This window comes from Emys orbicularis, chromosome 9 (genome assembly GCF_028017835.1).
Source record: "Emys orbicularis isolate rEmyOrb1 chromosome 9, rEmyOrb1.hap1, whole genome shotgun sequence".
Classification (NCBI taxonomy): Eukaryota; Metazoa; Chordata; order Testudines; family Emydidae; genus Emys; species Emys orbicularis.
Window position 1 is genome coordinate 6,218,152 of NC_088691.1, and position 288,358 is coordinate 6,506,509.

Consider the following 288,358-nt stretch of genomic DNA (forward strand, 5'->3'; position numbering starts at 1 on the left):
TTGCAAGCCATCTCACACTTCTGCGCTTAGCAGACTGGCCTAAATAAATGGGGGGTCAGGAATTGGAGTTTCAGGAGACTTGCTTAGGCTATCGAAACCTCTGTTTGACCATCAGAGATGTTCTGAGCAGGCCCAAATGATAGTGTGCTGCAAGAGACCCGCAGCAGCCTGCGACCCAGCGCCGTCAGGGCCGAACTCACCTGAGCAATGGTGCAACATTTCCCTAGTGTAGACAAGGCGCCATAGAACTGGTTTTAAATACAGGCCATGGTAAGAAAGTGCTAACGAACTGGTTGAGAAACAGTATTATAATAATAATCTCAACTTTAGTTGCAATGTCCACATTCCTTCCCCCCCCCCGCTTTTTATTTAGATGTGAGATTTTTGTGATTAAAAAGTTGATTAAATTTTAAGCCGCTCTAGTGTTATCCCAGTGTGAAAGCGCAGCGTGCGTTTACACTAGCACAGTCAGCTGTGAGCAGCAGGAAGGGAACTGGGGGTGGGTTGCCTGCCCTAGAAAAATTGACATGGCTAGTGGTCCTGTAACTGCACCAGAGCAGAGCCCCCTAGTACAGCGATGGCTTGGGGGTGGGGGGTTAACCACCATGCCAGGAAACTCTGCTCAGGGCAGGCTTTGGAAATGAACACCGGAGCGCTGAGTACAGCCGCAGCTTCGTACAAGCGCAACTGCACTAGTGTTAGTTGTTGCTGAATCCTGGGGATTATTAGGCTAGTGTAGACAAGGCCCTGGTGGCAGCAAGCCATCCGCTCAGTGCTTGCTGAATAACTTTACTCTGCCGGAGTGGACCTCACTCACTGTCCTTCCCCAGGTCAGCTTAGTGCAGTGTTTCTCAAACTGAGGTCGCCGCTTGTGTAGGGAAAGCCCCTGGCGGGCTGGGCCGGTTTGTTTACCTGCCCCATCTGCAGGGCCAGCCGATCACGGCTCCCACTGGCCGCGGTTCGCCGCTGCAGGCCATTGGGAGCTGCTGGAAGCGGCAGCCAGTACATCCCTCAGCCTGCGCCGCTTCCAGCAGCTCCCATTGGCCTGGAGCAGCAAACCGCGGCCAGTGGGAGCCGCAATCAGCCGGACCTGCGGACAGGGCAGGTAAACAAACTGGCCCAGCCCGTCAGGGGCTTTCCCTACACAAGCGGCGACCCCAGTTTGAGAAACACTGGCTTAGTGGAACCCCTCCAACCAGAAGGAAACCCTGACATCACACTGCAGAGGCGGTGTGTGTCTGAGCAGGAAGCAGCCAGTCCAGCCGCCCCTGGGGCTAGTCATTTTTGAAATTCAGCCCCAAAGTACATTTGTTAAGAATGTTCTATTAAATAAATCAGCAGCTCTTAGATGACTGTGGGACAATAACTATAATGTTCCGTAAAAGCATCTGGGGCAGTGGGGTCTCGGTCCGCTTGGGGCCCACATAGTTGCGGCCCATGTGACAGTCTCAGGGCCATACAGATAGTATATATAGGGTTTGGATGCGGCCACCATAACACAGTGAGAGCTGTATATGTAGCCCACCGTGGTAAATAGGTTGAGAACCACTGAGCTAGGCTAATAGTTTGAAATGTGCCCAGGTGACTTAGTAGCCAACATCTCACTGCAAGTCAGTGGGCTTTAGTGCCTAAGTCACTTGCACAAATAGACTTTAGGCTCTTAAATTACAGCTGTTTTTGAAACCACACCCTCTCCCCTCCCTCCCACGTGTAAAAGATGGATCTGAGGAATTGTTTGGGTGAAACTTTTCACAGGGGCAAATTTTATAGCTGTGGCTTTCATGGGGAGCTAAAAGGTACCCCATTCCCACTGCACGCCATTGAAAACGCCCCCTGCTTCATCAGTATTTAGAGAGGGTCCATAGGGCTTCTTACAGACAACTGTGACATCCACGAGTTCTCTATCTAAGTAGAAGACAACCAGATGAAAGATTGGGGGGAGCGGGGGACGTGAGATGCAACAACAAGCAAAGTGCCTGAGCAGGAGTGGGGTGGGGGGGAAGATTAGCACGTGTCTTGTTAGTTCCATTTCTGGGGGGGTAACAGCCTGGTTAATTGTCCTGTGTCCTCCTCTGTGAGGGCTAATCCACATAGGGCGGGATTTTTCAATCAAGCCTAAAGGAGCGAGGCGCTCCACTGCTGTTCATCTGTAATTGGAGTCAGGCACCTAACTGCCCTAGGCTGCTTTGAAAAAATGCCAGCCCCAGGGGATAAGCGCCTAGTTCTGCTGTCAGGCAATGGAGTTAATCCCTTCAGCTCATGGTGTAGACTCGTTACCATTTCTTTTCGTCACCCCTCTGTGAGGGGACAGTTGGGGCTTGTAGGGGTCATAAAGGAAGACAAAAACTACTGGTAAATTTAACCCTCTACCCAAATGCTGACTCTTTCTGTGCTGGCAAAAAGGAGCATTGGGGAAAAATAATGTGTCATTCTCCCATCTTGGCCCTACCTGATTCCAGAAAAATCTCGGACCTGCCATTTAGAATCATGACATATTGAAAGCTGCCTAGACAGCTTCTTATGGCTTTTTGTCATTGTTACCAATTAAGAGAGTTTATGATCTGAAAATAATCCAAGCTCACACTTTTTAGTAGTAGGCAGATCTGCAGCTTCAGCTGTTCAGAGGGGAAAACAACATCGTGATGGATGTTACTGACTTTCCGTGGGCCTTGTGCTCCCAAGTCACAGAGGCAGCTCTAAAACGCTCACCCTGAAGGCTGGATTGCTCACATGAGCCCAGTGCCAGATTTTTCAAGTGCACAGCTCCCACTGTAACATTTAGGGCCAGACTTTCAAAAGAGCGTTATGAAACACTAGCCCCTCATTTGGGTCCCTACATGAGGAGCTGAGCACTTTTGAAAATCTGGTCTGAATTGGGGGGGGGAGGGGAGCTGAGCCTTTCTGAAAATTCCGATTGATGGCATAGGACATTTTTAGTGCTAGAAAAGTTTATATAGGCCAGAAACTGGAGCGTGAATAGCCATTGTCAGGGGGTGAATCTGTTGAATAATTATACATAGAGAATTTCCCTGATGCTAGTCCACTGAATTGGCATAGTCGTTTAGCTTCATTTTGATTAACTTTTTTAATTCAAGGTGATGCTGTGGGGCTATATTAACATTAATTGAGCTGACTATGTGCTTAGCTGTTACTACATGATGTCTTGCTCACCGTGATGCAGGTTGTTAATGCTCTTTAGTTTCGCTTTTTCTATACCTAGCAAAAATGTTTAAAAAATATACACAGAAAAGGTGTTTCCTATGGTTTCTAAGGCTTGGTCTACACTTACCCCCCAATTCGAACTAAGGTACGCAACTTCAGCTACGTGAATAACGTAGCTGAAGTTCGAAGTACCTTAGTTCGAACTTACCTCGGTCCACACGCGGCAGGCAGGCTCCCCCGTCGACGCCGCGGTTCCCCCGTCGACGCCGCAGTACTCCTCTCGTCTAGCTGGAGTACCGCAGTCGACGGCGATCACTTCCTGGTTCGACTTATCGCGTCCAGACAAGACGCGATAAGTCGAACCCAGAACTTCGATTCCCAGCCGCCGAACTAGCGGCTGGGTGTAGACATACCCTAAGAATGTGCACCAGCTACGTTTTTGTCACAATTTTTGCGTATCTTATTTCTGTAGGACGATAGCGATTGTGAACATAGCTTCGTCGTATGTAGAGCTAGGCTGTGCTTTTAAGAGCTAGCTGTGTGTGGCTCTGTCAGGGACCATGTCTTTGAAGCCACACAGCTCGAGCTCAAGCTGGGGCTTGTTAGGTTGGGACCTTAGCTTGTAAACTCTTTGGAGAAAGGACCGTTCTTCCTTCCATATAGGGCCAGTTCACTGCTAAATGTTTCAGGCCAGGTTTTCAAGGGTTTTAAGGCCCCGAAAGCTGCAGATAGATGTTAGCATATAATCTGGTTTGTTAGCCTGAGACAGAATGGGATACAAAAGAGGTGGGACGAAGACCCCCAGACTCCCGACCGTCCAAAATGGAACATGACCATAAGTTGTAAGGGGTGGGACAGGGGCATGCATTGCAGGTATGTTTGGGCCTACTAAAAAGGAGGAGGTGGTAATGGGGAAGAGGGATACAGGCAAGGCTCTGCGGTATCACAGCTGGGAAGGGGGATACGGGGTAAACGCTCTGTGGCATCAGAGCTGGGAACGGAACAATGGGAAACAGACTCTGCCGGGGTGCAGAGCTCCAGATATGCTTGCTTGGAACTAACCCCAATAAACATCACATTGCCTGCACTTCGGACTTCTGGTCTTCTGCTTGCTGTCTGCGTGACAAGAACCAGGGGAAGGGGTGAAGGGAAAGCCCTCTAACAATAGACTCCTAGTGGGATTTTCAAAAGTGTGTAAGGAGGTTGAGTGTCTGACTCCCATTAGGCACCCAAATAGCTTTGAAAATTGGGCCTTTAGTGTTTAGCACACAGGTGGTGGTACAGTATATAATGACCGATAGAAGAGCATTCTACAGAAACTCCAACTGTAAGTGAGATCCTTATGTATCCAAAAGTGGATGGCGCTCATAGGAACTCCTTCTAGACATATCTGAATGAGTGAAGAGCAAATCTCAAACAGTTTGGAGGCTTGGTTGGGATAAGCCAAACTTTTTATTAGGGAACAAATCTTTACTGGAGGGGATAGACCAGTTAACTTAATATGTCGCTCTAATTTCTAGCTAAAATTTATGGATAACTTTAAGAGTCTCCCTTCCTTCTCTGTTCTCTTTCTCGCTACCTCCAGATTTGCCTTTTCACCCAAACCTAATCAAAACCTTAACTTTCTCTTTCCGTTGCTGCTTAAATGCTCACAGTAACTCAAATGCTAATGGCTGGTCTACGTTAGTGTATCCACTGTTGGTGACACCGGTAGTAAAATTGACGGGACATTTTAGGGAAAAAAGTCTAGTATCCACAGTGCCGATGGGGTTTGCACAGGTGCTGGGGACACCACCATTTGGCCTGCCAAACCCTGGTTATGTTAAGAGGGACAGAATGCAGGCAAGCCAAAGGTGAATGTGTGGGGCAACATACCTTTTGCTGGTAAACTGAATAAATTTGATACAGAAATCAAAGGGACATGATGAAAATACCATCCCATAAAGGGTCAACTTGCGTAGCTTTGAGATCTAAAGACTGGGCCAGTTATATTTTCCCCATGCTCCTATTTTTCATAGGGCTTCAAAAGTTCTTCTAGAGAAAATTAGACTTCTTAAATAATTAGCATCCTGTTTGCAGTCTCAGCTGGGTATATAAGAAGGGGCTCCACTAAGGAAGGGCATGTTTACTGTGAATGGTATTCCAGGGGTGTAAACCACTCCACATAAAGCTGTTTACAAACCAAAAAATGGTATATATAGTATTAGTAACACGCATTTGCATGTATCTGACTGTCAGTTCTGTATCTCCAAGTAAAAGTCAGCAATGTACATTGTCTAATAAAACAGCAAGCTTTTTTAAAAAAAAGTACATCTTAATATAAATAGTTTATTCAGTGCATGATTGTGTGTACAACAAATAATAAACAACTCTTTTGTACAAGGCAGACAACTGCTTGTACAGAACTATGTCAGGTTTGGAGCACAGAATCCAATGATGGTTAATGCACAAAATCTTACACATCATGCAACTCTATGCCAATATTCCAACTTTCTCCCATGCAACAGATCTGATGACCTAAATGGAAACCTAACTAAATTTTTAAACAATTTTTCCAATAGCATGTATGAGTATATGTTGTTTAGGGGTAACCTGTCCTAACGCTTCCTCCTACACAAGAATCACGTGCCCATTACAGGAAAAGAAGGACTTTTACAAATAAGACATTTCTTATAAAAAATTAAGTCACCTTAATTCCACAGTTTCTGTCTTTAGAAAAGACGCCACAACAACAGTTTAACATGATACACAAAATGGAATTAAGATAAATCTACATTGGAGGATAATTTTATCCCTTTACGTTATCTTCCACTGACGCAGGTTAACAAAACAACTCAATTCCTACAGACTGGGGTCAGCACAAGAACTTAACCAGAATGCTACAAATCTATAAAAATTTATATTTCAGTGTGTTTAAAATCACAAGAACACTGTTTGCTTGAGCCTGAGACACCGACTCTCAGTTCCAGCCCTGAATTTATTGTTGTTGTTTTTTTAAAGACACAGCTTTAAAGGCCCATTTGAGTTGAGAAATCAAAAAGTTGCACTAATCCAAATTAAAGGATACCTTTGTTATCAAGCCTTAGATATAAAACAGTAAGCCAAGAAAACAACAAAGTTTACATTTTTGTTGTTTGCCCCTATAAAACATATAAGCGTTAAAATTTCCTTTGAAGAGCAAAAGTGGTCTTTTTATTTCTTGGTTGGAAAGCAAATTCTTAGCAGTGAATGCTGTGAAATGTTTTTGTTTAGTTTTCCACAAAGCATAGGAGAGAAAAAAGAAAGAGAAAGAGAGAGAGGAAAAAGAGCTGGACATTTCTTCTCTGAGATTTATTCCACAGTTATGTTTTGCTGGCTATCCCGGTGCCTTGTGATATGCACACGCATATTCTACATATTTGGGATATATCCTTTGACAACCAGAAGATCTAATGGCTGATAAACGAGTGACCTATGCAAGTTCGGCGGCTTGTCCTGAACAATTGAACGGTTTGGATGAAAGACTGCTAGTACGAATTCAACGGCATCCAGCGGTAAGGTTCCATTTACAGAGCACTTGGCTTGCCTTAACCTGGCTACGTTGATTCATTTTGACTCATGGATTTCCCTCCATTTAACACTCCTGAAACACTTCTGCTTTTTGTCGGGGTCCCACTTCCAGATCTTGAAAATTCTGTGAGATCGTGAAGAGAAGGTTCTTTGTACATGGCCACTGAAAATCAGAAAGAAATAGCAGCACATCAGCACATTTTATAGGCTGTTACTTTTGCCTCTGTTCTTGGCTATGCAATTTCAAGGGCTAATTAGACCTTTTCGTTCAATAATAAGTAGCATGGGAATAGTAAAAGAAATGTATTCACTACATGGATAAGATCATTAGGAGATTTCTCTTTTTCTACATGTAAACACTCATGAAAAGAGAATTTCAAAGGTTTATATTAAGGGGCAAAATATTAGAGGCACTAGCTAAAAGATGCACATAACCACTTTCTCTCTGCAAAATTCTGTAGGCTAGTTTTTCACGGGGCGTAAATCAATGGATCTGACTCAACATTTGTGCACATGATCCAGGTAAATGACCACAAAAATGAACCTTTACGTTTTCTATTGCATACACAAATGCAGTGGTTTTGTAGGTGCACTGGATTCTGCTGAGAATCTGGCCCTAAATATGTAGACTGTAAAGCTAGACTAGACATAGGCTGAAATGGCCTTTCTATCCACCCAGGGTTGTGCATCTTGGAGATAATCTCTATGATTTCAAAATGGCATTTGCCTTAAGAGGTTACTCAAATAAACCTAGGGTCTAAGACAAGGCATCATCTGTGTCTCACATGCATTGTTTTTAATGTTTGGGTGCTGGTCCATATGTTTAGTAATTGTGTAGTAGAGATAAAATGTTACCATCTGAATATTATACCATTAATAAACATCCCTGAAGCGTAAAACAAAGAGTGACATGATACATCTTTCTGCTGGTTGCCAGTTGTACTATCTAGGTGAAATCTTTATGGACTGTAATGGACATACTGGGAACTACCAGTACAAATGGGTTAACATATGTATTTGAATACACAAAGCAAATTAATATCACAATATGTAGTCAAATCTGAAAAAGTAGCTCCAATTACATTAATGGTGTGCTGCAGGATGTTACATTTCCATTATGTAAATGGTTCAACACTTAAAATGTATTTTTTGCAATTAAATATTTCTGATATAATGTAACATCATTTCATAGTAGTTGGGAAAACTAAAGAAATTACCTTTTAAGGGTTTTGGAAGAAAGTGTGCTGCAGGTTTATTTTTCTTCACATGGTTTCCTTTCATTATTTCTCCTTCTTTGTTAAGACCCAGATACCAACCCCGGCCAGACTGTTGCTGTCTGTAGATCATTGAGGAATACGTCACATAGTAGTTTTCAAATACTGATTCTTTGAACTTGCATTCAGGTGTGAAATGTTCCTGGAAGAAAGTAACAGATCAATGCCTGCAGCGCTGAATTGCACATCAGTTAATACAAGATGATTTGATATTCATTGCCTTTCAGATGGTTAAAAGACATACCTTCCCCATCCAATTATGGAACACTGGCCCTAAAAATATGAACACCAGAGTAATACAATTTGAAACCCATGGAAGAGTGCAGAGAGCAACTCAAAGAAGCATAATAAAATCTTGCTGCCCAATGAGTAAACTCAAAGTGAAGAATTATTGATCGGTGAGAGTCTCTCTGTACTTGCTAGTAGCATGCACAATGACAATATAAACCAGCCATGAACTACTGAGTGTTTAAAGGAGAAAAGTCCGGTAAAAATTCCAAGCAAAGATGCAGTGAGTAAATTGGTCTCTTACCAACCACTTGATGTTAAATTAGCTTATAGCAGCTACCTTATGAAGTCTAAATTATTGATACCCTTTGACAAGCACCGCATATTACATGCTGTATGTCCTTGAAGCCTGCGATGGCTATTGGAAAACCAGTCTGGGAGATCAGGCTCTGTTCTGAGAACCATGCAGCACCTCGTTACAATGGCAAGGGTTAAAGATGAAGCATTACCTTTCAATTTGAACTTCACTGCTTCGAAAGGAATGATGGGGGCTAATGGTTAAAGCAATGAGCAAGACCGGAGTTGCCTAGTTTGTAATCCTGGCTGAGGGAGTGACTCGCATCCTGTAATTCTGGCTGAGTCAGTTAACCTCTTTTTGGCACCAGAGGCCAAAGAGTAACAAGAAGGAATTGCACTGGAAACTGGCAGCTGAGCTTTCGAAGATAAATACACGGTTTGCATCGATCTGCATGGTCCTAGGTGCTCTCCTTGTTTCTGGGGTGACGCTCTCCCCGTGCATGCTGATGCCTTGTGCAGAGGGGCTGTCTGCCAGCACAGAGCCCTGCCTCTTCAGTGCACTGGACACCCACGCCTCTAAACTAACTGCCTCAGGAGACGATGGGAAGGTCAGCAAATAATAATAAACCTCTAGCCAGGCATCAATTCGCAGTCTACTCCTCAGCAACAGCGACGCTGCCTAGCAGCCTGCCCTCTGCCCAAGTCATACAAAAGACTAGGGAGGGCAAGAGAGTGAGGGGAGGCTGTGCCGTAGTCCATCCCTGTACGGCTTTCCCAGCAGGAGTCACTGTGTGGCGGCAGCGTAGCGCAGGCCTGTATTTTTTGTGCAAAACTTTAATTTTTTAATCAAAATTGGTCATTTTTCAAACAAACATTTTCATGGAAAATTTCTTTTCTAAATTCTTTGATTTTATATTTTTGACCAAAAAATCCCCCAAACCACAATTATTGTGTGTGCTCCTCCCCTTCTCTTCTCTCCCTTTTTGCATGGCAAAATGAAAGAGGGGAAAAAGGTAAAAAAAAAAAGGGGGGGGGAGGGATAAGAGAAGAGGGGGTGGGGGAGGAAAGAAAATAAAACCATTTTTTTTTAGATTTTATTTTTTTGTCAAAAAATTAGAAATTTTGAGACGGCCAAAAAATTTCAACATTTTTGGTGAAACGTGACCTCTTTCGACCAGCTCTAGTGTACAATGATATGTGATGATGGCAGAAAGAGCTGTCTTATTCACAGTAAGACACACAACTCCACATTGTACCCACATAAATAAGTGGCCTGATGCTCGGAGGTCTTGAGCATGAAGTACTGGGGTTCAGCCAAACTTGTGAACTTTGGCTTAAATCTATATCTACCCAGTCTGGCGCTCTCTCTCTCTCTCTCTCTCTCTCTCTCTCTGTGACTCTCACACTCTCCAGTCTCTGAGAATAATGAGAACAAAGATACAGGTGGGAAAGTAAAACTTGGAAAGTAAAGCCTTGAACTGCATCACTGAAATCACTGAGAGCTCTCTTAATTCGAGGGGTGCAGGATTAGACTTTATGCAAACAAAAATGCATGATTCAATATTTTTTCCCAAGGCAAAATAAGTGATATGATCATTAGTTTTAAATCCAGCATTAATTAGTATGTCCAAGCTGTATCAATGAGCAGGGGCACACTTTCTTTCAGTGTTGACCACTCATGTGCATCATTGTAGCTACTGTAAGACATAACTAGGTTCAACACTAAGATCCATGCTGTAGTTGTAAACAATACCTAAGTTCAACAGTAAGAGCAGAATTTTCACAATATGCATCCCAAGGTCAACACAGGAAGTTTAAAAACAAAAAATTAAACAGTTTCCCACAGTCTTTTCCAGGTTTATGAGCCTATTCCACTGCAAGCCTACCATTGGCTCCTTCGATCTTTTCCAGAGAAACAAGTCACTGATTTACCATCCTCCAACAGCTAGGATTTGTTGTTGTGAGTAATTTGCATGTTGGTGGAAAAGCAACAGTGGTTTTTTCCATCTCTTCATGCATAAATACCTGCTTCACAAATGCAAATTCTTTTCACATAGGTTATAGCAAAATATCACTCATCCTTTAAAATTTAGATCCTTTTTTCAGTTGTCACATTTTTTGTGCATTAATTGCCTTTGTTTTTTTTAAACAGTATTCCGAAACGAACAATACAGGGGAAACTAACTTCCCTGAAGTATATGGGAGTAGAAACTGTGGATGAAATCCTTGACCCATTGACTTCAATAGGGCCAGGATTTCACCCTATGAAATAAAGGGGTGGTTTTGTTTTGTTTTTTAAATCACTGCTCAATGCATCCTAGTGGCCCATTAGTCCCTAGCATAGTTGGATATATTTTAGAACTGACAGGATAATCAAAATTATAAATTGATGAGCTATGACATTTCTGTTTAAAAGACAAAAACACTTGTAAGCTTCTAATGAAATCAGTAGGAATTTAGATTAAGAACTGCAAATGATGCATGTGTTTTGAAAACAGTTTTCAAGCAGCAAACCCATGAGGTATTTACTCTGGAGTTATAAATCCCTTAAAGCAAGGGGTTTATAATAGAAACTCTAATGCAATTTTAACTATAGTAGTGATGGCTATTGTAAAATGCCACTGTATTTTTCCTAAAATTTCTGAGTTTAATCTTGCTTGCCTTCCTTATATGTGTAGTCTCGTAGGCTTCAACAGAGTTATTCGTGTGCATGAGGATTTGACTCTAATTATGTCAGTACTGCAGTAAACACAAGCAAGAAATAAATTGTGAAAGTATCTTGAGGGTAATTTTGGTTTAAAAAATCATAGGAAGTAAGAGGCTTAAATTAAATGAGTCAGAGCTGGACCCAGTTTCTTGAATATTCCTTTCATAAAAAGCGGTGCTATTTTAACATTCCTCTACAGATTTGTACTACATCCTTTTGCCCTCGTGTCTTTGTGCAGGCGAAGGAACAGAATTCAAACCCAACAGATTGGCAGTCGCTTTAACAAAAAGTGCACAGTAAGCAATGTCAACCCTGTTCCTTCATGTTAATTAGTTGCTATTTAGTTAATTGACAGTCAGCTTCAATCACTATCAAAGGGGGCCAGTCACTGTATTTTATATGATTTCCAACTAAAACCCTTCTACCACATTACTCCATCCATCGCTCGCTGTGTTAATAAGGAATATTGTGAGTATATCATCCAATTAAGAGCAGTAAAACAGAAAACTACAGTGGGCCACTGAATTATTATGGCTTATGTACAGTAATTTGCAGCTGTTTACAAAAGGCTTGCTGTATTCAGTGATGGAGGTTCAGATTAGGAACCGAACCACAACATTTGCACTCCCTCTCCCCCTCCCAAGAAGCCAGTTGATTTCAGAGTGCACTGCTGTTACATGGAGTGGCTACACTTGGCAGTAACAAGGAAGCAGGTATCCTCTCCCTTCACCCTCCCCCTCCCCCCCAGATTAAGTGTGTGACATTCTCACCACAGGATTCGTCAAAAGGCTGCAGTGAGGACTGATACGCTCCCCGCACTTGGTCTGGCGTGACAGAGGATAAAGGGTGGATATAGAAAGGAAAACATTCCAAAAAGCCTATTTCACCCTTGATTTTTCTTGGCTTTGTTGCTCCGGTAACAAGCTATGCTTGGCGCTATGATGCAGCCGAGAGCCCTGTTAATGCCAGACATCCCTTCGACGCTGGTGCGATGCACAATGCCGTGGTAATTCCTCCCCCTCTCGCAGGAGGCAATCCCTTTACCTGGCTCCTCCAGATACTCAATGGTCACTAACATGGGTGTGCTGTTTTTTGAAGGTGAACGGCATCCACCATGTCTGCTCTTCTCCCTCACATGCTGGGCTACCACATCAGTTTTCTTTTCATTGTTTTTTCCAGCTTTGGAAAAGAAGGCGCCTAATTTAACTGACTATTTTGGCATTCAGTCATGCTTCTCTGGCTTGTCTAACTGCTATTCTTTCCTAGCATGTCACCCTAGCTACTAAAAGACGAGACGTACATGCTGAACGGCTTTGTCTTTTTAAACATCTATCTGATGCCTTATATGCTGTTTGTGGCGGCAGACGTTGTGTTCTTTCAGGAACGCAAAATGGTGCATTTAACACAGTTTATTTTTTACAAGTATTTGTTTCCATCAATTCAGTTTATTAATTAATAATACCTACATGCTTCCTGCCTGCTTAAAAAGGGGGAATCTTTGCAGTAGGAATGCTAAATAGCTGTGCTTCTCGCAAGCAGGTGTTTTATTGGTATAACACAAGGCTAGAAATATTTAGCAACAGAGCGACTAAAGCAAATACCAACACTGATAACTCCCCCCCCAGTAATTTAGGGTCTTGCACCCCAATCTAGCCAATCACTTAACTTTCAGCAAACCTTTCCCAGGTGTCTGGCTGGTGGGTCTTGCCCACATGCTCAGGGTCTAACTCAGGGGTGGGCAAACTTTTTGGCCTGAGGGCCACATTGGGGTTGCAAAACTGTATGGAGGGCCGGATAGGGAAGGCTGTGCCTCCCCAAACAGCCTGGCCCCCACTCCCTATCCACCCCTCCCACTTCCCACCCCCTCACTGCCCCCCTCAGAATCCCTGACCCATCCAACCTCCCCGCTCCTTGTCCCCTAACCGCCCCCTCCCGGGACTCCCCACCCCAACCACCCCCTGGGACCTCACCCCCTATCCAACTGCCCTGTTTCCCGTCCCCTGGCTGCCCCCCAGACCTCTATCCACACCTCCGCCCCCTGACAGGCCCCCCCGGGAACCCACGCCTATCCAACCCCCCGTGTTCCCCATCCCCTGACCGCTATCTTCACCCTGCCCCCTGACAGGCCCCTTGGGACTCCCATGCCTATCCAACACCCCCCCCCGTCCCCTGACTGCTCCCCCCCCCGAACCTCCACCCCTTATCCAACCCCCCCGGCCCCCTTACCATGCCGCTCAGAGCAGCATGTCTCGCAGCCGCGCCGCCCGGCCAGAGCCAGACACAGTGCCGCGCTGCTCGGCAGGAGCACACAGTCCCGCCGCCCAGAGCGCTGCCCGGGAGGTGGGACAGCAGGGGAGGGGCTGAGGGGGTAGCCTCCCCGGCCGGGAGCTCAGGGGCCGGGCAAGATGGTCCCGCGGGCAATAGTTTGCCCACCTCTGATCTAACTGATCACCATATATGGGGTCGGGAAGGAATTTTACCCTAGGTCAGATTGGCAGAGACCCTGAGGGGTTTGCGCCTTCCTCTGCAGCATGGGTACGGGTCACTTGCAGGTTTAAACTAGTGTAAATGGTGAATCCTCTGTAACATGAAGTCTTTCCATCATGATTTGAGAACTGCAGTAACTCAGCCAGAAGTTAGGGTGTCTATTTCAGGAGTGGGTGGGTGACGTTCTGTGGCTTGCAATGTACCGGAGGTCAGACTAGATGATCATGATGGTCTCTTCTGACCTTAAAGTCAATGAGTCTAAAACCAGTCTTGCAATAATGGATGGGGCCCTTGACAAATATATCAGTCAAAATACGTTTCAGGGCAGCTAGCACACAGTGTTTTTGTTGGTTAATTTTTTTTTTTTTTTTGTACTGCACTGAAGAAATGCAAGTTAAAGTGATATGAAGAATTCAGATGGATTTCCTTGATTCACATGGGTCCCTTTCCTACTGAAATCAATAGGTTTGCCATTGGCCTCAGTTAGGATTAGGAGCCTATAATGTTTTAGCACAACCATACACAATGTGCAAGACAACAAATATGTGGGATAAATTATCATAAAAACACTTCTCTTCCTTCGTTGTTTTTGATAATCAGTTTCAGCTGCTGCTGATATAACAGAAAAAATGAATGTCTCTGAAAGGAATATGACACTAGACTGCATGTTCTGTACATTAATCCAAAACATATACAGGAATAGATTTCCCATGGACGGTCACTGAGAATTTTACACACACCATCCAGAAGAGGTAGATTGTCTACCTGTAAGTAATGGGAGTGAAGGCATTCTGTCCTATATAGGTTCTTAAACTACTTTCCTCACTGTAGCGTCTGAGCGCCTCACAGCCACAATTAACATTTGTGTCACACGTGGTTTGTTTTCTCTCTCATCCCCTCCCCAGGAGGAGGTTTGTATGCGGTGCCTACAATGTTTTGTTTTGGTTGAGGGAGTGGATTTTTTGCATTTAAAAAAAACTGTACCCACTGCTGTGTGTTGATGTTGAAGGCAAATCAAAGAAGTGCACCTTGTACTTGGAGTGAAGCTGGTGAGGTTTGTGATGGTCCTATAGTTCCTGTGGGAGTTTAGTGTCTGGAGTCCAGCATTCTTGGTCAATGTGAACATGGTTTAAGGAGTCCCCTTCCCATAAAGACTTCAGGGCTGCAGTCCTCTAGCTACATGAAAAATACTTAATGACCACAGGTGACAACCAATTTAAATAGTGCCAGGTGGACAAAGTATTTTGTCTCTTGGGAGAAGACAAACTGTGGCTTGTGTCTTACCTATCTCATAGAACTGGAAGTGATCCTGAAAGGTCATCGAGTCCAGCCCCCTGCCTTCACTAACAGGACCAAGTACTGATTTCCCCCCAGATCCTTAAGTGGCCCCCTCAAGGATTGAGCTCACAACCCTGGGTTTAGCAGGCCAATGCTCAAACCACTGAGCTATCTCTCCCCCCTCTTCTTTTCATGTCCTAAACTGGCTGGTTGTACATTGAATTGCACATTTGGGGCAGCTGCTTCTTCCACAGTAGTGTGGGTGACTGATACAGAGCAGGGAGATGGTGGAATTATACTGCAAAGAATGGTGGACAGAATGAAGTGCTAAGTAGTAACCCACTACCAGTTCTCTTATTCAAATGGGCCTTTAGCAAATGAGTTTCTGTCTGAAGTTAGAACCCTGAAGAGTATACATTCATTGTGTTCTTTATAATATGACTGAAATTGTAATTTTCAGGCCTCTGTTTCCTTCTCCCCACAATGAGACAAAAGCTAAAGTCAAAAATCTGACGCAGAAACATCACTGATAACCTACAAAAGTTCACGAACTTCCAGGTGTCAGTGTGTACCGGTGAGACGAATATTCTGGTTGTTAACCACACATTTAGTTACCAGTGAGGGTGACAGAAAGTTCTTGCTGTTATCCAAGAAGTAGCATCTCAAAAAAGTCTCTAGAAATTTTGGAATGAAGCATGCACATGGGAAATCTAAAGGTTGCAGATATGATAGAATTTGTCTCTTTCCAAGAGTAACAAACTGAGGTCCCAGTCCAGCCCTTACTCATCTGAGTGATCCTACTGACCATTTATCCATGCAAATAAGTGTTGCAGGATTAGATCTTGAGATTTAACTTAGTATATGTGTGGATGATATTAATGATATTCCATTTTTCTCTTCAGCTTTTCTGAAAGGAAGCCCACAGCAGAATGTGAAAATATTTTGCATTAATGAATTGTGTATTTATAATAGCCTAGGATAAAAACAAAAAGGATAGTCACCTGGTTTGCCTCGAAGTTAATAGTATATAGGGCAATAGATATGCAAAAATATCTGGTACAGAAAAAAAAAGACAAAACAGCTTTAAGGAAACTGATTAATTCCGGTCACAACTCAGACTTGCTTAAGTAAGCAAGAAGATAAATTGTCAGGAACTTCTGCTTGGTTTTGATCTAATCAGCTCAACTCCTGAAATGTTCTTGCATAAAAAGAATTACATCTGCATTCAAAATATATATCTATGGACAATAAAAAAGAAGTCATCTGATATGATCATTTGGTATAAAGACTTCAGTAGTATGAACTTGGAATGGCTACATTATTCCAAGCAGATAACTGACCAGATCACCAAGGGAGAGAAAAGTAATAACTAATTACATATAGAAAAATCTAATATGATTTTTCCCCCATACCAAATTCTAAGGTCCAGTTTTTGAATACCTACCAGATGTGGACGTTACTATACCAATGCAAAGCTGGAAATCGTCCTGTTCTAATGGTGTAAAAGCTCCTGCTTCTGGCCCAGATACCTGGAGTATCAGACCTTGGACCCAATCACTGATCCAGGACTTAAATATTAACCATCCTGACCCTCAACCAAGGATAATTTGAGGGGTGGGGAATTCCACCCACAGACGGGGAGCGAAGGGAACCTTCCCTTTTTAAGGTGGCTGTTTACAGCTATTCAAATGTTTGTCATATTATACTAGATCGCAGATGAGATGGGTTAGCAGGCAGAGTGCAAACGAGTTGATCAAGGATGCATGATCTATGGAATTTATCCCATGGCTGTCATCACCATGCGTTTTGTGTTAGTCCCACCAGCAGAGGCGCTAACCCAACAAATTAAGGAGTAAAAAATGTGGATCATTCAAAATCGAACAGTCTCAACGTTGGTATTTATGAAGCAAACCTGGGCTGTAATTGCATGATATTTCATGGAGCAGTTGATCAGAATGGTCAGAAATTGGATTCAAAAGGATTCAATGGCATGGACACAAATGATTCAGAAATGCTAATTCAGACGAACGGATTAGGAAATGCTTTTAAATGTGGGGTGCATAATTACAGATTCCATGAGAACAACGATGTGGTATCCTTATGGGCAATATCCTTTATTTTATCCACTTTAAACAAAATCCCAACTTTTCATTTCTATGTTTCCCAATTTCTTTCAGCACTTTGATGCAAACTAGGATTTCATTCTATCATCGTGAATTTCTGAAGGACCCCTTTCAAGCTACCCTGCTGCTACTTTAGCGATTTTTCTGCACCAGCAGTTCCGCCTTTTATTAACAGAGATTGATTTTCTTCATCTTTGGCATGTGGCCTTCCAGAGTGTATCCTCTGCATCATCGCCCAGTAGCGTGTGAAATATCAACAGCACAAAATGTGAAGACTTCAACTTGCAAGGTATCAGAAATAACAGCTTCTGGATCATCAGCATGAAAAAACTCTGTGAAGAAATTTCTATATGCTGTGAAGTCAACATGGTCCTGTTAGCTACAGGAATATAAGCTCCTTCTTTAAAAGACTTTAGTCTCAATCAAGACTGTAGGTATAGATAGGTCCCAATCCTGCACAGACTTGTGCGCGCTGCTTAATTTTACCTACCGTAAGTTGCCCAAGATTTCAGTGCAGCTACTCACAGTGCATGAAGTTAAGTATCTGTGTCAGACTTTGCAGGTTTGGGGCCATAGAGGGATTTCCTAACTGACCTTGTAGCAGGGTTTCTCAAACAGGGGTCGCCGCTTGTGTAGGGAAAGCCCCTGGTGGGCCGGTGTGAGCCCCGTCCGCAGGTCCGGCCAATCGCGGCTCCCACTGGCCGTGGTTCGCTGCTTCGGGCCAATGGGAGCTGCTGGAAGCGGCGCGGGCCGAGGGACTTACTGGCCGCCGCTTCCAGCAGCCCCCATTGGCCTGCAGCGGCGATCCGCGGTCAGTGGGAGCCGCGATCGGCCGGACCTGCAGATGGGGCTCACACCGGCCCGCCAGGGGCTTTCCCTACACAAGCGGCGACCCCTGTTTGAGAAACACAGCATGAAATGAAATGGTAAAACTCCCATTGATTTCATGGGAGCAGAGTTAGGCCTATACTGAGCTCTTCTACAAATCCCATTCTTAAAATACTGTGTGCAATTCTACTGTCCTTATTATAGGAAAGGCTTAGTTGCTAAGACTGAAAAAGTGCAGTGGGAAATAACCAAAATGATTCAGGGGATGGATTGTAAGAAAAGATGAGAGAGATTTCGCCTCTGCTGGTCAGAAATAAAGATGTAACATAATGGAGATCTGGAAGAAGTATGTACTAGAGCTATCTGAAACTACCTACAATATTTAATTCATAAATAAGCAGCAATTGGGCATAGAAGTAATTTAGGCAGAATTTCTTTACCGGGCATTCTTTCATAGCATGAGAATCTTTTTTATTTGCATAATAAACATCCAGTAATAGTGGGAATATGCAGAAAACTGCAAACAACGCAGTAAATCAGAGTATGTAAATCCATTCAAGTGAGGATTGGGAAAAGAGAAAAATGTATTGTGTCAGAGCTACTAACTACGGTAAATATCTGTGCTCCAGCAGTAAGATTTCGTGTTTTTTGTTAGGTATCTTTGGATCTATAAGAAAGCCCTGGTAATTATTTACTTGACAGTCTTCCTTTGTACATAAGTCAAATATTCAACCCCCAAACCCCCATAAAATAAAAATTCAGAGGGTGAGCTGAAACAGAAAGTATATTAATCAAAATGCAGAGCTTTGCACAGCTCTAAGAATCCTGGAATCTTTTTCCAGCCTTGCCTCTGACTCACCTGTGAAAATTCAGGCAATTAACTTTGGGCCAGATTTTTAACAGTATTTAGGCCTTTAACTCCCATTGATTTCACTGGGAGCTGGGCACCTAACTACCTTTAAAATATCTGGCCCTTCACCTCTTTGCTTGTCTTACTGTATCTGTGAAATGGGTATAACACCTACTTTTGTCAAAGAATGTCATGAGGCTTAATTTATGTTTGTAAACAGCTTTGAAATTTATCGATGACAGATACTTCATGTCTTGTTGTTATTGTTCCATTGTCTTTTAGTTTATTCCTCACCTCTAAATGTGTTGATTTACGAAAGCCATGCCTAATTGGAGGTGAGCGAATTAGCACATAATACACGAGGAAGGGAAATGCTCCTATCATAACTTCAGAGGAAATGAATCCCATTAGAGAAGATCCGTAATGTGATTTAAATGTTTTGCAGGATTCCCAAGAGACCACCTCGCGGATGTCAAACACGAGTCCCTTTCCTAAGCCAGACAGAGTTGCCGTACTGCTAGTTTACTCAGCATGAATAAGAAAGGGAGAAGATTTGTGTTACCTCTTGCATGCTTCTGCACTGGTGTGATAAAAATAAGCATCCCCATTCCCTGGGTGAGGGACAGTAGAGGAGAGTCTTTAAAATTTCCTGACTGGTCTAGCCCCTATAAATATTTTAATGCCCTCCTAACATACACGTCTCTCCTGTTTGATTTCTATGGCTTAAGGGCATAAGATTTCCAGTCTTACTTCAAAATTGGAGTGAAAATGTAATATCCTTTTAAGATAAAATGAATAATCTAAAGCACTGTATGTTTTGTAAAGCTCAGGAAAGGTTCATTAAGTAACTAATGCTGGTAGTTCTGCAGTCATTTGAAGGGTATAAACACTAAAAAGAATTGCAGATGGTGCAAAGCATTCAGCTAGGCGCGACAGAATTATATTGGCCAAAGGAAAATGTGGGCTGAGCTAGAGAAAAAACTAAAAGCATTTGCTGCATGGTGTAATCCTGATATTGACAGGGAAAGGCCTAGCTGACCAATAGGTTTTTCCATATCTAATTTTTATGATTTCCTACTTAAAATTGTAACATTACTGCTTTCAAAGGCTCTAAAGGACATTCTTGTAAGACTCTGACGATAGATCTCCACATGGAGTAGCTATGTTTTCTGGGATTTTACCATATAGGTTAACTTTCTGGATATCTTTCCAAAACGTTAAGCCACAAGACAATAACCAAAGTATTCTTTGTCATGGTACACTAGACCAATTGAAGCCAGTGAATCTGCTCATGTGAGTATGACTCTCTTGGGATATCAAAAGCTGGGATTGCTGAAAAGTATGCCCTGCATATGGAAAGTTTTTAAATCACTATGAAATCAGGTGGACAGGTGGGATCATAGAACTATAGGGTTGTAAGGGACCTTGAAAGGTCAGCTAGTCCAGCCCCCTGCATTAAAACAGGACCCAGTAATAATAGGCTATCCCCGAGAGGAGTTTGTCCAATCTGTTGTTAAAAACTTCCGATGATGGGGATTCCACAGCCACTATTGGAAGCCTATTCCAGAATTTAACTATACTTATAGTTGGTTTTCCTAACCTAAATCTTCCTTGCTGCAGATTAAGCCCATCACTTCTTGTCCTACCTTCAGCAGACATGGAGAACAACTAATCACCACCCTCTTTATAACTGCCCTTAACATATTTGAAGACTGTTACCAGGTCCCTCCTGAGTCTTCTTTTTTCATAACTAAACATGCCCAGGTTTTTTTTAACCTTCCTTCATAGGTCAGGTTTTCTAAACCTTTTATCCTTTTCGTTGCTCTTCTCTGGACTCTCTCCAATTTGTCCACATCGCTCCTAAAGCGTGGGACTGTATTTCAGCTGAGGCCTCATTAATACACAGCAGAAGATCTACAGATCATCTTGAGAAAAACGTGCCCTTGATCTAGCAGGCTGGAAGCCATCCAGACTGCAACGACTGCTGAAGTTGCTTATCATCTCCTAGCTCCAAACTTTAGTGCAGGGGATATGGAAGACGGCATAGCCTTCATCCCTTTCAATTCCTTTCCAACCCCTGAGAGCATGAAAAGAACTCCAAAGTGCTGGGATGAGAGAATGTGGCTTTCTTGAAGCAACATACTCCAGTTATAGGTTAAAAACTTTTCTTCCTTTGGGAATTATCTCTGCTGTCCTCCTTTCTTAGGAGATCAGCTAGCAGAAACCACCCCACAGCGGGCTAAGCAGCATTAAATGAAGACAGCAAATTGCTCTCCTGAACTGGGCATCCAGTCTGCCTTCTGCATCGTGCAGAGTAATACTAGTAGAGTTTAACTGGTGGCCCAGTACCCTTTCTTTTTGTATTATCAGAGAGAGCAAATAGGAGCACCTAGCTTACCTTCTCTATGGGCAGGTCTTCACTACCCGCCGGATCGGTGGATAGTGATAGATCTATCGGGGATCGATTTATCGTGTCTCATGTAGACATGGATAAATCGATCCCCGAACACGCTCCCCGTCGACTCTGGAACTCCAGTTCGCGAGAGGCGGAAGCAGAGTCGACGTGGGAGCGGCAGCGGTCGACTCGCCGCCGTCCTCACGGCCAGGTAAGTCGACCTAAGATACGCTGACTTCAGCTACGCTAATTGCGTAGCTGAAGTTGCGTATCTTAGGTTGACCCCCCCCCCAGTGTAGACCAGGACTATGCCATTCTTTCTCTATCACTTCTATCATGGCTCTTCCTACTCCCCTCAAAACTAAGCAGTACTAATTGTTTTAGGTCTGTCCTCACATGGAAGGTTCTGTGTACCTCAAAGTGTTTTCATTGCCTTTCACTGAACCCTTTCCATTTTTTCGCATATTCTGTATATTTTGTGGCACCAGCCACAAAGTTCCTTCAGAGTGGGGTTATAATACGTTCACAGTCATTCTCTATCACTTTCTTATGCCCATGAAACATTGTGTTTGCTTGCTTGCCCCATACTGTGCAGTTATAGAAAGGTTGATATCTTTTTAAGGTGTGTGTGTGTCTCACTAATAAATATATTTCTGTGTTATGGTATTTCTGATCTTTTGATCTGTCCATGTGCCCAAACCAAAGAGATTAAAGACTCAAAAGGCAAATGAAAGCGTCTTTATCAAGCTGGCACAGAACGCTGAGAGAATACTTTATACCATAAATATTACCCTGCCACAAGTTGCAATCAGATTCCAAGCAGTATAAAATTGAAATCCTTTTGCTGTCAAATTGCTAAACCACATATGTTTTTGCACAGCCCTTCTGAAAGGTTTCACACATTTAAATTAAAATGAAATGTAAGTTGGAAACACCCATAGGACCTAGGGTTTGTTGGTCTTCCCTAACAAAAGCTGGCCATTGAGCAGCGAACTCATTGCTAGAGGATGCTCCCTCTTGCTTTGCATGTCCACTTGGTGGGGGGGTACATTAATGAGCCAGGTTAAAAATCCTGGTGCCCCGCTCAACCATGCCTTCTCTGGGCAGAGCCAGGTGGGAGGAGGCATGAGTGTCTTACACAGCTGCACGGCGTACGGAGGCTGTGCCCTTATTTATCCCACGATGACCTTGCAACAAGGCTACGTGCCCTGGAGACAATGCGCCGTTACCGTTTCCTACTTAATAGGGTTCCCAACAGAGCTCCTCTGCAGCACACGGCTAGTACAGGATGCAGCGTCCTGCTGGCTCACAGATTGAGAGCGAATGATCAGAACTGTGTTTTCGTCATACACCTCTACCCTGCTATAACGCGACCCGATATAACACGGGTTCGCATATAGTGCAGTAGCAGCGGGGCTCCGGCGGCGATTAAAAGGGCCCGGGGCTCCGGCTGCGGCGGGGAGCCCGGGCCCTTTAAATCACCACTGGAGCCCTGCCGCCCCTACCCCGGGGCTGTGGCAGCGGGGCTCCGCCGGCGATATAAAGGGCCCGGGGCTGTGGCAGCGGGGCTCCGCCGGCGATATAAAGGGCCCGGGGCTCCGGCTGCTGCGGGGAGCCCCGGGCTATTTAAATCACCGCTAGAGCCCTGCCACCGCTACCCCAATATAACGGCGTTTCACCTATAACACGGTAGGGATTTTTGGCTCCCCACGACCGCGTTATATCGGGGTATTGGTGTATCTGTTATTTGTTTTAACATGGTAGCTAATTAGTGCTTAGTTTGTAACCAGGTCGTCTTTGTGTGTGGCTGCTGCGAAAGCGAATGGTGCGAAAGGTTACTGTTTACAGCCGTGGGCGCTTAGCACCCCACAGAGATTTAGGCACCTTGCTGCTATGTTAGGCACCTAAATCCCAAATTCCTCAAACGAGGCATTCTCCTCCTATGTTGCCTGCGAGGCCAGATCCACTAGACATGCTCCAAGGCTTCCCAAGAGCATGGCTTGCCCAAAACCTGGTGCAGGCCAAAAGCCCAATAGCCCAGGGGTGAGAGCACTCACCAGAGACCCAGGTTCAAATCCCCACTCTGCCCTATTTGGAGCAGGGACTTGAGCCACATTTCAGGTGAGTGCTCTAACTAGTGGGTACTCTGGGGGTGGGTCTCTCGCAGTATTGCCTGTTGAAGTGAAATAGTCCAGTGGCCAGATCGAGGGGAAGAATGACTGTTAGCACATTCTTCTGGGACAACCAGGTTCCACACCCTGTGTAACGTCAACAGACCCCAGTTGTTGGCGGGCGGGATTGAACCTGGGACCTCTGAAACTTTGTGCATGAGCCTCTGCTGCATGAGCTAAAAGCCACGTCGCTTAGCTAAGGCTGTAGCAAACTCATCAATCTTTAGCTGGGCGAGGGGCCACTAGAGGGGGACAGAGCGCCACACCAAGCAGGCAGGGGTTACACCTGCTCTACATAATATTTAAATCGAATCCTAGCATCCCAGCTCCAAATGGGGCAGAGTGAGGCTTTAAATCTCGGTGCATGCACTCACCAGTGGGATAATGGGTGTCAGGGGCGGTGGTAGCACCGGCTCTTCTTTCTCTTCATTTGCAGGAAAGGTCTGACCCGCCTTAGACACTTGTGGGTTCACAGTGCTGATCCTGAGCCGCATTAGGTGCCTACGTCCCTTTGAGGAGTGGAGAATAGGCCCTGACTCTCTCCTCAGCATTGCCTACTGGCTAGGTTAGGCAACTCCCCCCACCCCAAATTTGCTAGTTTCTTCAGCTCCCAGTTCTCCCCATGCATGTGTAGGGAACTCGGCTGAGGCGTCTGTAAGGTGGGGCATTGCTTGCGGCCCCTGGGTGGATCTAGCCCGTTAGCGCAGGCAGTGGCAGCGTTGGTTTGAGCCAGCTACTCCTCACTCTCTGCCGCTGAGTGTTTCTGAGCTCACCGCTGGGTGTCAGTTTTGCCTACCCACGTTCATGTGTCACAGCCTCCAGAGGACGGGCTGAAAGAGCAGCTTTTAAAGGCAGGGTGAATTCGCTACAGGGCCACAGCAGCATCAAGAGGGTGATTTGGCATAAAGAGAATCTGTTTGATCAAACCCTCGCCCTACTCGTGGGAGATGGCTGTGGAACAGCAAGAATAGCTAGGGAAGGAAAGAAGCAGCACTCCTCTCCCCAGAGCCTTTTTCACGATGACTGTTGTAGGTGTTTACATTCGTGCTATCGCTAGGGAAACCCAGCAGTGCTGCGGTTTGTGCACTAAAACCAGGTAGCTCCACCACGCTCTGTCACAACTGACAAGATCCTAGGAGGGCTGGGGGCTGTGTTGCTTTTACACTCTCCTGGTCCTGGGCCCCATTCTGTGGCTATCCTTGCCTGTGGCACAACTTACAACAGCCTTAGAAAAGGCTGCTCTCAGTTACACTGGCTGGGCCCAAGGGGATGCTGTGGTACTTGGGAATCAGTACCCTAGCCGTAACTCCTACACTGGTGGGCAGGAGGGGAGTGGAATGGGGGGTATTGCTACAGGGGTGCTGGAATGGGAGGGAGCATGGCCTTCCCATTTTTTTACTGGCGGTAAGGATGAGTGATGGGGGGGAGGGGCAGGGCCTTGGGGGGGCAGAGGCAGTGCAGAAGCAGGGCCTTGGTGGGAAGGGACATGTGGGGGTGGGGCCTCAGGGGCAAGGGGAGGTGCAAGGGCAGGAGCTAGGTGAGAAGGGATGGCATGGGGACAGGGCCTCGGGGCAGGGGCAGGGGCAGGGTGGGGCCACACTTTCAGGGGCAGGCCCCTTTCCCCCACTGTTAGGAAGCTTCTCCCACCCCCGCATCACTACACCACTGGAAGTTCTCCCTTTGCCGCAGTCCTCCTATCGCCAGACGCGTTGACGTTAGTGCCAGATTCTCCCAGCAGTACAGCACGCAGCACTGAAGGATCTGGATCGGTAGCTTGGGGGAGGAGGATGCTTTGGATGCTTTATCAGAATGCCAGTAAAACGGCCCACTGTCTCTCTGCAGTCACAACAGCAGCGCCGTGAAAAACCACCCCCCGCAGGAGTAAATTTGCAGTGCCCAGCATGTCCTATTACAATCCCTTGTTGTTAGCAAGAGTGGCGCATCTAATTCCTTAAGCACACGGCTGACAATTAATCTTTTAGATTGAAAATTTTAAAGCTACTCAGGCAAGCCTGTGATGGCTGCTTCGGCTGTTCCTGGATAACGAGAATAACTCAGAAAATAAACTTTGAGTTTTAGCTTTATTAACATGGATGAACCATCCCCCCCCCCACCCCCAGGTGGGCACTGATGCTGCCTCGACCAAGCTACTCCTTACAGACACCCCCTTCCCTCGCTCAGCATAGACACTATCACAATACCAGGACCAATTACGACAATGTAGGCTTTGGTGCTCTCATCCAGCATTTGATGTGAATGTGTTTTATGGCTGCTGAGTTAAAAGCATGTTTAAAAAAATTAGCATATCTATTGAGCTCTAGGTTCTTCCTTATAATTATAAGCAGAGGCTCAACACTCTTACCGCTGCAAAGAAAACAGCTAAAATTCAACCCAGTAACCGCTCCAGGCAGGGCCGGCTCTAGGCACCAGCAAAACAAGCTGGTGCTTGGGGCGGCACATTTTTAGGGGCGGCATGGCCGGCGCCAGAATGCCGCCCCTAAAAATGTGCCCCGGCCGCCCTAGCTCACCTCCGCTGCCGCTCGCGCGCCGCTACTCGCCCTCCCTCCCAGGCTCTCAAGCCTGGGAGGGAGGGGGAGCAGTGGCACGTGAATCAGCTGTTTCGCGCGCCGCGGCCGCTCGGGGTCTCCCCCTCCCTCCCAGGCTCTCAAACCTGGGAGGGAGGGGGAGATCCCGAGCGGCCGTTTCGTGCGCCGCTGCTCCCCCTCGCTCCCTCCCTCCCAGACTTGAGAGCCTGGGAGGGAGGGGGAGAAGCGGCGCCCGCGCCGCGGCCACTCGGAGTCTCCCCCTCCCTCCCAGGCTCTCAAACCTGGGAGGGAGGGGGAGATCCCGAGCGGCCGCGGCGCGCAAAACAGCCGTTTCGTGCGCCGCTGCTCCCCTCCCTCCCAGGCTTGAGAGCCTGGGGGGGAGGAGGCAGGGAAGGGGCGGAGTTGAGGCGGGGCCGGGGGTGGGGTAATTAAAAAACGGGAGGGGGGCGGCCAAAATTGTTTTTGTTTTGGGCGGCAAAAATCCTAGAGCCGGCTCTGGCTCCAGGAAAGCATTTGAATTGTTGCCTGATTTCTGAATTCAGGAGTAGCAGTTAGAACCACCACTACACTCTTTCCTGTAAATGTAAATTGTTCCCATTTTACAGATGGGGAAATTGAGGCACAGAGCGGTGACATGAGTTGCCAAGGTCACCCAGCCGGCCAAGGCCTGAGCTGTGAATAGACCCACCCCCCCAGTCGAGTTCTCCGCCCACTACACCACGCTGCCCGTAGCCATAAAAAGGAAGGCTGGGGTTGCATGTAAAGTACTAGCCTGAGCACGGCTTCAAACCCTGCCTCTGCTGCAAATGTCTTATGTCATCTCAATAGAGTTGCTTTAGAAAACGGTCCCGTGCCTCAGTTTCCCCTCTATACAATGGTGACGACGATCCTTCCTTCCTCCCACTTTGTGCCTGTTTTGTCTATTTAAATTGTAAACTCTTTGGGGGCAGGCACTGTCTCTTACTCTAGGGATGTAGTGCGCCTAGCACAATGGGGTCCTGATCTCATCTGGGGCAGCGTGGGGGTGACCATAATACAAATAGTTAATCACAATAATTTATAAGGAAGAAAGACAGGGGCAGTAGGGGAAGAGAGTGAGAAAGAGTTTATAGACATATGCTGCTCAGGGAGACCTTTTTCTGGCCATTAGCAATTGCCTTTGCTCACTGACAGTGCGTGGAAAATAAATAATAGCTGTCCAGGAGGAGAAATAATGCCACATTACATCAATTAGTTCCTCGGTCGCCTGGCAGCATGGCGTGCTGTCCACAAGAGAGGAAGACCTTGCCACTTGGCCTCTACATTTTATTAATGTGGATGCGGATTTATGGCACTATGGATTATGCAATAGTTCAACGTTCTATATCATCCCTCTAGGTTCTAGTCCTCAGCAAAGTTTTCTCTGCTCTCACTTCTCTCGTTCAGGCAGCAGTGTGCTAAAATGGTCGCAATTTTCCTGCCACACCCCGACCTCTGCACTGCAGCCTCTTCAGTTACTCTCCTAACGAAGCCTCACTTTTTCAACAGCTAGCAAATGTATTTGGGGTACGGCCGAACAGTGCAGATCAACCTGAGCAGAAATATTAAATATAGTTTAACCTTGGAGCATTACACACTACAAATACAGCATCTTGCTGCTGACATATTCATTTAGACCTTAATCCAGCCAAGCATTTAAGCATACGCTTAGCTTTAAGACTGTGGGAAATCCCGTTTAAATCAATGGGACTACTCCCATTTTTAAAGTTAAGCAGGTGCTTCTGTCTTTAGCTGGATTAGGACCGTAGTTCTTTCAGGACCTGGTCCACAACGTCACTCCCACTGACTTTCTTGTGTTTGGATTACGCCCTTAATGTGCACATATGCTGTAAAGAAATCCCATATACAATTCTTGATTGAAGATATGAAATGTACGGTATAACTTGCTTAAAAAAAAACCCTTCACAATGACTTATGAAGCGGAAGTAAAACCAAACAAAACATGGGACTAATTGAAACGTTACATAGCTTAAAAGGATTCCGTCGGCTCCAGATTTCCCAGATCAGCCTCCCAGGATATAGTCAAAGACTGAAGAGCAAATGAAACATTTCTAGCGTGGGCGTAGCTGCTGGAATCCATTTATTCATGAATGTCAGGTATCCCTCTACAGCTTGACAATGACAGGTCATTAATGTAGGTCAAAACTATCTTCTCAGTGTGGAGCAATGGTGCGCTGTGGAATTACTCCACCCTATCTGTTCCCTAAATTATCCGATTGAGCATTGCCACTGACAGGATGTCAATGCTGACCTGCTGTTAAGAGGGGAAGAGAGAGATTTTTCAAGGCTGATTGGTAGGTACTAACCAAGTGTGAAGCCTCTCACTGCTTTCGTGAAGGTGAAAAGGTTTAAAAAGAACAAGAAAACTGACCAAAGTGAGACTAGAGGTAACATTTATGAAAGGGCTGGTGCAGGGGGCGAATCTGAATAGAGACCGGATCAACTTTCTGTTCTAAAAGCGTGCCGTGTAGTTGTAGCCATGTTGGTCCCAGGATATTATTGAGACGAGGTGGGTGAGGGAATATTTTTTATTAGACCAACTTCTGGTGGTGAGAGAGGGTCTTAGAAGGGAGCTAGGCTAGATAAATCTTTGTTCTCAAGTTGTACTAGAAGCTGAACAAGGCGTGCTCCTTGATTTGCAAAATAGACCCCGTTTCGCTACAAAACTCTACGGGACAGTCCAGATTCTTTTTAAGAACAATCAAAACAAAATACTTCTCAAGCACTGTGTGTGGACAGTTTCTTTGCATGGCTATTAAGAGAGTCTGAAAGAGAAGTTAAATGCCTGGTCTGGAAACTACTATATTCTTCTTCTTGGGGATTTAGTCTGCCCTGGATCAATTCTTGTTCCAAACTCTGAGCGTTCATTATTGAGTCAGACAGTACCATCTGGTGGCAGGCAGCCAAGCAAGGAGATGTCCTTGGTCTTCAACATTTTCTCCATTTTAAGAGCTAGGAGAAGGGGATATGACAGGCAAATGATTGCAACAGCATGCATGGGCACTGCCTCACTACAGGGGAAGAAAGGTAACAGAGGCTGTACTGGGATAGTGCTTGGGGTCTGCTACAGATGCCCAGGGTCCGAACTGGATATGGATCGAGACCGCTTTAATATTTTTAATGAAACAAATACTACTGGGAATTGTGTGATTATGGGAGACTATCATTTCCGAAGTACAGAGGGGAGGACAAGTGCTGCTAAGAATGGTAGGGCCCAAGTATTCCTGTATATGATGGCAGATAGATTTCTTAACCAAATAGTGGCCAACCCAACAAGAAGGGATGCCATTTTAGATTTAGTATTGGTAAGTAGCAAGGAGCTTACCAAGTTCATAGAAGAACTGATTGTAGAGGTTCAAGTGATCGTGAGCTAATTCAGTTTAAACTAAATGGAACGATAAACAAAAAATAAGTCTGAAACTAGGGTCATTGATTTTAAAAGGGCAAACTTGAAAAAAATTAAGGGAATAAGTTAGAGAAGTTGACTGGACTGAAGAATATAAAGATCTGAATGTGGAGGAGGCTGGGAATTACTCTAAGTCAAAGTTGCAGAAGCTATCTGAAGCCTGCATCCCAAGCAAGGGGGAAAAAAATTCATATGGAAGGGTTGCAGACCAAGATGGATGAGCAAGGATTTTTAATGAATCCATAAACTTGGGGGTCATACCCCGTGACTGGAGAATTGTTAATATAGTGCCTATTTTTAAGAAAGGGAAACAAGCGATCTGGGAAACTACAGGCCTGTTAGTTTGACCTCAATTGTATGCAAGGTCTTGGAACAAATTTTGAAAGAGAAAGAAGTTAAGGACATAGAGGTGAACGGTAATTGTGAATAAATACAACATGGTTTTAGAAAAGGTTGATCATGCCAGACCAACCTGATCGCCTTCTTTGAGACGATAACCTAACTTGTTTCAAAACTGAGCTTGATAAGTTTATGGAGGGGATGGTGTGTTGAGAGAGCCTACAATGGCATGTAGCCGGTCTGCGACTACTATTTGCATATATCTCCAACAGCCGAAGATGGGGCATTAGATGGGGAGGGCTCTGAGTTATTATAGTGAATTCTTTCCCAGGTGTCTGGCTGGTCGGTGTTGCCAACATGCTCAGGGTGTAACGGATCACCATATTTAGGGTCAGGAAGGAATTTTCCCCAAGGTCAGATGGCACTCCTTCCTCGGCAGCATGGGGCATGGGTCTCTTGCAGAGGAAACGGTGGATTCTCTGTAACTTGAAGACTTTAAATCATGCTTTGAGGACTTCAGTAACTTAGCAAGAGGTTATGGGTCTATTACAGGAGGAGCGGGGTGAGGTTCTGTGGCCTGTGACAAATCGTACGTCAGACTAGATGATCCCGATGATCCCTTCTGGCCTTAAAGTCTATGAGACTGAATTAAGCAATTTCTTCCAGGTGTGATTGGGCTGTAGAGCCAGCCAAGCAAACCTCCCAGCAATTGAAACGGCAAAGAATGATCTTACAGAGTCTCCTTCCAATAAATGTGATGTTCTTTTGATTTACTCAGGCTGATCTTCCACTGTGCTCCACCAGGAGTGACATGAAGAGAATACACTATCTCGCCGTGGCCTTGGTTGCAATAATCTAAGGGCGTGTCTACATGTGCTGCAGTGTAACTCAAACAACAGTTGCAGTGAGGCAGGGACAGCAATGGCTTCTCAAGTACTTACTCACTTCCTGGGTGAGCTTGTACGGTCTGCCATCTATCCTGCCGCAGCTTCACTGCTATCGTTATTCAAGTTAGCTAGATCAAAGCTAGCGCTGGTCACAGTTCACCCTGTGATTGCAGGGTAGACATACTCTTGGAAATAAGAACACTTCTGGATGGGACAGAAGAGACAGATGAGATGGGGCAGGTGACATTCTGATTAACCCTCTTGTGCACCAACCTGCCTGATGGTGTCTGCAGGGAGAAGTGAGTTCCTGGAGGCTGTACTGGCAGTCTCAGAAATGCAGCTCTCCAAAATGCCAAGCCCAACCGGCCACCCTCTTAAACACTTTCAAGCCTCTGCTTTCAAACAATGGAAACATCCAATTCACTAGCTTGATATGGATGAAAATAATTTACACAAGAAGCTCGACCCCATGAAAAATGGAAACTCCTCAACACAAAGGACAACTGAGTAGTTAGTATCAGTGATACAAAGCAGCATACTTTCCAAAAACCCGAAGGTTCCTTCACAGTGAGAAATTCATTGGAGAACAAAAAAAGGGTGGCATTCACTCCAGCACAAGACCCTTCACGTTACTTATACGCCACGTTGAAGTGATGCGGACAGTATTTGCACTGGGATGAATGTAATACTCAGTGGACAATTTGTAAAAGAAAGGAACACCCTTTAGTCACAGCTAGTTATACCTAATAATTTCCCCCTAATCTCCATCCTCAGAATCTTAAATTATTATTATTAGGCTGATTATTTTATTTCTTGTGATAGAGATCAGGGCCCCTCTGTGTTTTGCTCTGTACAAACATGTAGTGAGAGATAGGCCTGGAACTTAACAAGACAGACAAATGAAGTGCTATCATCTAGATTTTAAAGCAGGGAAACTGAGGCACAGAAGGATTATGGACTTGCCCAAGGTCACATAGAAAGTCTGTGGCAGAGTTTGGAACTGAAGCCAGCTCTCCCAAGCCCCCTAACCAATAGGGCAACTTCACTCTCAAGGAAATTAAACAACAATATAGTTTCTTAATCAGTAACAAATGAAGATTTTTATTCCATCTTTTCTTTTCTTTTCTTTTCTTTTCTTTTCTTTTCTTAAGGCCTTTTTTTCCACACGGCTTTAAAATATTTGATGTGCTTCCTGAAAGTAAATGTTCTGAACTGGCAGAGAGCCAGTCACTGAGAGTGATTTGGTTCAAACAGATAAGAGTCTCTATTATTTTAAGCTTTCTAATTCTTCACAGTGCCACTTCGAGTAATAACATCTTAGCAGGGTTTAAATTCACCTGCAACTGAAAGAGCATCCCAGTACGTTTAGACAGCAGGAGTGTGGTTCCGTTAGGAACTATTTTTATCCCACCTTTTTCGATAGCTGAAGCAAGCAACTTACTGGAAACTCAAAGTATAAGGGCTGTGAAAAAGGCTTAATAAAGATCTAGCAACCTGATGTTTAAAAAGAAAGAAACTAGCCTTACTTAAGATGAACTTCTAGTGTTTTCATTTTCACTGGGTCTGTCAACTAAGTTAACTAGAAGAATCACTTGCCCTTTATATCAATGGTAAAACTAGAAAAAAAGAGATGACCTGGCGTATTCAGGGAGGCTTGGTGACTGGGTTAGCCCCATGGAGAGTTTATGGTTTACTTACTCCTGGGGAATTCTGTGCCAAAAAATAAAAATTCTGCGCACAATATTTTAAAATTCTGCATATTTTCTTTGTTAAAATATTATATAATCAAGCCAGTTTCAATTATTTTGGTAATATATTTCAAAATACCTGTCAGGAACTATGTCTGTAACAATACAGACGCACACAAAAATCCCCCGAGGAGTAGAGAGTTAAAGAAACCCCTATGACAACCCAGTTTCTCTGCCGCCCTGCCCCCCAGAGCCCAGCTGTGCCCCTCCCCCTGCCCAGATACCTACACCCCCTATCCCCAGAGCCCAGCAATGGGGCACACTCCCAGCTCAGACACCTCCACCCCCGCTGCCCAGCCATGGACTCCCCGCCCAGACACACACCCCTCTTTCTCCCCCCCAGAGTCCAGCTGCGGGGAACCCCCCAGCTAGGATTACCACCTGGCCAGTATTTGACCAGCCTGGCCATTTTTTTTTACGGATTTGCCAGTTGCCAGAAAAATAATTTAATCTGCCAGTTTTTTTTATGTGGGTCTAGAGATTTGCATTATTATCACAATACACTGCGATATCTAATGTTACAAGTTTGTGCGTCCAGCTAAAGATGCTGCAGTGTTCCCACTTCTGCAGTTTAAGCGATAACAGATCAAAACTGTTAAAAATACAGCAGTTGTCTGCCTGCCAACTGATGTCCAAGAAGCACCTACAGCTATTAAAGAACAGATGCCCAATCCTACTCCCATCAAAGCCAATGGGAGTTTGGCACAGATGACCCTCAGCTCTCTGTGGCATCAGATCTGACATGCGATATTGAAAAAAAAATTAAACGAAATTACCAGCCCTCAGTTACATCTGAGCTACCCCTTTGTGCTTTGCAATATTAACAGCACTTCCTTCGGTGCAAAGGCCCCAATCTTTCAATTCTTACTTGGGCATCACTCCTATTAACTAAATCCCATAGTTTTCTTTCAAAATCCCAACCTTGTGGCTCAAGTGAGACATAGTATCTTTTAAACAATCCATTTTAATCATCCTTCCTGCATAGTATACAGAACTGCCACCTCATTTCATCTAGTTCAATTACAAGCTTCACCGTTTCTGGTTTTACAATGTAAGCACACATCTTCTATCCTTCACTTGGCCATGGAAGAAAAGACTGGCTTTGCTTTTTCTTTCTGTTGCAAAACATCTATTGCAGTTCCATCAGAAACATCGCTTTTTTAATTACCTGTTGCCATCCCTCTCAACTCAGAGACCACATTTTCAGGGACAGAGTGTCGAAACATCAGAGGCAGTGTAATGATACTTTGGGCGTTGAATTTGCATGTACAAATATAGCCCCAGGTTTCAACGGAAGCATATCCAGATCTAATTAGATTCGGTGAGCATTTGACATCAGGCAGCTAGTTCTTCCCCAGACTTCAGTGACACTAGTTTGTGTGCTGCGTATGTGGAAAGAGTGGCCAGACAAAATGGTGACAGGTATGACATCTGCTGTGGGTGTAAATAAAAAGAGACTGAGGGAGATTTGGTAAATCAGAAGTCAATTAGATCAGAATCTGGTCCAGCACCAACGAAACTGAAGTAATCTGGTTATTATTCAAGCACGTAGAGGCTCAACCAAGGACAGGCTCCCATAATGCTTTGCACTGTACAGCCACACCGCCCTGCCCTGAAGAGTTTACAATCCGGATAGAGAGGACGGGCAAATTACAGTCGGGGAACTGAGAGACACAGAGCGCAAGGGCACTCAAAGAATATCAACTGTGAACTATTGTAAAAAATGTATTTCCCCCTAGATTTTGCAAAACCAATACCTGGTTTTGAATGACCTTTTCACAATTCAACAGTGGAGCTTGCTAAAGCATTTACATAAGAATACAAAAATGCAACACATTGTCACTGCAGGAAGCACTTAAAACTAAAGATAATTATATAGCAGGGAAACGATTTCAAAGGACTCAGATAAAATAACAACTAATTCTAGAGAGTCACCCTTTGAGATGATTCTTCTTCTTCTCTGCCACTGATCTCCCTCACTAAAAACCCCTCTCTTTACAATTATATGCACATTATAAATTCCTACTTTGTTCTTTTACCATCAAGCTCCTACAGCTGCTGCTGAAAATATGCATTTTCTGAGAGCTTAACTAGACAGCTCTGAGGGGCTGGCTCTCCAAAATATTCACATTGCAAACAGAGGTAAAATATACCATCATTGTTCTTGAATATCATTGTCTCTTTGCTCTTCTCTTACCAATCATGCCTCCACCCATCTCTCTCTCTCGGTTTTAAATGCCTTTGGACACACCGTTTATATCCAGGGAACTGTCACGCATAGTATAGCAGGGTCATATTAAATCTTGGGGGAAAAGCATTCATAGCAAATTACATGGTGTGAGAGTACCAGGAAGTAGTGTGTTTAATAAGCAGAGTTTACATTCGCATTACACACACGCTATATGGTACACAGATACCGGGTAAAATTGTCAAAGTCCAAGGGAACTTGATACTCAATTCCCATTCAAAATTAACAGGAGTTAGGCCATCAGCTACCTCTGGGTGGCTTTGTAAATCTCAGCCATATAATACAGAGTATGAAGTAGTATACAGCAAAGATTTCATACACACCGTATAAATTGCATCGAAAGAAACCTTCTTTCATCAGTGGGGCTGGGATCTTTAGAACCATAGCATAGTCCTCTACCACTTGAATTAGTGGAGTAACTGGTAGCATGTGGACCTGTCACTAGAGGGGGATGTAGAGACAGATAGACAGACTCTCTCTCTCTCTCTCTCTCTCTCGCTTCACCAGTGGATGTCTCAGCAATTTGCTAGACAGCAAAGGTATGATGAGACTCAGAAATCCTGGGTTCAACTCCAGGTCTGACCCAGTATGGGTGTTACTATGTTCTCAAAAAGCTTTACAAATATGAATGAACCCTCCTAAGGTCACTGTGAAATAGGTGTGCCTACAGCAGTAGGAAATCACAATAGTCCTTAAATCAACGTGTTACTTTTCAAAGTAAGATGGTAGCCTCATCAAAGCCTCTCTTAGATGAAATACAAGGAGCCTTCCAGTATCCAGATTATACCAAACACCTGCCTATGCTAAAGTGTCTGACATTTACAAGGCTCCGTCTAGACTGGGAAATAATTATGCAGAAAATGAGACGCTCTGTCTTCTAGACAGAACCTATTGCTCATGCACTGCTGCCACCACAAACACCTCAGAATCATTTTTTAAACGACAGTCCAAATTCTGACTTCAGGTGTCGGAGTGTCCGATTCTGACCCTTTGAAGGGACTTGCCTGTACCTTTCTGAGGGCAGGATTTTGCCTTAGGAGGTTTAGCAATGGTCTAATGCTAGAGCTGAGTTTAATTCCATCATTGCCACTGATTCAGCTTGTGGCCTTGGTCAAGTCACTTAGTCAATGGTCTGATTTATTAGGGACTCAGCTTTGCAGATGCTCTGATAAGCAGGCCGCTAATCCCAATTTTCTCCTCTATAAAATGAGAGTGATAATAATTCCCGTAAGGATTAATGTATGCACTCCATTGTGAAAATGTAAAGTACTAGATAACATCTGAATATAATCACTATTTACATACAGCAGATGGTTGAACTCTATATATATACAATTTTTTTTTTTTATTTATTTTTTTTTACTTTGGAGACCTTCGCTCTCCTCATCTCTATTACCAGTTGCAAAAAATAATACCAGGCAAGAATACATAGGGATGAATTATTTCTTCATGTAGATAGTATCATGATAGCCTGCAATCAAATAATATATTGGGTCATCATGCAATGTTTTAATATGATCCATCCAAATACAAGTATTTATAATTCTGTGGTTTACTAATAATTCAATTTTCTCAACACAGACCCACATACAAAGTACAGCAGGTCTGAAAATCTGTAGGTTTAGCTTTCACAGAAAAGAAAAAAAAAGCACTTTGGAATTGATTATTTTTTAAGACTTTTCACAGCATCAGAGACCAGGATAATGGAATCAAATCTAACAGAAAGAAGCTAAATTATTTATCCCAGACTAATTTCCCAGACTAGATGAATGATGGTGAAGAATCTGGCTAGGTTAGAGAACCGTCTGCATATAATACCTTTAAAATCATGCAGACAGTACTTTGTATTCTTAACTTCTTTGAAGTCATGTCCAGACAGAATAAAACAGCCCCAAAAAACACCTATAAACATAACATTTAATACCTAATTTCAAGAAGTGGAGATTAGCTGATAACAGTGGATGGAGGAACAACGTTATGCAATTTACACCTCATCCTTCCAGTTTTGACCTTCACAAAGGATGGAGTGTCATCCCACGTAGATTTTTTCCTGTGTTTCAGATATGGGTGTTGGGAAGTCTCTTTTATTTCCCAATAGGCCTCAGTGATCTCATGGGACCATAGGAGGGGTCATGCTCAATCAGGCTCTTGGTCTACCTGGTCTGGGAGCCTCCCCACAGCAGTGTCCAGTATCTGACGTTTAGCAGCACCCGTAATGCTGCCAAGATTCCTTCCTGATCCCCACGTACTTGCTCCCAAAAACCAAATGTGTGACTTTCCTTCTATCCTTCTAGCTCATCCTTTTAGCTTACTTATTAATTCTTACACAATTATCCAGGCCTTTAAAAAAACCCTACTGAATTATTTGTCTTTATGACCTCCTTACAGCAATGAATTTCACTGGGTGACTGCACATTGCATACAGAAGCAGTTCCTTGCATCTGTTCTAGCAGCACTGCCCTTCAGTTTCAACAGTGACCCCTTGTTCGCATATTATGAGACAGGGTACAGAGTAGAGGAGCAGTCAGTTTTTATTATGCCCTTCATAATTTGTAATCCTTCAGTCAAGAACCGTATAGCTCTGTATATAATAATAATAATAGGCGCTTTTCATCATCAAAGCCCTTTGCAACATTGTTATTATTATTCATCATATGATACAGTAGTAGCCACAGTGTGCTAAGCACGTTCCAGACATTCAAGAAGGGAATGTGTCTGCCCCAAGGAAGTCATAATCTAAGGATACACAGACAAATACATAGAGGTTAGGGAAAGGGGAGCAATAAATGGAAAAATTGTATACAAGTAAACTTGTTTCACTATAGGCAATACAGTAGAAGGGGTCTTTAAGAGGAACATTGGTAAATTTTCAAAAACATTTAATTGACTTAGGAGCCGAAGTAACATTTTCAGATGTGACTTGGACACAGATGCTTCTGCAAATTTTACCCTCGTTTATTTAGGACTCTAAATACCTTAGAAAATGGGACTTAGGCTATTCCATCACTTTGACCTTTTGGAAAATGTTGCCCAGTATCAACCCCTCCTTACAATCCTTAGTGTAGCTACTGTAAATAGCCTTAACCTATTTTATGGAGAAGGAACCTGAAGCAGAGAGGTTAAGTGTTTTTTCCCAAAGCCAAAGAGGGAGTTATTTCCCCAAATGGACTAGAACCCAGGAATTCCTCTTTGCTAGTCTTGTGCTCAGTCTGCTGAACATGATCTTTACTTTCCGCCTTTCAGCTTTGTCAAGCATCCCTGCGCTAGGAGGCAGACTAAAAAGGTGTGTCACGAGAGCTCTTCCCGTCATTATCTTTGTATCCCTCAATCGAGTCCCCTTTTCACGTCTCATTTACAGACTAAAATATTCCAGTCCTTGTAGTCTCATCATATGCACGCATTCCCAGTCACGTCACTAACGATTTTTGTTGTCTTTTTCTAGACCTCTTCATGCTTTATGCTTGAGAGCACAGTCCTTGAAGAAAACCCCCTCTGATTAGAGATACTAACCCAAGAGGTATGTACTCTAAAAAGCTGACAAGACAGAGTTAGATGCTCAATGAGGTGCACATCCGCCTGATTTCAGAATCTCACTGATCCTACATATCCGCCTGATTTCAGAATCTCACTGATCCTACATATCCAACTGATTTCAGGATACTGTTGATCCTGCTTCTGGAAAGTAGGAGATTCCCTTATTTGCTGGTAAGTGAAGTACTTAACTAGCCACATTGCACTGGGTCATCTTGCTTGAAATCAGTGTTAGGTAATGTATTGTACCGCTCATTAAACCAACACTTTTGGAAGGAATACCACCCATGTTGGCATTGCTTTCTGGGGCAACAGCGTTCTGTAACAATATCCCATAACTCTGCATTTTGCACCAGTTACCTCACATATCCACAAGTAATTCAAATACTGTAGCTGTGGTATTACAAAGAGCACACGGGGTCACACAAATAGTTCAGCATAGAAGCTAAAAATGAGCTTTCCGAGAACCCTGAGAATGGAGGCTAATGGAAAATGAACACCAAAGGGGGTGAGAATGTGGCAAAAGGCAATGCATTTTTAAAATCCAGTTAATCATTACAGAAATCTTTTCCTATATTTACCTGGCTGTAATAACTGGCATCCATGCTTCTTCATGTCAGCCTCTCCCATTATATGTAATGGTTCTCCTTTTTCAGCTTATGTGCAGCCAGATAGCCTGCCATCCAACGATAAATGGGACAGCTGTGGGTTGAAATTCACCCAATGCAGAGAGCCCACACAAGACCTATGCATCACTAAAGCCCTTAAAATGGGGCTTAAGTAGAACTTAATGGTACCTAGATCTTGCACTGGCTCTCTGCACTGGGGTACATTTCACCTTATGTAAGAGACCTCTTAGTCCAGTACATGAATTTTAAGGCTAAAAGAGTTGAACCTGATTCCTGACTAAAATCGTCTGTGTAAAGAATGACCAATTAATAAACTGTGGCAAATATTTACTGCAATATTATGACGGAGCTAAACGTGGAAACCCAACCAGGCAGTTGAAGATTTGGTGATATCAAGCAAAGTCCATTACTGGAAAAGTTCACTATCCCTGTACTCTTCAGCAACAAGTATGACCGATTATGTATAAGAACCAGGGGAAAAGATGAAAGATAACATCAATGCAGAATGCCAGTGAAAAGTGAGCCAACAGGTAATTAATCCCTCAAAATAAATACTATTAGGCCTGGTCTACACTTACCCCCCAAGTCGAAGTAAGGTACGCAAATTCAGCTACGTGAATAACGTAGCTGAATTCGACATACCTTAGTTCGAATTTACCGCGGTCCACACGCGGCAGGCAGGCTCCCCCGTCGACTTCGCGGTACTCCTCTCGCCGAGCTGGAGTACCGCAGTCGACGGGGATCACTTCCTGGTTCGATTTATCGCGTCCACACCAGACGCGATAAATCGAACTCGGAACTTCGATCCGCAGCCGTCGAACTACCGGGTAAGTGTAGACTAGCCCTTAGAGAAGCTTTCAAAGACAATGATCTTGGTAACATATGCTTTGGGCACCGTCCCTGCTAAAATCACTGTACAGGTGAATCTCAGAGATCCCAAACATAAAGGCAACATTGTTTCATGGAAGAAACTCTACTGTGGTTTCCCTCACCTCAAAATGCTTCCAAAAATTAAACAGAGGCAAGCAGGAAATTAAAACATTGGCAAAGGTGACAAGGGACATCAGAAACAGAGATGTGTGTAACAGTGGCATGTTTTATAACAGCAATGACAGATTTTAATAAGCCAGCCATCCTTAAATTTGGATTTGAGGTATGTATAATTAGGTGAAATGTGGGCATCAAGTGCTAAAATCCACATGAAATACTCAACTGTAAAACACTGGTTTTATGAAATAGTGGCCTATTTCATTCCAGTGGCATGGCTGACTTCATTTTTTAAATACAATAGAAGAGGGAAGATTTTTCTCTTTTTTGCTGTGCCAGCAGATTTCAGTAGCTGCAATGGTATTGTGCACTAATATTATGGAGCAGCCTCTGACTACTCCAGAGTTAAGAGTGCAAATGCATTTTTGGTAAGTCAGAATTTACCCTCTTTCAACCTTCAAGCATTTCTCAGTTTTCTAACACCATTGGTTTGGTTTTTTACTGTATCACTAATGTCCTTGTAATGGTTATGTTGAGGAACCTTAACTCATTTTTTCCCGGGTTTTCAGTGTTCAGGGAATTGAACTCTTGCATTCAAAAACGGACAAGCAGCATAGGGTCACTGTTGTATGCTGCATCCTTAACTCCCCCTTAAAATGCTTGTGTTTGAATAAGAATTCAGACAGATATAGAAAAACTATTGTTGTTTGCAGTGTTGTTGTAGACATGCTGGTCCTGGGATATTAGAGAGGCAAGGTAGGTGAAGTAATATCTTGTTGTGGACCAACTTCTGTTGGTGAAAGAGACAAGCTTTCGAGCTACACAGAGCTCTTCTGAAGCTCAAAAGCTTGTCTCTTTCATCAACAGAAGTTGGTCCAATAAAAGATATCACCGCACCCACCTTTTCTCTCTAATAAAAAAACTAAACATTCTATGGCTATTGATCAAAAGCAAGAGTGTATATGTAATATTTTAAACAGCATCCCTTTTAAGGGACTAGGACACCATCTACAACTGGGCGTAACAACTGAGTTGCCAAGAGAAAAGCACTGAGTACTTACTATTTACACAGAAGCTGTATACATTGTGAGCACCTGTAGAAAGTCTAAGTTTTCCCTGTGAAGGACTTTTTGTTATGTGTGCGCCATGCCTATTATGAGCATCTATAGGACTTTAAGGACTTTAAGAAATAATAAATCATCATCATCATCATCAACAGTTGTACAATTCCACCTTCAGAAATGGGTTGTACAAAAGATATATATTGAAAATATACGGTAGGTTTGAAAGAGTCACTACCCAAGTAGCTTAAATGAGTCCTTTTAAAAAAACCTAAACTCTCTTTGTTATATTGTAAAGCAAAACACTCTGGCATTCCGCTCCCTGTCACATTCCAATATCTTGAGAATTCTTTTATGCATCAATGACAGGATTCCATCAACCACTAATTTGTGAACAGGCTGTGGTATTTTTTAGTCTCTGAAATGTTATGTAATGAGACATTTATTTGTTACATGGATGCATGTCGAATATACACTCATTTCTGTGTACATTGCAATTTTTTTTGTTTACATCTGCTATGTATGGAAGTTTTTCCCCTTGTTGTCCCAATATTGCTTGCTACATGAAAAAACCTCGCATTATTGTTTAACAAGAAATCCAATCAATCAATCTATCTAGGATGCTTGAGCATGATTGCTGCTATTGTAAGCAATACTGAAGATAGTGCCTTGGTACCCAAATTAGCAATAAGTAGTACAAACACCCCAGGTATAAAATATTAACCAATAATTTCATAGCTCTATTTTATTTTGCATTTGAGTCTCATCCGGACTCTGGATCTATTAATAATTTTCTAATAAAATATATAGTTTCAACTCTATATAATATAGCTCTAGCATATGAAGAACAAGAAAAAGGACTGATCCGGCAGTCCTTAGTCAGGCAAAGCTCACAATGAATTCTCTCTTCAATTACTGTGAATGCAGCTCCAGGTCACATATTCCCAAAGAGTAAATGTTAGCCTGATACACCATTAGGAGAATATGAATCCAGCTACCATCAAGCTATTTAGGTCCAAATTTCGAGTCACCATAAAATTGTTAGCATCTGATGAGGAATGTCCTGCAGAGTCAAAATCATTTTCAGAGGAAAGGGAATCTTTTGTGTTCCTGCTAAAGCCCTGAGGAACCCCGTATACTGCTCTGCTTTATGCTTTCCTACCTTCTAAGTCACTGTCCATCTGCCTGAGGGGGACTGGATGGGAGTTCCATCAGAGCTTATCAACAAGGCTTCCTAAGTAGAAAGGTTGCTGCTGAGTGATACATGGCAATTCCTCCTCTCGGGGCCTCAACATGGGCCTGGGCCACAAATCAGAATGCACATTTGCTACAGAGTTTAGCATCATCAGGTGAAGGAGGCTACCAGAGTCTCCATCCCGACCCCTTTCCTACAGAGCCAGAAATTTGGGAGACAAATTTGTCCTAGCAGACACAAGGGGTGACCCTTTGGCATCCACCGAATCCCCAACGATATCAGCCGTTCCAGACTCTAGGAGCTGTTTTGTGTGGTTGAGAGATTGACTGTGGAGTGGGAGACAGGTGGGAGGACTGGGGGTGGGGGGGTTAACTTAGTAAGGAGGTCCTTTCATAGCCTTAACTGGGTGACATTAGAGCGTATGCTCCAAAAAGATCAATGGAAAAACTAATAGGTGAACATATAACTAAAGACAATATCATCAGAATGCATACGCACAAGGAGGCCGAATTAAGGCAAGCTTAATTCTAGCATTTGAACATTTGGCTCTGCAACCTTAATACTGTAATGCTCATTTAACATCACCTGTGCGTGTAATTTTCTAGATTTTCAAAAAGCAAACTTCTCACTTACCCCATCCCAGCCTCCACTCCTCCAGCTTCTTGTCCCAGTTACTCCCACCCCCACCCGCCGGTCCCAATACTCCCCTCCGCCTCGTCTAACTCCTCATCCACCACCTGGCCTCCAGTTGCCCCCTCCTTACACCCACATTCTTCATCCCTACTGGCTCCCAGTCTCGGTCCCTCCTTGTCCCAGTCTCTTTGCCTAGCCAGACCCAATTCTCCCCTTGTGTCCTGCCTCCTCATCTGGTCTGTCTCCCCTCCCCCCACTTTCTTTCCTTTCTTACCAGCCTCGCCTATAATGTATTGACTTTAAAGAAACAACAGTAGGTAGAAGGGCTGCTGGGGAGTCTATAGAGCTGGGGCTGGGCGGGGAACAAACTGACTGTAAATGGCAATGAGCCCTGGGTTATTTTTTCCAGAGGGGACGGGTTGGGGCAGTGACATTACAAACACCAGCAAGACACGAGGGTTTAATGGTTTGATTAGGGCATTTTACAACGAGTCTCAAAAACCCACCAAATGCATAAATGATGCAAAACAGCCAAGTCATGCACGCTGTTGGTGCATGATAATAGTGCTTCTACCGCAACCTTCTGCCTCCCCCTTCCCTTCTACTGTGCTTTACCATCACTCTCTGTGTCTCATCTTCAAATTAAAATGGAAGCTCTTTGGGGCAAGGGCTAGACAGACCCATGCCTTTATACAACACATAACACAGCGGGGCTTCCGATCCTGCTCCCCAAACACTTTCCTGAGATCGTCAACCATTCAAATGCATAATAATGATTAATAAAATAATAATAATAATGAAAAATAGCAGCAGCAGCCTACTGGGAATGGTATATTTTTAGATGGGAGGTGAATAGCCTGAGATTTTTCCATCTTGGTTGGCAACAAACCCTTACACCCCTTCTGGCTCTGCCTGGGTTCCTACTTGCCCGGGTTCCTACTTGCCCTTTGGGAGACAAAAAATGAAATAAAAACAATGAATTTGTAGTTGTGACCTTTTATCTTCACTGAGAAGGCTTTTTCAGATAAATGGGCAGTTTCTGCAGGCTGTCTCGGGGGACGTCAGAGGGAGTCTGCGTGCAAAGTATCTACAGGATGAGGGCCACTGGAAAGTAGCAATATGAAGAATCATTAAAACAATTAGCAGACAAGATCCTTTTAACATGTAATGAGACTGATAACTCCCATAGATTTAGCGCGCAAATTATCAGCATGTACAGGACAGGCTAAATGACCTGTGCTTTTACATTTGTGAGATTGCCATGTCTGTGATGTGAAGATGCTCCAAGTAAAAGCTGGGCACAATAGGAAATGGATTGCTAAGTGTCTCACTAAGTTCCATTAAAGGTTCTAATGTTCTATCCTTTGATCGACTGTCAGATGGAAAACATCTGTTTTATTTAATGACATCTCTTGAAGCTATTCAAACCCCAGCAAGCTGGAAATGTTGCCCCTTTGCACTGGGAACACATTTTCCAATTAAGAGTGGAGCGGTTCCTTTTACAGTAAAGCAAGAGATCTACCGTAGCTATTGTAACTCAATTGCTAGGCTCCCACTGCATCCTCTCTAGGACTTAGACAATTGGGTTTTTATTACAAAAATCGATTTTAGAGAAAAAAATAAGTTAAATCTTATCTGAAGCAGAGATTTACCAGATGCATCCATTCTCAGTTTAGATCCCCTGCTGTCCTACCATTCCCACCCAAAGAGTCCAATTTACTAGGAATACAACGAAGTCAGGCTGCCAACCTTGTTAAAATAATAAATTTATGGAAACTGAACCACTTCTGCTTATTAGTCAGGGGACAGATTTATCAAGGCATTTAGGCACCTAACGATACAGATAGGTGCCTAGTGGACTTAACAAAACCACCAAAGCCGATTAGGCATCTAACTGCCATTGAAAGCCAATGGGCTTGGTGCGGTCCTAGTAGTTGCCAAGGCTGCATCTTTGGGTGCCTAATGGCTTTGTAAACCTAGTCCCTGGCCTACATTTCCAGAAGTGACTAGTGATTTAGGATGCACCACTTGAGACATCTCAAAGGTTCCTGCTTTTCAGAATGTGACAGTGTTAGCACTTGGTAAGCAATTTTAGCAATAGTTTAATATCGTGTTTTTTTTTTATTTATGGTCATAGATTTAGTTTTTTTTTTAAAACTTCCAGTGATCAGCTCTGCTGAAAAGGACTCTCTTTGCCTAGGGAATTTGTTCAAAGAACTGACATTTTTCTTTTTCTATGTGGTGCTGAAATAGCATTCTCTGGTCAATGAGAAACACACAGGAAGAGCGAGAGGCTTGTTCGATAAGCAGCCCGTTATTTACTACCAGTAGCCACCTGCCGAGAGCTCGTGACTTGGTCCTTATCACTTAGGGCAAGTCTACACTACAAAATTAAGATGACCTACGTTACGTTGATGTACAGGCACCACAGTAATTACATTGCTTTTGAATGTCCATGCTATGCTCCTGGTGTTGGCGGTGCGTGTCCTCACCAGGAAGACTTGCCCTGATTTAACTGTCAGTGTGGGGCATTGTGGGACAGTTTCTGAAAAGCAGCCACTGTCGATGTAAGCAATGCAGTGTCAACACTGACACTGCGTCGGCCTAACTAAATCGACCTAAGTGCTAAGCACCCCATGGAGATGCAGTGGGTGAGTTACATGCGTGGGAGCTACATTTTAACCTAGACACTTACAGAGTTAGGTTGACGTACGCTGCCTTAAATCGACCTAACTCTGTAGCGTAGACCAGGCCTTACTCTTCTACATGAAAAAAACGTTTTTGCTGGCTAATGGCACGGAAAAGTGCACGGCTGGTTACTGTAACCACAACAGTATATTCAGAAGCAGTGAGACAGAAATGAAACATCCGCTAAGCATATGTTGTTTTTAATAAAGAATGATTTAGTGCTAAGTGGACCACATCGGTTTCTAGCATGCAGCTCTCTGAACACAACAGGCTTTATCGTATGACCAAGAAGGTAGTTAAGATATTGGACCTCAAGAGTCCTGTGTTCCGTTCCCAGCTCTACCACAGATGTCCTGTGTGACTGTGAGCAGCTCCCCATCTGTAACATGGGGATAATGATCCTGTGTCTCTCTTGTCTCTTTACACTCAAAGCAATTTGGGGCACAGATCGTCTCTTGGGAGAGGTCTACACTTCAGCTGGGAGTTGTAATAGCAGCACACGTAGACACACTTGAGATACTTTAATTTAGCTCTCTTGGACACCCCTGGCGGTGAAGCCGCAGCAGCATGGGCTTTCCCCTGGACTAGCCCCCTGAGTGCCTACCCAGGGTTCCAGGTGGGCTTGTCCAACCTGCACTGAAGCCAGTGCTACCATGACTTCACTACTATAAGCACTCGCACTAGCTTGATTAAAGCTAGCTCGGGTCCTGTTGCAATCATTCTCCCCAATTCCAGTGTGGACACACTCTTAGGCCTGGTCTACACTACGACTTTAATTTGGATTTAGCTGCTTTAATTCGAATTAACGCTTGACCCGTCCACACAACGAAGCCATTTAATTCGAATTAAAGAGCCCTTTAATTCGATTTCTGTACTCCTCCTCGACGAGAGGAGTAGCGTCAAAATCGGTATTGTTAATCCGAATTAAGGTTAGTGTGGCCGCAATTCGATGTTATTGGCAATTAGATGTTATTGGCTACCCACAATGCAACGCTCTGGAAATCGATGCTACTACGGTAGCTTGGACGCACACCACCGAATTAATGGTGCCTAGTGCGGCCGAATACATTCGAATTTATAAAATCGGTTTCCTAAATTCGAATTATATAAATTTGGATTAATCCTGTAGTGTAGACATACCCTTAGTGTTTCCATGTACAGCAACTAGCAGAATGGGGATCCCAAACCAGTTAGGGCTCTCTTACAAGTATTTTTATTACATTAGCACCTAATGTGCTTTGGGGACATTTCTGGCTCTGATTATTTCATCAGACCTGAAGCCTGGAAAGACCATTTTATTCGGACTTAACACTAACCATTCGTTTGACACACTGAAGCAGACCAGTGACGTGTTATCAACATACAGACATCTGAATGAACCAAGCAGAGGATTAACTCTGACTGACAGTAATTTATTTTGTAAAATGGCCAAGCGGAAGAGGAAGATGCGATTAGATGAAGAGTGCTAAGGAACATGTGGCTATCTCAGCACAAGCACAATGAATCAGAATTGCCAACATTTAAACATTCTTCCCAATGAAGTCAGAGGAATGGGGGGCTAACAGAGCTCCCATCCCTGGTCTCCTGCTGCTGGAGAGCTGTGTATGTCATCAGATGAACTTTAGGCTATTTCTCTTACTGGAGCGTCTTTCTTGGCAAGTCCTCAAAACTAATAGTTTTCAGCCTGTTATTAAAAATCCCCCTTCCTATCACATCAGAAATCTAGCAAGTCCCACATACCGAGCCCTACACTGTGACACTGCATCAACTTTGATGATGTTAGGTCAGAGCACAACTTTGTTCAAAGATACAAAGGTGCGCCAACCCTGCCTCCAATGCTCTCCAAGGACCCATGAAGCCAGTGATTGGCTGAGATCAGGAGGTTCAGACAGAGCATCCTGAAATCTGGGTGCTTGTCCAAACCTAAGGAGGTGCTGCCATACCCCACCGTCCTGCTCCAGCAGACCCTATTTCTTCTATACCCTTGGGAAAGGGGTGCTCCCCTTCCCGTGTGCTAGGGACAGCCATTAGCGCTGCAATATACTCTAGTGCAGGAGTGCCCAACCTACAGCCCAAGGCACACGGCCCACCAGCGCATTTCATAAGGCCCGCGGCCTGCTTCAGCACAATATACTAACAGCCAATAGTGTTTTGTCATCATGTTTACTCTTTATTTGTGATTATGTGTGTCTTTACTGAGTTTTTCCCCAGTTTTCTATAATTCTGATACACGTTTTATGCACTGATTTATTTGTTTTTAATAGACGATACTGTACAGAGGAAACAACCCATCTAAATACATATGACACAAGCTGAACTTAAAATATAAATCAATACAGGTGACTTTAAATCTTATTAACATACGTAGAATCTGTTTGGCCCACACAAGGTTGTGCTTAGATTTGTGTGGCCCTCCCTCCTGTGTAATAAGGTTGAGCACCACCGCTGTAGTGGGTTCAAGCACTGCTCTCCTCTCCTACATCTTTGCTAGGCATTGGCTTCTTCTCTGTCTCACCTACCGAGGCTTCTACTTTCAACCTCCCCCGCCCCACCGTCACTGCTAGCTCTGCTGTCTCCCCTCCCTCCATTCCTCTCTTTTCTTTTTTCCCCTCCTCCCATGGGAATCCCCTCCCTACTATGGCAACCCCGTTCTTCCATTCTCCCTGTGGTGGGTCCTACTGACAGCTTTCCTTTCCCCCTCTTCCTCCAATGCCTACCAACTTTGCCAGCTCTCGGTGATGGGAGCCAGTGGTGTGGAACAAGGTTGCCTTGCTTTCTACCTAGTCTGCCCTACATTGAAGATAACCAGGACACTTCCGGATGCTCTGCAGCAGTAGACTGTAGTGTCCAAAGATGGGAACACGGAGCTTTCCCGTCCACAGTCATCTGAGGACGAAGAACTATATTCGTTCAAGTGTCTTAGAAATTTTCCCTCCTGGAAGCTTCAGCTCTAGTACAATCCTTTAGCTCAGGTGTTAACAGCTTCAGAATTCTAGCCAGTCTTATGCCGGGATGTTTTTCAACAACATACCCCTGAGCCCAAGAATGGCATATAAACATTTCCTTGTTTAAATTCCTTATTTAAATACAGGGAATTAATATACACAGGGGTGCCAGGCTATAATTCTAACACTTCTAGTTGTTCCAAAGAAAAGGAAGTCTTAAGTTGCTTCTATTTAACGTCTAGAGGCAATTTAGTTCTCCTGGAAAATGAGGAAGCAAGAACCCTGACTTGAGCCAAGCAACCGGTACCCAAACTTCCCAACAAAGCCATGCCCATGCAGCTCGTTCTGGTTTAATCACGGTCACGCTAATTTACCCATTGAATTACTACAAAAGATCAAATTCAGTCAGTCATTCTCAGAAATATGATGGTTACAAAGCAAAACTTAAAAACCAAGCTAAAAGCTGGAATGGTAATTTAAATCTGATGTGATGGCAATCTTTATTTCAGTGCAAATGAGCTTACTAAAGAGCAGGATATACACACCAACAAAAAATGAGCAAGGTGGAATTTACAGAGAACAAAATAGGTTTTCTAAATTAAACTAGCAAATCACTGTTATTAAATTACTGCCTTCTTTAGCTAATGCTGAGCTGATTTAATTTTCCCCATTATATGCACAATTAACACCACGAGAATAAATGTAGTATTGTGTTGAATATTGTGGATATCTGAGTCTAGGAACAGTCTCAGAGAATGGCTGAACAACATTTCAATTTAATCCTAATATTTAAACCACAGGTAGACTATGATCTTATGGAAGCATTCATTAAATCAGAGTTTCAGATAAATGAGTTTCAGGTTCTATGCCAATTTCAGAAATAGGGTACAAAATGACATTCAGATACCTCCAATTATGGACAACCAGGATTTATAAAAACTATGTCTATCTGTGTATAAAAAAGCACAGATTCAAGAGAACATAGCATATGGAGAAAAATACTTTTCGGTATCCAAACAACAGTAATTAACGCCCACATATTGAAGACCATATTAAATCTACGGCCTCATCTTTTCTTTCTTGGTTTGGCAGACATAAATATATTTTGGTGTATTAGACTAAGTAGGTTTTTTCAGATAACAGAACATTCTTGACTCTGAAAGCAACACTAATTCTACAGGTAAGTGGCTTCTGGCCAACTCCACCCATGTGCAGTGGAGTGCTAGAAAGCAGGCCAGATAAGTTGTGACCCGTGCACCATGTGACAGAAGTGGGAGGAGTATTTGCACCATTTATGCTAGTGACCTCTGTGATCCCATACACATTGAGAGTGATACGGTGCAGACTGACACAGCGGCTACCTTTGCTGGAAGGTGTTGGCATGCATGAGCACCGTTATGTGGATGTTCCAGACATGCTGGAGAGGATCACACAGTGATTAATGTGCCAGACAAGGCCTTCGAGAGACTTGACAGTTTTCACCTACCTACATTGTATCATCCCAGAGACAGGGCCATGGGATCTGCAAATACATGGAGGTGGCAGCCATACTTCCTCTGACAGGAGCTGCAGAGCTAAAGGGCTTGTCTTCACAGCAGCCATTCTTTTGAGTTAGTATACACGAGCTCAGAGTAAGAGCAACCACGTTGTGCAGGAGCACTCAAGCTATACAGAGTGATTGGACCAGCCCCTGATGAGTAGTTGTACCTGGAGCTGCTGCATCCCCACAGCATTACGAGCATGCACTCGAGTTTCAATCTACACCCGCCCAGCAGGACAGCTAGCTCTAGTTTAAAGCACCACTTAACTTGAGCTAAAGATTTGTGTGTTTGGATCGGACTTGATTAAATAAACAAGACAGGCAGATGAAAGATGGAAGAAATGAAGTATCATCACCACCCCACTTTAGAGATGAGGAACTGGGGCTCAAAGAGATCATGAGTAAAGTTTTCAGAAGTACCTATGTGACTTAGGAGCCTAAATCCCATTGACTTTCAATGAGGCATTAGATACAATTTTCAAAATTGCTTACAGGCCAGATTTTAAAAGGTATTTAGAAACTTAACGTTGCGGGTAGGTGCCTAGTGGGATTTTCAAAAGCATCTAGGAAGGTTAGACTCCAAATTTACATTGAAATCAACTGAAGTTAGGTGTTTGGACAATCCCAGTAGGCAATTATCAGCATCTTTAGGCATCTAAATACTAGATGCAATGGGGTTTAGGAGCCTAAGTCCCCTTTTCAAAAGTGAGGTAGGCACAGTCACAGATCCTTAAAAGTATTTAGGCAAAACTCAAATTATAGCTCAAGCAAACACTGCAGTGAAGACAAGCCTGGAGTGGCTGATATTTTTAGCCCATGGGCTGCGTAGTGACTGCAGAGAGGCTGTTTTGCAAGGCTCAGGCCTGCCCCACAAACTGCTCCTACACAACGCCCAGCCTGCGTCTGGAGGAGCATAGCATAGTAGCAGGAGATGGAATGGCAGGAAGCCGTGTTTCAGGTGATATCGGATTCCAAAAGCATCTCTGAAGAGTCCGGCTGCAGACACCAGACACAGGAGGCGTGCCAAGAAACACATTAAATACGCCCTAGGCAAGCCACATTCCGAAGTCACCCGATAAAGGTCCAAAGAACTGGAACGAGCAGTATTTACAGGGAGTGTCGCTTTCCCCATGGTTGACACAACTAGATGCAACAGCAAAGAAGTCAGCAGAGCGGCCGTTTAGGTCATTTAATTGCATGGTCTGGTGCCTGAGCATTAATCTGTGAGAGGGTGGACATGTGAAATGTCATCTAGTGGGCAAACAACAAAACACAAACAAGAACGCATGATGGGCTCTAGCAAACACTGTGTGCTCGAGACACGGGGCGTCTGCCAGCCTGCGTGCAGGGAGATTCAGCCCATTTCCTACACTCCTTGGATATTTCCCCCACAGCACGTGGGGAGCCTCAACCATTCCTGAACGCCCAGCTGCCCAATTAGGGTTGCGTGCAGCACAGGTTCACTCAGGGCTTCTTGGGCCGCGCCCACAATCTAGAGCACCTGTGAAGTGCAGACAAAATTGGGCTCAACGTGGAGAAAAGTCCAGGAGTCTGAAAAGCCTGAGTGGAGTGAGCAGAGAGGATTCTGCGCTGGAACTGCTGCGTATCCGCTTGGCACAGTGTCCTAGCTAAACCAGTATTTAAAAGGTTAATTAACTTGCAACACAGCCACACGGACTACGCTGGCAGCCAAAGTGCCAACTAATATTCCAGCCTGCACTTGTGTTTAATTGATTGGTCTGGATGCAGATCCGTGAAAGAGAGCAGAGCCAGCAGCCCCTAGAATCCAAGGAGACTGCTACTGCGATTACTAGCTCAGTTCAACTTCATAAATAACAATACAAGCCAAGCAGTGGCTGAGGGAAGGGATGCGTCATGATATTCAACACAGCAGAAACAAACTGTACTATTTCCCTGCACCATTTGGGGACGTCTTTTATATTAAGTTTCTATTTATAAATAGTTTTTAAAGTGATTATTAGTAGCTGTTATAAGCATTTTACAGACAAAATATGTATTCTCGATGGAGATAAGCATCGGTAAAAGGTATTACAGGAAATTGTAAGTCATGGTTATAAACAATTTATTGACTGGTTGGACTCTCTAGCAATCTATGTTAATCAAATGATTAACCATCTATTGAAATACCTACTAGCCAACAGGGGTAGTTAAAAATATCCATTATTTTTGTGGGGATTTTAAAAATTGTTTTGTTAAAAAAATCCCACAAATATTTTTCATTTTTTCAACCAAAAAAACAAAAAAAAATTTAGCTTGAAAATAAAATTGAAAAAATTAAACCAAAAGAACCAATTTTTTTTCTTTTTTTTTTTTTTTTTTACAAAAAACTGAAAAAAGGTTGTTTTCTCTATTCAAAAACCATGAAATTTTGACCAAAATGAAAATTTTGCCTGAAAAAAAAATTAGACTTCGGTTGTAAAACCATTGTTTATTCAAAAATGTTTAGATAAAAAATTTCAATCAGCTCTGCTAATTTTTTAGTAGCCTTTTATAAATGGAGCATGGTTCAGCGCTCACATCCCACTCTCCTCAGTACCCGGCCCGGGCTGGGGAAGCTAATGATCCAACCAGCCGACCAAATTCAGTGGTGCATCCTGGTCATGTGCCACCTGAACAGAAGAAGAATGGATCCTTAAAATAAAGTGTCACCCAACTTTGCTATCTCATCATATAGCCTTGTAGTACCCAGTATACTTACGTTGGAAAAACAGTTTCCATGATAACCCACTGATTTCACACCCCCGTAACATTCTGAAACATTCCCCATCAGGACTGGTGTTTTTCATGAGTGAGGTCAGCCTCAATGTAAATTTTTCCAGAAAATTTCAGTTGTGGGAGAGTAGAAATATATACCTTCCCCCACACCCCAGACTTTTTAGATGGCTACAGCAAAAATGAAGCTGGTGACCTCAGGGAGGATTAGCATCTTCACTTGGCTTTGGGGGGAAAACATTAAAGCTAAATACAGTTATAAATGTCGTGGTCAAAGACACCCACGCAGTGATTTTAGTTCAAAGACTCAAGCCTGAGGCCAGTTTATTGACATACATACCAGTGCACTGGGGTGCAGTCCGAAGTCTGACACCCCGAGGACCCCTCGCAGGCGGGTTTTTATTTCATTAAACCGCAAGCAAAGTACAAACAATACGTCATGAGTTAAGAAATTGGGGTTGGGGTCAGCCCCCCCCCCTCTCCACCCGGTACCCTCCTCATTATTTCCCAAGAGCTGGGTGTTCATTTGGGTAGAGGGGCGCTTGGTGGTTTTCCCCAGGGGTGGTACTTGGCACCAGTTTGGGTACATTTCTCAAGGCACATGTTATTTTCCGGGGGTTTTCGGTTAACGATTGAGGGGGTTAACATGGGACGCCTAAAGAAGATCTATGATTGGCTAATATTGCAGATAGCTGGAATTGGAAAATTTTGCAGATAGCTGCAACTGCAAGAGTGATCAGCTCTTTGCAAAAGAAATTTCTTAATGTAAGCGGATATTCTATTTTTCAAGCGGTTTCGTAAACTTGCGGTTATTATATTGCTAAAGCAGTTTCTGTTGTTGCCTTTAGCTTTGTTTTCTGTTTTTCTTCCCCCCCCCCCTCCTCTGGCCATTACCCTTGACCGAGTTTGGCAGAGAACTGTGTTGTTCAGTCTTGCTCAGGCTTAGGCCTGTACTGCTCTGTGTAAGGGCAGTCAGCATAACAGATCTCTGTTGGAGGGTTTATTTCGGGGCCTTCAGATTCACAGCTCTGGCTATTAAAAAGAAGGCCCCCCTGTTCTATTTCCCCACATAAATGAATGAAAAAATCTGTTAGCATGCTCCATGCCACCTGGTAAGGTCTTACTGGAGACTGATCTTTCTAACCTAATCTATTTAGAAAGGGCCCAATCACCACAATAGCTAGGTGCAGTCACTGTGGCATCTAGGTGCTACTGAAGCAGCATCAAACCCTTTGTGACATCCCAATGTTCCCAGGGCTTCTGCTCACCCCAAGAAGATGGCCAGGCTAGGACGGGGGGGTTTGTTCTCAGGCTATGGCAGGACAATATGCATGAGGGGATAGTATAGAATTCCCAGTGAAACACACACACAGCAAAATCCCCAATAAACACCAGTCTACATAGTCTGTTTCTTTTTACCAGGGCAATGGAAACCCACTGAGAGTACTACATTGTCTTCCTATGGGGCCTTCCACTGTTGTTTTGCTGCTATACTCCTGTGCAGTTATGCCGGTAGCTCTTGTTTAACCTCCAGGGTTTGCTTTGAAACGTGAACACTGCTTCACAAGTGTCATTTTAAACGATTTTGTAAATAAATAAGTAATGAATATTATTGTTCCAGTGGTCTGTTTTGGCTCAGTGGTACAAACTCCCCGCTGTCGAATTCCCCAGGATGTATCCACATCAAGCACAATGTGCTTGATGGATGTGCAGAGGTCTGATGCAGTGCTATTGCACAAAACTTCCTGGCTTAACTGGCAAAACCTTAGACTGATACCGTCTCTGGAGTCTATAGTGTGATGCAGACAGCTCAGTCAAAAAGCTGAATGCTAGGTGCTAACAAAACATTAGTGACAGCTCAAATGCAATCAGTATTTGCTGTATTGCTTAGAAGCATTTTGCAAATGCCCCATTTTTTATATTTCTAGCACTTCATCCAAATCTTGGTGGCTTTACATTTTAAAAAAAAAGCATATACTTGCCATTGTGGTACCAATCTCTCATACCCAGAGTGAGCAAATCTTTGTTAGGCAAACAGTTGAATGATTTGCTCAAAGTACATTTGTGAATTTACGTGACAGGTGAAAACAAAATTACAATGCGGACCACAGGAAATATATAGACAAAGGGGAAAATAATTTCCCTGGCTAGGAAATTACTGAATGTTCTGAGCCAAGGAAGAGGGAAGATGGGAAATGTATAGCACTATATAAATGATTATTGTTAATCATTAAATTTGCATTTACCTGGCTCACCCACACACAAATAAATTGGTCAAAGGGGTCTATATTGAGTCCATAAACTTTCCCCCCATAATTAACCCCTCCTTCTTTTTCCTAGCTAAGGTAAAGCCTGTACTATCTATTAGGGATAACATAACCTCACAAATGCTAGGCTGACAAGTGGATGCTGTATCTATGATACACACACAACTCTTTTTTTCATTTCCATTTCTCTTTCTTGATGTTCCTTCTTTCAGTCTCTCTTGGTTTTCTCCCTGCTCCATTTTCCACCCTCGGTTTTTTTTCAATGGATTTTCCCCTAGCTCATTTGTTCAGTCCCTTTAAGCCAAAAGACAAACCCAATAATGTCCAGGGATCAAGTCAGACTTTCAAACCCTGTGTATGTTTTCACACAAGGCTTGCGTACTTTCAGAATCAGGCAGCAGCAGGTCACCCCTGCATGAAATTATTTCCACACTCACTTTGGAATGAGCAGGACAACACGTAAAGGCAATATTTCCTTTATCACTCAGAGGATCGTGTTCGAGCTCATCCAGAGGAAGGCTTTGCAAAGGCAACTCGAGCACTTCCTTTCACCTGTGAGACAAAGATTATTATTTCCAGGAGGTAACCCTCACTCTCCTTCAGGATTTAAACAGAGGCAATATAAGTGTGCACTATTGTGATCTACTAAGGATCATTATGGCTCACCCCACATTGTACTTCCCACCTATGGTAATTTTCAGTTACCTATAACTGAGGTGGGGAGGGATAGCTCAGTGGTTTGAGCATTGGCCTGCTAAACCCAGGGTTGTGATGTGAGTTCAATCCTTGAGAGAGCCATTTAGGGATCTGGGGCAAAAATCAGTACTTGGTCCTGCTAGTGAAGGCAGGGGGCTGGACTCAGTGACAAGGTCCCTTCCAGTTCTAGGAGCTAGGATATCTCCATTAATTATTATTTATTTTTATTATTATGATACAAGAGGTTGGAGTTAATCGTGTCCTCTTACCACCTTCCCTCCAACTCTGTAAATGGCTTTCTACTTTGTAATACAAGTCTATTTTCTGGGGTGGAGGGAGGTTTATAAAAGAAAACCTCTTCCACCTCAGGAAACTCTTGCGACATTGACGGAGGAGGAACTGGCTTTTAACTCATTAATTCTGTTTTGAAATGTAAAAGGTACCTTGTTATTTTTATACAATAAAATCATCCCCTCTACGAGGGAATGATCCAAAGTACACAGAAATCAATGGGTGCCTTTTCACTGGCTCAGGCTCTTTATGATTCTGGGGGTAAAAATGGGAGGAGATGTAGCGAAGAGGAAGGATGCAGTGAAAATTAAAAACAGAATGGAGACGGAGAGACTGAAACAGAATTGGATGTGGAGTGGGTGCGGGGGGGGGGGGGGAAGAGAAATTGAAACAATGGCAGAGGAGACAGACGAGCATTCGCAAGGAGCTGGGGGGAGGAGAGCGGAAGAGACAGATGTGTGAAACCCAAAGAGCTGGTGAGATGGAAAGAGACCAAACAAAACGAGGATCCAGTTGACGGACAAAACAGGGGCGTGGAAGGGGAGACACGGAGAGGTAAGAGAACATCAAATACAATCTATGGTCCCAATCCTGACTCCATTGGGACTCCGTGCAGGCTCAGGGCTCACCTGAGGGTTCTCTTTTCAGGATCAGGACCTAACCCTGCAGCCATGTACTCAGCAACACTCCCAGAGAGCTCGGAAAGGGTGTGTTTGGAGTGAGACAAACAAACAGAAGAGGGAAGGAAACTGGCAGACAAAAGCAAAGAGGAAACTGTGTACTCTACGGGCCTTAGGAGTTATTTGATCCTGCAAAGAGAACATGACGGTCAGACCCCAGCACACACATGGAGTCTCATTGAAGTCAATGCATGGTTCTCTGTGTAGGATAAGAGCATTAGCTTTCCAATTCACCTTCAATGTCACTTGTAAAACACTTTAGTTTCTTCCTCCAGACTTAACCTCAGAATCCCTCTCCCCCCCACATACATAATCTCTTCTTTGAAACGGTTTTCGTCTCTCTCCTGAGTTAATAAGAAACAATATCTACATTACTCATCTAGAATAAGTGCCCTTCTTCAAAGCAGTTTCCAGATGCCATGTGCAAACAGTAGCAGATCGAGATTCCCTCTTTAGATCTCACTTGTCTGCAGCTGAGTACAGCTCTTGGGAACCATTTCAAAGGCTGAAGTGTCAGCAACAGAAAGAAAGGAGGTGTGTGGGTGTGAAGTTACTAAATGCAAAACTGTCACTCTCCTTTCATTTACTATCCTGAATATGCATGCATGCAAAAATGTAGGGCTTGTATGAAAGTTTGCACTTGGAACAGAAAACACCAAGAAAAAAAATTAAAAAGAGACAGACAAAGAGACTAGATCCCGATATTTAGGTGAAAATATCCTTTCAGCGGCTCTCTTCTTTTACACCAATAACTCAGTCGTGGCCACTGCTTTTGACTGGACCATGTTTTACCATCCCAGAAAAGGGCACTAGGTCAGTTCAGATGAACACATTACACTTGCGTTGCTCACTAGCCACTGACTGTCTAAACTGAGGGCTGGGAACTCATTGGCTACAACCGGGATAAGGCTAGCTGGAGAAAGCAACCACGGGAAATAGTGAAGGTTATGTCTGACCCTTCGACTGAAGGGGGGCTGCCTGTTTTTTGTTATTCAGGCAGAGAACCTGAGGCTCTCGTTGGATCCCAGATTGCTATAGGGTACCCGAATAGTAGCAGCAGTGAGGAATACTTTATTCTCATCTGCATTCAGCAAGATGATTGCAAGCTTTTACCTCATTGTGGAATTCCCCACATTCATCCATGGCTTTGACTCCCCCAATTAGAGAACTTCAGTGCTACAGCTGTGTTCCAACACCTGGCTTTCCAGATGCAGTTCCAGGATGCTGGTTTTGACTAATCAGATCCTAAATCCAGCGCGGGGGGGGAGGGCGGCCGGAGCCCCGGGGGGAGGGCGGTGAGCCCCGGCCGGGGCTCCGCTCTCCCCGGCGGCTGGGGGGAGGGCGCTGGGGGGAGGGCGGCCAGAGCGCCGGGGGGAGGGCGGCTCCCCCCGGCGGCCGGGGGGATGGCGCCAGGGGGGAGGGCGGCCGGAGCCCTGGGAGGAGGACGGCGAGCCCCGGCCGGGGCTCCGCTCTCCCCCCGGCCGGGGCTCCGCTCTCCCCCCGGAGCCGGAGCGCTGCGCCGCCCCCCCTCCAGGTGCCGCCCCAAGCACAAGCTTGGTGGGCTGGTGCCTGGAGCCGGCCCTGTACCTGATAGATCACCATGCCCATCACGTCATTCCATGATAACTGAGGTCAGCAGAGTCGCTAATGCTCACACCCCTACATGGAATGAAAAGTAAGAGGGTGCCTTTGGTTTTGAAACATGCTTCCCCCATTTTCTCGATTGCATTTGTTAGACTTTGAAGAGTGCCTTGAAGTCAATCTTCCCTCCCAGGCTTTTTCTGAGCAGACCAGGTGTTGAGTGCATGTGTGGCAAAATGTGGGAGAGCCAAGGAAGGTGCAGAATTTTAGTTGAGGGACTGGATTGGGGGAGTTTTTATTATGGACATGTGCCTACTGGGCAGTAGAAGACTGCTGTAAATAAATTATATTCATGCTCCTAAAGCAACGAAAATAGATTCCAAATCATTCTGAAGCAATAATATCATAACCAAATCCCCTTAAGATAAAATATATGTACCAAGCAAATTGTCAGATATTTTCTTCTATCACATATTTAAATGATGAAAGGATTTTTCAGATAAAATTTTAAGTATAATGCATTAAGCTACATGTGGGGGATGAATGTTAATTAGAACGTCTCTCCTTGTACAAAGTAGCAAGGGTGCTTTTAGTGATCTACAGTAGGTAAAAAAACAAGACATTTAAACTATTTATACATACACACACATTTCTAGGTCCCGCTCCTGGAAATAGAAGCCCTATACATAGACACAGTCCCAGTGATGGTCTACTTGGAGAACGGAGGCCATAGTTAGGAAAATAAAGTGTACACATTAATATTGACTAAGGAGTGAATTTATGACTAAAATGCCTGCTTGTTTTGTAACAAACCTTCACATTAAGGTCAGCTCTTGTTATTAGCTTTTTGCCTTCTCAGTAAAGAAAGTATGTTGCTAACAAGTACTCTTTCCTAAAGGTATATTACATACACTGCCCAAACCACTATTCTTTGCTTTTTTTTTTTTTTTTTTTTTTTTTACCCATTATAAATAAAAACTCAGACAAACACAGCTCTGGCATGTTGCACCACCAAAGAACTGAATGGCTTTCAGAAGTATCAGCTTGCTGGGTTTAGATTGTTTTGTAAGTATTGTCTTAGCAGCCGAATATAGCAAAGAACGCTGATTTACTCCTCTCCCAGACACTGGACAAATTCACTAGTTAAGACAGCCTTTCAGGAATCTGAACTTTCCATAAGCTCATTATGGGAATCTTGTAAAACTGCTGCTCAGTGAGAGATACTGCTGTCAACTGCAATTACAATGGCATAGAATGCACCACAATGAGCCAATTATCATAATAAATAACACAGGAAGTTTTATGAAAAACACTTTTATTTATTCTCTTTCAAAAGCACATCATCAGCTTGACACCCCAATTTTGGATCCCAATTTTACTTTTCTGTCTGTCGCTTTCCTGCTTCACGTTGGAGATGAGAGAAGGGGAATTGTTTATTCAATACTTCATTATGTTTGAATGTCATTGATGCTGCTTCTTTATGTAACATGCTATCTGAAAAAATTACCAGGGCTTAAAACTCATAGGGCCTGAAGAAATCAGTCTTCACCGCTACGAAACTCCCCTAAACCCACAGAAGGCTTTTTTAAATGAAGTGGGTTTAATTATTTTAAGATGGAAAATGCCATCGGAGTATATTAAGTGACAAGTAATTGTGTTCTGTGTCATAGGTATCAGCTGAAACAAGAGCCAAAACAATAAGAAACCTAGGAAGATTTCAGCCAGTTAACACGCTGAAGAAAATGATAATCTAGTTAAGGGAACAGGACTAAATTCTATTTGCTCTAACTTGCACCCAGTGACAAGGGCCCCTTGGGGCCAGCCAGCAGCTGGGCACAGCCACAGTGCAGTGTGTTCTGGCCATGCCTTCTCCCATCCAGTGCACCCTCTCTGCATTGGAAAGGGTGGTATAGGAGCTGGCTAAACTGGCTGAATGCCTGCTGGAGATTCTCCCCTCGTGCCAAGGAAATCTACATGTAAAGGGATATGGGCAATTCCCGCTTCTTTGGCACCATCAGAATGGCACAAAGGGGCTGTGAATCTTAAAAAATACATTGAAAGTTGCTTGAATTTACAATGCTTTCTTTTAAACTCATTTTTACTGCAGAATTAATCACATAAAAATCCATCAGAATAAGAAGATTTCTTCCAGCCCTCTGATGTTGCAACCCAATAATTACACTCACAGTTTTCAGAGAAGAAAAGAAAAGAATCAGGCAAAAAAAAAAAAAAATCAAGTGTACAGCCTTAACTGGGTTCAGACTATTGGTTGACACACAACTGCGCTAAACCGTGTGCATCGTAACGCGGATGATTCGACCCACACCAGTACTGTGGCTACCCATGTTAAGCAACGTCACTCCCTCACACTTCCGTCGCGAGGATGCTACAGCCAGAATGATTGAGAAGATCAGGGCAAACCCGAGCCTGACACTATACACAGACCTCTTCGACCACCCAAGAGTGCGCTTGTCACCAAGGCACCCATTGTGGGCTCACTTGCCCTGCCCAGATTTCCCTGCAATGTCCATGGGGCGTGAAAAATGGTCTGCAGCTGATATGAGAAACCAGTCTCTTATACCTGACCCAACCATGCGTGTACCTGGCTTTGATTTGTCACGCTGCTCCTGGGCCCTTCTGAACTGATTTTGAACGGGCCAGGGTCAATATGCAGCCCACCTTCACTCTTGGGGCCAACAACAAGATCCCACAGCTGTGTGGCCAAAGACAGACAATGTCACACGTCACTGACGGCTGCCCTCTGACCAGACCTGCTGGTGGTCTGAAGGCTCTGCACTTTGCTGGTGAGGCTGCCGCACATTGGCTTGGCAAACTCGGCATCCAGTGAAAAGATCGAGGAACTGATTCCAAACCCAGATAATTCCGCGTTTAAACAAACCACATGTTCTGACTTGCCATGGTTTTTAAATCACTGCTGGTTCCACACCAGGCCAATTTATACACACACCACTCTCACAGGCCCGAGAATTATCCTGTTACTATTACACCCTAGTCAGAATAATTCTAACACAGGCTGTGCTGATAAAAGGATTCAGTGCAGTTGAAACAGATCAATGAAGGGCCACTGTCCAAAATAAACAAATATTGTTTCAAAGACAAGAGTGATGAAAATATGTGTTGGTGTTATAGGCGGCATTCACCCTAACTCAGTGCAAGGGCTTAGCACAGAACCTCGCACGGTTTCTCTGCACTGGAGTCAGTTCCTCCCTGTTTATAGGACCCTGTCAGCCTTCAGATTTTAATTCTGAATTCTCCTGGACATCCCTGGAGTTCCTTGAGCACAGTGCTGTCCACAGATACCTAATTTGCTTTCCATCATTTGTCATGCGAAGCACAAAAGCAAGAAAGGAATGATCATTGATTTTTGTCCATTTCCATTTGGCAAGCATTGATTCGCTCCCTACATTGGGAGTTCATCGCAAGCAAACATCATTCCCTACCTAGAATTCATTTAAAAATGAAAGGACTCAGAAACGTGTTATTAAAGACTGAAATTGGGATCAGACTGACACACGCCTCTTTGCATTCCACACACGTCAGTGGAGCTGCAGCACTGTTAATAAGAGCAGGATTTAGCCCACCAGTTCCTTCACGTGTCTGATCCATTGCCATGAAAGCAATGGAAAGGCTACTATGGACATCAGTAGGCACAGATTCAGGTCCTCCACACCCCAGTACATTAGCACATTAAAGATATTTGTGGCTCTCATAAGCACTGGGCTCAGAATAATCACTGAATGGCAGAGGAAGGTGCTTCAAAGCTTTGAGTGAAGTGCAGGGCAGTATTTTGAGTAAAGAATTTGGCTGTGAACCAGGCGTATGAGCAGAGAGATTAAGTTTTTCTTTGCTTTTGGAAGGGTGGACCTCAGCAGCACCTTCTGTATGACAAAAAGACCCTGTGAGCAGTCTACTGCTCAACTCGAGTGGGGCCAATGGCTCTGTGGTGAGCAGATGTGCCAATCGCTGGGCCCCAAAGAGATGTTTTCATTTTTGCTGAGTTCTAAGTGACTGTATTTTGGTGTCCAAGAGTTTGCCTGCTGAGTTGTTTGCTAAGGGTATGTCTACACTACCCGCCGGATCGGCGGGCAGCGATCGATCCAGCGGGGATCGATTTATCGTGTCTAGTCTAGACGTGATAAATCGATCCCCGAGCGCTCTCCCGTCGACTCCTGTACTCCACCGCAGTGAGAGGAGCAGGCAGATTTGACGGGGGAGCAGCAGCAGTTGACTCACCACGGTGAAGACACCATGGTAAGTAGATCTAAGTACGTCTACTTCAGCTACATTATTCACGTAGCTGAAATTGCGTAACTTAGATCGATCCCCCCCCCCCCCCCAGTGTAGACCAGGGCTAAGTGAGAGACGAGGAGCGTGCTAAGGACAAAAAGAACTTATTGCCATCCAAGAAAGGGTCAAGTTTGAGCACTAATAGGATTTTTGAGAGGTTGATAGGCTTTCCCCCAACCTCCGGTGGCATCGTATGTTCACAGGGCTAAGTCAGGAGAGAAGGGAATCAAAGGATAAGGGAAAGGGGCAGATGGAAGCGAGAGAGAAAATGCACACATGGAGCCCTACTAAAAGTAAAGCTTTACAAATCAGACTTGAAAAATAAACTCTTAGGGTGATATCCTGACTTCAGCAGTGCTGGGATTTCACCTTTCAATGTCATGGAGTCACAGTGACTCCTTTTCTGATAATGGCAAAATGCAGGAGACCAAAGAGAATGAAACGCCACGCGAGTGACAGCCTCTGTTACCCTCCTTCTCTTCACTGCCCCATTCGATACAACCCCTGTCAGTAAATGCTCAGCTATTTTTTGAGAATTTCTATCTCCAGCAATTCCAGATGTATACGAGTATAGCAAGAGCAAATTTTGGCCCAGGGATTCTGAACACATTTATGATCCCTTAGACAGGGATACTGCCCAGCTGTAGTATTTGGTTCCAGATTCCAAGTTCAGATCTTTCCCTCGCCATCTCCAGCTGTTGGGATTTTGGTTTCTGAAGGGTCTGCACTGTGCATGATGTCAATCTTTGCATTATTACTTTAATAGCTTGGAGCTAAGATTGGCGAGAACGAAAAGCTTTCTTGCATCTGGTCACATTGCGAACCTGATCCCGCTCCAATGGTTAAGCTCTCCCTGATTTCAGTGGGAGTAGGATCGAGAACTGACACAATACATTACTGCACTTAGAGAACAGTCATTGTAAAGCACTGGAAAGAGGTATTAATCTAACCCTTACACATCAAACTCACTCCTGCCTTTCTTGGTGGCTCTTACCTACAATGGAGACACACGGATTTCAAAACCATTTTGATCTTCTTTGATTTCCCTAGAGGTCACGTGATGCAACGCGATATCACAAGAAAGTATCTCCATTTCAAATTCTGGCTGCCGATGCAGTAAAATGCAGGAATGATGCTGGCTTGGTGCAGTATGGGCATGTGTATCATAGAACCCAGTAAATGATTCGAAGAGCAATAGTATGAACAGATTTTTTCCTACAATGCTTGAAAACTACAGTCTCTGTAGGGCCTGTTATAAGACTGCCCCTTTTTGTCACTCTGCTGGCACAAAGGGGCCGGGGAGCCAGCAGGGCAGGCCACGTGGAAATTCCCCTTTTGTAAGGGGAACATAGAGGTGACACCTCACAACCGCCAACGTAAGGGGCATGGCCAGATGCAGTAGGGTACAACTTGGGCACCATTGTACTCTGGCTATTCCTAACGGCAAGAATGGCCCCTGGGAGCCACAGAAATCCAGGCCTAATTTGGAGCAGCCTATTTCATTTTATGCCAGGTCCAAGCTGGTCCTCAGCCCTACTCAGAATCCAGGGTCCAAAAAGCCGGTGCAGACCCATCTTTGCCCCTAACTCCTGCACTGGACTCCCGCAGGTCAGCTGAGGCTCAGAACCAGGGTCCTGCTGAGGCAGCTCTTTCATTAGAGCTGTTCACGACTTCATGCTCTTAATAGCAGATATGCAACATCAGACTTGTTCACGGATATCAATCACAAAGAAAAACAGGTATTTGCTCTTGCATTTCACGGCCGCTCTGCGCTGGGCCCTTTATGTTGTGCTTGTACAATGACACACAACGGTGTGTGCTGATAAAACGCCTCTTAAGTGACAGTGTGACGTGAATGATGATACATGTTGACATGACTTGTTAGGAGAGAAAGCACAGTGTTCAAAAGAAATGTTCACTTGAAGTGGATACCTGACCTATCAAAACGTGCCATTTCCAACTATCTTCTGATGGCTCCAATTTATCTGTCCATTTCCATACCATTCGTAGAATATCAGCATCCTCCGCTGATGCAGTGACCAACAGCGATGCTCTAATTAGGGGATCTCTCGGTATTTCCATTATTAGTCTATACGGACTGTTGAATGCCTGTCTGTCCACATTTTCACTCCCAAACCCTTCCCCCTGTTTTTTTTTATTGTTGCTTGGCCACAAAAAACACACTGCTGGCTGAAACTTGGCAAGCACAACCGTGGGTGATGCTGACAATTTTTGGAGCCTGGAGTTAATTATTTTTCTGACGGTAACTCACAAATTGCTTTGAGTTTTCCAAGCAGAAATACTATATGCCCATTAACCCAAAATATGCTTTCTGGAAAACCAGCCAAGGATTCTCTCTTTCTCACAAAAGTCCTTACTGCACACGTACAGCCCACATGATAGGCTGACAGCAGCTTCAAAGCAGCCATTATGGTCTATGTTGATATTAAGATGTAAACTGTGGACTTGCTGGGCCCATGCTTCCTTAAGCAGAACACCCCACTGAGAGCTAAGCATTACCGGCACCCTTTAGCATCACCCCATCTTCCAATGGCCAATCACCTCCTTCCCGTTTGGGCGTGGCTGTCTCATTCTAAATAACATATACATACCAATATCAAAGTAGAGTAGAATGAGAAGTCTTCAATTCAAATTTCCTTGCTGGTCTCAGTTTGTGTTCCTGACTTAAAGCACAGAGATAGCCCTGCGGTGGTTTTTGATTGGTCAAAAACACACTCGAGTTGTCATGTGTCCGTATCAAATTTTAGCCAATCCCTGCCTGCCCTCCCCCCCCCCCCAAGTTTAGAGAGACAGAGGTTTGGCCAAACGGTTCCAGTTTTGGCTCATCTCTATTTCAAGCAGGCACAGGAACAAAATGGTTTGGGTTTTTACAAACCCTCAGTTGGAGTTTTGGTCCAGGTCCCACTATACATGACTACCCACAATTTGTGGGTCTCTGATAAAAGGGTTTGGGTTTGCCCATCTTTAATTACTCACTTAGAGGATTATATACCGTATCATATAACATATATTACTTAAAACCTATGTTAATACACTAAATGCCTATGGTATCATAATGGTAGGTATGCAAAGTAATAATTACTTTAGAGAGTGTTTTGCTTGTTATTAAAAGCAAGTCAGATTTTATCAAGCCTTTAGGGTCTCTGAGATTAAAGAGAAATGAGGCAATTTACAAATAAATAAGCGAATTTGCTTTCTGCTTTGTAAACCCATTCATCAGACTATGTTAAAGAAGCAATAAAAGAAATCAGGAAGGCTGGAGAGGAAAGGATGTATTTGCTCATTTCTCAAACAGGCACCAATCAGCCTCTTCTTCCACACATCTCCTCTCCTCTCCTCGTGAGCAACAAACCCCATTACAAAAACTTGGGCAGTAAAAACACCTTTTCACAAACCAAGAGATGGGCCATAGAGCCACAGTGTTTGCATCCAAACTTTCCCAAAGTCTGATTGTTCTTAGTGGCCATATTTGGAGGCTGGGGTGGACCCATGGCAGGGATGGGGTGAGAGCAATGTTTGAATCCAGGTCTGAGTTTTCCCAGAGTTCCGGGTTTATTCAGATCTGGAGTTTTGGTTAGGGGTCATTTCTGCCCAAAACTCAAAATAACTCACTCCTGTAAATAGGCACCACATCACAAACAGATTGTGATGGCTGGTGCACGAGAAAAAAAAATCATCATAAAGACACCAACGGTCAAACTCTCCTCTTGGTTATGCTTCTGCAATCCCATTGCAGTCACTGGAGTTGCAGATGAGTAAGAGAGGACAGAATTTGGCCCCAAGCCTGGATAGTACAAGCAGAAGCCAAAATGTACAGTCCTTGCTCTCTCAAAGCTTCCTTTTCAGACAATGGGAGTCTCATTTGGTTAAGGACTGAGTAAAGATGGTAGGATTCGGCCCTACTGTATCATATTATCACCAGAGAACTCGGTCTAATGATTATCGTACTTAACTTTACCAACAATGCTTTGCTGAGTAACAAAAAAAGAATATAGATTGGATAATTACTATCTGAAAAAGCAAAGACACTAACTACCACAACACTGCGAACAATTATCCACATTAAATCCAAATTGTTTCAAAAGAGAAACAGCAAATGTTTAGAAGACGTCTGCACAACCTAACAAAGAAAACAACCTAACAAAGAAAAGCCTAGCATTAAATGAGGAAAAAATTACTCATCTGCCCTTATTGTCATTCTTGTGATTATAAAATTATAGGCTGTAAGTATGGATGGGTTTGACTTTTGGGTCATTACCAGCTGGGTGGCTGAAGGTTCACCAGATGACTCACTGCTAGCCTAGACATGCTATAGAGTCAGTTGGGAACCCCAATAGAATCCTTTTTTGAATTTAGAAATATATGCCTGCTCCTCTCAACTTTTCTACCATTATTTGCAAGCCTCGACACGCCCAAGCATTCGTGTAGGAAGTTAGGTCAAACCCCCTTTTTGGTGACCAATTTTTAGGGCCAAATAAGGACCACCTGAGCATTTAGAGTGTACATGTGGGGGGAGCACCTCCAGTGGATTCCCCTTTCACTAGGCATAAGGCTTCCTGCTGCATTGGGATGGAGATCAGGCACATTTGGCAGAAGCACTTGCCTTTAGAGGTGTAACCATTGCTTCCTCCGTGCTGCTCTGCTGGCCACCCTCCAGTCTCCAGACGAGCAGGACCATGTGGTCAGTCCATGGGCTGAGGAACCCTCCCACCAGGATGCAGAGTGCTCTAGTTTAGGTAGCCCTTGGAAAGCCTCCAGATTCTTGAGCAGGTAGAGAAAGGCTGAGGTGTGAGGTGGGTTGACCGGAGCACAGAAAGCCAGTGCTCATCCTCTCCATTGGCTAATTATTCATGGTTTCATTGTGTTTAAGGCCAGAAAGGACCATTAGATCACCTAGTCTGACCTCCTGTATCTCACAGGCCATTACATTTCGCCCAGTTACATTTTGCCCAGTTACCCCTGTGCTGAGCCCAAAAACTTGTGTTAGGCTAAAGCGCACATCTTCCAGAAAGGCTCCAGTCTTGATCTGAAGACATCAAAACATAGAGAATCCACCATTCCCCCGCCCCCCCTTGGTAGTTTGTTCCAATGGTTAATCACTGTTAAAAAAAACTCATGCCTAATTTCTAATAGGAATTTGTCTGGCTTCAGCTTCCAGACATTGGTCCTTGTTATGCCTTTTCCACCAGATTAAAGAGCCCTTTAGTACCCAGTATTTTCTCCCCACGAAGGAATTTATACACTGTAATCAAGTCACGTCTTAATCTTCTATTTTGATACACTAAACAGACTGAGCTCTAAGTCTCTCCCTGTAAGGCCTTTTCTCAAGCCCCCAAATAATTTTTTATGGCTCTTTTCTGCGCCCTTCCTGATTTTTCAACATAGACTCATAGACTTTAAGGTCAGAAGGGACCATTATGATCATCTAGTCTGACCTCCCGCATGATGCAGGCCACAAAAGCTGACCCACCCACTCCTGGAATAATTCTCTCCCTTGACTCAGCTGTTGAAGTCCCCAAATCATGATTTAAAGACTTCAAGTCGCAGAGAATCCTCCAGCAAGCGACCCCTGCCCCATGCTGCGGAGGAAGGCGAAAAACCTCCAGGGCCTCTGCCAATCTACCCTGGAGGAAAATTCCTTCCCGACCCCAAATATGGCGATCAGCTGAACCCCGAGCATGTGGGCAAGATTCTCCAGCCAGACCCTCCGGAAAATGTTCTCTGTAGTAACTTTTAATATCCCATCATTGACCATTGTTACTAATTACCAGCGATGGCACGTTATTGACCTATTGACTAAAATCACGTTATCCCATCAAACCATCCCCTCCATAAACTTATCAAGCTTAATCTTAAAGCCAGAGAGGTCTTTCGCCCCCACTGTTTCCCTCGGAAGGCTGTTCCAGATCTTCACCCCTCTGATGGTTAGAAACCTTCGTCTAATTTCAAGCCTAAACTTCCCGACGGCCAGTTTATATCCATTTGTTCTTGTGTCCACATTAGTACTGAGCTGAAATAATTCCTCTCCCTCCCTGGTATTTATCCCTCTGATATATTTAGAGAGAGCAATCATATCCCCCCTCAGCCTCCTTTTGGTTAGGGTAAACAAACCGAGCTCCTCGAGTCTCCTTTCATACGACAGGTTTTCCATTTTATGGAATGTGAACACTAGAACTGGACACTGTATTCCCGGATTGGTCTCAGCAATGCTGTACACAGAGGTCAAATCACCTCTGTGCTCTTACTCACTCCCCCTGTTAACACATCCAAGGCTCACATTAGCCTTTTTTGTCACAGTATTGCACTGGGAGCTCATGTTGAGTTGCTTGTCCACTGACCTTTAAATCCTGTTCAGACTCTCTGCACGCCAGGACACAATCTCTCATTTTGCAGGCCTGGCCTGGATTCTTCATTTGGCTGTATTAAAATGCATTTGGTTTGAATGGGCCCAGATTACCAAGCAATCCAGATTGCTCTGTGTGACTGTCCTGTCCTGTGCCAATCTGTGTCAGCCACAAATTTGTATCAGCAGTAATTTTATATTTACCTCCAGTCCACTGACAAAAGTGTTGAAGGGTGTCAGACCTCATACTGAATGCTGTGGAAGCTAGGGTGACCAGATGTCCTGATTTTATAGGGGCAGTCCCGATATTTGGGGATTTTTTTATATGGGCTCCTATTACCGCTCACCCCCTGTCCCGATTTTTCACACTTGCTGTCTGATCACCCTAGTGGAAGCCCACTAAGATTCAGGCCCAGATCCTGCAACTGGCTCTGTGCAGTGGACCTATGCACTTGTACAGAGCTCCATTGACTTCAGGGGAAGTCTGCCCGTGTGCAGAAAGTTGCAAGATCAGGGCTTTAGTGTTGGGTGTAGTTCAAAGCATTAGTGGCAGTCTTTAGTCTTGCCTGGTCCAGAAATTTACTTAGAGAAGAGAGCTTTCTTTCCCTACATCCGTAACAGCAGAGGTCTACTGGGGTATGTCTGCTCTTGGGACCCAAAGCTCTGCTTTCCCCTCTTTGAAATGGACTCCCCCTGAGCCAGAGTTTGCCAAGCTTCGTATCATATTGCAAAGTTCTTCTGTTCAGCACTTCATCAAGCATTAGTTTGTGTTTGCTTCCTATTCTTTTATTTCTGTCTTCATTCAGGCTCAGGGGATGATGTAGGATCATAGGACAGGTTCATCTATGAGTTAGCACTGAGCTCTGCAAAATTATTGCTCAGTGTTCTGGGACTTTTCTTATAGGCACTCTAAAATGCCTCTTAAATGTCTTAAATGAGACACACACTACTAGTAACTCTCAGCAAAGAAATATCAGTATTAGCTTGCTTCTCAGTTCGACTAGGAATGCACTAATGTGCTAGAAATTAACAATTGGCATAGAATACTTTCAGGTGTTCCGAGTTATAGCTGCAAGAATCTCCATCTCAAGAACAAGTTTCTGGAAGTATGTAGTCAACATGGCTGCAAATGGAGCAAGGTCCCAGTCCCTCAGTTTAGTATATATTGAAATTATTTAATACAGAGAAGACTTAAGTATACTTTAAAGCCAAGATTTTCAAAACTGGATACATAAAATGAGACTCCTGAGTCCATATTTAAGTGCACAAAACCATTTAAATCGTTGGCCTGAGTTTCAGAAGTGCTGAGAACCCAGTAAAGCTGCTGCATGCTCAGCATATTTGATAATCAGGTCTCTGATTTTGGTTACCTACACAAGGATTTAGCAGCCTAATTTTAAGCACCCAGTTTTGAAAATCTTAGCCTATTTTTGTACAAACGAGATAACAGATTCAGCATCCTACTCTGGATAATCTTCCTACAGTAAAATGGAATCAACTGAATGGATCTGATTGCATTCAGAGGAATAACCAGAATCATAAAATGGTTTGGGTCAGAAGGGACTTGAAGAGGGTCTAGTTCCTGCAGCTTTAATTTAATTATTCCTAAATTTAATTATTCCTAAACCATCCCTGGTAGATATGTACTAAGTACACTCTTAAATAGCTATCTTCAAACTCCATTGGTGCCTTCTCCCGTTGCCTGGCTATTCTTTTATAGGCACAAGGCCAAAATCTGTTCAGATTTACATCCCACTAAAATCTGTACATTTAACCTAATTTTCCCCACCAAATTCTATTCTAGGCCTTCTAAAACATGGAAGGTGGGTAGGATTTAACACCATCACCCACAAGGGAAGTGGCAACACATAGTATGTATCCAGTCTTTGCTTGTCCATCACAACCAAAAGTCATTGCTTTCTAGAGAAAGGTGATAGGGAATAGTAAACTGTGCTAAGTGGTAGAGTTTATCAGAGCATTTTTGCTACTCTGATTGCATTGCACAGACAGCATGTTGCTAATTTAACCCATAGTCTTGAATACCAAAGCTTTCCTTACAATTGAACAACTAGAAGTCCTCCAAAAGAGCAATTGTCAAAAGCTACAAATCTCTCGAAGAAAGAATTTCTCATGAAATACATAACATCTTGCCCAGTGCTGTTTGCACTGAACTACTTCATAGGAAAGCATTAGCATTGTTAGCTACTGTATATTTCAAAATGAATACTGTGCATTAAATTCAAGAGATTGCGTAATTATTTAAGCAAATAAGTGTGCATCTATAAGACACAAATGCTTACCTATGGGCACTGAAAATTGCATATTGATGTACAAATGATCTACAACTCTGTGTCTTAGTTCCATCACCAAAAGGTGATAATACACCCTTTGCCTCAAAATCTCTCTTGCTTGTCTATTTAGACTGTAAACTATCTAGAGCAGAGACTGCTCTTTTTACTGTGCTGTCTGATACTACTTGTTTGCATAGCCTCTTGCACAATGCGACCCCAATCTCAATTCTGATCACAAGACAATACACAAATAATGAATAACAGTAACAAAAAGGATGGCAGATATTGGAGAAACTAGGATACTCAAATTCATGAAACGACATATGCCAAGTATACATCAGCTAACACAAACCTATATTTTAGAAAGTGACTTAAATGTAAACAAACACATGCATATACAGGGGTGCTGTCCCGCCAAATAAATGACTGAGGTTCAATAGCTGCCCATCTTGCTGCAGTACCTCTTTCTCCTGGCCCTCTGTCAAACAACCACATCTCTCGGCAATAATAATCAATTCACAGGAAGGACTGCCATTTTTAATGAAGAGGAATTCACGATTCAAAACGGTGCCATCCCAGAATTTAAGATGAACACAAATGAGAAAGCCCTGCTGCTATTGCAACAATCCATTAGAAGCTACCAAATCCAATGCCTTCATCACTAAAAGCGGAGACCTCAACGGCTTCAGCTAAAGGAGCAACTCCATCAGCTGATAGCAACAGTAGTCTCTTATCCTTTTGTGGACCACCACTCCCTGACCCAATGTTGGACCCTATTGTGTAAACTCTCCTTTTTCAAAAATGACAATTGATTCTTTACAGTGTCCCAAAAGATAAAACTCAAACAAGAGAAACTTTTCATGAACATCAGATAAACTGCATTTGAACTTCATCCTAAGGGGGGGGGGTGCGTGGGAGGAAATGAAACTCTTTAAAACTTGTTTGCATAACCCGTTTCATACAACTACATTTGATGAAAGCTGATATTAATATCTTCAGTTGTTAATATGCAAGGAAATATACAATGCAAATACATGTACACACATTCATCTGTAATAATATGACCCATTTTAGTGTATTTTCATAGGAACAGGCTGCTTCAGGTAGTTAAATCATAGACTCAGCGTCCCCCAAATGGACTAGCAATGTGGTTCACACATTAATGTACTAGAACAAGACATGATTTTCATCATGATACTTGGTTGTCATGACAAAGCTTTAGAGCTCCACGAATGTTGCATTTGAACTAGTAAATGTTGCTTTTGTTATGTGGCTTCGGAAACGTCTGCCTCTTATTTTTGTAAGCAGTTTGCCCAACTCTGCTATCCTAACGTTTTAATATGGGAAGAGCCTGCAGTTGCTTTCAGTATTGTTTTGCCTTCTGCCATCAACAGTACGTTACATGAAAGTAAATGAGTGTTTTCTTTGCAGTGTTGTTGTAGCCGTATTGATCTCATGATATCAGAGAGACAAGGTGGGTGAGGTAATATCTTTTATAGGACCAACTTCCGTTGGTGAGAGAGACAAGCTTTCGAGCTCTCACAGAGCTCTTCTTCAGGTCTGGGAAGGGTACTCAGAGTGTCAAACCTTCCTTTTTCCTACAACTGCAGAGGTATTAAAAGCCCACTTCACCTTGAATGGGCTCTTACAATATGGTAACTCCTTAAGCTAAATGATCCGTTCCATCTTGTATTTAGCTGTGACGCTCTGAGTACCTTTCCCAGACCTGGACAAAAGCTCTGTGTAGCTTGAAAGCTTGTCTTTTTCACCAACAGAAGTTGATCCAATAAAATATATTACCCCACTCCCCTTGTCTCTCTAATGCGTGTTTCACACACACGTCCACTGTATACGTCGTCTGTGATGGCTGGACCTTTTGCTGTAATCCTGAAGATGCCAATCATGTCCCTTTGAAGCAACAGTCCCATTTATTTCAGTAGGAGCAGGATTGGCCCAAATTTTAAATCGAAGCCTGGATCCAACAATCAGATCTGTGTGGAGAGATATCTGCACATGTGTGGATCCAACTGAAGGATCGGGGACTTAAATAATTTATTTCTAGCTTAGGTTTCAGCTGCTGCTTCTGCTTTATTGCTAAATTCTGTTTTATAATTACCCCACACAATTCACCAACATACCCAGTTGTGTGTTTTGTCCACCTGTTCCATCCTGTCTGTCCTTTAGACGGTGAGCTCTGTCTGGCAGGGTCTTTTTTGTTACAAGTTCACACACATTTAGCACAAAAGGGGCTGTGAGCCTGGACTAAGGTTCTTAGGGGCTATTCTAATATAAGTAGGGATTAAGTCTCATTGATATTGTTATGGCCAGGTAAAGAGGCATTAAATGAACGTAACTGGAATTTACATCCACTTTGGGTCCCCACGGCAGTTTAGAGGGACTTTCGTGTAAATAAGGATCAGGCCTGCATTGTTTTAGTTTTGCAAATGATCTAACAAAATACATCCAGTCTTTTACCTTTGGGTGGCATAGGGACGTGGCCTACTGAACTTTTGGTATCCCAACAGGATTGGGCCTTTTAAAATTGGTCTTTTGTAATGTCCCTCTTTTAGATTTTTGGTTTTGAAAACGTACAATGGCGTGAGGCTGTTCCAGAGATCGTTTGATCCATGGTGTCGGACATGACTGCACAGGGGGAGTTTCTGAATTTACAAGTAGCTGGATTGTGATAGTATTTTTATGTTACATTAAATTTTTTCAGGAAATCTAAAGAGGGTCTAAGCATGGAAGAGGGTCTGATACTGGAGGAAAAATTCACAGTGTTAGATGACTGTCATGTTTCGATGCAGTCTGATACAGGCTTCCAGGTTTGAGTTAGTAAACCAGATTATGGTTATGCACTTTCTGCTGTAATTTTTTATTCTTGTGTATTAAACTGATTTTAGTAAACGACTCAGCCCATGATAATTTCAATGTCGCTTTTAAAGGAACTGCAGATTCTATTAGCAGCCGTCGAGAGTTAGGATAAAGTGAACTTGTTGCAGCTGTAATTTGCAAAAACGTAACACAGGGAGCTTGATTTTTTTATTTTTTTTACTAGTCTTGATCACTCAATACTCCAACTGAAGTTAATAGGGGAGAAAAATCAGACCATGGATATCTGATGACTTGCACTAGTGCCAACAGGTGTTATTTAAGTGACTTGAACATCGTGCAGGAACCTTTCCCAGTGGGAGTCTCCATGTGTGCACAAAAGATGAAGCACCTACTTCTCCTGTGTCGCTCACATATCACTCTTTAAATGTCTGTTTTAACAGAGACGTGTGGTGTATTAACACCTGGTGGCTGGGAGAATCAGATCAGATGTGTTTGCAAGAGTGCAGCCCCACCCCATTCTTCATCAGGGGAGCGGATTTATTTCAGTCACTTTGGTTTTGGACTTGCAGTTCCCTCCCTTTCAGAATATTCTATTCATTGAGCTTCATCAGTCTCTCAAATGCTTGGTAAATTTTCTAATGTATTAAGACACGTAGAGACATTATACTGAAAATTAATGGTTGTTGACCATTTCTGTCCAAATGTTCTTCCTCGCATAAATAATTTTTGCTATAGCAAATAGCCAATGGGACTACTTCCTTATGTAAGGATTACTTCATGAGTGAGCTTTGCAGGATCCAGTCCTAAAACTCCAATATTATGGGGTGGGATATACACAAGAAAGGGTTACGTTCAATTACTATCCTCAGATATGTTTGGCACACCACTAGAGTTATACATTTGAAGTGAAAAATCTCTTCTCTTGGAAATGTGTCTGTTTCACTTACTGGAATTTCTTTGGCTCTGTCCTTTTTCAGATCATTCACTTACTTACTTTGAGCTTCGTGTGCCTTCTGTTAGTGTTAATATGGCTCGGATGGCAGCAGATGCTCCTCTAGGACAGGAGGGTATGAATCCAAGTCTTCATTAGGTTTGGGCATACTGGTTTGAATTAATAAGAACTGATGTGAACCTTTGCCCCAAACTTGAACTAAAACCTTTAAAACCTTTCTGGCAAGTCAACAGAATGAACATTTAGGAAAAAGTGTTTTTAATTTTGATTCGCCTCTGTATTTATTGGCTCCATCTGGGACAAGAAATCTAAGTGCTGAAATATGGTAGGCTTTTCCAACCTCACTTGAGACTAAGTACTGGAAGGCTTAAAGGAAGCCTTTTTTGTTTGTTTGTTTGTTTGTTTGTTTTTTGTTTGTTTGTTTTGTTTTTTGAGATTTCTAGCCCAATTTGGAAGACTCATTAGATAGCTCAGATATGGTTTGGATAAACTTAACTGCTTTAGGGAGCTGATTTGAACCAAACTCACAAAATGTTTGAAGTTCACCCATTACTACTTTGCGTAGCATCTGGGCTCACACTGACTGGTGACACTACACAGCAATTCTAGTGGTTTTGCACAGTTAGAAGTAACAACCCTCTTTGCTTTGGGAGTGAAGTCACACGGCCTGAATTGGCTCACACTTTGGTATTAATCAGGAATATCTCCATTGGAGTCAATGGAGTTACACCAGAATCAGTGAGAGGAGAACCAGCCTTCTAAAGCACATTGCTTATTGCAATTCACCTGCAACTCTATTTCTCCCTGAGTTTTAGATTAACAGACCTGTACTCCACCAATTATTGAGCCTGGTTTGCTTAGTTACCCACTGGATTGAGATGAGGCAAAAGAACTGTATAGCTCAACTTTCACTGCCACTTTAGATAAAATTGCAGAAATGAGAAGGCAGGGGACTTTCGAGGAAAGCAGCAGTGTAGCACTGTAGCCTCCACAGAGCATACAAAATTAAAAGTCCCGTATGTTTACTTACGTAAGCCATCTGCTCTGCTAGAAAAAAAGCTATTATGCTAGTATTATAGCCACAGGTATAGTAAACTCACTGACCTGTTCTAAATTTTGGATTCTTGCATTAATCCTAAATTGATTAGTGAAAGAAAGTGCAAAAGAAAAATGTTTGTCTTAGTAAAATTTTTACTGGAAAAACTGATCTTTTCCCTTGGTCTGATCCTTTCTCCTTCTAGTGATTTTTTTCTCTACTCTGCTCCAAATGTCTCTCTTTCGCTCTTATTTATTTACTTTAAAGAATTTAGTTACTGACTCAAAGTTGCAAGAAGTTGTTTTAAATGTACCACCCAACAATCTCTTTCTGGTGGATTCTTTTCCAAATTTTGCTCCAGTAACACAGTATTGAGCCAGTCTTACTTTCTATAACTCATGAACGTTCCCTTGATTTCTGTGAACAGATGTCACTTTAAGAGGATGGTATTCCCACATTCTATGACTGAAGCAGCTGTAAGGTTCTTGACGTCTGCAGGACCCACTCTGTAGCCAAGAGTTTATTACACAGCCATTTTCTCATCATTCCCGGTAACATTGGCCTCCAAGGCTCTCAGGATGTGCATCTCCCAGTGGCTGCAGTACGAGATAGGGTGCTCAGCCGCACCTCGCTGGATTTGAGAGCTGGCTCAGGAAAGCAGCAAAGCACCAGGAGTTTCAGCTTACAGAGATTCCTCATGATTCTTCCAGTGGAGGGCAGGACCTCCACTCCACCATCCCTCCCCCTCCTCTCCATGGAAATAGCAGGGCATCTGTCTCCCCACATCTACAGACTCCTTGAATCCACCAGAGGCAAGTAGCTGGTGAGCAGAAGCCTCCCACCTCTCTCCCCTCCCACCTCCCCCACCTCCTGGCACCCATTCACAGCACCTCTCAGTAAGGATGCAGCTGCTGGGGACTGCTCCACTCCAGGTAGTAACCCCACTCCAGGGAGCATCCTACCTCATGGAGCGGGGGACCACACAATATATGGCAAGCTCTGGGCCAGATGGCCCATTCCTCCTGAGCAGTGCAGCAACCAGGGGGCGGGAGGGACAAAGGGGGAGGAGACAAAGGCAACTTTAAAGCACTTTTGTGCCTTCCATTTCTTGGTCCGGCCCCTGGCATAAGTTAGAGCAGCCTCGGGGCTCTGAGCATCTTGAGCTGCTGGAAAGCATTTGTCTGTCCAGGCTGGTTTTGTGCCAGCTTAGGAGCCTCCTTATGTTGGGCTAATTCCCCAACGGCCATTTCTCCTTCCATTATAGCTCCCGTTCACCATTGGACTGACACGAAGGGGCTGGGCCTCTGCACCTGGCAGCCAAGTGGCGCAGCTCTGTCCCTGCGGTTAGTATCCAGTCAAGTGCAAGACCTGCACCAATTAACTCCAGAGAGACTCAATTGTGGTTAGCACTAGAAAGCTGACAGGTGAGCAGTGCTGCCAGACCATCTGAATCTGGAGCAGCAGTAATAACAGTAAGGAAGTCGCACATTTCTTTAGCTAAGAATTCGGTATTATGGAAAGGAAATTTCACTGCTGCAGTCTCCAAGAAGCTATCTTTTCGGAGGCGTTACTGTGTCACAGCCTATTCTGTACTTGAGGATTATTGGTGGAACATGATTTATATTGACATGCAAATTTAATGAGAGGAAGGTTTTGATTGTTTCTCCTCTCTGTAGGTTCATACTATTTCCCTGAGGTGGAAAAATGCTCTTTGCAAGAAATTCGTTATGTGCAAATGTCTCTTTTCTCCAGTATATTAAAACCAATTAAAAAAATCATTCTAAGAATGTAATCACATTTCATTTCTGTTGGCCAGAATCAACATGAATGCATTAGATCATATTTACTTGCAGTGCAGTTACCGTACCTATGTGTATGATGATCTATGTAAAATATGTAGGATACGGTAGATAGATGCTATGTACAGGTAAATTATACATGAAATGGTGCGCTATGAATTATTTCAAAGTGTTTCTATTAAATGCATTAAAAGAAACTCATGTTAACTCTGCATTAAGGATGTGCTGTTATAATCAAATAGTCAGGAAATGCTGAAGTCAAACACCTTACAGCAGGGATGTTACCTCAATTGTACATCCTGGTACACCTAACAAAACAAACCTGAAGAATACTCTATTAACCCATCACCTACCAACATCCTACAACCATCCTGCAAGGTGCTGAGCCTTCCACTCCCAGGAGACACCGTGACGGTTGGGGGCACCAAATATCTCATAGGAGGGGATAAGGGGCCCATCACGTGCACAGCCTAGGTTGCCTCAAGCCTTTATATGGAAAAAACACACACTTCATGAGCTGCCCACACCTGGGCATGGCCCCTCCTAGATCTGCATGGCTGGAATGTTTTAAAAGGCAGGATCATGCACCCTGTGGAGCAGCTTGAGCCTCCATCACGAATTCTGGCGGAGCCCTGCACCAAACCCATGGCTGGCACTGAAAACATGGGCTCCTACGAGCAAGAAACACTTACTTGGGTTATATACGGAAATGGATGTGTTCACACAGCCATTATGAGGAAATGACACGGTTGTTCACAAAACTGCCACAGACTTTATAGAATTTGTGAAATAAAGACTCTAGCAAACAATAGTCACATGATATAATAAATATGAGTCAACAGTGTGATGCTGTTGCAAAAAAAGCAAACGTGATTCTGGGATGTATTAACAGGTGTGTTGTGAGCAAGACGTGAGAAGTCATTCTTCCGCACTACTCTGCGCTGGTTAGGCCTCAGCTGGAGTATTGTGTCCAGTTCTGGGCACCGCATTTCAAGAAAGATGTGGAGAAATTGGAGAGGGTCCAGAGAAGAGCAACAAGAATGATGAAAGGTCTTGAGAACATGACCTATGAAGGAAGGCTGAAAGAATTGGGTTTGTTTAGTTTGGAAAAGAGAAGACTGAGAGGGGACATGATAGCAGTTTTCAGGTATCTAAAAGGGTGTCATAAGGAGGAGGGAGAAAACTTGTTCACCTTAGCCTCTAAGGATAGAACAAGAAGCAATGGGCTTAAACTGCAGCAAGGGAGGTCTAGGTTGAACATTAGGAAAAAGTTCCTAACTGTCAGAGTGGTTAAACACTGGAATAAACTGCCTAGGGAGGTTGTGGAATCTCCATCTCTGGAGATATTTAAGAGTAGGTTAGATAAATGTCTATCAGGGATGGTCTAGACAGTATTTGGTCCTGCCATGAGGGCAGGGGACTGGACTCGATGACCTCTCGAGGTCCCTTCCAGTCCTAGAATCTATGAATCTATATTTAAATTCACAAGCTCCAAGCTCATAACATACTGCGACTTAACATAAAACAATGGAGAGGCAGACTGCAGGTGTCTCTATATTGTCAACAATGCAGCACTCTCCCACAAATCACGGGAACGTGAAAAACCCCAGACTTGGATTTTGGCTGACGATTCTGCTACTTGGAATGAGAAGGAAACCTGCATTTTACTGTCCTCCCTGAAATGACTTTTAAAACACTGGTGTCATGGCTCAGTGAAAATCCTTGGCTGCTGGATTCTCATTTTGAATTTGGAGTGCTTTGGTGGTGGAGAGGGAATAACGTTTTCAGAGTTCCTGCACTATGTTGCACTCTTTGAGCTGAGCAAATACATGCCTCTCCTTTTATGAGCCTCACTCAGCTGCTGCTTTGTGCCACTGGGAACCATCTCAGTTCAGCCCCAGTCACTTTCAGAGGGCAGAGGAACACCCCACGACTCAACTTCTGACAAATGCATACCTGAAAGTATTTTTTACCCTTTCATTCAAGAAGACAAAAGCATGCAAGAAATCCACAGGGCAAAGAGACTCGAAGAACTGGAGTTTGGCGCATGCTGTGGTCAGCCACAGTAAAAAAATAAAAATCAAATAAAAATCAAAAACTGCACCTGCACAAAAAAAGCTGGGCTTGATTCACCAGGCTGTTAGACCAGGATTACACTGGTGTACGGCCACTGAAATCAAATTATACCAGCAGAAAATTGGTGTAACACAAAGTGAATCGAGCCCACTGCTTTTATCCTCCACTGGCACATGAGTATCAGCTCGGAGGGAGGCCATTACAGCTTCAAATAAATACCTTTTGATAAGATCTCTCAAAATAATGATCATCCTTGGAGATGCACTCATACCACTGCCATTGACTTCAATGGGAAACCAGAGAGAGAACAGGGATTTGAAACCCACCGCTTTTCTGTCATACGGCAAAAAAATTTCTCTCCAGTGTGAATTAATAGATGTGGTGGAATAAGGACAGGATATGCCATCTCCTAGAACTGTGAAGGGTGATATCAGAAATGCACCATGTAAAATACTGTGAAGGTTTCCTTTTGTATTTATCATTTTCAGTCTCACTAGCCTGCCTACAGCATGTGTGCACACTTATATATATATTTTAACCAACTATCATTCTTTTTAGCTGAGTCAATCTCTTGTCCCTGAGGAGCTTTTATAATTACATTAGAGGCGTCTTTTTTGCTGTAACTTACAGACGTGACAAACGATCTTTAAAAGTCTGACACTCAACCATGAATATCTGCTATCTACAGACTTATCATACACGGTAGATTTCCTCATGGTGCAAATCCACCTCGGTCATGATTTCAAATCAGTGGCTCACAACGAAACAATTCTCTTGTCCCAATTAGAGATCATGGTCCTAAAACCTCATCAGACTGAAAGCTAGACCTAGTCATTGCTACGCAACAGGCCAGAAATGGAGCTAAACAAACCATCAAACTGGAACAAGAAATAAATTTCTCATTAACCCCGACAATAACTGGTTAATGGTAGAAAAGTATTTTCTTGAAATGCAAAATATTCAGAGAAAACCAAGTCAGCTTGATTGCCACAGAACTCATCAGTACAGAACAGACCACACAGAATTGAAACACAACATGAAGAGAATTTCAGCCAACAGCTGAAAAGAAACCAAAGTTTGAGTCAGTTCTGATAGTGGTTAGCGCAAGGTATTGGCCTCGGAGACTCAGGACTCCTGGTTTCTAGACCCAAAGAGTCCCCCTGTGTGACCTTGGGAAAAGCACTTTACCTTGCTGAGTCTTACTTTATCCCTTTATAAAACATTTATGATGTTTACCTACCTCTCAGTGGGGTAAAAATTAATTGGCCTGATCCAACACCCATTGAAGTAAATGGTAGTCTTTCCATTCACTTCCATTTAATGGGCTTTGGATTAGGCCCAATGTTTGTAAAGTGCTTTGTACATTGCAGCTGAAAGGTACAGTGCCAAGCCTGGCGAATAAATTATTACTAACAATTCTCCACAGAGGGCAGTGCCAGGTCTGATGAACTGGTAGAGCAAGTTAACAGGCTGTTTGTTTAGTCTATGGACTATTGCTTTCCAAACCAGTCTGTAAACCTTGGCAATACAGTTTAAAGCATGTTTCTGCAAGTTGTGAGCACCTGTCTGAGGTTGTTTCAGTGCCAGTAGAGCTAGAAAGAGATGATCGTGACCTAGGCCACCATCTTCTCTTTCAATATTAAATGACACCATCAATGCTAATGTCATTTCCCTCTAAACACAATGTAGCTATATAGTTACAGGTAACTATAATGAGAAGAAATTAGGGAACAGAAAACATGAACTTCTATTTTCCTCCCAATGTGTTTGCTTTGGGAATTCAACAGTGCTTTGGGGCAGGCCCTCAGCTGGTATAAATCAGTGCAGCTCTTTTGAACTCAGTTGAGCTGTGTCCTTTTTCACCCCCTGAGAACCTAGCCCAAAGGATAGAGTCATTTTCACAGCTTCCCATGTAGTCAGTCTGTCTGTCCCTTGCTGAAGGGAACACTACAAACAACAGGGGAGCAGAAAACCACTTAAAATAATAGGCAGGAATTGCAATTCTGGGCAGCCTTTTTCCAGGTCAAGCAAGGAGGCCCCTGACTTCCTCCCATCCGCTCTAGGACTATATGGATGGGGACAGGATTAAACCCTTGTCTTTTCTTTCAAGAAAAGAAAGTTGCAAACATTTAAAATAAAAATCAGAAATGAAAGCAGACACATTAAGAACGAGTGCGGAAATTCTCAGTGGAAAAATACAGCAGTGTTAAATGGCTGTTAGACATCTATGACTTTGTATTTTAAAACGTGTCTTCATGGCATAATACTACTACCAGCAAGAAGGGGTGGCCCCGTTGGGATTCAAATATAAGAAAATATTGCTTCCAGTAATCTAACAGATGGGGTCATTGGTATAACAACTAATGGGAGAATACAATACTGACATGAGCTAATTTTACAATGGCATGAGCCATTAGGACCACCGATATGTTTCAGGCCTGTCTCTAGTTGTGATGTCCACCCTTAACGGACTTGTTCAGACTCTCACCATACATGAGACAAGGGGTAAAGTGACATCTCACAGCAAACAAAGGAAATGTTTGGTTTACTCACACGCACAAAGCAATAGTTTAAAGTGATCTTCACAGCTGTATTTTCTTACAAGGTGGGGGGTAAGGTTGGGGTGATCACTTTTTTCTTATAAAAGACACAGATTTTATTCCAGACACTGCTTTGCATTCATTGCAGAAACGTGTAATGCTCTAAATCCAAGACATCACCTGCGTATTACATTTCAAATCACGCGAATGTTCCCATCGATATGGATTAGAATCAGGGTCACGGAACTTTAAATCAGAAAAAAAATGAAAGTGGTTACTTACTGATGTGTATAGGTATCCTTCACTGTTCATTGCCAAATACAATTTTGTTTGAACCCCTTGAATAGCCACCACTCGTAAGCCCACGGGTATGAGGTTAAACAAAGCTAGGAGAGAAAAGGACACAAATAGCAAAGTTAATCTTTTCAAATAATTATATGAGTTAGATGAGTAATGTATAATCATTACAACTATTCACAGTGGCTCTGGTCCTGCAAACACTTAATTCTAATACTTAGCTCTTATCTAGTGCTTGCCATCAGCAGATATCAAAGCACATTACAAAGGAAATCAGTATTGTTATCCCCATTTTGCAGATGGAGAAACTGAGGCACTGAGCGGTGACGTGACCTGCTCAAGGTCACCCAGAAGGTCCAGAGACAGAGCCAATGAATAGAACCAAAGATCTCCTGAGTGGCAATACTGTGCTCTAACCACTAGGCCACACAGCTTCCCAGTATAGTAGTCATTCCATTAGCTTCAGTAACTGAACTACATATTTCCCTCAGTAGCTCTCCTCACAATGGTAACACTGCACTTGGTAATAAATGTCTTCAGGATCGGGCCCAAACACTACTTTCAAAATTAAACTGCTTTTAATTCTCTGCTAGCATTTCTCCTCAGAATAATCAATAATATTTTCAATATTTACAGCCAGAGAGGCCTATATTTTAATAATGTTGAAGTTGGTGCGTAGACTGGCAAATTAAAGAAATAAGCAGAGCTCAGTCTTGGCTCAATTTTTTGCTATTGTTGTTTGGCAGAGGAATTTTACCACCGTTTGAACCAAGTATTTTGTATCGGCAATTCCCGCTGTAGGATTAAAAAGAAATGGGGTAAAAACGAGTTATGAAAAACGACAGGAGCTGATACCATAATCCATAGAGTCTCCTTTAGACTGTGGCATAAATGCAGGGTTAGAACTACATAATGCCATATTGAATTTTATTTACAATGTTTTTTTACATGGCTGTAAAACTCCAATCTGCTTCAGGCTGAATTTTGGTATTTATGATCATTGTCTGAGGGTAATTTAAAACCAAACCACCGATTTGAAATAAATTATTGATTTATTTACAAAGGTAGAAGCAAAAAAAAAGAACAGTTTTAAATTCCCTTTCGGCCCGACAATCCCCAAATGGACATGTTTAGTTACAAGAAAATTTGCAGCCTACCAGTGTTTAATACAGACCCTAAATTCTGGGAGTGTATCAATAAGACTTGGGGAAAACAGCAAGTTTTAAAATGTCCTTCTTAAAGGAGGAAGTGTCTAGGGTTTAAAAAAGGGACTGGAGACCACAGGCCAAATTCTTTACTGGTGTAAATGGGCAGAGCGCCATTGATTTTAAAGGAATGTCTCCCATTTATACCAGTGAGAATTGGGTTCTCTTCCTGCCCTGCCATCGCAGGGCAGGTTTGGGTGCCTCACTCTGAGGTACACTCTGCTGCTTCACTGAGTCACAGAGCATACATGCCCCCCAGAAACTGGCATGCACTGGCAGCACACACATAGGCTCTCATGAGGCAAGAGGAGCAACTTGGCCGCCGGCCACACCTCCTTGGGGTATGCTGTGTGAGCTAGTACGTCAGCACATGCTACAGAGTTATCCTGACTCCCACGTCATACAAAATTTACTCCTGAAATTGGCCTTCCCTTCAGATGAAGCCCTTGCAGACAGTACGTCTCGTTTACATAGCACGGTGAGTAATCAGCGTGGAAAGACACGTAAGAGTCTCTTGTATATTGAACACCAATAGATAGAATCATGGAAACTCTCCCTTATTCAAATGTACACGAATGATGCCACAGATACGGTGCCTGAGCCGTTATTCGCACACAGTAACAAACTACAGTACTCCCTTAGCCGCACAGGCATTATGGAAAAAGCCTCAAAAAGCCAACCCAGAATTAATTCTTTTCCATTACGCTCTATTATTGTCAGTTTGTGTTAGGACAAGATAATGCCAAATATCACTACTAGAATTTCCATGTGAGTTTACACGGCGTGAGGCTAGGACATAATACCTGATATAATGAAAAAACTAGGTAATGCCTAAGGGAGACAGGCTATTTGCTGTGGCCGCTGTTCAATATAAACGGACACTAAACAATAGCTGTAACACTAAGGCGGCACTAGGCTGCAACCGTATGCCTTACTGTGTAAGTTATTGATAATTATAGGCCAGCCTAGGCTGAAACACACAAACATGTCCACTTTCCGAAGAAGATGTTTTCCTTTGTATCTATCTGACAAGCCGTCAAATCTCTCCCAGTGCCTAGATTAGGGAACAAATTCTGCCTCCATTTACATCCAAACAACCCCCGATTTCATGAGGCAAAATTAAAGCTGGGAAAACTCCTGTCCCCAGAAATTCTTCCCCAAACTGTAAAGACTCTCACTGGCTACAGACAAGGCCCTGTGTACTCTGCGATCCATCATTTACCATAGAATCGTGCTCTGAAATCTCAGATTTCTTTTAAAATTATATATGCTTCTAGCCCTTATGGCTGTGGATATGAATGTAAAAATGTGAACCAAGTGAAAATTGATGGAATATCATCTTCTGAGCCTGCAGAGAGCCTGAAAGATTAGCCCTGAAAGGTGCAAACTGCCCCATTCATCTCACTCGGGACTCTGTATACGCTGAGGTTCTATGGGTGTAGAATTCACCGTTCTTTGCATCTGAGCACCTGGCATTTTGTTTTTGGGCTTTCTGCCCTACTGTGACCTACCTGCAGCTGTCTGTTGCTGCCCCGCTTTCCCACAAGGAGTCAAATTGGACCTCAGTGCATACTTCATCTAGCAATCTATGAAGTCAGGCAGCAGAGGGTTGGGTAGCTGGAGCTGGAATCAAGCTTGCAGCCAGGGAGTGGGGGAGCCGGAAATGTAGAGTGGCCATCTAGACTGCAGAAGTCAAGGCCCAGGGGGCTTGCGAGATAAGTTGCTGTAGCTGGATCCATGCTCTCCACTTGCCCAGCAGAAATGGGGGAAGGAGATTTTGAGCTGGGCTGCCTGGATGACTTTATGGGAGGCAAGACCCAACAAACGGAGAGGAGCCATCTGGAAAGTATAGGACAAAACCCATCCTCTAAATTCATCATGGGTTAATTTTACATAAATGAGTATTTTCAACTCTGAGCAACAGCTATGTTCGTGCCTGGGTGCTGGCGGGGGGAGGAAGGGCACCGGGAATGAAGGGTATTTCATGGAGATAGAATAAATGATCATTGCCACTGACTTGAGGGGTGCTTGCTGCAGAATTTTGTTCCATTGTGCCACAGAGTGCATGGGCTCTTGGCTACAGACTTGTAACAGCTGTCGGCAAAAAACGAAGGGCTGTCCCAAGGTGGAATGATTTGAATGCAGAAGAATTTTTTTAAATTATTACAAGTGAGATTTTAAATGTCTCACTGCAAGGCATAGCCAAATACTCCTTCATACGAGGAAGAGTAATCAAAACAGCCTTAAAATTAATGCAAAACGAAGGCGACTTCCTGCAAATGAATAAGACTCAGCAGATCTGCAAGCAGGGACTACAATAACGGGGAAAGAAAGAGGGCGGGGATCAGAATTTTACTGTGGTCAGAGCAACAGGTTGGAGCCCAGTCACTGCTGCGTGGACTTTTAACTCGGGGGCTTTCCCAGAAGGGATGTGCCAATCACAGCCAAATAAGGTACACCTTTGTCGAAGAAAGGAAAGAGTAATTCTTTAGTGCCGGATTCTCCAAAGCCTTACTCATGTGAGTGACATGTGCAGAATCAGGCCAATAGTGTATAAGGTTCAATCCTGCCCTGCTGATGCTAATAGGAACTTTGTCATTAGAAGAGGTTCAGGACCAGGGTAAATAGGCAGTGTGGCCTAGAGGGCAGAGCACTGGATCAGGAGAGCAGGGTTCTATTCCTGGCTCCGCCACTGGGCTTCTGGCTGACCTCATACAAGTCATGTCACCACTCTATGACTCAGTTTCCCCATCTGTAAAACAGGGAGACTGTAAAGTACTTTGAGATCTCCTGACGAAAGGAGCTAGGTGGTATTATTATTACATGCCATAGGTTTTCTACAGTTCTCTACATTCACTTCCAATAGGTGAAAGTAAAATGCTTTTCCATGTTGGGAAAGTGCAGGCCAGTTGGATCCATGTCTAGGATACATCCATCACATCCTCCTTTGCGTAGAACATTCATTATTTATGAAGGCTGATTTTCAGCTCCAAGAAGCTTACATGATTTACATGTAGCCCGGTAATCTCTCTCGATGTGATAAATTTAAATGCATAATGCAAACAAAAATATGTTGGAAACGGACACATCTGTGTGACTGTAAGAAGTCCCCTCCTGGCTCTCTCACCTAGAATGTCAGAACTCCATTAAAACAAGTCAAAATAAAGTATTTGGGTGGAACTGCCCCAAGAGAAATAATCTGCGATTCAGGGGACTCGGTATGGTACACTAAAAGTTTATAACACAACTGAAATTATTACATTTGCCTGTTAGCTTCTTAACTCATTTATTTAAAACCAGACCAAGTGCAGAGTTCTGCCAACATTCTGAACAAATCGATATTACTTCTTTTAACCTGTAATGCCAAAACACCAACAATTGTTTTAAAGAACAGCAGCATTTTATGATGCATGATGACCAGCTTTTATTCTATTCAACATAGGTTCTTATATCGTGCTGATCACCATCCTATCGGAGTGCCTTCCAGTAGTGCATTAAGTAACATGACTACACATCTACCATGAGGTGTTTGTTGAAGGTTTAAACTAGATTTCGAGGACTCCCAATCTCGCCTTAGAGAGCTGGGATAATTGACTGCATCCTAAAGGGGTGTCACCAACTCTACTGCATGGGACTCAAGATTTGAAAGCAGCTCAGAGTTGGCCTTGGTTTACCTGGCCTGCAGCATGCATTGCTTTCAGCACCTGTAACGACTGCACATGACAGATCCACAGCAACCTCATTGGTTCTGTCATGTCAGTGAAAAATAACACTGCAAAGCAATGAATGTTAAAGAGAGAGAAGAGTAGAAACCTACATGGATCTGGGTGAAACGTGACACGATCAATCCAATGTCATAAAAACGACTGGATTTGATGTTCTTATCCAACCTCCCTCCTTTGACATTTGAGAGCTTAATGAAAATGAAATAAATTGAAAAGATATTAGCTTTGTGGAAAAGGAAGACTGGATTTTGGTTTCCAGTTTACGGTCTCAACAAAATTATACACATTAGCTATCGCTGAAATACCCTCTTGGTTCATTCCAACTTTTTTCAAGACAAAAAGTTCATTTAAACTAAACAAAACAATAGTGTGAAATTTTGGGGGGTAATTGTATCAACATCACCGTTTTTAGTCCTCGTTTGCTCTTTTCCATTCATCTCCTGGCTTAAAAAACCTCCTCAAAACTGTTTCACAGAAAAGCCCAAGGAAAATTGTTTCATTACTTAAATCATAATTAGGCTCAGAATTATCAGCACTGGGGACGGGGAGACAAGGAATGTGAACTTTAAAATGATGATGAATTCTCATTATGTGAAATAACTCAGCTCTGTTCGAGTGAGACCCCTGCTTAAGACTGGAGATAACGTTAGTCTATTTCAGGCATGCTGCGTAGGCGAGCAAATTTTCTCTGTTGAAAAAAAATCTAATAAAATCCAAAGGACAGCGATGAACTTCTTTAGATTACCATGGAGATAACATTCGGATTGTTTTTCGGAGGTATCACCATTACCTCCCCAAGTATATTTGCTTTAAATGTTTTTGCAGTGCTTTTCCTTCAGCCTCAATGGCAAGTATGTGCACAGTGTTAATGTTTCACTCAGTCAGCCATCCCAGAACATTAATTTTCAAACCGATGGAGATGGAAAAGAACCTGATACCCCATAATTCACAAACACACAAGGTTATCTGATGCATTCAGATGCCACTTACTATAACTACTGTCCTCCTCTTTTGTCCCATCAATTGTTCCATCTGCTTGCAATTGTAAGTGGTAGCCTTGCCTGCTGTACAGTTTTGTTACTATTCCTTTAAGCTGTGGCTCTGTAAGAAAACAACAACAAGGTTAATGTATGAAATCTGGATGTGCCGTTGCATGTTATCAGGTTCAAAACAAATCTTCATTTTTGATTTCAGAGATGATATATGAAAAACACCAGGATTAGCAGCTTTATATCTGTTCCCATTTAGGCAAAGATCAAATCATTGACTATAAAAAACAATTGCCAAATGATGAAATGCCACTTTCTATTGTAATGTAGGTAACACATTTAAATCTGCTTCCAGTGAATACCAATTCCAACAGCGTGTCATTTGACTTAGGGAGCCGTGCCCTATCTCATTCAAGATTAGAAATGTGCTGGCAAAGAGTGTATTCTGGCTTTTAACAAGGTGTGAATTCTCAAAAGGAGGGAAAGAGAGAACTACTAAGATAAGGTAAGATAATAGTAATAAGAATGAAAACTGCATACCGAATCAAGAGCCTAAATATACAGCAGCTAAGGTTTACCATAAGAACTGCTGCAATTCCAATAAACAATCCACCGTTCTTTGCTGATCCAAAGAACATGCAGAATCAGAAGGGATAAACTAGTTAATGAACAGAGGTAAATAGAGGAAGGAACCCACTTTAAACTCAGCAACATGTTGAATTGTAATAGGAATATTACCATAAAAGATGCTATTTCACAGACTCAGGGGAAAAAAAAGAAAAAGAAAAAAACAGTTTGGATATAAATCTGCTTCATAATCATCTTCATGTTCAGTGTTGGAAAATGAAATAGCCAAAACAACATTAGATCATTCTGGACTTTGAAGTAAATAGCAACAGGATTTGCTAGGAAGTCTGTACATTTAAAGAAAATATCGCGGCAATGCATCAAGAGTAATTGCAATAAAATAGGTCTACTTCCACTGAATCCCAATGACATCTGCATTGTAGTAATTGTCACACAGTTATTCTCATCAGACATTGAAGCCTTTTTAGCAGTCTGCTTCAAAACCTTAGCTGATTCACAGATAAACACAATATGAAAATATGAATTGCCATTTTCAACCCAAAAGTTCCCACATCTGGGCAAGACTTCCTGGTCTTAAAAGGAAAGAAATCAGGGTAGATATGCTGTTACACATATTTTGGATAGGATTTGAAGCAAACCCTTATAATAGTTTGCATAAGTATATTACTTCCTATTAGCAACCTTTAATAAGTGTACTGAGGGATGCATAATTTATATAAACCCTCTCATTTAATATGAAACTGAACCAAAGATCACTCCATTTTCTTGCATTAGCAATGTTCAAAAAGCTGTTAGCAAATTTAGGCTCCCTTTTTCAACTAGCCACCCTATTATTTGGCTACGTGAAAAATGCAGGCAAGTTCAGTGGCTAGAGGCAACTAGATTTTGGAAAGGCAAATTACTAGCAACATTGCTGACGGGCTTCTGCTCCTCCTGTGTCCAAAATGCACTGGACAGGAAAATTAATTCTTCATACCTGATCTTTTACACCTCTGTTACATACAGAACTGTACGTGTATGATTTATATAAAATATTCCTAGAAAGGCGCAGGGGGATGAAAGGTTATAAAGGTCTAGAAGCTGCTGGCTAACATAAATAGCCTGTTCTCATATAATTAACAAATAATAGCACAAGCACAGAAATTCTAGAGACCTGAAGGAGGGAAAATAGATTATTGAACATGTAGACAGATGAACACATGATTGAAGGAGAGGTGTGTGTGTGTGTGTGTGTGTGTGTGTGTGTGTGTGTGTGTGTGTGTGTGTGTGTGTGTGTGTGAGAGAGAGAGAGAGAGAGAGAGAGACACACTAATACATCACTGATCCATGGGTACACACGAGCGTGCATGTGAGAAAGAAGAGAAATCAATGGTGCGTGTCAGACAAATTGGTGACGAGAGGGCGTTTGAGTGAGAAACCAGCTCTGCATGTCTGTGCCCCCATGTCTATTGGCAATTGCAATACCTGAGAGTTAATTTCCCCAGTCCCCCCTCCCCAGGCATGATGCACATTACGGCTTGTGTTAAAAACAGAACAAGACCAGACACGTAACCCTTGCCAACCTGGTCGCCTTCTCCGTCTTTTCTTGGAGCTGAAGAGTTTGACCCGGGAGAACACATTCAGCTTGTTCTTCTCGCAGCTGCCCTTGCTCTTGCTGGGGCTGTTGACACACTTGCAAGCATTGGATTTCTCCCGCTCCCTGGCTTGTCTCTTCTGGCGGATCAGGGAGCTGGCGATCGCTGCAGCCATGGCCGCCACCGCCCCGACACTGCCTGGGGGTCAGACGCAGGGGCTCGGGGTGCTGGCTGCAGGTGCAGCAGCCAGCATGCTGGTCTTCCAGTCCCCCAAATCTGGGGCACTGGATCCCACCGCTAATACCTTCGGCTGATGCCGCAGCACGAGCGCCCGCCGCCACTAGCTTCGGCGCAGAGGAGGCACAGACGGGATGCTTCCACCAGAGCAAACCAGGATGCAACAGTTTAGCTCAAGTGGTTTGGTCAGCAGAGGAGACCCCCCCCCCCCCCCCTTGTTCCTGGGCTTTTATCCCTCACAACTTCTGGCAGGGCAAAGTTTGCAGGCAGGGCTCAGCGTTTCCAGGGAGATCAAGCAGGTCACTGGCAAGACATCCCGCGGTGCTTCTCCAGACACACTGTTCTCAGGCAGACCTGGCACGTCCACTTGGCACAAGATCCATGCACCTTTGCCCAGCTTGATTTTTCCAGTTAACTTTTCTCCCACCTTCTCCTCCCCAACCAAATCCCAGCAAACACCTGTTAGCCTCTGGTGGAGTCTGTGGCAGGGCTTTCTGGATTCTTTCCCCTCCCCTCCTGGAGAAGGAATGGGAAGCGAGCAGCGATGAAGGCTGAGGCGGTGCTGCTGCCTGGAGCCCGGGCTGGCTGGTTCTGAATTCCTCGAGAAGCCCCCTCCCTAAGATTTTACAAGTGGAGCTTCAAATGCAGCCTCTCCTGGAGCGATGCTTTTGTATTTTGCATTGCAACACTTGTAACCATTCAGCAATCAGCAAAAGAACTCCCCTGATGCCTGGTTGCCAGCAGCACCAGTGCTGATACTGCAGCAGCAGTAGCCTTCAGGCACTCCCTTCCTCTCTCGCGCGCACACACACACAGACACACATATACCAGGAGCTGTGCGCTGGATACAGAAATCAGACGATGAAGCCCTCCCCTTATCACCCCCCCTGTTCCTCAGTGAAGGCAGCAGCCCGGGAGATCTGCCTCAGCGCCTCTTTGTGCGGAGAGTTTCAGAGAGCAGGAGCAGTTAGGAGAGAGGCTGGATCATCTGAAGCATCTCAGGTCCAGAAGGGCTGCATAGAGAACACCTGCTCTCAAGACTAGAGCCGCCTCCCGGGGAGAGACAGACACCCAAACAGACGTGACTGGGATGAGTAATTCTCCAGCAGCTCGGCCAGGGTGACCAGACATTCCACATCAATCACCAGGACACCTGGCGTGGGGCACCGGGGCAAGGAAAGGGGGCGGGATTTGTCTCTCAGGGGCATATAGGGCAGGATTTGGGGGAGGGCAGGGAGTCCAGTGGGATAGGTTTTAAAAGCTGGGGGGCGGGAGAGGAGAGGGGCCAACGTCGCTCCAGCCAAACCTTCCTCCCTTCTCAACCTTTCCCAATAGAAATTGGGATCCAGGAAAGCCCCATGTACCCCTGTGACTCCCTTGGTTGTCCCCCCCCCCCCCCCCCCCGCCTTTCAGCTCCCTCTCGTTTTGCATTATTTCCCACCATACCTGCTTCGAGCTCTGCCTTATTCCTGGCCATTCCCGGAGACTGGGAAAACCCTTGAGGAGGAGGAGAGTTTTCCAGGTTTGTTCCTTCTCTCTCTCTCATTTCCCCCCCTTCACCCCACGCCCTGATCCTTGCTCCTAGGCCACCTCTACCCTTGCCCCCCAGCTCTTCCTTGATGGACAGAAAGGTCCCTGGTAGGCATGGGGGAGGCTGGGATGTTGGTTTGAGGTTTAAGGGGGGTGCTGCTAGATTGCGAGGGCTGGAGGAGGCAAGGGTGGGGTTGCCAGGTTGGAGGAAAGGTGGGGGAAGGAAGAAGCAGGGCCCCATGGAAGTGGGGAGTAAGGAAGGGGTGTCGGGAAAGCAGAAGTTAGGGCAGGTTGTGAGGGCAGGAGAAGGGTTGCTGGTTTGGAGGGGCAGGAAGGGTGTGCAGATAGGAGGAGCTGCTAGTCCAGTGCCACTGAAGGCTGTAGGAGTCTGTCTGTCACAATCAGGCAGTGGATGAGTAGCAGAGCCTTGTGCCAGGAGCTCTGGTCCTATCGTAGCTAATGCTCTGCATTGTGGCCACAGCAGCCTCCGTTTATATCTGAGTCACAGCAGCAGGAAGGAAGGTCCTGTGGGCCAGTGAATGAGGCAGGTGACCCAGGAGCTATGTGCAATTCTGCCACCGATTTTGTGCAACCTTGGTCAAGTCACTTCCTTCCGTCGACCAAGATCCGACAGCTTGGAGCTGAAGTAAGTCAAATTCAAAGCGGAAATAAGGTGCAGTTTGAGACACGGAGGCTGATTAACCACTGGGACAACTTACGTGGGGTCATGGTGGATTCTCCACCACTGGCAGAGTCTCTAAACAGAGATTGGTTGTTTGTCTTTCCAAAAGGTTCGCTCCAGCTCAGCCAGAAGTTACAGGCTTGATGCAGGAAATCCTGGATGGGATTTTATGGGCTGTGCTAGGCAGGAGGCCGGACCAGAGGATCCCTTCTGGTCTCAAAATCTATCAATCTGTGGGGAACAGGGGCCAGAGGAGCAGATATTTCTTTTGCTGCTGCATAACTTGGCTTAGGATTTGCAGGGCAGCACCACCTCTGGCTCAGGTCGGCCCAGCAACAGCCAAGTGTGACGGGGTGGACCTGGCCTCTGTGGCTCCCTACAGGAGCCCCGCGGGCCTACTACCAAGAGGCTGCCAAGTGACAGGAAAGGAGCAGTGAAGGTGGCTCGTCCAGGCCCACCTAGAGAGGCCTCACAGAAGCAGCCAGCCAGGGCCCAGCAGGTCAGATAAAAGGAGCTGCAGGACCTTAGCCTGCCAGTCGCTGGCTGGGACCAGAGGGGCAAGGAAAGGGGCTCCTCTCCGGCCACAGGAGCTCGAGGGATCATCAGAGTTTGTTTCTGGCTGTGTTTTGCTTCGCTGGGTTTGCAGGAAGAGAGAGGATCTGAGAACCTTAACCCTGAAATAAGGGTGAAGCAAAAAGGGGTCAGGCAGGAAGAGGCCTGGGGAAGCAGCAGCAATAAATTGAAATTGAGCAGTATGTGGCTGGTGTTTATAGAGTCCTTGGGCTGGAACCTGGAGTAGTGGGAGGCCCCAGCCTCTTCTCCCGGCCACAGGTAAAGGGGCGTGAGCCACAAAAAGACCTTATTTGGGAGCCTGAACAAAGGGCTGAATTGAAAGGGCCCTGACCTGGGCCTGAAGACCCTAGCGAGGGGAAATAGACTGATTATTTTTTGGATTCTTTACTACCCTGAAAGGGTTCATTTGGACTTTGGGACTCAGTTGGAGGACCAAGCCACTGAAGACCTGCCAAAGTAGGCTGGCAACTTGCAGGGAGTGCCAGGGGTGAGAAAAGGTCTGCAGTACCACACCCAGCCACTAGGAGATGCTCAAGAGGTGAGTGCCTCCTTTACACCAAGAGCCCCAGTGTCTAGGGCTGAACTAAAACCAGAATTGACCCAGTTTTAATAAATCCAACTGGAAGCCCAGGACATGCCTTGGAAAGGCAGAGACTCCCAGAAAACTTGAACGTATAGTCCTCCTAAGCCAGAGCATCAAACCAAGAGCTTCCAAAGGCAAAACCGAACACTTCAACGTCAAACTCCTTTGCTTGCTCAGGCCCATAACCCTCGCCCCCTCCTCCATACAGAACACATCCGGAGTCCAAGCAGGAGCTCTGGGCATTTGTTTCGCTTGGAAGGCAAGGGGCTCTCTCGCGCCTTGCCTTCCCTCTTATTTCAGACTCATTGAACTCATGCAATACCTGGCCCTTCCTCCTTTCTCAATGTGCTTACATGGAAGCTGGATTACCTGCTCTTCATGGCCCGATAGGGGAGCTAGACGGTATTTGCTACAGCACCAACCTGGAATAAAAAGAATAATGCCACACCATTTCTTAAATTCGAACAGCTACAATAAAATGCAATTTACAGTAACTTTGCAACTGTCACATTTGTTTCCTTGACTAGAAATAGTTTGTGACATAGCGGAGAACAATTTCTGCCACAGCAAAACATAGCATTAGCAAGGTCTCGTTAGCAGAAATGCCGATCTCTTTGTAATATTTTCAGATACTCAGTTTAGTATTAATAATGTCTGAATGGAAGTAAAAGCTATGCCCCACACAGCCTGAGACCCTGTTTAATTGCAAAAGTGTATCTTATCTATAGCCATGCATTCCCTTCCATCTATCCGTCAGTCCCCATATGTACCCAGCTAGCTAGCTAGATGGCTTTTATCAGACACCTATCCCTGTGGTATTTATATCTTCATACTAAATGAGAACCTCCTGTAGATGCTTAAGCTACAAAGTAACTGGAGCCATCTAAAAAGCATTTAAAACAATGACAAATTCTTAACTGGAGAAATACCAACTTACGAAAATAAACTTGCAATTCACAACTTGCACCTTCACGCCCATCTCCAGCTAACTCCAGATACTTGAGATCAGATCTAATAAAACCAGCCAATTAGGTATTAGTAGTAGGGGGATGTACTTACAACCAAATAATTTATTGTGAATTTTGCTTGGTTTACCCTTTGCAAAATATCCAGGAGTGGAACATGATTTTCTCAAATGCATTCATAATTCTGCAACATTTTTTCATTCAATGTTGTTTACTCTACAGGGTGGTATTCACTACTTGATATTTAGAATGAAAGATGTGCTGCTTACTTGTGATTGGTCATTAAGTCACATGATATTATTTCATGTTCCTGAATGATGGATAAGCAGAACTCTTATAATCCAACAGAGAGTCCTGTGGCACCTTTAAGACTAACAGATGTATTGGAGCATAAGTGGGTGAATGCCCACTTCGTCGGATGCATGTAATGGAAATTTCCAGGGGCAGGTATAAATATGCTGGCAAGAATCAGTCTGGAGATAACGAGGTTAGTTCTATCAGGGAGGGTGAGGTCCTCTGCTAGCAGTTGAAGTGTGAACACCAAGGGAGGAGAAACTGCTTCTGTAGTTGGCTAGCCATTCACAGTCTTTGTTTAATCCTGATCTGATGGTGTCAAATTTGCAAATGAACTGAAGCTCAGCAGTTTCTCTTTGGAGTCTGGTCCTGAAGTTTTTTTGCTGTAAGATGGCTACCTTTACATCTGCTATTGTGTGGCCACGGAGGTTGAAGTGTTCTCCTACAGGTTTTTGTATATTGCCATTCCTGATATCTGACTTGTGTCCATTTATCCTTTTACGTAGTGACTGTCCAGTTTGGCCAATGTACATAGCAGAGGGGCATTGCTGGCACATGATGGCATATATAACATTGGTGGACGTGCAGGTGAATGAACCGGTGATGTTGTAGCTGATCTGGTTAGGTCCTGTGATGGTGTCGCTGGTGTAGATATGTGGGCAGAGTTGGCATGGATTGGTTCCTGAGTAAGAGTTGTTATGGTGTGGTGTGTGGTTGCTGGTGAGAATATGCTTAAGGTTGGCAGATTGTCTGTGGGTGAGGACTGGCCTACCTCCCAAGGTCTGTGAAAGCGAGGGATCATTGTCCAGGATGGGTTGTAGATCACTGATGATGCGCTGGAGAGGTTTAAGCTGAGGACTGTAGGTGATGGCCAGTGGAGTTCTGTTGGTTTCTTTCTTGGGCTTGTCTTGTAGCAGGAGGCTTCTGGGTACACGTCTGGCTCTGTTGATTTGTTTCCTTATTTCCTTGTGCGGGTATCGTAGTTTTGAGAATGCTTGGTGAAGATCTTGTAGGTGTTGGTCTCTGTCTGAGGGGTTGGAGCAGATGCGGTTGTACCTCAGTGCTTGGCTGTAGACGATGGATCGTGTGGTGTGTCCGGGGTGGAAGCTGGAGACATGAAGGTAAGCATAGCGGTCGGTGGGTTTTCGGTATAGGGTGGTGTTAACGTGGCCATCACTTATTTGTACTGTGGTGTCTAGGAAGTGGACCTCCCGTGTAGACTGGTCCAGGCTGAGGTTGATGGTGGGGTGGAAGCTGTTGAAATCGTGGTGGAATTCTTCCAGAGTCTCCTTCCCATGGGTCCAGATGATGAAGATGTCGTCAATGTAGCGTAGGTAGAGGAGGGGTGTGAGTGGACGAGAGCTGAGGAAGCGTTGTTCCAGGTCAGCCATAAAAATATTGGCATATTGTGGGGCCATGCGGGTGCCCATGGCGGTGCCACTGGTCTGGAGGTATATATTGTCACCAAATTTGAAATAGTTGTGCATGAGGATAAAGTCACAGAGCTCAGCATCAAGTTGTGCTGTGTCATCATCAGGGATACTGTTCCTGACAGCTTGTATTCCATCTGTGTGTGGGATGTTTGTGTAGAGAGCCTCCACATCCATGGTGGCTAGGATGGTGTTTTCTGGGAGATCACCAATGCATTGTAGTTTTCTCAGGAAATCAGTGGTGTCACGGAGATAGCTGGGAGTGCTGGTGGCATAGGGTCTGAGCAGAGAGTCTACATATCCGGATAGTCCTTCAGTGAGAGTGCCAATTCCAGAGATGATGGGGCGTCCAGGATTTCCAGGTTTGCGGATCTTGGGTAGTAGATAGAATAACCCCGGTCGGGGCCCTAAGGGTATGTTGAATTGTTCCTGTGTTAGTGTAGGGAGTGTCCTGAGTAGATGGTGCAGTTTCTTAGTATATTCCTCAGTGGGATCTGAGGAAAATGGCCTGTAGAATTTGGTATTGGAGAGTTGTCTGGCAGCCTCTGTCTGGTAGTCAGACTTGTTCATGATGACAACAGCACCTCCTTTATCAGCCTCTTATAATCCAGTTACTATTGAAAATCCTTGTGCAAAGCAAATTTTACTCTTGCTTTCTGAGAGCATTCTAGCATACAAGTTTAAAATCTGCATTCGTGCTAAAAAAACTCAGTTGCACAAATGTTCCCGGATTGATAACATAAATGAGGAGCAAAACCAGAATACGTCAACTCAGATTTAAATTTCAACAGTCATTAACCATTTTTGCATGATCAGTCTCTGTCATTGAAGCCTTCTCCAACCAGGCCTTCTTCGTGCCCAGAAAGGGCACATCACAATGAGGCCCTGAATTGGGATGAATTTCTCTGCCACTAGGCCACATCTTTTTTGAGCAGATTGCTTCAAGTTTTTACTGACTATGATAAATGTATATCACCTTTGCTTTACTTGTTCAGCCAGAATGATGAATACATTCTTTCCCTTTCCCGACGAAAAGCACGCTAAAAAAATGTAATAAAATACGCTAGTTCTTTTTATTACCTGGAGCTGTTTTCCCGATATAGTCCAAGTAACTTCTAAATGGAGAAGACAGCTAGAACCTCTTGAGCAGACGTCCCGTTTATACTTACAAGACTAAGGCAACTACTCATCCTTAAAAATCAAAGGGCGAAACGCTGGCCCCACTGAAGTCAATGCCTAAGCCAATCACTGAGTACTAGAGATCAGAATGAGAGCTATGTGAGGCGCAGATTATTCCATGTCTTACACCTTCCTCTGGAGCATCTGGGGCTGGCCACTGTGAGAGACAGGTTACTGGGCTAGATGGGCCTTGGGTCTGATCCAACATGGCAATTTCCATGTAATGGCAAAAAATCCCATTGATTTCAATAGGCCAAAGATTTCACCCAAGTTTTTTTCTTCTCCCTGCAAGTACCTATTAGGTTTCTGCTAATGAGCATTTCCAGCCTTTGGATTCAGATAATGAAAACATGCTCAGTCCATGTTTAGAGATTCCAAGGCATTGGTCAAGAGCAAGGCTGGTGCATATAGTGCCCAACTACCCTCCAGACCATTGTTGGCTGCCTAGAAGAGAAGCAAAGGCTCTTGCTCTGAACCAATATGCGCAAGCTGGCTTGCCCCTACATGAAAAGGCCTCAACTTTCATGGCCCCAAACCAGCGGCATGCGCGGGAGCTCTGTTCCCAATTCCAGAGGAAAGTGCAAAACTTACATTTGATGCTCCATCTCCTTGAAGCATTTGTGCTGCAGCGGGTCCCGCAGTGCCACGGTTTTTCCTGACTTTGAATTTATACCGAGTGCCTCTGGGCAGTGCTGTCACGAAACATACTGTAAATTCTGACAATCTACACAGTCTTTGATGCTTACCGGGTTGCCAGCTGTAGTCCTGGGGGTGCTAGTAAATAAAGTGACTTCCTTTTCCCCCCCCTACTGATCACGTATTCTGTTCTGGCACATGAATGTCTACAGATGTGATCTAGTGTAAAACGGCGTATCAGTGAAATCCTGCTGTCCGAGGAAAGAGTGCTGGTTGGAGAGATGGCACTTCCCGGCTGCCTTTTAAAGTGAATTTTTGATTGGTACATGTGCCTAACATGCTACTTCCAGAGAGAGCAGAAGTTCTCTGTGTTCTGTGTGGACATTAAAGATTCTACTGGCATTTATTGCCAACAGCAGGAGCTTTCCCGATGCCCCAAATTCCCCAACCTTGTAGGGCTGCAGCATGCAGCCACATTTGCACACAAAGCTATTTTCTTTTGCCCCGCAGACGTGTATTTTAGTGTTGCTTTATGGTCAAGCACTTGGGAGGATACATTGGACCTGTCTTTCAGAGTACAAGTTCTTTGGGACAGGCATTACCAAGCACATTCGATGCTCAGCAAAGGGTAATGAAAGGTGCTCCACTGATTTACAGCGCGTATTAGCTGAGCAGGCAGATGCTGTGCTAACACATGCTGGGAATGTGAACCAGTAAGAGACCACAAGCTAAATTCTGATCCAGATGCAGCATTAGCAGGGGTTCCTGGGTTCAGCTGCACCCTCAGAAATCATGAAACCAAGGGTGCAAAAACTCCCTTTGGGGCAGAGGGGAGGGGAGCAGCATTTACTCCTTTGCTCAAGAAACCACACACGGCTTCATAGCCTGGACCCTGCGTCATGGCAGCCCCCATCCCAGCCACATTACTGTGCAATGATAGAGTCATGCACCGTTACGGAGGCCCAAAGGACAGAATCTGCCAGAAGCAGTGCCAGGGCCACCCGCATGGGATGTGGGGGCGGGATATTGGGCTCTTGGCAGGGCCTTTCCCTGGCTTGAGCAGCAGAGTCTGGATGCTGAGTGGAGCTGCCTCCCCCACCACCATGAGTCTCATCACCCCCATGAATAACAAGGACCAGCCCTGAGGCGGCCGCGCAGAGCGGAGTGGGCCCTGCCACGTCTCCTATGCCCCTGCAGAACACAGCTCTGGGTGTGCAGGCCCAGCAAAGCACTTAAGCACATGCTTAACGTCAACTGAACTATTCACATGCTTAAAGTTAAGCTCATACTTCAGTGCATTGCTGGTTCGGGGCGTAGGTATGCAGATTCCCTCTGCCATGTTTCCAGAGCCTCACTCTGCTTTCCTCAGAATTACCTGCCATATAAGATGCCAAGTCGATCCAAAAATGGATGTCAACTGGCTGCACACTGTGAGAGAACTGACATTTTTGGAAGAGGAGGGCATTTTAGGGGGTCAAAAGAAAATATTTTGCCTTTGTTAAGCACCCATGGTCAACCATGCCATCTTCCAAAAATATCAGCCATTCAACAACTGTATGTGTAGCCACTCATCCAATGCATCTGCTAAAGGAAAGGTCAAAAGACAGATACTAACGATCAAGTGAATACTCCAAGAACTCCATCCATAAACCCTCCAGACTCCATCGGTCTCCACACACCTAATTTGGGTTGGCAACTTGTGACTGGTACTTCTGGAAAGGGGTCACTCAGTGCATAAGAAACACACTGTACTTACACTACTGCTGGCTGGGAACACGCTGCTTTACTAAACTACACAGCAAACAAAATGGGGGGAAAACTCCCACTAACTAAGCAGGAAGTAACGGAGCGGTGGAGCATGGTTCCAACCCATAATACTTTGAGTAACCCAGTTAAACTTTTGATGACCGCTTTACTACAGTTACAAAGCCTGGCACAAGGTAGCCATTCTCCTCCCACACAGGAATGAATAAAAGTCTACGGAGTCACCTCTCAGCAGGATGACACTCAGACACACGGATGCAAATGACGGAGTATTATCAATGAAACATTTACATCTCTGCATGGAGCCAAACTAGAAGAACAGTCTATGAACCACTGTCAATTTTTCCATGTGAGGAAACCTTATTCTATGACAAAACCCCCTACCCAATTCCTCCCAGGCCCCAGGCAAGAGGCCTGGATAGCATCACACTGGCCACTTGAATGCTTTGCTCCTTTTTGGCACTTGACATCGCTGCAGATAAACTCACCAGGCCGGCTCTGAGAAGGGGTCTCTCTTCTATAGTCATTCTTCTCCCACTTATGCCCATGGAACTCCTGTGACTTCCCACAAGCACACTCCCCACTTCGTTCAGAAGATGCCTGCTCGTTTGGCCCTGTTGCTGTGATTCCTGGTTCCTGTGCTACTGAAGTAAGATCTGGTACACTGGTGTCATATGTACCATTTTTCTAGTGTTGGACCTAAAAGTGTTCGTGCCAAGTATTCAGACTTAATGGATAGCTTCGCACTTTGGTTCTGAGACTTTCTGCCTACTCAGAGAGAGGCACAGTCATGGCATCATAGACCAGACTACCTTTTCTGAACCAGTTGTTTAACTTCACACATAACTGTGGTACAAAATCTGTTTACATTAGGCAGGCTGGTAATCCAGGTATACTAAGGAGAGGGAGGAACTAAAGAAACTAACCAGAGTTAGCCAACCAATGGAAGGGACTTGGATTCCAGAATACCAGGTGACTCCCCGTCCTGTTGGTATGCAATGCCCTGCCGGAAATCGAGAGGCCTTGCCAACAGATTGCACCATGGGACAGATTACACCCAAAGGGCCAGATCCTTAACTGGTGTAGATCAGCTTAGCTCCGTGACCTCCATGGAACTACACCAATTAACACCAGCTGAGCATCTGGCCTGAGCATTCGATAAGATAAGGGAGGCAGAGTTCATGTGGGATTAGACCCAGGGCTGAGAGAGAGAATGCCTGGAATTGACTGTATAACATTAGGGCAAGTCACTTAGGTCCAGATTATGCCCGTTGCTCACGTGGGAGCATAAGGGAAGGAGAGAGCACTTAGAGCACCGTCTCCACTTGCGCCACTTTGCAGGGGTAGCTGGATGTGTTAGCTCTGCAAAGGGGAGACATGGGGTCTTTGCTACCTAGCTCTGCTAGAGCCAACCAGCTGGAAAGGGAAGTGAAAGCTCACCATTGCCAAGTGGTTGCATTCCCCCATGTCTTCTGGAGCACTAGGAAATATGATGCCCACTTCAGGTACAATGCGCCATGTAGTGCCCAACATGGAGCTCTGGTTATGTGCCTCAATCCAGCTCTTAGCCGGTCTGGGCCTCGTTTACTCATTTTATTTAATCTTATGAATTATTATAAACATATTATAATGAATATACTAATACTCACTTACCAGTCAGGGGTGCTGTGAAGCATCCTTAATTAATAATTAATAACAGTGAATCACTTGGTGAGCCTTAAGTGAAAAGTAGGATATAAGTATATAAAGGGAAAGATTGTTAATCAACCTAGATACATTCTTTCTCCTGGACGGTTCACAAGAATTAACCAGAATAGAAGCAAAACAACATTAGGGGTTAGAACTAAGCTTCTACTTGCAGCAAGTTGAAACATGTTCTGAGCATAAAGGCAAGAACAATTTCATGCACATGTTCTTCTGCACCAGCAAGTAAGGAGAAATATATCTGTTACCGTTCCTATTGAAATTTTCATTAGCATGCTGGATGCATTTCCAGAGAAGCAGACCCCATCAGGAAGCCTAGGAACAGGTTGTTTCTACATAAAGACACAGAGATTTAGATCACTTTGGTAACACTTCACCAACCAAGCACCATTTTTCACACAATGAACATCACTTGAACTGGAATTGAGGTATGCGATACCATAAGGTGACTCAATAACTCTATGGCCAAACTAGGTAACTCTACGGTCCCTAACACGTGTTCGCACCTAGGTCTAAAAGATCATAGATCCACTAAATTAAGTCAAAATATTATATAAACATGGTATTAAGATTTTAATTAAATACACAGCACACATGTATGGCCCAGACCCCTCCTCACAATTTACCCATAATATCACCTACAAGCACTGATCTAAAACACTCACTAACATGGAGCCATCAGCACGTTTACATGACTTAACTGACAAACCTTGTGATCTTATCACCGCAATTCTCATTCGACTCCCTCTCTCCTTTCTATCTGTTACTCTCACTTGTCATCCTTTCTGGGCGGGAAGCTTGTTTTACTGGCCCCGTAAAGTACTTCGCATACTTCTGTGTAATGAGAAAATTTAGAATCATCATGTCGATTTCCTTATCTAGGTTGGATTCCAGCTGAAGCCAATTCTATTTATTTTTTGTTTTTATAAAAGCTTAGCCGATCATTCTAAAGTCATTTGGAGTTTTGCCTGAGGAAGGAAGGGCGGGCAGCAGGATTAGATCCAGAGACTGGGGGCCGAATCCTACTTGTTTTATTCTTGCAAGCAAAGTCACCACCATCATGGTTCAGCAAGGATTGAACGTAGGACCTCCAGTGCTAAAAGCATGAACCTCTATTACAAGAGCTAAAGGAGCAACTCTGCCTACCCGTAGTAGACTCGTATTCTCTGTGGTCCAGCTACCAGATGGGGATATGCTACACAGACCAAACAGGGGGTTACACAAGTAGCCCAGATGTATGGCTTGTGTAACTCCACTGAAGCCAAGCTGAATCCATGTCCCTGCACATGATGCAGAATGCTGAGAAGCCTGATTTTGACATCACTTATTCATGTTGAACCTATATCGCCACCTTTGTTTAGTCAACACAACTTTAGTTTGTCTAGTTTGGCTAAACTTGACTCAAAAAGCCAATTATGAAGTTAAAGTGAGTCAACAATGGCAAAGAGGTTACCGGGGAAATATTCATCAAATCACGATGAGGCTGGTGGCTCAAAAGGGCCCATCGAATGCAGAAATTGCTGAGATGACCCACAGAGACAAGAGCCTGTTATGCGAAACACTCTCTAATTAATGACAAAATTCAACTGAAAAATCTGGTTGCTTTAGTTACATCCGCGTTGCATGTACAGCTTGCAAATTTTCACTTGCAGTTGTCTTTAGGCTAAAACGTAGTTTCATGGAAAATGCTCTCTCTGATCAGAATAGCGTTGGGGTGTTGTGAAAAACCTGAAAACTTTGGGGTTTGGGGTTTTCACTTTTTTGATGAAAAACTGAAAAGTTCTGAAGAAAATTTTCATCGAATGGGTTTTTTTTGGGGGGGGGGGGAACCATTTCCAGAGCACCGGTCTCTTTCCTCTGTTTTGTTCCCCTCTGTTCTGTGGGTTCAGGTCTTAAGCTGTATCAATCCAACACCTTTCAGGAACATTCAGTTCTCTCTCTCACCATGATGTGGAGAGATCTGTGCAGTAAAGTGAAGAACTGCATGATCAGTGTCTTTGACTGCTTCACCCGCACTCTGCCCTCAAATTCATCTCCACTAGGGCTATTTCTAACAATCCAAACCTCGGAGCAGCTTCAAACAGCTGGCATTTATAAAAAAGCAAACCACAACAAAAAAAAACCTGTTCCAAATGTAGGAAATTATCCTTCTTTTTCCCCACAATTACAATGGATTGAGGGTGAGGAGGGCCAATACTGAATCCCGGCCTAGTAATAGGTTGAAAGTTCAATACCTCATGGATAAGCTGGACTAGAAATGACATCTTTCACCATTGGAGAAAATTTGGAAATCCTTCCTTTCAAAGGGAGAAATAGATTTCTTTCTAGACCCCCATAGATTGTCAGACACAATCACAACATTAGGATGGACAAAAAAGCTATTTTTGAGGATTCTAAACTTTATTAGCTATATTTTCTCTCTATATAAAGTCTAAACCAATTGACCCAGGGTGATATGGCTCCTGGCTTTTTCAGGTTGAAGGACACAAAAAATAATATCAATACAATTAAATAAAACTCTCTTCAAAAGCTTTGTAAAATAATTCTTGCTGTAAAATAAGTGGCATAAACAAAATAATGGGAATGAGCGACAGGGAATGGATCACTTGATGATTACCTGCCAGGGGCACCTGGCATTGGTCACTGTCAGAAGACCGGATACTGGGCTAGATGGACCTTTGGTCTGACCTAGTATGGCCGTTCTTATGTTCTAAAATACATGATTACATGGTGTGGTATAAAATTCTTTACAGCACTCATTTGGTATGACCTGAATAACTCACTGATGTGATGACTTTACATTTGACAGCCGTCCCAGCTGATAAAAACTTCCTAACCACCACATACGTTTAATATATTTGCTCTCTTTAGGGATATATAGGTGTACATGTGTGAATATGCAATCATGCACAGTATAAACTTTAAAAGTTACAGATAGAAGTATCTTCCTGTCTTCAATAGAATTTTTATTGACATGAATCATTGACAGTTCACTCTACTATTTGCAAAAAAGGAGGATGAGCAAATTAAGTTGAAATGTTCTATCGCTGTTTACAGCAAAAATGTCCTGTTTCTGAAAGATCTAGACACTGATCCAAAATAGATTCATAGGCTTGTTTAATTTGAAATCAAATGCACAATTGTATTAGTGTCACTTGTTGCGGTTATTCATATGCACATTTAGCTTGGATTAAAAGCTGCAATGAAAAGAAGCTCTTTTCCATGAATGGAAACAGCTTAACTGACCATGTGAGTTCCCACAAAGAAATAGCAAAGAAACTGAGTGCACTCACGTTCTCAATTATTTAAAAGTACTTCTGCTTGACTATATTTTATAAACTAGGAATATGAAGAAGGACCTAACCCCAGCCAAGCTGGAGTCACAGAGCTTATGAATACAAATGGCAAGATCCCAGGAAACAGTGCACCCACGGGTCCATGCAGATGATGATGTCCCAACTCCAATATTCACAAGTTGCCAAAAGATCAGGATGAGAATCTAAGTGCTAATCCAATCACAAGTTCTATAGACTAAGGCCCTGATCCTGCCCTGGTCAAATAGTGCATTCACATGGAGTTCTGCTGAAGTCAAAGGGTCTAAGGGTCTGCACACACAGTTCACCTTGCAGGATCAAGGCCTAAACTATTATTTATTATTTGTCTTATCGTACCATATATCATATTATTAGCACAGTCCTGGAGCAGGAACCCACGGTACAAATGCAGAACAAAGACAGTCTCGGCCCCAAACAACTTACAATCTAAGTAGAAGATAACAGATAACAAATGGATATAGACAGATGAGGGAGCCCAAGGAAACAATGAGATAATATTGGTCAGCACATCAGCAGCTGATGTTGTCAATCTGTTGTCAATCTGACTAAAATAGAGGATTTTCAGAGGTGCTTAGCACCGGCAGCTCCCATTGGCTGTAACTGAAACTGCCCAACACCTCTGAAAAATAATTCGAACTTGATAATTATGGAACATTTTAAACATAGGCTAGAGCTGTTTTTCTCTCTCTCTCTCCATTTAGACTTGCAAATACAATCCAAACATACAATCAGCCACACCGAGACTGTGACCGAGGAATACAAATGGAATGAAATCCAGAGCTGAAGCTGTAATTCCATGGAGAACTTTCAGTCTCATTCAGTCCTTTCTTTTCTCTCTCCCTCTTCCACAGCTGTGTCATATGTAACATGTCTTGCTCAGGTTTTCAAGCTTAATTCTGAATTTCTTGACTATTACTGGTTTAAATCTGAATCTTAATAAAGGGTTCTGATCCAAAAATCTTTCCACTGACTTCAGGGGGCTTTGAATGAAACCCACAGGTTCTTATCACTGAACCATCCTACACAACAGTAAGATGTAAACAGTTCTGAAATAAACAAAGAAGAAAAATCTCCATCATGTTCAGTAAAAGGCCAGATGCATCAAGTTACTGACAAAACCAGAAACAACAGGGACACCTAGAGTTAGTTATTGTCACTACCACAACAAGGTCATTGCAATTTCCTATTCCATTTTAACTTCTGTTACTGGTGATATTTAATTACAAAATATGTATATAGTACCTAAAGCTGTAATCAACAGCAAAGGTGTGTGATATTGAAAGCACAGAGTTCAAATAGGAAGGAAGAGTTGTTGGGTTTTTATATTTAACCCAAATCCATGTTAGATTTTATTAATCCAGACACTATCCCCGTTAAAGTCTTAACTTCAAATCAGTAGATCCATACAATACTTCCACCAAGGAGATAATACATACCTGATCTGAATTAAAATTGCTACATGTAAGTAGAAATACTTATCGACTCCAGTTAAAATAATTTTGTTATCTAATGAAATTAATCGTCAGCACCATATCTACTGGAGAATTTAGTAGGGCTTTATCCTCTGTCCATGGTGCTGACTAGTTTATCTACAGATTCAGGCATGAGATTATACGGTATCTAAGGTCCAGCTCCAAAGCCTGTTGAAATCAACAGCCTTTACATGGACTTCAGTGGGCTTTGAATCAGGCCCAATGGGCCAAATCCTGCTAACCTTAATCAAACATAAGGCTTAGTGGGACTGCTGTGAGAGTAACAAAAGAAGGATTTGGTTTGTAGCTTTGAACTGGCATTAATTTAAAATTTTCTGGCTTTATAACTACCCACTGACATTTATTTCACGCCTAATATGGCCAGACAACTTCTTAAAGAAAAACAGAGATTTGGAAATCACTTATTTGTTTAGAAAGCATTGTATTTTAATAACTATTTATTTAAAAATGGAGGAAATGTATCCATTAATAGTTTAATACTTGAATTAGAAGGGTGAGAGATAATATTTGATAATACTTAAAAAAAATATGATCAGTCATTTCAGATTGGTTGGTTTTCTCTCCATATTTATATTTACCGTGTCAATTTCATTGAGCAATAACATGGATGTCACATACCATTTACAAATAGGCATTCTATTTCAAATAAAGAGTTATACACACCCAAGAAAACAGTGCAGTTCAAAAATATATCTATTGCTTGAGGCTCTAGTTATTGCTTGATTCTAGAGGCTTTTTTCAGGACTTCTTGGGTTTGTTTTTCTCTGGCAGCTGTAGGGCGCTGGTTCAATCAATAATTTGATCATTTCACATAGCGAAGGGGGAGAAACACGTTCAATATTACGGAAATATTAGTTATATCATTGTGAATTAGCCGTTAGTTAAGCCCCAACAGAATAACTGTGTTAAAATGCATTGTTGCCTACATTTTGATATTTAATTTCCAAAAAATGCTTTAAAGATAGCAACACAGTTGCAATGTTTCCCTTAGCGGACATTAGGTGCAGTATTCCCATGTAACAGGAATTAAAATAGACTGGGAACCAGTGCCCATATTTTACTTACTTTAAAGAAAAAATTAGCCTTAGACATCACAAGAAGTTCACATGCAATGTTTAAAGGCCAGTAAATCAGCTCGTGCCACATTTATTTAAATATTGCTGTTGAAACAGGGACAACTTGCCGCTTTAGCAATATGCAGTGATACTATCTACCATTCCAATCAATATGGATTAACTATAACGGTTGCTTTCTTCATTTTACAAAAGTGCATTTACATAGTAACCAAACAAAACTGATGGAAAAGAAGAGGGATTGAAAGATTTGGATATAAATTATGCCTTAAAACCTCCATCCACTTCCTTATCATTATTACGGAAGGATTACTTGCCAGGAAAAGGCCTTCCAGTTTATTCCTCTAAAAAATATTGCTTAAATACATCTTACCTGAATAAGACTTTCTTAATCCCAAAGCCATGATTCCTTACAAGCTGATCCTACCCAGACAGTTGCTGTCTACATTTGGAGCAGACACAGAGAGAGTAGACCAGAGAAAGTTTAAGGCATATTTAAAGTATTCTCTAAGGTACCGGCCAGAAACATCAAGCCCAGACTCGTGGTATAGAGAGATCATTAATGGGCATTAGTGACAGACCATTATGACTTTCAGAGCTCATGAAAGATTCATAATGTAGCAGTATTGTTCTGGCAACGTCTAACCATTTCTTGGACAAACATATGGCTCTTCTATACTATTTACTTAAACGTATTATTTTCAAGTGTAAAATTTTATTTTCTGTCTTCTAGAATTACAAAAAACGATTGTAACAGGATGCTGCAGTGCATTAAGCCAGCCTTCGGAGCCTGCTCCTTGCTTTGGTTGATGCCTTTTATTGTCAGGCAGTTTGCAATATGAATAGCTCCACAGTAGCTTTTGTGAAGTCGAAAATATATTATTCTTTTTTTAAAGCTGAATTATTGATGAACAGTAAATGCTACAAGTGTAGAAAGCATTTACAAGAATAACATTTGCTAACTATCCTGTGATAATTACTGACATTTCTAGCCTAAGCTTTAAAAATCCACAATCATTTTTTATTTACATTTAAAACTGAGTGAAAAACATAGTGACAACTTCTAATTGGGTCCACAAATGGGATCTTCAGAATGTAGTGGTGAAAAGTGGAACACAAATGTCGGCGTTGGTTCGGAAGAGATGGTACCATAAATACTATGAGCCAACTTCTGACCACAGTTACGATGCAACCCCATGAACTGGGGTTTGAATTTGAATACTCATTAAAGCCCTCGTTCACCAAAGTACTTAAGCACATACTTAAGTTCACCCCTGTTCAGCAAACAAGTTAAGCACATGCTTACATCCCACTGAAGTCAATGAGACTTAAGTACTTTCTTAAGGGTAACATTTTCAATAGCACCTAAGTAACTTAAGGAGCCTAAATCACATTTTCAAAAGTGAAAATTGACTTTTAATGAGACTTAAGCTACTAGGTGCCTAAGGGTACATCTCCCCTGCAGCCAGGAGTGTGACTGGCAGCTCGTATAGACGGTCTCTGCTAGCTGAACTCTAGCTAGCTTGCTAAAAATAGAAGTGGGCATACTGTGGCATAGGCATCAGTGCCAGCTGCACAACTGAGTATGTACCCGGAGGGGGGTCAGGAGCGGGGGAGGTCAGGCAGGCTGATGCAGCCTATGCTTCTATTTTTGGTGAGCTGGTTAGCATATAGCTAGCGTGGTTGCGTCTACACAAGCAGTAATTCGCACCCCAGCTGCAATGGAGGCATACGCTAACCCACTGCTGAAAATGGGACTTAGGCAGTTTAAGTGCTTTTAAATTTTTTTACCTTTACTGAATTTGTGTCTGGAGGTTAGAGCTGATCAAATTATTCCTTGAGTTAGCCCAGTAAATTACTGATTTTTGTATTCACTGTTTATTGATTCAGATTTCTACTGGTGTATTTGAAATTCACAAGTGTTTCATCGATTCATCGATTCCAAGGCCAGAGGGGACTATTATGATCATCTCGTCTGACCTCCTGTATAACACAAGCCATAGGACTGCCCCAAAATAATTCCTATCACTATCAGGCATGTTTTCTAATCTTTTCATTATTCTTGTGGCTCTTCTCTGAACCCTCTCCAATTTATCAACATCCTTCTTCACTGAAAAAAAAACTATATTCAAAAAATTCAGCCAATGAGTGGTTTGCAAACACCTTTTGACTAGTCACTGCTTGTTATTCATGATTTGTGACAGGTTCTCTTGGTATTGGTTCACCTCCCTGACTGGATGACAAACATTTTAAACAGGAAAACTATTGAACGTTGATATTGAATATTGAATGTTCTCTCTTAGAAATTGCATTAACAAATAATAATCTACATGAAAATTCATGATCAAACTTTTGACATGCACTGATTTCAAATCAGAGACCTATGGATGAAAGGTTTTATCTCAGGATACTAATTACCCCCACCCAACCAGTCCTCTAGAAGGGCATCAGTTACCCCTCTACAATGATTGTTAGAGTTATACTTTGTAAACCAATTCTTTCTCGCATGCACCAATCAATACTTCTCCCTTCTTGCAAAGCCCACATGCATTTGTAACAGCAAACCCTTGAAATTTAACCAGTCCTCATTAAAATTTAAAAAACTTAGTCCCTATCCCTTGCAGCTACCTCCCAAAATGGTTTAAAAGGGCCACAAACAATTTTAAATGAGTCTATCACAGATCATTTTGCATGATGTATTACAAACATAACCTTTGCTCAACCCTTCTTTAATGCAACCTAATGTGGTAATTGCACAGCAACATGGTTTGCTGTTTTATTAATAACCGAAAATAAATCTTCTTTCCATTGTTTACTCTTTGTTTTGACCTCTTTGCTTCTGCTGAGCACATTAAGTACATCTAGCAGACCACAGACCAGATCCGCAGCTGGGGTAAATGGGCACAACTCCACTGAGGTCAATGGGTTATGTTGATTTACACCAGTTATGATATGGCCCAATATCTGCGGTGCTTCTAAAAGCACCTGGAAAAGTTGTGACATTCCATTGCGTCAACCAGAGTGTCCGTTTAAAGCAGTAGCACTGAAGTGTGTCTGTAGGCCGGGCAACAAAAAGGCCACAATGTATTTAAAGGAAATGGCCATTTTCTTTCTTTCTTAGGGTACGTCTACACTTACCTCTGGGTCCGACGGCAGGCAATCGGTGTTCTGGGATCGATTTATCGCGTCTTGTCTAGACGCGATAAATCGATCCCGGATCGATCCCGGAAGTGCTCGCCGTCGACGCCGGTACTCCAGCTCGGCGAGAGGAGTACGCGGCATCGACGGGGGAGCCTGCCTGCCGCGTCTGGACCCGCGGTAAGTTCGGACTAAGGTACTTCGAATTCAGCTACGTTATTAACGTAGCTGAATTTGCGTACCTTAGTCCGAAGTGGGGGGGTAGTGTGGACCAGGCCTAAAGGAATCAATACAAATCAAGTGGCAATACGCAGTGAAATACTCATTGGCTGCTGCCAAACTGCAGGATCTTCAGAGATGTGCGCCTAACTCCCATAGGCTTTCCCTGGGCACTGCAGCCAGACCTGGCAGCATAAAGGTATTGGGCGCCACCAACACACAGGGAGCTGAGTTTGGAACCGGAGACTGGTTTTCCAAGCCTGAGTCAGCTGAGTCTGGAAAGGCTGGGCCGGCAAAGAGCTACTTCTTGGCCTTTCCTTGGACTGAACGCCTGGGCTCGATTCCTCAAGCTTGATGCTTAGTTTGACTTGTTTTTGGGGCAGGCTTTTGGCCCACTTACACAGAACACACATCCAAAGTGGGACACGGGACTCGTTAGAACTTCCCAAATGGAGGCCTGGTCTACACTACGACTTTAATTCGGATTTAGCTGCTTTAATTCGAATTAACACTTGACCCGTCCACACAACGAAGCCATTTAATTCGAATTAAAGAGCCCTTTAATTCGATTTCTGTACTCCTCCTCGACGAGAGGAGTAGCGTCAAAATCGGTATTGTTAATCCGAATTAAGGTTAGTGTGGCCGCAATTCGAAGTTATTGGCAATTCAATGTTATTGGCTACCCACAATGCAACGCTCTGGAAATCGATGCTACTACGGTAGCTTGGACGCACACCACCGAATTAATGGTGCCTAGTGTGGCCGAATACATTCGAATTTATAAAATCGGTTTCCTAAATTCGAATTATATAAATTCGGATTAATCCTGTAGTGTAGACATACCCAGAGAAGCAGGCCTCGTGGAGTTTTAACTTAGGGCAGAGTGCAGTTTTCATTAGAGAAAGGGCCCATGCTGCCAAGTTCACATCCAGATTTCAAACAGCTCATCCCACTCAAAGCTTGCAGGCGGGTTTTGGATTGGAGATCTTAGTTGAGTCCATTATTGCAGGAGGGACCAGTATGGAATTAAGATCTATCTGAAAAACCCATCCCCTGGCAAGGTTCAAGAGGTTACAGGTCTGGATCCACCCCTATGCAGAGAGGTTTCCCCATCTCAGGAAGATGGAGAAGTATATCACATTAGCTTTTAGAGCTGCGGGTGGGGGGAAGGAAACAATTCTCCCATCTTGAATTGGGATGAACGGTCAAAATCTCAAAAATATCCACAAACCAAAACAATCATTTTTTCCCCCATGTTGGATCCATTGAAACATCAAAATGTTGTGTTTCAATTTAAACCTTTTTCCTTTTTTTATAAATCTTTTTTTCAATCTATTTAGTTTACGTTTCTAAATGATAAGTCAGTTTGAACTGGAATATTTTGCTTTGAAAATGTCAAAGTGAAATATTTTGACAATTTTAAAACTCTTTTCTCAACATTACTACTATGATTTATCATTTGAATTGTTTGGAGTCAGGAAATTCATCAAACCTCACCCTATTTTGGAGAACGGTTTGGTTTCAAAGAAACAGCATTTTTAAACGAAAAAACAATTCCTAAAAAAAACCAACTCTTGATCAGCCCTATCCATTCTACTTCTACCACACCATAGGCACATCTAGCGTGTGTTTGTGGAGTTTTCCCTTTATGCAAACTTCCTTTAGTCAATATTTAAGTCATGGGACATTTTCGAATACAGGGCCAACCACAGCAAAACATTTGCGTGTGCTCAAATGAAACCACGTGCATCATTGTTTTGCTATGAGAAAGTACTTTACCGCTGACTCTGCAATTTCTTTGTGGAATAGGCTCGGACAGGTTACTAGTAAATCTGCTGAGTCCTGGGGGGAAAATCTTCTGGAACTGAGACCCTCGATGAGACAAATACATTTCCCTATCCAGGAAACAAGAATTGGGCCTAATCCTGCTCCAATGAAATCAATGCCAAAATTCTCGTTGGCTTCTCTGGGTGTATGATTGGCCTCAACATCCCAAATACAGATTTCCATGCTGTTATATCATCACAAAGAGTTGCTTCTTGTACTTCACTTGCAAAAGTAGAATTGCTGCATCCGCATTCTCTTGGTAATAGGATACAGGGTTAAACTGCTAATGCAACAGAAGGCTGCCAGCGAGATAGGATGGATTACATCAAGGATGTATACGGCCTTCCTGTATTTTTGTATAACAGGGAATAAATTGACTATAATACACTGCACTATCAGTCAACCTGAAGAAGGGCCCTTAAACAACATGATATTTAGGGCTTTGGTGTTTAGTGATATTTAGAGATAATTCTAAGGTTTATTATATTTATATAATATATAATATATAATATTATATTTATATTTTGGGGGAGGAGGGTCTTGAAGTACATTGAATTGCACCCCAAATTATAAAGACTCAAACTTTGTCTTGATCTTATTTAGCAGGACAGACTTGGGAATATCTGTTATTCCATGCCAGTATCTCCGCTTTGCCCCAGCTGTCATGCAGTCAAAAGGAAGGAATAAGACCATAAGAGTGAAGTAGTTTAATAATGTGAGGCTGCAAATCTTGTTTCCGTTCCAAGAATATGTAAACGCCATGTGTCTGCTTCAAAACGGTTTATTCTGTTCATGACTGAATTCAATAGATTAACATTTCCTTTTCTTGGTTCCACATGCCCCCTGGTGGTGTAATGGTGTACAGCTGAAGACAACATTTTGAATGTTAGGCAAACACAGAGGTTCAGATACCTGCAAGGAATTCAGGCCTATTTTGAAGAAAAATCAAAGGTAGAATGCAGCCCTAACATGACACTGCAAATGAGGAGCTCTCACGCCCATTTCGTGTTCCCTTTCTGTGCAAGTTTGAGTAACCACCATACCGGGAAGTCAGGATCTGCAGGGATGGGCCCTACACTTTGAAAACAAAGTGAAATCAATGAGCCAGATCGTGCTAACTTGCCTCTTGCAAGTAGAGAAGACCCCGATACTCCAGTACAGATATCTCATTGCTAATTTACCTTATGCCAGTGGAGAAAGCCAAGACAGAGTGGCATAAATGGAGTCTTGCCTGTTGCAGCAACTTTCCATCTCCTTCGTGCCAGGAAAAAAGAGGAACGTATTGTGGGATAGATCACTACAGCTGGGGTCTGCTCCTGTAAGGGAATTTAGCCCAACGTGCCTTCAGTAATTTCCCCACTGTACGGATGAGGAAAGGGAGGCAAAGAGATGTTAAGTGACTAGCCCAGGGTCATTTGAGTCTGTTGCAGAAGCTGGAACAATGTCCATATTTCCAAACTTGCTGCCCTGTGCTTTAATCACTGGGCTGGGCTTCCTCCAGACTAGAAAATGTTGCAATATTTCACGGCTTAGCGCTGTAGGGCACTGATCCAAACTGGGGCTACTGGGCAATATTGTAATAAAACATTAAATAATACTAATAACTATAGAATGAATAACAAGAGGGGAAAGATCAGGCTTCCTGGCAGATCTAGCAGGCAGTGATAAGATTCCTCCTGGAGCCTTCTTTAGGAGCATTTTAGTTGGTGCTTTCTCCCCACGTCTGAACTCTGGACTCCTTCATCTCACTAGCACTTCACTCATCTCCCTAAATCTCTTTCTTACACCACTCAAATGAGCAGGGTCTTTGCCGACTGGGAAAGAAGCCACACGGCTATGCACCACTAAAACCAACTGTCACTATTGCTCTCCTGCGGCAGCATGTCCACATTGCAGCAGGACACCTGGAGGTGGCAGCGTTATCTAACAATTACTGAGTCTCTCTGAACAGTGAATGCTCAGCAACTCTTTGCACGGACTGTACTCTGTCCTAGGTATTACAACATGTCCAGTCGTTATTTTCTGCTACATCCGATCACCCCTGTGATTCGGTGTGCCATTCTACTTGCTAAATGGTAACCTGTTGTGCTCTCATAATTCTGTTCTATAGCAGTGGTTCTCAACCAGGGGTTCGGGGCCCCCTGGGGGCCCATGATCAGGTTTCAGGGGGTCCACCAAGCAGGGCTGGCATTAGACTTAATGGGGCCCAGGGCAGAAAGCCGAAGCCCCACTGCATGGGATTGAAGCCCGGGGCCCTGCCACCTGGGGCTGAAGCCGAAGTCTGAGCAACTTAGTTTCATGGGGCCCCCTGTGGTGTGGGGCCGTGAGCAATTGCCCTGCTTGTTACCCCTGAACACTGGGCCTGGCTTTTATATGCACAACAGTTGTTGTAGCACAGGTGGGCCGTGGAGTTTTTATAGCATGTTGGGCAGGCCTCAAAGAAAAAGGTTGAGAACCCCTGTTCTATAGTATGTGAGCTCAGGAGCAAGCAGGCCCCTGCCCCCCACCCCAAATATTCACTCAAAATTACACCATGCATGCTTGTGTTCCCATTCCATGCACACTTTGTGATGGAGTTCTCCTGACCCTATCATATGAGGGAAAGCAAATCGGAAAGTCTGTTTTACATCGGCATACACAAATCTTAGCAATGGATATTCTTGCCCACTCAGAGAACACAAAACACACCTCACATGACTTATCTGACCAATCACAAGTCCTCTTTAACTCTGTGGACTGATCACAAAACACAGATAATTTGGTGGATAGTTTTGCAAAATGCATCAATGAGAGGAAATTGTTAAACTGCCTCAGCTATTTGGAGCATGGGAAAACAAGCTCAATTGATTGGACGCATTATTTGCTCAGCTCTGTCTGCCACAATGGAAATTTTGGGGTGGAAGCGACCTGATAACTTCCACCCGATTTTGGCGTAGCCCTAGGATTCCTGTGCAGTAACATGAAATCCTGCACAGCCCACGGCTCCTCCTGACTCAGCCAGTGCTAGGTAGTTCCAGTCAGAGGGCCACAAGGAATCAGCTTCTTAGGGCTTTCTTCCCTGCACAGCTTTTCAGCACCTTTTCCATACACCTGCTATGCCTCAAGCATGGCCAGCCTTGGTCTCCATGGGAATGCGTTCCTCCATTTCTCCTGTTGGCCCCCTCAAAATCTTTGGCTGGCTTGCATACACCCCAGCAACCTTTGCACTAATGCGGAAGTAATGTCCTAGAGAGGTAAAGGTGGAGGCCTGGACTCATGAGAAGAAAGAAGAGGATAGGGCCATGCATCCCATCTTGGAAAGGGAGTAAGGCAAATGCAGGAACATAGTTGGTGGTTGCTAGCATTTCTGTGGGACAATGAATAGTAGCCAACACCATCTTTCCCATCTTCCTAACAAGAGGCAAGGTTGAAGGAATGGAGAACAACCAAGTGAAATGGGTAGCTCTCCCAGGACCCCATGAGGAAAACCCAAAGGCTGTGGTTTCAGCTCAGAGTCAAGTGCGACACGAGCAAGCCCTGGAAGAAGTGGTCAGGGCAGGAAGCCCACGCCCAATGAACACTGCACGTAGGAGTGAACAGATGGTTTTGAAATGAGTGTCACCTCGTCAAGTCCAATCCAGCTCCGACTCCCCTTTTGCTACATTCATAACGTCATAAGGAAAGCTATTCTCTCAGCAGCCTGTGAGAATTTACAGCCCAAATCAGGACAAACATCAGAGGTCATCAGTCATTTCGTTTCTATTAATTAAATAAATGAGCACTAATAAAAGACTGATTTCAGTATTTACCTGAGGAAAATGAGCTTAAAATCATTTAATTTGACACACATTCAGGGATGTTTCTAAGCTCTCAACTTTTACCCTTCTAGTTTGTGTGTATTTTATGGCAGCACAAATCCATATTATTTGAATGCTCAAGATAAGAGAATGTTGGGCCGAGTGCTCAGGATGGGCTGAGATCTGCTCAGCGCAGGATGTGGAAGGGTGGGCAAAAGTGGCTTATTGGAAGATACACTGATAAATGCTTTGCACTGCTTTGACAAGGTCAGCCTCAATTTCCTATCTCCAGGTCAACAGAGGCAAAGCTTCTGTGGCAAAGCAGTTGGTGGGCAGATTCAGATTTTGTTTGCATCCAGGTAAATCCAGAGGAACTCTGCACCAATGAAGTTATTCCATATTCACACAGGTTTAAATGAGAGGAGATTCCGGCCCGGCATCCTCACTGAAAGAGTGTTGCCCTGATCACACAGAGTCATATTCATTGATCCAAGATGCTAATACTGATCCAAAGAGCTTGATGGGAGCCTTAGAGCTAGGGTTGCCACCTTTCTAATTCTCCAGGTAACCAGACCCCCGAGGCCCCACCCCTTCTCCACCTCTTCCCCCCAGGGCCTTGCCCCTGCTCTTCCTCTTCCCTTGAGGCCACGCCCCTCCCCTCCAACACCCTGCTCCACCTCTTCCCTTGAGGCCCCGCCTCCTGCTCCACCTCTTCCCTTAAGGCCCCACCCCTGTCACACACTCCTTTCTCCTCTCCCCCCATCGCTTGCTAGATCATCCTAAGGATCCTGCCTGCAGGTAGGAAGCGGCCCCGGCAGAGTAGGGGCTGGCGTGGGTTAATGACCCAGTGCCTCCTCCCCACCTCGCGGTAACCGGACTTTTGGTGTGGGTGCCATTTAGGGTTGCCAGGTCCCCTTTTTGCCTGGACTTTCCAGTTGAAAACCGGGCACCCGGCAACCCTAAATGGCACCGGACACAGAAGCCAAAAACCGGGCTGTTCAGGTAAAACCCGGATGGGTGGCAACCCTACCCAGAACATTGGCCACTCTTCACGCCCTGGGGCAAGGGGCTGCAGCGAAGGCCACTAGAGAAGCAAAGTGAATGTCAAACCGATAAAATGAGCCTTAGGTGCCAGGCAACATCCCCCGGGCTTAATTTTCATTATTAAACACACTGTCCCAGAAGCGCGCTAGTATCCAGATTTATGTCACTCCTGGAAAACTGATCTCAGCAGGAAATGGGCTGTTAATAACAGTGACTTGCCAGAAGCGGAAGTCTGAATGTATACCAGATAAATGGGTCCATGCCAAGTCTTTCTGTGGACACGGCTAAGACTGCCACAATGCCATTCGCGCTGCTCTCAGCACGCAGCTCCTCAGCACGGGAGTCGATTAGGGATTATTATTATTAATCTATTTGCATTACCGTAATGTTTCAGAGGTTAGTGCATTACCTATTTGCTTTGTAGCACAAATTAAAAAAACGACAGAATCCACAAACTTCCTAGACAATTTCAGTCCATTCCATCTGTAGTTACATATTTACATGTGCGTCGTTCCCTTTTAGTACAGCTCCTAATAGCGAGAGGATAGTGAATGACGCCAGGCGGTTGCATCAGGCCCCGTGTGGCCCAAAGATGATCTTCCCCTTGCAAAAACAAACAAAAAACCCAACAGCAACTGGGGCAAAGAGAAGAGAGAGCCCCTTCCCTCCATACCTCAATGAGCTGGCTCTGGACCCCTTCCACCCCACCCATTAATGAAACACACACAATGGGAAGGAGCCCTTAATAGTCCCTTTTTATTGGAGCTTGGAGCCATCTGCGAGAGGCAGAAAGGTAATTGAGCCTGGGAGTCCTGTAAGTTCCTACAGGCTGAACAGCCCTGGGGTAGTGATAAGGGCACCCAGCCTGTGGAATTGGAATGTGCAGAACGCAGGAGGTAAGGAGAAGATTTACACATTCCTTCTCTACATGGGCAGCTCCACTACCCACTGCTACTGAGCACGCTCCTTGTTTGCATTTTGCCCCCTCCATCGCTGGCCCCGTATGGGTTGGCCCAGCAGCAGTGACTTTCCGGGGCTTACACTGTTGTGCTGGACCTAGTCGCTTGATCGCACAGCACAGCTCATTAACATACATCCTTCGCCGACGGGCAACGGTCCTAACAACGTAACACAGATCAGAAACAGGACAAAGCCACCCGGACTAGCGTGTCTGCCATCCCCTCTTGCCAGAACACATTGTCCCAAGTCAGCATTCCATTACACTTTTTTTCACATCAAAAATCACACACACACACACACACACACACACATACATACACACACACACACGGATTGAGATAGTTTTATAATTCTTTCTATATTTAAGGGATATATACATATAGACATAGGGGAAAATAGCCCATATAATTTTATTGAGTGAAGCTGAGACTTGTGAAGTGTGCCTCACTGCACACGTGTAACGCATTAGCCACACGTGTGCTGTCCCCCGCTGGAGGCTGAGCCATGTAAGAGGTTGATGCGTCTGTTCCTGCCATAGGAGCTCAGGTTTTTAGATCCAGATCCCCAAATTCAATCCCAGTAGATGGCCCAGCCATGGCCATCAGTACCTGTGCCCTTTCTCGGCAGCTGACAAAGGGTGATGACTGCAACAGAGAGCAGTCTGCCCCAGTGAAAACCCTGAGAGATCAGTTGGCTGCAACATTGGCTACCCTCTCAGTGAGCGAACCTTTCTTGAGTCACGGGCAGCCAAGCTGTGCAGAAGTAAATCTGGCTCTAGGGGTCTACTCCCCACTGAGCCACAAGCACCGTATGATCCTGAGCAAGTAATTTAACCTCTTTCCCCATCTGAAGGATATCAGGAATAACACACACTAACTAGTTGGAAAACGCCCATCCAAACATTTACACGCAAAAATGGGGAAACAAATATTGTGAACATTTCCCCCCCATTCGCCAAGCTGCGCTAATACTTCCTGACCTCACAGGACCGGGGTTGAGGTTCTGTTCATTCATGTTTGTAAAGTGCTTGGAGATTATCAGATGAACCATGTGAAACATTATTGCAGAAAAGCAACGTCTTCTAAAGGGGCACGGACAGCCTGCGGGGGCACTTCCACAAAGCGGGTAAATAATCACGCCTTGGGCCCCGTGATTGCTGGATTTTCAGACTGCATCCGCTTTGCTGCAGAACTCCTCCTAAACGGAACCTAAGGGCTCCCAGCCCTGAACAACTGAGGTTGCTTTCAATGATCAAATTTGGGAGACCATTGATTAGCACTCTCCTTCATGCTGTTTTTCCCTGCTTCCAACTCATAAAAACACACTATGCCACTCTGTGTCATTAAATACTCCCACTCTCCCCTCCCTTCTAAAGTCAACAGCTGTACAACAAAGTAATTTAATTTAATGATCATTTTTAATGAAGTCAATAGCTGTTTAAGTGCAACATTTACAGCTACTATCCCAACACTCAGCACTAGGGGGCACACTGTCCCTATCCAATTCATTGCACAAAGACACTGAGAGAGAGGACTTTAGAGAGAGCAGTGCTTAGGGTGCCCAGACAGCAAGTGTGAAAAATCAGAATGGAGGTGGGGGGCAATAGGAGCCTATATAAGAAAAAGACCCATAAATCGGGACTGTCCCTATAAAAGGGGACATCTGGTCACCCTAGCACTGCTGAACCAGGCAAAGGACACAAGCAGTCAGCCGGGTACCCTGCAAGGGGCAACAAGGGAGAAACAAACCTGGGAGCATATTCCATGCTCTGTGGTAGGCCTGGGACAGACAGCACTGTAAAACTCAACCACGTTCATAATGTCAAGCATTAACATTCGGGCTATTGACAGCTCTGCTCTGGGTTCACAGGGGTTGGAAGAAAAAACACCTTCAGATTCAGTCCGATATTCAAGTTCAATGAATTTAGGGATCCAAGCGCATAGATACTACATTGATGGGTTCTATAGAAAACCCATAGATTAGATAGATCTCGCCCACTTCCCAGTGCTTAGATATTATGGTGAGGAATAGAGAGAGAGAAACCCTAAGAGAGGTAGACAGACAGATGACTCTGCTATTTATGTTCGTAAATCCTTTGGTGACAGTGACAGGTGCCACCCCATCTACCCTCTACCCTGTCATCCATTAAGGCACGAGACACCTCACTCCTTTTACTTTAGATCAGAGGTGGGCAAGCTACAGCCCACGGGCCACATCTGGCCCGCGGGACCCTCCTGCCCAGCGCCTCTGAGCTCCTGGCCCGGGAGGCTACCCCCAGCCCCTCCCCTGCTGTCTCCCCACCCCTGAAGCCTCAGCGTGCCCCGCCGCTGGCGCAATGCCCTGGGCGGCTGGGCAGCGCAGTTGCAGAGCCACGGCCTGACCCGGTGCTCTGGGCGGCACGGCTGTAGCACCGCCAGCCACTGGTGTTCTGTGCAGCGCAGTAAGGGGGCAGGGAGCAGGGGGGGTTGGATAGAGGACAGGGGAGTTTGGGGGGGATGGTCAGGGGGCAGGGGTGTGGATTGGGTCGGGGCGGTCAGAGGGCGGGGAACAGGGGGGTTGGATGGGGCAGGAGTCCCCGGGGGGCAATCAGGAATGAGGGGGGGGGGTAGATGGGGCGGCAGGGGGCAGGCGGGGTGGGGGTCCGGGGGTGGTCAGGGGACAGGGAGCAGGGGGTGGTGAATGGGGCAGGAGTCCCGGGGGGGCCGACAGGGGGCGAGAAGTGGGGGGGGTCAGATAGGAGGCGGGGACCGGGCCACGCCTGGCTGTTTGGGGAGACACAGCCTCCCCTAACCGGCCTTCCATACAATTTTGGAAACCCGATGTGGCCCTCAGGCCAAAAAGTTTGCCCGCCCCTGCTTTAGATACATACATGGGAGTACCAGGAGGATGGATAGGGGAATGAGGCAGACTTACTCAGGACAGAGGTTTGCCAGCTTCCTCTCAACGCAGACGACTTCAGCCCATGTTCGGATTGCTGTGTTTTTCTGATCAGAGGTGGAGATTCACAGATCTTGAACCCGATGCTTGGACTGAGAAGAGTAGGTCTGAGGTTCCATGGAAATATTCCACATGGTCCTATTTATCATTTACATTCTAAGCACCGTCCCTTTTCGTTTAAGGATCAAATATGCTTAGGAGGCAAATGTAGCATGCAGTGCTCCGCACCATACAAGGGACAGAAGTTGGGGCTGATTAACAGATAGTCACAAAAATATCACCTATGCGCACAAATGGCTCTGCAGATATCGCTGCTTCCCACCTCTCGGATATCAGCTCTGGTTTCTTAAACCAAATCAAAGGGCTTGGGATCAGCTCCCTAGCAAAGATGCAACAGGTTTCTTTCTATTGTGGTGAAGACGTTCCCCCAAGCTCATGAGCACCCTGCTGCTCTCGCCACTCCAGGGCTGAAGCAAGACAACAGAAAGTGGCACAGAAAAGCAAGAGTCAAGCCAAGGGGAAGCAAAAAGGGGAGCTACTTTTGTCTGATGTTTGCTTCACATGGAATATCTGTCTGGGCTGAGGGTAGAGTCGTGGGCTATTCCTATCATAGCACTAAGCCTGTGGAGCAAGGCAACAGGGGAGCTGCTGAGTGCTGGGAACTCTTGAACGTCAGGCCACTTAATTAGCTGTGCAAGTAACAGACTTAAGTGTGCAACTTTGGGCATGCCCCTTTAACAACTGGGGCCTGTGGCCAAGATTTTCAAAAGCAATTCGTGATTTTGGGTGCCCCACCTGAGGCATCTTAACGGGGCCCAATTTTCAGAGCACAAGTGTTCAGCCCTTTCTGCAAAACCAGGCCCCTTTAGGATGTTTCAAATTGGGCACCCAAAATCACTAGTCACTTGGCCAATGAGTGTCCATGGAGCATCTGCACAGATAGCAGACTATATATACTGTATACATGAAGGACCAGATCCTGAGCGGCTGTAAAGCAGCATAGGATCTGGCCCTAATTGTGGAGCACCTGACTTGCCAATTTTAAGTCCAAGCAAACAGTATGCCAGCCCTGATTTAGAAAGAGTTTCATTATGAGACAGTAATAATAACTACTGGGCTTGAATAGGGCCTGGGAGTGGCTGGCTCATTACAGAAGCAGCTTTTCCTCTCCTGGAATTGACACCTCCTCATCTATTATTGGGAGTGGACTACATCCACCCTGATTGAATTGGCCCTGTCAACACTGGTTCTCCACTTGCGAAGTAACTCCCTGCTCTCCATGTGTCAGTATATAATGCCTGCATCTGTAACTTTCACTCTATGCATCTGAAGAAGTGAGGTTTTTACCCACGAAAGCTTATGCCCAAATAAATCTGTTAGTCTTTAAGGTGCCACCAGACTCCTTGTTGATTTTGTAGATACAGACTAACACGGCTACCCCCTGATACTGGGAGAGATGTTATGCAGGAAGCTGGATAGGATGATCGTAGCCTTAAAAATCTATGAAAGTTTAAAGACTCACTGTTGTGAGACAGAGACAGCTGGAAAACCAGAAAAAGGAGCACAATTCCAGCAGATAGGCTCTGTCTAGGGATTCTCTGTGCAGACGAATTTATACCATTTTCTAGAAAGTGTAATAGCAAATTAATAGCATCCATAACATATTGATATTGATTTGCAGTCAAACTGCAAATGTTGCTATACTATACTGTTAGGTTCTGTTATTTGGATACTTTAAACCACTGTCCAACCTGGGCTTTCATATCATTTTAGCGGGGGGTGGGGGTGGAGGAGGGAGGGAAAACGTTATAGGGCCTGAAAGAGAGTTTCTGGATGAAAATAGGTTTATAGCATTTTATAATTCTAGTGGAAAATCATGATGCAGCTAAGTACCGAGAGGTGAGTCTCATTTTTACATTGCTTAATGCATTTAAAGCCAATCCTCATTTTGGTTGTCCTTATTCCACAGCAATTAACTTTTATAGGCTTTGTTTCTTTGCTGTCAGTGTTTTGGAGGCTTCACAGAGAGCTGGATTGATAGCTACGCCATTCATTTGTGAAAAGATTTTAATTCAGGTGACATTTTAAAGTTTTAGACCACAGTGTCCTTTCCAGAGGATATATCTACACACAGCGGAATGATGTGGCGCACCTTAGCAAGGAAAATTTATTCTTCCCTAAACTCTTTAAGATCCTTTCTGTTCAGTTAATCGGCGTTGTCTGAAAATAACCATACAGGAGGTAAATTCAATCTCTCTTCTGAATTAGCTGCAGAAGGAATCACAGTGAACAACTTAAGAGCTACACAGCGCAAACAGGAGCTGTGGGTGCAGGGGGAACTGGCTACACGTCATCATGGCCAATGTATGATGGGGACAGACACATGGTCTTACCCTCTTACCAGTGCCATGTGGCTCTAGGGGAGTAAGGAGGAAGCAGTTCCCGTGTTTCCTTGAGTTCAGGGATTGGAATTCTGCCCCATCTTTATGTGGGACAGCTGTCAATACGAGAGCTTCCTTGCTTTGTTCCTCCCCCAACCTCTGCTTGGCAATCACAAATGACCCAGGCGGAATCTGGCCCTTAATGTTTATGATCTTAATGTATCTTGAGAGATCTCAACATTCGTTCGTGTCCTTTGGCAGCTTTGCAAGAAATGTGACAGGGTATTATTTAATGGGACAGAGAATCAGCACCAGGTGCATTTTACTCAACTGCCAACACAACCAGCTGTATGAGAAAAACATTGATGTCACTAGATTTCTAGGTGTTGATCCTTTACTTGGGTGACATTTTCAATCCCCACACTATCTCTGATGGATACTGCATTCACTGCAAGCGCACTTGAAAACCTAAAGGAAAAGTAGAGACATTTTTGAGGTCTATTAACCTGAAAATGTGCTCTCGTGACTGACAGCGGTTAAACTTTCCCCTGCACAAGATGATAAAAATCAGCAAACTTCTAAAAGGAAGCTTTGAGACAGGACATTCACATGTCTGGAAAAAGGCAAGAAAGAGCCCTCACATTAACAACACAGAAAGTCAGAATTAGCAGTGGTAGGTTAATTAATACTGCACAGCTCTGGTCTTATTTCTGTTTTATTAACAAGGGCATTCTTCTGCAACCTGTAGATATGATCTTTCCCTCAAATATTTGCAACCCTTTCTGTCAATGATCCTTCTAATAAGATTTTTTTTTAAAACAGTCTGTCTGCTCCAACACCGGCATTTAGTGGGGCCTACTGCAACTGAAGCTTCCTGTCCTTTCATCTCTACATCCCTGCCAGAATGGACCCGATGCTCCAGTATGTCCCAGCAACTTTGTCCTACTTGGCGCCAGCTGCTTTGTCGTCACAAAGCAGCCTCGGAAGCTGGCTTAATCAGCCACCTGAAGTCCCCCACCCCCTCCAAGAGGAATCTCCAAACAGCACAGAGCTGCTGTAGCGACTCCTAAACCACTGCCAGCACAGGGGAACCAGTCCAAGCCCAAGATCAGGGGGCTGAGAGCCACCTATTAACCCCTCACTTGGGCTGCAGCATGCCCTGCCTAACCCTGAAGATCATTCAGAAACTAGTGATGATTACAGCTGCTCACCTGCTTAGGGGCGTGTCACGTACAGAGCACACTAGCTCCCTCTTCCAATGACTAGCTCCCACCTCCATTCCAAGGGAAATTCACGGTGTTGGTTTGGACCTAAAAAAGTTCTTTATAGTTTGGATCCAGCCCTGGTGGGTCTGATTCTCCATTGCCCAACACATCATGGACTCATTTATACCAGTGCAACGTGGGTGTAAAATAAACCCTTCTGATGGGGAATGGAGAATCTAGGGAGTTGACATTCCCTAGATTCACAGAGCTGGGTGCAGGGCATTCTTGATGGAAAGCCCTTGAGTCTAGAATGTGCTTCTTTCTATGGTCTGTCAAAGCCTGGGCTTGTTAACCTTGAGGGCACATTGCAGTTCCCTTCTGTTTACTCCGGCTTTGCCTACGTGGAGGAGGCGGGGTGGTACAATCCTATGCCTTTGGTATGTGCATGTGCGTGCAAGTTCTCGCAGTGCCAGTGACGGGTTATCTAGATTGACCGGGGTATGTACGTTCCATTATTTTTAGGTCTGTGCAGGCCTAGAGAGGAGACAGACACACACGATGGGCTGGAAAAACAGAGTAAAACCAAATGGTGTTACGAGACCGGTCACATGTTGGAGCTATGTGTGGTACTTATAATAGTGCATGTGCAGCTATTGTACCAGCACTCACATCGCTGGACACTTGACTGCATAACTGACACACAGTAATAGTCACTCCTTCTTTGGCAACCCAGCTGTAAGAACCAGCAGGCTATTAAAGCAGCTACTTAAAGCACCAAACATGGTTTGGTGTCATTGAAGTTATATTTGTCCCCATTTCTTTTTGGGGGGAGGGAAGGGGACTGGTACAGGGAGAGTAGGGATGGGCGAGGAAATGCTTAATTTTAAGACTGGTTGAAAACCAAAAAAATTTCCATTTCATGAAAAATGTTGCGGTTTTAGCATTTGTTTTTTGTTCTGCATCAGAATGAAAATGAGACCTTTGGAAATTGTTTGTGACACACAGACACTACACACCCCAGAATAGCCAACTGGGCACTCCTGGGGCATCTGGGAAATTTAGCTTCAAGTCCCTGTTCCAAATCCAAAGAAACTTCAACCTAGGTCTCCATCATCCCAGGTGAGAGACTTCTCGCTGCCTCTTCCTTTCCTTCCCAGAAATTCCATCCTGGACCTGAGAAACCTTCCGGGCAAAACTTTTATTGAAACAGACACATTTCAGCAGTTTCAGTTGTGACAAACTGGCATTTTCCAACAACAACAAAAGTTTCTTAGAAAAATTCCTGACCAGCTGCACTTAATTCTCTCTCACCCAGGATGCTATCTGGCCAAAACCCAGCCCCATGAAAGCAGCTTTGTCAGCATTTTCACTTCTCCAACTCTAATTCATAGAATCAATGGGGGGAAAAGTAAAAGTCAACTTATAGAGACAGCTGGTTGTATGGCTCCTTTTAGCCAACACTAATATGATCAAAGAGTCAGCTACTTAGTCAATCCTTAGTTGCTTGGCACATATTTTAACGTTCAGAAATGTAGCTGCTGAGATCTCAGCCTAATGAATAACTAGCTAATGTTTAGTTTACTACTAAGAACTAATTGCTGGCTGCATCTCTTGATTGCTGCTGTAGAACCAGTATGTTGTAAAAGAAAAACAGGACTTATCTAGATCAGCAATAGACAAAATGTTCTAAAATAAACTGCAGGAAGGACAATTTGTTCATTGCTGAATAATACCTCAGTTGGCCAGAAGAGGACGTTAAAGTTGCATGAATCTCTCGCCTCAGACTCTCAACAGAACACCACTCACTGCAGTGCATCTACCTTCAAAGTCCATGGCCTAGGATCTTGGGAGCACCATTAACTAAGGCCTGGTCTACACTAACCCCCAAATTCGAACTAAGGTACGCAACTTCAGCTACGTGAATAACGTAGCTGAAGTCGACATACCTTAGTTCGAACTTACCGCGGTTCAGACGCGGTCCACACGCGGCAGGCAGGCTCCCCGTCGACTCCGCGGTACTCCTCTCGCCGAGCTGGAGTACCGCAGTCGACGGCGAGCGCTTCCGGGATCGATTTATCGCGTCCAGACCAGACGCGATAAATCGAACCCGGAACTTCGATTGCCAGCCGTCGAACTACCGCGGTAGTGTAGACCTGGCCTTAGGTCTCCTCGCTGCCAGTAAGATACATAGATAGTGTGCTTGTTAATGTTAATTAGTTAAGTGTGTCAATTTTTGGAATGCTGCATAATTCCAATTTCCTATACTGCTCATCACTGAGCATACAGAATATCAGCATTCCTGTCTCTGCTGTTATTACAATAATTTAATATTAAATGTCATTTAGGATAGGTCAGAAAATGATTCTTTTCCCATTCCACCCCATGTTTTGCTGTGCTCTTCAATCGATCTGCGAAGCATTCATAGCTTGTCTTTGTCTATAACTGCAATTAAATCTACAGGAAACATGGTAAATTTAACCTTCCCACAGGGAACATTATTCTGCAAACCACCGACTAACCACTAGATAAAACATCTAAATGACACCAGCATCAATTTTGCACAAAGCAAAACCTAAGATGAACATCTATACTGGTTCTGTCACTAATAATGTTAATTGCACGTTGCGGGTAAAATGAGTAGGAAAACAAGATAATTCAGCGAGGGAAGTAATGCTTAAACAACTAAATGCAATTAAAAAGATTCACTCTTTAGTCATCAGCATTTTCTCAGCTTTACCGTAGGACATAAATGAAATCCACAGCATTAGAGTCAGTGGTTACAAGAGAACAGCCTTTTTGCTTTGCTCTGCATCTGACGATTCTTTATCTACTCAGATTTTGACATTTTATAACCTCTTTTTTTTTTAAAATAAACCCTGCAAAATTGGATCATTTCAGACCAAATAAAAATATTGGTAACAATTTCCTAACATGATTGCTCATGTGGACACATTGTTTACTTTTATTATCAAAACACAAGTCGGGATTTTCTGGTGTAAGTGAGATCAGAATATGGTCCAATACAGCAAGCGGTACATTGAATCGGCTACTATTGGTTCTATCTTTTCTTAGTTTCGTTGCCATGAAGACAATACATTTAAAGAACAGCTGTACGAAATGCTCCTCTAGTTAAAAATGTTTTTCTACAACAACAAGATGCGCCTCCTACAAAGATAAACGTTCTTTTCCATTGATCCTGGCAGACATATTCAACACCATTTTATTCTCCACTCTTTAAAAGTTCCCATAAAAGATCCTATTCCCTATGGATAATATCTACATTCAAAACTAGAGATGGTTCCCTTCATGGTTACAGAGATAGCTGTACTTCTGAGCCCTCAACTCCTTCTTGAGGGCACCCCCTTAGGTTGTAGGCCTCAAGCCTTTACCATCCTAGAATCTTTTGATTCTCCTACTGTTATACCATGTCTTAGGCTACAATCCCCTGTGTACCAGTTGTGCTTCTCCAATCTGAATGGGATTGGTCCCTGCACGTCTGCCCTTTGGGAGCTGTGACCAGCAATCAATACAGTGACTAGGTGGCCTTCTTCAAACAAAGGATTGTTTAATCTTAACAGCAGGAACAGGAAAGCCTAAGAGAAAATGATTGTGTAGCCTTTTTTAATTTAAATTGAATTTAATATTTTTTTTGTATTAAAACTACGCTGGGTTCAACTCCTGTTGCTACAGTTTCAAGCTCAACAGAGTGAAAATTATCTCTGGTGCTTTTCTCAAATTCGGAGACTCTAGGAAAACACAAAGTCCAAGGGTAGGGATCACAGACACAATCATAAGTACAAAGTCTTATCTGTACTACAAGTTTTATTAAAGCAATAAGTAAAGTTACAATTACCCAGGCACATAGAAATCCTACAAAAACCTATGCAATGACTAAGACTGCAGTCACACACATATCCTCAAAGATATTATAGGGTCCCATACACCTCTCTATAGATGATCATCTATAGAGGGATGGTTCCTGCTGGGGTTTCCCATGTGGTCATCCTGTGGGGTTGTCCCATGGGGGTCTTCCCACTTTTATCCAACCAGGGAACTTCTTTGATATTGTTGTTCTGACCACGCCTAACACCTTATGCATATGCGTGAGGGTTTCAACCCTCTTTTCTGTATCTGTACTTCCACACCCCATGAATATTGGGGTGCCCCATTTTTCATAGGTTGTTTTCTAGTTCCTCCTATTCTCATTAGCTTCTACGCTCAACATGTGCCCTGTGCTCAGGACAGGACATTCCATGATGTTACAACCAGGGGTCTCGTGACAATACCATGCAGTTCATGGCAATCTAGTTTTTTGTAACATTACCTATTGGCACATCTTTTGCAGTAATCTTATGACCTTACTGGCATAGCTTTTTCCTAGGTCACCCACTCCTGTCAAGCATTCTTAAGCCTATGGCCTAGTCACTTAAATCTATATAGCATACATTGATTACATATGAAATAGCATCTGAATGGACTGTAATGCCACATAACACAATGATAAATGGATGATAAAATGAACTAATTGGCTACAATTTACAACAATAAAACAGTCTATACACATCTGTCTTGCCTAAGGCTTACCAACCCCTGGAAGTTTAGGAAGGTGCAACTGCTGCAGAGCCCCACCGCAGAGCCGGTGTCTATGTCAGCCTGCTCCTTGGGAATAGCTCCTGACAACTGCCTTTCCCCTCTCTCTAGAGAGAATTGTAACAGTTCCCAGCTGTTGTGAAGCTGTGCATTGTTGGCCTTCCCAAAACAGCTGTGTGTGTAACTTTGGCTGGAGCCTAGAGTTAGCATCCTCCCATCTAATAGTTGAGTATTGTCAAACCTCCTAACCTGTTTATCAAGAGATGCTTTACCTGGAGCCATTGTGTTACATTCCTGCTTGCTTCCTAACAGCTTTGTTATTAACTAAAGCAGCCTATGCATACAGTGAGTTAACCCCTGTAGTCATGCAATAACCATCCCACAACCCAGTCATAGAATCATAGAATATCAGGGTTGGAAGGGACCTCAGGAGGTCGTCTAGTCCAACCCCCTGCTCAAAGCAGGACCAATCCTCAGGCAGATTTTTGCCCCAGATCCCTAAATGGCCCCCTCAAGGATTGAACTCACAACCCTGGGTTTAGCAGGCCAATGCTCAAAAGACTGAGCTATCCCTCTCCCCCAATTTTAAAGGTAAGGGCCATGCCCCTTTCAGGAGGGACCCTCTACCCAAGCAAGGCACACCAGGACAGAGGCGCAACAGTCACCTGCCTGACCCCAATGTGATTTGAACACACAATCTTCTGATCGGGAGTCAGATGCGCTACCCTTGCGCCACTCCTCTCTAAGGCTACAGTCACATACAGCATTCACAAATTAATGCAGCACTGCCCCCTGGCCCCCAGAACTGGCCCCTGGATTTCAACAGCTTCAAACCTGATTCCCCATCTAAACGTCCCCTACCTCCAAACCTGATTCTAAATGGCCCCTATCTCTAGAACAGGCTGAACCAACGTTCCGGGTACCAAACTTCAAGCAGAGGCCTGTTGTTGGAACAGTGGCATTGCTTACAACTGCTCGCAGCAAGCCCTGACTAATTATAAATTACCGCGTAGACAAAGGAGCGCCCACAACTATCTCCACCTCCACCCCCCTCTCTCCCAAGAACCTTAACAGAGATTAATGAAGCCAGCCTTTGCAGTATGCTCAGAGGTTAACAAATCCAACGCGTGCGTCTCCACTGATCTCAGCTGTGGTTGTGTATCCCAGGGAGGGAGCCCAGCTCTCTGGTAAGAAGGCCCTAAACCATCCAGGGCTTTACCGGTTAAAATCCACACCTTGAATTCCACCCAGAAGCTTATTGGAAGCCAGCACAAGATCACAGGGCACTGGTCCAATGTGCAGCGCTACTCAGTAAGCAGGCTGCAGCTTTCTACGCTAGGTTCAGCTTCTGAACAATCCCAAGGTGTAACTCCACGTAGAGCCCTTTACAGCAATCTAATCTTGAGATGACAAAGGCATGGATGATTGTGGTGAGGTCCATAGCAGAGAGAAGAGGTCACACTTAGCAAGGGCAGATGGGGAAAAAATGCACTTGGCTACAGCCACTGGCTGTACATTGTGGAACCTCAACAGATAAAGCTGTTTGGACCAAGGGTAGTGAAGGGGAATGGATTTCCAAAGTTGAGGGCTCCTGATTTCCGCTATTATCAGCTTGTTCCACTAAACGCTAGCCGGTATGAAAAGAGATGTGATGTTCACTTTGCAAATGTAGGGTTCCCCAGGTCGGTTGACAGTTCCTGTATGCGGAGTTAAAAGAAGTAATTTGATTACAAACCGCCCATTACAAGTCAGGCGAGGATGGAATGGTTGTTATTATTTATGCAATATTTGTATTGCAGTGGCCCCCAAAGTCCACAGTCGAGAATCAGAGCCCCAGTGAGCTAAGTGCTGTACAGCCAGATGTGAAGACAAAATCTCTGCCCGAAGGAGCAAATTAATATTGCAAACTAGGAGAAATAATTTTCCCCACCAGCAGTAGCTGGACAAAAACTCTTGCTGGAGTCTAAAATATCCATCCACACTCAAAACTGTCGTAGCACTGTTCCGTCACTGCACCCAGAATTCCGACACGTCCCCTCCTTGGAGGGAATGTATAAGACTGCAGTGGGTGGAGAGAGGTTGTTTTTCTTTTCATGAAGACTTCATTTTTATTGTGCTCTCTAAAATGACAGACAGTACCAATGCATCGGAGTGCTCCAAGGGCTGGTCCTGGGGCCGGTTTTGTTCAATATCTTCATTAATGATCTGGAGGATGGCGTGGACTGCACTCTCAGCAAGTTTGCAGATGACACTAAACTGGGAGGAGTGGTATATACACTGGAGGGTAGGGATAGGATACAGAGAGACCTAGACAAATTAGAGGATTGGGCCAAAAGAAACCTGATGAGGTTCAACAAGGACAAGTGCAGAGTCCTGCACTTAGGACGGAAGAATCCCATGCACTGTTACACACTAGGGACCTAATGGCTAGGAAGCAGTTCTGCAGAAAAGGACCTAGGGGTTACAGTGGACGAGAAGCTGGATATGAGTTAACAGTGTGCCCTTGTTGCCAAGAAGGCTACCGGCATTTTGGGCTGTATAAGTAGGGGCATTGCCAGCAGATCGAGGGACGTGATCATTCCCCTCTATTTGACATTGGTGAGGCCTCATCTGGAGTACTGTGTCCAGTTTGGGGCCCCACACTACAAGAAGGATGTGGAAAAATTGGAAAGAGTCCAGCGGAAGGCAACAAAAATGATTAGGGGGCTGGAGCACATGACTTATGAGGAGAGGCTGAGGGAACTGGGATTGTTTAGTCTGCAGAAGAATGAGGGGGGATTTGATAGCTGCTTTCAACTACCTGAAAGGGGATTCCAAAGAGAATGGATCTAGACTGTTCTCAGTGGTAGCAGATGACAGAACAAGGAGTAATGGTCTCAAGTTGCAGTGGGGGAGGTTTAGGTTGGATATTAGGAAAAACTTTTTCACTAGGAGGGTGGTGAAGCACTGGAATGGGTTACCTAGGGAGGTGGTGGAATCTCCTTCCTTAGAGGTTTTTAAGGTCAGGCTTGACAAAGCCCTGGCTGCGATGATTTAGTTGGAAATTGGTCCTGCTTTGAGCAGGGGGTTGGACTAGATGACCTCCTGAGGTCCCTTCCAACCCTGATATTCTATGATATTCTATGATCGAGACTGCTTCTAACCTCACGTCTAAAGCAAGGCCCCATGCACTGGATGTGGGCTAAGGGAAATGCACTGGTTAACTACCGCACGTCTACTAGGAAAGAATAAGACCTGAACGTCTGCGTATAGAAAAATGACTCCTCTCTAAGGCTACATACACGCTGGCAACAATGGGACCTGTCATTCAATATCGAGGCCCACCAGGACAGCCCCACTGGTGGTAGCAACAGTGGGAGCTGAGTGTAAACAGAGCTTTGACATTTTTGCCACCAGTGAATTGAGTCTTGTTTTTGCCACTCTAGAGGAGCCCTAAGTAGCAATGAGGTCTGAGCTGTCACAAAAGCTGTGGATGTGCATGGGATGTATAAAACTGACTTATTTAACCAACGAGGAGGAAGTGTCATTTTTACTGGGGGGGAGGGGGAGGGGAGATCAATAAAACACGGGAAGAGAGAGTGAGAAAATTAATGTTTCTGGTACTATGGCAACATTATTTCCAATCAACAAGGAGGATGTGAAGAATATACAAACCAGTGGACAGCCCATTTGCAATTACGACTTCTTGTGAGCTCATGCTTCATTTGCACTGTGACATCGAATCATTCAGAATTAAATTTCATGTGTTACCCTATGTCCCCAGATCTCTCCTTCAGCTAGTCTGTCACATCCTTTACAGAACTGTTGCAAATAAGATTTATCAAGATGACAAATAGAGCTTTCATCTCTACTGTGCATTGGATTTGCACTGCTACATTATACTACCAGTGGCTCAGCTGCTAAGCAACATATTAAGTAACATTTAAAGAAACAACAACATTTGGTACATGAAATAGTAGGAACGTATCTGATGAAAACAACCTGTTGCACATGTAGCAATCTCTTTTATTCCATATTTTTCTGGGGGGTGAGAGGGAAGTGCTAAGTCTAGTCATCATCTCTCTGAGTAACCACCACCTTTAATTTACTAGATTCTACATCAAGTTCCCATTTTCAAAGATGCTTTTTTTCCAAAGCTGACTTATAAATAACTCCTGCTATGAGCAACAGAACGTCTGCAGTTGCCCTTAACCAACACGTGACTCTGACACTTTGTACTTTGCCAATGTACTACCTTGGCATTTGTGTTTTCTCAACAGAAAAACACTAGGAAACACTGACAACTTACAATACATAGAGCTTAACAACCTGGTTTTCAGACCAATGCTCTTTGGGATGTCTTTACCATTACAATTATTTTAGAGTGTCCTGTCTCCAGTCCCTGTCATAAGCTATTGCTCATGGAAGACCACATATTATATTACACACTGATAATCTGCCATGTAGTCAAGAACATTTACTAGCCCAGGCACCAAAGCTATTTGCCTGCCCTTCACCAGGATAACAATAATGGGGGAAAAAAGGACATTTTACGTCCTGACCAAAACACATTAGCAGTTCCAGGCCGCAAGTGTAATTTTGGAAGGTTGCCATAGTTAGGAACATCAGAGCAGACGGGACCTCCTGCAATGGAAGGGGTCATCGTGTCCAGTCCCCTGTGGTCTCACACCACCCCGTTGGGTAATAAAGCTATCAAGCTCCATCTTAAAGACCATTAAGTTTCTTGTCCTGATAACTCCTTTTGGAAGGCTGCTCCAGAACCACTCTCCTATGATGGTTAGAAACCTTCTCATTTCCAGCTTAAATTTACTCATGGTCAGTTGATACTCTTATGTTTCTCTAAGTCTAAATCTGTTTGAAACAGCTGGTTTTAGTATATGTGGAAGCGGACCTAGCCAGACTAAATTTAGGCCTGATTCACCTCCCATTACAGTCAATGGAAACACTCATTGACTTTAGTGGAAGCTGGCTTGGGCTCTTGCGTCTGAGATTTCTCCCCCAATATCATCTATCCAAACATCCACAGTGTTTATTTGATATTGCTTGCTTGGCATAGTGCATCTTAATCTTGTGCTATGTCGTACACAGAGGTACTGCATTGGTTGTCATAGGTTATAAGCACCAGCTTTTGGAGCATTAATATAGAGTGATATCCAGTATGTTGTTACTGTTATCATAGGTTAGCAAAATGATGCTAAAAGTGACCTTTAACAAATGTGCGTTGTATTCTACAGGGATGTGATATCTATGTTAGATAGGGGAAGTCTCTTCTGCTTTTTCCGGTGAGCGCACTTCAACGGGACACCAAGAATTAGAGAGCAAATCCAGGGCCTTCCTTCACAGCGGTCTAGAATTTCAGCTGTGCAGCAGAATCTGTCTACGGTACTTACCTGGCACCCATTACTATAACATCTGAGCACCTCATCATCGTTAATGTATTTATCCTCATGACACTCCGATCATCCCATTTCGCAGATGGGGAACTGAGGCAAAGAGAGAATAAGTGACTTGCCCATGGCCACACTGGAAGGCTGTAGCAGAGCAGAGGACTGAACCCCCTACCTCTCGAGTCCCAAACTAGCACCCTAATCACTGAGCCATCCTTCCTCTCAAAAAATCCGCAAGGTTGCACTGTCCAGGGGGCTTAATGCCGGGGAGCCACACAGGGTGTAATGGTCTGTGGGAGCCATGCTGGCAGGAGTTAAGGCTGAGGAGCAGCGCAGAGGAAATCAGCTTTTCTGCACGTGCCAGAACCCTCTGAAGGCGGCCAGAGATCCACAGAATGTCACTGTGGAGGTCAGGCCATGAGTAAGTTCACAGTAATATAGAAGAGGATCCCTACCACCTGCAATGGAACAATCCATAGGAAACTCCCGTGACTGAAAATAGGCGAGTTTTCTGGATTCTGTGCAGAATTTTCCCCAAGTAGGGAACAAAGAAACACAGGAATTGCCAGACTGGATCAGATCCAATGCCCATCTAGTCCAGTGGCCAGCCCCAGATGACTCAGAGAAAGCTGTAAGAGTCCCTCACACAGCAGTTGTGGGATAATCCGCCTCCCATGTGAATCTCATCCTGTTTCTTAATAGTTAGAGACTGACTTAAATCCTGGAGCACGAGGTTTAAATATCCCTCCCAGAACTTTTGTTATTATTAACTATGATATCTCCGGATATGTTTTTGATCTCTATAAATGTCCAATTCTTTTTTGAATGTTGCAAATTTTTTCGTCTCAGTGACTTCCTATGGCAATGAGTTCCACAGTTCACAGAACAAAAGTACTTCTACTAAATAACTGAAATATTAAAATTGTTATATCCTAATCCATGACAATTTGTAACATGGAGGTGAGAATGAAAATATTTGTCCTACTGAATACATCTGCTCTGTAACTAGAAGTGTACTTTCCTATTATTTGCAATATTATAATGCCTAGAGTCTCCAACCAAAACCAGAGTCCCATTCTACGAGGTACATATAGACAACCCTTTGCCCTGAAGCGCTTACAATTGAAATGAACAAGACAGGCAGACAAAAGATGGAAGAAATGAAGTATCATCCCCACCCCCACTTTAGAGATGAGGAACTGGGGCACAAAGAGATCATGGGTAAAGTTTTCAGTAGTACCTATGTGACTTAGGAGCCTAAATCACATTTCAATGAGGCATTAGATACAATTTTCAAAATTGCTTACAGGGCAGAATTTTAAAGGTATTTAGACACCTAACGTTGCGGGTAGGTGCCTAGTGGGATTTTCAAAAGCATCTAGGAAGGTTAGACTCCATATTTACATTGAAATCAACTGAAGTTAGGTGTTTGGACAATCCCACTAGGCAATTATCAGCATCTTTAGGCATCTAAATACTTGACCCAATGGGGTTTAGGAGCCTAAGTCCCCTTTTGAAAAGTGAGGCAGGCACAGTCACAGATCCTTAAAGGTATTTAGGTGCTCAACTCCCATTTATTTCAGCTGATCTAGGTCTAAGGGTTTAAGTCACTTTTGAAATGGGATTTAGCTCCTGAGGCACTTAGGCTTTTTTTGAAAATGTTCCCTTCAGTGACTAGACCATAGCCACATGGCAAGCCTGTGCCCAAATCTCACAAATCCCAGCCCATCACTTCAATCACAAGTCTATCCATCCTCAGAAATACTGACGGAACAGTTCGGTCTAAGCAAACTCAGCCAGCTCCCCAGATTTCCAAGGCTAGCATTTTCCTGCCCTTAAAAAAAAAAAATGAAACAACCAACCAACATGCAAGAAAGCCCCTATTTACTGCCTGATCCAATGCCCACAGAAGTCAGAACTCCAACTGACTCCAGTGGGCACTGGGTCCGGACTTTCCCAATTGTTTTTGACATAATTCAGTCTTATAGGAATGTCATTTTAATCTAGCGATCAAGGACATCTGGGTTGACTTCACGGAATGGCTTACGTCGGTGACTAGCCCGAGACCCTCCTGATTGAAATCCCTTCATTTCAAATGTGCCAGAAAGGTACCTTTGAGTCATGCGGCTAAATCCATGTTTAATAACTGTCAAGAGGATATGACAGATTAGCCAGCGGGGGGATCGCAGGGCTCAAGGCGCTCTCAGGCGTATCATGTGGGATTGAATGCAGATGTAAAGAATGATTACATCACCCTGCCAGGGAACATCCTGTCTCCCCACAACATATGGGCATCAGCCTGGATAAAACAAAATGGCATCACAAACCATTCGCTGTGGTTAACACAAGCTGGCTGCTGGAATAGCTCCTCCAGACGCGATGACCTCTTGGCTTTGCTGTAGGCAGCATGCAAACCAGGAGACTCTTTTGGCTGCGGGATTCAAAAGCACAAAATGTGGCTAGGTTCCACAGGGCAGAACGTAAATTCTGTCTGGCTTCTAGACAGCAGGCGCTGCTCTGGTTGGCCCCATGCAGACATATATTACCACATTTACAGTCAGCGTATCGTAGACTGGCCTCTGCAGGATGTAACTAGCTTCTCCATTAATATTAAAATATTCCTAGCTCCTGCAGTTAAACAATACAGCTGAATCCAAACTTCAAATGCTCTTCATGCTGAATGTATCACGCAGAAAAATCCAATATTCCTTACCCTGGCTGTTCTCTTTAACATCAACAAAGGCTAGATTACAGAATCTTTTAACAAAGGGGGGGGGGGGGTGGAGAAGAGTCTATGCACATTACTTGCAAACATTTTCCTCTTGCAATAAATATTTGTCATGTCATGTTCATGGATCCTGCATAGAAGGGATTGAATCCAGATGTAAAATTTGCAGATGAAATCCTTACAAATGATGCCCAGATTCCCAGTGGGGAAATGGCATAAACCTCAGATATATATTAATTAATTATTTTTCTCCCCCCCCCCCCAATCCTTCCACACAGTGCTTTATTTTTCTCAGTCTGAATGTATTTCAATATACATTTGTTTGGAAACTCCATGCATTATTGAAATGCGACTGGTTTAGAAAATGGAATCGTTAACATGATGTATCACACAAGTGCATCTCCAGTTCATGTTCTTTTTCTGCTTTGTCAGTTTGACTCAGTCTGCTTTAATATGCACAAGCTATTTTTAAAGGCCTTTTTGCAATTCAGATCTTCATTCTTTAAGGAGAGCTGGAAAAGATAACAGTTCAGTTTCAGTCTTGCACTCAAATCTGCTGAAGGAAGGTTTAGCAACTGTTGAATATTCTGTTATTTAAACTGTCTTTTTGACTGTATTAATTTTAAAACAAAGTTTTTTAAAAAAATAGACTGATAAGAATTCAATGGGGGAGAGGTTAGGAGTGATTTGCAAACATTTACACAGGGCTTATGGCAGACGGACAACCATGAACCTAGTAAGTTGGGTGCCGGGGGCCAATATATTTCAACTGGAGTTCAGCGAATGGAGGGTAGGAGTATAGCAAGTGGGATTGGTGGGAGATGCAGTGAGATAACCTTGTTCTGCAACCCAAACCCTCCAGCTTTTTCCCCTCATCCACAGCTATCAGGCCTGCTCTCCCCACAACAAGCACCAATGGTGGTTCTCCTCTGGCTCCTCAACACCTTCCAAGAGGCATCCTCCTTCTCCTGCTTGTAAGTCTGCCTTGACATGAGTAATTGCTAATTGAACACGGGGGAGGCCTCATAATTTGGAAGACAGGGAGGTAAATAGCTCACCAGGCTGAAGAGGGAATATTTGGGCTAACTAAGACAAGTAAATAGGTCAGTAAGCTAAGAGACAGAACATCTGAACTAGCTCAGCTTAGAGGGGGAACACCGAGGGAGCCATTTACGAAGAACAAGATAACAATGGATAAGGTAAGTTGGGAGGATAAAACTGAGGTAAAGAGTCAAGTCAAACATGGACAGTGTGTGGATAGAGTGTGCTGTACAGGGATTGGTTCCTGCAAAACATGTGATGCGCTGTATAATAAATGCAATGGGATATGTAAATGTATATGAAGGAAGGGGATTTCATGTAACTTTGGAGCTGCGATGTAGTCTGCATCCAGCCCCCAGCCGCCGCATTTGTGTCTGACCAACTCAGCGTAAGTTTGCTGCATGGAAAATAAAGATGCCTGAGTGATGAAGTCTGGAGTCTACCTCGGTTCTTGGGAAGCCAAGTGGAAAGGGGTCTCGGAGGAAGTCCCAACACTGCTGTTCATCCTTCCCAGCATCTCTGGATAGAGCCTTGACTCCTGTGGGGCAGGCCTGCCTTACACCTTCTCTATGGGCCATAGTTCTGTGAGAGAGTGGAGCATATAGAGATGATTCTGCATGCAACTTTCCTTTACAGGTTTCTTTTGCTCGGGACTCTGTCTGAGATCAGTCTCTGGACCCAAGAAACAGTTTGTCCTAAGTTAGAGTGAAAACGGTTACTAAAAAAATATGCCCTTGGGAAAAAAGCAGTTTACCTCTAGATTATGCACACTCAGGGGGGAGTTAGTTACTACGTATTTGGAGCTATAGGGCCAAATTAAAATCTGGTATAATTGGTGCCAATGGAACTGCTCCTGAATGTGGCCCATAAAGCCCTTTGTGATGCAAGGTACTCTATAAGCAGGGCCAATTCAGACAGTGCTACCAAACCAGCAGCTGCTGAGGGACCTGCGACACTGGGATCACAATCTATACGGGATAACTTGCAATATCGTTGTCACATTTACCATTCATATGCTGTAGCCTTGTATTGGCTTTAGTTTCTCTCCCCCAGCTAGCATAGAAGTTTGTGAAAGGGGTGGGTGTTTCATGGATTCACTGAGTTAAAGTCCCATCCAGTCCAGATAAGGTTGGCTCACCCAGCCACCCGCTATAATTCTTTGTTGCACTGAGAGATTCTAACATACAGGATTATAAATATTGTCTTATAATTTTCTACAAAATTTGTCTTCGCAGCTTTGTAGTCATGGGGGGAAGTGGCAGAACAATGTTTAGTATTTACAGGACCATGGCCAAGTTATTCCGTGTTACTCAGATTTAGAGGATCACGCTTTTAATTGATTTATCTCATTAGACTGACCTAACATTTGGTAAAGCACCCCCCCATCCTTTCATGTATTTATACCTGCTCCTGTATTTTTTACTTCATACAGCTGATGAAGTGGGTTCTAGCCCACGAAAGCTTATGCCCAAATAAATTTGTTAGTCTCTAAGGTGCCACAAGTACTCCTCATTTTTTATGCCTAAAAACATCTCTCAGGAGTCCCGCGGCACCTTTGCTATTTCTGTAGCTGGAGACAGCTTTCATGTCAAGATGCTCATTAGCCATGTACAAGCCTTCCTAAAAATATGGTTTGCTTTTGAATTCTGAAAGCATCAAAATCTAATTAGCTAAAAAATAGGGCATTAGTGCAATAGACTAACCCATTAGGGGCACTCCTGTATGCTGGCAGACCTTCATGTTCAGCAATATCAATCAATGGCCAATCCTGCATCTGTCTTCAAAGACCATCAGTGAAACCTCCACTTTCAGGTCAATGTAATATTTAAAATACACATTATAAACAGTTTGGGCTTACATCCCATATTGCATGTGTCTGTATATAAACTTAATACACTGTTTCAATGACATGCAGAAGGAAAATGTAATTTCCTCAGCCAGTTTGTTCACAGTCTAGATCAGCGGTTTTCAACCTTTTTTTAACAAATGGAGGTGCAGATCCCTTTGGAAATCTTAAACAGTGTGTGCACCCCCAGAGGTTTGCGGATCACAAGTTGAAAACCATTGATCTAGATCAATTACAGTGCTGTCACCCCTACACACCCTGCATGACACACATTTTGCACATGCAGATTAAACCGTATATGCAACGTTCTACGTGAGCCAAACAGGGTCACATTTGCCAAGAATGAGTGAGCTTTTTCTCTCAGCCCTGTGTGTGAGTTACATATTTCCCCTGGCTTCTCAGACCTTTTCTTATCCTTGCCAACTATTCTAATCCTCCCGAAGCCTTCAGCTGCTGCCCTCATCCAAGAGCTCTCTCCACTCAAACCCAGAGGGCATCACCTGTTCAAAAGAGCGCACAGCCTATAAGCTCTATAATGGGCACAGGGTGGGGGGAAGTGATGCCACATAAAGCCAAGTGATCAGTGCGAAGACTAACATGTTCCTTATTAGTTCATTTGCTGTTGGTTTGTTTATTTATTGGGCTCTCATAGCTATATAAGATTCCAGGATTGTCGCTCTATCTGAGTGTCACTCTGAAGTCTAGATTGTCTGTTGAATCAGTGTGAAGTGATGGAAACAGCGACAAGTATGGCGGAGAGCTCTCTTTGTTCGGAATATTAGCAGGTTGAATCACCATTGGGATTCGTGGGCTGTTCTCTGATTTTTAAGTTCTTAGCCATTTTTGGCTTTTTTACATTGATGAATTATATCCATACGACAGCCCAGGTTTTTGCCTCGTTTTAAATCCAACACACTCTCTTAGCTTCTCCTTGCTCTCCGTTCAGCCCTCCTGCAACTCCAGCTCCCAGCTTCAATTCCACCTCCCTTGCTGCCCTCCCTTATAGTAGTTGATCTCCCTCCTTCATAGAGCTGAGCAATAAACTAAAGTAAATAGATGACCAGCTCAGTCATCTTACTTCCTGCAGTCACCCCGGGAAGGTGGGTCTTCAGGAGGGGTATAAGTGAGGTCAAGCAAAGGTAGCAGCTCTGTGTTCCCGCTAAGGGAGGCCCTTTCCTTGTGAATATGAATGGAAGCACAAAGACAATCCTGGTTCTTTTGCTCCACGCCTGCAAGGACCAGGCAATCAAGTGCAGAGGGTAGCCCTAGGGGGCAGAGAACGACAGGGAGTGAGAAGAACCATGCCCTACCGTTGTTACATGCTAGCTGCTGGGCCAACACCCAGGAAGCAACAGGAGCTGCTCTGGCTCACACTCCCCCAGAGACCTTGGCAGCATTGTGACTCTCTGAGGCTCATTGCCTTCGGGTGCAGCCACACAGACTGCCAGAGTTTTCCAGGCACTCCGTGCTACCTGCTAGGCATTAACTTTCAATCGTTTTTTGGTTACGCTAGGAGATAGAGCTGAATCGTTGCTGAAACTATAGATTTTTAATTAACAAATACTTGGCAATTCCTTTACCTTTTAATGAATAATGCCATCAAGCAGGAATAGTGGAGCATCCCTAGCGGCCAGCACTTTCGCACTATTGCGCTCTCTTTTCCCTTTGATATTTTATTTTACGAAGCTCAAATGGACATTTTTTTAAACTCCCGGTTAAACCGTTTCAGTCAATTCAAAGATGTTGCAAGGGGTTCAGACTGCAGAAAGACACGGAGAGGACCAACTCGGGGATCCCAACTCACAACTGAGAAGTGTCACCTATGACCCTCACAACTTTTATCAGGGGTTACCCGTCCACTTCCAGCAGCATGAGGATTGACAGACATGCATTTGTTATTATTAACCCTTACGTCGCTTTGTTATTTGTCAGAGCAGCAGCGTCTGGTGCTATTGTCCTATCTAGTTAGATTGCTAGGTGTTTGGAGCAGGGATCATTGTTTGTTATGTGTGTGTGCAGGGCTTAGCAAGATGAGGCTCTGATCGAGGGGCTACTGCAATACGTTCAATAACAATAATAATTATGCACAACACTGCCCTCTTCTGCTTTACCTTATCATTTTGGACCTACTTTGCCTTAGTCAAGAGCAAAAACTCCTCCATGTGGCTCGGCCAATACACCTCTGCTATACAGCAGAATCTACTAACTGGGCCATCTTCTAAAGACCGACAGCCTACAGTGGAATTTCTGCTAATTATTTCTAACGCTACAAGGAGAAATGGGCAGTAGGACCCTTTCTGATGCCCTGGACTGATGCTGAAAAAGCAACTGATCTGCCAAAGTGAAGGATGCAGAAACTTAGCCACTACCTAGGGTAAACTACCTAGAATACAGACACCCAACTTAGCAGACAAATCAAAGGTGAAGTATGCCCGAGAATGTATTAGAATGCTCCAAGTGATCAAATTTATCCCAGAAATACATGGCTAACAGTGAAAATGGAAACGTTATAGGTTAACATATAATAGACCTGAGCACAGAAGTCAATGGAACTATTCATAAGGCTAAGATTACCACAGTTGGGTCGTATCGCGAACCATATGCGTATATCTATTTCTCTCTCTTCTGAGCACTGCACGCTGCCCCTTATTTTCTACTACCCCAAGCATTGGCCCATTCACGTGTCGCTGTAAAGACTAATCGCATACGTACCAAACGTGCGAGTTCTCAGTAGAGCTCTGCCAAACTTGGCCCTGTTGCTTTGCAGTTCGTTTGGACATTATCTTTGGTTTTGAGCCTTCTCATTTTTCCTTTCAGTTTCCGTCTCATATGAACCCCCGTGTCACAATGAAATGAGTCTCAATGGTTGCCTTTCACCTAGTTTTGCATCACCCTAACAAGAAGCTGAATGTTTGGTCTGAGTTCAGTACAACACCACGGAGGCCCAGGGTCCCTCAAAAGTGCCGTCCGGCTTGCGCCAAAGATTTATAAACCTTAGTAAACTTTTCATTTAGCTTGTGTTGTGCTGCCAGTTTGTGATTGAAGCTAAAACCTGCATTTTGCATGGTTTGCATTTTATTATTATTGGTTTCTTCCAGTTACACCCACGACAATGTTGGGTGCTTTCCAAACACAAAAGAATGCAGGAAATTGGTGCTTTCTCAAAGCGTTTACAGTTTAAAACAATGCTTCCCTCTGGACCCCTCCCCCCATCTCTTTTTGCAACATAGGAAAGACAGGGTAGTCTTTACCCCAGGCTGAGAACCCTGCTCTAAAGCAGGGGTAGGCAACCTATGGCACACGTGCCAAAAGCGACACGCGAGCTGATTTTCAGTGGCACTCACACTGCCCGGGTCCTGGCCATCGGTTCGGGGGGCTCTGTATTTTAATTTAATTTTAAATGAAGCTTCTTAAACATTTTAAAAACCTTATTTACTTTACATACCACAATAGTTTAGTTATGTATTATAGACTTATAGAAAGAGACCTTCTAAAAACGTTAAAATGTATTACTGGCGCGCAAAACCTTAAATGAGAGTGAATAAATGAAGACTCGGCACACCACTTCTGAAAGGTTGCTGACTCCTGGTCTAAAGCATTCATAGTCAATGTAATCCATGAAGGAAGGTGGCCATATTCTCAGGACGGGTTATTTGACACTCCTCAACCAGGCACTGAAACGCTATCCAAGTCAAATTTAACTTTACACATCACACCATCTTACTTCCAGCTGCAGCCAGCATTATGGCACATAGTCATGCTGTAACCATAATCTTTTAAGATCTTTGGTTTTCCCCTTTGGCAGCAGTAGCTCAATATCCCATTTCCTGTCTCCAGCTCTGCTGCTGAATAGGCAATTTTTCTCCAATAACTTTTTTTTCCCCAGGTCAGCCTGCTGCAGCATCTTTCTGTGCAGCCATTTACTGGATGGAGTACTTTACTCCCAGGCTTATTATCTTCCATTTATCTGCATTGAGCTGCGTTGCCCAGCTACAAAGCAGGTACTCAAATTAATCCTTTTCATGTACCAGATTAAATTGTTTCTCATTATCTGCTTGGCTCTCAATTCAGTCCCATTTGTAAAAACTAAAACCTATTTTTCCAAACTATTAATCAAGATATTCTTATGTGCCAACAAAGTTAGCATGTCCCGAGACTGAATTCTCTGGTTCTGCTCTAGTAATATTTCTGCAGCTTGCCAAACTGTAGGTGTCTCTCTATTTTATCTCTTGAACTCTCAGTTTGTGATCAGTTTGATGTAGCATTTTATTTATGTTGCTTTAATCCATGTTGTATGTCTGGCTATAGTTCAAGGATTTAAGTGATCATTTATAGAGTATGTATCTGCTCGGAGGACCTGACCAGAAATAACCAGTATCCTACCGCTGTGTTTAGAAGGGAATTGGTTTACCCAGCTACTATAGTTATACATAATACATAGCCCTACCTCATTGCTCATGTTCCCTAGGCTTTGATTCATTGGCAATAGTGAGTGAAATTTGCATAACGGGAGTTCTCAATAGCCAATTTGCAAATATGATTGGCTAAAAATGACCTTCATCACAGAGATTTATGCAATCACCGTGTAACCACACAATGATATGTGTATTTCTCTACTTTTGATTGGCCACCATTAACTCCACCACTCTGAATTGTTACTCTTAATTCACCCCACTGATAAGCAGGGCCGGTGCTACCATTAAGGCAAACTAGGCAGTTGCCTAGGGCGCCAAGATTTGGGGGCGCCAAAAAGCGGTGCCCCCCCCCTTTTTTTTACAGCGTTCCTGGGCTGGGCTGCCGGCGGCGCGCTGACACGTACGGCTCAGACTCCCTCTCCCAGCGCAGCGGCCGCTCCACTTCTCCCGCCTCCCAGGCTTGTGGCGTCAATCAGCTGTTTGGCACCGCAAGCCTGGGATGGGAGGAGAATTAGAGCGGGGGTGGCGTGTTCGGGGAGGAGGCAGAGCAGAGGTGAGCTGGGGTGGGGAGCTGCCGCAGGGAGGGGGGTGCCTCAGGGCAGGGGGGGAGCTGCCATGGCGGGGGCGCCTCAAGGCGGGGGGGGGGGCAAGGTGGAAGTTTTGCTTAGGGCACTGGCCCTGCTGATAAGCCCAAAACAAACATGGTCACTTGAACTTCCGACCCTCCCTCCCCGCTTCATCATCCTTCATAATCCCAGACACTAAATGCAACTGAATCCAAAAAGGGATCTTGCCTGGGTGACTGAGAGGAAAGTGTACCTTAAGCCTTCCTTCAGGGTCAAGAATGTGCAAGGAAGAAAAAATTGAGACCACCAGAGTGTTGCGACACGCTTGGAAGAAATGAAAAAAATGTGTGAAAAATGGGGGGAAATTCTGTTGATAATTTTTGAAAAAAAGAGGCCATTTTTTCAAGAGAAAAATTCTGTGGGGAAAAAAAATAGGGTGAGCATTTCTATAATTTCCCAAGCTATCTTCTGCAAGCCAGTGGGACACCTATTTTTTAACATTGAGGGTTAACCATAGCAACAAATTACCAGGGGAAGAAGTCTTCAAAATAAAGACTAGAAGACTTCCTGATAACATGCTTTAGTCAAACAAGTTATTAAGCACAGCATAGGAATAAATGGATGAAATTCTATGGTTTGTGTTACACAGAAGGTCAGACTAGATGATCTAATGGCCTTTTCTGTCATTATAATCTATAAATCATAGCAGACAACTTGCCGTTGTGGGGTAACTTTAGTCACTCAGCTTTAAAATCCAAGTGGAAAACTTGCAACCACTCCTAGTATGTGAGAATAACTCCATGTTTCCTGCTGAAATGTTTTTCTACACACTGGGCTGATTAATTCATTGACTTTGTGTGTGTGGAAATATTTCCACATGATGTTTTTTCCCCTAGCTGAATCCACATCAATTGTATTGAAGGATGACATCATTCACCACTCACAAGTTATTAGAGACTTAACACTATTCAGTACCTTTCATTCTCATTCAATCACAATGCTTTTAAATGTCCATAATTGCCCTATCAAATGGGTTTTATCTTCAAGAACAATGGAAGAAAAAATACTCTCTGTACAGTAACATCAAGGCTGATCTCAGCTATGACATTTTCCTTTGCTCATTAGGAGAAAAGAGATAATTTATTCCTGGTTATCCTGCCACTCAGTGTAACATCCATATCTGTAGTATATTAGATAGAGCAGACAAAATCTCATGGCCATCTGATCCCATCTCTTAGCTACTGGGTTATTGTTATGTATTAGAGTCTTGAACCAACAAAGTATTTAGGCACGTGCATAGTCCGATTAGCCTGATTCTCATTAGATCTCAGGCTCTGATGGGGTAAAATGGCCTTAAAGTGAGTGAAAATGGGTAATTTAGGCCCTTTCATACTGCCAGAACAGTACGAAGTGGCCCTAAATGAAAATCAGGCCCTACTGACTGTAGTGGGGTTACTCCCATGCTTACATTTAGGCAGATGTTGAATAGTGCTGAACATTCCAGGATAATGTAACATTATGGCAAAAGAGGGGCCTGTGATGGATGCATTTGCTCTTCTCTGGCTGAATTTGTACATCCCCGGGTATTGCGTTCGTGCTGCCCTTCAGATACATGATATACTACAAGATGGGGACTGCTGAATACCCACTGGACTCACGGGAACTACAAATCAGTAGTAGTAGCTCCTGGGGGTACTCAAAGGGTACATCCATTCTACAATGAAAAAGCTGTGGCACTGAGTTCTCGGGTCAACTGACTCAGACTCATGGGGCTAAAAATTGGAGTGTAGATGTTTGGGCTTGGGCTGGAACCTGGGACCCTCCCCCATTGTATGATTCCTGAGCCCAAATGTCTACACGGCAATTTTTAGCTCTGCAGCCCAAGTCAGCTGGCCCAGGCCAGCCGTGCCTGTGTTGTAGGTCTTTTATTGCAGTGTAGGTGTACCCAAAGTTATCATCATCACTAGACTTTCAGAGAACAAAGTAACTCTGGACTATTTGTGTCTTCCCTCAGAGTACAAAGGACATAAGAAATTGAACCTTTCCTCCATTTCTGGTAGCATAGTTGAGTCTTTTACCTCTAAATTATTTTTAGCCATCTACCTGCACTAACAGAACTCTTTGGGGACATTTGGTAGATGAATTCAGATTTGGACAATACTTCTTTTTTAGACAAAATTTGATTTACAAATAACAAGTTTTCCTATAGCTTTCTCCATCTCTCTGAACGTAAATGTTCTTCACAGATGTCAACTTTAGGAGAGTGCAAAGCTGAAGGAATCTTCCTACCAGCCAAAAAGCCTGATGTCCTACCCACATAGCGCCTAAACAAAGAAGAAGATGAGCTTTTTAGAGCAAAAATAGATTCAACTTAGAAACAACCTCAAAAGATGAAAATAGAACAACTCAGGAAACAAAGGATACATAGAAAGATTGCTGGGCATAAAACAAGGAAGGAAGATTGAGAGTTTGGCACCTGAATACAGCAGAGCTAAAGTTAGAACTCTCCGGTAACACAAAGCCAAGTCAGTAGAGCCTTTCAAAGGCATGCAGTGAACTCCAAGCAGCTGTATTACAGAGCTCAGAAGGTAGAGTTGAGCTGAAGCCAGCAACGATTGCTGCCACAAACCCTGGTTGAACAAGTTCCAATTTTATCTACAAATAACTGCCAAGGACTTACAATGAAAAATATGGGCAAGCCTCCATTTTAGCATAGTTCTGCTGGAAACAAGCTGACCTTAAATGTTGATAACAGAAGACTTGAAATATATATTTCGGGTGTCCTCTCGAGAGTTTTATTTTTAAAAGGCACTTTAAAAACTCTGTTTGGGCAGTACAAATTCACCTAGGTAAAAGGAGGAATTATACTGGGGAACATGTCAAAATGTGGCCTGTAATTTTGCACACTTAGTCACTTGTTCATATAATTCTGTGCACACTCATTAGCACATGCAAATGAAATAATCTGCACATACAAGGAACAGTTCAAATCCTCAGCTGGGATAAATAAATGTAGCTCCATTGAAGTCAATTGATTTACATCCGCTGAGAATCTGGCCTGGTATTTCTGTGTGAAGATTCTTTCCTTTGCATGTGTTAATGACAGAGTGTGCAGAATTATATGTACAAGTGACTGAGTGTGCACAATTACAGGCCACATTTTGACAATGTGATCCTTAGTATAATTCTGCCGAAATTATTTCATGCAGATGACTCTGTGCACAGAATTGTGAGTGTGACAGTAGAGAACAAGTTGGGGCCACTTTGAATATTTGACCTGCAAGGTTCATTCATACAAACTAGAGGCCAGATCCTCAGATGCTGCAAATTATCTTAGGTTCATTGACATCAACAGGGTTGTAACAATGTACCCAAGTTGAAGATCTGGCCCTAGATTTCAGTGTAAGTTACTTCAAATGAAGAGACTAAAATTGAATAACAAACTATTTGTTGAGAATAAATCATCTGGCAATTTAGCACTTGATTCTGTTCATGAATCACCTGAGGGGCAACTGTGATTTCTGTGAATGTATTTGTCATTCCTAGGTATTCACACTGGAGTTTGGAAAAGTCACATGTTTGAGGACTGTTCACTTCAAGTATTTGCTCTTTGCATTATATGACTGGTGACATGAGTCACATAACATTGTTTCTACCTCCGTGATTGGATATTTTTCTTAAGCAAGAGAATAAAGAATAAAACATACTGAACAGCAGATAGCAACTACTCTTGCTCCTACACATTCTCTTGTTCACACATTAATTTGTGAGGGAACAGCCATTCTGCAGACTTGTGTATGAACAGAAACTCATTTGCATAAATGTTTGTGAACAGTGAATGAAAAAGAGCAGAAACACAGCCGGCTCAAAAAGGCATGTGGAGTTAAACGAATGCTCGCAAACGTCATTTCTGTATTATTTATATTCAAGCAACACTTGCCAAGGCCTGGGAATCTCAAATGGCCACTTTACGATTCAGTCATAACTCGTTTCATGGTTTAACACTATCATGCAGAGGGGCCCTGTAGCGGGACACCACGGCTGCTCTGCAAACGTAACCTTTCAGTGCTTTCATCGGCACTGCTTCCCCTCAATCTAACTGGCTCCTCTCCCAAACCCAATCTCCTGCTCCTCCTCGGAGCTGTCTGGCTTCTTCAGATCATCTCCCAACATGCCTTTCGAATCTCCCTCCAGCATAGGCTTCCAGCCCTTCCCCAACATAGCTGCCTTCCACTTCTCCATAGTTCATCCCTCCAACTCCTTTCTGACCTAGGGTCTTCTCTAGTTCTCAGGCCTGACACTCTCTTGTGCCTGGCCCAGCAGCGAGCTGCTCCATCTGACCCTCTCCCACTTTCCCATCCATGGTTCCATCAGACCCCCCTCCGCACTTCCATTTTCCAGCCCACCGCTCCACACGCTTCCTCCATCCGCTGCCTTCATTCCATTCCACCTCCTGATGGTGATTCCACAAACTGTACCCCTCCTTTCCAGCTGCTGTTCAAATACCCTCTCTCTTCACCACCCGCCATTCCCCCCATCACCCACAATCCACCCTTCACCTGGTGACTACTCAACAGTTAGCTGGAAACTTGAGTTTTCTTTGTCTAAAATATATATATATTTTGCGTGGGAGTGGGAATTAAGGCACTGCTTCAGCAGTGTGCAAAGGACATGCTTGAAGATGAGCACAAGCTTAACTGCTTTGCTGATAGCGTACCTAAATGCATCAGCGCTCTCCTGGCTGCTAACCCACAGCCAGTGTAGGGTGACTGTACATTGCCACAGTTTCCCACAAAGCATAGAGCTGTAAAAATGAATGCTGCCACTCTCCAGCTTTCTGAATGAAAGAAGAATATGTGCTGCTTCTCCTCACGCAGTCGGACTTCTTTAGGAAGTCCTATACTTTAAAGTGCTGAGGTACAAACAGCCAAGGAAATCTTAGCAGAGAAATCCTCTAATCAAGCCAGGCCTTTTTTTGGCTCAAGCGGTCGTACATCTTCAATACAGCTTGACAATGGAGGAATCTGTGTTTACATAAGGTGCTCACTGGCATCAGTGGCCTTAGGCTTCTTGATGGCTACAAAGCACCCCCCCTTCAAGTTGGCTAACTCAATGAACTACAGCGAAAACCATTGTAAAGAGATGCAGCCAGCATATCCTCACTGCCTGCTGCTTTCAGAGAACCCTATAATGGTCAAAATAGATTTTTCCAGAGCAGGAAAGGTCAGAAACCCGTAAGACTATCCAATGCTAAGCAACCTTTAGAAAGTTTAGCCTACATCCGTGAATTATAATTCTCTGCTGATTCTATAACCCTGGAGCAATCTCCCTACGGACAAGAGGGGTCGGGGGGAAGGAGAGGGTTGTTTTTCCTTTTTGTTGCTCTGCAAAGTAGTGCATCAGCCTGAGAGTAGATAACCACAACTTGCTTTGCAGTTAAGCAGACTGATGAACTCTAAAGTTTTTTCCACATTCAGTCACGTATTCAAGTATTAATATGGGGTATGTCAGATTTCTTAAACAAACAGGATGCTCTGTGAAAGGTCACAGCTCCCATGAAGGTAACTCCTTTATATTACATCTCCAGAGAGAAAATCTCTCTCTAAATGCATAAGGAAGGCAACCTCTAAAGGGGTAACTGAGAAGGGATTTTATTACTACTTTCTGAGCCTGACTCTCTTAGTTGGTGGTGCCGGGGCTCCAATTCTGACCATCCAATTAGGGCATCTTCTCCGTCACCCAGGAAGATCTTCTGAACTCTTGTGAAACTCTGAGATGCTGAAAGAGACACAAGTGCCACACACCACTGCACCATGCATTCCTTCTGTAGAAAGGGGCTTCCTCATTGACGTATATTGGTAAAATAATGTTTGACTCTCCTGCTACTCAGGTTTTTGATGTATAAAGTGATTGGCTTCAAGAAGGCACTGGCAGTTTTTAGATGAGTTTGTCTTTTAAATATTACCTTGTGGCAATTCATTTCACTGTAACTTGACAGATATGGATGTATATTACACAGTATTTATGCATTTATATATATGTGTATATACATACTCACACGAAGCACATATTGTACATAAGAATGGCCATACTGGGTCAGACCAAAGGTCCATCTAGCCCAGTATTCTGTGTTCCAACAGTGGCCAGTGCCAAGTGCCTCAGAGGGAATGAACAGAACAGGGAATCATCAAGTGATCCATCCCCTGTCACCCATTCCCAGCTTCTGGCAAAGAGAGGCTAGGGACTCCATTCCTGGCTAATAGCCATTGATGGACTTATCCTCCATGAACTTATCTAGTTCTTTTTTTGAACTCTGTTATGGTCTTGGTCTTCACAACATCCTCTGGCAAAGAGTTCCACAGGTTGACTGTATGTGGGCATAACCACCATTGAAAGAACATATGACAGACATGGCAGAAATTGCATTTATTTTGCACCTTTGATCTTCTCCCCCATGCTCTGAACTATGGTCTCCACACCAACCTCTGCAGGGGCTACTGCTAAAGCTCCTTCTGCCACTGGTTTCCCCCCACAGCTATTAGGCTTATATAAAAACAACCTACCACAAAACTCACCCTCCATCCTGCCTCCAAGATGTGAAAACTGGGACCAGGTAAAGGCAGGGACTGAAAACTACATCCTTGGTGGCATGAAGAGGCCATACAGACAACTTAACATTCAAACAGTTCCTCCTGCATAATTTTAGTCCCTGAGTGACATACCACCACCATCCCCATCAGCCCCTCCTCGCCCCCAGGTGCTCTAAGCTGTACCAGAGACTGAACTGGCTCCCAGCTGGATTCAGGATCCACAATGGGAAAAGCCACTTTCCCCCCACTATGACCAGTCTTGCACCTAGTACAGTTTGTCTGGACCAGAGACTGTGGGCAGATATGCACAATCCTGGACCAGTGGCAGTTTACAGATGGATATTAAAATGAGCTTTCAGGGCTAGAAATGAGTGCTATTTCCCGTGGGAGAGTCAGGATTCCTGGCTTTATAACAGTACAAAGTATTTGATCCTAACCCTTGTAGGTTATCAGATAGTAGAACTTAAATAGTGACACCCAGATTTATATAAACCCATTTTGAAAAATGGGTATGCTCAAATCCTGGCTAAGCCAATGCACAGCAGATAATATTTACTCTGATAAGGAGCCAAAAGATCCAATGAATGAGACATCTTGCTAGGAACAGTGTCAGGACATGGCAAAGCATGTTAAAAACTGCTGTTTCCTGGAACAAAAGCCTCTCTGGAACTGTTGCCAGCTTGCACTCACCGTTCCTGCACCCATGATGAAACTGGGGAGCTAAGAAGAGGGATGATTTAACTCCTTGCTTGCTGAGTTGGAACTGGTAGGAAATGCAATCTAAGTTAATTAAGGTTTTCTGGTGAGAATTTCCTATGCGTGGGTTTCTTTTCCCCCTTAAATACATATGAATCAGAGAGGTATTTCACATGGACATCTAGCAATGTTAATATTTCTCTTCCCCATTACATCCTCCCAACCAAGACCCAAGGTCTCAGCCTAGGTTCCCCTCCAGCGCCAAAGAGCTGCACTCCTGTTGTTCACCTTTAGCGCCTTTTTCCCCACGCCCCTCTCCGTGCGCATCCTTTTCCACAGCACCATACTTTCTTACTCCTCCAAGCGTCTAAACATACATATAAACAAGAATACATCTGAATCACTGTTAACGTATCCCAATACAAGACACTGACAGATCAAAACACTAGAGTTGCCGACTCTCATGTTTTTGTCAAGAGTCTCAGGATAGTGAGTTGGTTTTTTTTTCCTCTTAAAGCCCCAGCTCCTGCAGTTAGGTGATTACATGAGAATCTCAGCATCCATTTAAAAAATAAGTTTATAGACTTTATAGTTGCAGAGAAAAGTTTGAAAACATGAACCCTAAAGCTCAAAACTCAAAAGGCAAATAAACAGAACCCAACATTTATTATTTTTAAAATCTCATTGTTAAGCCAATCTCATGATGTTTGACTGCTTGGAGCTGGAAATACAGATATTGATATATACCAGTAATTAAAAGTTGAATGTGTTGTGGGGAATTGGAGAGTGGTACATAGGGAGGAGCATTCTTGGATGTGGGGATAGAAGTGGAATAGGAAAGATGTTCACTCATAGACTTTAAGGCCAGATGGGACCTTCGTGATCATCTAGTCTGACCTCTTGCATATCGCAGGCCACAGAACTTTCCCCACCCACTCCTGTAATAGTCCCATAGGATATTCATCACAGTGGAGCTATGTGACCCTAAGAGCAACCCAATGCTAGAAGGCAAGGGGCTCACTGGTATCTGGTAGTGAGTTTCAGGTGGTCCGACAAGTTCGGTGCACCCCATTTCACTTATCTCACAATCTTTATCTAATAGGTGTCTTGGGAGGCATCACTGGAAAACCAACAACACACTGATCATGAATACTCTTCTGTGACGTATGTACGGTAAACCCTCAAAGGACTGTATGAACGTGAAGAAAATATGGGACTAAAATGTATTTGAACCAGACAAATGTAGGGAGTACATAAAAGGTTTTTTCCAGACAAAGGAAAGGCTGATGCCTCCATCCAGGTGCAGTCACAGACAACTGGCACTCACAGTCAAATGGCCATTCATTAGCATATCGGAGGCTGCAGGGACAGGTCAACTTGCATTGTAGAAAGCACCAGCAGGGAAGAAACTATCATGGAACTTTCTCCATCAGAATCCCTGACACCTTTCCTCACAGCAGGGGCAATAGACTATAAAAGAAAGGGGCAAATAACCTCAAGTTATGTTTCACCTAAGGTGACAAAGGAACACTTGGACTTTGTGGGAGATCTTGACCAAGGGCATGGTCAGCTATCTTGCTGGAAAGAAGTGTGGTAAGAATCTTTCCTTGAACCAAGACTGTAGTTTTATTAATCTTAGGCACTAGAAAGCATTTTTCACTGTTATTTGCTTGTAACCAATTCTGACTTCATCCCTTACACTTGAACTCACTTAAAATCCTCTTTTTTTTTGTTAATAACCATGTTTTACTTTTAATCTAAACCAACCCAGTGCTGTGTTTGAATTGAACTGACTTAACTCCAGTTAAAGCAAGAAACTAAAGTGTTTGTCGTCTCTTTGAAGAAGCAATGGGCCTTACTACGTCTCTAAATATTCCAGGAGAGGCCAGGGCATTTCAGGGCAGATGGTTTTAGGCAAATTTGGGATTGAGGGCGTGTTGGGGGTCACTTGGCTAATAGTAACCAAGGCTGGTAGAGAGTATGGCTGTGACATAATTATAGAATACCAGGGTTGGAAGGGACCTCAGGAGATCATCTAGTCCAACCCCCTCTCAAAGCAGGACCAATCCCCAGACAGATTTTTACCCCACTTCCCTAAATGGCCCCCTCAAGGACTGAACTCACAACCGTGGGTTTAGGGGGCCAATGCTCAAACCACTGAGCTATCCCTCCCCCACAATAGTAGAGAGAGATTGGCTGTGATGTAACAAGCAGGCTTCTGGAGTCAGAATTGCTATACCAGGGCTGTTTACCACACAAGCTGGGGAGGTAATATCTTTTATCAGACCAACTTCTGGTGGCAAGCCTACACACAGTTCTTCTTCAGGCCTAATTCTCATCTGCCACTTCCACTGATGTCAACAGGAGCTATGGCCATAAACCAGGCCACTTATGTAGGTTTTTAAATGGGGATTTAGGTGTCTAACTTTAGGAGCTATGTTTGAAAAATCTTTAAATTTTAACTCATTTGATGATTTTATTTTTATTATACGTGTTACAATAGAGCACAGAGGCCACAACAACGGCGGGGGACCCATTTTATGTGAACACCATATTTTAATCACCAAGAACATTTTCGATAAAAACATTTCGGAAGCCCATTTTCTTCTTTACACGTATTCAGAATTGAGAGAGAGCACCTTTTCAGATAAAGAGCATCTTGCATTACTACATGGATTACAAACAGATCTGGGCAAATACTGCAATATATTTCCTATGAATATTCATTTGAGTTTTAAAATGAATTTACCTTGAATGTGTTCATGCCCCTTTTTGTGTTCAGTTTCTTAAAACGTTCTAGCAAATGATTTTACTGGTAGGAAAGTTCACTGAAAACTATTTCAAAACTATGTTTCTGTTCTCTGATGGGAAGAGTCTGAAGTCTTAGAATCAGTGTTCTGAAAGGATGAATATTTGCATCAGAAAAACAATTGATTCATCCCATCAGAAAACAGAAACATGCTGTATCTCGTATATAGGTCTAATAACTAGCCAACGGTGCTCAAACGTTTAATGACAAATGATCACAGCTAATTCTTTGCTCTTTACATTGTTTGAGAAATGATTGGTAGAAACCATGCAAATACACAATCAGAACAAGAGGTGAAATTTGTTGAATAAGTTATTAATTATACAATTATTTGTCTGGCTCTGCTTGCAAATACGCAGTAGGAAAAAGATCCTCCTTTCTCATATGTCCGGATGCCAAGTATGTAATAGCTAAATATTAAAGAAATACCTTTTGTCCCTGTTCACCACCTATTAGAAGAAAGCTGTCTTTGGCGCAAAACTTACCAGTAGCATGAAAGAATTTGCTTGTACATTTTCTTCTATTCAGCACTGATTGAGCATATGTATTTTATTATACATTCTACTTAAAACTTCATTTTAAATTCTTTTACTGAATAATTTTCTTTCATTCCTAGAACTGTGGATACAGAAACAAAACACATCACCATACTTATGCTGATTTATTCCCAATACTCAAGTGTCTTGATAATTAGCTTCCCTGTATTTTGTAACCATGCATTACACAAAATCTTTTTCTAAATATGTAGCTGTAAAAATTTATTAGTGCTTGTCACTTTGGAACTAGAAATTAATTCTAGGCATTGCAGTATGTTAATACTGAAGGTTCATACATTTAAAATGAATATAACAAGTACGTGATGCTAACACATACTAATAATGTTTGAGAGACACCAATTATATTAAGATCAATATCCATCATCGCTCTGGAATAAGAAATCAATTGTACTCACATAATGAAGACCTTTTACATACAAAACAGAATCTTCAGCCATCCTCTCAAATAATTTTAGTTGCTAATCAGTCACAGTGGCATGACTAAATTTACAAAAAAGTTAAAAATGTAGAGTTAATTTTAGTGTCGTGATATTTGGCATCGTCTACTGTAGAACAGAAAGAACATATTTCTGGTGACATGAAAGCCAGATTTAGAAGAGAGATTGACAGTAGCCCTGAATTTGGCTCATCTTATTAGCAACTTTTTCAACAGGATTGAAAATTGAAGAGCGCTATTGGGTGAAATCACAGACTCTTTCCCCATTCATGTTACTCGTGGCCTTCTCTAACCCCACAGCCCCATCTGTGTAAGAAGAAAAGCACAATGCAGGAGATCCAAAATTGGATGGCTGTAGTGGAAAAATCATTATTTGAAATGCCCAAATTCCCTGAAACTACTGATTTGCATATCAGTGGATACATCCTCCTGGGTACGGCAGACAGATTAATTTCCAGGCAGTTTAGTCACTATGCATCTGTAATAGACCAGTAATGTTCCCCTGTAATCACTTATTGATCTGGCTGAAATGGAGTGGGTTTTGCTGACTCACAGGCCCAGCTGGCTCCTTACCTATGCCGTTTGGCTAAAAGGGAGGTGCGGGGGCAGAGAGAACTACGGTTTGGGACAGATAGGATCCTGAGGGAAGGAACCTTAGGAATAGCCAAGCCTGTAGAAAAGATCTGAACTGGGGTCATGTAAACACAAGGGATGACAAGCCAGAGAAGAAGAGTTAGACTGGTGTCCTATGTAGTGATATTTAGGGATTGCCTTTCGTTAATAAACCAGGCCCCAGCAGGGGTGGCTTTTTTCCCTATTTTTTATTGTTCTGTTCAGCTTTTTATATTGCACCCATCCCCATGCAACTATGACAGTTAGGTACTTTGGTACAACTGTACACTACTGACTATGGAAGGCAACTGAAGCTATTCTGATTTACCCCATCTGAGGATGTGGCTCCTTGCATTAACTTCTCCTTTAGACATGCTGGTACAAATCCAGAAAGTGGCCACTGGATTTTGATACTGCTGGGAGAGTTGAATTTGGCCCCTTTTGTGTTACTGTTCACAACTGTATAAATCTACAGTAGTAAGTCTTTATAGAAATAAGTGACTATTGTGTAATGTGCCCATATCAAGTCTGAAAGACATCTGCTACCTCAGGTCTTGTTGCAATGTATAAATAGGTTCTGTGTATACTTCACTCTTCCCCTCACTATATAAATATGCTAGTCTTATTTAATACATCTGAAAAACCAGACAGACAGAATTAGCCTATGGCCATGAGCGTGTATCCAATGGTGCTTCAGAAAAGCCATCAGTGTTACTACAGAGAATGCACTGTTATCTGGTTTGTAGCAGGAGTTCAAGCAATGTTCTCTTATGATGTCAAGAGGACAGACACTAAGCGCTGGATATAGCTTTCAACATGTTGAGGTTCACCCCTCACTTTTGCCTCCCCAGCTCTGGTTCATTTGTCCTCATTCCTGATGTTTCAGAAGAAAGGGGATGGTGGGAATGAGGAAAATGAATGGGACATGGGAATACCAGGGCTCAAGGAATGACAGAGCCGGGTCACTCTGGTGGGGGAGTGGCACTATACGTTTAAATAAACAACAGTCAAGGTGAAAATCTTAAAGGAATCAAAATGTACTACAGAATTGCTATGGATAGAAGTTCCATGACTGAATAATAAGGGTATAGCAGTAGGAATATACTACCAACCACCTGACCAGGATGGAGACAGTGGTTGTGAAATGCTGAGGTTAAAGAGGCTACAAAACCAGAAAATGCAATAGTAACGAGTGATTTCAACGATCCTCATCTTGTCTGGGTAAATGTCACCTCAGGCTTGATGCAGAGATAAGAGTCCTAGATGCCACTAAGGACAGCCAGCCCTGGAACCCACGAGGGGAGAGGCAGTTCTAGATTTAGTCCTATGTGGTGCTCAGGATCTGGTCCAGGAGGCAACTACACTTAAACCACTCAGTATTAGTGACCACAGTGTTTTTAAATTTAACATCCTCATAAAGGAGAAAATATCAAAACCCACCACCACCACATTTAACTTTAAAAGGGGGAACTACACAAGAATGACGACTCTAGTTAGACAGAAACTAAAAAACAGCCACATGGGTAAAATGCCTGCAAGCACTTGGAGATTACTTAAAAACACCATAGTAGAGGCTGAGACTAAACGTATACCCCAAATCAAAAAAAGGCAATAGGAGGACCAAATGAATGCCACCATTGCTAAACAGCCAAGTAGCAGAGGCTGTTAAAAGCAAAAAGGCATCCTTTAAAATTTGAAAGTGAAATCCTAATGAGAAAAATAAAGAGCACAAAATCTGGCAAGTAAATTGTTAAAGAATAATAAGGCTAGGCAAGAAAGAATTTGGGAAGCAACTTTCTAAAAACACGAGGTAACAGTAACATATTTTTAAGTAAATCAGAAGCAGGAAGTCTGCCAAACAGGTAACAGGTGGTCACTAGATGACACAGGTGTTAATGGAGCACTCAAGGAAGACAAGGCCATTGCAGAGAAGCTAGATGAATTCTTTGCATAGGTCTTCATTGCAGAGGATGTGGGGCAGGATGTGGGGGGGCTGTCTCATGAGCTGGGCATACTGCTTTGCAGTGTTATCAAGCAGAACCCATCCTCAGCATGGATGCATGTCCTCTGGAATGGTGGTTGAAGCATCAAGGGACATATGAATCTTTAGCACATCTGGCCCATAAATATCTTGCGATGCCAGCTCCAACAGTGCCATGCGAACGCCTGTTCTCACTTTCAGGTGACATTGTAAACAAGGAGCAGGAAGCATTATCTTCTGCCAATGTAAACAAACTTGTTTGTCTGAGTGATTGGCTGAACAAGTAGGAGGACCGACTGGACTTGTAGGTTCTAAAGTTTTACACTGTTTTGTTATTTGGTGGAGTTATTTTTTTGTTCCAAATTCTACATTTGTAAGTTCAACTTTCATGATAAAGCGATTGCACTACAGTACTTGTGTTAGGTGAACTGAAAAATACTATTTTGTTTTTTGTTTTTTACAGTGCAAATATTCGTAATCAAAAATAAATATAAAGTGAGCACTGTACACTTTGTACTCTGTGTGGTAATTGAAATTAATATATTTGAAAATGTAGAAAACATCCAAAAATATTTAAATAAATGGTATTCTGTAACTGTTTAACAGCACGATTAATCGTGCGATTAATCACGGTTAATTTTTTTTAATTGCAATTAATTTTTTTAATTGCTTGACAGCCCTAATATTTACATATCAACAGTAAAGACACTATTGCTAATCAAGGGCTGTGTAATGATGATATCGGGCCCCGTCGCTGAATAAGATACAAAGAAGAATGTTCATTATTAAGAAGAGATTCCTCTCTGTTTTTAGAGCCACAGCAGTTAAAAGCAAAGCCTGACACTTTCCCAGGAGGATTATGGAATGAAGGAGCAATGAACCAGAGAACTTTCCTCTGTCGAAAGGGTGCTGTCTGCAGATCAAGCCATTTTTAAAAGATGAGAGCAGTGAGTGTGCTGTCAACGTGAATCATTTGTTCCAAACATTCTACTTCAGATGTGCTAAGCGTAAGGCTGTGGCTCTGCAATGAATATTTATTCCAAGACAACACCACACAGCAACGAAGGGCACAGAAGTTAAAAGAATTGTTTCGGTGAGAACACAGAGTGAAGAGGCATATGTAAAACAGCCATTATGTGGCGATAGCAGGGGCTGGTGAATTAAAATGTAATGTCTTGTAAGGAAGACCTTCAACTGCTCCTAGTATCGTTACAACTTTGCTGGCTAGGATGCCTAGGAGTGTGAATTTACCCAATACATTACACATACAGAAGCATCTTTGCATTGTTCCACTAGGAACATTCAGAGTTTGTTCCATAACCCACATTGTTTTCCATTTGCTACTTGCAGCTGTCGGGGGTGGGGGTGAGTTAGAACATTGTCACTAAGGCTCCTCAACTTTTCATGTACCATTTTCAATAGAACTGAGACTAGTCTTTTTTCTTTAATATTGTTATTATTATTATTATTATTATTATTAATAAACCAACAAGGTCTCCTCCTAGGTAAAGCTAGTCTGTGTGAGCTGTGAAACCTTGACTGATGATAAAGGATGAGTTTTAGAGTGGTTAGGAAACCTTTTTGCGTCAAAGAAAAGAATCTCTGGAAGTCAAAAATGTTAAGAGTGCCCTTCCAAGGAGATACTGAATCCAGGTAGACTCAATCAAAGGTCATGCTCTGTAGTAAATATAATCTACATTTCCTGACAGATGTTTGTTCAGGGATTGGAGGGGAGCATGTATTGTTTCAGTCAATCAGCACTGTATAGCAAAGGGTTAGTTCCACTTAACTGCCCAACCTGAGATCTATTTGTTAGTCAAAGCAAGCAACATTACCGATGTTGTTTCATGAGAGAGCATGATAGAAATTCCGTCATGGGGATATTCTGCCAAAGATACTTTATTCCTTATATTTCTTGCCTTTACTTCTTTTAGCCTTATTCATTTCACAGATTTAAGCCTGAGGAATATTCATAAAAAAGGTATGTTTTCTCAATGCTGAAAGTAATGTGAGAGTGTGAGAGAGATTTTTCCAATTGGTGCTTTATGGGCCACATCTCAGCTGGTGGAAATCAGCGTAGCTCCATTCTGGGCTGATACCACTGCACAAAGCCAATTGTTAGAGAGCGATATGGGGACAGAGCTGCCAGCTAGCAGGAGTTAGCAAAGTAAATATGGTCCTGCCCATTAACAGGAGCAGGAGTGACAGTTGTGGGAGAAACACCCATCTCGGAACTTCTGAAAAGCTGAGCAAAGGCAATTCCCAAGTGACCCTGAGGAGCCTTGCGGTGATGTGGTATGCGAGTATGGATTCAGGCATTGAATTGATTCACAACATCTTAAACAGCTTTCCTCCCGCTGTCCCCATAGTGCTTGCTGTTGGGAATATTTTATAGCTTCATAGACTTCAAAGCCAGAAGGGACCATCATGATCATCTAGTCCAGGGGTCGGCAACCTTTGGCACGCGGCTCGCCAGGGTAAGCACCCTGGTGGGCCGGGCTGTTTACCTGCCACGTCCACAGGTTCGGCCGATCGCGGCTCCCACTGGCCGCGGTTTGCCGCACCAGGCCAATGGGGGTGGCGGGAAGCAGCGCGAACCGAGGGATGTGCTGGCCACGCTTCCCGCCGCCCCCATTGGCCTGGGACGGCGAACCGCGGCCAGTGGGAGCCGCAATCGGCCGAACCCGTGGACGCGGCAGGTAAACAAACCGGCCCGGCCCGCCAGGGTGCTTACCCTGTCGGGCCGCGTGCCAAAGGTTGCCGACCCCTGATCTAGTCTGACCTCCTGCACATCACAGGCCACGGAAACTCACCCATCTATTCTTGTAACAGGCCTAACACCTCTGGGTGAGTAACTGAAGTCCTGGGTGAAAACTCTTATGCTAGCGATAGACTTACAAGCAGATGATTCCCTAATTCACCCCCACCCCCATGTTAAAAATGGCTGGTTTCTAGATGGGGCTGCAAGCTATCAAAGACTTAGTTAGATATTTTACACCTTAAAACATGTTAAGCAATACATTTTCCAGGGAGATAGGCAAAGGGAAAGGGGCAGTGGAGAACAGCATTGTATAGCATAGAGATGTAATTTCTTCCTGATGAGCTGTTAACATCTTACAACACCTAATAAGAAGAATGGTCCAGTGGTTAAGGCATTAACTTGGGATTTGCAAGACAGATTCAATTCCCCCCTCTACCATAGCTTGGGCAAGTGACTTGTTCTTTCTGTGCCTCCTTTCCGTTTGTACCACCCCATCCCTCACATACTATATAGGGATAGGTACTAGGGTAATGGGGGCCATGCAAGTACCTAAAATAGAGTAAGAGGAAGAAAGGGGCTCAGGGAAATTCTGATCTCATTGATAGGTCAGTAGAGTTACTCTGGATTTGCACTGGGATCAGAGCCTGGCCCAGGCTGTTTTCATAGACCACATTCAGTTACAAGCTCATTGAACTCACGCCTTCCCTTTTGACTCCCATGGGAGTATTCCTCTGTTTAAAGAAGTTAATCACGCGCTTAAGACCCTTGCTTGCTCGGAGCAGGGGGGTTCAGCCCCTGGCAGGACTGAGCAGCTGGTGCTGTTCTTGGTTTGTGGTTTTGTTTTCTTTTTAAATACTCAATATAAATATGAATGAAACATCTTCACACATACCCCAACCCCTGAAACATAAGGTTAGAGACTGTGATTTAATCAGTTGTGCCTTTTTTTGTCCGGAAAAAGTCATTATCAGCTCTAGCTTTCTCTACTTTGGCTTTTGTGGTCGGTGCCAGCACTATCTATTCAAGGTACCCCATCAGCGTAGTATCTGAGCACATCATAGTTTTGATGCACTTATCCCCAAAACACCCTGGTGAGGAAGAGCAGTGCTATTATTCCCATTGTACAGATGGGAAACTGAGGCACATATAGGCTAAGTGACCCCCCCAAGGTCAACAGGAAGTCTGTGGCAGAGCAGGGACTTGAAACAGGGTCTCCCAGGGCTTAGGCTAATGTCCTAACCACTGGACCATCCTTCCTTATTAAGTATGCCCCTACAGCCACAAATGACCATGTAGGGTTTGGACCTTCAATGAAATTAAATTGGCATGGTTCAGCCCAGAATCTACACTATCTTTCCCATGGAGTGGGAAATCTGGCTGAGGCAAACAAACAAAACAGAAACACCCATGGTGGCTAGAACTAGGGGGGAGGGATAGCTCAGTGATTTGAGCATTAGCCTGCTAAACCCAGGGTTGTGAGTTCAATCCTTGAGGGGGCCATTTAGGGATCTGGGGCAAAAAAACCTGGCCCACTGTTTTTTCATTCATTCCTTTTAAAAGTACAAGTCATTCTGGAAGATTATGAGTTGCGATTATTTACGAGAAAGGGGTTGGAACCAAATCCCCAGCTCTGAATACCCTTGAACTCAGGATCCAAACTTCATAGCTAGTATCATACAATGGGACAAATCGAACCCTACATCCAAACATCTTTGGGGTGAGATCTGGACCCAATCCATATTTTGCAGTTTGGGCCCATCTCTATTAGTCACCAGAGGGATCACAGAGACTTACTGAGGAGCTGTTTTTATTATAGTGTATAATATGTACTTGCTAGTTTAAAGACCTCTTAAACTTTTCACAATCTCAAATACATCAGTCTTCTTAAGACAGGAATTCTTCCTCCCTCTCTCCTTATTCTCCACTAATTTACACAGGTATTATAATTAAATCAGGGAATTGGATTAATAGGACTGATTTGTTTGAGAAGAAAGCTGGCACCTACCATTACTATCACACAGTGCTGTGAACATCCAAAGGGACATTCAGTGTGACCAACTGAAGAACAGGCGTTGCCTTTGGTGACAAAAGTGGGACAAAACAGCCCATCTGTCTCACAATTTGTCCAAATGTCCTACCTTTCTCCTGCCCCCTGGGAGAAGCAACGGTTGTGGTGTCAGTCATTCTATTTCTAGGCACAAAGGAACTCAGCCAGTACCAAGGGCAAGCATGGATGCTAATATGCAACAAGCATCTCCTTTACGTTTTCTATCTAATCAGGTTTCCTGTTGGCTGATGAGAGCTGCCATACCTCATTACGAGCTGCTATCACAGATTTTTTTTTCAATCCAGACGTTGCCATGCTTGTCTGCTTTTTCATGTAAAAAGGTTATGTATGCCCTGAGGGAGGCTGAATGTTACCAAAAAAAAGAAAAAAAAAAATCACATGAAAACAGAACTGTGGGCAAGAGGCCAAATGCTTGATTATAGGACTGTGACTAACCAATGGTGTTTTTAAAAAAAATTCTCTCATTATATCCTCTGTACTAACACAACTCAAATTAGTTTCCCAGAAGCAGACTTCTCTTTATGTGACCATGTTTTGTAAAGATAGCAGCAGCTTATGTTTAAACTATTTAAGAGAACAAATAGTTGCAAAATGTACCTCAAATGGCCTTTCCGGTGCTAGTAGCATATTCCTGGCTTGACTGAAGCTATAAAATTGCTCTGCATTTTGCCATTGCTTGAATGTAGCATAGAAGAATGCACAAAAACCCAGGGGCCAGCACCCAGAGATAATATTGACTCCTCTTGATTTGTGCCCTCCTAGAGATCCATGACATTGTAAACTGTGAGAAGGACTCTAGAAAAACAAAGTTAAAAGGTTGCAGAACAAAACTAGCTTTTCTCCTTTTACCTACTCCAAAGGCTCCTGGGACATCAAGGAAGGTACCTTCAGATCCAGAGTCCATGAGACAGACATTGTCATGCTAGAGATGGGCCCGAACCACACCTCAGGATCTGCAAGCCTTTGAGTTCTGGGAAGGTTGGATTCAGATCCAGATTTTGCTGCTGGCCCACTATTTCTAAAATTAGACAAAGCTGATCAATGCCGAAGCCGGTGGCTGAAGCTCATGTGTACCTCTCTGGGGCATCCCTTTGCGAGGGAGCCTTTGGGGTTACCCCAGCTGACTAACAGCCAGGCAGGAAGTGAGGAGCCCAAGTGCTCTCTCTTCCTACTCCACTAAGGGGTGAAAGTAACTTAAAGGATTTACCGGTACGCCGGAGTCCTGAGCGGGGGTGTGGCCTCAACCGGAAGAGGTGTGGCCTCAACTGGAAGAGGCAGAGCCATTCAAGATTTAAAGGCCCTGGGGTTCTGGCTGTGACTAGGAGCCCCAAGGCCTTTAAATCACCCCGGCGCTACCAGCTGCAGAGGCGGCTGGGAGCCCCGGGGCTCAGGGGTGAATTAAAGGGCCTGGGGCTCCGGCCGCCACAGAGCTCCAGGCCCTTTAAATCACCGCGGGAGCCCAGCTGCCGGAGATCTGGCAGGGATTTAAAAGGCCCAGGGCTCCTCGCAGCGGCTGGAGCCCTGGGCCCTTTAAATCACCGCCGCGGAAGCCAGTCCAGTCCGGCACGGCGTACTGGCTCTTGCCGGTATGTCGTACCGTACCGGCTTACTTTCACCTCTGACTCCATTCCCAGTACTAGAGCTGAGTAGACCACGGATTCAAAGACAATGCCTGCATGGCGCTGCTATATCCACCGGCACCCTCCCACAAGCAACTGTTCCTGGGGGCCCACAGTGACTGCCCCACTTCCTCTCCTTTGGGTACCAGGAAGCAACAGCCTCTGCCCCACTGCACAGGAAGGGGGCTGCAGAGGTCCAAAGACAGGGCCCAGAGGGGGATTCTCCCTGTTGGGACTGTGGAGCAGCTGAGCTTCCATGCCGCTTACCCTACCACACTGACTGCCTTCCTCCCCAGCAAAGGGGGTGTTTCAGCCTCAGGCCCTAGCCCTCCATTTATAAACAGCTCTGCATACATCTACCCCGCTGTGTTTTGGTTCTAGCCCTTCCCTGATCCTTTATTCCTTAAGCTGACCTGCCTGGAAATGGGTTCTTTCATAGAATCATAGACTATCAGGGTTGGAAAGGACTTCAGGAGGTCATCTAGTCCAACCCCCAGCTCAAAGCAGGACCAATCCCCAACTAAATCATCCCAGCCAGGGCTTTGTCAAGCATGACCTTAAAAACCTCTAAGGCTCTTTGGCTCTTAAGAGCTCTTCTCTCCTGCTGCTTAATTCCCATGTGATGTCATAAGCCTCTCGGTGGCATCACGGTTGGCTGCTGGCACAATATTGATGTCACGAGTTGATGTTTGTAGCGTCCGATGAACAATAAGCAGCTGAGGCAGGTTAACTTTTAAAGAAACCAACACTGTTCACAAATCAAATGGGGTTTAAAATTTCTCACGAAGAGCCAGGGGCTCGTCAAAACTATCCTGAGAGGCTCAGCAATTCTTTTGCTCCTAAAGTGAGGTCTGAGCGAAACACTGATTCAGAGTGGCTAGAAGAGGTCAGGGGAAAGAGGCAGACAGACATGTAACTCTGTGGACTTATGATAGGGTGTTTGTATCCTGATGCCATCGGGGGAGAAAAGGGCTATTTAGTTTCCTTGGGAATAGGAAAATACCTCTCCTACCTTGAAGGGTGCGTAGGAGCTGTTAGTTTTAGACAGAGACACCAACGGTTAGGCCTCAACAGAGAAACAGCTCTTTAAAGACAGCATCTGGGTTACGGGAAGGAAATTGGTTTCAGTGAGTGGCACGCTATGCCTGGATTCATCTGGTGATAAGGTCCAAGATCATTGGCAAAACTGCCTTACGGGAATTCAGGATACATCGGCTGAGTGAAATCATTGATGTAGCGTCAGCAGGGAGCCAGGGATGTTCATTACCAGTCCAACCCTTCTGCATCACATGCCTGGCACTGTGAACCCCATTGTGACGACCTGCAGCTGGTAAGCAAACTAGCTCCAGTCCCAAACAAGAAGCTCAAAATTCTAAAGCATAAATTAACTAACTGATTCCAAATATTGGTATGAGAAGGAGGGGCAAAGTGGTGAGAGGGAATTAAGAGAGTTATGATTTTCTAGACAATCCTATGGCAATATTCAAACAAAAATGTAAGTATATTTTTATATCCTTCCCAGAGTCTTTCAAATCCATGCAGCGTTTCATATGTATCCCACAGTCTGACATTCAAGTTGGAGAGATTTTTCAGTAGCGACTTAGTTAATTCCATATTTGGATTTCTCTTTAAAGACGACAATATTATTATACTGTAGACCTTAATAGCTCTGCTCTGCACAGCCTCTCACATTAACAACTCAAGGACATTTTCCAGTGCCTTTAGGAAAATTTATATTATATTACTTATAACTCCATATGAGTATCAGAGGGGTAGCCGTGTTAGTCTGAATCTGTAAAAAGCAACAGAGGGTCCTGTGGTACCTTTAAGACTAACAGAAGTATTGGAGCATAAGCTTTAGTGGGTGAATGCCCACTTCATCATGCGTCTGATGAAGTGGGCATTCACCCACGAAAGCTTAACTCCATATGAGTAATTCTTTATTTTCAGACAACATGTTAGATCTGCTTTCAGGTTAACTGTTGGACCTGAGTTATTGGGCTAAAGTTTGCTTCAGATGCTCCATTGACTTCAATGATATTATTCTAAGTTTGCACCAAGAGCAGAACTTCATCACTTTATGCTCAAGATTCTTCGGCTCTATGCCAAGAAAGCACTGAAGATGACACAATGAGCCCTGAAGTGGGTCTAACACTCTTGCCAGCCAATTCATAGACTGCAAAGAGAGAGACGCTCCACCACTGTAGCCCTGAACTACTTTGGAGGCAGAAGAGGCTAAGAGAAATCTTGCACGTATATTTTTCACTCTGACCCAGGCAATGCCTTTCATAAAAAACATGTAAGCCATACAACAATAGAAGTTACCTCCCAAAAGTCCACGGATATGATACCCCTATGAAATACAGAGCCTCTTCAGGGTTGTGCATTCGCCAATACAGTTGTGCCTTGTCTGATCATTATGAATGCAAAACTCAGGGGGGAGAGGGAATAAAAAAAAGACATTAATCCTTTAATAATGCAACAGAAGATGGAAGGCTTTTCTCTGTTCATATTATAGATTTTCAGGGAGAACAATCTAATGATACCATATGTTGTGGAAAAGGACTTGCACAGCTGTTATAGGAGAGAAAAAGTATTTCAAACGGAGGAGAACTAGTAACAGCAACTCTAAGCTTTCAGTCAAAAACAAGACACAATTTTCACTCTTTGGGACTTTACTTAGGGCCTGAAGCTGCAAGCTTCTCCTGGCAGGTGTGCAGTGCCTTAATCTCCAACTACACCATGCTTCCATAGGGCTCAGCTCCTTTGTAGAAGACAGTACTCAAGGTACACCACCACCATACATACTTTTTCTCTTGACCTCTCTGTCAGAGTGTAAAATACTGATTTACTCACTGAAAACGTTCACAGCCATGAACCAGTCACTTGGAGGAACTCAGGTTCTCATTAGAAATTGCACTCAAACAAATCCTTAGTTTCTAAACAAGCAAAACTCTCATTGACTTCAACAGGAGATTTGAGTATGGGCAAAGAAGAAACGCACCATGTGTCTCGAAGGAGGAGAATTGAGTTCTGTGTTTCTAAACCTGATTTTAAAAAAGTCACATCCTGAGAGAAATAACCCCTTCCCACCCCCTTACATCTGTTTTTGCTTCATGTGGTACATTTTTGAATGGCCTACATGATGGCCATAAAGCGGTCACTTCTGGTAGAATAGCACTTAGTGACGGAGAGAAGTCTTCTTCTAACACTGGTCCGAGCGTTATTGATGCAATAAATGGTAGCAGCCCGCAATTGAGTGAAATATTTGGGTGCTAATAGTAGCAGCCCCACAATTGCACCAGCAGTGGCCATCATTAAATACAGAGTAACACAAGTCAGATTTGACGAAGGGCTCAAATCGGTTTGCTTTTACACTGCTAGTGAAACTCAATCAAAACAGGATCCAGCCCTAAGTACTTCATCTTAAAATATGATGTCCAGTAGTAGTGACATTATCCATCATGGCAGTTAGTTCCAAATACTGAAGCTTATACAAAAAGTGGGAGGCTTACCAGGTGGGATTTGAGGCAGTAATGAAAAACACATACAGAAGAACAAGACAAAATGTTAAATATAATTACATCTTTAAAAGATAGCTTCATCTTACATACTACTGCAACACGTGAAAGAGACGAATAACTTATTAATAGTTTTACTTTAGTGAACAACAGGTAGATTTGTCCATACCTTTACTTTATCTGAAAAGGAAAACATTTGACTCAGTTTCCTCTATGCATGCATTTCATTTTCTCAAAATGCAACGGGGCGTGCATTACATACAAGGTGTTATCCTGCTTCACTGAAGTACAGCTGTTATGAGCATTCCTGCAGCAGTATGCAGAAGCCTTATGGGGTGGAAGGAGCTGGGGACAAGGGGAATCTGGTTCTGAGTGCCGTTAGTTTCAGCAGAGTGCAGCTTCAAAAATGTCGGGGCGAGAAACTGACTAGGGATTGATGCCATTTCGAGTAGCAAGCAACTTTTGGCAGCCAAAAAGGGGCAGTGTAATGATGAGAGCTGAAATAAACAAACTTTATTTGAGAAAAGCAGCACAATCTTACTTCTTGTCTGTAATACTGTATATGGTTTATACTATACAGTGTCCCGTGATAGACCGTATCAGACATTAACAGGCAAGCAAAGGGGGACATGAAGCGCATAACGCTTCCTGTATCAGTTGCACTATATTGACACAGGCTGAAAAACACACAGCACACTAGAGGGACACGTACATTAAAAATAAAAGTAATCATAACAAACAAAACATGGATCCATAGTGCACAAACCTTCCGGCTCTGTGTTCTCTTTGAGGTGCACTTGCTTCAGTGGGCAGCAGAAGATTTCGTGACACTTAGCACGAAAAGGGGACTCTTTTTTCTTTAATTCCGCAGATTGGATGGAATCTTGCCGTAACATAATGTACTCCTGTGTGCCAGGGGGAGCGTCATCCATAACTGTGGTCACCACATAACAAAATGAACTCAAGTTAGAGTTTAACGAAAGAAATCTAGAGACGTATATAAACTATATAATGTGATGTGGGGAAGGAAAAGGGGGAGAAACATTGGTCGCGAGGAAAAGAAAATGAAAAGCGTTAAAAAGGTTTTGTGGTGCTGATGGAGGAGAGGGGTGGGGATAGTTTACTTTGATAAAACAACACTTCTCATAAACATTTGTCCTTTATCTTGTTTCATGCAACCTTCATCCTAATGAAAAAGTACCATCATAATGAGCTGTTGCAGAAAGTAACACGGGCTATCTATTCCGTATCCCCTACGGTCTCCGGAAATACATGCTGTATTCTGCATGCAGATTAAGGAAAACTGAAAGAGAGCATGCCATAGTCTAACCTGCAGATGTTATATTCTGCACCTGAGTTTATAATGTCAGTAAGCCACATTGCCATATCTGCAATGCAGCGCCAACACTTCTCTGTTCCCCACAGTACAACAGAAGACGTCTCGAGTAGGATCAGTAATAACAGACAATTCCTCACAGCAAGGATGATAATCCAATGAATGGATTATCGCCTTCAAATGGATAAAAAAGTAGCAGCACGAAGAGTGCATGTTAATTTTGTTATGGCTTTTCCAGTTGTCCTTTTAAAGCAATATTCCCGTTGATACTACAGATGGCATATATTCGGAATTGTTTTCTCAAATCGAATCATTATATTAAGCAGTAAATCGTGAGATACGGAAATAGCTAGCTTTTGAATCATTGACCATGTTACATAGCTAGAGGGTCTGTTAGCTAAAGAAGCTATCCTCACTCCTCACCTAGAAATGCAGTGATCTTGGGATTTTGGCCTTAAAATGCAGACCTTTGTCAGGAGCAGTGCCTATCTCATTGTTAAGAGAGTTTATCATCCTAGTTAGATATTTGTGGCTGTCTAGAGAAGTATAAAACCTCAGCTGAAGATGTAGATTGTGGAACCTCAAACTAGTATCTGAAAGAAAAAATCCCAAAGACCAGAAAATTAACAGCATACATGCTATGCTGAATAAACAGTGCAAATATACTAGCAAGACATGAGATCATACACTGTTTGGAGTCTAGACAGACGCCCCAAGCAATCTGACTGGCTAATGTGCTTTCATTTTTAATTAGCGCCTTATAGATAGCAAGTGGAATTGCATCACCCACTAAAAACAACCCACTTGCCTTATTGTTGACATCTTAAGCCATCAATGAAAGCAACGAATTTAGTGCTAGTCATTCCTTGGGGATAAGTAACCAGGCTAGTGGTCTTGGGTTGCTCATTAATCCCCAGGAAAGGCCTTGGACCTAGACTGCTGTTGCTTCATTAGATGAGAGGCAGCAGCAGTTATGTACACATATAATCCAGGGAAAGTACCATTAAAAGTGATTCATGAACTTATTAGGAAACTATAACTGATTTGAAAAGAGTAACAGGGTCGTTGGAGCACAGGGTCTGGACTGCTGGATAATTGCTCTCTTAACAATCCTTGCTTTGGTTTGGCTTTATTTAAAGGGGACTTTGTGTGCATGAAAGGGACCAGGTTGACAGCTCCGGAGCTGTGGGGCAATTTCTGGGAGTAATCACTGGCTGGGAGGAGCTGGAGGTCCATGATGTGTCAAGGGCCAATAACGCCAGCTGGCTGTTTCTCCACAGGAAATGCTGCGCAGAAATTGCTATTCCTAGAACTTTACTACTAGAACAAAAAATGTAAGGTGGCAAGCGACCTGTGTGCAATGCTATTGACGTCAATGGTGCAGTGACCGGATGATGATCCCCGTGGTATTTACAAAATTAAAGGATACAGTGTGTGACTGTTGAACATTATTAGCCAGGAGGGAAGTGAGATGCACATGCTACCTTCAAACAGCCAGCCAGCTGATCAGTAGCAACCCTGCTGTCATATCATCAGCCAGGGGCAGGAAATGTGGAGTGGGCCTGATCCTGCAAGATGCTGAGCCTCTTTGGAGGGATGCAGAGAGCTCTTAGCTTCCAGATAAGATGAAGGAGATCAACATAGCATACAAGGTGCTTACCATCTTGCAGTATTGGGCCCTACGTTTGTACAGAGAGGAAGCAAGCCGGCTAGCTGCTGCAAATAAGGGAGAGCAACTATCTATTGGTAGACGGAAGCACTGGCCAGGAGGAAGGCCTGCTGCTTGCAAAGTGACCGAGGAGAGAGGTTTGCTGGCAGCAAGAAAGGAGAATTGGGCGGGAGAACCAATGGTTTCAACAAGTGAGCAAGAAGATTTGCCAGTGGCAAGGGGAATGGGTGGGTAGGTACTTGCAATGGGGTAGAGCAGAGGTACTCTAGTAACAAAGCTGAAGAGATGGGCTAGACTTATTCTTCCCAGTGTACTGACCTGGTTACTTGGTTAAGTATGGGGGTTTTGTTTTAAATGCTCAGGATACTCCCAGAAACATAAAAAAGCAAATACCATCCAATCAGCTTTCAAGATGGATTCCGTTCATTTTAAAATTATGATGCACAGAATAGATACCGTATAAGCCAGGGGTGGGCAAACTTTTTGGGCCGAGGACCACATCTGGGTGGGGAAATTGTATGCAGGGCCGGGGCAGGGGGTTGGGGTGCGGGAGGGAGTGCAGGGTGTGGGAGGGGATGCGGTGTGCAGGAAGGGGCTCAGGGCAAGGCATTGGGGCAGAGGAGGGGTGCAGGGTGTACGAGGGGGCTCAAGGCAGGGGCTAGGGGTGCGGAGTGCAAGAGGGGGCTCTGGGCAGGGGGTAGGGGTGCAGGAGGGGTGCAAGGTGCAGGCAGGGGGCTTAGGATATGGAGTTGGGGGGTGGGGTACAGGTGAGGTTCGGGCACCGGCCCAGCGCCGCTTACCTCAAGTGGCTCCGGGGTGGCAGCAGCGTGCACCGGGGCCAGGGCAGGCTCCCTGCCTGCCTGCCCTGTCCCCAGTCCTGTGCCACTCCCGGAAGCGCTGTGGCCCCTGGGGAAGGGGGTGGAGGGCTCCGCGTGCGCTGCCCTTGCCGCGCCTGGTATAAGCAGTAGCAACATGCTTCTCCTCCCCACCCCCGCCTCCTCCCCCATATCTAGCATCAGTTTGGTGCATGACCTCTGACTATCAGAGAACCACTTTTGATCAATCCAAACTCGTCACAGTGTGAGCCACAGGCCTAGGGAACTAAGAGCACAGGCATTATCAATCCCCTAGTCCTGGCCCGCACTCCCCCCTCAGGGGCCCTGGCAGCGCAGCGGAGCTGAGTGGTGTCTGCCTGCTCAGTCCAGTGGCTGCCGGTCCCTCCCTGTGGCCCAGGGACGGGGCGGGGCCGTTCCTCTGCACGCTGCCCCCGTCCCGAGCGCCCCTGCAGCTAATGGGATGCTGCGGGGGTGATGCCTGGGGAGAAGCGTGCCCCACCCCGCCCTAGAGCCCCAGGTAAGTGCTGCACCCCCTCCCAGAGCCTGCACTCCCCTCCCTCCCCACGTACCCCCTCCCGCCCCCAAACTCCCTCCCAGAGCCTGCAAACCAATCCCCTACCCCAGACCTCCTCCCCCACCCAAACTCTGTCCCAGAGCCTTAGGCAGGTGGGGGGCGGAGTTTTTTGGGGGGGCGGGTTCTAGGTGGCATGAGTGACATTGGCCCGCTGGGAGGATTTGAGGACTGGCACTGGCTCTAAGATAAATTGAGTTTGAGACCCCTGCCCCAATCTTTCAATTTGTCTTCACCAAAACACATTTATTTTCAGTTAATTTAAATTTAAATAGAGAAATTAAGGTCCAAATCCTCAACTGGTGGAAATCAGCCTAGATGCACTGAAGTCATTGGAAGTAGGTGCATTATGCCAATTTACAAGAGAGGCTCTGGGTTAAAAGATCTCATTGGACTTTGTCATTATGCTCCGCACGGTAGGAATCATTAGATCATTAACATCCAGGGTCAATCTTAGAAACAAATTCTAATAAAATTTTAATGCTGAATGATGTATGAGTGACATAATCAATGTCATCGTTTTGAAAGCAGTAGTTAAACCTTTTCTTAACATGATGAATGGCCTAAAGTCAGACAGAGAATTTATTACAGAACTAGAAAAACATTACTGTCTCCTATTTCATGATGTAATGACAGTCATACAACTTAAGGGAGCCACTGAAAGGAAGGATACAGACACAAGTAAAGGACCTCAATTACAGCCCGGACGCGCCAATTAGTGCGAAACGTTGAACAGCAGAGTCTAATGCAACGAGCTTGCAGAAACTGATCAAATCCACTATTTGAAGAAGGACAAAACATAGAGGAGCGCTACACTGCAGTGATTTCTCGGTGCACTTTGTGAAGGATATAAGCACAAATAGAAAATTAGAGGAAAATCTCACAGCAGCAGAACCTCAAAATAAGTTCACTAACAGGAAAAACCAGCTAGAAAATACTAGCTGAACCCATCAGGTGAATCATGGGAGGTGGGGGGAACAAAAAATATGCCAAAATGCAGTTCAGTGACATTCACAAGCTAAGCAATCTGCACACTCCCAACCATGCCTAAACGGGAATGTAAAGAATAACTGTGAATGAACTTCCACGCAAACAGCGACACTCGGTACGAAAATAAATCTAGGCACCTTCATTATCACTGAAGCTGCACTACTCACGGATAGATTGCCTACTGCATTTGGCACAAACTGAAGCAGCAGCTGCTTGTTGTGTCTTTTGCTCTTTATGCAGTAAAGCGCAATATGAAGAAACCAGTGCCATGTTGGGACCCAAATAACTGCGGTGACTAAATATACTCAATAAGTAAGGCCTAGTTACACATGCACTCGGGTGCACTGGCAGGGTTTTGAAATACAGAAGATGCTAGAAGCTAAGAAACTATTTAAAGCAATACTCCCCAATTCCTATATACTACACTCCTGTACAGATACATGTCTAGTATTCGTCTACCACTCTTTGAGCATAGCATCCATATGGCATTATTAAATCAAGACCATTTTAACGCCTGAAGTGTTCCTATATTTAAAAGCAAAACACAGCTTTTCCTCTGTAAAACAAGGATAACACCGCTTACCCTACATACCTCACAGGGCCATGGCAAGGCAAAATTAATGTTTGTCAAGTGTTTGAAGATCCTCAGGTGCAAGGTGCTAAAAAAATGCTGAGTGGGGTTGTGTTAAAGAACAGGCTGGTTAATACTGGCCTACGTTAATGGGACTGCACAAAAATAATGCATCAACTGTGGATAAAGAGCATACCCACAAAAGCCATTTATTAAGCAGTTAGCATAAAATAGCTGCAGTTACCCGTATATTTCCCAAGGCAAAAAATTCAACTAGGTAAATGTAGTATCACTCGGTGCCACATCTCTTGGCTTTTTATTTTAAAAACCCCTGATGGCAAAAAGCCAGTAAGAAAAAGTTTCCCTCTTCCCTCAGCCATGGAGTGAAATTACAGTGGTCAGGGACAAGTATGCTTCCATCACAATCCTTTTTCAGATTCGCTCAAACACACTGGCATTAAATAATGCACTAGCTAAAAACTCAGATATTTTTTATTTATGTCCCATTACTTCTGAGTCAGAATAGTCCCACCTAAAATTTCTAGACTTTGTAACACCAATGGTCATTAGACTACAAATCTTTCCATAGTTTTCAGAGCCTTGGCTATGATTCTGACTGGGCTACTCTTCCCCCAGAATTCTGTGCTTAATAAAATTGACAAGAAAGCATCCTTTTGCTACAGTGAGGAAACTGAAGCTGTACACCTTAAATCTATTACCTGTTTTACCTTTAGCTGGCTATCAGTTTTACCCATGGATACCTCTAGCTCTGTAACCACAAAGCTCAAGGTACCATAGAGTAAAAGAAGACATTGTATCTTTGGCCACATGCAAAGGTTTAATATCCTGGAAAAGGCAATCTCCCCAGCCCTGATGATGCTTGCCAGGAAACTCTCCAGTCCTGGTACGATACATTTGACATTATTTTGGATCTGTCCTTCTCTGGGTTAGCTGTACTTTGACTTCCCTCCCTAGGCGACTTGACACATGAATTACCTCCTTCTTGAGGTTCTCTTTCTTTGATTCCTGTTGGCAGTTTTGAATGTAGTAAGGCCCAAGATGTTGACATCCTCTTGCTCTTTGTCTGCAGTACATTATTCTTCCAGGAGAACTACTGTCTTGGCTCAATAATAATAATACCTAGCTCTTATTTAGCACTTTTCATCAGTAGATCTCAAAGCACGTCACAAGGAGCTCAGTTTCATCATCTCCATTTTACAGATGAGGAAACAAAACACTAAACATCATTGCTGTTTTCCACTTGTTTTCTTGCAACTTAAACTTAACATAGCTCAGTGGTTTGAGCATTGGTCTGCTAAACCCAGGGTTGTGAGTTCAATCCTTGAGGGGGCCATTTAGGGATTTGGGGCAAAAATCTGTCTGGGGATTGGTCCTGCTTTGAGCAGGGGGTTGGACTAGATGACCTCCTGAGGTCCCTTCCAACCCTGATATTCTATGAATTCTTGGTATTTCTCTATGAATATGTGTAGGTGTGAGAGAGAATATCAGGAAAATGAGAGAGAGAAGGTGGAATAAGGTCTAGAATTGTTAAAGTATGATTGAATGAAATCTTTAAAAAAATACCATGGGAAATACAAGAGTTTTGAAGGAACTCAAATATGAAATTGCAGAACTACTACCCGTGGTACATAACTTATCACTTAAATCAGCTTCTGTACCAGATAACAGGAGGATAGCTAAAGTGACACCAATTTTTTGAAACGGCTCCAGCAGCAATCCTGGCAATTACAGACTGATAAGTGCAACTTCATTATCAGGCAAATTGGTTGAAACTATAGTAAAGAATAGAATTATCAGACACATAGATGAACACCATTTGTTGGGGGAAAGAGTCAAAACGGCTTTTGTAGAGGGAAATCATGCATTACCAATCTATAAGAATTCTTTGAGGGGGGGTCAATAGATATATGGACAAGGGTGATCCAGCTGATAGAGTGTACTTGGACTTTCTGAAAGCCTTTGACAAGGTCCCTCACCAAAGGCTCTTAAGCAAAGTAAGCAGTCATGGGATAAGAGGGAAGGTTCTCTCATGGATCAGTAACAGATTAAAAAATAGGAAACAAAGAGTAGGAAGAAATGATCATTTTAGAATGCAGAGAGGTAAATAGTGGGTTCCCCCAGGATCTGTGCTGGGACCTGTGTTGTTCAACATATTCATAAATGATCTGGAAAAAGGGATAAACAGTGAGGTGACAAAGCTTGCAGATGATGCAAAATTACTCAAGATGGTTAAGTCCAAATTAGACTGCAAAGAGTTACAAAGGAAACCTCACAAAACTGGATGCGTCTGGGCAACAAAATGGCAGCTGAAATTCAATGTGGATTAATGCAAAGTAATGCACATTGGAAAACCTAATCTCCATTATACAGATAAACATAATTCTACTATATATACACAAAATGCTAGGATCCAAATTAGCTGTTACCGCTCAAGAAAGATCTTGGAGTCATTGTGGATAGTTCTCTGAAAATGTGCAGCAGCAGTCAAAAAAGCCAACAGAATGTTAGGAACCATCAGGAAAGGGATAGATTATAAGACAGTAAATATAATGCCACTATATAAATCCAGGGTACGCCCATACCTTGAATACTGTGTACAGTTCTGGTCACCCCATCTCAAAGGAAGATAGATTAGAATGGAAAAAATATTGAGAAAGGCAACAAAAATGATTAAGGGTATGGGACAGCTTCCATATGAGGAGAAACTAAAAAGACTGGGGTTGTTCAGCTTGGAATGAGACTACAAAATGGGGATATGATAGAGGTCTGTAAGTCATGAATGGTGTGGAGAAAAAGCATTATTTACTCCTTCAAATAACACAAGAATCAGGGGTCACCCAATGAAATTAATAAATAGGTTTAAAAAAACAAAAAGGAAGTAATTCTTCACACAACGCACAACTATAAAACTCGTTGCCAGGGGGTATTGTCAAGGCCAAAGCTATAAGTGGGTTCCAAAAAGAATTAGCCATTGATGGACCTATCCTTCATGAACTTATCTATTAGCCAAGATGGCCACCTTGGTGTCCCTAAATCTCTCACTGCCAGATGTGTGAACTGGACGACGACAGGGGATAGATCACTTGATTGCCCTGTTCTGTTCATTCCCTTTAAAGCATTTGGCTTTGGCCACTGTTGGAAGACAGGACTGGGCTAGATGGACCATTGGTCTGATCGTGTATGGCCATTCTTGTGTAAATACATTAATCCTTCATATGTGACACTTGGCGCACACGGAACGTTGGCTCTAGAAGTAAGGCTATTGAAAGTACATCCTCCTATAGGCCTGATCCAAAGCTCATTGAAGTCACTGGTCCTTGTACATTGAGTTTTCTTGCTGGGATCATACCGTGCGCATTACTTTAGGAACTTCTGAATAATACAACAAAAGGAAGTGTTCAGAACACACGCTGAATCAGGTGTCTTTACAGCAAATGAAAAGTTTCCAAGACTTAAACTTGAAGCAGTTCCAGTCAGTGCAAATCTGAAAAAAAAAATATATCAGGTGGCAAGGGATAACGTGATGGGCATTAATGGTACTTCATATTCACAGCGAGTGGGCTTCAATAGGGTTCTGCACAGGTAAAAGGGACCATAACACATTATATTTCAGGGAAATGCCTGTGGCATAGACTGCAGATAGAGCGACTGTGTATATTCTTCTATTGTAGTTTGCCTTTTCACTGTATTTGGTAGCTATAAAGGTCTGTTAGGCACATATACAGTAAATAGCCCTGGTGCTTCTTTTCATTAGCTGCTTTGTTTTCCACATGATTCATTCCAGTTGCTGGTGTAAATTTTGTTAGCCATCTGGGCAGCGTAATGAACCCATTTGTGTACTCTGTATTACAAAACACTTACAGCTAATTTTTTTTAAAAGCTGTTCTGGAGTTGCCACACATTCAAATCCTCTTAATGATAACAAGACCCATCTGTGCAATTCTCTCCACATGGCTTTGCCCGGCTCCTCCTTCCTGATATGCTGTCAGGCAGTAGGTCTGCCAGAGCAATATTAAAAACTCAAAATCTTGTTATCCGGCTAATATCCGGTTTGCACGTTCACAAGTTTGAGGGCGTGTGTGTGTGTGTGTTTTGCTTGATTTCTAGGAATGGCAGATAATATCATGCAAATCACAAAGGACTATATTCTTTAACCTTTACTGCTGATGTGCAGTGCCTCACTGCTTCACTGGTACCACTGCAATCAAACACGATTGAAAATCAATTCACTCTGGAACTGGTTGAAAAACAGGAAAAAAAAAATCTCATGACATTTTAAATGCAATTCAACCCCAGGCTTCCCCCGCCCCCATCAAAATTCAGCTCCTGACCAGCACTCGCTCTCCTTACACATGGAAACTCCCTCATTAAGATGGAGTTAGCAACTGATGACGGACTGCCTGAAATATGACATGAGGATTGTCGTTCATTTTACATGGATTTACAATGGATTCAGTTTAATCTATTTAAATATGGTGGGCGTTTGAAGATGGGCATTGCCTCTTTGGAAAATCTGAAGTACTTACAAATATTGGGGAAACCAAGCTGCTTATCTAAGGTATGGTGAGCATTGTACTATCTGAACCAACAATGGTTCACACTGCTGATCTGAACTAAGTCGAGGTATTAGCTGGTACCAGTGGTGCTGGAACTCGGGGTGCTGTGCTCCAATTTCTGCAGTGGGGTACATGCCAATTTTCAATCATAGAGATTTTTAAAAATCACCAGTGACTGCCCAGGATGCTAGTTATTGCTCCCAAATAATCCCTAAAGAGCTGTGTCAAAGCCTAATCCTAACTGTGTCTTGTGGGTCCCTAAAGCAGAGTTCCTGAATATCTACTTAGCAGAAATTCCTCCTGTCCCCGTTTGCCTGACCTGAGGGAAAGCAGTTGGACCACTTCACTGACTCCCAGCAAGCCACCGCATGTGGAAACAGCAGAATTTGAAACTTATTCACAAAACTCTACCCCTTTTAAAATTCTGGAGGCCTAGATAGTTAGACTACAATCCTTTGAGGGTTTTTTAAGACCTCAGGTGGATTTCTGCCATCCCAGTTATCTTAAACAGCATATAGGTTAATAGTACTTATTGCAAAGTCCATCGAATCTCTGCTCTTGGTACTCATCCACAATGAGCCCAACACAGGTTGTAAATGGTGTTTTGAATCTGGAACAGATAATACTCCAGCACAGACCTCTATCACTTGAACTAAAGAAATAACTCCATTAGTTGGTAGCATTAGTTGGTAGTTATCCTCTTACAGTCCAGCCATCAGTGGGGAATGAGACACTCTTTGCACAAAATATGCCTTCAGTGAGATGAAGATAAAAATGAAAGGGACTAAATTCACAAACTATGTTTCACTCAATATTTTCCTTCCGTTTCAGAATCCTTCTCTTGAATATTGTCTTGTATTGTATCAAATAATCCGAGCGCTAGTGTCTGATCCCAGAACATACAGAATTTTGAGTTTATTCAGATAGAATCTGGAAAGTTCAACTCATTTGTTTGCAATGTTCTTTTTAAGCTTGGCTAAAGCCTTCTCTCTGGCTGTGTAGTAGAGCTGTGATCTGGAAGAAAATAGCAACTAAGCCTCTTTAAATGCTGTATTTTTGATCGCACATGTTGCAAGCAGAATGCTATACCTATTCCCTGGGTCAAAGAAAATTATATACAACAGTGCTGCTTCCAGCCTGCGCATTAGCTTTCCTTGTGGGGATACATGGGATCTCTCTCCACATAACAAAAATTGTCTTTCACATCTAACGTCCTAAATTTGTCTACAAATGCAGTTGTGGACACATTTCCTTCTCCTGCTGGGACATCATTTGTGCTTACATTTCTGGACTTAACCTGATTTTCTGGACAGTCCAGGCATTCATCTACAACCAAACTGCTTTTGGTTAACTCTGAAATCTGCCCAGTGTTCCGTGATGCGTCTATCAATTTGACTTTACTGTGACCATGCAGGAGAGCACAGTTTGACCAGAATCATGCAATTCTATTACCTTTCCCAAACTACCTATCTGTAGCCACCTTTAGGTCAGTCTTCTGCAGAACCAATCCTTAATTTCTAGCTCCTACACAGCACGCTCCAGCCCTGCCCTGCCAATGAGCTGTCAGATGCATCGAAGTTCCTTATGGGCGCTGGGAAAGCTCCATAGTTTGGTTCTGTCACAATGGTGGCATGAAATTCTCTCCCTAAATGTAAAGCTGCATCCTTTCCCTTCTCGTACATCGTAGTCCTCCTCGGTCATGCTGTGTGGCACGTGCACCCACTCACATTTACCGCTGCAGTCCAATTAACGGAGTCAGGAATTCATGCCACAATTGTCACTTCAGGAGAAAATGCTGCTTCCCTATCTGCTTGATGTGGGTTTCTACGAGTGAGCGGAGCTCAAGCCTGCCACTTCCAAACAGCCTGGGTACTTTAAGTGCTGCAGCAGGTGGCAGAGTTCTTTATGGTCTCCCAGTCATTTGTCTAGGGCGGGCTGTTAAGAGTCACGTGCCCGTTGGAGCCAATGGTTTTAGGAGCTATGAACATGCTGGAATGTTACGGGGACTTGATAGACAAGCATGGCTAAACTGGGGTTGCGGCGGCATTCTCACACGGCAGCACCCACCTGCTCTGTTTTAATGGCTGACCAGTCGCAGCTTGATTACAACACAGACATGAAACCCTACGGTTTAGTCCTTGCTATCAAAAGGAGCAGCGCTGAAGTTGCCGGTGTTAGCTTCTCCCCTCTTTTCATCTGCCATGAGCGGGAAAGGCCATTAGACTTGCAGCCAACCTTTTCGGTGTAAATTGGGGGATAGAGGAAGCAGCCTGGCATGGGCCAGTCAGTCAGGCATCCCACTCAGGCCATTTGCCCCTCAGCCAATAGCAGTGCAGCCTTTACCAGATGAAACACCATTGCATGGATGCTGCCATTTTGTGTATGCATGTTGGCGAGGGCTGACCCACACAATAGCTTTTGCTAGAAGGCCACGGCTTTCAGTACTGGAGCCGAATGGGCTGCTTATAGTAAGAGATGGCTATCTTGACTTTAGTAAAGCTTTTGATACTGTCTCGCATGACCTTCTCATAAACAAACTAGGGAAATGCAACCTAGATGGAGCTACTATAAGGTGGGTGCAAAACTGGTTGGAAAACTGTTCCCAGAGAGTAGTTATTAGTGGTTCACAGTCATGCTGGAAGGACATAACGAGGGGTCAGTTCTGGGTCCGGTTCTGTTCAATATCTTCATCAATGATTTAGATAATGGCATACAGAGTACACTTATAAAGTTTGGAGATGATACCAAGCTGGGAGGGGTTGCAAGCGCTTTGCAGGATAGGATTAAAATTCAAAATGATCTGGACAAACTGGAGAAGTAGTCTGAAGTAAATAGGATGAAATTCAATAAGGACAAATGCAAAGTACTCCATTTGGGAAGGAGCAATCAGTTGCACACATACAAAATGTGAATGAAATGAAACTCCTAGGAAGGAGTACTGCAGAAAGGGATCTGGGGTCATAGTGGACCACAAGCTAAATATGAGTCAGCAGTGTACAGCTGTTGCAAAAAAAGGGAACATCATTCTGGGATGTATTAGCAGGAGTGTTGTAAGCAAGACACGAGAAGTAATTCTTGCACTCTATTCCACGTTGATTAAGCCTCAGCTGGAGTATTGTGTCCAGTTCTGGGTGCCACATTTCAGGAAGGATGTGGACAAATTAGAGAGAGTCCAGAGAAGAGTGACAAAAATGATCAAAGATCTAGAAAACATGACCTATGAGGGAAGATTGAACCAATTGGATTTGCTTAGTCTGGAAAGACATGATAACAATTTTTCAATTATGTAAAGGGTTGTTACAAGGAGGAGGAAGAAAAATGTTTTTTCTTAACCTCTGAAGATAGGACAAGAAGCAATGGGCTTAAATTGCAGCAAGAGAGGTTTAGGTTGGACATTAGGAGAAACTTCCTGTCAGGGTGATTAAGCACTGGAATAAATTGCTCAGGAAGGTTGTGGAGTCTCCATCATCGGGGATTTTTAAGAGCAGGTTAGACAAACACCTGTCAGGGATGGTCTAAATAATACTTAGTCCTGCCACGAGTGCAGGGGACTGGACTAGATGACCTCTCGAGGTCCCTTCCAGTTCTGTGATTCTATGAGAGTCAGTGAGAAAGACCTGAGCATCAAAGCAGAAGCCAAGGGAGACTAAAACCTGGTGTGGCAAGGTCAGCTCAGCGAATGTTTCAGTGCAGCATGAAATACGACCATTAACTTGTAATTAAGAAACATATGGTGGGGGGGAAGCCCATTGTAGCATGGGGAAGTCAGGAGAGCGGAGACATGGATAGCAGGAGTACTGAGACAAAGGCCCAGAGCTGGGAAGGAAGTGTATCTCAGAGCGCTATAGTACACTAATTATTAACATACTATAACACTCTTGTGCAGTGTAACATTAACTGTAATAGGAATCTGAATACTAATATAGCCCTGTTCTGAAGCTAAGAGAAAGGATTCAAGCTGAATGGGAAGTTGAGAGAATGAGAGAAGTGTGATTACCAGGAGATATTTTCTTACAGTGCATGGGCTGTGAAGGAGACAACAATTTCCCTAGGGAAGGGGGGGGGGGGAAGAAACAAAGGAAATCAGGGTCATTCCAGAAGAGCATATAAAAAAACAGAAGCCGATGTAGGCTGACAAAACTGTCAAGTAGGATTGTATCTGTCCTGGAATTTTGAAGGAAGCGTTTGTTTAATCTCTTGGGAAACATGGGACGGGGACTGGAGAAAAGCTAATCGAAGACTGGATTTCAGGGAGGATCTAGATTGCGGTGGCTCTTAACAGCTAAAGATGTGAGATCAACTTGAGAAAAGGGGAAGAGCCTGGAGCCACTAATCAGAATGGATAGGTGTACGCCTCCACATTTGAGTTTCTTAGCATGGATTCACAAAAGGAAGGAACACAACAAACCTGATTTTTGATTCAGTGCCAGCACAGAAAGAGCTGTCAGGAGGAATGGCCTTGGGAAAGATTTTTACAAGGGAGCACAAAGGACAATATCAGCAGACGCAAACTAGCAGTATGTTGCAGAAAGGAACGTTGTGTGCTACCACTGCATTGAAAAGCAGCAAGTGTCTGTTACCGCTCATTTGGCAAGACAATTAAAAGTCTGCATGTGCTTCTGACACAAATCTTAAGAGTGAATCATTTGTAGAAGCAAATGACCCTGTATCTACATTGTCAATTGCATGTATTAGCGCACTCCGAGCACCACAAATCACTGCTGACACAGCTTCTCCGGCCCAGTCTGGTGTAGCAGTTAGCTTGTCAATATTGTGACTGACCAATACACTTCAAATGATTTGAAAATTAGCCAACTTGTGTTTTTTCCGCTAGTTCATGAAGTGTAAAGTCATTAGATCAGATATAAGAAGACGGCATTTTAGTGGAGTTCATGACGAGGTCTGACATAATACTCTAAAATATGGTCTCCTTGCTTAGCTTCATGCAATAACAGAAGGAAACTTCAGAAATCCTCCCTCATTTGACTTAGCAGATGTACCTCACAATAGCTTTTCCTCTATGTACTTATTTAAATGATTTTGGAAACTGTTTGAAGTCACGCTGATTACAATACCCTTATTATATAGTGCAGTTATACTGAAATTGAAATGTAAGCACACTGTGGTTTTGCTTTTCAATATCAATCAATACTATCAGCACTAAATCATATAAGCAGAGGATTAACAGTCTGATTTACTTGGAAGTTCATCTTAATACATATACTTTCAGAATCATGGTGTATTAATTCTAAGATATTTACACTGTAATTATCCCCAGTCATGTAGCAATCTTTCTACTTCTGAATTAGTGGTATTTCCAGATACCCAAAAGCATAATCATTGTGTAGTTTCAAAGCAACTTCACCATAATTACAACCCCCTTACTAGAAAGGGTGACTTTAAATTAGTTGTTCCCATGTGCACATATAGAGAACTGACCACCCAGGGTTTTGCGATACTAAAGACAAAAGGTTTCAAATTAAAAAGAGGGAGAGAGAGAAATGACTAGTGCTGCAGATAACAGAACAAGGGAGTGATCTTCTGATTTTATAAATCAATAACCTTCAACCACCCCCGTGTAGTCACTTGGTTAATTTTGTCAGATGCTAACCAGGCAAGCCAGTCATACATCGGAGGAGGGCATTCATTGCAAATTCATTGTACTCTGAATGGAAGGGAGTTCAGAAGAGAGACACTCACTGGAAAACCTGAGCAGAACTTCATTACACGGTCACCTGTAGTAACTTCTCCTAGTGCCTCCTTAACTCTGAGTCAGGGATCTCCTCTCTGCACAGAGCTCTTCCCAACCTTTAGTTTGCCCTGAAACCTCTTCAGACTGGCTTCTCTTACTGCCCAACAGTTCACCCAGTACAAGACAAAGGCCTCTCTAGTCATGTTGAAAGGCCCAATCATGTCCTCACTAGCACCTCCGTTATGTCTTCCAGGTTCTGATTTCCTTCTTCTACCACTCTCCTACTTTCCAAAATTCATAGAATCATAGACTATCAGGGTTGGAAGGGACCTCAGGAGGTCATCTAGTCCAACCCCCTGCTCAAAGCAGGACCAATTCCCAACTAAATCATCCCAGCCAGGGCTTTGTCAAGCCTGACCTTAAAAACCTCTAAGGAAGGAGATTCCACCACCTCCCTAGGTAACCCATTGCAGTGCTTCACCACCCTCCTAGTGAAAAAGTTTTTCCTAATATCCAACCTAAACCTGCCCCCTTGCAACTTGAGACCATTACTCCTTGTTCTGTCATGAGGTATCACTGAGAACAATCTAGATCCAAATTCTGTTCCTCTGTCAAACCGGAGCCGCAAATGGTCCACTTTGGGACTAACCCTCACATTCTAAATTTCTCTTTGAACAAAAACACTGTGTATGACATCGTATACACAAAGTTTGAGAATATCATCACCCTCACATGCTATATCTCACCAATACTGAAGGGCAGCCTCATTCCTCCACTGCCTTAACAAAGGAAGTGTGAATTTTCTTGGCTCAAATAGGAACAGATAAGAAGCTATGCAATTAATTAAATGGATGTGAAAAGTTATATTGGGGTAAAAAAATACCATGAGAAGTGAATATCTTGCCAACACACTGGACAACAAAGGACCCCAACCTTGGACCCTATGATCCAAAAGCTTAGGTTCTGGCCTTAAATTAAAAAAAAAAAATCGGGGCTGCAAAATGGCACCCACAAAACCGAAAGCTTGATTAAAGCCAGTCTAAAAATTTAACTCTTTATATGGGTGTACAATTTTGTGCATGCAAGCATTTAATCATGGGGGGGGGGGGGAGGAGAATCCAAATTTACACTTGCAAACGTGTCCAATTGGGATAGCTGGACCGCTAACCACCCAGCGAGTACATGAAAATATTATTGTGCATACAATCATCTCTGTGCACCAACAAATCATATGTATATGCAAACACTGCAAATAAAAAATGTAGATGCTCCTTTTGAATTTAGATAGTATTGGTTTGCATAGAGAGTGAAAAACTGCATTTAGCCAAGTTGTAAATAATTTGAATTGGCAGTCATCTGAGGCTTGGTCTACACTAACCCCCCAAATCGAACTAAGGTACGCAACTTCAGCTCCGTGAATAAAGTAAAGTACCTTAGTTCGATCTTACCTCGGTCCACACGCGGCAGGCAGGCTCCCCCGTCGACTCCGCGGTACTCCTCTCGTCTAGCTGGAGTACCGCAGTCGACGGCGAGCACTTCCGGGTTCAACTTATCGCGTCCAGACAAGACGCGATAAGTCGAACCCAGAAGTTCGATTGCCAGCCGCCGAACTAGCGGCTGGGTATAGATGTACCCTGAGTTGGTGATCAGTCAGAATTGTGTTGGCAAAGTGGAACAAAGGAAATGCTGAAAGAGATTTGGCCAAGGCCAATGTACCTTGCAGTTGTCTGTGACTGAGTGACGAATGTTTTGCAACTACTGGGGAGGGGGTTGATGATGAGATTAGAGAAAATATAGATATTTTAAATTTGTTAGGACCCCACAAGCCTTTCCATACACTGGACAACAAAGGACCCCAACCTTGGACTCCATGAAATTTCAGATTTAAATAGCTGAAATCATGAAATTTATGATTTTTAAAATCCTATGACCGTGAAATTGGTGAAATTGACCAAAATGGACCATGTATTTGGTAGGGGCCTAGCTATCAAGCATCAGAATCCCCCACCAGGTGAAACAAAAGCCAGCTTCCCCCAGCCGCGCCTGAAAGGACCACACTGAAACCTGTGTCTCAATTAGTTCTTTGTGTTTCACACATTAATAAAATCCGACTAAGCTCTTCAGTTTCAACACGGTGTCTAGATTAAGCGTCTACTGTGTGAGGTAAAGGAGAGGCAGTTGCTAGGGAGAACATTTTAAACGTGTGTGTGTGAACAGAATGGAGGAAGTACAGAGGGGCAGAACTGGGTCCTTTCACTGAATGTTGGCTGTTTATTTGGGGAAATGTATTTTTTCTTTAAAACAAACAAACAAAAAAACCAACAGTAAAATTAAAGGAAGAGGATCCAGCTGTGATTTTCAAATGGATATAAGGGAGTGGGCCCTGCACACCCAGTGATTTTCAGTAAGTGGTGGACACGTGACTACCTTGGGCCCCTTTGAGAGTCCCAGCTCACATGATTAATATGAAGTAGTCAGAAGACAAGAAATGCAAATCGTTAAGGTTGCACAGAAACTTAATATGGTCACATTGTACATAGGATTGGATTATGCCCCCAGATCCAATGTTGCCCTTGGATGCATGGGCCCAATTGCCTTGAAGTCAGGTGAAGCTGTGAATGCATTGATCCTCACAGCAAAATTATTCAAAAAGCTGTAAACATGTGAGAAGAGTGGGGTATAACAGACGCCTTAATGGAATTTTACCAAACTACTGACGCAACAGAATGTTCCCATTTAATCCAAATACATGTCAGTTTCTGAAATCTAGTCCTTACCGATGAGGCTCTGAATATTTTTAAGGCCTCCTTTCCATATTCCTTGAAAATGGAGGACAGAAAGCAATGTTGCACTAATGTATCTATGGGAATACACTGTCCTCTGGCTTTGGCCTAGTGACTTTTCCAAGCAGTACCTCAGCAATTTCTCCTTATCCATGAGCAAAATAATTTTTTGTTATAAAACGCACCTCTTACCTGTGAAAAAGATTTCCCTGTTTACTTTCTTTAGTTGCCCTAGAGAAGTGGTTCTCAAACTTTTGTACTGGTGACCCCTTTCACATACCAAGCCTCTGAGTGCAACCCCCCCTTATAAATGAAAAACACTTTTAAATATATTTAACACCATTATAAATGCTGGAGGGAAAGTGGGGTTTTGGGTGGAGGCTGACAGCTCGTGACTCCCCCATGTAATAACCTTGTGACCGCCTCAGGGGTCCCAACCCCCAGTTTGAGAACCTCTGCCCTAGAGGTTTTCCAGTAGTATCCAGATATCACCCAGCAGCTTTCAGTAAACACAACTGTTCTCCAAAGTGCCTGAAGCATTAGTCAGAATACTTATACATCATTGCAGCATTACTTAGCATACTGGGGCTCTGCTTAGCATAGCAGGCTCTGCATAAAGAAACAATGAGGGGTGGAAAAGTGTTTATGTACAACATGGAAGCTCTGCTTATGCCAAATTCACAATACACTAAAGTCTGAAATAAAGATAGTCTGGTATATTATTTACATCTCTGCAGATTTAGTATCATTTATCAGCAATATTAGCTGCCTTGCCTGCTTTTCTTTGCTTCTCTTGCTTAGTAACCACTGCTTCATAGTCTTAAATTGTCAACAAGTTACTTATTTCAAATTTCCATAGCATTTAACTCCCATTAAGCACCATTTATTTTATAAAAATGTTTTGCAATGTACACAGAATAGGGCTTGAAATATTCATCAGACACCTACTAGCCGTCAGCAGAGTAAACCTGCTACTCAAAAGTAGATATCGGCTATGATTAAGTTAGTCCAATGGTTCTCAAACAGTTGAACCAGAGTTTATTTACCATATACTCCAGCCTACAAGCTCTATGGGATTTCGCCAATAAACTACAGGCACCATGATGGTGGGAGATGCTGGAATCAGCCACTTCGAGGATGTCTGTTCAGGTACCTTCTTCTATAGGAGCCTGGAATTCTAATTCTTACATCTCTTGTATGATTGATCAGTTTCTGCATCATTCAAGGCTGAATACAGCTTGGCTATTCTTTAGTTCTGCCTATTTGTCTAAACCTTCGTAATTCATTTTCATTTTTAATTAACTGTTTCATATTACATCTTCCTTACTGTTAGGACAAGCTGTTACAAATAATCATCCACTTACAGGATTAATTGTAGTGCATTTTTTTTAAACAAACACTTGTTGCCACACAGTTAGCCAAAACATAATGAAAACTGTGCATCCATGAAATTAAACTGAACAGAAAATTAATTTTCAAAGGCTTAGTTCCTGAGAAGGTTATTGCTCCTAAAACTTTTTGGTCAATTTTCTTAATGTTGCTAAAATATACATTAAAATGCTAAAATAAATAAAAATGTCAGAGTCTGGTGTAGGAATACAAGGATCAATAACTAAATTCCAATTAACTTTTAACTTTGGACTGGTGAATACTAGTCAATACCTAAGGGGGAAATAAAAAAACAAATGAACCATTTTATTCAATAATTTTCAGGTTATTCAGGACTTGTACACCCAAATTCACAGCTCCAGCCAAGAGTGTTTTGCTGCTGCTAGAATGTGAAGAAAGCAAATACTGGGTGAAAACTATTGCAGGAAAAAATGAATATTTATGGTCTGTTGATAGGAACCTGACTGACAAGTGAATGTGGAAGAGAGAGATAAAAAAGGGAATATAAGATTGCCTTTTATTTGCACCCTGGACATTTAGTACACACCATTTCCCGATAACCATGTTGTTATGTTGTCAGATTTGGAGGGTTTTTTGTTTTTTTGTTTTTTAATACTTGCAACTAAACAAATTTTGGCTTTTGCATACACCAGTCCAGTGCCATTTATAGAACACAGATGACAGGCTGCAGATGATATTTTCCTAACAGAGGCATCTGCCTCCTTGACAGTGGCAGAGATAATCACATTGGTGAAACTGACTCTGCTTCAGTGACAAGCGTAAGATGTTCGAGAACGTGAGTGGTGCGTCTCGTCCCCCTGGGTGCTCTTTTCTTAAGAAATTTAGCGGGATTTCATATGAGACGGAGCCGACTTGCTGGGCTGCGCTGCCTGTGGCAAAGAGGGCCTAAATGCAGAGGTTGATGAGGTTTCTACTGAATAATTTGTCTTTAAAAAAAAACCAAAAAACTAACAAATGTCATGGCAACAACAAAAAATTACCAGCATAGATTTCCTTGAAATAACTATTCTAAAATTACCATAGCTGGAAAAGTCTGCATCGCTGCTTCAACTCCTACAAGCAAGATCTAAGATCGAGAGAGGCAGGAATCCACCTGTCCCATTCTTTCACGCTCTCCTGTCGCTAGTCAGTATTAAAGCTCAGTGGAACACAGGCGGAGCATGTTTGCAACTCCACCCCATTATGGAGTGCTGCATTCCCCCCCCCCATCTTTGCCACCCCCATATGCCAGTCCAGCTGCATGGGCTCTTCCTCCTCCCGCAGGTGTCTGTGTAGAATTTCACCCACCTGAGTGCAGGGACCGCCACTGCACCTGACCCTCACATGGGCCATGCAAAAGGGGTGAGGGAAGGCATCATACACAAACCCTTCTGCCAACTTTCCTCCCCCTGACTGTGACCCCCTTTGAGAACTAGGTACTATCTGGCCGTGAGTGAGTACGGCATCCCCAAGTCCCTAGGCTCAGATGTGCAGCTCGGAAGCATGGAGCAGGACTAACTTGCCACGTTTGTTAATTCAAGCCAGGACTTGGAGCATGTCTTGGATTATAAAGAAGAGCAGAAGTTCCCCACCTAGAGGGAGTATAAATGTCACACATTCCACCTTCCAAAAGAGATTATCATGGTCTGAAAAACATGGAGGGATAGCTCAGTGGTTTGAGCATTGGCTTGCTAAACCCAGGGTTGTGAGTTCAATCCTTGAGGGGGCCACTTGGGGATCTGGGGCAAAAATCAGTACTTGATCCTGCTAGGGAAGGCAGGGGGCTGGACTCGATGACCTTTCAAGGTCCCTTCCAGTTCTAGGAGATGGGATATCTCTATAAAAACATCTTCAGGTGACCTGAATCCTCAGTCACCAGCAAAAGCACCTGGGCAAGTGACTTGCTGCCTAGCATACGGACGGTACCCTAAGGCACTTCCTCCCTCCATTCTGATTAAGTCCTGCTTTTTAAATTATGGATCAGTTGTTCTGCATTCGCGGATCAAATTATGTTCTGCATTTTAGGCAGATCAAGGTGTTACTGCCAATTTTGATACAGGCTGTTTGAGGATGGAAAGAGCTACAAAATGAACTTTTCTGAAAGCAGGTTTCCCCCTCCGCCCCACATCTTAGTTTTCTTGGCAGATGCCCGTGAAAGTGTCAGAAATACTTCAATAACTTCTATCATATAAAAAAATAATTAGGGCTTTGGAATTAGAGATTCACATTAATTGATTGCTATGTATCATCATTAGAATAAAAGTTTCACCACCACCTATCAGGGGAATTTTTCCTGAGGAAGGAGACAGACTTTTAATTGATTGTGTAGTGCCTCATGTTGATTCATTATAAGCATGCAAAAACTCCACTGTCAAAGCCAAACAGAAAATGTGTGAAATATTTGTAACAAAATACAGAACATGAAATTCAAGTGTTTTTTAAAAATAAAAATAGGTCTAAATACAGCCAAACTAAATACATTTACTGGGGCGTGGGGAGGGGGGAGATCATAAAATGGCTTTTGAATCAAAAAAAGTTAAAATTCCCCTTTTTGCAATTTTAAAATGCAAAAAGAGTGATAGCAAAAGTGCTATTCAACATAAATAGAATAGATAAATGGGCTGATAAGGAGAAAGGCTTGTGCAGACTACCGACGACATGCATTCAATTTTCTCTATGAATTCTAATCCAATACTGCTAGTCCTAGACACAACAGAAACCAATGAGCACATACACACTCTCCGATAAGCCTTTATGTCAGCTGATGTAAATCAACAATTACAATATGTTCCAATGGGCAAAAGATGCATCATTTCTTTAAACAAAATGCACCCTCTGTGCTAACGCTAAACAAAAAAAGGATAATTGGTTAGCTATGTGCTATTTAATTTATTTTATCCTCCACAATAACAGAAGAATGAACGTTTGGAGAATCCTCTGGCTACTCTTGTTAAGGAGGATGCAGTGAGGATGAAAGTACTGCCAGCCACACAGGTCTAACTGCAGTAGTGATGTATCTCAAGCCTAAGGTTTAGTTTCAATCTGAGTTGCTTATGAACCGAGCTGAGCAAAATTCAGAATTTCCTTCCTCCAGGAAGTTCTGACATTTCAGCATTTATTTTCCTCCCAAATCAGGATGAAAAGTTGTAATTTCACAGATGCTTGCAGAATGTAAATTCTGAAAAACATCGATGTGGAAATGTTAAAACATTTTGACATTTTCAAGTCGAAATGTTTCCTTTTGGTTAACTGACCTGACATGCTTCATTTTGAGTCAGCCCAATATTAAACTGCATTTTCCCATAGCGGTGCATGGTCTCATGGAGGTTATAGTTTGGGAACTTGATGCCCCCATTTTCCCCTATGGGCAAGCTTTCTGGCCCGACAACATTTGCCATAATACACCCACAGTCATGTGACTCATGATGCGCCACACAGCTTGGTCAGTGGGAACTTCAGATTGCATTGTGGGAGATGTTGTCCTCTGGGGAACCTGGCCCATAGGAGAGAATCAGGGCCCAAACTACAATTCCAACAAAGCAATGAGGCCTGAGCTACATTTGTTCAAAAGCTTTATACTTAGGGTGACCAGATGTCCTGTTTTTAAAGGGACAGTCCCATTTTGGGGGGACTTTTTCTTATATAGGCGCCTATTACCACCCACCCCCTGTCCTGTTTTTTCACAGTTGCTATCTGGTCACCCTATTTATACTACTCCCATTAAAATTAAAAAGGAAATAGGGAGACTATTAATCTAAAACAATTGCACAAACTGTGTTCAGAACTGGCATATTAATTATTTGGACTCATTTTCATATCCACCTGCTGCTATCGGACTGTTTTATTGTTAGAGGGGATGGTGCAGACTGATGTGAAACTGATTCACATTCCAGTATATCATGGTATCTTACTATATTGTAAGTAGGTTGTTGCTTAAAAGACAACAAACTTCCTCCTAAATCATTAATTCAGAAATATAATGAGGTTAACACAGCTGCACTGAATCATTAAACCAATCTGATGTAAACTGTGCGCTCGTTAACACATCCACCATCAGTATTGCTTTGAACGTTGTGCGGCTGCTTTTGTCGCACAGTATCAGACATGACCTGCAGTGCCAGATGCTTGCACTGTCTGGGGGAAAAAAACAACTTCACAAAATAAGGAGATAGAAAGCCTTGATTCTTCCAGGACATGAAAACATTTGACCAAAAGAACATCAAAGCATGTTTTTTCTTCTATCTTTTCCTCATACAGACAAAGATTATTTCAACAGATAATGAGAAATTCTCTTCAGACACAAATTGTTCTGCAAACAGGAGTTGTGTGGGACGTCAATTCATAAGCAAACAGATGAAATTGATAAACTATCTTATATACTGCACGACAAAGACAGTTTAAAAGCATAGGCAGGAGAATATATAGGAAAGAAATTACAGATGTGTTGTATTCTAAATATTAAACAATACTAAACTAAACTGATGTTGGAGCAAGGTCCAGACTAGTTATCACTGTAAAAAAAAGGGCAGAGAGTAGGATGCTACTCTGAGGAGAAGAGAAAAATCTTTCAGTCTTTATCAGGAGAGTATTTAGCCTTTAAGTGGAAAAACTTTACATGTGTTCCAATCATTAGCTTTTGAATAATTAAATCCAGTTCTTCAAACAGATGAATGCATTCCTGTAGCTAGAGGTGAAGCATCATGAGGCCTTGAGCAAAACCAAGCACTGTGTTTTCCTTCAGAGAAGGCATGTTCACTCAACACAAAGGAACTTGCATTTTCTTAAGATACCTTATGTTTAAACACAAAACTTCCCAGCTAACAAACGGGAAGGGAGGAGGGGGAATATTAACTAGCCTGTCTGCACAATACTCCAAAAATCAGGCTGTTCCATATTCCAGAAAAGGGAAACAACTCTATATCTGCCCATCGTTTGCTGTGCTAACATCTGTCTAAGGTAATTGTTCATTAAAGATTAGATTCCTGGAGTATACATTTAGCAGCCTTTGATGAAGTTGCATGAGCTCTAATTTTGCCAAGATTGTAACTGACTGATGTGCCATAAGGCAGGACTATGCCCTCGCTTTGAAGCTTTCCTTAGAAATTAATTGAAAAATCAGCACTGGAATGAAAAGATTTGCAAACACAAGACATTTTTCTAACTTCAGGCCATTACGTTTCATGTGACTGAGCCATGTGCTGTCTGGCTCAGTATCTCCCTTTTTTGGTCACCTCCTTTCTAAAGCTTTTTTATCAATGTCATTTCCTTACTTTGCTGCTAAAGTTTGACCACGCTCCTGTTTAGTTGGGGTATTAAGGAGTCTGTGCAATGAGGAGTCATTGAGTCCCTGCTCTTACAGAAGATGCCTTAGTACACAGATTCCAGAATAGTGTTCACACAACTCGGATTGCTCATGTTTATTTTCTTATCACTCAGAATCTATTTCTGCACTTAGGATCACCCCAGCTTGGTATGAACAGGGCCCGAAAACACACAATTTAGCACAGGCAACAAGGTTTGTTTGTTTTTTTAAAACTCTGCCCATGTCCTCTTCACAACAGTTACCACATACAGTATCCCCTAATCCAGGGGTTCTCAACCTTTTTCTTTCTGATCCTCCTCCGCCACCCCCACCTGCTATAAAAGCTCTATTTTCTGTATATGAAAGACAGGGGCAGCAATTGGGTTGCCAACTTTCTAATTCCAGAAAACTGAACACCCTTGCCCCGCCCACTGCCCTGACCCTTCCCAAGGCCCCGCCCCCTCTCACTCCACACACACACCCCGGTCGCTTGCTCTTCCCCACCCTCTCTCACATGCTCATTATCACTGCAAGGCCCAAACAGGCATATTTATTATTTGAACAGATGTATTATGCTAAGTTCAGGTTTTATTTGTTACAGGACGCTAGAGCTGGCAGCAAAATAGTCAAAAAGTGTAATTTTTAAAAACATGAAATTTCACAAAGGTTTTCATGATTCTTTCCCTCCCCTCGTCCCATTTTTCGTAACCAGCTCCATGTTTTTTGATCACTAACCTTACTGTAATTTTAGGTATGGAATTAGGACCACACATTATCACAGCTACAATGGGTCCATTAAAGGCCCATTCCTGAATCCCAAATACAAATCCATGGAGCACAACCACAGAAATGCACACCTGTCCATACACCTATATAAATAAATCTGTAGAAACTGACTCCCACACCTACATGCAGATACACAGGTGTATTCATGTGTCCACATCTAGCATGCACTAACACATAGACTTCCACATTGTTTATTATTACAATTGTTGTTTTGTGCCTAAAGACCCCAACTAAGATCAGGGCTCCAGGGTGGTAGGTGAGGGACATAGACATAAAAACAGAGAGTCTGCCACAAAGAGTTTATAATGTAGCTAGACAAAGGTGGGGAGAAACGTCTGATCCGTTGGTTCTTCTGCAATTACTAGTCAACATTCACTTTTTAAGAAATAATACATTTCTTTTAGCGTTCCCTTCTCTTTTAAAAACTTGTTATGAAATGAACACACACATATTTTATGTCATCAAGGTTTTTTTTGCGCAAGCCAGCAAAAGGAATAAAAGTCAAAGAGTTAGGCCACAAATTTTATTCACACAGGTATACCCACATTCGGCAGTACACACACCTCCCCATACAAAGACACACAGTCTCTTACACACATACAATGCATACATGCACACACTTGCCTACACACAGACACGGTTTCATACACTTTTCCAGGGACTGCCTAAATCACCCAGCTGGGAAGGGAGGAGGGTGGGCTGGAGGGGAAAATATGGGGGATGGGGTGAAGGTTGAGGAGAGAGGATGGGGAGGGAAAGAGGCCAAGGAGAAGGGCAGGGTGGGGCTGAGAGAGGGCAGTGAAGGAGAGAGGAAGGGGTGTGTGGGAGGGGGCATGTGGGGTGGATGGGGATGCAGGGGGAGACAGAACGCTACAGGTGCATGAGGATGTGGGGGGGGGCACAGGGGTGTCTGGAGACAATGGGAGTGCAGTAGTGTATGGAGGTGAATGGGGTACAGGGCTGGGGGGTGAGGGACATGGGGGTGGCGGCTCTGGGAGGTGGAGAAGATGGGTGGGAGAGCGCTGAAAGGGGTACAGGGCTGGGATGGGCAGGTGTAGGGGGCAGGACAGGATGGGATCGGGGAGGGATGCAGTGAGGGGGATGGGAGTGCGGGGGGCGGGTTGGGATGCAATGATGGGGGGATGGGGGTGCAGGGGGTTAGGACGGGGAAGGATGCAGTGAGGGGGAATGGGATGCAGCCCCATTCCCAGCACTGGGAGACGGGGATACACACACCTCGAACTCCTGGGTGGCGGCAATGGGGCCGGACAGACAGACCGCGATTCGCTGCAGGGCACGGGCTGCAGCTTGAGCCCAGCCACATGAGGAGAAATGGTCGGGCAGCAGCCGGAGAGGGGTGCGCCACGCGACCCCTCAATAGCCACCTGCTGAGCGCTCGCAAGTCATGCTAGTTCCTCCCCTGCCCTGACCCAGCCAATGGGAGCTGCGTCTGTGGGCGGGGCAGCACGCAGACCCCGCTGGCCGCCCCTAAGGGAAGGAGCCGGACATGCCGGCTGCTTCCCAACCCAGGAGTCGCGCGGCTCGGAGGATAGCAGGGAGCCTGCCAGCCCCGCTACGCGGCGGCGCTGCCAACCAGACAGTCAACGGCCTGGTCAGCGGTGCTGACCAGAACTGCCAGGATCCCTTTTTGACCAGGTGTTCCAATCTAAAACCAGACACCTGGTTACCCTAGGCAACCAGCAGGGCAATTATCTGGGGTCCCGTGCCAAGGGGGAGCTACGTTGCTCAGGCTTTGGCTTCAGTCCCAGATGGCAGGGCTCGGGGCCCCAGGCTTCAGCACCGTGCAGCATGGCTTTGGCTTTCTGCCCTGGGCCCCAGTGACTAATACCGGCCCTGCTTGGCAGACCCCCCCTGAAATCTTGCTCATGGCCCCCCACGGGGCCCTGGACCCCTGGCTGAGAACCGCTGCCCTAATCACATGCCTTGCTAGACACTTATCACTATTCTGCTGCATAGGAAGGAAGAAACTCACTCCATGCCTCTCCATTGTAAAGCTCTCAGTGAAAGCAAACTTCCTCTCTGTGATAGAAGACGCCTGTGTCTCTCATGATTGCCCTTATTATGACAATCTCTTTGTAATACGCAAACTGACTGACACACAGTTATGATGGGAGACGTATCATAAAATTTACAAAACCGGTTCAACGCAAACTCTAGGAATCACTCAGCAGTTTGAACACAATAGCGCTTCGGTGGCAGTTTCTATAATGCCGCAGTAAACAAATCAATGCGAGCAGCATCTCTTCAGTGCTCTTGAAAGCCAAGCCAGAAGCTCAGGCACCCCCAAATAAATGCTCTTGGTGCACCTGTGAGGGTGGGGGTGGCCAGTGGTGGTTTTCTGCAGCCTTTCCACCTCGCCGATCCACAGAGTAGACAGAGGCTGGTTCAGCCCCAGCACAAGTCAGAGCCACCTTAGGGCTGTTTTAACTTGCATGAACTGGAACGGCCCCTTCGGGACTGTTCCAGGACCACTGCTGGACAAGAGCAAGTGGCAAGCGAGACAGCTACCCCACCTTTACACTACATAAGAGAGATTCTCAGCTTTCCCTCCCTCCCCCACCCAGCCCTTCTGAGAGTGTGTGGTACAAATGTTACAGAGCAGTGGCTAAGAGGTAGACCTCCATCTTTAAATCTTCTTCTCAAGACCAGTTCTCACAGTAAATGTATCCCCAAAATATAATACCCTATGTTTACTGAAGCCACGTGGAGTATTCTATATCAGTGGTTCCCAAACTTGTTCCGCCGCTTGTGCGGGGAAAGCCCCTGGCGGGCTGGTCTGGTCTGTTTACCTGCCGCATCCGCAGGTTCGGCCGATCGCGGCTCCCACTGGCTGCGGTTCGCTGCTCCAGGCCAATGGGAGCTGCTGGAAGCGGCATGGGCCGAGGGACGTACTGGCCGCCCTTCCCGCAGCCCCCATTGGCCTGGAGCAGCGAACCGCAGCCAGTGGGATCCGCGATCGGCCGAACCTGTGGACGCGGCAGGTAAACAAACCGGCCTGGCCCGCCAGGGGCTTTCCCTGCACAAGCGGCATCCCAAGTTTGGGAACCACTGTTCTATAGGAAAAATTCAAATTCAAATTCCCCAAATATAAGCTCTGAAACATACCCAATTTTTTTAAAACTTATTCTTCTTTTAACACTCTTCTAATGAGGTGGTCAGTTTCCCTTCACTCTCAACAAACATTGATTGTTTCAATTTGGTTTATAGAGGCTTAAAGAAACCCAACAGAATCACTACAGAGTTTACTAAATTATAATATTCCTTTCTAAAGAATTCCAGTTCCTATCAATCAAAATTGTGACTATATCCTAGTTCAAAATCTTTTTTTTTGTCCAATGAAACTTGTGTAATTCAGAGCAGTTGATGGCTTTTGTTTGCATAGAGTCACTGCAGGTCAAAGCATTAAGTAAAAGGAATAGAGGGTATTGAAAATATACCGTGGTACATAAATAAAAAATAAAAATAAATTAATGGAGATATCCTATCTCCTAGAACTGGAAGGGAACTTGAAAGGTCATTGAGTCCAGCCCCCTGCCTTCACTAGCAGGACCAAGTACTGATTTTGCCCCAGATCCCTAAGTGGCCCCCTCAAGGATTGAACTCACAACCCTGGGTTTAACAGGCCAATGCTCAAACCACTGAGCTATGCCTCTCCCTCCCCCATCAGCTTAGTAAAGCTTTGGCATTGTGTCAAACAACAACAAAACCATTAGCACCTTATTCTTTGGATATCAGCAAGTGGAACAATGATAAAACATTTTAGGATTCTAGATTTCAAGCTGTACATGGAATCAAACCACTTTCTACTGCAGTTGGTTCTACCACTGATGCTGTATATAAATATTAGCAAGGGAGGTAACATTGGGAGGGTCCAACTCCTAAAGTACTTCCTTAAAAATTCAGGTACTTCATAAAACAAAAAAACATATTCTAAAATGCTTTTAACAAGTGTGTGAGCAGGGGCGGCTCTAGCTTTTTTGCCGCCCCAAGCATGGCAGGCAGGCTGCCTTCGACGTCATGCCTGTGGGAGGTCCGCCGGTCCCATGGCTTTGACGTACCTGCCGCCGAATTGCCGCCGAATCCGCGGGACTGGCGGACCTCCCGCAGGCAAGCCGCTGAAGGCTGCCTGACTGCCGCCCTCACAGAGACTGGCAGGGTGCCCCCCGCGGCTTGCCGCCCCAGGCACGCGCTTGGAGCGCTGGTGCCTGGAGCCGCCGCTGTGTGTGAGGTTGTGTCATGTGCCATAAAGACACATGGTGATATGATGAGTTGAAAGAATCTAGAAATGGGAGCATATGTTAATTGTTTTTTTAACCTAAACAATTCAGTTTGTACCAATCTATTTGCCTCCAACTTTTGCTGACTTTTATAAGCAATTTTATGTAACAGACAAGTTGTGTGTGGGAGAAGGGGGAATTTTAAATTGTTGGATGCCAAGTAATTTTATTGTAGAAATTTAGAAATAATCAGAATTATTAACTATGGCTACATTATTATTAAAGAAAGGAAAAGAAAACATTAAACAAAACTAGACAAATACAAGTGATAAATTGGTGACTTCTGTTACAAACTCAGCTGACTCTCTCTCCCTGGAGAACTTTAACAGAGATTACACCCTTGCATTGTGGGGCATTATGCATTTGGTAAATGGCATTGTTTAAATAAGATACTAAACCAAATTCACAATAATTCTGTAGTTACTTAAATTATTTTGCCCACACACAAACAGTTTCAGGGCAAGTGGATCCTGTTGGTTACTAATAAATAACCAAACAGTTTGTAATTGGAGAAGGTAAGCAATCTTAACTAAATCCTATGAAACTGAAGAAAATATTTAAATTAGTTATTTAGAAGAAGCCATGCAAGGAGCAGTCTTCAGCCAGGCCAATTAACCAATATTAAGAATCTTAAATACAATTAAATTCCATTATCTCTCTGTTTACCAATGTTTAGCCCCCATCTCCTCTCCAATAACATATGGTCTAACCATCTGGTGATTAACAGGAGAAATGTAGTAATCTATGTTACAACAGTGTTTTTATATCCCAATAACCTCACACACTTGTCTCCTTGGACTCACCATGACATCATCCTGCTCCTAAAAGGTGTCCTGTCCAGACCAGGCCAGAGAGAGGGAATTTATGACATCACCACTAACTTCAGCTAAATCCTGAACAAACCACCTGGAATGTGAGACTTGGTTTCCTGTTCTTGCCCTCTCCCTGGTGTCTCCTTTTCCTTTCATAACTTAGGTCTTCCTTTTCCTACCTCTTTCCTTTTGCCCCTATCTAATAAGAGTCTGGCTTAGCAAGCTAAAATAACTCCATCTCTTGCAACAGTGCTGTGACCAGTGAGGCAGCTAAAAGCAATGCCCTAGACAACCCAGCGTACAAGCATGCCAGGTCTCCGAGTGGCTATGAGACAGTGAGCTGTGAACATGTTTCTCCAGCAGTGAGATTGCAAGCAAGAGTCAGCACCAGAGGCAGAAGCTGCAGGCTCCTTGTAGATTTTAACTTGAGCTGCTAACCTAAGGCCTTGGCTACACTCGGGAATTCACAGTGCTGCCGAGGGGAGTAGCGTGCAGCGCTGCAGGCTCTGATCACACTGGCGCTTTACAGCGCTGCACTCGCTGCACTCGGGGGGGGGGCGTTTTCACACCCCTGAGCGCAGCAAGTTGCAGCGCTGTACAGCGCCAGTGTAGCCAAGGCTTAAGTTAAAAGCTGAGTTGCTGCATCTTCACTGCTGTGATGCAGTATGATTGAAGTATGACCAGTCAGATAAACGATTTTGCCACTGTGAGACAACTGCAACAAATCTTGTACAAAGTATATTATGTAAGGTGTCAATGGAAAAGTTATGATTTGCTAAATAAGCTTACCCTGTTTAAATCCATGTACCATCACTATATCTGAAGTTATGAGTATTGGCTATATAGCTGTATCTCAAATGTGTTTGTTCCTGGAGTAACACAGTTTACATCCAGTCTAGCCAGCACATTGTGAATGGACTATTAAAGTTTGATGGCCCATTAAGGACACTTCACTCTAACAATGGGCCATAGAAGAAACTCATTCCTCCTGCGGATTCAGCCCCCGAGGGGCCATGAGTCATCAAACCAGGTAAGGACATGGGATATGCTCACGTGTCCCTGGACTCCATCTTGTGCCAGTAACTTTCCACAAACTGGGCTCTGAGCTTTGTTTGAAACAGAACATTTCCAGGCACATAGAAAAGGATATAAAAGACCCCTGGGATGACTCTATTTTGCCTCAACATATCCATCTATGGACTGAGGACCTTCCAATCTTTTGGAAGTTACCAGAGAGACTTTACAAGCCAGCAGTCTATACCATCACTGCTACAAACCTGATATAAGAACATTGCAATTATTGTATGTATATAGATTCATAGATTCTAGGACTGGAAGGGACCTCGAGAGGTCATCGAGTCCAGTCCCCTGCCCACATGGCAGGACCAAATACTGTCTAGACCATCCCTGATAGACATTTATCTAACCTACTCTTAAATATCTCCAGAGATGGAGATTCCACAACCTCCCTAGGCAATTTATTCCAGTGTTTAACCACCCTGACAGTTAGGAACTTTTTCCTAATGTCCAACCTAGACCTCCCTTGCTGCAGTTTAAGCCCATTGTTTCTTGTTCTATCCTTAGAGGCTAAGGTGAACAAGTTTTCTCCCTCCTCCTTATGACACCCTTTTAGATACCTGAAAACTGCTATCATGTCCCCTCTCAGTCTTCTCTTTTCCAAACTAAACAAACCCAATTCTTTCAGCCTTCCTTCATAGGTCATGTTCTCAAGACCTTAAATCATTCTTGTTGCTCATTAATATGACCTATTAATCATTTTAACTCTTCTTTTCTTTTATTAATAAACCTTTAGATTTTAGTTACTAAAGGATTGGCAGCAGCATGATTATTGGGTAAAATCTGAGTTATATATATTGACATGGTTATGTGACTGATCTCTTGAGATTAGAAGGACACTAGATGTGATGAAATTACTTTTCAATAACCACTTGTCAGAGTCCAGTGACTGGGTGGTGAGATAAGGGCTGGAATGCCTAAAGAGCCTGCATCTCTGACTTCGTTAACTAGTGTGGTGAGACAGACATTTACTTTCGTTACTGGCTTGGTAGATCTAATGACAGAATAACCACCAGTTTGGGGTAAGTCTGCCCTATTTCTCAGCAGTTTGTCCTGAATCTGGTATTCTCAGCTGTGACCCACCGAGGCAGGGTGACAACTGCTATTTTAAGTGGAGTTAGCCAACTCGGGTTAGGTGATCCGAGTTAAGAACCCACCTTTTATTTGCAGTGTAGACACAACTTAAAAGACTGACCAATGGGGAGTTTCCTTATAAAATCCCTCTATAGCTAAAGGAAAGGGAATAAGGAGCATTGTTCAAATGAAAGCCTTACTTTACATTTCAAAGGCTTCCTCTGTTTCCCTCTTTTTCTGTATAGTCAATACAAATTTAAAGGTGGTGATTACAATGGGAGTAAGCCAACAACAACTTGACACAAAATCCTGGACTACACACAACTGTATTTAACACTAACAGTGAACAAGGATTTTGTTAACATCTTATCTCTTGTTGGGCCCGAGACACCCCCTTATGAACACAATACTCCTTTTCAGGATTGCATGCACTTAATGGACAGGAGGAGGAGGGTAAAAAGAGAGAAATTTCATGTGAAATGAAAAATGAAACCAAATAAGAGAAGAACCACATTCATATCCTCAATTTTTCCTACAACTCAACTGAAAGCTCAAAACTTCTCAGCGAATGAATGATGCTATGGCAGATTTACAGAGAGACAACCCCCGCCCCAAACCCTGAATCTGAATTCTCTAAAATCTGAACTTCCTGGATCTGGACCTACCCCTACAATTTTGGTTCCTTGAAGGATCCAGAATTGGAAGGGGCTTATTTCTAGTTTAAGATTAAGCCAAAATGGTGGAAATCATGGCTGAGCAGTGGAACTTGTGAGAATATGTCCATTGGGGCCTAAGGTCCATTCTGTCTTGAATCCAGATACTCCTTAACCGTAATGCAGATTCTCTGTCAATGAGCACTGTGTATGAAATCTCTTGCCTCATTATCATTGCAGTTTGAGGCCCAGACACTGAATTTTTCACTCAGGCTAATCTCCCTTAGGCCAGGTCTACACTACCGCGGTAGTTCGACAGCTGGCAATCGAACTTCCGGGTTCGATTTATCGCGTCTGGTCTGGACGCGATAAATCGATCCCGGAAGCGCTCGCCGTCGACTGCGGTACTCCAGCTCGGCGAGAGGAGTACCGCGGAGTCGACGGGGAGCCTGCCTGCCGCGTGTGGACCGCGTCTGAACCGCGGTAAGTTCGAACTAAGGTATGTCGACTTCAGCTACGTTATTCACGTAGCTGAAGTTGCGTACCTTAGTTCGAATTTGGGGGTTAGTGTAGACCAGGCCTTAGAGAGCTCACATGAGTAAGGGGTTCAGTTACTGAAGAAAACAAATATTCAAACTGACAATTCCTCCTTCTTCTTACGCTGCCTCCTCCTCTAACCCCTTCTTACAATCTTTACTTCTGACGACATAATTGGTTGCTATGGCATTTGGAAACTGTCAGAATAATTAAATACAAGACACTAACCTTTTGCAAGGTGAAGAACGGAAAGCAGATAGAGTGCAGTAGTAAAAACAGCTTCGAAACAAACAAACCCATCTCCAAACAGGAGACTCTTTAAAAACTAGAGAACACAGTGGTCAGAAATCTCGTAGTCCAAGATATAATAACCAAGACCGTTCATTAAGAGTTAGAATTGTTCTACACTATCGTCATCATCATCAAGTCAACGTGTCTTAACTCCATTCGAAGGGCACTTAAGGCTACAAGGCAATATTGCATTTCTTGATGCAGGACCATACCCTGATCTCCCTTACTTGGCAGCAAGAGTGAAGAAATTAGCACTGCTCTGAATCACACGTTACGGATGGAGTGCCATTAGACTCCTGAAAGGTTGATTATTGAGTATTACATTCATTTTAAAAAAAAAGTAATGAAACATACTGTGTTTGACCCAAAGCGTCTCTCACGTGAACCACTTTATAAAAATCCTTTTCTGTGGCAATTTTTAAAAAAAAGAAATAATAAAGACCTGCAATTACCAACTCCTTAATGATAATGTGAGTTATCACATTATTGTTTCGAAGCAACGGGATTGCTAAGAGACGCACTGAAGGAATATCTTAATGTGAACAAGCTGTAATAGAACACAATGAAAAGGATTAAATGTACACAGGTGTAAGAACTAGAGCTGGCTGGCTGTTCTCTGTAGTTAGCCAGTATAAGTAGGGCAGGGGTCCACCTAAACTCATAGGGCTCAGTGCAGTTGTCCCCTCCAGTTCACCTTCTTTCCCATTCTCCCTTCCAAGGGGAGAGGTTCCAGACCTCGTGCTAGGAAAAGGTAGAGTGCCTGGGAGACCCTGCTAAAATCTAGAGCTCCAAAGGAAACCAGATTGCATCTTCACAAATCTCAGAGCGGTAGGGAAGAGGGCCAGCCACTTTCCCCCCTGGCCAGCCTGGGTTCCTCATAAGCCATGCTGACATCTTCCCTGGGACCTGAGGCTAAGTGGGATGGCTGCTCCTTGGCTACACTTGTGCCCACAAAATGCCTGCCAATACAGATCTTCAATCATGCAACATGGCTACAGAGGGAAGGCCAGGGAGAAGGAGGGATTATGCCACAGAGCTGGTGATCCTGTTCCACCAGCTTTTACTACTCCAGCTTGGACGGAGAAGAGCAGTGGACCCCTTGTTTCCATGCTAATTCTTTAAGACACTCAGAGCACAACTGAGAGGGACTGGAAGGCTAGGAGGCGAGGCTGGTTCGTGTCCAGAACAGACTGAAATGGAGCAGCAAATCATTCTTAAACAGCGGAGAGCTGGCAGGGCAGCGTGGGAAGCTCATACATCTGCTGACTACGCAGTTCCCTTTCTATAGATAAACAGAGGACTTAGATCTTTACATCCTTCACAAGTACTAAACAATTCCCAAATGTCAAGAAAGCCACAGAGAACCCAACGTGCATTCAATGGGATGCCCAAACACTTTGGCACATAGAAGCCACTGAAGTGCCTAGTAAGTTTGCACAAGTTGATATAATGTGATTTTGCTCCCCTCCTGCCCCCCTCCCCACACCTTTGAAAGAATCTGTGCACAAATAAAAGCCTCCTAGTAGGAGACACTTTGCGGAGCCACATGCCCATAATAAGAATTAATGGAGCCATCTGCTTCTCATCCATGCCCATTTCAGACCTAAGGCGCACATACGATATATGTCATTGCTTCCGTTCTTCTGACAGAAAATATTCATCTTGATTCACTCCTGTGGGAGCATGAGGCGCACAAACTGCTGCCCTACTCTTTCGGGGCAGCTACACCGGCAGAGGCATTCATCCCAGGGACCCCAGCCACCACTACCACAGCCACCTTCCACCGCTTTCAGCTCCCTACGAGCCCCACTGGCAGAAGATCCCTGGGTAATACATTGTGAAAGTCTGCTTTGTTCCCTAGCCTTGCCCCTTGTTCAGCTGGGGCCAGCCAGCTCCAGGCCAGCACTTTGTGCCTCTGTGAACTCATTACAAGCAGATTTTCAACCATGAGAACTCACAGCCAAGGGATATGCTTTCAGAATGCAATGATCTAAGATAGTGCATTGCTGGGCTTTCTACTGGCTTTCTCACCATTCAAAAGCAGATTTAAGAAACAGGGGCCTTTTTCGCTAGATGTATGGGGCTACCTATTTCTGCCTGCCAAATTTCCCCTTTGTAGTTCCCTGTATTGCTTCAGCAAAAACTGCACAGAGATGAAAGCCCAGCAAGCTAGCTCTCTGAGGGTATGTCTACACCCAGCCGCTAGTTCGGCGGCTGGGAATCGAAGTTCTGGGTTCGACTTATCGCGTCTTGTCTGGACGCGATAAGTCGAACCAGGAAGTGATCGCCGTCGACTGCGGTACTCCAGCTAGACGAGAGGAGTACCGCGGCGGCGACGGGGGAACCGCGGCGGCGACGGGGGAGCCTGCCTGCCGCGTGTGGACCGAGGTAAGTTCGAACTAAGGTACTTCGAACTTCAGCTACGTTATTCACGTAGCTGAAGTTGCGTACCTTAGTTCAAATTGGGGGGTAAGTGTAGACCAAGCCTGAGACAGACTGGCTTCTCTACATCAGCTTTTCGGTGATATGGATACAAATAACGCAGGAAAATAATGTCCAGTTTTCCTCAACAGGCAGAGAACAACCTTCTCTCCCAGGCATTTCATCACACCCTCATGAGGGCCTGAAGTTATCCTGAAACATGATTTATAGTACCATATCCACATAATTGGCACATTGCTATACTCACACTTGTATCATATTTGAAAGGTGACAATGACTAATATGCATATTTATAAAGTGCTCAAAGTTCCATCTGTGGCAATAAATATCTACAAAGTGCTTTTTTGAGCCAACTCTTGAAGTGAGGTAAGTTAGACATAGTGGCTGGCCTTTCATGTCATACATTTCCCATTGGAATTTCTACCATTAAAGAGAGTTCTTTTATCTCCAAGTCACACTATTTGGGTGCATCCCACCACAACTTAAAAGGATTGCACTGCGTTTTCAATTAAATGTCTCCTACTGTTCCCGAAAGCTCTTCAGCTTTACCATGTGTTCAATTAGCATCTAATCAAAAGAAAAAGGGAAATCTGTGGGACAACTGAAGTAATTAGCAGTGCTTTGGTCTAACCAACCACCACAATCTTGATATCTCAGTATGAAGTTACAAAAGTTACATATGTTACCTGCAAATGCTGCTACTACCAGAGGAAGAGGTGTGGCAGTAACCCCTAAAAAAAGACTCAAGAGACTTCATACTTGAGTGTGTCCTCTAAGCTAAACAGTGCTGTCAGGGAGGAGATTCTTGGAGACTCCTCAAGACTAGTTAAAATTCTGCAACCAAATTAAAAGAAGGTTGGGATGATTTCCCTGCCTACTAATGGAAAAACTTCTGCTACCTCATCCCTGCCAGAACTGGTTTATCCCTGGGGTTTATATAATTAGTTCTGAAGAGCAAAATGTTCTGCCTTCAGAATGGAACAGGGTGCATTAAATGGCAGATATTTTCAAAAAACCTCCAGGGAGATCTGCGATCCCTGCATTCTCCACATAAAACATCTTCACCTCTTCCCTCACCTTGCCTCAGCTGAAATGATAAGAACCTGAACACTGTACTATACCTTCCCCATACTTAAAAGAAAGAAAGAAAGAAATATTTCCAACAACATGCAGCTCAATCTAAGTTTGTCTGCCCCCTGGTGTTACCCTTTGAGAAAACATGATTTCTTTAAGTAGGAAAACAAAATTGATAGGTGTCTGGTCCCTCACCTTTTCTCTCTGCAAACACACACCTGTCTAATACACATCATTTATCCTAGGTTATGGGGAGATTTTTGAGGTTCAAATATTGGCACTGCAGTTGTGGGATAGGAGTATTTTTCCTTTATCCACAGCTGAAACTGTGTTTGCTTTACCACGGGGCTATCCATTTCTAGAAGTACGTGCAAGTAATATGCATTTAATCATTTGCAAAACTTTGTGACCCAGAGAATTTACAGATTTCAATGTCTGTACGGTGAAATATACCATCTTCCTAATGCCTAACTATATTCAGTTCCTATGACACCTCTCTACATTGTTATGCAGACTTGTGCATTAGGGGTGTACAAGCAAACCTATTACCATCAACATAGAATATCCAGTGCAGCACCTTTGTGTTTTGATCCTCTCTGAAATGTGTAACATTAGCTGAAAAAAACAACCACAAAACCATAACTGCATTGCTTTTCAACCACTGGTCTGTGTTATACAGGAGGTCACCCTAGATGATCACAATGGTCCCTTCTGGCCTTGGATTAACATGATTACTTCTCAAGTTCTCACCTTGGCTACCACCATCAAACCTAAAGAGTACTGTTTGGGTTTTTGTTCTGCATGGGACATGAATACAAATGTGCATGCAAACACACATGCACCCTCAGATGTGCCTACCCTTTGTGCATAAGTAGAAAGGGTACAAAGATAAGTGTAACTGACATACTTGTGCACAGAGAGCAAAATGAAACTGTTGGGTTAAATGTCAGGCCATCTGCCAGTCTTATTGACAGCATTCCCTTAGGAAACAAGGACCAGAGGCTTCTGTGAGGTCTATTTAGTTACAGCAGAAATGAATTTTGTCGGAAGACTTTACAAACCTGGGAGTCAACGTTTAGGAGTCCGAGCTACTGTTGAGATATTTCAGATCATCTAGCAGAAATTGTGATCAAGGACAAACATGAGTTTCAGGAAAGAAAGGAAAATATCACCCATCACTGACTTGGAGGAACTTTTTAGAGCTACAAGGGGAATTTTAAATACAACCTTCTACCCCACTGCTTTTTGTTAACTATCCACAGGACACCACCTTGTTCACTGCTCCTCTAATCACTAGGACTGAAATACTGATTAACTCGTCCTTACAGATCAGATGTACAGTTACAAACTTTCAGAGGCCTGAGCTACGGAAGTGATGTGCCCATGAAACCTGCCAAAGTGCAGAACATTGTCCACAGATGTAACAGCTTTTATTTTTTTAAATCCAGTGTTGTCACTTCAGTACAGACTTACCATGTATATGAGGCTATACTGGAGCTGTGTTTTTCCCCATGGTACATTAGGCAGCACTTGAAGCAGCTAAGGAAGCAGGGGCTACACACAGGATGCGGACAGGAGGGTGTTGTGTCTAGAACGCATTCATGCTGTGTTGGGTTGCTATTTTGTAAATGTAAAAAGAATAGGCGCTTTGGGGTAATACTCTGGAGTATAACATTGCTAACACAACACTTTTTCTGTATAACAGCTGTACTTATAAGAAGTCATGTAGAACTGGTTAACAGGACCTGACAAGCAGCAGTTAACAATCAAGCATAAAAGGGAACTTTTCCCTCAGTGCAATTTCAAATATATTCTTCTTTACCAAAAATACAGATGAAACCAATAACCATTTGTTGGAGTCTCTAGACAGGAGGGGATGCTAACATCTACAGCTGGTTAAACTGTTCACTCAATAGGATTTAACCTTTTCATAAACTGACCGGGAATTTTATGAATTGTTTGACAAGTATCTTTAACGAACATATTTGGGCCCCTGGGTTTTCATGAACGGTTTGCTGCAAGGGCTCCTTTGAATATTTGGAATTCAGTCAGTGTAATGCGTCACGGATGTCACATGGTATGGTTTCTGACCCCTGATTGGATGACCTTACTACTATAAAACAGAAGCAGTACCATTAGAGAGTTAAAACTCTGGTGGAGAGTTCGGAGACATTTTTGCAAGACACACGGGAGATAAGGCTGCCTACAAAATTTGAGGATGTATTCAATAATTCCGGTCTTCTTTCACAAAGGAAAGAACATTATTAGCTGGATACAAACAATGACCACATATTTTAAATTAGCTGAATTCTTTCCTGATGAAAGGGAGAGAAAGGTGTAAGCTGGAGCCATTGTCTATTTAACAGTCTTTACATTCATTTTTCTCATGTTACATCCCCACCAAGTAGCTAAATGTATACATAGGGTGGTCAGGCAAGTGTTCTGTCATGTAGAAAAATATGTACTGGCTAGCAGATATATCATATGAATAGCATGTATTATCTGCACCATACACACATTGGGAGACATTAAGCACAAACTGTATAGCAGTTATATAGCCTAAATTGGCCTATACCTTTCCTATAATCCTGTTCTCTTAGGCTAAGTATCCCATAACACCTTGCATTAGCTCAAGTAAGCTTTGGCATAAGCCGATAGGAAGCTTGTCAAAAATCAAGAAACATTTGTTCTATGTTTTAGTACAAACTAGGGAAGTACCTTCACATACCAGAACATGAAATGCTGGTATCCAAAAACAAAGGTAAGGAAGGAACAGAACAAGTTAGGGATCTGGGATAAGTGGGTTGGATTTTAGCGACACATGAAGAGATGTGTAACTTATTTCTATGATGATTTTAGAATACCAGCTGATATGTGTAACTTTGGGAGCACACCTTCTGCATAAAGTGAATGTAATGTCACTCACAAGATGCTTCCCAGAGACTGGTAGCACAGAAAAACATTTCCCCTGTACTATATAGCAATAAACTTGCCCGACATTAGTTATTTGGTCTCTTGCGCATATTGTGTAACAAACCAAAGTGTGGTCTAGCAATTGACTGTACAATTTATCAACAGTCATGAACATGCTTATTTGCAGGAAAATAATACACCCCCCCCCAAACATTTATGTAAACAAAAACCAACTGCATAAACGTTCAAAGAAAAGTGGGCAAAAAAGGGAGGGGGTGAAACATGATCAGATCAAATAGAGTTTGCAGAGACAGCTGGTTGGAAAAGTTCAACATTTAGACCAAAAAAGGGAACACATTGCAGTAAAGTGTTTAATGAAAATAAGTTGTATAGTTCTAGTTGTATATTTCCTCTAGTCCCCACTTTCAGTAACAAGGATCATATTCTGGGCAACCAAAAAGATCTTAGAAAACCAAATATCTGGTAAAGAAAGTGTGTGTGTGTGTGTGTGTGTGTGTGTGTGTGTGTGTGTGTGTGTGTGTGTGTGTGTGTGTGTGTGTGTGTGTGTGTGTGTGTGTGTGTTTTCATGGGTTATTGCTGACATACAGATGTGTGCTTTGATGATCACAAACACGGATCACTGCAGCTCACCCGCTCATTTCCTTGATAAATTCTTGCACTAGCTGTCGATAATGCAAATAAAAGTATGCAACCCAGTATTCTACACTACCAATGTGGCATCTCACATCTACTGCCTACTATGAAATCCCTTCATTAGTTTCCAGTGAAGGATCATCTAGTTTGTAAAATTGCTCTCATAAGCATGGTGTTGCCCCTTTAGCATGGAGCTGCTTTAGTCACTGTGACTACAGAATACTGGGCTTCTTACATTCCCCCAATCACATCAGCTGGAGCCAGGGTGCCACAACACACTCTCAGTCCATTTTTTTTCCGGCTTCGAAACATATTGCAATTAAAGAATGCAACAATTGGGACTACTAAATCCAGACAGAAAGGTTATTTGTTTGAATAAGGATAGTTGAAATTACTATTAAGAATTACAGGTGATGTAGAGCTAAATTTTTCAGCTACCTTAGATTAGTGCGTGAAGGGCAACGTATAAGCAGAAGGGCTTGATCAAGCATAAAATATCTGTGGCTTTTCAGTCATGCAAGTCTCAACATGCTGTGGGTCCCTGCTTTTCAGGAGGCTGGCCTATTTCAGGAGAAAATCTGGCCTGCTGGGTGTCAGTCCAGTACCCAGCAGGCCGATGTCCGTATCACAAAATCCAGCCCCAACGCTCTATTAACATCTTTGTTGGCAGCCTTAGCAGAGAGGCCATGAACTGAATGGTCAGTAGAGACTGAAATGCCCTTTCACCACCAGAACTGGTCCATCCCAGTCAAGGTCCAGGCACCTTGAGGAGATAGTACAGGGAAGCGTCTCTGCTTCTGCCTGTTCCGGGGATTAAACAAAGGACTTCAGCCTTCAAGCCAGGACAATTCACTGGCACTAAATGCACGCCAGCTCCCAATTTTCAATGTTCCATGCTCACCCATGCAGTGAGCCAGAGTTAATACAGCTCTGCCATCTCCCCTGTGGGGACACAGAGTGCCTCTAGGCCTGGCCTTCTGGCTCCATTGTGAAGATGGAGTCACCCCACATCCTAGCAGTCATTTTCTCAATTTTGAGTTGCTGGAATGTTTTGGAGCAATTCTTTCTATGTCAGTCATCCTTTCTTTCAGATTTCCCCCTGCCAATTCAAAGGGGACACCCAATGAAAACAAAACAAACACATCTAAGTCAAAACTGGTAAAAGTAAACATTTTTCTTTGCATGACAAGATATTATTGAGGGAAACAGTATAGTTGAATTTTAAATTTTTCCATATAGGAATAATAAGACTGTAACCCTCAATTACTCTAACTAGAATAAAAATTCATATAGGATATCAAGTTTCATGGTTTAGTGCATACAGTCGCCCAACCAATAACTGCTTGGGGTTATAATTAACTCCACCAATAGGCATGAGATTGCCTAACTGTTCAACATGAGAGTTTAAGTCTCATTAGCATTGGGTACTAGTTACTGTCACTGACAAAATATTTTGCATAATGAGAACAATTGGTCTCGTCCAATATAGTGATTCCTACATTCTTACAGTAGATGTTAAAGTTGCATCACCAAATGTAGTACCCAGTTCACCTGGGCAACAAGCACTTTCGATGTGCATGGATGTAAAAACTTCCTTCACCATGCACTGAAATATTTCGTTTTTTCCTGGCGATTGATTCTGCTCTGTATATACTCTCTGACAAAGCAGTTTTTCTAACTGGAAGCTATCCATGTCTTTGCTAATAACTGTTACATATTAATTTACTTCTATTTATTAAAGCTCTTCTAGCAACCACAGTTTATTTTAAGATTGTGATTAATTTTCTTTTTTTTGGGGGGGGGGTAAACATTCACTCAGGGAGGCAAGTTTATACAAATTCAAATCAGCCTGGAAAACAACATGCCATCAAAGCATTGGCCACATCCTTCCACTGCTACAGTAGCTCAACAAAGCAGAGATGAAAATACATTGAAGAAACCATCACCAGCTACTTATAAAAGAGTTTTGAAAATGTTCTTTTAATGCTCTCTTTGAAGTGGGAAGCAGTTATCTGCCAAGCATAGTTTTTCCATCATAAACTTGAAGCACCTGCCGTATAAAAGTCTACCAGTTTAGACTTGTTAAATAATTCGCCTCAGGCTGTGACTGCAGTATTGTGGAAGAGGTGATAATGAATACGTCAGACCAGTTTATGTGCTGCACCTGTCTAGCATACCTCACACTGCTATATAATACCTGCATGATATTACAAAAAGAGACAGACTTTAAACTTGATAGAAAATGTATACAATTAAAATTCAAGAGGGATGTTGCCGGACATAGAAACAAACTTGGTTAGACAGCTTATGCATGCACTCTCCTTCAGTGTTACCTTTGCCCTGCTTTTGTTTGCTGAAATTAATTCAGTAAGCAAGTACCAATGCTATAATGATATGAAGTATCCAGCTCTGTTTTGTTAATTAGATTAGTAAGGTAATGTGCACCACAATAAGACAATACCATGAAAAATCTCCTATAAAACCCCTTGATAATATCTTATTATGCTTGCTAAGACGGGTCATGTCAGTTTGAAAACATCTGCATGCTTCTGAGCATAGGTATACGGACCTACACTTCTGGCAAACTAAATATATTGTAATGCATTGCTTACAATGATTAGTCAAATAATTTGGGCTCTGTGATTCACACTGATCCTCAAGAAGTCAAATGGAGTTCAGGCCATTTATCATAAGACCAGTGTTTTTTTGTGGTGCAATGGTTATTGTAGTGGGTCGGTGTGGCTCCCCTCCTGCCCAGAAGAGGGAGCACCCTTGCAGGCACCCGAGTGGGCGGAGCCACCGCCGCCTGTTCCCGCCCCCCGGAAGTCAAGGGGCGGGACAGGAAGTATAAAAGCCGGCCGCCGGAGCTCAGTCAGAGCCCGGCCACCGCAGGGAGCAGACGTGCGGCCGGGAGCTCCCGGCCGGGATACCTCTGAGGCCCGAGGCCGTTGCCCTAGCTGGCCGGAGCTACCCCGAGCCCACTACGAGGAGGAGCCGCCGGAGCCCGTCCGCTCCCGTCGTTGGGAGGAGCCCTTGGAACTCCCCCACACCCAACCCGAAGGCGAGGCCGCACCAGAACCCCTTCGCCCCTGCTGTTACCCGGAGGAGCCACCCGAGTGCAATTGGCCGGATTTCCCTACGGAGCTGCCGGACTTGCCACCAAGCCCCGGCCGAGAGGAGCCCATGCTGGTGGACTGGACCGGGCCCGGTGCCACGGACGAGGTAGGCCCTGAGGGGGATCCTGGAAGTAGCCCGGGGGTAGCCGACCCCGGTCAGGCTGCAGACGCATGTGAGCCAATGTCAGTGTGTTTCGGTCAGGATACCCCACTGACCGGCAGCGGCAGTAACCGCTGCTAGGGCCCCGGGCTGGAACGCAGTGGAGTGGGTGGGCCTGCGTTCCCCCCTGCCACCCCTGCTCACGGGTGGCAGGCTTCCCCCTCACCCAACGCTCTGGTGTCGGAGCCAGGGCTTACCCCCATGTGAGTGTTGCTCAGCCCCTGCACAAGGGGGCCTGAGCTCCCTAACTGTGTATCTGCTCAGCCCCTGCATCCCAGGACCTGAGCTGTGACTGTTTGTGCCCCGCCCTGATCCAGGGCCTGGGCCTTCCCTACCTGATTGTTTGCTCAGCCCCTGCACCAAAGGGCCTGAGCTCCCTGAACTGCTTGTTTGCTCAGCCCCTGCACCAGAGGACCTGAGGCCTGAACTGTCTGTTATTTGCTCAGCCCCTGCACCAGAGGGCCTGAGTCCGGAACTAACTGGTTGTTTGGTGCACCAGTAGTGAGTCGGTGTGGCTCCCCTCCTGCCCAGGAGGGTCGAGCCCCGGCACGAACCTTCTACAGTTATCAATATCCAGTGTTACCTGGCTTGAACTCTATAAGAGAGTGTTAACATTTTATGCCCACTCTGAACTGGTGTAAAAAGATGATATGCAAGGTGAAGAATCAAGCCCTGGGAATGTAAATTCTCAGCATTTTTAATCTCCTGGGCTGGAATAACCTCTGCAGAGGACAGTTTAGTCAAAGTTATCAAGCAAGCAATGCTATGTAGAGAGAGTTCGTAAAGACACACTTTTTCAGAAGCAGCAGGCTGAAAATTATAAACACATAACTTTCCTTTCTTCACAGACATGTACACTGTTCTCTCCCCGCTAGCTGCCTCAGTACTGAAATCCTGCTCTGAGAGACAAGTAGAGTGAATAGGCCAGATATTTCTGACTATGGAAGTCTAGCCCCTGGAGTTTGATAAGAAGTTAAACTTCACCCGGCTTGTAGTCCTTGTTTCAGATGAGTTGGGTAGACTTTTTGGGGTGAGGAGGGTTCATTTAAATGGATTGGTTGTTATTGGGAGGGAGAGGGATAGCTCAGTGGTTTGAGCATTGGCCTGCTAAACCCAGGGTTGTGAGTTCAATCCTTGAGGGGGCCACTTAGGGATCTGGGGCAAAAATCAGTACTTGGTCCTGCTAGTGAAGGCAGGGGGCTGGACTCAATGACCTTTCAAGGTCCCTTCCAGTTCTCGGAGATGGGATATCTCCATTAATTATTAATTATTATTATTATTCATTATTTGTACGGCAGTAGCACTCTGCAGCCCTAACCAGACTCTCAGCTCCAGCATGCTGGAGGCTGTACGGACACTCATTGGAAGACCAATAGAGTGGAATTGGTGTGAGAGGAGAATTTGCCCCAGTGTTTCTAGAGTGGGTTCAAATATTGGTGCTATCAATCCTGATAGTACCCTATAATGCCAGGCTGTCTGGGTAACTGCATTTTACAATATAACTCAACACATGTACCATAACTCTATAGCTATCTTAGAGCAGACAGAACCATTGAAACTGACCTAGTTCACTGAATCAAACTGAAAGATAAAAGAATAAAATGAGTAAAAACCCTGCCCAGAGCAATAGCTTTTTTAAATCTTTTATTGTATTTGTGTTAAGCTTCAGCCTTTGCTAATATTTATCATTAGTGTCCAAAAAGCAATCTGCATTTGCCTCACTAACAGCCCCTCCTGGATTTTGCCCAGCAGCCAGGGTCACTACCACTTGCTAAATACAAAGAGAAACACCTTGCCACACAAACATAGTAAGGAACACCCTCTATAGAATAGGGTTACCATACGTCCTCTTTTCCCCGGACATGTCCGGCTTTTCGGCACTCAAACCCCCGTCCGGGGGGAACTGCCAAAAAGCCGAACATGTCCGGGGAAATGGCGGCTCTGCTCCTCCCCTGACTCTTCGGCTCTGTTTAAGAGCCGAGCTGCCAGAGCGCTATGGGCTTCAGGCAGCCCCCTTGCCTCGGACCCCAGCCGCCGGCCGGGCACTTCCCCTCCCGGGCTCCGGCGGCGCAGGGTCCGGAGGCACGGGGGGAGCCTGAAGCCGGTAGCGCTCGGGCAGCCCGGCTCTTAAACAGAGCCGAAGAGTCAGGGGAGAAGCAGAGCCTCCAGCCGCGGCTGCTCTGCTCCTCCCCGACTCTTCGGCTCTGTTTAAGAGCCAGGCATGGGGGCTGCCCGAAGCCGGTAGCGCTCGGGCAGCCCGGCTCTAAAACAGAGCCGGGCTGCCTGAGCGCTACCGGCTTCGGGCAGCCCCCATGCCTCCGGACCCTGCGCCGCCGGAGCCCGGGAGGGGAAGTGCCCGGCTGGGGGCGCAGGGTCCGGAGGCAAGGGGGCTGCCCGAAGCCCAAGCGCTACCGGCATCACGGTTTGCCAGGCAGCCTCCAGACCCTGCGCCCCCAGCTGGGCGCTTCCCCTCCCGGGCTCCAGCTGCGCTGGGTAAGCGCCGGCCGGGGGCGCAGGGTCTGGGGGCTGCCTGGCAAACCGTGAAGCCGGCAGCACTCGGGCAGCCCTTTCCCCGTGGCTGGGAATGGGAGGGAGGAGGCGGCGGAGTTAGGGCGGGGAAGGGGCGGAGTTGGGCGGGGCTGGGGAAATGGGCGGGGCCAGGGCCCGTGGAGGGTCCTCTTTTTTTATTTCATAGATATGGTAACCCTACTATAGAACCCATCTGAGAAGCACCCAAGCAAGACAGATCATCCATTCATCATGTGCTTAAATGCTTTGATGAACCAGGGCCTAAATGAACAAAGTATTTCTGACCTAGCCCATCTCTACTGCTTAGGTGACAATTGATGGTTATGAAAAGAAGAATTTGTCCATCTGAAAATGCACCATTTACATCAATGCATTAAATTCCCCCCTATGCAGTTAAATACATGAACTTGCTAATGTAAAAAGCAATCTGAATGAGATCTTCTTTAGAATAACCAAGTTCCTACAGAGCCTCCTACTGTACTATGTTTCTATTATTTGAGTATCTAGCCTGTTTTACCCTCGTTCCATAGTATACTTTATATTTAGAAGGGGGGAAAAAAGCTAACGCACAACAAATCAGATAATTGAGAAAATATTTATGCAGACTAACCTGTTTTCTGAAGATCTGAAATTCACACAGTACAGAATATAATTGCATGCATTTGTTAAGACCTACTAATGATATTTATATTTTTACTATTTGCTACATACTTTGCCTCATTGACTTGTACTGTGTAAAAAGCAGACAGGCTGGACTTGTAACATGGCTCAATTTGTTGTTATATTCAAGATAAAATTTCCAAAAAAACATGTACCATCAGAACCAATAGTTGTAATTAAGGCTACATTTTAGTCATGGGTATTTTTAGTAAAAGTCATGGACAGGTCACGGGGCAGTAAACAAAAAGTCATGGCCCGTGACCTGTCCATGCCTTTTACTATATACTGACTAAATATATAATAAATTTGAAGTTCAGGCTGACCAGTATTAAAGAGTCTCTGTCATTAAGTCATAGCATTGCCTTTTTTTTTTTAAATAGTATAATGCATTAAACCATTTTTTGTATTTAAATATACTTTGTTCATTACAAAGAAGTTTCAGGGCAAAATGCAGGCTTTGGAAACCATTTTTACTAACAAGGAGAGGACATCATTATAGAATAGATTTTGAAATTGTTTCTAGTTCTTTTCATGCTTCACTGAGAAAGTGCCAAGAGGTAATGAAGACCCATTGCATAGCCCCACCTGCTGCTGAAAGAGCCAGCGTTGGAAAGGATTTATTTATAGAACGCTGACTAAAGGTCAGCTGGCTGGGACCTTCAGTCATGCAATGTCAGCCACGTGTGAAGCCCCAATATGGCTGAAAACAAGGCATTTGGCACACAGCAAACAGTCGAATTCCTTCAAGACATTAGATATTTGCAAGCTCACCTTCAGTGAAGAGAACGACAAGCGCGCCCAGGAGGGGAAAAAATGCATCCAATTACAATTCAAGTAGTAATAAATTAAAAAAAAAAAAACCACTGCTGCAGAACATAACCAGAGCCCCAGGAATTCCATTCTCATTTCTGTAGCAGGAATCAGAGAATGCTGCAGTATGTTTTTAGCAAATGCAGTGTGCCCTTGTTGCCAAGAAGACTAACGGCATTTTGGGCTGTATAAGTAGGGGCATTGCCAGCAGATTGAGGGACGTGATCATTCCCCTCTATTCGACATTGGTGAGGCCTCATCTGGAGTACTGTGTCCAGTTTTGAGCCCCACACTACAAGGAGGATGTGGAAAAATTGGAAAGAGTCCAGTGGAGGGAAACAAAAATGATCAGGGGGCTGGAGCACATGACTTATGAGGAGAGGCTGAGGGAACTGGGATTGTTTAGTCTGCAGAAGAGAAGAATGAGGGGGGATTTGATAGCTGCTTTCAACTACCTGAAAGGGGGTTCCAAAGAGGATGGATCTAGACTGATCTCAGTGGTACCAAATGACAGAACAAGGAGTAATGGTCTCAAGTTGCAGTGGGGGAGGTTTAGGTTGGATATTAGGAAAAACTATTTCACTAGAAGGGTGGTGAAGCACTGGACTGGGTTACCTAGGGAAGTGGTGGAATCTCCTTCCTCAGAGGTTTTTAAGGTCCGGCTTGACATAGCCCTGGCTGGGATGATTTAGTTGGGGATTGGTCCTGCTTTGAGCAGGGGGTTGGACTAGATGACCTCCTGAGGTCCCTTACAATCCTTATATTCTATGATTCTATTCTATGATTACACTATAGAGATTAGTGTCATCTGTAGAATACTGAAAAATTTAGAAGACATATCACACACAATACACGTCACTGTATGGACCAAATTCTGGCAGGTGCTAAGAAACAACGTTCCCTCCCTGCCTCAAGCAGGCCCATTTGCTATATTGCAAAAGTAATATGCTTGTATTCTTTTGGCTAGGAGCAATCCTGTGAATTCCAAGTAAAGTAGGAGTAATCTCCATAGGGGGCTTGCATGGAAGTCATTGAACGCTATGGGAGTGTAAGTGTATTAGCATTGCCAGTTGAGGAGGACCCATGGCCTAGTGACTTTCCAGGTTTTCAGGGGAGCAGAGATGATGGCAGCAATCCTCCACTGTACAGCCCAATACTAGTACAGGCATGTTTGTTGCTTTGCTGGTGTGCACTACTACTTATGGCCAGACTGAATTTAACTGCACATGTATGTGGAGCAGCACAAAAGGGAATTATCACAGGACAGCGTTGAGCCCATAAAGTTCAGTTTAGGCCATGCTCATTTAAAACTGATGGCGAGACATCCATGAGGGGGCCATCAGAGAGCCAAGCTGAGCTAAGGGGTTGGAAGGAAGGAAAAAGGCCAGGCATGAGGAAATACATTTGAGCCATTGGTGTAGAGATGATAGTTGAAGCTACAGTGAGCAGAGAGATCTCCCACAGCAAGGGCGTAGAGAGAGAGAGAGGTGGTGGCAGCCACGGTTAGAGTCTTATGGGACACTAAGGCAAATAGGAGTGGGACGAAGAGGGGGGCTTATCAGAGAAGACACTGACAGAATGACCAGAGAAGTAGAAGGAGAACCAAGAGAGGATGCTTCTTACTTCACTATTTGTCCCCTTTGCCTCTCACTCATTAGGCATAGTTTATAGAGTCTGATGCAGTGAATGATTGGGGGGGAAAAAAACACTAGTAAAAAACTGGAAACAGAACTACCAGTGAAGACCCTGTCCTGCAGAGCATCTTGCTTTATGGGTCCTGACTTCCTTCCAGGCACAGTCTCACTGGCAAATTCACGTGGGGAAAGTACCAGAATAAAACAAGATGACGAAATGGTGCTAAAACCACGTCAGATACTGGTCTGAATGTGATCAGAGAGAGCAACTGGAAAACTTGCCAGAATGAACCATTAACTTCAACAACCCCTGCGAAGGATTACTGAGCAGAAATTGGACAGCTCAGGGAACAGTGTACAGAGCCTTTCACCTCTCTAGAATGTCACTTTTTTAACTGTTAACCATCACTGCAAATCCTGGTGTGCTGACAGCATTCTTGGGAGAGTCAGCATTCCATGGAATACTGGCATTTCAGAGGCGGCCTATCAGGAATACTCCCTAGTAAGACAATGAGTGCATTTTCCATTACATACATGGCTTACTACAAGTAAAATCCTACTTATCGCAGTACTATAGTTAACATCTGTTAGTCCTTTGGAGAGCTATGGGCCATGAATTGGGAGTGAGTGCTGTTCATCCTACCACCATTTTGCGATCGTCACAGACCATGAAATAAATGTGCTCCCTCAGGCCCCTTTATCTGTTTTCTCCAGAGCGGTGTTGCATCATGCTGATGGGGCAGCGGGAGGAAGCGTGCAAGAAGCGAGGGTTCTATTCCTGGCTCTACCACCCACTTCTTGCGTGACTTTCTACAAATCCATTAACCTCTCTGAGCTTCAGCTTCTGTAAAGTGGGTATGATAATACTTCCCTATCCCACTGGGATGTTGTCGGGGTTAGCTCACAAATACTTATAGGGCACTTTGAGATTCTCAGATGGAAAGTGCTAGGGAACTGCTCAATACCATTAAATGAGATGTGATCAGTGGGGGCTTCTGAACTTGGTTGTAATGGGTAAAAAAGGAAAGGAGATTGTGTTTTCTACATGCTGCCTTTGGCTCCTGAGATTCCATTCTTTGTCTTAGACCCACAGATCGAGGGCCTCTGCTTTATATTTCAGTTCCATCAAGTTGCAAGAGGCATTTTAATGCCCACAGACTCTACCTAGTAGATTTTGCAGACATTGTTTTAAACCTTGGGCAACCATATGTAGAGATGAGATCACATTAGAGTATAGCCATAGAAGTATCTGTTGGGGATTGGTCCTGCTTTGGGCAGGGGGTTGGACTAGATGACCTCCTGAGGTCCCTTCCAACTCTGATATTCTATGATAAGTAGTGGTGAGTAGGGCGACCAGATGTCCCGATTTTATAGGGACAGTCACGATTTTTGAGTCTTTTTCTTATATAGGCTCCTATTACCCTCCACCCCCTGTCCCGATTTTTCACATTTGCTGTCTGGTCACCCTAGTGGTGAGTGATCTTCAGGCCAACGCAAAAGTTAAATAATGGTGGGGTACAGCAACATGATTCCCATTTACTTATGTTCTCCCAGCAGAAGTAGCTAAGTATAGTACGAGTAGATCTGGATTTGCAGGTATTCAGCTATATATGGTACAATTAAGGCTCCTGTTAGTGTGGTGAAAAATAACTCTAGAACCAGATCTCAATGGTTTTTGTCAAATCTACTCAGTGTACACATAAGGAACAGGCCTTTTCTGATTGCCAGCAGTACAGACTCATCCTGGAATCTGAAAGAATCCACAACTGAACTTGGTTAATACCCCTGTGGAAGGTGCATAAGCAAAGAGAAGAGAATCCAGTTTGCCCTTCTGTACCATTGCAGAGCCCATACAGCTGACAGGAGCTAAAGTAATTTGAGTCAATAAAGACACCAGATCTGTTTCTGAAATAATATGGCCAAATTGAGACTGTCCCTTGTGCAGGAACATTTTGGAGGGGGAAAGGAACCAAGAGGTACACCACCCCAAAAGAAGCAGGGGAGGGTGGGAAGGCAGGCAGGCCATGGGAGCATGGTCTGAGTACACTGAGAAGAGACATAATCCTTCCTCAAGTTTCCCCTGCAGGTGGTGCAGCTCCATACTGCCCTCTATCCTCAGCTCCATACGGCCCTCTAGGCCCTAAAAGGGCACATCTGCTGAATCAGAAGATAACTTTTTACTTAGTAACCTCTCGCCATACCTACACTTTATGTAAGTTGCCCACATTGTAGCACAGACGACAGAGCCAATGAACCATTTTGAATACCTCAATCCTAAATAGTCTTACTGGCATTGGAAATAAAAGCAATGCTCTCCAGGTTCTCTTCCACTAGAAGGAGTGTGGTGGAAAGGGAAATAAAGACAGAGATCAGCCAGAGAAGCAAACATTTCTACTTTTTGTGTAGCGGTTCTCGTAAGGTATGGCCATGAGTTCATGCGACGTGAAAGGATAGAGTGAATAGCTTACTGGCTTTAACTTTCCTCTAAGTTTCCCCAAACTACAACAACTGATGTGCCACAACGTTTGGCCCCATTATTCAGAATGGGTCTTTAGACAGCAGTTTCATAGGATGTTGGACAGCAATTTCTTCCAGAGTTTAGTTCACAGACATAAAAACCTTCAGTCTCATCTGAATGAGTTACAAAATGGACTAGTCCTCTCCATCTTCAATACAGACACTGGCCTTCTTGTCTCTACTTTTATGACAGGTAACAAACGAAGTAATAAAGTAAAGACAAAACATTCATTTCGGGTCGGTCTGCATCAGACCAATGAAAATCAGGCGCATTGTGTACAACATACAGTTCCTGTGGGAAGAAGCTATCAATACGAGCAAACCCTCTGATCTCTTACATACACCTATAAATCTAGAGGATTCCATCTCTAAAGTAGTAAAATAAACCTTAAAAAACAGTCTTATTTTTCCCCAATACGCCATTAAAATGGACAGTGACAAAAAAATAGGATCAGAGGGCCTAACCTGCACACTACTCATGAATACCAGCCTGAGCAAGGATTACTCAAGGGAGTAAAGTTTTACAGGTCTGGGAGACAGAGAGATTAGACAGAGTATATCAGCGCTGAATGCAGTGTAACTACAGCCCTATATTCATAAATAGTATATAATACTGTATCGGTGAGGCCAAGTGTTTAGGATTGTTCATTTATATGACTAGTGAGAACATCCAGTTACCCTATAAAAGGATCAAACAAAAAAGAAGTTTGGAAGGTTTGTAAACCCCCATGCTTCTGGATATAAGCCAACTTCTAACCAGCAGAAGTTAGGAGGAAACTTTTGCTATGGGAAGGTTAATTTTAGAGCTGGTCATGAATTTCTCTTTTTTTTTTTTTTTTGTCAGAAAATGCCAATGTGCTAAGACAGAAGCTTATCACAGAAAAGCGTCCATTCTGACAAACCTTGGGAGAGTTCCTCAGGGCCAGGATGGAATTTCTGGACAAAAAGAGAGAGAAACCCACCCCCACCCCCAGATTAGCCAACAGCCCAGCGGCTAGGGCACTCATCCTGAGAAGTGGGAGACCCAGGTTCAAATCACTGCTCTGAACCAGGAAAAGCAGAGACTTGAAGCCTAACCGCCACCCTTATTGGCCATTCTGGGGAGGGTCTGTACCCCCAGCCATGAAAAATGTAGGCAGATCTCTGGTTTTTCCCCAACAGGAAAATTTTTCAAATCTCAAAAAATGTTGTGGCACGGAAAAACCTTTCCCACCCAGCTCCAGCTCGTGTAACTGCCCGTAAGAGGGTTTCCTGAACATTCCTCTGAAACAGATGTTACTGGCCCACTGGTCTTCTCTGACACTGCAATTACTACATGTTTAACAAACGAATTCAGTCACAATATGTACTGCTGTACCACTTACATCTATGCTCTCAATCCAAAGATAGCATCTGTTTTCCTTGCGTTTTCCTTGTCCTCAAACTATCGAACTACTGGTCTCTAGTTAGAGGGCACAGTATTCGATACAATTATATGTCATTTATTGATCAGATGGCCTCTGTAATCAGTTTTCTTTTTCCAGTTGATGTTCTCCATCAATTAGTACACGTGGATCTGACCCAACCACCACCATTAAGATTAAGGGAGCGTTTCCTCCTCTTTATCCTTTCTGACCACTTCAAAGCTTTACAACAAAAATTGTGTGTCAAGAACAATGAACAAGAGTAGAACATTGCGGATGCTGCAAACCAAGGAAAATACATTGTGACAGAGTTAACTGAAGCATGATCGTACAGGCTATCGGACAAATATGAATCACTTGAATAGGGGTTTTTCTTTCATTTATAATTAACCACTTGGCTGTCACATCATAGTTTTCAGGATCGCCAGTTGTGAATGTTTACAGTGCAATTTGGGTAGAAGACTGTGCATTAGAGAAGGGGGAAAAGAGGAAGGGAAAATAAATATATGCACCAGAGAAATTAAGTCAATTTAGGGCTTGAGAAAGCAGCCAAAATGACTGAACCGGGAGGAGACATCATCTCTTCAACAGAACACTCACAGCAGAGTTAGCGGTAGTACAAGCTTTCACACATTGTCCCAACAACGTGCTTTAACCTTGTTCCAGAGGAACATCATCTAGGAGTGAAAAGGCAGACTGATCTCCGTGCCTATTCAGTTTGGCTTCTTCTCGGATAATTGACAGAGGTAGCAAAGATGGAGACAATTGTCTGCTAGAAGCTAGCTACAGACCACCAATCATTAAAGCCACATAGAGGTCAGATGATAATGGATGTTGGTCAATACTGACCTGGATTGGATTTCAATGGCAGTCGTCACAGAGGTGAAAGGTTCTGAATGACATGACCAATCCCCAGATTGGAAACCCGAACAAGTGAAGTTCAGAGGTTTTGTTTACATAGTTGAATGAACATAGTCTAAACTTCTTTAAACACAGACACTTCTTTCAGCCAATATCTTCTCTTAAACTGGCTTTCAGATATTCCTCTTACAGGAAGTAATTTCACATGGAATTGTTGGAAATTTGGAGCATGGCTGAATTATTTATGTAATATCTTTACAGTGGGAAAAAAAAACTCTTCCTGCTCCCGCCAAACCTATCATCATTGCAATATGTTCACTTTGCACAAGATTTTTAGGAATTTAACAAGTGCATTCCTCTCCCAGAGATTCCTTTAAGAGAATGTCAGTATAAATCTAGCTTCTGTAAAGTCTGATGCAGCATAAATGGATACTTTTAATGGCTTATTTTGTCCTGTACATCAGATATTTGCTTAAATAGGCCCCCGTCTCCCGAGGCTCATGTACTCTTGGAAGAATACTTCAGAATTATTGTATTTATGGATCAGAGTGGAGTGAACAAAAAGTTGCACTGAAGCTTTCAATATACACAGACCATGTTGGAAGGCAGGCAGTGGTCCTCAGCTTCAGAGACCTGGAGATGCACTTCACCAGCAGGGTTGGGAAGAGCTATGGGTTCACAAAATAATTGTAGAGCAACATCCTAACATTGCATAGGGATGGTGCATCATTACAACCCAACAAACAGACCCAGACCTCACACCATGATGTTAGGCGGCTGTTCCTGTCTCTACAACTCTGCTGCGTACACTCTCCTCTTTGGCAGCTGAAGGTGAACGGGAAGGAGGTTTGTTTCTTTTCTTCTGGCTGCATAGAGGTGCATATGGAAGAATGCCAACCAAACCCTTGACAATGCTTAGGCAGATGGTATGCTGCAGGTGTGCCTGTTCGTTCAGACGAGTATTGTCTCATTATTTTCTTGTGTTCCCCCCCCCCCCCCATCTATTGCAACTTCCCATTGTTTCTCATCTCATACTTACACTGTACTCTTTACAGAGCAGGGGCACTCTTTTGTTCTGTGTTCGTACAGCGCCTAGCACATTGGGATTCTGATCCACGTTCGGCGACCCGAGGCGTTAATAAACAACACAGGGATCCAATCACTCGAGTCTTTTTGCTTAGGGCCCCAACTAGCCTTGTGTATGTGGATAGAACGTAAGGGGTTGTAGACTACACAAGAGCTGCATGTGACACTACAGCAGTGCTGTAATAAATCTACTTATGGTTAATTAAGGACTTTTGGCACTGATAGAGGATACCAGAGAATAGTGAACCAAACTGAAATTATAGTACCTATGGCTGATTAAAAAGGGTGCTGCTATTCATTTTTATAGCCTTTTTTCCTTGCCGCATGTTATATTACAAACAGCTTCCCAGGCACCAGAAAAAAAATCATTCACTACTAATTTTGTCGTCTTCTTTTTTTTAATTTGACATTTCCCCTCCACTTCACGTTTCCAATACAGCACGGCCTTGTTTATTTCTCACTGTCCCCTCTCTATTCATTGTTGTCAGCACAATGGTATTAAGTGGAATTGGTCAGAAAATTGGGGGTGGGGCTGGCAGAAAAGTTCAAGAAAAACACAAAACAAAAACAGTTTGATGAAATTTTCAGTGGAAAGCATCAAAATTTTCACCCCCCCCCCCAAAAAAAATCTGACAGCCAAAAACTTTTCAGATTTTGGTTTTTGAAGAAAAGCCTACCTTTTCCAAAAAAGCAGATGATTTTTTTCAAAAAGTCATGCTTAATTATAACCCCCGTTTTCCGTCAAAAACAGTTTTGACAGAAGATGTTTGAGCAGGCCTAGACATAGGCAATAGAGGCTCAAAATATGGCCTGAGTGTCTCTTCATAAGATTTGCTTCTTCTGAAGGGCCAAATTTGCTAATCCGGGCTATGATAAATTCATGGTTTCCATAGACATTTCTAATTAATGTCTCCGTCCCTTGCTAGCCAAACAATTTTTTTTTTTAAAAGGTGGGAAACCCAATGTCCCATCACCACCGTGTTTCAGGGGATCATCTGTTCCAGCCTGCTTCCTTTGCGTTCCCAAGAACACCACCCCCACCCCACAGAGCAGAGAATGCTGGTGGAGGGGGGAATTCACCCTGACTGCTGGGATAAATACTTGGGTAGTGCCCCCTGTTTGCATTAGTTCCTCTCCAGCATGGAGAAGGTACCCTATATTGATGTTGCCAAGGGAGACCCAAGCTATTGCTCATAGCCTCTCCGATAAGGGAGGGGTTCCTTGCCTCAGACACACTAAATAGGGCACTGGGCCATGGGGTGGGAGTGGGACCATTAGGTTAGAGCCATGGGATGTGTGTTATATAATGGATCTAAGACCCTGGAATGCCTTAATCCTGCCTTCCACACAGTGGCTGTGGGGGGTTAGAGCAAGGCCACTGGATCCACTGCTATGAAGACCCTCCAGCCCTCCTCCCTCCAAGGGAGTGGGGGCTCAGAAGGCATATGCACTCTAGCAGGAGAGAGGCAGGACAGCAAGACCTCTTGACCCACACAGTTCCCCACGCCCCACCGAGTTATGAGCACTGGAGATTGCATCTGGGATTTAACATCGAGGGCAAAAGCATGACAATTGCTAAATTACTCAGCATCTGCAGACCAGCGGGCCCCCTCTTAGCCAGCTAAGTAAGTTATTGTGGAGTAGATCATCATGCAGATTTCCCCTCAGCCTGCCTGTCTGGCAAGAAAACCGTGCTCCCTTGTCTGCGTATAACTTCTGCAGCTCAATTGTCTTGTTACAGACACAGGATCCAACCCAACAAGGTGCCGAGTGCTCTCAGCGCCCATTCACTCACAACCAAGTCAGTGGGAGTTGAGCATGTCCAGTCTCTACCCAAAGATGCTCAAGAACTTGCAAGCTTCACCTTATGAGTCCTGAAGGATCAAAGCTATGAAAAACCGTGACCTTACCAGCAGATTATACTCCATCCTCCCACAAGCTCTTTTTATTCTTCATTAAACTCCACTCTACAAAAAGCATTTTATTCAGGCTGGTCTGCAAGTGAAATCTAACAACTCTTTAATTAACATTGCATCTACAATTCTCTCACTCTACATTCATCTTCCCTCCTCTTATTTAATAAGCCAAATGAAAAGCACGTCAGGTATCATGCAGTGTCCAGCAGTCCAGCTAAGAGTCTAAACATTCAACAAATAATACAGCCAGACATGAGCACAGTTCAGAACAATTAAAAAATCCAGCATGGTTGCATCTTGGCTCTTGCCCCCATTTCCCATCATAATGATTTATTTAGCACTAACGAATTATTAATGTTCATATTTAATTCACAGGTTTTCAGGTCTAATTAAAAAGGTGGTGAAAGTCGGAGTGATGGTTGCTAAGGCTGTTGTGATGCTCTGATGGTCCAGCGGTACGTGGTCTCTGGCTTTCATGCAGTGAGTGGGCTTAAGCTTTTTGGCATGTATTCATTACTAAAACTGAGGGGTCCAGGGAGACAGAAAATGATGTTGATAATCAAACACTGGCTCTCTCATTGTAAGGGTTAAAAAGGATGAGAGGCCTGGCATTATACAGAAATCTCAGATTCACTTCCTATGGGAGAAATCAGTACAAGACATGTACAAGAGAGGATTTAACTAACTGCCTTCCAGTGAAGGAAAACCTGGTTACTATCATGATATACAGCAAGGATGTGTTCGTGCACAGGAAAGAGAATAAAAGTGTGCATAAGAATAAAATGACCACAATGCATACTGCCTTTCATTCCAAAAAGCTAAATGAAGTATTCGCCTTTCCTTTGTCATCAAAGGGAGCTGGATAAGGTGCCATTCACCCTAAAACTGCTCCCATTTAAATCAATGACGTTTTGCTATCAATTTCAATGGCAGGAGGATCAGACGCTACACAACTGAAAACCAGCCATCTCTAGGATGAGCAGGTGACTATAAACTAGCACAGTGGTTCTTAACCAGGGGTCCCTGGGGGGCCGCGAGCAAGTTTCAGGGGGGCTGCCAAGCAGGGCCAGCATTAGACTCGCTGGGGGCCAGGGTAGAAAGCCAAAGCCCAACTGCATGGGGCTGAAGCCCAGGGCCCTGAGCCCTGCCACTCGGGGCTGGAGCCAAACCCTGAGCAATCTAGCTTCATGGGAACCCTTGCGGCCTGCCGCCCCAGGCAACTGCCCTGCTTGCTACCCCCTAACACCGGCCCTGGCTTTTATAAGCAGAAAACCAGTTATTGCGGCACAGGTGGGCCTTGGAGTTTTTATAGCATGTTGGGGGGGCGGGGCTTAGAAAGAAAAAGGTTGAGAACCCTAAACTAGCATCCAAGTGCACTGCACAACAGAGCTGGGAGGGGGAGCTAACCACCCAAGAGAAAATCCCTACTCCTAAAAATGCAACGGGATCGACATGCAGGGATCCCAGTCGTTAAAAGGTAGAGGTCCATGGGGGCTCTAGATAAAGTTTGTGAATGCTTTTGGGGTTTGGTACATGTGAAAACTAATAATTATCCTGCGGCCTCTTCTCAGCCATGCTGCATAGGATGCTTTCATAATCACATGAAGTGCACGGACCACGCGTGCTCCCCACGTGCCTGGTAAGTGGTATAAAGGTGGATCGACAACTTTTGAAAAATTACAAGGTTCTCTCCCCTAAATGAGTGACACCCCTGATGCTCCCCCCCCCAAAAAAAAATCAACTGTTGACGGTGATCCAGGATTAGATTCTAATTTCTTGCTGCATGGCCCTGGTCAACCAGTAACTTGACAAAAAATCTGTTTCACTCTGTATTATGAAAGCCCAGAAGCAGGTTTTAGAGGCATCCAGTTACATACGCTGTGCATCTGAGATTAGCTTCTGGACCCAGTCAGGCTACTGCATTATCCCTGGGTACGGAAATGACTTGACCATTTCAATACCCGTCAATCACTAGTTAAAGAGGGTTCTTATGACTACTAAAGCCAACTGTATGGGTTCAAAAATTAGTATTGATCATATGACAAAGTCCATTTGACACACACAGCTTAGAACTATGAAAGTTTGTCTTGCAGTTTTGCTCTTCCATTTTCACCATGGATAATTATTATGCTTTCTATCAGATTCCCCCCTCCCAAGTTGTAAAGCAATCCATTACAGAAAAGTAAACTATCTGGGAAACTCAGTGTACAATGTTTAATTTTACTCAAAATAATGGTTGTATTGCTTTTGTTTCTCCAGATGTTTTCTCCCCCTCCCCCCAAGTTCCCCCAGTACCGTAACTGTAGTTAATTGCCTAGATACGTCTTATCAAAAATTCTAATTTCATTACCTCTTCTTTTGCAGACTCATGAAATACTCAATATTGTATTCAGCACTTGTCATATACCAAAAAGGTCTGCGGCTTCAAAACAACCCCTTCTATCCAGACAGTTACTGCATAACTACTCTTGCACCCAGATTTTTATTAGTGTAGCAAGCTCCTTACCTGCCCCAACACCACTACCAGGGTCAGAGCTTCCAAGGCAGGAGGTCTATTAAAGGCAAGGGAAGACATGCCATGCCCATAGTCATTAAGTAGCAGGTATAGCATCAACTACCAGTTTCACTGCAGCTGTTGATAAGTCAGATTTCTCGACCGTGACAAAGTGCACTCTTAACACTGGGACTGAGAAAGTAGTGATAGCAGAATTTGCTATCCAATGGCCTTGAGCCAGGTGGATTGTGCACATCTGTCAGTGAAGATTTCCGCAGCTTACCATCCTGTCTGGGAGGCTTACAGGAAGAAAAATATTTTGCAGAAGGTAAATGGAAAAGCACTTTTGAGATGACAAAATTAATATTTGCATTTTGGTTGTATTCAAAGAAATAATGGTGTGACAATTAGCTTCTTAACACTACAGCAGCTAATTTAGCAACAGTGTACTTAGAGAGAGAGAGAAATTAAATAGGAATTTTAATAAACTGCAGGCCGTTTGCTACATTTTCAGACCCTGGCATTTTTAGAATGAGCACATTTTCCACCTAGCGTGCTTCCGTATTCAGTGTGAAGCTTACACTGCAGGGTATTCATAATATTTTAAACTACATCACAATTTTCCCTCATATGATTAACATAGGTTACAAGCAAATTCACTGAACTAACAGCACTCAACATTCCATTGCCATGATAAAATTGGATTTCTAACCACTGTAGTGTCTGCTATTTTCTAACTGCTCAGGAGAAAATATATTTGCACCTAGCTTAGCATTACCAAGTCATACAGCCCACATTTTCTTCTTAAATACAAACTTAGTTAAGGCTTTTTCAAGTGCCCAACTGGAAATAGACCAGTTATCACTGTGCCATGCACCAGCACTGGAACTGCAGCAATCAACAACAGAAATACAAGTCATGGTCCCGCTCCAAACAGGGTACAGGAATCCCTCTGGAGTCAAAATTGAAGGCAGGGTGACAGCAAGAGACCATTCATTTACCACTGATAAAATATTAAACACATTCCCTTTCCCCCACTCCTCAACGTTACTGTGCTGCATTCAAGTCTCAGCATAGGTGTCCATTTCTATTGCCTGTTGGTGAGACCCACAAATGAACTCGCCTGAAGACTATTTTTTCCTAGAGCAATGCTAACATCACAAGCAGGCCAATTCAGGAAAACTCAGAATGCAATCACAGTATTTGGCTTGTAACAGAAAGTCTTTGGCTTTTTGTTTGGCTATCATAGTCCATTGACTTGCCATACATCTCAGTCAGCTCCAAAGAGCAAACACGTCAATGCTGAAACACTGAACATTAACAAAGGAAAATTGCTAAGATTTATACTGGTTAGCAATTCCTCTTTTAGTAATCTCCTCACCCAGAATTCTTTGCTACCACGTGCAGAAAGGCATATATGTTTTTTACCCTCTGAAACATGCCAGTTGCCTTAGATCACATCTTAACTGTATCCCAATGAGAAGAAGGTGATCCATGCCTTTGTGAACTGGAGGGGAGGTGATCCAGACAGCCTCAATGTGGCAACTAAGTTAATTGCTTACCTGAAACAGTAACATTTGGAGAATATTTCATGTAGTTTTAGCTTCTATCATAGCGATTTAGCAGCTGGAAACTAGGAGACCACACCACATGAGCAGCTAGCTCTCTGCTGGCCACCACCAAATGCTCTGCAAAGCATGGACCACAGTTTGGGAACAACTGACTTCCAGAACATTACTTCGGTATTTGTTATACTCCCCCAGAGTATCGTGAATACGGTAAACACTGAAGTAAATATCTATTTATCTGAGGAAAATCTGACAAGTTTTAAGGGCAACCATTTGACTCTTATGGCTGATGTCTAGGTTTCAAAAAATAATACTTGGCTGCTTGGATAGAGCTCTTTTCATCCACGTTTCCTTAAAAGATCAACAAAAGAAAACTATCATTATTGTGTACATGAGGAAACGGGGGCACAATGAAGTGAAGGGATTTTCCCAAGGTCACACAGCAGTTCAGTGTCAGAGCTGGCACAGAACCCAGAAGCTGGACTCCCAGCCCCAGTGTTCCATCCATTGGACTGTGCTGTATTATACTATAGCCATATGCCCCATGACGGACATGAAACTGCATTTACGTGTCTCCATAAATTGCTTCTTCAGTGATCACAAATCAAACAGATCTACCTCCTGAACACGAGCAACTAGTACCACAATCGCTCCCCTCAGGGCTCAGCTGTAGGAAATTGGCATTGTACAATGTATTGTATTTTGTTAAAGATTCCATTCACACCCTTTGCCCCCTCACACACTAAGTAGATATTTACACATTTCTTTCTGATCTTTTCAAATATCCAGAGAGCTGGATAACACTGATGGAGAGAGGAATTCAGTGCACGTTCTCTCTCTTTTCTGGCATATAATATTTCAAATACTCTGTAGTTAATCTGAAGGGGAGCTCTCTCAAACAGTGATAGACATCAAAATAGTAACTCTTGGGTTTGAATGACTTCATTTTCAAGTTATAAGAATCCTTGCTTCTATACCTTCTAAACCTAACCCCAGGAAATTCCCCCACCAGCTTAACAATAAATTGAGTTCTTTGTCATATTTAATGAAAGAACAGCAACAGAGTTAATTCCTGTATGTTTGGCACATTGTCAATACCAAGTAAATGCTGAAACCCCCAAATTTTGGTTTAAGTTGGATTCTGTGTGGGAGATTAGCTGCCACCATCGTATCCTTATTTAGAACAAGCTCAAGGGGCTATTAAAAAAAAGGATCACCTTGGTGAGAGACAGATTTTAAAAAAAAAAAAAAATCTCTGAAAATAAAAGGAAACAGTAGTTTGAATCCTTGTATCACTTACTGCTTTAGAAAAATAAATAAGAGAGAGAAACTCTCAGGCAACCTCAGTGAGGCAACATGTAACTTACTCATCCATGGTGCAGTAGCACCAGCTACTAAGCAAAGTGAGATCTCACTGGGGCCAAAACAAGTGAGTTCCAAAAGCTTCCCATTCATCTCAGTGGAAAACCCCTTCTTGAGCCCCTGGGACTCCTGATCTCTCCAGCAGCCAGCGCCAGAGGAAATGTTTGGAGGGCGTTTTCCTTGTACTAAGGCAGCAGATGAAATCTAACAAGATTTTGAGATTTGAAGACAAATGCCAGTGATAGCTTGCAGGCCCTTTCATGAAAGCGCTAAGTTATGCCACCTGGTGTGGCATCCAGGGATCTGTCAGGCCTAATGAAGCCACAGACAAGCCTCCTTTGATTTGGCTACATCCCTGGCAACAAGGAAGCAGGTGGTGTAGGAGCTGGTATGCCTGCTCTGTATCAATGGAGGACCCTCCCCTAAACTGGCTTTAGGGACCCTTTCCTCTGCACCGCCGATGTAAAGTGGCTGCTTCATGGCACAGAATCCAGGCCCAAGAAGTGGACCACAATGAGCAACTGAAACACATGTCAACATGCGGGAGTTTTACCCAGCTTACAAACATGGGTGTTTCCATTCTTACTCAATGCTGCAATCACTGCAGGAAAATGACATTAACTGACTCCGGACTAAATCCTGGGGCCTTGTGCAAAGCCTGGGTAAATAGGCCTTGTGCAGTGGATCTCTGCAGGGACCAAGAGCAATGAAATGCTCCTCCCAACCCACAAGAGCCAGAGCACCAGCTGCATCCATGGCAACTGCATTACCCAGACCTATCCTACTAGCACCTGTGGCTTCTGGATGATGGATCTGTACTGTGCCTTTTAAAAAAAAATCTGCTGTACTTTAAGGCTACCATGTGAATTTATATCATTCTAGTAGATAAGGAGACTGAAAAATAAAATAGCAAGAAGACAGTTTCCAGTAGAAATTAGTGTTTTAAATAAACAAGAAAGGACGTATTTGAAATACTCTAAGCCATTTGCCTGTTTAAAATATTTCAGACTACCTGGTTCCTGTGAAAGAAAGGGTTCTGGAGCTTATTTTCCTCTAATGACTGCAAGATAAAATTATCCAGGTGATTTACATACAGGGATATATTGATGAGAGAGGATTTAGCTATGGCAACATAAGAAAAACATTAGCCTTTATCTTGCAATGAAAATGAAAGGGAATTAAGAAAGCCTGCAAGCTATCATCACTATATAGAAATTCAGCTTTATTAATGAACGAATTAATTAACTACATGGAAAATGCTAGATAAGAGTTAAAATAGTGCATGTTTTCTGCTAAAAAAAGCACATTTGAGAAAAATGCAAATGCAAATAAAACATTATCTGTGTTCTTGTAATGCAACCAATGTTGCACACAGTTTAATTTGAATACTGCAATAGTGTAACATGAAATATTTGGGCTATTTGTAGGGGCTTCCTACATCTTCTAAAATCCAAGGTTTCTTTAATATCCTGTCCAGCCAAAAAATTGTAATTCTTCATAATTTAAAAATAAGCATTGGGATTCCCTCCAAGACCTTTGCTACTCGGCTTATCCAAAGCGCCCTGTTGAGTCCTCGGAGAACACTTCATTCAGTTCTCTGGGACACAAAACATTCAGCTTGACTCTGGATTTCGTCACTCAGGTTCCTTTATTTGGCATATAGCAAAACTACGCTGAGTCGATCAGACTCAAGCATATGGGGTGTGTATAGAGTGTACCACGGCACATCCAAAATTACATAAAAAACCTCTTCCTTTATATACATTTACACATTACATTGCACCACACATTTTTGTTTGGCTTGGTTACTTTACAAGGGACCAGGCCTTGTACAGGATGCTCTGTCCACGTGCTTTCACATGGAACCAGATTTTTATATTCCAGGTTTATCTTGTTCATTGTCCCTAACATCAGGGTGTTGCTGCTTATCTTAGCTACCACAGATATCCTGAGCCCAGTTTGTCAAGCCCCTATTAACAACTTAACTTCCATTCACCTTCCCAATGATAATCACTAAGAAATGAGGCACAATACTTATATTAAACCAGACCTACCACAGGTACTAGAGGTCTTCACATCCATTCCTTTCTTCCACACACAGGTTACAGGTAGTTGCTCTAGGTGCTACAATACAGCTTTCCTGTTCAGTAGGCAACACATTTTCCTATCAACATTATTTCAGCTTCATAACTCCTGTCCATAATTTTCTGTTTCTCAACATTTTCTTTCAGGTACTCCAAAGACAAAAGCTAAAAGGAGTCTGAGAAGACTAGAAGAAAACTTGGACCAAAATGCTAAAACCTGAAGAGCAGGGTGGGACATTTGGACTATTAAGAGCAGGAAATAATAAAGTCCATCTTTTCTCTCAGACCGCCAAAGTCCATTGAAGTCAACCAGAGTCTTTTCATGGACTTCAGTGGGCTTTGGATCAGGCCCCTGGAGAGGGAGTGAGCTGAGAGGAGTTTGCTGTGTGGGTTATTTGCACTGGGATATAGGTATTTTACCTCGTATATTTTTCTGTGAAACTAAATGATGTCAGGGAACGTAGAGCTTAGGATGGGAGCACCTCTGGTGTTATGGGAGCACCTGGTCATGTTGTAGGGTCAAGAGAATAGTGTGATGCTTGCATCTGATTCCTATTACTGAACAAGTGTAATATATATTTTTACTGTAATATACACTAGTATGGGACTGTCCGTATTGTTTGCATAGATTAGAAAGAACAAATTTGCATTGTTTCTCAAAACATATAGGACTAGATAATGTATCCCTTACATTGGTGAGTGCTTATACTCCCATGGGCAGCCCTACTGAAGTCAAGGGCAATCACCTACATAAAGGTTGGTCCACAATCAACAGGTCAAAGTAGTGTTTGGTATGGGCTCCCCATTGCTGCCTGTGACAATATTGGTATGCTGAGAACGACTGGTGAATCACAAATCTCTGAGATTGGGTGTGAATGCACCCTCCAATTAACCTATCAGGACGAGTTAATCAGAAGTCTCCCAACCTAAGACAAAAAGGGGGCATGAACTTCCCAGGAGTTGGGCTGAGTGGGTGGAGAGCTTTTTCTGAGTTTTGGGAGGGAGAGGAAGGGGACAGAACACAGAAACTGAACAGACAAGAACAGAGAATTGCAGAGGCCAAAAGCAAGAAAGCCAAGCAGTAGCCAATGTGCATAGTGTGACACTGGAAAAACCTAGAGAGAGAGAGAACGCACACACGCTTTCGAGCCTGATGTTGGCTAAAGAAGTCAAGGACGGCAAATAAGAAACTGCTCCTTTTGTTCTTGGCTCTTTCTGCATTCAGAGAAGCTAGGACTTTGTACCTTCTTTGTAAATAACCAAGACTGCATCAAAGATAATACCAGATGCCATCAATTTCTACTTCCAACTGGACCATGCCCAAGTCCCTGAACTTCTTCTAGCCCCTCAGGTCAGAAGGGTCACACACCATTGTTACTGATGGGTGTCACCACTAGACCTCCTTCAGCACTGCTGCTTTCCACAAGTCCCTTGCCCACAGAAAACCGGTGTCTCAGAAAAGCTACACGATGCCGCCAACAACATGCAGTGCTGCCTAAGCAAAGACAATAAAAAGTTAAGCTCCATAAAGTCAGCTATAAAACCTCTGCAGCAGCTATTTGTATGCGTTTACACACTTAAACAGCTTCACTGCAACTTAACATGCAGGGCAAGGCGTACCTTCAACGTGGGTACGCGCACCATGTTACGAAGTTCCATCTTGACATTTATGGAGTCCTAATAGAAGGTTCTAACACAGATGCTGGCAAGACAAGAATATGCGCAAGCTGTTCAACGTGGTCATTTCCATGCTTTGCTGCAGGTTCTCGCTCGACCCCTTCTTTAGCTTCACTGTCTTCAAGCAAGTTCAATTGCTTCATAGGAAAATTGTGTTTTCACAAAACCTAAATGGCAACATTGTACAATGCACTTTACGAGTGCAAACAGGGCTGGCTCACAGCCCCTTGACAGCACTCAGATGCTCTCACACTATCCAGATGTACTTTAGGCCCTGCTTCCACTGGGAAATTCTGTGACCGCTGGTGGTTGGGGCAGCCTGGCATGTGAAAAAGACATCTCAGGTCATCCACACAACAGGGCTCTGTAAGTGGGGCCTGATCTACACTTCAAAATTAGATCAACCTAGCAAGATTCCTCAGGGCGGTGAAAAATTTCGCACTCTGATCATCACCGTAGTTAGGTTGATCCAAACCCTGATGTAGCCATGGCTAGGCTGATGGAGAGGTGGCTAGCTACTGCCTGTTGGAGAGGTGGATTACCTATATTGGCACAAAAACCCTTTCTGTCAATGTAGGAAGCATTTACAGTCCAGTGCTACAGTGGCACAGTTGTAGCGTAGACATGACCTAGGTAAGATTCCTGCTCTGAACGGAACAGTTTATAGTCCAAACCTGCACCCTTCCTTCAGTTTGGATTGAATGATGACTTGAACAACAAAACGTAACCCTCAGTTGAAGCTCTGTTCCCCAAGTTGGGTTGTTCCTAGGCTTTCCCAACAGGACTGCTTCTGTCCCATCTCCTACTTTCCTCTGTCTCTCCGAGACCCCTTTTATATCCTGATTGGAGTTAACAACATGCACCAGCCACTCTGAATCAGCAGAAATTACCTTTCATCTTCTCGCAGGAGTCAAGCACCTGAGATCAAGATGACTCAGAGGCCCCCTGAATGCTTATTCAGGGTCTTCAAGACAGTCACCTTATTACAGGACCTAAAACAAATAAAAAGTAAGACTCCAAGCCTATGGCCATATCATGCCAGCAGCTTTAGGCAGAACTCCCCATTAAAATCAGTGAGTACTTCTGCTTACAAACTGATGGTAGAATATGATATTTGGACAAGGGAAATGTAAGGCATTCAAACTGTAGTTGAATAGACCTTTTGTCATATTTAAGGCCCTCCCAAATTCACGGCCATGAAAAACACATCACAGACCGTGAAATCTGGTCTTTTGTGTGCTTTTACCCTATACTGTACAGATTTCACGGGGGAGACCAGAGTTTCTCAAATTGGGGGTCCTGGCCCAAAAGGGAGTTGCAGGGGGGTTGCAAGGTTATTTTAGAGGAGTCACGGTATTGCCACCCTTACTTCTGTGCTGCTGCTGGTGGGGCGCTGCCTTCAGAGCTGGGCTCCCGACCAGCAGCCGCCGCTCTCCAGCTACCCAGCTCTGAAGGCAGCACCACCGCCAGCAGCAGTGCAGAAGTAAGGGTAGCAGTACCACAGCCCCCCTAATGACCCCCCCCCCCGCACAGCTCCTTTTTGGATCAGGACCCCTACAATTACAACACTGTGAAATTTCAGATTTAAATAGGTGAAATCATGAAATTTAAAAATCCTACGATCATGAAATTGACCAAAATGGACCGTGAATTTGGTAGGGCCTTAGTCATATTGTTGCACCCATTCAAAAAGGATAGATCTATCACCCACCATGGAAATTAGATTCTTATAAAGTATAGATTGTATATGAACAGCCTGGTTTCATGTTGCTCTTCAAAGTTTTTCTAATTGAACTGCTGAATTTCATCTATGACTGAAGATTTTTGTTTTACTTAAATCTCTGTCTACATTCTAGCAATAAATGCAATATGTTGCACTGTAATTATCTCCGCATAAAATCCAAATACTACTCTACTTACTCACATGAGTCCTACTGAAATCACTGGGACTACTTGTGTGAGTAAGGCGAGCAGGATATGTGGCCCACAATGCATTCACCTTAACCAAAACAACATAACGTCTGCTATAGTAAGTACAAAGTGGGCATTATAGTGTTAAAAATAAAAGTTTTGGTCTTTTAAAAAAAGAGCCACATATCCATCAATGCTCATGTCACAACCACAAAAGTAAAATATCTGTGTCAAGCTCAGAAATTACTTCTTGGTTTGCTAGTCTAGGACAGTGAATTGTTTGTAAAAACAGGTTTTCCATATATTTAGCAATAAAACTTTTGTATTGCACCTGATAATTTTGTACCTTGCATTTTTTACACAGATCCATTTTATAGCAGCACAGCATGTGGCATGTAATTACTTCCAAGAATGCAAGCAAAGCAGGCGGTGTCTTTTACAGTCCAATAACTTTCAATACTAAAAATCAAATGAAAAACCATTTGAGCTTGCAGGACTTGCATTTTGTTGTTCTTGTTGGAAAGCAACTTATGCTTCTTTCATTGTGGCACCTCAAATCAAATTACCATTGCACTCTTTCAATGTGTCATTTCATTGCTATTATATCCTTAAGCTTGATATCACAATTAGACCCTGTTCTTAAGCTCATTGAAGTCTATGCCAAGACTCTCATTGATTATAATGATGCGGGATCAGGTCCTTGAAAACCAACCTCCTCTCTCTTTTACTCAGGAGACTGGTGATCTGCACTGCAATGTGAGCACAGCCACATGAACAGCTATGTAGTGTGGAAGGACGTCCTCTGCTGATAATCCTTCCGACAGATTTAGGGACAATATTTTTCAAAGGAGGATACAACAAGTGCACTGTAGGGCTGCTGCTCTGTTTCCCCAGCCCAGGAAGGATTAAGCACCAGGTCTCTTTCAGGCCCTTTCCCTCAGCACACAGTATATTACTTCAAACAAAAAGCTCACAAAGTAACACAAAACAAAGCTATTCCCCTGACCAGGGCTGGCGCTTCCACTAGGCAACCCTAGGCGGTCGCCTAGGGCGGCAGGATTTGGGGGGCGGCATTTTGCCGCCCTCGGCGGAAATTCGGCGGCGGGGGGTCCTGCCGCTCCGGGTCTTCGGCGGAAATTCGGCGGTGGCGGGTCCTTCACTCGCTCCTGGACCCTGAAGATGGGGAGTGGAAGGACCCCCGCCGCCGAAGACCCCAGGCCCCCTGAATGCTCAGAGGAGGAGCGCTGCCGCCTAGGGTGGCAAAAACCCTGGCACCGCTCCTGCCCCTGACCAACATGGGCCCAGAGGCCTTTAATTCTGGCTCTTCTCTCTCTCTCTCTGATCTAGCAGCAGGGCCGGACCCAGTAAACAACCTCCCTCCTGCATATCTCCTCCAGCTGTGCTCTCAGCCCTTTATAGGCGCCTGACCCCTTGCCAGCTGGGTCTGATAATTGAACAGGGCTAGCTGACCCTTAAAGTGACAGACCTTCCTGTTGCATGCACCCATGAGAGCGCTTGTGCACCCCAACAGTCCACAACGATACACATTCACACAAACAATGGTGCACCCTAACTACTAGTTATGTGAAAAACTACGCAGGGGGCAGTCACATATAACTACTTGCATGCATGAATGTGGGGTGTTCGGCTCCATGGGGTGCCCTCTGGTGGAAGTGTAGCTTCTAGAGTCAGATGTTCATTTTAAAAGGCATTGAGGGCAGCAGGAGAGCACTTTGTAACCAAAGAACTGTAATTAGAGACTGACAAAACACTGAGTTTCCCTCCATAGCTTTTTATTTCAAGTGAAAACAAAAAGATGTGCTTGGGGTCTAGAGTGTTTTCAGGTAAAATTCATTGACTTCCTGGTAATGGCTCAGTCCTACCAAAATAAGCCAGCTAGGGGCTGGATCCCAGAAGTATCATGAGCTTTCTGGATTCTGCAGAAAGTAGCTTCTCTCTCAAGGCTCCAGATCACCTCTCCAAGCATCCAACAGTTGCACCTCTACTGAAGCAGATTTGACAAATCCACTAGCCTAAACGGGCCTGTTGAGAGGACTCATTCACTGTTTGAACATGGGAGCAGATTCCTTCCTAGCCATCTACTCATGTATCGATCAGCCTAGGGAGAACTTTAGATATGTTATGTTGTCATGAAATCACTGGGCTCTCCTTGAGAGCCAGTATGCAGTCTGAAGACTATTGACCACATCAAGGTCATAGGAGACCTAGCTTCCTTGTTCAGGAGTGCACTTTCTGCTTGCTAAATTCTAACTCCTATTTTTGTACATGCAATTCTACTGGGGGCACAGGTTTTAAGTAGCTGTATCACCTTGTGCTTTTAATGACGTAATCAAAGTGCAGCTACTCAGAATTGTGGGCATAAATTGTGCTTGTGAAAGGGATACGTTTTCAGAAAGGTGGCCTCCTTACATAAAAGTTTAAAGCGTGGTCACTCTCTCCAGGAAAACAACACAACACACACTCACTCTATAGGTCAGAGAGGCCTGATTGTTTTGTTTTTTAAGTTTCTAAGCTTCCCCCTGCCCTCCTTTCCCTTCCCCGCCAGTCTCTGGTGGCTTCTACAGATGCTTGGCTTCTTTTAAATTTTTTTTTTTTTTTAAACCTCCTCTGAAGACTCTTGAAGCACTCACATCAACAAACTTCTGCTGCTTTGTCACAGTCACTTAGTAGGTTCCCAAAAATAGATGGCAAAATAAATAACAAAATAAAAAGAAGCTTGGGAACCACTGAATGAGGCTAAATTCATAAGTAACATTAGGAAGTAATAGAGATTCTACAAGCTACAGCTTGTACAGCTAAAAATAAACATTTAGATACAATCAAAATCAAGAGTCAGCCACAAAATAATCAAGTTGTGCACTAGCTACTGGTACCCACGTCATCTCCTCAGTGCTACCCTTGTCCTTCTTCCCCGTTCTCTTTCATATTGCCCATTGAAACCATCTTATGTCTTGTCTCAAATTTACACTGCAAGCAGGGACAGTCTTTCATTGTGTGTTTGTCCAGTGCATAGTGCAGCGGGGCCCAGATCTCAGTTGGAGCCTTTAGGTGCCACCATAAACCAAACAACAAATTCAGCACCTTGGCTCTGCTAAATAGGAAAAATAGAACTTGTGCAATGTAAGTTATACTAATAAAGTGATATAATTAGCTGTGTGAAAAAATAGCGCTTTATGGAATGACAAACATCTCAAGCCCTACCTCTGCAATCTGATCCACATAGACACGGCCTTACACCTATGGGGAGTCCCAGTGAAGTGAAGAAGGCTCTGACAGGCTGGCGGTCTGCCTTAAGGTACTGATCGTGCTGTCTGACCCATTAAGTAGTAATTCAAACAACTATTGGGCCAGATCCTCCTCTGGGGACTTCAATGGTGCTATATTGATTTCCACCATCTGGGGATCTGGCCCATTGTATTTACTTATAAATTGCATAGCTTTGGCCTTATCTAAAACTCATGTTAAGTCTCCAGCAACCCAGAAGCATGTTTCTCTAAAGGGAGCGAAAAATCCCACACACATAAAATTAATTTTCATAGCCAGTTCAGCAGGATATTATACTCAAGATAAAACATGAGTAGCGCCGACATAAGCAATGTCTACCTCACTGTATGCATCAGTTGCATGAATTATATTAACAGCTATTTTTCTTCCCCGTTATACGATCTGAAAATGATGATGACTTTAAACCACATAATAGATTATGGGCCTAATCCTGTTCCCACTGACGTCAGTGGGGATAGATCAATCCCTATATTTCAATACATTTAATCTTCTACTCAATCACAGTGAGTGTCAGGCTTTGCTGACACACCACAAAACCTTTCAAATTATTCTACTATTAACATATTAGAGAAGAAAGGAATCACCTCTGACTGGACCGAGTTCTCCATTTTTATGAAACCATGATGAAAAATGGCTCTTGATGGCGTTGCTGCTTCCACCAGCTGTTTTAATTTGCACATAAATGGTTCAATTCGAGGTGTGTTTCTATAAACTGTGAACTTACTTTATAGCAGCTCCAGTTCGGTACATCCCTGGCCAGACCAGAGAATGTACACAACACAGTAAATCATTCTAGCAACTGCAACTTCTAGGAAAGGGACTCAGTCAAAAGCTTCTTGATCCCTGACAAAATTAATGAGACTAGGCCACTTCCACCTTGATTGAATTGGCCTGGTTAGCACTAACCCCCCAACTTGGTAAGGCAACTCCCATCTTTTCATGTACTATAAAATATATATACTGCTTACTGTATTTTTCACTCCATGCATCTGATGAAGTGGGTTTTAGCCGACGAAAGCTTATGCCCAAATAAATGTGTTAGTCTCTAAGGTGCCACAAGGACTCCTCGTTGCTTTTGTCTCATCTTGTTCCTCCGTACCGTAAAAAAAACAAACAACCTTATGATTCCCAAGAGATGCTTCTAGCTTGGTAACTGTCAGATCCTATACATGACCCACTAGGGATGTAAAAGGTTAACCAGTAAGGATTAGGCTTACCATTAACCCTCTGCGCGCCGGCCGGAGCAGTGCCAGCCCCAGCGGCCCCGTGCACGCCAGAGGGACCTCAGCCCCAGCCACACCAGGCTGGCCAGCTAGAGGGACCCCAGCCCCGGCCACCTCGGTTAACCAGTTAACTTTTTTAACAATATTTTACATCCCTATGACCCACTTATTCTTATTGTTTTGGCCTTTTTAACTGTATCACTATTAGCAGATGTCCCGCCTGTTCTCTCAATAACCCGTTTTTTAATATTTCATTATTTGCTTTTGATTATGGCTTTATTGTTCTTTGTTAACTGTTTGTTCAGTGCTCGCAGCTGCCCGGATGGGTCCGGGGGCTACTATATATACACGTAAGAATATCCAAAGGTGACAAATGATATTGGGTGCCCAACCTGAGACATTTTCAAGGAGCCTGACTTTTAGAGGGTTGGCGCCTAGTGCCTTCTGAAATTCACACCATTTGAAGGGGCCCCAGTGTGGATACCCTAAAATTGAGGCCCTCAATATCCTACTGAAAGTTTTCCCATTACTGTAACTTTCTGGTATCATTTTTCAGGCATGCAGTTTTAGTCCTAGGTATATCCGTAACTTCATAAAAAAATCCAGTCAATTTAGTATCATAGATCAATGGAAATGATCTTGTCACAGCATGAAAAGGCACAAAGCATCCAGGGATTTGAAAAGCATGAGGAATCAAGTGTACATCCAGTCAACTGCTGTGGTTTACTTTAAGTCTTGCTCTTCTGATTTATTACTGTAATTGCTACCAATTTGCATGGATAATAGAACAAGACCCCCCTCTTAAACTCCTAATCAGGAATTAAAAAGATACACTGTTAGATCTCTTTCTACTTATCAGGGAAAGTGAGCACATTATTGTTTAATGTCAGCTTTATTATAAGGATTGCACCGGATTGGAAAGAAGCATATTAAACTGTCTCCGTGACATCACCGCTAATTTTGTTACAGTAAATAGCTGCAAAATGTAAAGCAATCAACAAATCCCTTCGTTAAAAAGCTAGTTCATAAATGTTACTATTGTTATGAGAAATACAACAATGGCCAGCTGCAGTATTGATGCCACTGAAAATATTTTTTGCAATTTTGCAAGAGTAACAGATATCAGATTTGCGCAACTGAGCTAGTATCCTGTTTCCATGCATTTCAGAATTTTGTAAAATCAGAAATTTTACTGAGCATTGTTCAGGCGAGAGATTTTTTTTCCCCCTTGTATAACACTGACAGACCCCGGTCGTTGGTGGGTGGGATCGAACCTGGGGTCTCTAGAGTTTAAAGCATGAGCCTCTACCGGATGAGCTAAAAGCCAACTAACTCTTAGCTAAGCCTGTAGAGCAGACTCATTTAACTGTCTCTCTAAGTGGCCTAGGTGCCACTAGATGGGACAGAAAACCACACCCAGGAGGTGCGTGGGTTACATATGCAGCCGGTTTATTAAAGATGAGAGGGTAGCTTGTTATTCAGTAAGGTAATTTCTTGACAGGTAGTTTTATAATTTACATGTACACCATAAATACACACCTGTTTATAAACAATATAAGAGGCAAGAATCTTATTTCAAAGAACCTAAGACCAATCCATTGTGATACCTCATATGTAAGAAGAGAAGAAGTCCCAGGGAAGGATGGTGAGACCTACGAGGAAGAGATCAGCAAAGCAAGGCTACACAAAAGCAGTGGGGTTTGCACAGAAAAGGGAAGAAGAGCCTCTGAAAAATGAATTCAAAACTTAAACTGACGTCAGTGAGAGTTTGGCATGCACAAGAAATGCAGGATCAGGCCCCTTCCATTTTGGATGCACGTCCGAACTAGAACAAATCCACAAAGGACTAGCTCCAGAGGTGAAAGTAAGCCAGTACGGTCTGGTACAGCATACCAGCAAGAGCCAGTACACAGCCGACCGTACCGGCAGAGGGCAGCTTCCCCAGGCTGGCAATTTAAAAGGGCTCTGGGCTTCTGGCAGCAGCCGGAGCCTCTGGCCCTTTACATTGTCTCCAGAAGCCCACTGCCGGAGCCCTGGGGTAGCGGAGGTGGCCGGGAGCGCTGGGGCTCTGGCGGTGATTTAAAGGGTCTGGGGATTTAAAGGCCCCACCCCTTCTGTCTGAGGCCCCGCCCCTTCTACCCAAGGCCCCCCATACACATACCATGCTTAGGACCCTGGCCCAGTATACCAGTAAGTCCCTTAAGTTACTTTCACCCCTGACTAGCTCACCTTCCCCTCACCTAGTCACAAGGCCTGCATCATCCCTCTCATTCACCAAGCCTGGCTTCCCATCCCCAGCCCAGCATCAGTCTGGTCTTCACTTCCTGTCACCCACCTGCCCCACACAAGTTGCCCTCATCGCTCCCTTCCCCAGAGGCATGACACAATCCCAGATCTTAGGCCTCTGTCTCTCACAAGGCAAGAATAGATTCGTAAGCCTCAATGTGAGGTCTAGGCACTAGAGGGGGATAAAGAGGCACAGCGCGTTCGCCCAGGTAACACACAAACGTGAAGTACATTAGAAAAAGTCGTTCGGATTTAGAATGGATACGCGATATTGCCTGAATATTCTCTCTCCTGCGGGGCTAACGCCAAAGCACGGCAAAGGTACTTAAAATAATTATCTTCTATAATTTACCATTATAAAATCTAACACTTTTACTTTCCAAGTCCTTCGGCCCAATCTCACAAAGCTATTACACGCACACAATTCATCCTTACACAGTTAGCCCTATTGATGTCAATGGGAATGCTGGTGTGCTTCACTCACATGAATAAAGACTTGTAAGACCAGGCCCTTTTTTTGCTAGATAAACGGGACGTCATGGGGTTCTCTCTCAAGGCAGGCTCTCAGGTTTCCTCCTTTAACTCTGCATCATTAATGAACAATTCAAGTTTGCTAAAAAAGCAACATGACTCAAAAAGCCTCCAATACAAATGAAAGATGGGATCTACAGTATTTCTTCACATTAAAAATAACTATAATATTAATAAATGAGAAGTTCCTACAGAAGGATTGACATTTTTAACAGTTCTTATGCTAGGTTTAATGATACCTAATCAGCACAGAAAAATGGTTGGAGACTTATTTAAAATGAATGAGAGAACGAAAGATACCCTATCACCTGTATCAACTCATGTCATTTGGGCAGAAAAATCACTAGCAGCTCCTGTCATGCGTCTACATGTTGCTGCTGACATAAGAAAGCAACAGGTGTTTTCAAAATTAAATTGGCTTCAAGTCAACTCTAGAGACAAGTCTCTCTTTATACCAAGACTGAGGGGCAGGGAATTATCTGTTTGGTAAGAGAGCGATTGTTAAAGTATAATACCCCAAACCCTCAGCACTGCCAGATGTATTCTGATTGAATGATGATTATTCCTCTGCATAAGAGAAAGGTTTTTTTGTGCATGCTACAAAAATGTTTTGAAGTATTACTGAAATAATCAACAACTGACTGCCAATGTGGCCTGAATCCTTTTATTAAAAGAATTACAAAGGGAGGGAATTCCCTTGAGGTGAGCTCAAATGAGTGCTTTATAGAGAGACCTACCAGCTTGTTGCAAGGCTCATTTCCCCCCCAGGCATTTTAAAATGATGGTGGGACTGTATCAGTAGGTGTGGAGGAAGGTTTGAGAGGGGAGGAGAATTTGTGGTGGCTTATCTTAAAGTGCTGCATGTATATGCTTTAAGTAATGTCAAAGCTACCTAGATCAGTGGTTCTCAAACTAGGGCCGCCGCTTGTTCAGGGAAAGCCCCTGGCGGGCTGAGCCGGTTTGTTTACCTGCTGTGTCCGCAGGTTCGGCTGATCGCGGCTCTCACTGGCCGCAGTTTGTTGCTTTAGGCCAGTGGGGGCTGCAGGAAGGGCGGCCAGCACGTCCCTCGGCCTGCGCCGCTTCCTGTAGTCCCCATTGGCCTGGAGCAGCGAACCGCGGCCAGTGGGAGCCGCGATCGGCCGAACCTGCGGACACAGCAGGTAAACAAACCGGCGCGGCCCGCCAGGGGCTTTCCCTGAACAAGCGGCGGCCCTAGTTTGAGAACCACTGACCTAGAAGAACTATACAGAACTATAAGGTTACCTGGAACTAGGGTTACCATACGTCCGGTTTTTCCCGGACATGTCCGGCTTTTCGGCAATCAAACCCCCGTCCGGGGGGAATTGCCGAAAAGCCAAACATGTCCGGGAAAATGCCGGCTGGGCACTTCCTCTCCCACGGCTGCTCTGCTCCACTCCTCCCCTCTCAGACTTTCAGAGCCGAGCTGCCCGAGCCAGCGCTACCGGCTTCGGGCAGCCCCCCTTGCCTCCGGACCCCGAGCCGCCGGCCAGGCACTTCCCTTCCCGGGCTCCAGCTGCTCTGCTCCAGCGGCTCGGGGTCCGGAGGCAGGGGGGGCTGCCCGAAGCCGGTAGCGCTGGCTCGGGCAGCTCGGCTCTTAAAGTCTGAGAGGGGAGGAGCGGAGCAGCTCAGCTGGAGCCCGGGAAGGGAAGTGCCTGGCCGGCGGCTCAGGGTCCGGAGGCAAGGGGGCTGCCCGAAGCCGGTAGCGCTGGCTCGGGCAGCCTGGCTCTTAAACAGAGTCGAAGAGTCAGCGGAGGAGCAGAGCCTCCGCGGCTCTGCTCCTCCCCTGACTCTTCGGCTCTGTTTAAGAGCCGGGCATGGGGGCTGCCCGAAGCCGGTAGCGCTTGGGCAGCCCGGCTCTTAAACAGAGCCGGGCTGCCCGAGCTCTACGGGCTTCGGGCAGCCCCCATGCCTCCGGACCCTGCGCCGCCGGAGCCCGGGAGGGGAAGTGCCCGGCTGGGGGCGCAGGATCCGGAGGCATGGGGGCTGCCCGAAGCCCAAGCGCTACCGGCTTCACGGTTTGCCGGGCAGCCTCCAGACCCTGTGCCCCCGGCTGGGCGCTTCCCCTCCCGGGCTCCAGCTGCGCTGGGCAAGCGCCGGCCAGGGGCGCAGGGTCTGGGGGCTGCCCGGCAAACCGTGAAGCCGGTAGCGCTCCGGCAGCCCTTTCCCCGTGGCTGGGAGTGGGAGGGAGGAGGGGGCGGAGTTAGGGCGGGGAAGGGGCGGAGTTGGGGCGGGGCTGGGGGTGGGGAAATGGGCGGGGCCAGGGCCCGTGGAGGGTCCTCTTTTTTTATTTAATAGATATGGTAACCCTACTGGAACAGGTTACCTAGGGAGGTTGTGGAATCCCAGTCATTGGAGATTTCTAAGAACAAGTTAGACAAACTTGTATCAGGGATGGTCTATGTATATTTAATCCTGCCTCAATGAAAGGGCTTAGACTAGATGACCCCTTGATGTCCCTTCGCTCTACATTTCTCTCGGCACTCTATTTAGCAATTTTATAAATTCTACATGTTCCTAATCTTCTTATCCTTTCTTCCACCCTTTCACTCCATATACTGCCAAACAGGAGGCTGAAGAGAAAGCAGGAAGTGGTTGGATTAATTTCTCACCACTGATCGCATTGCAGTCCCAATTGGGGCTAACAACATAGATACATCCTTTCCCTTCATTTCTCTCTGCAATTACATTTAGTGGCATCTGCTTTATCTCACCAGAGATAAATTCTCTCTGAAATAAAAATAAATGTGATGTATTCTAGTCTAAATAGGACTCAAATCAAGTATGTTCAGAACAGTGTAGTACAGGTGTAAAAGTAAAAATAGACAATCAGATTGATGATAAAAGTCATGGATTTTTCTGTAGAGAATGATAGCAATGAAGCTGTAACTGGAGCACTTAGTCAGGACAATGTGCCTGCCATAAAATAGAACTTATGGAAACTTTATTTTAAAAAAAAGACCACTAAATATTTGGATTTTAGGTATTCTCAAATTTATTGTTGAAGCTCTATCAGTTAAAGTTTCAATGTTTTTAGCTTCCTTTATTCCATAGATCCCTATTTTATATGTAATGAACGTGTATTGCATACTTTTTTTCAGAATCCTAGAACAAAGACCAGATAGAGAGTAAGATCTGAAGATGAAAAGCTGGTATAAACTGGCTTCTCCACTCAAGTGAGGGGTAGCTACACGAATTTACACCAGCAGCTCGGCAAAGATAAAATTAATAATTGACATGGGGAAATTACTGGCTTTATCACCTGAATTCTCGTCTCTGAATGTTCTCTCAGTATTATTTCCAGATAAGTAAATACAAAAAGTGTGTGTGTGCCTATGTTAACAAAGTTGGGTTTATTTTAAACTGTCTAAACAAACAAACAAACAAACCAATCAACCAACCAACATTCTCTTCTTGTAGATAAAGAACTGGATTCAGTGACTGAAATCTGATACCCTTTGCTTCCTGAATCTCAACATCTTCTTGAGATGCTTTAAGCTTTATTTATTATGCCAATAATAGCTAAATTACACTCTCCTTTGTTACACACCAGATAAAAAGGTGCCCAGTATTTTCCCTATACCTGTTGTCATAGGGCCCATGAAGACTTTTCTAGTAGAGCTTGTATACTTTTTCAAAATTCTCTTCCCTTTGAGGGGCTTTATGATTTGATTCCTGCATTTGGGTTTTTGAGAGAAGACACGCCTGTAATCATTTCAATAGCTTAATAACAGGGGAAAGAAACACGGGCAAATATTTTGCCTTTAGGAATAAATCTTATTCGAGGGTTATTTAGTTATGTCTATAGCACCAACTCCATTCCTCTACTTCCCCTTCCCCCCACAATTACACAAGCTGAACACTAAGCTATACTATCACTACTCTCAACATACTGTCCTTTGTAGGAACAAAACAAACAGTCCCAGCAAATGCACATTGGCCTAATCCAAAACCTTTGGAGTCAGTGGGAAACTCCTTTTGAGCTGAAGGGGCTTTTGTGTCAGGCCCTGAACAGAGTACGGTTTTTTTCTCCCTCCCAGAGTGGTGTCACCTCTTTCCTAGGTTCTTATTCTGAGAAAGAATGTTTTTTAAAATGAGAAAACAAAATGAACGCACAGCCAAAGCTACTTCCCGCCTCTGTTTGCAAATGCCGGGATCTCCCCTGGAACACAGGGTCTATAGAGCATGCTACTGGGGGCATTTTTATGGAAGCCCTTTGTTAAGATATTCAGAGCCTGTCACTGCTTGAATGCCAGTTACCACAACTGGAATTGGACCAGGTCACCGGAATTAAACTACTTGCTCTTAAAAATGCTACAGGGTCATTAATGACACTTTAAAAGCCTCATCCAGCTCCTGCGTTTCTTAACACCATGCAGGGACACTTTCAGCAACAAGGGGAAAAAAATAGCCCCACCTACAACATCACTAGCACTTTTCCAGGCTGCATATACATGCTTTTCAGATTAGGCCTCGCACATACGAATACTCTCCTGACCTGGCTTGCCTCTGGTTTGCTACCAAGATCTGACAGGATTGCAGCAAGGGGTGAGTCTGCAGGGCAAACTTTCTTGGGAAATGCCTGTGCCCGGAAGAAGTTAATACATTTTGCGAGTTATAATTATTTTTAATCTGAGTGTCACGGCCTCTCTCCACTTATAAAATCCTGGTGCTGTGACATTACAAGACGAACACACAGGCCCTCAGCTCCCATTAGGATATCATTAGATAATTTGTGAACATCAGTCATCAATTAAATCCACTTAAATGGGAGTTAGCTTCAATAAAAAAAGAATATGGAAGATGTCTGTGCTTTCTTCGCCCGATTAGGATAAATAGGGGCCTTCTTTGAAACGTTGCCTCCTTCGATTTGCAGTTTGCCCCCTAATGAACAGCAAGAGTGGGCACAGCACAAGATATTTTAAAGACAGCTTGGCAGTTTGGATGCCCCCTCATGGATGGGCACGGCCTAGCAAACCTGCTGTGTCTTCCTCGGTCACTCGCAGCTCAGGACACTCTGTGCTCTGTTTGTTTTTGCAACGCAGCCCTCTGGCCAGGTTGCCTGGAGCCCCACCCCTCACAGTGTAACAGGAAAGTCCAAACTAAAACCTAAAGTCTGATGCCTTATACCAGCTCTTCAGTCTGGGTCCCACAACAGACCTGGCCCTTTACTCCTGAGGTTTACATCTCCCCTCCTGTAGGGGATGAGAGGAGTGGATTGGGGAACCCAGGCCTTGCCCACCCTCTCCTCTGGATCCCAGCCCAAGGCCCTTGTGATAAGCAACTATGGTCTGTTTCTTGCAATCCCTTGCTGCTTCCTACCTTTGTCTGTCTGCAGGTGTCTGTCACGGAGCTGCATTCTCCAGTCCTCTCCCCTGGCAGCTCTGTCTCTCCATGCAGCTTTTTCCCAGTTTGCTGAAGAGATGCTTTCTGGAGAGCTCCTAGCTTCTCCAGCCACCTTCCTCCCAGCTGTGGTTAATCAACCAGCTATTCACAGCTGGAGAGGTAATTGACCCATGCATTAACCCCTTCCTGTCTGCCACTACATGGGATCTATACTCCACATCACAGTCCCCCACTGAGGTCATAGATAGATTGTACAAGAGACAACATAGACCTACCAAACCTTCCACAAGAAATAAAAAAATAATATATGGAGATATACCTATCTCATAGAACTGGAAGGGAGCCTGAAAGGTCATTGAGTCCAGTCTCCTGCCTTCACTAGCAGGACCAAGTACTGATTTTGCCCCAGATCCCTAGGTGGCCCCCTCAAGGATTGAACTCATAACCCTAGGTTTAGCAGGCCAATGCTCAAACCACTGAGCTATCCCTCCCCCCAAGAACATCCACCAATCACCATCCCTTCCATCCCTTCTTCCTCCCTCCCCAGGAAAAGCACTTGATTTTCACAAAGGTCAAGTGTATTTCACATGGGTTGAGGTTTCATTTCAGTCAGTTCCCACATCAGGTCCAGAGACTGCAATGAGATCCACCAGTTGCTGTCTGTTCCTTCCCAGGAGGCTTGCTAATGGGGAACCATGCATATCGAAGCCAAATGCTCATCTAAATAATATAGAAGAGGGAGAGAAAAAACAGCCTAAAAGTATCTTGACACCAGAGTCTGCTTCTTCTGCATGCACTAGCTAACTGCCTGGAGGGAGCAAGCACCTTCTACCGCTCTTCAGCAACCCACCTTCTGGGCAATGCAGGAGAAGCGTTAAAAGACTCTGCAGGGAGAAACATCCAGCCCTACTTGGGGATAAGAAAGCCAATCCTGTGTGGGAACTTTTGGTTAGGAATCAGGAGGAGAAAAATAAAAGACTCCGAGACCATGAGAGGGGCTTGTGGATCCCCAGTCTTTGAAGGGACAAAAGTGAGATTAACTCATTGTTAACCAAGCATTAACAGTAACTCCTAACTTAAAGTCATCCAGGTTAACGTTGTTTCGTTGCTGATCAATTGGGGAACATGCTTGTTTAAAGTTGTGCAATGCTCCCTCATAACGTCATTTGGCAGCCACCTGCTTTGTCCACTGCTTGCAGGAAGAGCAGCCCATGGGGCTGGTGGGGGCTTGGAACCAGGGTGGACCGGCACCCCCCCTATCAGCTCCCTGCTCCCCTATGTCCCTTGTGCGGCAGCCACTCAGCAGGCTATCAATTGCCGGCAGTTCAGCTGTCCCTCCCCCCACTGCCATGTGCTGCTCCTGCCCTCTGCCTTGGAGTTGCTCCCCAGAGCCTCTTGCTTGCTGTGCAAGGGGGAGGGGAAGTGGGGGGCTAATGTCAGGGTGTCCCCCTCCCCCCTGCTCCTGCACTCCGCTTACCCCATCTCCATAGAGCGGGGGGGGGGGGGGAGAGAGACACGACAGGGCTCAGGACGGAGGGAGCTTGCTAGCAGGAGCTGCTGTCTCAACTTGCTGATCTATTTAAAAAGGCAATGAACTTAGAGTGGGGTCAGTGTACTTAAAGGGGCAATGCACATCTCTCTCTCACACACACACCATGTGTGTCTCTGTCTCTGTCTTCCATGCTGTTTCCCCTCCCTCCATTCGTGCTGCCTTGTAGAGTGTGAGGCTACATTAACAACAACGTGTTAACCCTTGAGGGCTCAGCCGAGTGCTAGTTCATCATTTAGCAGTAAGGCATTCCCTGGGAAATATCCCACCCTCTGACTTCACCACCTCAACCAAGTTTCACAATCATCATTGCTGTGTACAGTATTAAATTGTTTGTTTAAAACTTTTACTGTGTGTGTGTAATATATATATATATATATATATATATATATATATATATATATATATATATATATATATATATATATATATATATATATATAAAATGTGTGTGTGTCTTATCTGGTGAAAAAAATTTCCCTGGAACCTAACCCCCCCATTTACATTAATTCTTATGGGGAAATTGGATTCGCTTAACATCGTTTCGCTTAAAGTTGCATTTTTCAGGAACAGAACTACAGCGTTAAGCGAGGAGTTACTGTACAAGGTTTAGAAGACTCCGATGAGACCTGCAAATCAGCTCTACCATCGTGTTTGCATTCCTAAGCAGAGAATCCCCGCCACCAGGTTTGAGCCTTTATGTTATATTCAAAAATGTAGTTCCAACAGGCTGGGAGGGGGAAAAAAAGAAGCTTTTCCATTTTTAAAGACAGAGGAGGGGGAGGAGAGAGATGCGTTTTCAGCTGCAGGGGTGAACCCACTTCCCTGGGAATTTGTCCTGGTGGCTGCTTTCTGCTTCCATCTCCTGAAGGCATCAGAAATATTCATAGTTTGTGGAGCCATGATTGGGCTCGTTCTGCTGGGAACTGAACAGAGCCTGTACAGAGCCAGGGTATGTAGACGCTGTGAGCAGGGCGAGTAATTCCCAGTTTGAGGAGGCACAACCAGGCCAGCTCTAACTGAGCGAGTGGTGGGAGGGCCTAGCCCAGCGAGTTGGACTTGGGGTGGCTAGCCCCATGCACTGCCATGGCAACACTCTACTTAGCATGCTACCACCGGTACGTCCCCTCAAGCTGGGAATTACACCCCCAGCTAGAAGTGCAGATCCCGCCCAAAGAGTTTACAATCCAAACAATCCAGCAGTTGTCTCTGAGTCTTGGAGTACTCTACGCTCAACACTTAAAAGGTTAAATAAAACAAACCTCTATATTATGTTCCTTTATTTAAACACACACACACACACACACACACACACACACACACACACACACAATCCCTCCTTCGAATTATTTTCAAGTATAGGTTTCTTCCTGTTGTATCCCTACAATTTTAAATATTCAAAACCTTGCTAGTTACAAAAATCTCCTGCCTTCTTTTATCAAAAGAAAATCTGCAGAAGAACCAGCCAACTCTTGTTTTAAAGATTAATGTCTTGTGCCTAGCTCCAGGCAAAGTTATATTACAATTCAACTCAGGACAAAGGGTAAAAAATGAAAATCTAACTATCATTGCAGGAGATTCACCTGCCCCTTGTTTCCTTCCAGCATTACCAGAGACAAAGAAATTCAACTGGCTGCCTTATCAGATTCTGGACAATACCAGACTCAGAATTCTTGAAGAAAGATTAGTGGTGGTCAGAAGATAGTAGCCATCTCTCTCAAGTGCTGTAATTAGATAGCAGTGTCATTCAGCAAAAGTAGCTAGAATAGCTTGAAAGAGCTAGACAAATGAGCAGACAAATTAATGTGTGCGATCTGCAAAGAAGCCATTGACAAAATAGCAGCAATTTCCAAAATCACAGATGTCATATTTATAAAATGTTCCATGCAAATGAGCATCTAGAACACTGAAAGGAAAAACAACAGAGAGGTGTTTATGAAGGGAGATTCTCATATTTTTTATAATCCGTGGCTTTTTTGATAATCCAAGACTGTAAATTTAGACTCTAATCTAGACATCTGGGGCTGGATTTATTCTACCAATAGACAAGCTAGAAACAACTGTTCCCCATCCCAACAACAGAAGACAATAGGCTCATTTATTTATTTTGCATAACTACATGCTGGAGGCAGGCTTAAAGTGGCATCCCACAAAGTGCTTTTGTTATAGAAGAACATTGATGGTCTTAAGACTTTGTTCTAGTCACTCACAGTTTTTAATTAAGTTAAGAAGCAAAGACTCCACATTTGCACTGTGGTCCTGTTGGATGAGTAGGAAGGCAGTGGAAATAAAAATGGATCTGATCCAAAGCATTTATTGGAAACCAAATAAAAGCTAAATTTGGAAAAGAACTGGTCAGCTGAAGAAAGATGAGCTAGCCAATACCAGGAGGAAGGATGGACTTGTGGTGTGATGCTGGAGACATGGGTTCTATTCCCAGTTCTACCACCAACTTCCTCTGTGACCTTCTGCAAGTAATTTAACTTCACTTCACCCTCTGTAAGAAGAAGATAACATTTCCCTACCTTATAGAGATGTTAAAAGGATAAATTTGTGAGGCACTTTGATTCAGAGATGGGGACCATATAAAGTACCTAGATAAGATACCTTAAAAATAAATACACATCCTGCAGACCTTTAGATGATGTAGACACAGTTCAGACTGACTTGCCCGTTCCAATTTAGAGCTCCAAAGTATGGTTCTTTGAACCATATGAAGGGGCCCTGATAAGCTGAGCTATGTTTGACCATTTAAAGGGATTACACTTTTCTAGCATCATTGATTGCAGGTATCATCACATCTTGACAGAGCTGAGCAGGTTTATTTTTAAACTTGGCTCTTTGTGAGCAGGCAGGATATTGACATAGCTGATCAAACTCACTTCATATGTACCACGACAAAAGCTTGGATCTGGCGGAGAAGTAGGTCGGTGCCACAAATACACGTTCAGAGGTATCCAGCAGTAAAAGAGAAGCTGGGATTGTGCGTCACAGGCTCTCTTTTGAGGAGATGGTCGATTTTTCTGGAGTGGAAGGCAGACTCAAAACTTTGACTTTCACAATACCCCACAAAATTAAACACACACCCTGTTTTATATAACGTATATCTGTCAAATTGAAGGGAGTTTCTCTAAATAATGCTTAGCCAAAACATTTATTGGCCTGTTGCAAGATTTTTCTACATTTCACAACTCACTGGGATTTATACTGAATAATAAAAGAACCCAGGACCTTATGCAAATTGAGGTCAATGGAAAAATTCCCATCGAGTTCAGTGGGCATTAATTCAGGGCTCTTAATGAACATCCCCAGCAAAAGCACTATTAATATGATTTTTTTCTTTCAAATAAAGTGAAATTAACTTCATTGACTGCAGGTACTCATAGTTCTCGCTGCTCATTTGGGATATCATGTATTTTATTAAAAGACATTCTTTTCAATCAGTCTCACTGCACCATCCTTACTTTTTCATTTTATATTTATAATTAACTCAAAGAAGTTTTGGAAAGCTACAGAAGGAGAAAGTATTATCTCTGTTTTAGAGTGGGGGGCAGCAGTCAGGAAACTTGGGATGTTATTTATTCCCAACCATCTCACTGTGACTTTAGGCAGTTTTAACTGCTCCATACCTCAGTTTCCCCATCTGTAAAATGGGGATGAAAATACTTACTATTCTTTGTAAATACTTTTAATGGGTGTTGCATAAGTGCCAAATTAAGGGGCCAAATCCTGAAAATCTTTCTTAATTTAATTCAATTAAACAGGACTTCAAAGAAAGATTCACCTCTGTAAAGACTAAGATTTTATCCATGAGTGTCATCTTAGCAATTACTAATTATTTGAAGCCCATCTGAAAAGTACATTTTACAGTAATAAATGTTCTACATGCAGTTCAGTACAAAGATCAAAACACCCCTTTTTTACTTCATTGCCTGCCTCTTCTGGCAGATTGGGATAGAGGGAGGGAATAGACAGTATAGCACAAATGGATTCTGCAGGCATCTGTCTACTGCAGGATCCAGATGCCAAAATGGAAAATAGCTTCAGCACACCAGGCTTCTCAGCCAGCTTAACTGATAGTTGCTGAGATAACAATTTAGAAGTTGCCCCTGAGTCTAGCACATGGTGATCCAGCTGATGAGCTATCTAGGCACCTGACCCTGGTGATATAACTTTTATTCAATTTACCTTCAGTTCAGAGGAACTGGTGCATTCTCTTCCACTTATTGCATAAGGCACTGCAAGAATCCTTTAGTAAAATCTCCCAATGGGTCCTTTTATGGAAGGGTAACATAAAATGTTTCCGCGTGGTTATATTTGTTTTTTTTCTGGTGTTGACCCTTGATCTGATCTTGGAAGGTTTCTGTTTCAACTACAATCTATATGTCAGAGAAAGCGAAGATCCTTAAAGATGATGGTATTGAAGCTGCAAGGCAAGTAGGAAAGAACAAAAATGTCCAAATAGTGGAAATAGGCTTGGCAACAACTTTGAGGCCTAATAGAGCCTAGAAGGCCTAATCAGTTAGCATAAAGCCTAAATACTTAGCATGAGCGCTTGACCTAAGGTTCTAAGATGTAGCAGTATGTATCTTGTGATAAACAAGTAAACCACCCAGGAACAGATTAAGTTTAAAATAATAGATTTGTAGGGGGTTTTTGGTATCTCTAACCAAGGAGCAAAACCGCATTTATGTATCAAAACACCATTGTGAAACGTACATATGCAGATAGCCTAGGACAATAGTTGGATCCCTAATTACGGTCCCATGGAATAACAAACATGGGTAAGGGGCCGAGACCAAGTCAAAAATTATCTCAGATATGAGAGGAGTTATGCACAGAAAGTAGGGTTATAAAAGCTTGGCAGCCCAACCCCTGGTTGGTTAAACCAGGATGAGAAGATGGTGGAAACTGAATGTCACATCCACTAATGGTGCTGCTCCACTTACTATTCCTGTGGGTTTCCAAAAGTATGCACAAGATATTGGGAATACTCTTGCTGTACGCATCTATCGTCTCTGTCTTTGCTCTTATACTGGGCTGTATTTTGACATTAAATAATGCCTGCATGTCCTTATGTACACGAGTCACCAATCTCATTATATATTATAAATTTTACATAGCCACATGAATAAAGAACCTGTTATTAGGGACATGTATTTTGTGCCCCAAATCCATCAAAAGGCTATATTGGATCTAAGCATTCTTCTTCAGTCAGCCTCATTCAAGTATATTATCTATGACCTTCAAAACACAATTCCAAATACTAGAGGCTAAGTTTTAGCTTAGAGATGGTTATCTGGGGTGTAAGTCAGCAAGAAATATGGCCCACAATGTGCACCATAGCCCTCCAAAACATGAAACCCCTATTTTAAAATGTAAACACATTTAGGTCCCTGTGATTAGATGTCAGGCTTTAGGAACTTGAATTGATATCCAGAGCTATTCTGCTGACTCATTTTAGCACTCCAATCAGGTTGGTCTCATTAGCGCCAACTCAGATGTATTAAAGGCCGAGAATCCCTCTCTGATGGAAGAGAGATCTAAAAAAAGAAGGATAGGAGAACTCCTGTGAATAAGCCAGTTCAAGAGGTAGTTCAGGCTACGGTTTATATTTGTAACTCCAGTCCCGTCTCAGGGTTCTGTTACTTAAGAATACCGGCAAAACCCAGGAAGGAGAGAATTTTGAACCGAACCCAAAATTTTCATTTTAATTAAAATAAAAATGTAGAGAGACTAATCTAGCCTTGAAGGGTGGCAATGAGACTTTTCCCACAAAATCAATATTTTCCTGTGGAAAATTTCAATTTTGTGGCAACTGCATTTTTCATCATAAAGTCATTCTGACTGAAAATTCATGACCAACATTACTGCAAACAGTGATGTCTCTTCAGATAGACAGCTAGCATCTAATATAATATAGTATTAATGGGGATTTAATGACAGACTAAGTAATTATAATGCCAGAAGCTTGTTTCAGTCAGGCTAAGTAGTGGCAATCCAAGCAAATCATTCTGCCATTAACGTAAAAGGGCAGTGCTATTTACAATGATTTGTTAAGGTCTTTGCCCTAAGCAAAAAGAACAACACTTCACAGTAACACGAATAGCAGCAAGCTGGCAGGGCCATGAGGAAAGTGAGAGCGTGTGTTTGGGGGGGTTGAGCAGAGGGGAAGAGATGCAAGAGTGCCAAGGACTGGCAGAAGTATACTTCTCACTATTTATGTTTCAAGACACACAAAAAGGCCCCTCTGTGTATAGATTGCAGGGAAGGGCACAGCATTTCAGGGAATTTTTCATCAAGCCTCCACTCTTCCTGATTTGGCTGGTGCCCTAATTGAACATGCCAAAACTATAGGAGGTGGTTCTTACAGAATTTGTGGCCTGACTGGAGACCACCTTACTGACCCAAGTAGTCCTGTTGATCTCAATGGAACTGAGTGAATGAGGTGAGCAGGATTTGGTCCCTGATTCAGAAGTACCAGACATCCTTCACAAACCACATCAATTTTCATAGACTCAAGAGGGCTAGATAATTTGGAGAGGGTTATGATAATCATTCCAGACTTCTGATTGCTGTTCAAGCCAACTCCTCCTCTAAGCCTTGCAATAAATGAGTAAGTCCTTAGCATTTACATAGCATTTTACACGTTCCAAGTGCTGTACAAACATTAAGCTAATTCTAACTACATTCTAACTACTGAGTCAACATTATAATCCTCAAATCAGACATAGAAGGTTAAATGGCTTGATCGGGGAAAAAGACCAAATTAGCCCCAAGAGCTGCTGCTCATAATCCATTGTTTAGTCTACATTGCCTTTTTTGAAATTTGCCCAAACCTAAATACCCCTCTCTGTATAATAAAGATGAATAATGTTTACGATGAGATTTTTACATAGTTGAGTAGGGATGGAAAGCTATAGGCCTCAGTCTGTGCGGTGACTATACTGACATCTGTATCTTCCATATTTGAAAACTAAGAACTTTAAAGCCTTTTAAAAAAGAAAGTTCTGTAAAGAAAAGAGAGAAAAATTCTCCCACAATCACACTGGAGGGAAAGCATCAGTGAAAAATTCTCCCCTAGCCTCTTGGTTACTTCCAAAGAACAACTGACCTCTTCCCTTTTAACTAATTCAATTCTATATACACATGTACTATTTGACTATTCTACCTGAACATTGAGTTTTATTTTAAAAATAAAATGCATACATTTAAAAGTAAAAGTAGGCTAGTAAGCATTTCATACATTCACTACTCTCTGTAAAATGCCCACCTCCGTAACGTCTTCTTACATCATGTTCCTTTTTCATCCCCTAGCTTCAAGTCTGTCCTGTGACCTCAATAGCTCATGTTTAAATGTATAACTGTTTGTTCAAATACTTCTATGATGTCACACCTCAATCTTTTTCTCACGCGACTAAACAATGCCCAACTTGTCCATCATTCCTCATAAATTCCCCCATTCCATTTAGAATGCCCAGATCTGCATTCTTGGCACACTCAGAATTTCCAATGGCTTTCTAAAAAGGTCTATTCTAGTATAACCAGAAATTACAGGCTTGATACAGAAGTCAATGGTGAATTTCTATGGCCCGTGTTATGCAGTAAATCAGCCTAGGTGATCACTTACGGTCTTAAAAATCTATGAGTCATTAGAAGTAATTGGTGTTCAGTGAATGCAACATTAGACCCTTGATCTTAAACTATAAAAACTTTCTTCAAACAAGGGTACCAAAACTGAATTAAAAATAAATTATGCTCTCTGACTCCTATGAAATATGAGATTAACTTTTGAAGCTGTGGGTCTGGGCTCTTAGATCTTCTATATAAAGAGTCAGTTCAGGATTTTGACATTTCAATGAAAAACAGGGAAACATTTTGAATAGCTTTCATGAAAAACATATCATTTCCCATCTAGTTCCTCTATTTTCTGTATGACTGAAGTGCAAAATGCTTTCTGAAATATTGCTTGAGAAATATGCAGAGACATTTTCCCACCTTGAGACTCGTCATATTGTTGGTTGGTTTATTTTGATCTTACAAATCACTCTAGTCTCATGCTCCAGTTGCAACACATGGTTTAAAACACAAAACTTACCGCAGGACCTTCATATATGAGACAAATCAATAAAATAAACAGAATTAAACCTGTTGCAGGCTCAACTTCACAGGTGATTCATGCAACATATTCTGAAGGCCATCAAATGAGAGTTCTAAAGGGAAGGATGGATATTGGAGAATTCCCTGCCACCAGCCCCACCAGCTTATAATAGGAGCAGGATGTTGGCTTCAGTGTCTTGGATGATCACAGCTGCTGAAATATTACAATTCCTTTCGTAATTAGGACCCAAATTGTTTACATCTGCACTGATCAAAGCCAACACATTAAACTTCACTCAGAAATCAACAGGTAGCACATGAGGATCACAGAGCTCTAATATGATGTGCTCTTGGCAAGTAACGTGGCTTAATAAACAGATTGCCACATTCTCCATTAGCTGCAATCTCTGAATGATTTTGAGATGCAGAGCCAAATATGTAATCATGAAGGAATGCATAATCATGGCAAGGTCTGCATCGGAAAGAACAGGAAATTCAAATACTGAAGCTAGTATTCACCTCAGCGTGTTCAGTGTACCCATGTCAATAAAATATATATTTGTTCTCCTGCTTCTTTTCCAGCTTTTATCTTATGGGTCAGATTGTGCCCAGCCCCTATGTGGGTGTACAAAGGAGACAGAGGTTGCCAGAAGCTTCTCCTCCACCACTTGTCCCTGATATGCCAGGGTTGGGCATGCTGGGAGACCTTATGTTCAGAGCGGGCAAAGATTCCACATGGAAATTGGAAGCGGGGGAAGGCAGTGGCCATGCCTTTGAACTGGCCAGTGAAGCTGCCTGGGTGTAGAGGGTGTGGATGCTGCTGTTAGAGCTGAGCAGAATTTTTTGACGAATTAATTTATTCACTGAAAAGCGCGGCTTTGGTCAATGCAAAACTATTCACGAATTTGACACATCTGCCAATAGTTTTGGCCCCCACAATAATTAAATAAAAACCACGCTAGACAAAACAGCCAGAGGAGGGGGCAGTGTGCCATTTATAACTTTTAGCCCTGTGGCCAGGGCACTCACCCATGGGAGACCGGGGGTTCAGGTCCCCCTTCAGCCTGGTGTGAAGTAGGGCTTTGAAGTGGGGTCTCCAACCTCACAAAAGTATGTGTCCTAACCACTGGGCTAAAAGCTTTAAGGCAGGGGTTCTCAAACTTGGGGTTGGGACCCCTCAGTGGGTCGCAAGGTTATTACATGGAGGGTCACGAGCGGTCAGCCTCCACCCCAAACCCCACTTTGCCTCCAGCATTTATAATGGTGTGAAATATATAAAAAAGTGTTTTTAATTTATGGGGGGGGGGGTCGCATTCAGAGGCTTGCTATGTGAAAGGGGTCACCAGTACAAAAGTTTGAGAACCACTGCTCTAAGGGGAGCAGCTACATTGTGAATCTAGCCCTTTCAAAATGCCCAGAAACAAAGGTGTTTTTGGGTCAACCCACAATGAACGTTGTCAATTCACTGAAAAACTGCAAATTTTTCAATTTCAGTTTTGACCCAAACCAATTTTTTTCCTCTGGAACGGTCAGGAAACCGAAAAACAAGTTATTCACCCAGCTCTAGCTGCAGTAACTCCCCCTAGAGCTCCCATGGTCTGAAGAAGCTCTACGCTGCCCCCAGTGCAGGCTCCTGCCAAGAAGGCATATTAGAGCCATAAAGATCAATTTTAAAGCAATCTGTTGCACTGGATTCATTTCTTGCCTAGGATTAATGATGCAGCCCATGCTGTCAGTTTGAGGGTAGGTCTGAAATGCAAGCCTGCCAGAAATCTCTCGCCCCCTTCTTCTGGTCATCAAATCAGATTACCAAATCTGGCCATAGCCCTGCCAAACACGATTGCAAATGTAGCACAAAAATTACCCAAACCCATAGTTACTCTCCTCCCACCATTGTTCTTGTTTAAAAGAGAAGTTTGATTATATCAGGCAAATATTTGTCTTTGTGTAATAGCTTCCCTCAACCTTATAAAAATTTGCTGTCTCCTAGAATTTAGCTGAGGAGGGTGCTTTTATATAACATGTCACTGCTCTGCCCAAATTCAAGTGCAACATAAGGCACTTGATTATACTAAACGGTGAGCAACATTATTATAAGCAGTAACCGTTATATAACCAATTATGCAGTTGCAATTTTTCTGTTGAATCAAGAAGCTTTAAATTCAAAGCAGTGGGAATTGCAATACCCCATCTTTGATAAGCCTTTAGTTATGCACGGATTATTAAATTTCTGTGGCCTTGAGATTTCTAGAAATAGAGCAAAGAAGTCTACATCTAAATACTGGCTCATTCTTCTTGTTGATTCAGTTATAAAGCTTCTGTCTTTGCAGAGCTGTTCAGACTGTTCTAACTACACACACTGCAAAATATATGCAATCTGCAGGTTTTCTTGTGATAAAACTAGCTAGCGATAAAACACACTCTGCTGTTTCCAGCTCTGGCCTGCCTCTACACAGATGCTTAATATTTAGTAAATACAGATTTATTTATTTTTAAAAAAACAGACTGAATTATAAGCTAGAGGCTTTTGATAGCCTTTCTTCCATGTCCTTTTAAATAAGGTAATGATGACTCAACAAGCCAGGAGTCATCAGGAAAATGCTGAATTCATGACTGTCTGCTCTTTTCTAAAAACACAGCAGCAGGCACATAAAAAGACGCAATCCCTTAAAGGAAGTGGTTTATTACTATGTTGTTCAACAGTAATTGATCATTCTCCGTTTATAGTGCTTACATTCCTCCCACCACTCGTTTGAGAAAGGAAAGTATGGTTATACCCCACTTACAAATTTGGAAACTGAGGCACAAGATGGGAAACTGATTTATTTCACATCATTCATTGGCAGAGCAGGAATTGTAACATAGGAGTTCCTACCTCTCAATCTTAAGATTGTTCCCAATAATGCAGCAAATTGTTATCCCATGCAAAGCGGGGCAATTCCATGAAAATCTGTTCTATGAATATTTGCTCAAATAAAATCATTTAATTTGCTTGGCTGCATTTTTACTTCTTGCGTGTTCACTTTCTGTACGTTTTCTAGATAACGAGTTTGGGGGCATAAGTGTTTGCAAGAACAAAGGATTTTAAGCAAGTATTTGCCAACAGTAAGTGCTGCAGTAGGCGTTCCTAGTCTCTGTTTGCCAGAAGCTGGGAATGGGTGGTGGGGATGGATCACGTGACGATTACCTGTTCTGTTCAGTCCCTCTGAAGCACCTCGCACTGTCCACTATTGGAAGACAGGATACTGGGCTAGATGGACCATTGGTCTGACCCAGTATGGCTGTTCTTATGCACTCAGATGTGGAGTAGTCACACCAGAAACTTGATTATTAAGAGAGTTAATCAGAAAACACAAACACTAACATGTTAACTTTATGCTGAATCAGAGCTAACCAATACAGCTCAAATACTCTCAAAGACCTGCTCAATAGTTCTATAGAAAGAACAATTTTTTAATTATAGTCGTTTTCAAAAAGGGCAGGTTGTGGCACGAAAAACTGGCTACTTGGAACTAAATTCTCCTCCTAGATCTTCCCAGCACTACTTGAAGCTGGTATGTGACTTTCTCACTGATGTCACAGAAAATTCCAATCCACACACACTGGGAAAGCAGAAGGCTGAAGCGGTGTATTGCCGTGAGATTGAGAGAATATTGCCTTTATTATTCTGTGCCTCACACAGAGCAGATATGTTTACTGAGTAAGCCTGATGCTGCAGTCTTCACTCATACAAGCCTCCCAGGTCCAAATCCTACCAACCTTCCTCAACAAAACCCCCACTGGCCTCAGGTAAAGTTTTGCTGAGGATCAAAATATTGGGGAATCACGTGGGCGTTACCTAGCCACAAAGGCTTTAGGGCAAGCCGTAAGGAGAATATATTAAGAGGCACATCTGGGAAGTAATAACATATTACTGGATCCCAATTTTCAAAATAGAGCACACACCCTATTAATATTTTCCTGGCAGTAGGAGTCTCAGGCACAGTACCAGATGCAAACGGGACAGATGCCCTATCTAAAAGTAGATTTCATTCCTCTGGCCACATTGTAGGCCAGCACACCAAATGCGAGTATGATGTCTTTCCAGCATCAACATTCAGCTCATTGGAAGCTCCACAGTGTTACACGCAGCTCTGGAATGACCTCTGACCTGATCACATGACCTGCTGCCTTCTGAATTGTCATCATCTTGATTCCCTTTGACTCTACAAAATGTATCTTAAAGTTACTTGGGAGTGTCGCATGGCACTGAACCAACTCTTTCCGTGTGCAAGTCTACATGAGTTGTCTAGTATCAGAAAGGTCCAACCCCACAGAATATATCTATCTATGGCCTTCTTGGCCTTCGCTTTACTCCAATTGTCTCTATCTTGCTTGCTTTTAATCCAGGAAGTTGCACTATTACTTGGGAAACTGCCATCCCTCTACCACTCTCACATGATGTTAGGAACATGCATTGCTTACATAGCATTCTAGGGATCTAGTAATAGCCCTGTATTACGGAGGGGGAAGCTCAGGAAGGGAAGCTAAGTGACTTAGCAGGATCTGCCTTATCCAGAGAACTAGATGCCTTATATGGAAGGCCAAAAAGATTTAAAAAAAAGATAAAAAAAAAACTAGAACTAGGGTGACCTGATGTCCCGATTTTATAGGCACAGTCCCGATATTTCGGGCTGTGTCTTATATAGGTGCCAATTACCCCCCAACCCCGTCCCGATTTTTAACCCTTGCTATCTGGTCACCCTATCCAGAAGAGAGAGTTTTCTAACTGGCATTGGTGGAAAAAGTGGAACGTCTCATTCCCCCCACCCCCAGGAATCCAGAACAGAAGCTGTCGCCCAAGAAGATTGTAAAGTAGAGCAGTTATTAGGCTATTCTGAGTAAAAAGGCTCCCAGAAACCAGGAAGCTGAGCTACAATAACTCATGCTGATTTATGTCATGTTAACTCCCTCTCCTTTCTTTAACGGAGGTTCTTCTGGTTAGAGCTATTACACTTCAGTTCTCATGAGGCAGCTTTGATCATTTCAGAAAAATGAAAGAAATTGCTGCAGAATCTGGACACCTATTCCAAATAAAAGAAAGTATTAAATTGCATTATATCAAGTTCTATCACTCTTGGGAAATACAGGAATATTTCCTCTGTAGCTGAAGACAGTTTGGGGACCAGAGAGCACTGATTTTCAGAATTGAACGTGCTGTAAAATGTTCAATTTCCGAATAATGCATGCGACTTCCCCTGTATCAAAGCATGATGGAAAAACATCTGACTCTGTTAAGGTTACATCACGATACAAGCCATTTACGTAGAACATATAGTCAGAGAGGACGGGTTGTACATGGCATTCTTATTCTAGATCAACCCAGCAGCTTCTATTGTACTATGTTATATAGGACTTTGAAAGGCAAGAGAAGCACAAAAGGTCAGGTTATGAAATTAAGCCTAATGTGAATGACTTTCCCAATATACTTTACAACGATCTATTCTCACAGTCCTTGTAGAGGTTATCTAGGGCCAGAAAACAGTTTTGCTTATACAGTCTTTTGTACTTCAAATTCCAGCAGTCTACCCAGGTGGTTTAAGAATCTCTGATTTAGATAAGATTCAGAAGAGATCAGTGCTGTTCAAATGGGCAATTGCTTATGAAAAGCAATTTAGCAACAAATTAAAATAACCCTCCTCAACCAGACCAGGTATTAGCCAAAAGTATTAGTGTTGGATATACTGCATTTTATACATGCAGAGTTGCTACTTCTCTCATTGTGACAGATCATATTAGAATAGATCAATCAACAACATGGATCACCAGCTACAGAACCTCAACCAGTCACCAGAAAAATGTAGCATCTAACTTCCAATAATTTTTACTATCTCCCAAATACATCCACATACCATACTTGAAAATGGCTGAAGATATTTTTGTATGGCAACTCATTTCTATTATCATCATCTAGTAATACGTTCTCAATTTCTTTTTCATAATGGTGTGACCTTTAGTGTTATCTGGGAAGAACTTCCAGATTCGTAAGTGATAAGAAAACCAGAGAGAGAGTCTTAAGAAACAAGAGTAAGACAAAAAGTCACACAGAAGCTGCAATAGTTAACCTATAGCTTGTGTATGGAATGGGTCTTAACAGGGCTAGGGTGGCCTTCAGCTTCCTGTGGTTTAGAATTACACTTATACATCCAGTTAACAGGAATTATAAACCTCAAGATGTTGTTTGAACCTGTCTAGTGTGATTAGCTACCTAATCAGAGGGCTTGTCTTCACTACTGCACTAAATTGGCGCGGCTGCAATCGATGCAGTGGCATCGATTTAGCGGGTCTAGTGAAGACATGCTCAATCGATGGGAGAGCACTCTCCCATCAATTTCTGCACTCCACCTCAACGAGAGGTGGAAGCAATATCAGAGGGAGAGCGTCTCCCGTCAACATAGCATAGTGTGGACCCCACGGTAAGTAGATCTAAGCTACGTTGATTTGAGTTATGCTACTAACATAACTCAAATTGCGTAATTTAGATCGACCATTGCCTGTAGTGTAGGAAAGCCCACAGTCTGATTGATATGATGGAGAGACCAGTCTGCCAAGATAGCAACCATAACAGTAGCCAGTAGGATCACTGGATACTGACCTTTGTCATGTGACAGAGATATAAACCTTTCTGAACCCCGACTCGTGTCATGTTACTGGAGCCAGGAAGTAATGACCAGTCTCCAATTAGCATTTCTCTGTCTCACACCTTTATTACAGCAACCATCTCAAAGAGATAAACTACTGCAAGCATAAAAAAAAAAAATCTTGTAGAGGTGCTGAGCACTCTCAGTGCTTATTGGTTCACAGGAAGCACCTAGCACTTCGTAGGATCAGGCCTAGAGCAACAGAATAGTTATTCATAATAGGTGAAGAGGTGATCACCACACCAGATTAATTTTCAATTTAATTTTACAACAACAAGCATTCCCCCCCGCCACACACACACACACACTTTTTTTTTTTTTGGCGCCATTCACGATGCTTTTCTGGTTCATTTGCACCAGATTTGAAAACAGTTTTGCCTTCAAGTAGAGAATATACTATTTTACTTGCAAAAACTGTACAGAGCCAAGTCCTGGTAATGAGAGGTAGGAAGGGATGGTCAGTCCATAATCCTGCAAATAAAGAACATTGAAGACGTACTCTTTGGCCAGAATTAGCAAGGCTTCCCCCTGCTCCAGCACAGGGCTTCCCAGGCACAAAACTGGTTCAACTGGCAGGAGCAGAAAGATGGCTGCAGCCTCCCATCCACTGAGAGGTTCAGAGAGCCCCCAGCACTGAGCCTACAAAGGTACAGCATTGGCCAGGAAGGCAATGTAGCCCGGGAGAACAGAAGACACTTTGTCAGGTCCCACTTCAGGAAATCATACCGATTCAAGAGAACACTCAAGCACCTATCTAAACTTTAAGCATGAGCTTAAGTCATAACTACATGTCCCCGTTTGTCAGTTTAATAGGCAAATACTCTTGTAATCACCTATAAGAACATAAAAATGGCCATACTGGGTCAGACCAAAGGTCCGTCTAGCCCAGCATCCTGTCTTCCGACAGTGAGCAATGCCAGGTGCCCCAGAGGGAATGAACAGAACAGGTAATCATCAAGTGATCCATCCCCTGTCACCCATTCCCAGCTTCTGGCAAAGAGAGGCTAGGAACACGATCCCTGCCCATCCTGGCTTATAGCCATTGATGGACCTATCCTCCATGAGCTTATCTAGTTCTTTTTTGAACCCTGTTATATATAGTCTTGCCTTCATAACATCCTCTGGCAAGGAGTTCCACACGTTGACTGCTGAAGTCTCATTAAAGTCCCCCAATAAGACTAATGTACATGCTTAAGGGATGTCCTAATCAGTGATGGACTTGAGCATGTGCTTATGTGCTTTCCTGGATGAGGGCCCCAGGGCATCCCCACAGCAGCCTCTTCAGGTGGAACAGAAACTCCAGTAAATGACACCCCCAGTATCTGCCTCTCTCAGGTAGATTCCCCCTAGAGTGCAGAGCTAGGCAAGCACCGGGGAATGGCAAATACATCCTTCCCATTTCAGCTTCCCAGCCGTCTAGGACGCTGGGTATTAGTCACACTTTTCTCCTACATGGACAGCAGCAAACAGGCCTGATGTGTTTCCACTACTAAAGTGACCCAACTTTATCCTACACCTTTCAGTAGCTAACTCAAGTTGGCTGTTTTGAGGCCCCTCTTTCCATATTTCACCTATTAAAATGCTATACCAAAACCACAGACGATCCAACACTATGAATGTGAATTAAGTGTGCGCATGCTGATATTCATAATCCAGTTAAAATGAATTATTAAACTGCTGAAATAAAATTAAGTTATATATTTCTTGCTGGCCCTACAGGCTTCACTCTGTCTTACATTATACAAGCCTATAAAATATTGAAAGAGACCATGTCTACACAATTACACATAATTCAGTTGAGAGGAATATAGCGGTAAATGAAATAAATCAGGTTGGCTCTTTTGTCTGTGCAGAACTCATATTAAAAATATATTTAAAATCAAATACTACAGTTACTTTTCACTAAGAAAAATGACTAGGTTCTCTCCCCAGCAGGAAATGAACAGCTCCCATTAAAGTCAATGGAAACTGCTCGTGGCTTGCAGAGGACTGGGGTTGGCTGTGAACAGGACTGGCCTTACCATGAGGCGAACTGAGGCAGCCGCCTCAGGTGCCAGACTGTGTGTGTGGGGGGCGGGGGGCACCACTAGGACCCAGAGTGTAGAAAATTGTGTCTGCTGCTGGTGCACATGTATTCTCTCTGCTCTAGATGCACAGAGATGGTGGAGTGCTGTGCTGGAGGAAGGAGGGCACAAGAGACATAACAGGCAGGCAGGAGAAAAGGTGAGAGGGAATAACAGAAAGCAGCAGGAGCTGCAGGGAGAGAAAGGAGGAGGAGCCTCTTATGTACCTCTCTAGCACCCCCAGCAGTCTGGACTGATTAACACCAGCTTCTCAGGGAGCTTCCTGTTTCCTGCTGCTTCCCTGAACCCACTTGAGGAGAACAGGCAGTCAGCTGAAGTAGTAGGAGCCAGTTAGGCCCTTAAGATGCTGATATCTTCCCTCACTCAGGCCCTGCTACCAGCCTGCTTATTTGTCCCCTTCAATTGAGTGTTGAGAGCCACTATAGCTGGCTCAGAACAGCCGTCATGAGTGAAAGAAGAAAACGCCCCTCTGGGGCAGCATTCAGAAAAAGAAAGAAAGCAAAGGAAGCTTTTCTATCTAAGCAGGAAGGAGCTCTCCTGAGATACATAGACACAAATGTTCACGGCGAGTCTTCCAGCCCCAGTGAGGATGTGAGTGGTGAGGAGATGCCTGATCTTCCAGTTAGTCAGAGTGCAGGTGACCTGGCAGCTACTGCAGCATCCATATCTCCATCTCAAATGGATGTAACCATGCACATTCCTGAAGTGTAGATCAGAGAAGAGTGTGGTGGAGGCTGAAGAAACAGCTGCTGCTGAGTTTAGTTCCTCAAGTCTAGATGATCCAGGACTGTGGACCCACTTGAGCAGTAACCTGAGGGACTTCCTTGTACTGCATGGGCCACAGCAAGTGAAAAACTTCATGTTCCCCAAAGACAATGAAAATAGAAGTGTCCATCCAACACATTACTGGCATCAAATCCCCAATGGTGACAAAGTGGAGAGGTCATGGCTTATGTACTCAAAAACCCAGAATGCTGCATACCGTTTTTGTTGCAAACTCTTCCAGTCTAATGTTCCAGCCACATTGGGTTCTACAAGAACAAAGGACTGGAAAAATCTGGCTAGAAATCGGGCATGCCATGAGAAGGCAGCAAATCACCAGAGAGCATTCCATAGGTGGAAAGTGCTTGAGATAAGACTAAGGTTAAAGGCCACCACAGATGATCAGCATCAAGAGAAGATTGCATCAGTCTCTCTTTACTGGCAAAATGTTCTGAAAAGGCTCATTGCCATTGTGAGAATGCTTGCTACCCAAAACCTAGCACTGCGTGGCACTTCAGATCAACTGTATGTGCCAAACAATGGAAACTTCCTTAAAATTGTGGAGCTGATGGCTGAGTTTGATGCTGTACTCCAGGAGCATCTAAGAAGAGTAACCACCCAAGAAATGTACACACACACCCCTACCTTGGAAAAACAATTCAAGATGAGATCATACAGTTACTGGCAACAAAAGTCAAACAGAAGATTGTGGCAGATCTGAAGTCAGCAAGATATTACTCTGTTATTCTGGACTGCACACCTGACATCAGCCATATGGAACAAATGACTTTAATGGTGCGTTTTGTAACAACAACAGAACCTAGTGAAAATGTCCCTGCAATGGTGACTGTCAGAGAGCATTTTCTAGAATTTATAGACATTGATGATACTGCAGGAGCTGGTATGACAAATGCACTTCTTAAAAAGCTGGAAGATACGGGAATTGCGATAGCTGACATGAGAGGCCAGGGCTACGATAATGGTGCCAACATGAGAGGAAAGAACAGAGGAGTGCAGATACAGATCCGAGAGTTAAACTCTCGAGCTTTTTTTGTCCCATGCAGTTCTCATTCATTGAACTTGGTGGTCAGTGATGCAGCATCAGCTTCTAGTGAGGCTGCTGAATTTTTTAATGTAATTCAAAGCATCTCTGTATTTTTCTCTGCATCAACTCATCGATGGCAAATTTTGAAGCAACATCTGGGAACATCCTCTCTGACACTGAAACCACTGAGTGCCACACAATTGGAAAGTCGAGTGGAGGTGATAAAGCCTATCAACTACCAAATTGGGAAGATAGATGATGCCATAGTTGCCATTATGGAGGATAATGCCATGACAGGAACTGTTCGTGGGAGAACAGTGGCAGAGGGAAATGGAATCACCAGAAACATACATAACTTCAAATTTCTGTGTGGCTTAGTGTTGTGGCATGACATACTGTTTGAAATAAATGTTGTAAGCAAGAGACTCCAAGGTGTTGACCTTGATATATCTGGAGCAATGGAAAAACTGGACAAAGCAAAGTCATACCTACAGTCTTACCAGTCAGATGAGGGATTTCAAAACGTTCTGAAGAGAGTGTACAGAAGTTGGCAGAGGAACTTCACACTGAAGCTATTTTCCCACCCATTCAAGAATACAAGAGTCACCGAAGAAGACGACATTTTGATTACGAGGCATGGGATAATCCCATAAGAGACCCCAAACAACAATTTAAAATTGAATTCTTCAACCAGGTGCTAGATTGTGCAATACAGTCAGTTGAAGAACGTTTCATGGAGCTCAAGGAACACAGCAGTATAGTTGGGATGCTGTATGATATTCCAAAACTATACCAGAAGAAGAGCTATACCAGCAATGCAGGGCACTAGAGACAGTGTTGACACACGATGACATGTGTGATATTGATGCGAGTGATTCAGGTGATGAACTGAAAGCCCTTTCAAGATACATTTCAGCAGGATCAACTCCAAAGGCTGTTCTGGAATATATGTGCACAAATAAGATGACCACCCTCTTTCCAAATGCTTTTGTTGCTCTGCGCATACTTCTAACACTTCCTGGGTAACAGTTGCCAGTGGAGAACGTAGCTTCTCCAAGCTGAAGTTAATAAAAACACATCTATGCTCCACAATGACACAGGAGAGGCTGGTCGGCCTTGCAACCATCTCAATAGAGCAGGGTTTCTCAAACAGGGGTCGCCGCTTGTGTAGGGAAAGCCCCTGGCGAGCCAGGCCAGTTTGTTTTAAGTTAGTTCTCTTTTAATGGGGTAGATAGCAGAGCAGTACCATGAGAGGAATAGAACAGGAAGAAGGCAGAATTGAGAGCTTTCAAAGTTTTGGCCCAAGCGAGGGGACATGGGGACGTCATTTCAGCTCCCCGCCTCAGGTGCCAAAATGTTGTGGGCCGGCCCTGGGGCCTATGATATTTATGTAGTTATTTTGGACACAATATTTGTCCTTATTTCGTCTCCAAGAAAAGCTTCTTTGCACGATTTAAGCATTTGTCATCTTCCACCCCAAAAGTGGTTTCATTTCAGTGGTGGGTCATATGGTTCCTGAATATAGTTTGCAAAGCACTGAGATGTTGACTGTGCCCCAGGAGCAGTGTAGGAAAGAGGCATTTTTCTCTCCCTTCTCCCCACTTCCACTAGCATAGCTGCATTGGTGGACTTGTCTCTGCTCATTTCCTGCCTAGGATCAGGGGAGGAAGTAGTGGTCATGTAGCACCAGCTTACACTTGCATGCTTGGGCCTAAGATTCTGGGTAGCCGCACATAAGTGTAATGGGGGGGCGGGGCAGGGAGTCCAAGCAATAATAGAGCCCTACTAAGTATATGTTATGTAATTATATCATGCTGGAGATGCCTGTCCGTTGCTTTCTGGACTTATAACCAGACTGAGTTGAACACTTTTTCTAATCTCAATCAGCACTTGGAGCTCACTTCTGCATGGTGCCAAGTGCCCTCAACTTTCCCTGACACCAGGGGGAACCAAGAGCACTCAGCACCTTCCAGGAGGAAGCCCTTAGGCTATATTTTGTGCATCACTGAGTATGAAATGCAAGCTATGAACTGTATGGCACTTGATAAGCAGCATATTATGCAAATTGAAAAGCAACACAATTTATTTCAATCCCTGATAAGAGCATACACCAAGACGCAGTTGCCCAATTAAGTCATTTGTGTCTCGGAATTTCAGTAACTGTTGAAACCTTTTTCAGAGATTTTCGAAGTTGTCTTTTCAACTCTTCCTTGAGATGGGGAACTTTCTATTAGCTAAAGATACTACTAAAATATACCATTTTTAATTCATACAGTTATTCTAATCTTATTAGAAAGGCTGCTATCTCCTGAGTGGCTTATAAAGTCTCAGAGTGTACTATAAATACAAGACAGCTTCCATTTGGCATTGTGCTTTGTTATGTAGAGTAGAAAAGTATAATCTGTTTCGTTAGCTTCTTAAGGTTATGTATTTCTATTTGTGCTTATCTCAAAGCGCATTATATACATAAACACACACCAAACTATCAAAACAGCCAACAAATCATAAACAGACCTACTTAAAAAGAGCCACGCACCGTATATTCTTATCAGTGGGGACTCCTCATCACAATTCTCTGACCATCCTTCATCTTGTTCCCTAACCCCCTCCAATTACAACTTGGAAGAACAAATGAGCCTTGCAGGCAAAGACAGGAATTCAATTCCAGAGCTAAGGACGCTTTGTGGAGGAGCTCCAGCTGTCAACCCTCTTCTGATTATGCCAGGAGGTTGTAAGGTCAGGTGACTCAGACACGGCAACTTCCGTGGCATTACATGGAAAGAGATGGTGCCTCAGATAGAAACAAACCGCTTAGGCATTTCTGGGTGAATAGAAACACCTCAGATGGCATCTGGAAAACAGCTGATAGCTTGTACAGAGCATGGCTCACAGGTGTTCCTTGCTTTCTGCAAGAAACACTTTGTAACAAACAAACTGACAAGCTATGCTAGCTGAAATTTCCAGTTGGTTTGATAGGGCAGCACCTGGCAGAGCGCATGTCAGCAATCTAATCAGAAGGTTGCATAGCTTCATTTCTGAGAGAAGACACCATCTTTTTGCTTGGCAGATATGAAAAAATGCAAATGGAGGCTGGGTGTCATCAGCATACTGAGGACACCAAAATCCATATTTTTACTAGTTTCTGTAGGTACTCTGTATATAAGTTAGATAAGAGGGTAACAAAGCAGAACCCTTGTCTACTGTCAATCAATTGAGGGTTTAGTGTGTTTGTGTTTCTTTTGGTTTTGCTTTAAGAGGGATTTTACTTTTTAGTTACCTAGGTGTCCTTTATCCTCTCCAAAATCACTTCTGTACTTTTCCATCTTGGTTTGTGAGAGCGGAGGTATTTTTTTCCCAGTGTATTCCCTCTCCCCACTTTCTGTTGCATGTAGTACATTGCAGTATATTATTGTTAACCACATGGACTTTTATTAGTGCTCTTAGATATTCTGGTACTTAAGTAAGCTGGCGTTTGTTCAATACTTCCTCTGCCATACACATGACTGATCTTTGCAGATTGCCTCTTTTCTCTGGCTCAGAATGTGACTTGCTAGTACTAGCCTGTGATTTTCTTGTTTCTGATATAATGGTCAATCTGATATGCAGTTCTTTGTTTCTCCAATAAGTGGCACTTGTTGCACACCATGTCAAATGCAGTTTTTGGTGTCTGCGGTGTCCCAGGCTATAGGGGGCCTGCAGGATAGAACAGTGATCTCTAGCAAAAGATTGGCTTTAGGTCTTCCTTTGCGGCTAACTTTTAAAAATTTTGACTACACTGATTGGCATAATGCAGTTATTCCTACCATAAACAATTTGTTTGTTTTTGTTAAACGTTTATTATGTTTGGATATCAACAGTTATTAAATAATTAGAAGACACCCATCACCATAGTAACTCAAGGGGGAGAAGGCGAACCCTAGTGTATTTTGAGAAATACATTTTTGTTTTTAATCGACACCTTGTGAAGTGTGCCCAGATACAGCAGGGATGAGCATCACGGCGTAGACTAAGAACAAAATACGAGGCTCCTTTCCTCCCCCAACCCCACCATAACAACTTTAACAAACAAATTGAGAAAACCTAGACTGTAGGTTGAATATAAAGGATTCCAGAATGAGAGGTAGGTGGACAAAAAGATGGGATGCCCAGAAACTTTTTGGACTCAGACATATTTCCAGTAGATGATTTCCAGGGGAATGGGCCTACTACTAAGAATTCCCTGAGTCAGACTCTCTCAAGCTGCACTTGTGAGACAGAAAGGTGAATTATTACAGACTAGAACTGCTAGCATGGAGGGTCAGAAGGGAAGAGGGCAATAATCTCTGAGGTAATCTCTGACCCAAACTCTCTAGGGCTGTGTGAACAGTAATCATGCCAAAAATAACAAAAACATGCAGCAAAAGCTTCATGAAGGTAGACCAGGAGGGAGGCGAAATTGAGAGCAAGCATGAGGTAGCAGTGAGGATAAGAGGGTCTTGGATTCAAGAAGGAAGTAGGAATTTGGCTGCAGGAAGGGAAGTAGATGTAGATAGTGTACTAGGAGAAAACAAATCGACAGTCATTGGACAGAACAGAGGGACAATGGGACAAGAGCAGAAAGCCGAACATGAAGAGCCTGATTCTTCACTGCCCTTCCATATGTGCAAAATGAACACAAAACAAGAAATCAGAATGGCAACGTTCCCCCCACCCCACCTCTACACAAGGTACTAGGACGTGGAGAACAAGGCCCAAAGAGAATAAGCCCATAAACAATATAAAAACCCCTGCAAGATAGTCCCCAAAAATAAGGGCAATTGATACAGCTGAATTCATTCTATTTTTCATTCCTTTCAAGTTCCCTGAGAATGGTGCTCTTGTGTTTTCCTTGAGTGTCCACGTCTTACATCAATAGAGATGTTTTGCATTTCACGGAGGAATTGCATTGAAAAGTGAAGCAACAAAACAAGAGCCGAATTTTGCAGCTCCTCACTTGTGTAAGCATTGCTTCTTCCCAAGAGAAGCTCCCTTGACATCCAGGGAATTGCTCGAATGAGTGTGGGTTTTTAGGATCAGATCCTAACTGGTTCACGTTAAAAAATAACTACACAACACAAAATGGAAATGGGATCTTTAACAATCTAGCCGTCAGAACAATTTTGTTCCCTCTCCTGAAGCTTCCGTTATGTATATTTTGCTGAAGTTGGATGTTTCAGCGTGGTGACTTTTTCAGTATAATTGTCTGCAGAGAATTCGTCCTTCACTTTATTAAACCGGGAAAGATATTTATAGAATAAAGTTTTACTTCAAGCCCTGTCACATACTATATATTGATGATGCATCAAAAGTACAGTAGTGAATTTGAAATGTATGGAAATTGTCTTTCAGAGCCATTTGACCCCTAACAGAACAGACAGAGGATGGGCTGGACAATGATACCTTTTGGAACTGAAACAAAGAGAAAGGAATTTTAATCCAACTCATTCCATTTTATCTTCTATTTAAAAGCACCCTGGGAAGAAGTTAAAGACACCCCTGAAGGTGATACAGGATATATATATATAGATATCTATCTATCTATCTATCTATCTCAGGCCATCAAAGAGTTTACATATTACATAACCTGCAAGGGACCTCCTGGCTCATCAGGTCCAGTCCCCTGGTGTCATACACAACCCGGTTATATAATCCGGTTCACAAATTTACCAAGCTCCATCTTAAAACTAGTTGTGTGGTTTGCCACCCCCCCCCCCAAACTACTCCTGTGCTCCAGAATCTCATTCCTCTGATGGTTGCAAACCTTCTAACCTTTATTGCAGTATGCAAACTGCAGTCCTTAGACAACAATAAACACTTGAGACCCCAAGTCTTTTCACAGCAGACAATTTGCACAATGCATACTCCAGCCACAATAAGAAATCTGTGACACAAAAAAACCTGCTCTATGCCTTTGATTTAAGTTCCTCATATGGAAATTATTTAATTATTATTTTTGAATGAAGATCTACTCAGTTTTGGCCATATTGTTCTACATAGAAAGACAATGAACAATTCTACATCCACAAGCAGGATCATTCACCTGTGGAAACTGGTGGGCAGTTACCCTAGCCAGAGAAGACAAATAGAGTTGAAAGCATTAGCCATTTTAAGGGCCTTTCCTTAGGACTCGCTTTATGAACCACAAGACGGTCACAAAACAAAAGCAAGTCAACCAAAAAAATCACCGGGCAATGAACCCCCGAGACTTTCCCCATGTTAGCCAACCAAGAGAGGAGAAGACACATCTTTCCCTTTAGGCTTGCTTTTACCCAGCTTCTACTTTCACAGATCCAAAGGCCAGAAGGGACCATTGTGATCAGCTAGTCTGACCTCCCGTATAGCACAGGCTATAGAATTTCCCCAAAATAATTCCTAGAGCAGATCTTTCAGAAAAACATCCAAACTTAATTTTAAAATTGCCAGCGTTAGAGAATCCACCATGACCCTTGATAAACTGTTCCAGTGGTTAATTATGCTCACTGTTAAAAGTCCATGCCTTTTTTCCAGTCTGAATTTCTCTAGTTTCAACTTCCAGCCATTTTATACGCTACCCCTGTCAGGAGCCTGTTAACCTTTTACAAGCTTCAGCCTCTTTACCTTCTCACAAACTAGAAATGCGCCTTTGTAGCATTTTAAACAGAAGGCCTAGAAGGTGGAAAGATATTTAACATGATCTTTCCAACACGATCTTTTAGGTTTTGGGAACTTAATACCCTTCTTTGCTTTGGGGGTCCCCTTTGGTGACATTCTAACAGGGCTAAATTGACTCTGGACCCTACCGCTGTCTGTTTCAAATTTTACATAGACATGGGTTACCTAGGGAGGTGGTGGAATCTCCTTCCTTAGAGGTTTTTAAGGTCAGGCTTGACAAAGCCCTGGCTGGGATGATTTAGTTGGGGATTGGTCCTGCTTTGAGCAGGGGGTTGGACTAGATGACCTCCTGAGGTCCCTTCCAACCCTGATATTCTAGGATGCTATAGGCTTGCCAAATATTGAAAATACAGTAAATGCAAGAATTAAACAGCATGAGCTGTAGAACATAGGTAATTGAGAATAACATATGTTTTAGAGATTCCTGTTGGCTAGCAGAAACTGGAAACAATCAAACAGCAAAACATCGTTGCTACTAGTGTTCTAGTCTGTATCGGTCTAGTTTGAGTCTAGCTTTGTCCACAGAATTTCTGGAAGCTTCTTAAGCGGGTTGATTTGATCTCCAAAAATGAATCATGCCAAAATAACCAAGTGGGTGCTAAGCAAATCTTCAATAGATAAAACACTGTGTAGGGTGCAGCACTCTAGAGCATACAACAACACACACCATTTCTGCACACTTGCAGTGCCAGAATCAGAAAAACATCAGTCTGAGTGTGCAATCTAATGATCGTCCATTCAAATAAATGCATTGGTGCGGTAGCTGAAATGAGGACAAATATCAATAAATACCTCTCTTTTCCCATCGCTGTTTCTTTAGCCAAAATGAATACAGATCTAAAGGTGGGCTTCATTTTACTTTATAAGCATTCCACTTGTGTGGTGTCATGGTATAGTGAACACTGTAATTAAAAGCTTGAAAAACATATCTTTCATAAGCAAAACAGTTTCCTTTCATTTCACTAACAGCTTGTCAAAAAATTCCCCTGTGAAGGACAAGGGGGTGATATGTGATCATTTAAGAATGCTGTTCTGTATTATTTATGACTAATGTATGTCACCAGGTTATGGTAATATTTACTGAATGATTATATGGGGTTATTGGAATGCTTACTGCATGCATATGTTGATTTGCTTTAATAGCGGGGCTGTGAGGAAACTAGCTGGAAGGCCACACAATACCGCTAAATAAGTAATCTCCTGGTAACTACATCAAGGTGATTATGATTAAAAGTGAATATCCCACTTCCTTGGCTTCAGCCTGGATTTACACAGCTGTCTTGCCGAGGCTGGGAACAGACAGATTTAAAGGTTAAAAAGTGACGCACTCAAGGGGAGAGGTAGTTGTCAGAGGCTGTTCATGAAGACCAGACACAGGCTGTGCAAGGTGGTCTGAAGCAGCCGGGCCTTCCAATGCTTCCAGGGGTTGGTAAGCTTTAGGCAAGACAGATGCATACAGACGGTTTTATGGTTTTAAATCTTTTCCCCCTCCTCTGCTTTACTGTTCCTACTGTTAAGCTTAAACAGTACTTAGCTCTCTTAAAATGAGCTGGCCATCGTATTCACTGCTGGTCAAAGCTCCCAAAAGGAAGACTTGCAGGACCAAAGCCAGTCGGACCTGCTGAGAAATAACAGTGGCACTCAGGGACTGTAACCCAGAGATCCTATTGAAAAGTAGGAGAATTACAGAATTCCACCTTGAAAGAGGTGAGTGCACAGGGGCGCACCTGAAGGGGTGCACTCAGACACACCAGAAAGGGGTCAAAAACACAGCTAGCCCTGTAACCATGACATCCCTGTTTTGGACTGAATTATTTTCCCATGTTTTATGAAAATTCCTTCTCCTGTTCAGTTTTGCACACGGCAAAAAAAAAAAAAAAAAAAAATGTTTTCCCACCATTAAACATCATATAGTCCAATTCATTGGCATGACTTAATGTAACATCACAGGTGAACATTTAAATGCACGCAATTCAGAGTTACCACTAAGCAACCTTGTGCCATCAGGATTTATTTTGGGGCAAGGATCATATTTTCGTTCTGCATTTCTACAAAACCTCACACAATGGGGTCCTCATCCAAGGCTAGGACCCCACAGTGTTACCACTGTACAATTATTAGTTTGTATGACTTTATATGCGGTTAATTCTTGGCCATATTGTAGATGTGCAATGTGGCCAAGTTATGGTTGGTGTGGGAAACGTTATGTCGAACTCCCCAACGTTGATGCATTTGAATTCTCAGCCATAGTATTGTACTAGCTTAGATTTATGAACATTTGAAAGGGGAACATATGAGTCAAGTACAGGAATTAGCAAACAACTGTACATGAATTTTGTGCTCGCTGTACTTGGCAAATCCTACATTTCTGGTGAGTATAAATGCTGCGGAAAGTGCTCAGAACTATTTATCCGTTATCCCTCAATATTAGCTCAACAGCGATACCAAAGCGTTAAAAATAATGATACATACTATTTTACATAACTTGTGATTCAGAAAGAGCTCAAAGTGTATTACAGATCCTGGACTCAATCCTAGAAGCAGTTGGGCTCTGATCCCATGCCCTGAAGTCACTGGAAAAAACACTCATGACTCCAACAGGCTTTGGATCAGGCCCTCAGTGTGTGAAACTCCCATTAGCTTCCATGGACGTTCTGCTCATGGGCAGCTTGGGCCTTGTATACTATACAGTACATAGTACACCAATATACACAGTACATAACGCAACACCATTTGCCTCTGGGGAGAAGAGCTGCAACTAGATAACAGACAACAGCATGCCTTATTCTTGTTAGCGACTGATGTCCAGGCAAAGCAACCCATCCTCAAATCTCATTAGACCAGCAACCCAACAACACATAAGGCAAGCAAGATTATAAACTGTACTTGTACCATTTTTCAGACTGTCCACTCTTCCAGATAGGGATTGTGTCTTGCTCTGTTTGGAAAGCACCTAACATATGGTGGGTAATACCATATTTAAACAAACAAACAAACACACACCTTTTTATATCCCACAAACACCAATTTTACCAACTGAAATATTGGTTAAGAACTGTGTGTTCCTACCCAGAGCTTGGTACACTTGGCTGGCAGATACAATGCCGCTTTCACAGCTAGCACCTCCATCAACATACGAGAAAAGAGAGCATTTAAAGCTTACTGTTTTTCAGTCACAGCATAAATGCTAAGTAACACTGTTCAGTAGCAGCCACTGCAGGGGCGATTATAACAAGTGTTCCCACTCCTTGGTTCACAAGATGGGGCATCACTGTCAGTGCATAGGAGGAAGCAAACACTATTAACCTAGTAGCTTTGTCGATGACTACAGCAGGATAGAGAGCTAGACACATTCAGATTTAAAAAACAGAAACGAATCCAAGAAGAGAGGATGACATAATATTCTAAGAATATGCTCCATATATAAACAGTATTTTACAGGGTAAGTTTGTAGTGATCTGGAATTTTCAGACACTTCAGTCAATGCTGTTTGATCACTAACAGATCTATACAGCTACCTAACTAGAGAAAACACTAGCTATCTAGTATTTCAAATAAGTCATATGCAATAGACAATTATAAAAGGAAACCCAAATGATGACTTCTGGCATCACCATTGTTTATTGTGTTTCCTTCCTATGCCATAATCAATAAGGAAGAGACGTCTCTAGATCACGTCTGCGGGTTCCTCACTACCCCAGCAGCCTAGCCAGTACAGATTAAAAGGCACCTGGACAGGAAGAGCAGCTTTAATTTGCAACTGCAGACCTGTGTGTTCTGCTTTTATTTCTTTCTAGAAGATTATTGATGGCTCAGAAGAACATTTTAGTTTGAACTTATTCTCATAGTAGCAACTCAGTCAGCTATGGCAAATGCACCACCAGAAGGCAAAAGATAACTGCTGTCATCAGAGCTTGATCCTGTTTACACATGTCTATACACGATAAGAACTCTTACACCTTAAAAGAATGTCGGCTTTTGCTGAATCTGTCAGACACACGTATTACAAGAGCTGCAGCGCACTTTACTGAATCATTTTCAGCCTTTCATATTTGTACTTCACCCTAACAAGGTGAGTCTAGAAGAATGCCAAGCACTGGTACTTCTATAGCCATTCACCTTCAGAGGAATGTGCCACCCCAGGACACAGTTAGCCAAACTTCACCCCTCAGGGCACTACAGTGGGGTTGCTTTCATTAACTTGGACGATGCCACATCCAGTCTATACACTCTGGAGCACACCAGGCCCCAGAATAGGGGGAGGATAATGGGGAGTGGCAGGAATGAGACCAGCAGAAGCATTGACGAGCACCGTCGCTGCTGAATGGAGGGGTTGCAGGATTTCTAGACCCCGGATATATGTGAGGGAACTGAGCTGGTTTATCTTATCTGAACCCTATGGAAGTCAGACGGGAGGAGCGAGTACACGCTACCCTTGAAAATCTGGGTGGAGGCAAGGTTTCTGCTTCCCGAGAACACTGGGAGGAAGAAGGGAACTGCAGCCTGGAAGGTCCCTCTCCCCACAGAATGGCAACACTGATTTGGGGGCAGACAAAGAAGAATAAACCCCAGCTGAGTCTTCAAGCTTCCTGAAGATCCCTAGACCACACTCATTACTCTCTCTCTCTCTCTCTCTCTCTCAAGAGTCCAATCTTCAACAAAAAGGTCCTTTTGAACCTCATGTTCCGATTTCAAAACGAAGCCTGTAACCATCCATGAGGATTCACACATTTTGCAGGTTTCATTATCAAAGTTTAGTCCAGCTCCAAGTGCAGGCTAGTGCCAGTGATCTCCATGGTCTACTCCTGTCTAGCAGAGATGGGGACAGCTGCAAACATCTCTGTTAATGCAGGCTCCTGCCAAGTTGCCAAAGGGACCTTCATATTGGCAACATTCTGGTACCCCTGCCCAAGACCGACGGTGGAGGGAGGAATCAGCTCTGGCACGCTTTCCCAAGGAGAATGGAAAAACCACATTCATCCGCCTCTCTTTACAAACAGAAGGCTGTGGGGAATCCTGTAATAGTTTTAGTAACCTTGATCATAAAAACATTCAGCTGCTTCAGGGTTAAACCCGACCCAAATAGTCTGAATTTCCTCAACAGAGCCGTAGCGTTTAATTGACTTCCACTTCTAATGCAGGCGCCGCCTCCAACTCTGCTTTTGGTTCTGTAGGTTGCACATTAGTATCAGTCCAGTAACTCCAATGGCATTTGTCTTCTCACACTGCTACAATTTAGGACTTTTAGGCCTGTTCTGAGCAATGGCAGTGAAGGCTTTTAAAATACTATTGATATCGAAAGCACCGAGATTCAATGATAACTTTAAAATAAGTAGGTTAGTCATCAGTTCCTTTGGCTTTTGAAATATCGTGCTAAATTCCCTACATATATCACAGTGTGAGGAGTAATAAGCATAACAGTTTCAGTCTGTGTCTCATTGCCACACTTAAAGTTACAGTGTATTATTAATCACTTTAGCAGGCACTGTTCAGTAGGGCAGCCTTTACATTGCTAAGAGGGAGATCCAGATGCAGAAGACAGATCTGGTTGCCTTTAAGGCTATGCTCAGCTCAGCCCTTCCTAATGAGTGCTTTCCTGCATTCCATCTATAAGGCACCCCTCCTTTGCCCATCTCCTGTTCCAAAATATCCTTGGCTCACAGCAGTCTGAAACTGGCATGCTTATGGCCAGGTGGCAATAATGGGAGGCAGCTGGCTAGATCTTAGAGCAGAACTAGCAAGCTGCAGGCCCATCTTCTCAGCAGGAGGGACTGTGTATCCCAGCAAATATACTGCAGTGGGGGGACAAAGAGAGAATTAAATCTAGAATGGCCCTGGCACTGTAGCAGAAGCTGGGCCTTGGACCCAGGTAAGCCACTGTGAAGGCTGAGAGTATAACTGGAAAGACTTGCCAATATCTGCATTCTTGGGGATCAAAATAAAAAAAGGAAGAAAAAACAGAAGTTAAAATAATAGACTGGCTCTGAAGGGAGGTGTTTACCCATCTTTCCGCACACATGAAATGGGCACAATAGAAATAAAGGACTTTATTGGCTAACGCGCTAAAATATATGGTTGCTTTTATTATTCAAGATTTTACTACTTTCATTCTGCAAGAACAATTGGACTGAGCTATCTGTCATTGGGCGGTCTTTCCATTAAATACTTCGCTTCCATCGAAGGAAATGAAGCAGGCCAGTAAGGTTCAGCCAATTTGCCTTTTAATACCTTTTATTGGCTCATTAACAATGAATTCTTTTCAACACTCTGCCCTCGTTCTTAATTCACAATGGCTCATAATTTAGACAAGGGGCTCCGCTCCCCCCATGGCTCCTGAACCTAAACTGGAAAAACAAAACCAAAAAAACCCCGCACCTTAGTAGACCCTTTTAAACACTGCCATTCTAGGGGAAAACATCCAGGATGGGAAAAGAACATCATTTATAGCTCCCGAAGATTCAGTGATGGAAAAGACTAAGCAATCAAAGGTCATAGAACAAAGCAGTCCTAGACTGCCGCAAACTTTAATGCACTATTAAATAATTAGAGCAGCAACCACAGATTTTGTAGTCATTCAACAACTTACTTAATTTAGGTTGCATTGTTGGTGTACTTAAATGTTCAAAGATCATTTACTCAGGCCTCACATTTTGCCTTTTTGAAAGAATAGGGATTTCTTATGGTTTCAGAAGCTTAGTTAAAATAAATGGAAAATGTTGCAGTGCTTTGCAATCGGAAGTCAAAGCAAAATCTCAGATATGAACACAAAATATTTCCTATTCAGCCTAACCTGTCTATTGGATCAAACATAAAACCACAACAGCCCCTTATCACTTGTTGTATTGATGAGTCCCAGGGCACTTTTCACAACAAGAGAGTTGTTTGACGCGCTATCCTGGGCAGATTTCAATAATGCAGAATTATTCCTGTAAACTCAATTGGAAACTTGGAATCTATAGTTTTCTTCCCTATGTGTCTGAACTGTAGTGTAATGAGAAAACATAGTCTGGTGGTCAGGGCAATAGACTTAGGTTCTTTTCCCAACTCTGCCACTGACTTGCTGTCTATTTGTGGACAAGTCATTTCACCACTTTGCTCCTCTATTACCTTATCTATAAAATGGAAGCAACAATACTCAACCACCTGCATAAGGTGCTTTGAGATCACTGGATAAAAAGTGCAGAGGGTTTTTATTAGTCTGCTTGTGCACTGTTAAATAGCTGCTGCATTTCAACCCAGAGGCATCTGCATTTGAGTGATTTTTGAATGAAAAGCAAGACATAAAATGTCAGACTTATTAAGTATTATTATTAATCTAAATAGACCTACAGCAAGAAAATTAATTGTATAAACTAACAGATATGTAAAATTATATAATCAAGTCATAAGTAATAAAATGCTTAACATGGAGGAATGCAAATGATTTGGCGTGCCTGCAGCATGCCGGGTGTTTGAGTACCACCAGCTGGATATAGACAGACCCTGTTTGGAAGGTCTCTGGTCATCCGATTTTGGAATGAGCACTGTAAATCATAGGACTATGGGATTAATAATCAGAGAGTGAATGGGAGTTACACACACAAATCCCATTGAGAAATCCTGGGATTTGTACCTGAAACACCCCTGCACTAATTTACTCTTGAATTGGCAGTGATGAGCATACTTTTAAAGTCAGTTTAAAGAAGGGGAAGGATTAAAACAATCTACAGTTAAAACTATTGTGAACAAAAAGAAAGAGTACATCTGTTACAGTGGACAGCTAACAGGGCATTGAACCAGACTCTTGCAGGTCACCTGTTCCAATCCAGCTAAATTGTCTATAATACTCTCACCCTCGGCCATCAGGTATTCAGTGGCCAATGTGAACTGAGATATGGCTCCGTATAGTGCCTTGTAGAGAGGCATCTAGCTCTCAAAACTCACCATCATGCTTGTCGTCCTTGCTGGCAGTCTCAGTAGAGAGGTCAAGGACTCTGCTGGAAGAAACTGAATGATCCTTCCTCAGATACATTATTATTAAGGACACTGAAGACGCTGTATAATACTGTCTTTGCTGATGCTGTACTTGTTCAGAAGAGACTTTCGTCACCACGTCTGCCACTCCAGCCTCTTTCAGGAGCACTAACCTGACAATATACGTGTTATAATTCTCAATAAAATTAGAATATCATAAGCCTACTGCATAGCATGTATACGAAAGTAAATGTGCTGTTTCATTAAAATGCACTTTGTAATTATGCTATGCTATTTTGTGATTAACTCAATTTAAAAAACATTTAGATCTATGTTTGCTGAAAATGTTTCATTAAACAATAGGCCATTTTAATCAAGTCATTATCTTCATTACTGTAATTACCTAATTTTGAAACTTAAAACTTAACTTTTTTCATTTATATTTCCTCTGTAATCTTTGCAATGGGTTCCTTTTATGCACACACCTGTGTTTGACCTTGTGAAGTCCTGTGTCGAGTGGGGACAAAGCACTATCAAATCAGAATGGCAGCATTTTAAACTCATGTTTCACAGATATAAATACCTACATGAACTGGAAAGCACTGCAGAACTGGGCACAGAGTGACTCAGTGCATATATTGCATGCATTAGCTTTAATGCAGATATTTACAAAATAAAAGGACATTACTAACTCCATTCATCTCAATGGATCTGCTACGCTACAGAACCACAAATAAAGGTGTAGACCTTGGCTCAGTGCAACTGACCCATTGTATTTGTTCATCTGGGCCACAAAAGCATTTACTTTTTGGGTGCGTAGAAAGAAGAGTATTTTTTCTCTACTGGGGACTATGCCTCGGCTCTATGGTTTATTCAGAAGGCAAAAACGTGTGTTCTACAGCCAA

General features: G+C 43.6%; 1 protein-coding gene across 2 annotated transcripts; it reads right to left on the minus strand.

Moving 5' to 3' along the window:
• Positions 1 to 6,737: 6,737 nt before the first annotated feature.
• FGF13 (fibroblast growth factor 13) lies at positions 6,738 to 170,718 on the minus strand. Of its 2 annotated transcripts, none has more exons than XM_065410808.1 (5): positions 170,553 to 170,718; positions 88,438 to 88,548; positions 82,503 to 82,606; positions 7,929 to 8,127; positions 6,738 to 6,874 (listed from the first exon to the last, which is right to left on the minus strand). In XM_065410808.1, the coding sequence occupies exons 1-5, from the start codon at positions 170,716 to 170,718 to the stop codon at positions 6,738 to 6,740; spliced, it is 717 nt and encodes a 238-aa protein (XP_065266880.1). The 2 variants fall into 2 exon arrangements, with proteins under 2 accessions (XP_065266880.1, XP_065266879.1); XM_065410807.1 differs by lacking the exon at positions 170,553 to 170,718 and adding an exon at positions 90,587 to 90,773.
• Between the last annotated feature and the right edge of the window lie 117,640 nt (positions 170,719 to 288,358).

Excerpts from the sequence above, each read along its gene's own strand:
- FGF13 (XM_065410807.1), bottom strand. The coding sequence starts at position 90,773 with ATGGCTGCAGCGATCGCCAGCTCCCTGATCCGCCAGAAGAGACAAGCC. Across the intron at positions 88,549-90,586 it reads AAGACGGAGAAGGCGACCAG|AGCCACAGCTTAAAGGAATA; the intron begins GTTGGCAAGGGT and ends GTTTTCTTACAG. Across the intron at positions 8,128-82,502 it reads AAGGATACCTATACACATCA|GAACATTTCACACCTGAATG; the intron begins GTAAGTAACCAC and ends ACTTTCTTCCAG.